Consider the following 223525-nt stretch of genomic DNA (forward strand, 5'->3'; position numbering starts at 1 on the left):
GGGCGAGCTAAAAAAGCGTGTTGGCTTGAGAAGTTTTCTATATGTGGATGTAGACGACAGATATAGGAACAATTTAAAATTTCATATTCGAAAATAAAAACGAGAAGGGACGTGTGAGACGCTTCTTACGCGTCACAACTTTTATACCCGGCACTCAGTACTACATCTGCACTTTAGCGGTTATTTGTCAAATTTACATTTTTTCTTCATCTATCATCTACATCAACGACACTGCTCACGCCAACACGCTCCTTTGGCTCGCCACCCTCCCCTATAGACACACACTGCAGAGTCGCGGCAGAGGCAGTGGCAGAGACGTGTCAGGGGCAGAGGCCATAAACAGCGCGAAGCAGAGTGTGAATGCTGCGGAACGGGGTGGGTTTGGCCACTGCAAATTAATTTCTTCATTGTGGCTATAATAATGATCCAATCGTATCCCAATTTGGTGATCTGATGGTGATGGTGATTCCCTACGGAATGGCGTTTTTAGTTTTCTGCTATCTTGAAAATTGTAGGTTTGGGAGGTTTTCGCCCTTTTGCGGAGGCGGAAGGGGGCGTGGCTCATTTTTGAAATACAGTTGTAACAGTGTGAGCATACAGAAGTCTGGATGCAAAATTTGGTGGCTCTAGCTCTTATAGTCTCTGAGTACTAGGCGCTCATCAGGACGGACAGACGTACAGACAGACAGACAGACAGACATAGACTCGGCTATCGATGCTGATCAAGAATATATATACTTTATGGGGTCGGAAACGTTTCCTTCTGTGCGTTACATACAACCGTTATTCGCACAAATACAATAAACCCTATTTACTCTTCGAGGACCGGGTATAACAATAAGGTACAGCTGTACTACTGAGTACCGGGTATCGGTAAGAAGCGCAGAAAATGTCAAAATTTCGTAAAAAATACATCACAAAAATCATAGTCATTTCGTTTTAAAGCTTAATGTTTCCCAGAAGTTAAGCTAATCCGCAAAGTGTTTGGGTAAACTTTATAGATGCATTAATCAGATTTTTAGAATGTCAAAGTTCATTACAACCAGATGTAAGATATTTAAGGTAGAGGTCGACCCCATTTTAAGCCGCTGGACCCTGTTATGGGCAAGGGGAAAGTCGGACGCTGCGATTTCAATGAATAAATAAGATTTGTATGCCCTTAGGTGTATTTAATTCTATATAAATTATGTAGCGCGCCTGCAAGCAGGCGACATTATTTTTGTTTATTGCCAAACGGACAGCCGGCTGTCAGCAGCATGTCGTTGGTGGAGGATCGGGAAGGAGAACTAGGGGAAGCTGCTTGCGGGGCGTTATAAGCGGAATCGATTTGAGTCGATTACACGGTACGGCAGGCACACGTTTGCCATGAAATAAAAATGCAAATAAAAAAGCGACACTTATGACACACGGCACCGATAACTTTTTCAATTTAGATATGATCCCGAATGTACGCCGGATAATCCCTCCTGCTAATGCATGGTAGAAGTGTGTGTGTGTTTGTGGGTGTATGCCATTCCATTAGCAATATGTGGCCAAATGGCAAAACATTGTCCCTCTGCCTGCTGTTCTGGCTGCTCCTCGGTTTGCTGCAGGAAGAGCTGCTGCTTCTCGTACTGCTCCTCATGCTGCGCCAAGAGCAAAGTAAGTGAAAGCTACGAGCATGTCGGGCCAGGGGACCCAAGTTGCACATAAAGGAGTAGGGAATAAGCGACAGGGGCTAGTGAGTGAGTGTGTGTGTGAGTGTGCTTGGCTGTATGTGGCAGGATGAGGATGAGAACCTGCAATTCAGCCGGAACATAGCATACATTTTGTCGTTTTGTTAGCCGCAGGCGGCCACCAAACAAAAACTCCCACACCCACAAAAAAACAGAGAAACAAGAGCGAGAAGGAAAGAAAACGAGTCAGAAGAGGGCGCGAGCAACATTTTGAAAGAGTAAGCACCAAAACCCAATGAGACGGAGCATCTGGCCAAAAGAAAAACGAGAAGGGACGTGTGAGACGCTTCTTACGCGTCACAACTTTTATACCCGGCACTCAGTACTACATCTGCACTTTAGCGGTTATTTGTCAAATTTTACATTTTTTCTTCATCTGTCATCTACATCAACAACACTGCTCACGCCAACACGCTCCTTTAGCTCGCCACCCTCCCCTAGAGACACACTTTGCAGAGTCAGGGCAGAGTCGCGGCAGAGGCAGCGGCAGAGACGTGTCAGGGGCAGAGGCCATAAACTGCGCGAAGCAGAGTGTGCTGCTATAAGCTGCTGGAATAAAAGTATTAAAGACAAATTTTGTAGCAGCAAATTTTGAATAGATTTTATTTTGAAAATATTTGAACAAGATAGTCTGTAAATACATTTAAAAGAAACTAAATAAACATAGAGAAAATATACAAACCGAAAAATACAAACAAAACTAACTTTTCGGAATTTAAAACGCGTTGTTCATCCCCCATTTATCCGCTTATTATCATTAGCTTTTCTTCGTTTCCATATGCGTTCATGGGTATTTCAAAACAATTTGCTGTGATCAGTTTAAAAGCATTAAACCTACATTAAAATCACCTTATTTGTAGTACCTTTAATATTATATTCTGATTTATTTAGCGTGTAGACAAAAAAGTTTTCAACTTTAGTTTATTTAAAAATTATACACAAAAAATAAACAAAAGAAATAAAAGTGAAATTATATACATATGTACATACATACATACTATGTACATATACATATGTACATATACATATAAATTTGTGTTTTGGCAAATTTTGGTTCCTGTGAAATGTATTTTAATTTAAGCTAAAAATAATTGGTATATGTGAAAAAGTTAATGAGGATTTATGATAATAAAATGAATGCAAAAATAAATAAACTTGAATGAAGACAAAAATAAAGAGGAATTTCAAACAAATGTAAAGATATGTGTGTGTCAAAATGTTTTACGGAATGAATTGAAGTAAGATGTAAGGCAGAGTCGTCCAAAAGATGCCGCTATCGCAAGTCTCTCTGAAGTAAGAATAAGAAGGAAAGTAGAGGCCCGTTTCATTATGCCGATTAGCCTATTCCACACACTGTAAGTCCATTACCTAGCTAGAATTTTACTCCCAACCACAACATACAATATTATAAGCTGCGGGACGGGGTGGGTTTGGCCACTGAAAATTAATTTCTTCATTGTGGCTATAATAATGATCTGTAGATCTGATAGATATAGTCATTCCCTATGGAATGGCGTTTTTCTGCTATCTTGAAAGTTGTAGATTTGGGAGGTTTTCGCCCTTTTGCGGAGGCGGAAGGGGGCGTGGCTCATTTTTGAAATACACTGGTTTCAGTGTGAGCATACAGCAGTCTGGATCCAAAATTTGGTGGCTCTAGCTCTTATAGTCTCTGAGAACTAGCCGACAAACAAGACGGACAGACAGACATAGACTCGGCTATTGATGCTGATCAAGAATATAAAAACTTTATGGGGTCGGAAACGTTTCCTTCTGTGCGTTAGATACATTCACTTTGTGCACAAATACTATATACCCTATTTACTCTTCGAGTACCGGGTATAATAACGAGGAAATGTGGCCAGAATTGTGGCTGTAGCCAGCGGCGAGAGGGTGTGTGGAATAGTGCACTCGACTGTCCACCTCTGTGTGATTCCTGATGCAAGAAAAATGGCTATTGGTAACGCTGCTGTGACTGTACTTTGTTAGCGATGCGCAGCCAAATATAACGTCTTCTTTTTTTTTTTTATACCCGGTACTCGAAGAGTAAATAGGGTATATTGTATTTGTGGTGAATAACGGTTGTATGTAACGCACAGAAGGAAACGTTTCCGACCCCATAAAGTATATATATTCTTGATCAGCATCAATAGACGAGTCGATAGAGCCATGTCTGTCTTTCCGTCCGTCCGTCCGTCCTTATGAGCGCCTGGAGCTCAGAGACCATAAGAGCTAGAGCCACCAAATTTTGCATCCAGACTTCTATATGCTCGCACTGTTACAAGTGTATTTCAAAAATGAGCCCCGCCCACTTCCGCCCCCGCAAAAGGGCGAAAACCTCCCAAATCTACAGTTTTGAAGATAAAAGAAAACTAAAAACGCCATTCCGTAGGGAATGACCTTATCTATCAGATCACCAAATTGGAGCATTATTATAGCCACAATGAAGAAATTAATTAGCAGTGGCCAAACCCACCCCGTCCCGCAGCTTATATTTGTTTTTTTGCACATTATCTCATTCACACTCTGCTTCGCGCAGTGCCGCGTCGCTGCCTATGCCGCGAGTCTGCAGTGTGTGGGTCTAGGGAAGGGGAGCGAGCTAAAGGAGCGTGTTGGTGTGAGAAGTGTTGTAGATGCAGATGAAGAAAAAATGTAAAATTTGACAAAACACCGCTAAGGTGCAGATGTAGTATTGAGGGCCGGGTATTAAAAGTTGTGACGCGTAAGAAGCGTCTCACACGTCCCTTCTCGTTTTTTCTAGTTTTGTGCTTTTGCCTGCTTTTTGTGAAAGGCAACTGCCATTGCATTTCATGGCTGGCAATTGATGGCTGATTGTCGTGCCTTTGTGATGTGAAATTGACGATAACAACGCTTTGAATTATTAAAGCTTATCTTGGACGGACGAGTGTGAGAGAAAATTGCGTCCTTTGATTAGCTTTAGTCTGGATTCGAACACTTAATGGGATGGCAGCTGTACTGGTGGTTTATTGATAGGTATGTGAGGTGAAGATAATGATGAACGCTTTGATATTTTTGTAGACATAGGAAATGCTTCTTTTATTTGGGACTTTGAGCTATATTTCCAGGTACATATTTTGATTAGTTTTAATTGAACTTCTACATAACATTATTGCAATGTTAAGCGGTCAATTGGTTGTCAATTTTCATTCACTGCTTTTTAAATTTCTAAATTTAGCTGTACCTAACTCGGCCTTTCCCATGTGCTTCTATACGCTCCTGGTTTTCGCCACCATATGGGATCTGCCTCGTGGCACTGCTGTTATTGCCGCCAACTGGCGGGCTTTAATTACGGGCCAGGGCTGTGGACCTCACTGTAGAAACACCACAGCTGCAGCGATTCCAACGCACCTAGCCGCTGGACAGCGTCATGTTTGCACATCCTTGCAGTGCATTGCAGCTTCGGTCCTGTGGTCCTATGTTGTTATTGCTGGCATTGCGAGTGCAGGGGGCTGGTACTATCCCGTAGCCAATTGAATGGCAGATGCACAAGGTTAGCGCAGAGTAGCAGCTTCAGAGATGCCGAATATGCTGTGCGTAGACCATGAAATGGGCCACGACGATGAGGTAGTGGCGGTGGGGGATGTAGCATGTAGCCACTGCGTCTTACAAGCAGGTGAACGTTGGTCGAGTTGTTTGCACCACGCTCTGAATAATGGATACTTTTAGTGCCACATTGAATGCCTAGCAGTAGTGACATTGCAGGACGGACTAGGACCCGTACTCAGACTCGGTATTGGAATGTTTGTGATTGTGTGTTGGGGGCACACACTGGCAAAATGTGTTTGGAATTGTTTTGTTAATGTAATTACACCTGAGAGCATTTCCATCGTTTTGCCACCTTTTTGGAGCTGGGAGCCAAAGTCGATAAGCGTGTGGGAGTTTAAATGCAGCTCGGCAATTTGACTAATTGCCGTCTGGCCTGGGCTGCTCCTAATCAAGTTCTAGTCAAGCAACGAGCTCTCCGAGTCCCTGTGCCCTCATTGTCTGCGTCGCATCATTGTTTGACACAAAATAAAATAACTTTGCAAAAAGTCATGGAGCGAACCCAAAGCCAAAGGCAACAGCCAGACCCGAAAAAAAACCAAGAAAAACCCGCAGGACCTGCGGGACGTAAGCGGCTTTAGTTTGTCAATGAAAAATTGCTACAAAATGGCGCGCAGCTGACTTGCACAGTAAACCAAGTGTGTGTGCAGGATTGTGAGCTGGAGTGTAAGTTGGTGTGTGTGGCATACCCTACACTTCTTCTGGCCTTGGCGCAAAAGTGTCGCCTGTCGCCTGTCTTCTGCCTGCTTCTGCCGTCCAGCACATGTGCGGCTTAAACTTCACTTTTTCATGAGGTCCGCTGGTGGAAAAACATTCGAGATTTCTTTCACTAGCTTGTGTCGGGTAAAATTACTTTCGCATGTCGACTGCCACCCTGCGGGTAGAAAACTAATTGCTGCTACACCATTTTAAATTTAAATATAAAAAATATTAAATTTAAATATGAAATATATTAAATTTAAATATGTAATATATTAAATTTAAATATTTAAAATATTAAATTTAAATTATTATTATTATTAATTATTATTATATTATTATTAAATTAAAATATTTTAAATTTAAATATGAAACATATTTAACTACAAATCTAATATATTATATTTGTTTTTAAAGTTTTTACCTTTGATTTCAAAATAAATCAAATTTTTTCAAATTAAATCACAATAATATTCAGTATTAATATGAAACATATTAAAGTTCAAATTTAATATTTTATAGTTGTTTTAAGATTAAATATTACCGTATTAAAAAAGACATTTTAATACAATTATATTTGAATCAAAGTGAATTCTATTTCATTGGACTATGTTTGATTGTAGTTATTTTTACTATGGCTTTTCTCTATCAGTTTTTGTATCCAACCTTAGTGTGACTAAAAATGAAATAACTTTGCAGACTGTCGTGGAGCGGAGCGTGTGGAAAATGTAGGATGTACATATGTATGTACATATGTACAAGTTAACAAGAGTTAACTAAATTTACCACTGGGTGGGACGAATTCTGCATTATTGTAAAATAAGCAGTTTCGTTACCCGTGGGATCGCCGTCGTCGCGATCGCCGGATGCCGGCCGCCACTGGACACCGCACACGAGGCGCAAGGTCAGCACTTTTGCTGGGCAGCGACGAGCGCCGTGGCCGGCAGCTAAGGGTCTGCAAGTTGGAAGTTTAGAGTTCTTAAGTTAGTTTTTAATTATCAGCCGAGTGGTGATGACATACAAAGTCTCGCCTTGCGGAAGTTAATCTCTCATTCCTTTGTTTAATATAATCAATAAATAACACGGTAATTCCCGTAGAACATTTAAACATTACTGGCGCCCAACGATCAAACCACCCCCGCCCGAGAAAGTAAATTAGTGCGGAGACAACGCCCACTAAGTGAAAATCGGTAAAAAGTGAAAAAGTCATAAATCAAAAGATCAACAGTATCGGGTGCGGAGACAACGCCCACTCGAAAAAAAAGTAAGGGATTCAAAAATCAGTAAGCGAGGAGACAAAGCCCGCTAAGTGAACATCGCCAAAAAAGTGAAAAAAAAGGTCAAACAAAAAGACCAAAAGACATCGAGTGCGGAGACCAAACCCGCTCGAGAACAAATAAAAAAATAAAAAAAAGAAGACGTGGAGACAGTGAAGCGCGGAGACAACGCCCGCTTCACAACACGAACATAAAAAGTGCGTGCAACAATTGCACTAAAAAGCTCCACTAATTAACCCCAAACTGTTACACCAGAGCGGACGGCTTTGGGCAGCGGCGACGATAGAAGAGAGAGGAGGACAACGCAGAATAATATAAGAAATAATTTACCAAGTGGAGGAGAATAAAAGAGGAGCATGTAAGTGAAACTTTTCTTCAATTATCGCCCAAAAAGAAAAAAGTAAAAACAAAACAAAAACCAAACAGATAAAACGTTTTTATATTCAAAAATATTCGACTGTCATTGTTCTCAAACAAAAATTTTTTAATTTTTTTTTGGTTGCGCTAAGCGCAAGTAAGAAACATAACACCGCACCATAAATACATTGTTGTCGGCGGGCAACAACAACGAAATCTGTGTTTGAGGGAACTTGAATTTGATTCCTTAAGAAAATAAACAGTAACAACGGCCCGGCGGAGCTTGATCTGACCCACAACAAGACACACGAAACGCTAGGAGGGGCGACCGAAAAAATTCCGTTTATGCCTATTTCTGATTTAGAGAGATTGTTCGGCGGACTCAGTTTAAACCTTGAAATAGAACCCGTGGAAAGAGTAGAAAGAATGGACCCTGATCAGATCAAAGCCATTATAGAGGCGGCGGTCAGCTCTGCGCTAGCAATACAAAAAGCTGACTTTAATCGGCGTTTGCAGGCTGTAACTGACCAGCTGCAGGCTGCAAGAGTTCAGGCTCCCGAGGCCAGGGCCTACGAGGCGGTCACATTGGATCGAACGGTCCAATGTGACGAAGCTCTGGATGCGGTAAAAACGCTGCCGGAATTCAATGGGGCCCAGGAGCAGTATGTTTCCTGGCGCCAGGCAGCAAAAGCTGCCTATAAGCTGTACGAGGGTTTTGTAGGAAGCTCGAAGCACTATCAAGCGGTCTTAATAATCAGGAACAAGATTAGAGGGCCCGCTGACTCACTCTTAGCGTCGTTCAACACAGTGTTGAACTTTGAGGCAATCATCAATCGTCTCGACTTTACATATTCGGACAAGCGTCCGATACACCTGCTGGAGCAGGAGCTTGCCACACTACGGCAGGGTGGATTATCCATTAATAACTTCTACGAGGAGGTTGAGAAGAAGCTCACCCTTCTGACGAACAAGACAATTATGTCACAAGACGCCGCACAGGCGCAATACATTAACGAAAAATATAGGGCTGACGCACTCCGTGTCTTCGTTTCGGGCTTAAGAAGAGGCCTCACGGATACACTGTTTGCGGCACAGCCTGCGGACTTGCCGTCGGCCTTGGCATTGGCGCAGGAAATTGAGGCCAACCATGATAGGCACGATTTTGCAACAAATTACGCAAGAGCTTTAGAAAACAAACCACAGAACCGAATAAAATATAAGCAGGGCGCACAGAATGAGCCCGATCACTATAAGAGACAATCAAAGAACCCGTTCTACACGAACAATCAGGGGAACCACCAAACGGGTGGAATCCGTAGCCAAGACAAAGTAGAGATGATGGATGTTGATCCGTCTTCCTCAAAATTCCGTCAGCCAACTGCCTTTCAAAAGCAACAGGGGCACAACCCAGGCCTACCGGCTACAGCAAACCCTAATAACGGGCACCAACAGGGTGCGTATAAAAGGCCAGCTGGATCCCAGAGATTCTCCGACCAGCGCAGGCAGAGGGTCGATCACCTCGCTCAGGTGGACGAACAACAATACGAACAGTTAGCATCGGAAGCAGTGGCGGAGATTGATGAGGACAATGGTGCAGGGTACGACAGTGATACTGTCAATTTTTTAGGGGAAAATCCCTGCTCCCGTTCGTCAGACGAACAGTAGCAGGGAGAACGCTAAACCTTTTAATAGACACTGGGGCCGCTAAAAATTATATCAAACCACTAAAAGAACTCAAGGGAATTGTCCCTGTAGAAGCCCCATTTGTTGTAAAATCCCTGCACGGCTTCAATAAAGTAGAAAAAAAATGTTTTCTAACCATATTCGGCATTAAATGCCCGTTCTTTATCTTGCCGGAGCTGTCAACTTTTGATGGCATCATAGGGCTCGACACGCTAACGGAAGCTGGCGTCAATATAAACCTGGGGACTAAAAATCTCCACTTTGGACAGGAATCTGAAAGGATCCTATTCCACAAATGCCCCAGCGTTAACTTTACGAAAGTGGACGACATCGAGGTCCCGCCGGCAGTTAGGGATGAATTTCTCAGAATGATGTCCAGCCGTATAAAGGCATTTGCAGATCCGACTGAAATGCTACCCTTCAACACGGCCGTAGTAGCCACGATTAGAACCGAGGATGAAGAACCAATCTACTCGAAAATGTACCCCTTCCCTGTAGGAGCCACTGATTTCGTCAATGATGAAGTGAAGGACCTATTGCGGAACAAAATCATTAGGCCTTCCAGGTCTCCGTACAACAACCCCATATGGGTTGTTGGGAAGAAAGGCACTGACGACTCGGGCTCAAGCAAGAAGCGGCTAGTCATAGACTTCCGCAAGCTTAACTAAAAACCATACCAGACAAGTACCCGATGCCTTGTATCTCTATGATACTTTCAAATCTGGGGAAGGCAAGATACTTCACTACCCTTGACCTGAAGTCAGGGTACCACCAAATCACGTTAGCTGAACGCGATCGTGAAAAGACCTCATTTTCAGTTAACGGAGGCAAATATGAGTTCTGCCGTTTGCCATTTGGTCTCAGGAATGCATCAAGCATCTTTCAACGGGCCATCGATGACATATTACGGGAGCATATCGGTAAGATATGCTACGTGTATGTTGACGACGTCATTGTATTCTCAAGAAGTGAGACGGATCATGTCAGAGACATTGACACCGTGCTTGGCAGCCTCCACGACGCGAACATGAGGGTGTCGAAGGAAAAATCCCAGTTCTTCAAGGGACAAGTGGAGTTCCTGGGCTTTGTGGTGTCAACCGAGGGCACGAGAACAAGCCCCGATAAAGTCAAGGCTATTCAGGAGTTTAGACAACCCTCCACCCTGTTTGCCGTAAGATCATTCCTGGGTCTTGCCAGCTACTACAGGTGTTTTATAAAAGACTTCGCTCAGATAGCAAGACCTATCTCTAGCATTCTGAAGGGGGAATATGGTAAGATCAGCAAACAACGCTCGAAAGCCATTCCCATACAGTTTGATGAAGTTCAGAAACAGGCCTTTGATAAACTTAGGAACATTTTGGCGTCGGAAGACGTCATCCTCCACTACCCAGACTTCAACCAACCATTCGACCTAACCACTGATGCCTCATCCAGTGGCATCGGGGCGGTCCTGTCGCAAAATAATAGACCCATAACCATGATTTCTAGGACTCTGAAAGACAGAGAACTAAACTATGCGACCAATGAAAGAGAGCTTCTGGCGATAGTCTGGGCCCTAGATACGCTTCGTCACTACCTGTACGGAAAGAGTGACATCAACATCTACACAGACCATCAGCCACTGATTTTCGCGGTTTCAGATAGAAACCCCAATTCCAAGATAAAACGTTGGAAGGCGAGAATCGATGAATGCGGCGCAAGGGTATTGTACAAACCAGGCAGGGACAATCACGTAGCGGATGCGCTATCACGACAAAACATTAATGCGTTAGAAAGCCAGAGTCGATCCGACGCAGCAACAATTCATAGTGAAGCCTCGCTCACTTACGTAATTGAGGCCACAGACAGACCAGTAAACTGCTTCAGGAATCAGATAATCCTGGAGGAGTCAAATACCCTTCCAAGCAGTTTCACATCCTCTTCTCCGAAAAGACCCGTCACAAGATCGACTTTGCCTGTCGAGACACACTTCTTGCGTCCATCAAGGAAGTGGTAAAGCCTGGAGTCGTGAACGCCATTCACTGCACTCTGCCAACTTTGGCGTTTGTGCAAAACGATCTCGTAAGAGCCTTTCCGGACACAAAATTTCGATTTTGCAAGACCTTGGTGACGGACATCACCAACGACGGGGAGCGAAGAGAGATAATGACAGCTGAACACAATCGGGCGCACAGGGCAGCCCAGGAGAATGCGAAACAGGTACTGCGTGATTATTATTTTCCAAAGATGGAAAAAATCGCAGCAGAAGTGGTGATAAACTGCAGGATATGCCAGAAAGCCAAGTATGACCGGCACCCTAGGAAGCAAGAGTTAGGGGTGACTCCAATTCCGGCAAGGGTAGGCGAGTTGATTCATATCGACATTTTTTTCCACTGCAGGGAAGTACTTCCTCACTGCATTGACAAATTTTCAAAGTTTGCAATAACGCAGCAGATTGCTTCACGCACGATCACAGACGTGAAAATACCAATTTTACAGTTGATAAACACCTTCCCAGCTATTAGAACCATCTACTGTGACAATGAGGCAGCTTTCAATTCAGAGACCATTCGGTCTTTATTGAAGAACCAGTTCAACATTGATGTAGCGAATGCCCCACCGTTGCACAGCACGTCAAACGGACAGGTGGAACGCTTCCATAGCACCCTCTTAGAAATAGCCAGGTGCTTAAAACTGCAACGCCAGGTGGACGATACGGTTGAACTAGTTATTCTAGCGACCATCGAATACAATCGAACCATCCACTCTGTCACAAACAAGACACCTATGGATGTGGTCCATGCAAGTTGCGACCTTGGGGAAGAGATTATGTTGAAGTTAGCAAAAGCCCAACAAGAACAGCTAGATAGGAACAACCCGGCCAGACAAAATAGGACCTTTGATGTAGGCGAGCAGGTCCTGGTGAAAACCAACAGGAGGTTAGGGAACAAACTAACTCCCCTCTGCGCCGAACAAAAGGTAGAGGCAGACCTGGGAACCACCGTTCTTATTAAAGGGAGGGTGGTCCACAAAGACAATTTGAGGTAGATAAGGAATTAGGTCTAGGAAATCAGGATTCATAGCTCTAAGTTCAAGTCCACTAGGACAAGTTAAAAGAAAGTATAGTAAATAAGCCGTTGTGTTTCTCATTTCTTATAGGTCGCCCGTTAAATATTTCTGCCTCCTAACAGTCTTGACCTTGACGGCCGACTCAAAGCTGACGGACTACACGCACGCAGACTACATCCCCATAATTGACGGACGGACAGTAGTATGGAACGAGACCTTCTACATCCAACACTCCACGAACTTAACAGAGTACGACCGATGCATTCAAGAGACAATAGAAATGACCGACGTTTTCCCTCAGACACATATGAGGAAAATATTAGAGACAGACACGAAACACCTACTGACGTTGACTGCGGCTTTAGGAGTCCATCACAGGCATGCGAGGAGTTTGAATGTCCTGGGGTCAGCACTGAAGGTAGTCGCAGGAACCCCGGACTTCGATGACTTACAACAGACAAGACAGGTCGAGTATGACTTAATAAATGCAAACAATAGACAGATAGCCATAAATTCAAGGACTCAAGCACAGATAAATGCCCTTACCGAAACCGTTAACCAATTATTAAAAGTAAACAAGCAGGAAGAAATTAACACTGCCCATCTATATGAAACACTCTTAACCAGAAACAGAATGATGACGCTCGAATTGCAGAACTTAATGATCGCCACTACGCTGGCTAAAGTAAATATCGTAAATCCGGCTATCATCGATAGTGATGACGTAGAGGCGATTTTGAGGAAAGGTTCCACCGATATCAGTGTAGCCCAACTTTTGGACGCTGGTAATGTGAGAGCACTAGCTAATAAGGAATTAATCATCTTTGTAATCGAAATGCCTAGACCTAAGCTCATTTGTAAGAAAATAACCATCTTCCCAGTAGCACACAAAGGCGTAACGATCCATCTACCTGAGGACGTTATAGCAGAGTGCGGCAGCAAGATCATCGCTGTCTCATCATGCAAGGGGCCCCATCATTAGCCTTCTGCAAGGAGGCACCGGCGAATAGCTGCGCCCAAGAACTGCATTTTGGCGCTGTGGCCCACTGCGAAACCAAGCCAAATAACCTGCCCCCGATCTTGGAGATAGATGAGGGTATCGTGGTAATCAACGATGCCACCGCCATTGTGACCACCGACGACGGCCCTGAGCGAAATGTTACGGGAACGTTCTTGGTAACCTTTGACCAAGTCGCTCACGTCAACGGGACAAAATACACCAACTTCAACAATGCGCCAAAGAGAGTACCTGGCGTAGCTACCTCGGCGAGGATTAATGTCACCCGCCACCAAACGCTGTTGAGCCTGCCGTATCTTCACAAGCTGAACGAGGAAAATCTGCAGCACCTGACCAAAGTCGAAACAAACCTTACGATCGGTCCAGTACTGGCCGCTGTCGTGGGCGTGGTCGGGTGCGCTGCTCTAATCGGCGTCTCCTGGTGGATGCGGCGCAGGCAGCAGAAGGGTAACACCGTCGCTATCGAGCAGATGCTGAAGAGCATGAGCTTGACCGAGGACGGTCAAGTCTTGAAGGAGGGAGTAGTTAACAAGAGTTAACTAAATTTACCACTGGGTGGGACGAATTCTGCATTATTGTAAAATAAGCAGTTTCGTCACCCGTGGGATCGCCGTCGTCGCGATCGCCGGATGCCGGCCGCCACTGGACACCGCACACGAGGCGCAAGGTCAGCACTTTTGCTGGGCAGCGACGAGCGCCGTGGCCGGCAGCTAAGGGTCTGCAAGTTGGAAGTTTAGAGTTCTTAAGTTAGTTTTTAATTATCAGCCGAGTGGTGATGACATACAAAGTCTCGCCTTGCGGAAGTTAATCTCTCATTCCTTTGTTTAATATAATCAATACATAATGTACAATAACACGGTAAAATTGCGTACCGTCACAGAACATTTTTAAACTTTAACGTGCTCTCGAGAACCTCAACTTAATTTCCAAGCTGAAAGCACATACATATGTATATAATTTATGTGCGTCGTTTTCTCGATTGTTGTCAAATGCAAGGAAAGCGCCATCGCCAGATGTCGAAGACAGAGAACAAAGCCCAGCACAGTTTTCTTTTCAAATTTTTTTTTCTCATTTCTAGAGAGAGAAGGAAAAGTTCACTGCGGTTGGCAGTCGCCTGCACTTGACATTTGTGTGTTTGTGTGTGTGCGTGCGCCTGAGAGGTGGTCGCCATTTTGTTAACATGTTAAATAGTGTGTGTGACAGGATATGCAGTTCCAAAAGCAGCAGAAACAGCTGCAATAAGAATCCAATCCGGTAGTACTTCCTTGTGAATTCCTAATTAATAACAGACAATTAAATCGGAAAACCATTAGAACAACTAAATCAACAGGCACGGATTTTAGCAACGAAATTAATCATATTTAATCGAATGCCAGTTGTGTGTCAATACACATTTGGCCAAGTTATCAAAGTGCCTCCCACAGACCACCACCCCACTGGCCACTATGTTGGCCCAATCTTAGTTGTTCCATCGAGTGCGTGTGGCAGCTGGGCAAACAGGGTAAGTCCAGCATGACAGACAGATAGGCAGACAGAACAGACAGAAGACGCAATGGAGAGACAGAGAGAGAGCTGGCAACAGGCGCAGGCGGGCAGGAACAGCAGGTGAATTCGCTGCCAGCACGTTTAATACCAAAATTGACATTAAATTGCTTGTGACCTGCATCCCAGCCAGCTTCTGCTCCAGTCGGGATCGCTTGGCCCCTGTTATCGACTTTTACGACATTTTCCAATAAAGAAGCATTGCAAACGTTGTCCTGTCGGCATGAAGCACTTACCCTGCAGCTGACACGAAGCGTTTTTGGACAGAGAAAGTGAGAGAGATAGGGAGAGCTATTGAGTTGTTTCTAAGAATAGTAAGACCCTCAACAGGCGACAGGTTAATGTACGAGAGAATTATGAAAACGAAAAGAAAACGTGTGTCAAAGACAGCTGTGGAAAGGATTATGGTAACTGATAAAATGTTATTTATTTTGTGCATCATTATAACAAATACTTCCATTATTTTAATCAAATTGAAAGCATTCCTGCCCTTTACAATAGTCATTCCCAAATATTGCTACAGCATCTCTTTATTATTTAGAGAACTCTGGCCACATTGACCGGCATGACAGGTGCCAAAAAAGACTACGCACCTTTTGCCAATATGATTTTGTTATTACTTTTTTTTTGCTGAGTTGGAGTGTTGTATGGTAGAGGGGGGACAAGCACCACAAGCTGCCCCCCTCTAGCCGCCACTTCCCTTGGCAGCCATTTTCCTCAGAATGAAGCTGTTGATTATGTCGAAAGCTGTTGTTACACGTGGCTCAAGCAAATAAATATGTACGGGTGCGGGTACGGGACCGCACAATGACAAGACATCCCTCCTCTCCCAGCAATGGAGTAGGGTATGAGAAAGCGTTTTTCCAGCAGGAAATATGGGACTCGGAGCTCCTGAGTGGCGAACTAGATGATTTTTGGATTTCCTTGCTGCTGTGCACTTACGTGACGTACGTTGTGTTCAATGAAATAGTAGTGCCGGTAGTAGTCACATTCAAAGACTTTTTTGAGACACTTCCAGACTTTCAATTTAAACAAATGATACATTTTTGAATAGAGTGGAATGTAGTCTTTAGAAAATCAAAGAAATCCCTACACATTTACCTGCCATCTTCTTGTTTTTCATAACTTTTGACGGATACTCTTGAAATGGGCTGTTCATTGAAATAGTAGTGCTGAGTGCAAGTTCTTCAAAAAATTTAAAAACTCAACAAATAAATTCGAAAAAGTCACCATCAATAAACTTAATCTATTATATTAAATATTTTGATGAAAGAAATGTTTGGACGAGGCTTAATTTTTGTTTTTGGAGCTTTGAAAAAATCACTGTTTGCTCAAGTCGAGGATACCTAAGATTTTGATTACAAATTAGAGCCAAGAGGTATAATGGAATTGAAAACTAAGTTGAATGTGCTTTTACTATTTCAATTAACCATTTTAACTAGAAGAAGATCCCTTAAAACTAATCTTTTATGCGAAAAACGTATCTTTTAGAGGTTGGTCGAAGATGGTCGAAGGCAAGGTCAAGGTCTTCAATATCCTCAAAAGTTACGAGAACAATTTTATATCGCTCTGTAAGCGTTATGACAGTTCGTAGAAGACTAACTACACATTAATTAATTGCAAGAAGTCCCAGAAAGCTACGCGTTTGGTTCTGAAGGTATAGGGGTGTAAGGCTAAAGTTCGCAAGAACAAACGTGGCTGAGCTGTGTCACAGTGAAAAAAAAAAAACTTTTGACTGATGAGTGTAAAGTTATATAATATGGTAAGAAATAACAAAAATAATAGGTTTGGCGATCACAGACATCAGATTAGTGAACAAATTCTTGAAAAAAACAGTATTGGGCATGTTGAGTTGAGCCCTATGAGTTCCAGCCCATATGAAGTGGTACTTCCTGGGCTTCTAGTTGGAGCATTTTACAAAATTGTGTGGGCCAGCATACTTTTTCATACATTACATTCATATTACGTTCCTTCTGGTTTCTAATGGGTACATTTCAGGCTTTCTAAAAAGGTTTCACTTGTTTAATTTAGATGGTTAAAAAGGTCTTAAAAATAGTTTTGAAAGTGGTGAGGTGCGGCACTACTATTTCATTGCACACAGCTGTAAAAGCCTAACGTAATTGTTATAACGGTGGCACTGTTAAAGATCGACCAGCGGATGTCCATGTAGGGTTATTCATAACAAACCCACACACACTTGTGCTTTCGTACACGAAACAAGAAAGAACCAACCGAAAAAAATAAAATAAATAAAAACATGAACATGAAACTGCAGAAGTGAAACTAATTTAAAACGACCTTCGACATGTGGGTCAGTCTGCACAATGACCAAGAGGCTATGTTACAATCTACAATATGTGTCCCTACATATGGGTATGTAGCAGTGAAGGGAGGGACTCCACGGGGTAGAGAATAGTACATATGTACGTATAGCACTGTGGGTGTGTTGCCAACCACAACATGTTTAACTTCATTTAGGAAAAAGCGAGAGTGGCTACAGAAATTGTTCACTGTAAATGGGGAATGACTGAAGTAGTGCAGGTTTAGCTTAAGGTATTTTACCACCATATCGATAAGTGGTTGTTCATGAAAAAAGATCACTGGCAGCACATGCACAGCGCATAATGCAACTTTTTTTGGAATTTTTGTTTTTACTTAGACTCTTAGTTCTAAAAAAAAAGTATATTTTTTCTGCAAAACGCACTGAAAAATAGTTGACCTAAGGCCGACTTTTCGGCAAGAATCTACGAGACCATCTTGCAAAATTTCATCATGGCACTGCGTATCGTAAAAGCTTCGTGTGGCTTCGGCCACAAGCAAGAAACGTTTTTGCCGTCTCTCTTACCTGCGCACACAAATAACCTGCGTGCAAATACCCTGATTTAGCTGTAGAAAATAAATGCCTCTGCTTGTAATTAGATTTCCAATATCTTTCCCAACCTAATGCCAAATATTATTATGTTTTTAATCAGGTTACATTTTCATATTTGCATTTGTATACACTTTCATTTGCAACTCAATTTGTTAGTTTTACTTGAAGAAAACTTTTCAGCAACTGCACTCACCACCCTCTGCTACAGAGGCCACACGCCAGGCCCATCCTCACTCTAGATTTTCCTTGCCTTTTCTGCTAGGCAGGGACTGCACTGCACCAGTCCCATTCATACTTCAGTGCCATTCAGTGCAAAGAATCGCTTCAATGCTAGCTTTAAGACTCATCCAGCTGCCTTTTAGCATTTTTCCCTCCGTTTTCCCTTTTCGTTTTGGGTTTCGTTCTGCTTTCTTTTTTTGAATGGTCAAGCGGAACAGACCGAGTGACCAACACTCGGGCGCCCACATTTATGGCTCTCTCTCCTCCGGTCGTTTCGCCGGGCCCTGCCCTGCCCACTGGTTTTTTAGGTTGTTCTATAATTTTTCCTGTTTTCGCCTTGGTTTGCTTTGGTTTTCTGCTTCTCCTTTTCTCGGCTTGCTCATTCTGGCTTTAGTTATATTTTCCGCATCTTTTTGGCGCTTTACTTTTGCTATTTTAGTTTTCTAACCAACAAAACAAATTGAATCACGTTCGCCTGGGAGAAACGTGAGTATTTTATTTTTTCCGTTAAACATTTTCATTTTTCTTCCCTAAAAAAAAACGTTGTAAAAAAAAAACAGGCGTGATAGGATTTTGAATACCCTGGGAATAATAAAGCCAAAAATAATCACTTTAAAATGTAAAATAAAACAAATCAATCATGTTAAAGGCAAATTTTTATTTAAAATCACAACAATAACACAAAAATAATAAAAAGCAAGCATTAGTCAAAAAAACAGCATTGGTATCGGCTAACGTAAAAAACTGTTCTTCCGCTCACAAAACTTTTGCTAGTAGCTCTCTCTGTGACCTGCTCCCAGCAGCTGTGCCGCAACTGTTCTTCTTTCTTTTCTCCCATCTCCGCTCAGATTCTTGCGAATATTCCACCATTTTCTTTTGAAGCTGATCTGTCACTTATATTTGCACCTTCTGACATCGACTAATGTCAAGTGGGTCGCTCAAATTGAAACACCCTCTGCTAGGGTATTAAAAGAAACCATTTTCATGGATTCGAGATGGGGACTGCGAACTGGCGTCTGGATGAAACTGGGTGAAACTGGCACTGCAAGGCTTTTTCTCCGATAATGAGTCGTTGATGTTTCTGCCTCTGACCGTGTTAGCTGCTGAAGCATGCCCCAACACCGGCCCGCCCTCGGTGTGTTTTGTTTTGTTTATTAAAAAGAGATTGGAGTGCAGAAAGATTCCTATTTTTGTCATGACTGCTGGCTGGTGGCCACTTGTGGTTGGGCGGTCGGAGTCCAGTTTGTAGGCAAGAGCAAATGCCGAGACGAGGCGCACCCATTCATCACCATTCCAGGCTGATGATTTTATTTTGATCCGGAAACGTTTTGGGATTACCAGACTAATGATTTTATTATAGTTTCTCTTTACCCTCCTCAAGCATATTTTGATTGATTTGCTCGTCTTTTCAGCTTCCATATTTTAGCTTCCTGATTCATTGTCCTGTAGAGTAAGTGGCTTCATTATATTAAAAGCGATTTAATGATGTCGCCATGGAGATACTTTCAATTTGAAACAAAATTTCCTTTTCCCTTATTTCGCATTGCAAACATAGTCAAAAGAATTTCAGTGCACAGCAACGATTTGAGGAGGAGCAGCTCAAGGAAAGTAATTCGTGATATTTTGGGTTTTCTTTGATGGTTTTTTTTGTGTGCCATAGACGATCTTCGAATGCTCTAAGTGGATATGGATCTTGTTGATATTATTTTTTATGTCTTGTGTATAAAAGTTTCTATTAACTAAAAAAATAGTTTAAAAACAATAGTTCGAATAAATTGATTTTCATTTGAAAAGCCATAAATACTCTAAACAAATTTCAATCGAGTGTTTCTTTGAGCTGTGAATGTAAGTACATGTGTACGTATGTACATATGTACATTTACGAATATCTATTATCAGTGGCATCTCCCGACACACAATCTTTTGTGTGTCTTTACACACTTTTGAACTTTCGCTTATCTCTTGGTCTTTTGTTTCTGCTGACTTCACGCACGATTGTTAATTTGTTTGCGGTTTCTCCGACTGCGACACCCATCTGCAGGACACCGTACCCCGCTGCCGAACCCTGTCAAGGCAGCCCGCATAGTCAAACCTCCTGCCTCGATTCTTAATGTTGACGTTAGGGCATTGTGAAGGCATTGTGAAACGAAAATGTGGCCCACAGCATAGAGCAACGCCTTCCCTCCCTCCACTCCCACATTGTTTTAATTACGCGTAACTTTCGACAAGTGTCGCCTGAAAATCGCCAAACGTCCCGTCCCCCAACAGGAGCGGTTCAAAGTGCTCTACCACTGCCGTTGGATACGAACGAATCCGCTCTTGGTGGCCCGCTGCCAGCTGTGGTTTAATCTTCTTTTAAGTTGCGCCCCCCACCGTCCAAGGGGGAAACTCTAGAAAAAAGATGGCGACACCGTAAAGCAAAAAGTTTGCCGCCACTTGTGGGTTGATAACTTAGAACAAAGCAAAGTTGGGAGCCAGCTCGACGAGGGTCGGGTCCGCTAGCGCAGTGGCTGTGGCTGGGATCCTGCCAGTCCTTAGTCCTGAGCACAGCTTGAAAATAGTTGGAGTTTGTGAAAAGTCATTGTTGCACTGCTGAAAAGAAGACTTTGCCGTACTATGCTCTCCCTTCTGCACTCTAATTAGTCCTCATTGGCTTGTGATTTGTGGGCGGACTGTGGGCAGTTGCGGAATTGAAAGACCGACATTCGATCACCTGAAGAGGGGCTGGACTGCTGCTGCCACAACTTTTCCCGCCACAAATTCAACTTGTAATATTGTGCTGATTTTTTATTTACCACAGTCTGGAAAATTCCATATAAAATACACTGAGAAATGGCAGCCAAAATGAGTGGTTGCCTGGGAATAGAATTTGACATTACTCTTGGTATTTCGCTCGGTGTGGAAACACCTTGGGTCCGATAAATCTTGAACCGCATCTGGCCAAGTCTCGGACTCGGACTCCAACTCGGACTTGGTTTCTCTCTCATTAGTGGAACCAATTATACATATACAGTTCATACATGTCTCGTTTATTTCAGCCCGCAAGCGTTATAGAAGGCCGCAAATAATTTAAAGCCAAATGAGCCTGCCACATTTTATGTTAACCATTTTTTGCAGAGTGATAGAGAGGGGAGAGAGGTAGGCCAAAAGGCCGGCCAAAGTATTTAATTTAATTAAGCATAAAGGAAAACACCGGACAGCGAGTGCTGAGCACGGGAGACTTCCGCTACAGATGAAGCTGGCTTCTGTTTTTATGGTTTGGCCTTTAAAGCAGTCATAAATCATTTAAGAAAATGGCCAATCGTGGGGAGAAGTCTGTGGCTCAGAGCGATAAACGCACAGAAATTTCCGCTAATGGCCAGTGGTTGCTCATTGTCCGAGGCCGATCACGCCCGCCGCCCAGCCACTCGAAGCGCATTAAAATAGACTAAAATATTCGGTGTCCCTACTGGACTGCGTTTATGGCCACTTAATGTAAAACAGTTAATTAGCGGCTCACACGTATACATACACACCCATACATCGTGATAGCGGTGGGCAGGCAAAGAGCAAGAGAAATGTCCAACCTTAATGCAAAATGGCCGCCATCATTTTCGCTTTTCTTTCCTTCCTATTCTTTAACAGCTTCTACTGCTTTTCCTCTCCCGTACTGCTGACGTTTGCCATCTTCACTACGCCAGAAACAAAGTAGGGAGGTATGCGGGGTGTCCAGTGTGAAAGACGGAAAATTACTTTTATTAATGAAGCGCAATGAGGCGTACACAAAAAAAAATTAAACGAGAAGGAACGTGTGAGACGCTTCTTACGCGTCACAACTTTTATACTTTTATCTGCACCTTAGCGGTTATTTGTCAAATTTTACATTTTTTCTTCATCTGTTATTTACATCAACAACACTACTCACGCCAACACGCTCCTTTTTCTCGCCACCCTCCCCTAGAGCAACGCACTGCAGAGTCAGGGCAGAAACGCGGCAGAGACGCGGCAGAGTGGCGGCAGAAGCAGAGACGTGTCAGAGGCAGAGGCCACAAACTGCGCGAAGCAGAGTGTGAATGAGAGAATGTGTAAAAAACAAATACAAGCTGCGGGACGGGGTGGGTTTGGCCACTGCAAATTAATTTCTTCATTGTGGCTACAATAATGATACAATCGGACCAATTTGGTGATCTGATAGATATGGTCTTTCCCTACGGAATGGCGTTTTTAGTTTTCTGTTATGACATGGCTCTATCGACTCGTCTATTGATGCTGATCAAGGATATATGTATGTATATACTTTATGGGGTCGGAAACTTTTCCTTCTGTGCGTTACATACAACCGTTATTCAGCACAAACAATATACCCTATTTACTCTTCGAGTACCGGGTATAAAAACGAAAAGAAAGGAACTTTTATGGGGGGTACCTGTTAATTAAGTTTAAAGCGTAAACGGAAGTGTAAAATACTCTAGGATAAACATTCATATCGAAAATGTGTCAACATTACTATCGGAACACCATATAAATCGGTTTAAGGAATAAAACAAGGATTCACACATGAATTCACACATTTAGATACGAATAGTCTTCTAATACTTCTCCATTTCCAATAGTCTTCCCTTAAAAATTACTTTAGCCCCCCTGCAACAAAGAGTATATTAAAAAGTAGTTAATCTCTTTCGCTGTCTCTCTGGGCTCCTCCAATTCACTCCACTGTTTCCCTCTGGCGCTAACTGTTTATGACAGACAGAGCTACTGAGTAGCCCCGAGTGCCATTGAGAAAAATCAAAGCAAAAACGAGAAGGGCCGTGTGAGACGCTTCTTACGCGTCACAACTTTTATACCCGGTACTCAGTAGGACATCTGTTCCTTAGGTTTTTTCCAAATTTTAAATTGTATCTACATATGTCATCTACATCTACATCACTTCTCACGCCAACACGCCCTTTTAGCTCGCTCCCCATCCCTTAGAGCCACACACTACACGAAGCAGAGTGTGAATGAGAGAATGTGCAAAAAACAAAAAAAACTGCTGGACGGGGTGGGTTTAGCCACTGCAAATTAATCTCTTCATTCTGGCTGTAATAATGATCCAATCGGATCCTAATTCGGTGATCTTATAGATATAGTTCTTCCCTACGGAATGGAGTTTTCTTTTATCTTCAAAATTGTGCCTGTGGGAGATTTTCGCTCTTTTTGGGGTCGGAATTGGGCGGGGCTAATTTTCGAAATACACTTGTAACAGTGTGAGCACACAGCCATCTGGATGCAATATTTGGTGGCTCTAGCTTTTATAGTCTCTGAGATCCAGGCGCTCAACAAGATGGACGGACGGACAGACAAACGGACGCGCGGAAAGACGGACAGACAGACATGGTTTTATCGACTCGGTGATTGATACGTTTCCGTCTGTGCGTTGCAAGCATCCGTTATTCCCCACAAATGCAATATACCCTATTTACTCTTCGTATAAAAAGGTATAAAAAGGAGATGGAAAAATTAAAAAGCAAAAATGAGGATGGCGAAAATTAACATACAGAATAATGACGTTTGACATGCCTCGCACATTAATGTGTCAAACACCTTCGCCTGCAGTTTATTATTAATGCTGATGCAGTGTGGACACTTGGGAGGGATTGCAACTTTTCTTTTGTCAACTTTTCGGCGCCCTGTCCCTGTCCCACTTGTAATTACGATGATGGCCATCGAACGCGCCGGAACGTGACACAAAGGACACAACCCGAAACGAGATGCTGTAATATTTAAAGTTTGTCTTGCTGTTTGTCTCGTCGAAAATGCACACCTGGCATTTTTATAATTATTAGCTCAGTATCGGCTTTAAAATGGGTCCGTTATTCCGTCCGTAAATTCAGCCAAATGCAGAACATATTGGCAGTGGGCAACTTTTGTTTAAATTGCCAAAGCTTATATTAAGTAATAATCATTAACCGCGACTTCATTTGCATATTCAAGACGGCAGGCACCGTCAGTCGGCAGGCCCGGGCTAACCATCAAGCTATGACAGCGTACAGTTTGGTTAAGTGGGAGCGTAATTTTATTTAATCCAATTAAACGACTGCCAAGTTCGGGACGGGCCTGCGCTCTGGCTTATTAATGATGGGTTCATTAAATTTGCTCTCAGTTGGTCACAACGGTGGCTTAATTTGATTTCGCAACCACATCAGGATAGCTTCATTTGAATAATGTATAGTCCTACATTTTCCGCTTAAATTTAAAATGTGCGAATTGAGTGCGCGAAATGTTTAGTACTTACATATGTAAGTATGGTGCCTGTTAAGCGCATTATAATTTGTGACATGTGGCAGCCTCTCTCATGGTGTTGACAAAATGTGCATTGTGTGGCATTGCTTTAGTTTTTCTCAAACATCGAAAGCAGAGGGTATCGCACAAGAGTATCGCTTAGAGGTACTATTTAGCCATTGCAAATATCGATAGTGCATTCGATAGCTGGCCGACCACCACTACCTCAGCGCCGACTTGTGTAATAAAAAATAAAAACAAAATCTCTAAATTCAAGTAAAAACCCCTAATTTCTTTGAATTTAGATCAACAACAAAGCACCCATGTCGTGTTACACTTGATTGTAACAATTTAGCAACGATTCTTAACAAATGGTAAGAATTTAAGGAACGAATCCAAGGGTCATCGTCCGGCCAAATGGCACAAGGCCATGCTGCGCTAATCAAAATAACTTTAATTAAACTCAATGTACATATATATATTTTTACAGTACGTAAACGATAAGGTACCACTCTGCAGAGCTCGTACTAATACATTAGCGAGAGTCTAGGACTGCTCTGCTTAAGGACCATGCTGCCCGCCATGGTTTTTCGCCAAGGACTGCACCATGGTGCCTCGACACTGGAGCACGTACTGGGTGTGGGTGGCAGCAGTTTTGTCAACTGCCTAAATCGTTATGTCGCTGCCACCGGCTTCATTCGCATCTCCTTCCTGGACATCAAACAGCGCCGCAACTGGGATGTGGCCCGTCTCCGTCTGTATGCGGATGCCAAGAAGCATTCGCTGCATCTTCGCACCCTTCAAGGACGGGATATACTGCAAGGGGTCATTGACAAGCAGCGTGCCGAGTTCATTGAGCGCAAGAACTTCCTTGTCGACGACATCCGAGAGGCACGCCACAAAGTGCAGGAGCGGGTTCGCGAGAAGATAGTTGAAATACGCGAAGAGCGCGAGAATATCATGACCATACCCAACATGCTGACAATCAGTCGTGCCATACTCTCCCCTTACATTGGCTATGTTATTGCCCAGGGCGACTTTACGTTTGGCATGAGTCTACTGGCCATTGCTGGTGTCTCGGATCTGGTAAGGAACAAGCGGAAAAGTGTTTTAAAATCGATATAAATCGTTTGTTCTTGTTTCTGTTCATAGTTGGATGGACAGATTGCTCGACGTTGGCCCTCGCAGGCCACCAAGGCGGGCTCCTTCCTCGATCCGATGGCCGACAAGCTGCTGATGGGTTCGTTGGTGATTTCGCTCTGCTATACCGATCTTATGCCCATATGGCTGGCGGGCATTGTTGTGTTTCGTGATGTGTTCCTATTAGCCGCTGGTTTTGTCATTCGCTACATAAGTCTGCCCCCTCCAGTGAGTGTGCCGTCTGAAATTTGCAACTATGTGTATGATTGTGTTACTTTGTACGTTCCTTCGATAGAAAACTTTTTCGCGATACTTCGATGCCACCCATGTGACGGCTCAATTGGAGCCAACTTTGCTCAGCAAAATCAACACGGGCGTGCAGCTGGCTACAATTGGCCTTAGTCTTGGCGCTCCTATCTGGAACTATTTGGGTGAGCTCTTCACTTAACTAAAACTCAAGGGAATAGCCTGGTATATCTGCTTTCTCCCATCCCCACAGATCATCCAGCCCTGCATGGCCTCTGGTATCTGACCGGACTGACAACCGCTGCCACTGCTCTCAGCTATGTTATGAACAGGCATAATACCTTTAAGATTATCCAAAAGAAGACGTAGTGCTGAGCATTTTTCTTCTACAACAAGAATTCTACTAAACAGTTGTAGTATTTCTAATTTTGCAATGATTAGTATGTAATGTGTTTTGTACATACATGAGTACCGCGTAACCCTGTAAAAGTAAATAAATATATATACATACATATGTACATATTTTGTTAATGGTCTTATAACAAGTTATGTATGTCTTGACTGCAAGACACCTCTGAAAGAGGGACTATTGGACAGTTTCGTCTTGCCAAGTCCAACAGATTTATACTTACTAGTTAACGCATAGTTTCGATGGCGAAGCAGGGTTGCTTTTCTTACGGTAAACGATAGGAAGTCAAATCAGATGGCAGCAAAGAACACATCAGGCGGGCCGACTAGTTTAATCTGATGAATTTGCTTAAGGAAGGAGATCCTTCAGCATGGATCGGCTGCCACATGTTTAGACCCAGGGCACCAAGCAAACTAAGCAAACGCATAGAGGCGTCAACAGTGTATAGGGGATTGGAACCCAAGGCCTTCGGCTCTGTTGCCGATGCCTTCCGCTGAGAGAGTTTGTCAGAATGGATACAATCGGGCGGACTTGGCCTAAATCCCTCCAAATCGGAACTCGTCTTATTCACCGCCTCGTCAAAGTCCCGCCTATCAACCCTCCAATACTTAATTAATGCAGGCTCTCCTTCAGCGACAGGGCCAATTATTTAGGGTTGGTAATTGACAAAAAGCTTAATCGGAACCTGATTACTGAAGAAAGAGTGAAGAAGGCCACAACTGTCTTTAACACTTGCAGTAAGGCTATCGGTCTAAAATGGGGCATGAGCACAAACACAGTCCAATGGATCTATCTTGCAATAGTTAGACCCATATTACTCTACGGACTCACAGTGTGGTGGCCGGCACTCTCAAAGGGGACCATCACAAATCAACTGGTCAAAGTGCAGCGAACTGCTGCCCTATGTATCAGCAGGGCTCTCCGCACGACACCAAATGAGGCTTTAAGCGCCATTCTATGCCTCCAGAGCCTTAACCTTGCTGGCATACTAAAATGGCAGCAATTCGGACAGGGACAGCTGGCTCGAGTTAAAAAATAAAGTGCTCCGAACGACTTCATAAAATACACTCCTTCAGGCCTCCAAACAGAAGTAACAGCAATCATGGAAGTTCTGAACTGCCTACAAACAGTTGACGTAACGCCAACTCACCTTAACATTTATAGCGACAGCCCCCAAGCTGCGATCAAATCACTAAGTGCGATTTCTTCAAACTCGTCTACCGTAGCAAATTGCCGCAGATCTGTACATGAGATGGCCATAAATGAGATAGACTGTTATGGGTCCCGGGTCACCAGGACATCAAGGGCAACTGCGTGGCAGATGAGTTGGCTAGACATGGACATTTGTATGCCTTTGGCTAGATGTAAACTCATTATAGGGGAGCGATTTAGGCGACTAACCGACAGTAGGTGGCAGAACGCGGCTAAAACACTTGGGCACGCTCTTTTCCACTGATATTTCGGAAATATCTACAATCTGTCCCAGAAAGATTACAAACTTCATATTCGCATCAGGATGGGATAACTGCTGACCCCATGTCTCACAATGCGGAAATAGGAAAGATCATACTGCGGTATCACAACGGGCCGAAAGCTCATGTAGAGCGTGACGGCCGCTGTAACCTAACCTAACCGAACCTTGTCTTTTTTTGTTCCCTTTTGGCTCGACCACCCTCCCCCAGCAATGACAACAACAAGCAAGCATAAGCCATGCTGCTCGAATGGATGAGGGGATGCCACTGAAAATTAATATCTTCGTTCTGGCTGTAATAATGATCCAATCTAATTCCAAATTCCACTGCGATGATCTGATAGATATAACCATTCCCTACGGAACTGCGTTTTTAGTTTTCTCTTATCTTCAAAATTGTGGATATGAGAGATTTTCGACTTTTCTTTGGTCGAAAGGGGACGGGGCGAAATTTCGAAACAAACTTATAAGTGGCAGTTTATCTGTTTAAAAAGTTTTGGCAAAGCCCAACCTTTTGAAGCGCCTCAGAGGCCGGTCGCGTCTTAGATGCCCATTTCAACCACAATTTGTTCAAGCTTTTCTAGGCGTTGATTGGATTGGCTGTTATATTGCAGATGTTCTTGTTGCTACCACTGTAACCACGTTAGGAATTTCTGCTGCAGCCACTGCTGGAATTGTTGCTGCTTCTGAAACAGTGCCTGTACGTCACAGGATTTTATACAATTGATTCACAATTATGCAAGCCTCTTAAAACCCCATTGTGCACATTTTGCCATAATTACAGTAAGAGGAACCATCTGCGTTAACAGGTTTTCATCCCGATGGACCATGGTGGTCAAAAAGGAGTTCTTTTTGGTGGTAAAACTTCAGATAGTGGTGGCACGCTGCGGACATCTAAGCGCTTTTTAAATATCCCATCAATATACTGAAATGGACGATACTTTTGCTTTAGATACTTCATGCGATAATATATAAGCATATGAAAAGATTCCTCAGAATATTACAAATTTTATCAAATATTATATCTATACTAGCTGACTCGGCGAACTTCGCACCGCCTAACAGTCAATGAATGTCGTGTTACTTTTTAGCTGAACTAATTTAGGCTTTGATGAACGTAAAACAATAACACAAAATAATATGTTTATATAGATAGAAACAAAAAAGTACCAACTTGCTAGCGCGTGATTTCATCGTTGGTATTGGATGTTTGGATACCAAAAACCGCCATGTCGCTCCCTTTCGTGACATATTTGCAAATGTATTTAATTGACTTGACCGAATTGCAATCACTTGGCATGCGCTCTAAAGCAGTCTTGAACAGCCTGACCAATGCATGATGTTCATGAAGCATTTTCTGCAGATCTTGGAGAATTGCTCTCTTCGTAGCTGTGTTGATCCCTTGACGCCTGTCAAGTTGTTCTTCCATATTGCCCCAAGAATTTTGCTTGCATCTTCTATAGGTTCAATGATCCAATGCGATGGTAATAGGATTTTCATTCAAGCACTTTGTGGTAAACGACATTCTTTGTTTTTTGGTCAGTCGCAAGAACAAATAAAGCGGATGGTTTGCCGACACGTGAGCATGCCACGTACAATTGACCATGAGAAAAACATGCATTTTCTAGATTGAGGCCACAAATAGTCAAGGATTGGCCCTGTGATTTGTTGATCGTTGGCGAAGGCAAGACGAATCGGGAATTGAATTCGTTTAAACTCAAAGGGCATTTCCTTTGGGATCATCGGAATCTTGGAATAAGAACTTTCTCATCTTTAAATTTTCCTTTAAGTATCGACGCGTGAATCACATTGCTTATCAGTTTTCTTATCACCAAATGCGTTCCATTACGCAGTTTTGGTTGGTTCAAATTTCTAAGCATGATGACTACCGAGCCAACTTTAAGTTTTAAATTGTGCGGTGGTAAACCAGGCACATCCAAGGAGTTTAAAAATTCAGTTGGATAATTAGTGGCAGTCGATAGATTTGAATGAATTGAACAGAGTACCTACGATTTGATTTTGAATTATAAGATTGAGGTCATCTACATCTTCATTTTTAGCGGCCAAAATTGCTCGCTCACTTAACCATTTAGTATTTTTGTGGTTAGCAATGTCGGATTAAATCTGTGTTCTTCTATAATTTCCGCCCCAAATGAAGTCATTTGGAAACAGACATTGTATTTTTGAGTGTTCGCTAGAAAATGTCGTGATTCTAGTGTTTCGCCATAAAGCAGGGAGCACAATGGCTCTGGTGGCGGGACCAATAAAGGCAATTTCACATTACCACTAAGGCAGCACAAACCAGGCGTTTCACCAGCAAACTTCAATGCTCCACAATGCTGGCAAACAACGTCCATTGGACCAATGCAAACTAAACGATGCAAGCTGTAGTCGATGGTGCAATCATACAGAAACGCTGCTCGATTCAAATCAATACTTCTTCTTGCACTTAGAAGATTATTCATCTGTTCTTCTGTACGATAAGCTCGACGATTTCTCTCTCTTTGCTCTTGTGTTTGAGAAGCACGAATTAATGCCCTTCTTTGCTCCATATTAACGCGGCGCTGTTCTCGCGCAATTTCAGGTAATTGACTCGCGATATTCCGTTGCCTAATTGCATTACGGCTTAGCTGGGAAAGATTGGATCTTCTAGGACGCGGCATTGTTATTAAAATGATTAATACAAAATTAAACAAATAAATAAAACAAATATTAAATACAAATACAAATGAAAATCAAATGAACAAATGAACTTTTTAGACAAATTTCTGAACACACACATGATGTCTTCAGAAAAAAATAAAGTTTCGGCTTTAAGGCCGCAACAAACAGGCCAACGGTTTTTTTAAGATGTATTCTGGTACTCGCGACGGAAACAAATCCAACAAATCAAAAACCATGGCAATCGGTCCAGCCGTTCTCGAGTTATAAGTGTTGAACAAAATACGACTTTTTTTTATATATAGATTTAATATTATTTAATTCTTCTGCCATCCCCATATATATTTTTGTTGATGTAACCATTTAAATGTAGTATTCGTATTTATATTTATTTATTTATTTATATTTATTTACACTCCACATATTTATTTGCACCCAATAATTAAGTTGAGAAGGCGGGAGTTGGCGGACGCGCCACCAGTATTTAGTGTAGGGATTTACATATATTTAAATATGTGTTAAGTTTTTCAAGTGAAATTATAACGTTTGATATGAAGTGCTAGTGTGTTTAGTATGGTGGGAAAAGGGGACCACAGCGGCGAAATGGAGATCGGCCGCTGCACTTGAAGAGGAGATTTGTAGTTGTTCTGCGTCGGAGAGATGTGTCCGTTAGATAGCAGATTAAAGTCCGTTGTATTTTTTGAATTATCGTTTGTTGGTTCGAGATGTCCGAACAGTTGGTTTGTTGTGCGACCTGGGGGCCTGGGAAAAACCTATCCCAGGGATGACTGGCTAGCCGGCCTTGCCCCAACACCAATACAGGTTCGTAACAAACTAAAAAGGTCAAACAACAAAAATAGCATAAAAGGTCACATGAGTGGGAACGGAATGCAACGCCAGTGGACTAACCATACAGTATGGTAGATTCGACTTTTAGAGGAAGCGAAACGTTACCGCTCATTGTGCGTGGAGAGAGTACCCCACCATGGTGTGTGTATTAGTGCGTGTAGAACACGCAGCCAATGACACATGTGACACATGATACATGTATTGCTTGTTATTTTTTAACGCTTCAAACCGGGTTTGTCTTTATTCACACGGACACTGCACGAAAATAGGTTTTGATGTTTTTATACCCGGCTCTAGCTCTTATTGTCTCTGAGAACTAGCCGACAAACAAGACGGACAGACAGAGATGGCTCAATCGACTCGGCTATTGATGCTGATCAAGAATATACATATATCCTTTATAGGGTTTCCTTCTGTGCGTTACATACATACATCCCTTATTCCCCACAAATCGTATATACCTGTTACGAACCTGTTTTGGTGATGGGGCAAAGCCGGCTAGCCAGTCATTCCAGTGCTGAGTTCTTCCCAGGCCCCCAGGTCGCACAATAAACCAGCTGTTCGGACATCTCGAACAAATATGAAAGCAAAACGACAATTCAAAAACTAACCTACGGACTTTACTCTAAATCTCACGGACAATCATCTCTCCGACGCAGAACAACTACAAATCTCCTCTTCAAGTGCAGCGGCCATCCTCCATTTCGCCGTTGTGGTGCCCTTTCCCCCATACTAAACACTCTCAGCAATTCATATCAAACGTTATAATTTCACTCAAAAACTTAACACATACTTAACTATTGTTTCCTGCACTAATGTTTTTGTGGCGCGTCCGCCTACTCCCGGAAAATTTATAAGATTATAAAACTTAGATGTTTACAGGAATACGGTTAGAAAATATATATATGTATATGGGGACGGCAATAAATTAAATATTCAATTTAATATACATACATATGTATATGTACATGTGTTTTATGTATGCATGCATGTATTTTATGTGGGCGTATTTATTTAATTTAATTATCTGTTGCTGTTGGTGCCGCTGTGGCGGGTTCGCGCCCGGGCAGGGGTGTGACCAATATTCCGAGGTCCAGGGAATGGGAATTTGGCCCATATACGGGAGGCCAGCCGGTTCAATCAATCCCCTATAGGTTTTAAAAAATGTTCAATCTGGGATTCTTTTCCTTTGAACTGAACTCACTTTTATTTAGACTCCAAAAAAAATAAGTCCTCTAGGTAGTCCCGCCGGTCTGTTGATTTTCTTTTTTTCCCGATTTGGTCCCGATTTTTTTCTCCACGGTCACACACACAAACAATCTAACGCTGCGAAATATTTTTTTCTTCCACTAACTGCATGCTCAGCGTAGCTGAGTCTATGCAGTCCCTCTTGATGCAGCTGATCCCATCTCTTCTATTGCCATTGAACCAAGTTCAAGGGCATGGCATGGCATTTTTGAGGGTGTGGGTGAGCTGGCTTGTGGATCCCGCAATGTTTTCGAGTCTTTTTTTTACTCTCCTCTCTCTCTCCCATCGACACCGTTGATCACCATGCCTCTTCACCTGTAGACCTACAAAAAAATACTTCTACTCCAGTATTTTGCCAATCGATTTCCTTCGACTGCAACATACCCTATTTACTCTTCGAGTACAGGGTATAAAAAAAAATCCGTCCCCTGGATTTCGTATCGAAAACACACCTGACTTCCCCAGGAACGATAGACAAGGGCGGCAAAAAGGCGGATAATAACAATTTAAAAGCAATTCGATCTAGAAGTCGAACAATTTCGAAGAATTCAAGCTTTGTTCCCACAAATTAAACAATAATATAATCGATATATCGATAAATACAAATATTCAATCATCGCATCCCTAGCATTGCACAGTGCTTTTATTTTTTAAAACTCCGTTGTTTTCGTTAATTAGTTGGCATCGCATCAAGTGGGCGACGCAGCCAGTTTTTAACACATTTAACACAAATAACGCGACAAGCAACTTGAAATGGCAGCCAGCCTCATGAATTTTCTTATGCTAATTTGCGCGGCACATAAGTTGATCGACGCTGCCAAATTAAACCACGCACGCGTGCTCCTGCCTATATTCGAAGAAAAATCCATCAACTTCACCTAATTCATGTCCGTAAAGGAACCTTCGATTGGTACCTACACGCGACTTGTTCTTTTTCCACGGTGTGGATCACGTTGGTATTGGGCTGGGGACCGCCCTGGTAGTAGATCTGGATGCTGCTGACCAGCACGAGTGTGGAGTCGCGCGGGTTGAGGCGGATCGGGGCAAAGGCCTGGACAAGGATCGAAGCGCTGAACACCTGCTGCGACCCCTTGCCGGCCTGGAAGACTATCTTGGTTTCCCCGATAGTGTTGCCAGTGATGCTGTACCGTATATGGCCTGGCTCGAGATGGCGCTGCTCGTCCAGACGCACGCTCAATATAGTCGGATCAAAGACCGCCTCGGAAAGGTCGTAGACAGCCAGATTGTTGGGATCCACGTCCAGTAAATTGTCGTTGGTGTCGAAGAGTTTCACAATCGCTTCGATGGAGTTCGTGCGCTCCACCCGATCCATGCTGACCACACTGATGGAGCCGATGCCCACTACGGAGATGGACAGGACACTGTTCTCGTCAAGCAGGCAGCAGTCGGTCAACTCGAGACGTGTATAGCCCTGACGAAGCGGCGTCACCAATAATATGCCGGCCTTCTCGTCGTGCACCACATTCACGATACCGGACTCGGAGAGCTCCATTTCGAAGAAGCCGCTTCACTGGGCGATGTGGATGCGTTCTCTGTGATTGGGGGCCAGATAGACGCTGATGTGATCCTTCTTCAGCAGCTTACTGTTCACCGTTTGGAACCTGATCTCGTTCTCAATCAATGGAGTGGTAATACTACCCGTTTTCAGCTGCGTACGAGAAGTCAGTAAGCTGTTAGTTAGGAACTCCAAGTGTTTATTTCCACTTACGTTCTTGACCCCAAAGGGAGGGCGTTCCGCGTAAATTTCCTGTTGGGCCAGCATCTTGTCTTTGTAACGGACCACTGTGCCCTTGATGCGGAAGTTGGGCGACACTTCACTCAGCGTGAGGACAAGCATTTCGGTGGAAGTGACTTTGACGCCGTGGAGGAGATCCACTTCGGACATCTGGTGGTGGGGAATGTTGTCCACATGGTATCGCTCGTCGCCTGCGGCAAACTCCCAGTCCAGCCACAGCGAGCTGACGTTCATGAGCCTGCGATTCTTGGCGTCCTGCACCTCGATTTCGATCTCAAACTTGTTCTCCTGACTCTTGAGATACAGCAGCTTAGAGCGGTGCTCCAGGGGACACGACTGGCGCAACACCTGTCTGGAGTATAGCTTCAGGAAGCGCGGCATCACGCAGTGCACCTTGGTTGTTACTTCAGACTTAAAGGCGACGAATTTGGACGTGGCAAGGCTGTTGTACACGCGGTATTGGAACACCGTCTCGCCCAGCTCGCGGCACAGGATACTGAACGCGGTAATGAGGTCCTCGGCATCCAACTCAATCTCCGACACCTTCACGACCTTGCCATTAAAGTTTGTGGCCTTGGTGAGCTCCGCCTCCAGTGTAAAGAGGCGGCGCGGCCCATGCACATAGATTACGTTTCGCGACGCGCCAATGGGTAGAACCAGCTCATTCTCCAAGGGATTCAGGACGCTCAGCGCCTCGAACACATGCAAATCGACCGCGTCCTGGAGCACTTTGTCCTGAAAGATGTACGAGACCCGCAGCGATGTGCTGCCCACGGCAGTGGCCCGCAGTCTCAGCACATGGCACGCATCAGTAGCCAACTTCTCAGCTTCCCAGTTGTTCTCTAGCTGAAGGATGGGTTGGCTGAAGTCCAGCTGGAAGTGCAAGTTATCGCAGTTTGTGTGCGGCATTTCGGAGTCGTTCGCGTGCGCGTACACAGCCACATGCAAGAGCACGTAGTCCTTGAGGGCTGTCTCGAAGTTTTACTGCTTGATCTCGAGCCGTTGCGGCGAGAGGAAGTAGATCTGAGCCAATTGGGCGACATTCTGGTTCTTGGCCAGGGCCACCTTGATGGTGGTGTGGGCAGCCAGCAGATTTCCGTCATCATACTGCTCCTGCGAGTCAGTGGAGAGACGCACGTCCCGGATTACGGTGGTGGCCAAACCCTGGGCATCGATTTGCAGCACTTGCGGATTGCCGGATTGCCACACATAGCTGTAGTCCCCACCAGCCGCATAGAACTGCAGCTTAAGCGGCTTTATGCTGTTCGTGTCGTACGGCAGAATCACCTTACTGGGTCTGAGCTGCAGCTTCTCAAAGATCTGCAGTTCTGCCTCCACCGCAAGCTGCAATGGATTGAATCTCAGAAGAGAACTGAAAGGATCAATGTCATTTACTTACCTGGTCGTATATGCCGGAGACTGTGCTAACGCCCTTCTGCAGAGCTTCACCGTACAGACAGCTGCCGTTTTTCGTTTTGTTGAGGATGCCGAAAAGAGATTTGTCCAGATTGGAGTGGATGCCAAACCGGTTACCCAGCGTCATCTTTTGGCCATCTGGAGCGTAAAGGTCGAAGACCACTTCGTGCTTCTCGCCCTCCACCGACACCCAGTTGTTGTATGGCAGGAGGCTGATGCCCAGCTTATGGGGTTCTGCCACGGTCAAGAGTGTGCTGGGCCCCTTGGTGTTCTTATCCGTCTCTGGCATGTTTCTATCACGCAGCAGGATCCGAGTGCGCCCTAGTGCCTCTCCGGTTGCGGTGCTACCTCTCACACTGGCCACCTCGGTATCCTCCACCTCGAGGAAGTATTGCTTACTTTCCGTAATGTCATGCAGCTTGTCCATCTTCTGCTGAAGAATGCGGAAGCTAATCGAGTCTTTGTTCAGGATCGTCGCCTTGGAAGGCACTATAATTATTTTGGCCAGCACACTGATGTACACTTCCAGGGGCTTCACATTGCTGTAATCGGCATAGGGCAAGGTGATGGTTATCTTCGAAGTGCCCGTATTGATTCCCTCCAGCAGGATCATGTAGCCCTTGATACCGACGGCTTCGAACTTCTCTAGAGCGGGGGGCACCGAATGGAACGGGCTTCGCGAGAAGGTTAGGAATCGCATAGGGGGCGGCTTTTTGCTATCGGGCTCCGAAATGTCCCAGTTGAACTCGATTCCCTCGAGGGTGGAGAACTCGTTGCCCTGAGAGTCGAAGGCGCGCAGCTCGAAGATCGCCGGCGCCTCCTCCAGGTATAGCTGGCGTGTGGTAGTCCTCACGTTTAGGCAGGCAATGATGTCCACTATCACTTCGCAGCGCAGCACAGCACCGGTGTGCACTTCTTCCGCTAACACAATGGCCGTGTTACGACGTCGCTCGCGTGTCCGCACTGTGACTACCGCCTCGTTGGCGCATTCGCTGGAGCCATGATACACGGGCATCACGGATATAACGTCTTGGAAGGAAGTCGACCTGCGAAATATTTGTTGTAGTTTAGTAATTATACCCGGTACTCGAAGAGTAAAAAGGGTATATTGTATTTTTGCACAAAGTCGATGTATGTAACGCATGTACACTTTCCGTAAAGTGTATATATTCTTGATCATAATTAATTGCCGAGTCTACAGTGGCGGAAAAAATAATAGAAACGACATTTTTTTCGGTTTTTTCCAAATTTTGTTTAGTGAAATTTTTTTTTTTTTTTTTTTTTTAAGTTTCATAATTTTTATTGATACCCTACATAACAATGTCTCAAAACGTAAAAACACAAATTAAAAAAAAAACCTAATATAACAGAAATTAACTTTCACAGTTTTTAGGCCTGGAAAAAATAATATATACACACAGTCTAATTTTTTCATAACTTTTTTTAAAACGCTTTAAGTCGAATTATTTTGATAACAATTCATAAACTAACAGCATTTGAAGATATAAAATAACTTTTCCTGTTGATCCGGTTGTGTTTGTTGTTGTTTAGAGTTTCAGAATGGGTCCCGGAGGACATTGTACGGATATTGAAAGAACAAATATCCTTACACCAGGATATGAAGGTCACACAACGTCAGATAGTGTTACAATATTCAAATGGGTTTAATGTTTTACTGCGATTCAGGGCAAAAAATAACGAAACACACGTGGAAGAATGCATGACACATCAACTTGGTTCGACACACCACCTTGTTCAAAAATCAAACGAGAAGGGACGTGTGAGACGCTTCTTACGCGTTACAACTTTTTTACCCGGCACTCAGCGGGTTATTTGTCAAATTTTACATTTTTTCTTCATCTGTCATCTACATCAACAACACTTCTCACACCAACACGCTCCTTTAGCTCACCCCCTTCCCTAGACCCACACACTGCAGACTCGCGGCAGAGGCAGATGCCGCGCGAAGCAGAGTGTGAATGAGAGAATGTGAAAAAAACAACAAAAGCTGCGGGACAGGGTGGGTTTAGCCATTGCAAATTAATTCGGTGATCTGATAGATATGGTTATTCCCTACGGAATGGCTTTTAGTTTTTTTTATCTTCAAAATTGTAGCTTTGTGAGGTTTTCGCCATTTTGCAGGGGCGGAAGGGGGCTGGTCTCATTTTTGAAATACACTTGTAACAGTGTGAGCATATAAAAGTCTGGATGCAAAATTTGGTGGCTCTAGCTTTTATAGTCTCTGAGATCCAGGCGCTCAACAAGACGGGCGTACAGACAGACATGGCTCTATCGACTCGGCTATTGATGCTGATCAAGAATATATGTATATGTACAGTGGGGAGCAATGATGAGACATGTTCACAATAACTGACCTTCGTCGACCATAACTTCTAAACGCATAATGCAATCGTCACCAATTTTTTTTTAGATATCAATCACTTTATCCTTAACAAATTGGCAATCCCAGAAAAATACAAATTTGAAGCTTTTAAATAGCGAAAAATAAAAAACTATAAAAACTCGCTTGTACTCAATTATGCACTTTTCGTTATTTTCACTTATTTAATATTTCAAAATTTTCTAATCAACAATACGCTTGCAGATTTGATGTTGAATATTTTTTGTTTATATTCTAGTAATACTAACATCAAATTAAGACATTTCTCATAATAATCGAAGCAGATTTAATGAATTTATTAAATATTGAATTGTTAATAGCATTAGTCAATCGGTGGTGATCAGAGTGGAAAAGACGCGAAATTTTGTCATGAAACAGCAAAGCCAAGGTTGCCCTAAGGCACTAGCAGACCCAAAAGCCACACTTATAATGTCGCAAATTAGTAACAAGGACTTTCTCAGTCCAAAGGATGCTCTTTTCGCATAATACTATCAATGTTGGTCTAGATGGCCAAGTGTGGACATCGTACCACCACCTGAAACATCCTCACAAAATTTTAAATCTACCGGCATGTTTTACGTGGTCGGAAAAAAATGGTAAAGCAAACCCGAAACTTTTAAATTAGCATAACAATTTGACCACGGATGATTGAAAACGTGTTATTAGGTCCGATGAGTCCAAATAATCATATGGGTTGCAGTATTGTTGGCGTAAGACCGAAAAAAGGCTTCAAGGACATCATATCAAGCAAACCATGAAACTCTATGGGGTCAGAAACGTTTCCTTATATGCGTTACATACATCCGTTACTCCCCACAAATCCAATATACCCTACTTTCTCTTCGAGTACCGGGTATAACAAAAATTCTCTCTTCGGAAAATTTGAAAAACGATCTCAAGGCATCGGTTAGTAGTCGTACTAAATGAAAGAGGTTGATTTAAAACGATTATTAAATTACACATAGTAAAAGTGGATGTATGTACATATTTACGGAATGAGATTCAGAAAGGTACTCAATGCCTCGAATGTGCATTTATTTCGTCGTGGGTACATTTGGTGGTGGGAAGTTGTATTAAGGTGCCTAATATGAGGTTTCCTAACAAATCTGAGCAAATTGACCTTAGTTTCATTTGACTACAGCACATTTTATGTGACTGGACGAAATAAATGCACCTTCGAGGCATTGAGATCCGATCTCAATCAGATCACCAAATTGGGATCCGATTGGATCATTATTGTGGCCACAATGAAGAAATTAATTTGCGCTGGCTAAACCCACCCCGTCCCGCACCTTATATTTGCTTTTTTTTTTTCAAAAAAAAAAAAATTCAGTTAGTTTATGAATTGTTATCAAAATAATTCGACTAAAAGCGCTTTGAAAACAGTTATGAAAAAATTAGACTGCGTTTCTATTATTTTTTCCAGGCCTAAAAACTGAAAGTTCATTTCTGTTATATACGGTTTTTTTTTTAATTTTTGTTTTTTACATTTTGAGACATTGCTATGTAGGCTATCAATAAAAATTATGAAAAAAAAAAAAATTATTTTCCCTGAACAAAATTTTCTATTATCGTTTCTATTATTTTTTCCGCCATGTACATATGTATGTATGTACATGGCTCCATCGCATAATCGGACAGCAGTTTCCTCTTTACGCATGTGCCGGAAAAGTAAATAGAAATGCGTTAGACCAACGTTTTTTTTTTACTATTTTTACAACTTTATAGTATTACCTATCCAAATCATAAACAAAAAGTTATACTTTTTAGTGAGAACAGTTAGTTTTAATCGAAAAACCAAAAAAGTCATGTTTTGAGACTCAACGCATAATCCCGTTTTTTTTTAGGCTGGCTCGTTTGAGGTTAAAGTGCCGGTCGGTCAAGCCGGTCGGGCCGTGCAGCCAAGGCTAGAGAGCAATTGTAGGTTAAAATGTCAACTCACCATTTGTAGCAAATTTTTTGATCCACCTGCAAGGTGAAGTTGATGGATTTTTCTTCGTATATTGGCAGGAGCACGCGTGCGTGGTTTAATTTGGCAGCGCCGATCAACTCATGTGCCGCGCAAATTAGCATAAGAAAATGCACGAGGCTGGCTGCCATTTCAAGTTGCTTGTCGCGTTATTTGTGTTAAATGTGTTAAAAACTGGCTGCGTCGCCCACTTGATGCGATGCCAACTAATTATCGAAAACAACGGAGTTTTAAAAAAATAAAAGCACGGTGCAATGCTAGGGATGCGATGTTGGAATATTTGTATTTATCGATATATCGATTAAATTATGTTTATTTTGCGGGAACAAAGCTTGAATTCTTCGAAATTGTTCGACTTCTAGATCGAATTGCTTTTAAATTGTTATTATCCGCCTTTTTGCCGCCCTGGTCTATCGTTTCTGGGAAGTCAGGTGTGTTTTCGATACGAAATCCAGGGGTCGGATTTTTTACTCGAAGAGTAAATAGGGTATGTTGCATTTTTGAGGGTGTGGGTGAGCTGGCTTGTGGATCCCGCAATGTTTTCGAGTCTTTTTTTTACTCTCCTCTCTCTCTCCCATCGACACCGTTGATCACCATGCCTCTTCACCTGTAGACCTACAAAAAAATACTTCTACTCCAGTATTTTGCCAATCGATTTCCTTCGACTGCAACATACCCTATTTACTCTTCGAGTACAGGGTATAAAAAAAATCCGACCCCTGGATTTCGTATCGAAAACACACCGGCAAAAAGGCGGATAATAACAAGGGGCATGGCGATCAACGGTGCCGATGGGAGAGAGAGAGGAGAGTAAAAAAAAGACTCGAAAACATTGCGGGATCCACAAGCCAGCTCACCCACACCCTCAAAAATGCAACATACCCTATTTACTCTTCGAGTAAAAAATCCGACCCCTGGATTTCGTATCGAAAACACACCTGACTTCCCAGAAACGATAGACCAGGGCGGCAAAAAGGCGGATAATAACAATTTAAAAGCAATTCGATCTAGAAGTCGAACAATTTCGAAGAATTCAAGCTTTGTTCCCGCAAAATAAACATAATTTAATCGATATATCGATAAATACAAATATTCCAACATCGCATCCCTAGCATTGCACCGTGCTTTTATTTTTTTAAAACTCCGTTGTTTTCGATAATTAGTTGGCATCGCATCAAGTGGGCGACGCAGCCAGTTTTTAACACATTTAACACAAATAACGCGACAAGCAACTTGAAATGGCAGCCAGCCTCGTGCATTTTCTTATGCTAATTTGCGCGGCACATGAGTTGATCGGCGCTGCCAAATTAAACCACGCACGCGTGCTCCTGCCAATATACGAAGAAAAATCCATCAACTTCACCTTGCAGGTGGATCAAAAATTTGCTACAAATGGTGAGTTGACATTTTAACCTACAATTGCTCTCTAGCCTTGGCTGCACGGCCCGACCGGCTTGACCGACCGGCACTTTAACCTCAAACGAGCCAGCCTAAAAAAAAACGGGATTATGCGTTGAGTCTCAAAACATGACTTTTTTGGTTTTTCGATTAAAACTAACTGTTCTCACTAAAAAAGTATAACTTTTGTTTATGATTTGGATAGGTAATACTATAAAGTTGTAAAAATAGTAAAAAAACGGTTGGTCTAACGCATTTCTATTTACTTTTCCGGCACATGCGTAAAGAGGAAACTGCTGTCCGATTATGCGATGGAGCCATGTACATACATACATATGTACATGGCGGAAAAAATAATAGAAACGATAATAGAAAATTTTGTTCAGGGAAAATAATTTTTTTTTCATAATTTTTATTGATAGCCTACATAGCAATGTCTCAAAATGTAAAAAACAAAAATTAAAAAAAAAACCGTATATAACAGAAATGAACTTTCAGTTTTTAGGCCTGGAAAAAATAATAGAAACGCAGTCTAATTTTTTCATAACTGTTTTCAAAGCGCTTTTAGTCGAATTATTTTGATAACAATTCATAAACTAACTGAATTTTTTTTTGAAAAAAAAAAAAAAAAAAAAAATATAAGGTGCGGGACGGGGTGGGTTTAGCCAGCGCAAATTAATTTCTTCATTGTGGCCACAATAATGATCCAATCGGATCCCAATTTGGTGATCTGATTGAGATCGGATCTCAATGCCTCGAAGGTGCATTTATTTCGTCCAGTCACATAAAATGTGCTGTAGTCAAATGAAACTAAGGTCAATTTGCTCAGATTTGTTAGGAAACCTCATATTAGGCACCTTAATACAACTTCCCACCACCAAATGTACCCACGACGAAATAAATGCACATTCGAGGCATTGAGTACCTTTCTGAATCTCATTCCGTAAATATGTACATACATCCACTTTTACTATGTGTAATTTAATAATCGTTTTAAATCAACCTCTTTCATTTAGTACGACTACTAACCGATGCCTTGAGATCGTTTTTCAAATTTTCCGAAGAGAGAATTTTTGTTATACCCGGTACTCGAAGAGAAAGTAGGGTATATTGGATTTGTGGGGAGTAACGGATGTATGTAACGCATATAAGGAAACGTTTCTGACCCCATAGAGTTTCATGGTTTGCTTGATATGATGTCCTTGAAGCCTTTTTTCGGTCTTACGCCAACAATACTGCAACCCATATGATTATTTGGACTCATCGGACCTAATAACACGTTTTCAATCATCCGTGGTCAAATTGTTATGCTAATTTAAAAGTTTCGGGTTTGTTTTTACCATTTTTTCCGACCACGTAAAACATGCCGGTAGATTTAAAATTTTGTGAGGATGTTTCAGGTGGTGGTACGATGTCCACACTTGGCCATCTAGACCAACATTGATAGTATTATGCGAAAAGAGCATCCTTTGGACTGAGAAAGTCCTTGTTACTAATTTGCGACATTATAAGTGTGGCTTTTGGGTCTGCTAGTGCCTTAGGGCAACCTTGGCTTTGCTGTTTCAGGACAAAATTTCGCGTCTTTTCCACTCTGATCACCACCGATTGACTAATGCTATTAACAATTCAATATTTAATAAATTCATTAAATCTGCTTCGATTATTATGAGAAATGTCTTAATTTGATGTTAGTATTACTAGAATATAAACAAAAAATATTCAACATCAAATCTGCAAGCGTATTGTTGATTAGAAAATTTTGAAATATTAAATAAGTGAAAATAACGAAAAGTGCATAATTGAGTACAAGCGAGTTTTTATAGTTTTTTATTTTTCGCTATTTAAAAGCTTCAAATTTGTATTTTTCTGGGATTGCCAATTTGTTAAGGATAAAGTGATTGATATCTAAAAAAAATTGGTGACGATTGCATTATGCGTTTAGAAGTTATGGTCGACGAAGGTCAGTTATTGTGAACATGTCTCATCATTGCTCCCCACTGTACATATACATATATTCTTGATCAGCATCAATAGCCGAGTCGATAGAGCCATGTCTGTCTGTACGCCCGTCTTGTTGAGCGCCTGGATCTCAGAGACTATAAAAGCTAGAGCCACCAAATTTTGCATCCAGACTTTTATATGCTCACACTGTTACAAGTGTATTTCAAAAATGAGACCAGCCCCCTTCCGCCCCTGCAAAATGGCGAAAACCTCACAAAGCTACAATTTTGAAGATAAAAGAAAACTAAAAGCCATTCCGTAGGGAATAACCATATCTATCAGATCACCGAATTGAGATCTGATTGGATCATTATTATAGCCACAATGAAGAAATTAATTTGCAGTGGCTAAACCCACCCTGTCCCGCAGCTTTTGTTGTTTTTTCACATTCTCTCAATCACACTCTGCTTCGCGCGGCCCCTGCCTCTGCCGCGAGTCTGCAGTGTGTGGGTCTAGGGAAGGGGGTGAGCTAAAGAAGCGTGTTGGTGTGAGAAGTGTTGTAGATGTAGATGACAGATGAAGAAAAAATGTAAAATTTGACAAAACACCGCTAAGGTGCAGATGTAGTACTGAGTGCCGGGTATAAAAGTTGTGACGCGTAAGATGCGTCACATACGTATGTATCTTCTCGTTTGAGGTTAAAGTGCCGGTCGGTCAAGCCGGTCGGGCCGTGCAGCCAAGGCTAGAAAGCAATTGTAGGTTAAAATGTCAACGCACCATTTGTAGCAAATTTTTTGGTCCACCTGCAAGGTGAAGTTGATGGATTTTTCTTCGAATAGAGGCAGGAGCACGCGTGCGTGGTTTAATTTGGCAGCGTCGATCAACTTATGTGCCGCGCAAATTAGCATAAGAAAATTCATGAGGCTGGCTGCCATTTCGAGTTGCTAGTCGCGTTATTTCACAGCAACAATGTGGTAAAACTGCTTGGATGCGTCGCCCACTTGATGCGATGCAAACTAATTAACGAAAACAACGGAGTTTTAAAAAAATAAAAGTACTGTGCAATGCTAGGGATGCGATGTTGGAATATTTGTATTTATCGATATATCGATTATATTATTGTTTAATTTGTGGGAACAAAGCTTGAATTCTTCGAAATTGTTCGACTTCTAGATCGAATTGCTTTTAAATTGTTATTATCCGCCTTTTTGCCGCCCTTGTCTATCGTTCCTGGGGAAGTCAGGTGTGTTTTCGATACGAAATCCAGGGGTCAGATTTTTTTTATACCCTGTACTCGAAGAGTAAATAGGGTATTTTGCCAATAGATTTCCTTCGACTGAAACATACCCTATTTACTATTATATATACTATTTGGTTAGTGGTTCAACTCTATCGCCCAAAACCATCGATACTATCGATAGTGCAGTCGATGGTTTTGCGCAACTGTCAAACTCGTGCTATTGACGTCTGCCTTTTCTTTCTTTTCCGGTCGCTGAACAGACCTGTAAGTTGTGTGAAAATAAATCTTAAAAATCCATTGAAATATCAAACCAACATTGAATAATAATAGTGAAAAGAGCTGAGTACCTGTACGGAGTACTCGATAAGACAGCTATTGACATGCATATTCCCCAATTAAAGCAAAATAAACCCTTGTCAAACGGACAAACAAAACAAAAAGCAGACATACTCGATGCTTAAGAAATCTACTTGTTTGTGCAAGAAATTAACATTAGAACAGTGAAAATGTATTATTTTAATAGCGATTAGTGAGTTAACGACCATTTTGCTAACAATGTGAATTTTGTTCTTCCAATTTCATGTATACGCGCCTTCTCCTCTTCACCCACAACCAAAAAAAAATGATTGGACATCTTCAGCCGCCAAGATGAGGAAAATCATGAAGCAGGGCAAGATCGTAATCGTCCTTAGCGGACGTTACGCTGGCCGCAAGGCCATCATCGTCAAGACCTCCGACGATGGCACCCCGGAGAAACCCTTCGGTCATGCTCTGGTCGCCGGTATCGACAGGTACCCCCGCAAGGTGACCAAGAAGATGGGCAAGAACAAGTTGAAGAAGAAGTCCAAGATAAAGCCTTTCCTGAGGAGCTTGAACTACAACCATCTGATGCCCACCCGATACACGGCGCATGACATCAGCTTCGAGAAACTGTCGCCCAAGGACCTGAAGGATCCCGTCAAGCGCAAGACACACCGTTTCCAGACCCGCGTCAAGTTCGAGTCCATCTACAAGGAGGGAAAGAACAAGTGGTTCTTCCAGAAGCTGCGTTTCTAAGCTAGAAACTAATGGGATGATGATGATGAATTATTGTCGTCGTTTTTTTAAGGTTAAATAAAAAAACAATTCTGATATAAATGACCGAAGTAAGATTAAATGTGTTATTTGTGTAGTCTTCATACGGTGGCAGCTGGATATGTGCAAGTGTGAAAGAGCGGTTCTAATGTTTTTCTAGGTGTGCTGAATAATCTGAAGGCGATATGCAGCCTCGCTCCTTTGTGAAAGCGGACTGAAATTTTGACTCGCGTTGAAGATCTCCTGGAGTGGTCTCCTATAAGATTGGAGAGGTAGACAGCAGATCCTGCAAACATCGAAGTCTTAATCGAAGATCTGTTCAGTAACTAAAACTGAACCAGAGATGCTTAAAGCGAGCAGGGAGTTGTAATATAAATCTTATTGGGTAGATTATAATTGGATCCTTAGGGACTTTTCAACGATTCTGTCATTTCATAGGAACAATCTGCATCTAACTGAGCTTATATTAGTGTATGCATCCTGTGGTGTATTTAAAGACGATCAAATCCCCTTATCATCCCAAACAATTAAAAACGCCTATTACAGAAGTCGTCTTTGTTTTCTTTTATATTTTACTAATAAATATTCGAACAGAATAATACATTTTGCTTGAATTTCTCTAGGTAATATTACACAATCGGTTCGTTTGGAAAATCGAATTTACAATTTAAATATCTTGTTGACTACTGGAACACTTGGCTACCCAACCATTTCTGAAGAGGGTAGTAGGGTAGTGTAGCAAAGGCTCGAACAATTTTATGTCGGATAATGATACATTTAAATAAAAAAGAGAGGTTTAAATTATAGGCGGGGGAGGTGGCTTGAATAGTTCAGAGACAGTGGATGGTGCCGGCAAAGAAAATCTGTGGAGTAGAATATCCAAATTCATTATTATGTGTACTGTCCATGCGGACTGCTATAAAAATATAAATATATATTTGGAGTTTGTATTACCTGATTTATCACACTTTTGACATCGAATGGGGGAATACACGAATGAACATTGAGCATTTAGGGGTAGATAGTAGTTTTGGATTTTGTTAAACAGCGGAGACAATTTGACCTCAAACATAAATTCAACTGAATCTTTCGGGGTTTTGTTTGGGGGGCTTCACATTAGACGCTGAATATGCATTGGCTTAGGGGTAAAAGATGCCTCTTATAACAGTTCTCTCAAATTGGCTTAGTTCAGTGTTAATATAATTTTGCTTAGCTTTGTTTAGTTTTTTTTTGTTTTTGGTTTGGGTATAGGTTGAGTTTCGGTAGTACGATAGTGCCTATAATTGGTTGAAATAGTTTCCATGTGGCCTGCGAGCGGGTAAGCATTTTTCAGGAGTTGGAGGGAGTAGAGAAAATACAATTATTTGTTAGATTTGTATATGCACATACGACAGGTTTTGGTTGCAAGAAGATATACCGTGCGTGGACATAAACTACATACTTTTACTGTGGTGTGCGTGTTGTGTGTAAGTGTGGAGGTATACTGGGTGTGTGTTTAAGCCACTAAGTGGACCACTTGAAACATAAATAAATTTCAACAAAGCATTTTTGTCAACAGAAAATAAACTACAGACTACAAAATTAGTAAAGTTAGCTGTAAGTTTAGTTTTGTGTGTGCGCGTGTGTGTGTTAGGTACACAGTTGTTGTTGTAGTTGTGGGTTAAAACAATAAAGTTGAACATAAAACACTTACAGTTCTGTTTAGGAGTACAAATCAAAAAATAATACAATAAGAGCTTGAAATTATAATACAACATATAGAGGCCCGCTATATAGTGGGGGCTGAAGTACTCAATACAAATAGGACAAGCGGATAGATGGGTGTTTTCTGATTCAACACTTAAATACAGCATTTCGTTGAGAGCGCGATAAAACATAATAAATAGGCAAATAAGGAAACGCTAGGCGTTTATTTTACCAATTCACGCGCTTGGCGCTCAAGATTTTCAGTATATTCTCAACCACATCGGTACTTGAGTGGTTGCCGCCCAGATCTGCAAAGATATTCCAGTTAAATATTAAAAATTTTCAGCAATTATCGGGTTGGGATATGGGTTCGCACCTGGTGTGCGGATGGCATCATTAACAATGGTCTGGTAGGTGGCCTCGTAGATGACATTGGCATGCTCCTTGTGGCCTAGATGATTCAACATATCAATGCTAGCATTAATCATGGCCACGGGATTGGCAATATTCTTGCCAGCAATGGCAGTGCCTGTGTTGCGGGTTCCCGGCTCAAAGACGGCGTACTGCAAAACGAAATTATCACATATCAACGCACATTTTCGTGGCAGACTGCAATGATTAGGTCTTACATGATCGCCGTAGTTGCGGCCGGAAATGAGGCCAGCTCCGCCCATCAAACCGCACAGCACATTGGACACAATGGTGCCATACAAGTTGGTCATGTTCATCACATCGAACTGGTGGGGCTTGGAGACGGCTTGCATGCAGGTGTTATCGATGATCATGTTGTCGTGCTCCAGCTCGGGATAGTCCTTGTGCACACGCTTGGCACACTCCAGGAAGAGGCCATCGGACAGTTTCATGATGTTGGCCTTGTGGATGGTGGTGACCTTCTTGCGGTTGTTCTGACGCGCATACTCGAAGGCATAGCGGGCCACACGCTCTGCATTCTCGACGGTGACCACCTTCATGCTCTCAACAATGCCGGGCACCGACTCGTGCTCCAGCATGGCATACTCACCATCGGTGTTCTGACGGATAAGAACAACGTCAATGTCCTGGTGGCGCGCCGGAATTCCAGGATACGACTTGCAGTGCACAACGTTCACATAGAGATCCAGCTCATTACGGATGGCCACGTTGCGTGAAACCTCGGACAGCTCCTGCGACTTGGTCTCAATGTTTCCCTTGAGTGCCACACCGTTGCGCTTTATCGAAGTGATGGCATAGTCCAGATCATCATTACCCTCGGTAGAGGGATCAATTTCAATCACCTCGAAATCGATTGGAGCGCCGCAGTAACTAAAAATTTCTCTTACATATGTCATTAGCTCCGGGCCGATTCCACCACCAGGTAGCATGGTGACAGCATGACGACCACCGTACTGCGCCGACGGGATATCTGTACGCTGCACAAACATACATATGCAGTTATATCTATGCTATAACCTCAATTGTGCAAGGGGGCTAATATCTACCGTAACTTTCTTCTGCAGAGACGACTTGGTGTGGGCTACATCCTCGCTCTTTTCCTTGGTCACCAGCATGGGATAGCCCTAAAATATGATTCGATTGAGATGATCAGTTCTGCTGCCCGTTCCCAGGCCCATCGCATTATGTAATTTTAGCCAATTTTCAGCCAACGAAAACCTACGCGTGTCAGGAACGGCGTCTGCGTCTGCAGCAGTCTCTGTGTCAAGCGAAGGGCCATGATTGCGTCTTGTAGTGTAGTTGCCTTTAGTGGCCAATTGTTTTGCAAATTACTTAAAGAATTATTACGGCGGCAGTGTGACCGCGAAATTATCGATAGTTAGTTAGATAGATGCCCTGACGGGGTAGCCTTTTAAATATACCAAAATATACCCTTGCATTTTCAAAATATACTGTAAATATACCGTAAATCTTAATTATTTTCCTCGATATTGATGTTCTATTTGATATTACTAGCTAGTTAGGAGTCTCTTCGCTAAAACAACAATTTTATCCAATTTATCAATAAATTTTCCACAAAATTGGCAAAATCGAAGAGCCCAGCCTGCTCTATCTTTTCCCTAAGAGTTTTCCAATATTAATCGTTGGAATTTTCTCCCTATTGAGCGGACTCACTTTTTGCTTGGATGCGGGTAAAAATCCTCTGGCTTGTCCAGCTGGTCAGCTTGAAATCCGTGATCCCTCAAAGTGCTCCACGGTCACACACACTTTTTACGCTTTACTTTGCCGACGGTTATTTTTCTACTACCTGCCTGCTTAGCGTAGCTGCTCTATCCAGCCCCTCTCAATGCAGTTGATCCCATCTCTTCTATTGCCCTTGAACCAAGTTCAAGGGCATGGCATGGCATTTCTTTGAGGGTGTGGGTGAGCGGGCTCGTGGATCTCGCAATGATTTCGAGCCTCTCTTATATTTTCCTTCTCTCTCTGTCCGGCACCGTTTAGCGCCTTGCGCCTTCACCTATCGCCCTGCCAACCTTCCAAAAAATAGTGCTTAATCCAGTATTTTGCCGATCGATTTCCTTCGACTGCAACACCTAGCGAAAATTCAGGCATACATGGCCGGAGGAATTATTCGCAAACAATCGAAGGAAATGATACCGGCTTTTCTCTAGGCTGCTGCAGCGCCCAACGTAGGCTCACACCCACTCGGTTTCCACTTTCCTCTTCTCCTTCTTTTCTCCTTCCAACAGCTGCGACTTTGGCTGGATATCCTCCACCCGTCTCGCCTCTCGTAGGGCGTAGGGCGTCTCCGTGCTCCGCCGTCTCCAGCTGGTTTCCGCTTCTGTATATCCGGTCTCGGATCCAGTTCGCCATCATCCCCCATGAAGGACCAATTTTGGCTCCGGCTTTCTTGGAGGCTCTTGGGGAATCTGCTCCTGGTGTTCGCCGGAACATCTGTGCTTGGTGCTCTGCTTTTGGCATTCTAGAGCCGTCTGACCGCCTTCCCTGCCGTTTGGATCATCCTCCCAGACCAGATCCTGGATTATCTCTCCCCTCTGGCGCAAGGGCGTCATTGCCTCCGTTATGGCAGCCATCAGCTCCATAAAACCTCGCCGGAACTCCTCTTGCAACTTCCCGCTGATTGTGTCCGCCATAGCTCTTCTCTGCGTCTCCTGCCATTGAGCTATGGCGACGTTAATGCCCGAAATAATTTCGGACGGCAATTCTTTTCGTCTTCGGACGATTCCAGCTCGGGTTTCCGCCTCTTTCCGCGGCCTGCATATCTTCTCCCACCTGTTCTGTCAGGTTCCCTGACGGAAGTGTCCTGCGAGTCATTTCTCTCTTGACCGTAAGTGCTCATAAACATACTTTCTCTACCTACCTAACTTTGTTTCTTCTTCCACAGAAAAACTAACCTAACTCAAACAAAAACTAAACACGGAACTTCCAAATACTGCAAGATCAACAATAAGAGGGGAAAGTAACCACAACTTCTACTGGAGCCATCTGCACCTGGTTCCCTACGTCTTTCCTTGTCCAACGTCTACAACTTCGTCGTTGCGAGCGCTGTTGACTTCTCATCTTCTACAGAAGATTAAGAGTCAAGGGCGCTCACTCTGCTACCTAGCTGCTTCTGTCCCACTACTCTACTGAAAGATATCTTCGGGATCTTGTAGCTGCTCCAGGTGCATCGCGTGGCCGACTTAATGTCCCCACGGGCCACCTAGAGCAAAACAAATCTCTACGACATACTACTTTCCCGGTGTCCTCCAGCGGTAAGTAGGGGAAGCAGCACAAAAAAAACTACACGAACTTAACTAACTTTGGGTATTTTTTCCTTTCCAGGCTCTCTTTTGTCCACCAGGCAACGGGCCGGTTGCTAACTGGCTTGAGGATTCTCCTCCGGCTTCCCTCTGTCAGATAAGTTTTCATACAAACAAAAAAAACTATTTACTTCGTGGATTCCTACATTTTTAGAACCCTCAGCGCCGTGCATCTGCGAGCCAACCTTCACAGCTCCTCACAGGCCACCGGAACACAGACGGACCCTGACTGCAGACTACCACTCGAGATCGTTCCTCTCGGCTGGACATTTATAACCTCCTCGACCTTTATGATTTGCAGCCGTACTCTCCTACTTTCGGTGTTCGAGAACGGACTGCGACTCATAGGTTAGGTTAGGTTGAGGCGGCTGTCGGGGTTGTCAGAGACCCGACACACTTAGGCCGGTTTCGGCCCATTGTGATACCGCATGTTTCGTTCCCATCTCTCCCGTGAGACCATATTTTATCCATTATCCCATCCGGATGCCCTTATGAAGCCTGCGATCCGTCTGGGACTTTTTGTAGACATGTCCGAAATGTCATTTAGAAAAGGAGCGCCCAAGTATTGGAGTCTCCTTCTACTGAGAGCCGGGCAGGAGCAGAACAGGTGTTCCTCTTCCTCATCTCTACAGCTTCTACAGAAGTCGTTATATGGGGCTCCCAGCCTGTTTTCATGTGTTCCTATTAGCCAGTGTCCCGTAAGGGAGCGTATGACTGAGCTGCACCTACTCCTACTGAGTTTGCAGAGCTCATCGGTGCGCTTCCTATTTATGTCAGGCCATGTTTGCCGAGTTATGCGACATAGTGGCAAAGTTTGCCATCTGTCATTTGTTAGTTGCTTAAAATGTTCTTCTATTTTGAGCTTGCAGGTGGCCATTGGCATACGTATATCCTCCTTATCATTGAGAAGGGGGATTGTTGTTCCAGCTCTGGCCAGCTCATCTGCTATACAGTTGCCTTTAATGTCCTGGTGGCCCGGGACCCATATTAGGCTGATGACGAACTGATAAGCCATCTCGTGAAGAGATTTGCGACAGTTTGCCACTGTAGCCGAACTTGTTGTTATCGCATTTAGTGATTTGATTGCAGCTTGGCTATCACTATAGATGTTTATGTGAGTCGCCTCAGGGGTTAGTTCCTGAAGACAGTTCAAAGCTTCCTTGATCGTGTAACGGACACGGGAAGTGTCGTCTCGTCAGCACTCTCTGTCTACTAAAGGTTGGCCGGCTAGGCTCAGGGAAAATGGGGTGGGTGTTGTGCTGCGAAAACGAACTCCGTCACCTAACAAAATCGTAGACAGATTTACGGGAACTGGGATCGGAATTACAAACCCGGACGGAACTTAAGGTCCACTACCTACTGTGAAGAGCAAGGTGGTTGTGCTCTTCCCTCTTGACCCACCCTCCATGTAGAATAACATAAGAATATGCCATTATGGTTCTACCCAAAACCTTCTGCTGCTGCGCTATGTGCCTTAGGAACCCCTCCCAAAAATCAGATTAGAAATTCATGTTAATCGTTATAATTTTACTTTGACTTGTATGACTTCATGTTGTTTGTAACCCCCATTATTTCTACCCTAACCCTTAAAACTATTTTTACTGCATGTGTATATATATGTGGGGCTAATTTAAGACATAGGAATTCGAGAATGATCAAATATGAATAAAAATAATATAATCAAAATATAAAGTAAGAATGAATTAATTAAAGGAATTAAGTGGCATAATTGTAGTGATTGTAGTTAATAATAATTCACTTTATATATGGTTAAGCATGCATGTCTCACTGTGTAGACGCTATTCTCCTGACCCGGAGTGTATGTGTATATATGTGTGTCTACTTACAGACTTTTAAACAGCTGCTGGTGTCGTTGGGCCCAATTTCACGTTTGCAATAAAAACTGTTAAAGAAATGTAGAAATATGCAAAATAACAAGAAGCGTTATGAAGAGGTATTTTACCAATACCCTTCCATGGACACAATGAGACCGATGATGCACCTTTTAAAATCTATTCTTAACTAGGCATAAATTTCATTTTTTTTCTTCTTCTATTTCTAAGTTAACGTCTACGAATATTTAATATTATTAAACAATTTTTTTTTTCTTTTTTTTCTTCGATCCATAATTCTTCATTAAATTTTCTTTTCTAGATTTTGTGATTTATTTTTCTTCCCTTAAGTGGCTTTTAGAATGTCGGCATCGAACAATTTTAATAACCTGAGAGAAGGAGAGAATAGGTGACATACGGTCAGGTGGGTCTAGTTAAATGCGCATAGGTGTATGGTCAGCCGCAAGGGCAATGACCGTTGAGCTAATTTTTCCACACCCTACATGTGCAAGCACCAACATTTTCTTTACACAAGGCGCGGTGATATAATATTTTAGATGGTTTTATATTGTCGTTGTTGTTGAGCGGCTTAATTGCGCGTGAGATATATGTATATAAACGGCTCGGTCCCGATCGCCAAGTCCATCCGTTTCTATGCCTGCAGGCAAGGTCCGGTGGCACCAAGAAGAAGGACTGATGATCGTCATGAAGCGGACCCCCCCTCCTTGAGGGTGGTCAGGCCAGGTCAGCAATTTTCTGCCACACGTGGATCATAACCTATGTATGTACAGTACATACGTGAAATTATGTAATAAGGTCACTTTTTCATTTTCTTTGCGTACCTTATCCAGGGTTTGGTTTTTGTTTTGTTCTTTGCAGCCACAACACTTTTCAAATGGTTTTATTGGGTTTATGTTCCCTTTTATGGTTTTGCAGAATTTTCACCACGTTTTTTTTTTTATATGTTCTGTACGCACATTAATTAAGTCTTCCAACTTTGAATGCACTTTTTGTTCTGTGCAGCATGCACTTAGCCTAACTATTTTACCCCTCCAAAAGCTGGGTATGAGAGAGCTAAGAAGGTTCTCGAAGGGCTAGCCGTAAGCTATGCTTGCGGAGAGAAAAGCTCACATGTGAACGGCGCTCGCACGTGCAATTTCGAAAAAGAGAGCTTTTCAAGATAAAAGCTTCTGATCTTGCATTTGGGCTCTCTATGGAATGCATGTACAGTGGGGAAGGTTCAATATTTTTGCGATAAAATAAGAAGACTGTTCCCAAAAAAAAAATCTTAATACAATTTTGTCCAGACATTCTAAATTTTGTATTTTTGGTCTGCAACCTTCACACCCCGCCAGATTTTATCTTAGGGTTTTGACCCAAGATAAAACTGAAACAACAACAAGGAAGGGTGCAGACTTTTGTCTCTAGCTACCAAATATCCTTAATGTTAAATTTCCCCAGCTCTTTACAGTTCAATTGAGATTGTGAACGCAACGGTAACGAACAAATCGGGCATGTCTCATTGGATGTCAACCAATCCGATAAACACGACCGGTGGTATTTGTGTTTGCAATGGGTTTCTACAATGTCGGTGTCCTGGCTGGTATCATTGCATATAGTGCAGTGTACGACTACCTCGCCGAGATTAACATTTATATTGTCAATGCTTCGCCTTACCGCCATTGTAACAAATTATGATTAAGGAAAAACGATATAGTCTTTAAGACTATGAAAGATTTTTTTTTTTTTTGATTCTAAATTCGAAAATATGGGCAATGATTGTGAGGGTCTCCTATCAGGCACCAGCACAGCAGAAGGAATGTCTGCGGTTGTTATAACCTTAAGTCCGTAAGCAGAAAGAAAGAAAACAAAATGTTGTTGTTGATCCTTTCGAGAAAAAGAGGAACAGGACCGAATTTTCCAGTCTGAACAAGTCTCAATTAATCTCGAGAGAATAAAGGTCATTCATCTTCGCTACTAGGTATGGAACCAATTTACTCAGAACTATCGTTCCTAGTATCCTGATGAAATGATATAATGAAGTCTACTGTGATCTTCTTCTATGCAATATATCCACTGGTCTGGGTCCGACAATGATCAGATTCCCAGCTGTTCCGAGCTGGATATATAACACAAAAACTGAACTACTTTAAAATTTGGATCAATATTGGGTTGCGGAAGGGATTGGGAAGGTTATTGGGGAAAACGTGAGGGAACCTATAACCATAGAATATATAGTTGGTAGGTACGGCCATTCGGGCCCCACGTTGGTAGATACGGACCATTTGGGCCCCACGTTGGTAGATACGGACCATTTGGGCCCCACGTTGGGCGCCATTTATTATGTAACGGACACGGGAAGTGTCGTCTCGTCAGCACTCTCTCTGTCTACTAAAGGTTGGCCGGCTAGGCTCAGGGGAAAATGGGGTGGGTGTTGTGCTGCGAAAACGAACTCCGTCACCTAACAAAATCGTAGACAGATTTACGGGAACTGGGATCGGAATTACAAACCCGGACGGAACTTAAGGTCCACTACCTACTGTGAAGAGCAAGGTGGTTGTGCTCTTCCCTCTTGACCCACCCTCCATGTAGAATAACATAAGAATATGCCATTATGGTTCTACCCAAAACCTTCTGCTGCTGCGCTATGTGCCTTAGGAACCCCTCCCAAAAATCAGATTAGAAATTCATGTTAATCGTTATAATTTTACTTTGACTTGTATAACTTCATGTTGTTTGTAACCCCCATTATTTCTACCCTAACCCTTAAACTATTTTTACTGCATGTGTATATATATGTGGGACTAATTTAAGACATAGGAATTCAAGAGAATGATCAAATATGAATAAAAATAATATAATCAAAATACAAAGTAAGAATGAATTAATTAAAGGAATTAAATGGTATAATTGTAGTGATTGTAGTTAATAATAATTCACTTTATATATGGTTAAGCATGCATGTCTCACTGTGTAGACGCTATTCTCCTGACCCGGAGTGTATGTGTATATATGTGTGTCTACTTACAGACTTTTAAACAGCTGCTGGTGTCGTTGGGCCCAATTTCACGTTTGCAATAAAAACTGTTAAAGAAATGTAGAAATATGCAAAATAACAAGAAGCGTTATGAAGAGGTATTTTACCAATACCCTTCCATGGACACAATGAGACCGATGATGCACCTTTTAAAATCTATTCTTAACTAGGCATAAATTTCATTTTTTTCTTCTTCTATTTCTAAGTTAACGTCTAGGAATATTTAATATTATTAAACAATTTTCTTTTCTATTTTTTTCTTCGATCCATAATTCTTCATTAAATTTTCTTTTCTAGATTTTGTGATTTATTTTTCTTCCCTTAAGTGGCTTTTAGAATGTCGGCATCGAACAATTTTAATAACCTGAGAGAAGGAGAGAATAGGTGACATACGGTCAGGTGGGTCTAGTTAAATGCGCATAGGTGTATGGTCAGCCGCAAGGGCAATGACCGTTGAGCTAATTTTTCCACACCCTACATGTGCAAGCACCAACATTTTCTTTACACAAGGCGCGGTGATATAATATTTTAGATGGTTTTATATTGTCGTTGTTGTTGAGCGGCTTAATTGCGCGTGAGATATATGTATATAAACGGCTCGGTCCCGATCGCCAAGTCCATCCGTTTCTATGCCTGCAGGCAAGGTCCGGTGGCACCAAGAAGAAGGACTGATGATCGTCATGAAGCGGACCCCCCCCCTCCTTGAGGGTGGTCAGGCCAGGTCAGCAATTTTCTGCCACACGTGGATCATAACCTATGTATGTACAGTACATACGTGAAATTATGTAATAAGGTCACTTTTTCATTTTCTTTGCGTACCTTATCCAGGGTTTGGTTTTTTGTTTTTGTTCTTTGCAGCCACAACACTTTTCAAATGGTTTTTATTGGGTTTATGTTCCCTTTTATGGTTTTGCAGAATTTTCACCACGTTTTTCTTTTTATATGTTCTGTACGCACATTAATTAAGTCTTCCAACTTTGAATGCACTTTTTGTTCTGTGCAGCATGCACTTAGCCTAACTATTTTACCCCTCCAAAAGCTGGGTATGAGAGAGCTAAGAAGGTTCTCGAAGGGCTAGCCGTAAGCTATGCTTGCGGAGAGAAAAGCTCACATGTGAACGGCGCTCGCACGTGCAATTTCGAAAGAGAGAGCTTTTCAAGATAAAAGCTTCTGATCTTGCATTTGGGCTCTCTATGGAATGCATGTACAGTGGGGAAGGTTCAATATTTTTGCGATAAAATAAGAAGACTGTTCCCAAAAAAAAATCTTAATACAATTTTTGTCCAGACATTCTAAATTTTGTATTTTTGGTCTGCAACCTTCACAATCGCTATGACCTCCGCTTGGAAGACACTGCAGTGATCCGGAAGCCTGAAGGAGTGACTTATGTTCAGCTGTTCGGAGTAGATTCCTCCTCCGACCTTGTTGTCCAGCTTTGAGCCATCAGTAAAGATTCGAATGGCTCCCGTTGGACCAGGTGGTCCCTCAAGCCAGTCGTTTCTGTGAGGGATGATTGTTTCAAAGGGGGTATCTGTATACTCCCTCGGAACGCAGTAGTCCGTTTTTGAAGGGACGGTGTTGTTTCCATTTAGGATGGAAGCATGGCCGGTGCGATGTGACACCCATTGGTCAGAGTCTCTGAGACGGATTGCTGCCATTTCTGCCTGCTCCTTACCTGCAAGATCAAGGCTCTGCAGGCAAAGTATAGCATTTAGCGCATCCGTTGGTGTTGTGCTCAGAGCTCCACTGATGCTTAGGGCTGCAGTACGCTGCACCTTGCTTAGTTGCTTAGTGATGGTTCCCTTCGATAGGGCAGTCCACCACACTGCGACTCCGTAGAGCAGTATTGGTCTTACTATTGCTAGGTAGATCCATTGAACTATTCTTGGGTTCATGCCCCATTTTAGCCCAATGGCCTTCTTGCAAGTGTAGAGGGCTATCGTAGCCTTCTTCACTCTGTCTTTGATGCTTAGGTTCCAGCTGAGCTTTTTATCAATTACCAACCCTAAGTAACTGGCACTGTCGCTGAAGGAGAGCCTGCATCCGTTTAGTATTGGGGGGTTGAGAGACGGGATTTTGTATTTGGTTGTAAACAACACAAGTTCCTTTTTAGAGGGATTAATTCCCAGTCCACGCGACTTTGTCCATTCTGACAGTCGTGCGAGCTTTGCGGTCATTAGTTCGCAGAGTGTTTGAGGGAATTTTCCCGAGAAGATAATGGCAACATCGTCCGCGTATGCTACCACCTTGCAGCCCTCCCCTTCCAAGTCACACAAAATCTTATTGACTGCTATGTTCCATAGAAGGGGAGACAGGACACCGCCTTGCAGGGTGCCTCTGTTGACATACCTTGACTGAGTGGACGATCCCATTGATGATGTCACTGTCCTGCATGTGAGCAATTGATCCATGAGCATCACCAAGTGACGATCCACCCCCAGGTCAGTCAGGGCCTCTGTGATGGCTCCCGGTATGACGTTGTTAAAAGCTCCCTCAATGTCTAGGAAAGCGATTAGGGAGTATTCTTTGACGTGAAGAGATTTCTCTACCGCCGAGATTACTTCATGGAGTGCCGTTTCCGTGGATTTCCCTTTTCGGTAGGCATGTTGAGCGCCTGACAGCCACTGAGGATTAATGGTTGTCCTCAGCTGCAGCCCGACTAGTCTTTCAAAGGTTTTAAGAAGGAAGGACGATAGACTTATTGGTCTGAAGTCTTTTGGGGTTGTGTGTGAGAGTTTCCCTGCTTTGGGGATAAAGACAATTTTAGCCTTTAGCCAAGCGCGGGGTATTTTTCCCACTGTCAGTATCTTCCTGAAGATACTTTGCAGCCAGTTGATGGCCATGTCCCCGACTTTTTGTAGCTGAGCCGGAATGACTTGCTCCGGGCCAGGCGATTTGTAGGATTTAAAGCTGTTTACTGCCCAGCTTATATTCCGTTTTGTGAGGATGTGCCCCATCGAGGTTTCCGGGCCTTCACTTGGGGTGTCTGCCGGCTCGATGGTCGTACACCCAGGAAAGTGAGTATCGAGTAGAATGTGTAGGGAGTCCTCGCTAGAGTTTGTCCACGTACCATCAGTTTTCTTGAGATATCCCACAGAGGGGGATGTTTTTGACAGGATCTTGCGTAGCCTTGCGGCTTCTGACGTGTCCTCAATTTCGGAGCAAAATTTTTGCCAAGAGGCCCTTTTTGCTCTCCTTGTTTCTTTTTTGTATAGGGTTAGCTTACTTTTGTAATTTTCCCAGTGCGCTACCTCGCTTCTGCTTTTGGCTCTGTTAAAGAGAGTCCTGCAGTCTTTCCGGAGGGTATCTATATGTTTAGACCACCAGGGGGGTTTCTTTTTCCCTCTTGGTTTTGTTGAGGGGCAAGCTGCCATGAAGGCCTTATTGCAAGCCTCCGTGAAATCGTCCACAAGACGATTAAGGTCGTCTTGTGTATCAGGGCATTTTGGGGCTAGAGGGGGGGAGTAATTCCTCCATTTTTGAGCTATACGTAACCCAGTTGGTTTTTCTTGGGTTTACATAGCTAGTGGGTATGGTGCTTTCGAGCGATAGGATTGTCTCGATGTACCTGTGGTCGGAGAAGGAGTGGTCCTCTAGGACTCTCCAACTTTTCATTATGTCTGACAGTTTGTGAGACAATAGAGTGAGGTCAGTAACCTCTTGGCGGTTTTTTATGATGAAAGTGGGGTCATTACCCCGTTGGAGTTGGTTGGAGTTTAGGATGAAGCTGAAAAGTGACTTACCCCTTACATTTGTATTTGAGCTCCCCCATTGGGTGTGATGAGCGTTGGCATCGCAGCCTATTAGTAGGCTTGTATCCGACCTCTCGCTGTCGCTGGCAATCTTGCGAACGAGGTCACTGGGAGGATCGCTTTCCTCATGAGCCATGTAGGACGACACCAGGTTCAGGCGTGTCCCTTGTAGCTCTAGGCTAGCCGCCGTGTTGTCGCCGTTGCTAAAGTTGTGGAGCAGAAAGATATTTAAGTGCTTTCTTGCTAATATGCAGGTTCTTATTTTACCTTCCGTTTGGGCTACAATCAGCTTGTAGTCCTTCGTCGCTAATCCACAGACCCTACCTCCTACCACCCAGGGCTCCTGGATTAGGACTATGTCTCCTCCGCTCGCGACTAAGCGGAGTATAAGAGCAGCGGATGCTGCTTTACAGTGGTGGAGATTTATCTGCAGAAGCCTCAGAGACTTCATTAGAGTCATTCTCCACCACTGTAATATCGGCGTCTGAGTCGTCGAGAATGTCGTCCCGACACATCGCCTGAAAATCGAGCAACAGCTCCGTCTCCGAGGAGTAGCTCTCTAGGGCCGGCTCCGGCTCCGGGTCTACTTCCGGTGCCTCGATCTCCGAGGCAACGTCCTGCTCAACTGGTTTGTTGACAGAACGCGCCTCGGCCGCTGCATCCGACTTGTAGACCTTCATGGTCACCGAGCTGAACCCGAAGTTAAGCTCTCCCCTGGCTGCCTCGATCGGGGCTAGCGATTCCTTGTTCAGGATCACAACCGCCTGATTTGTGGGGCCCTTTGATGCCTCCACTTTAGCCACCTTCCAGTCTGAGGTTGGCAGTGTGGGGTTGCATCTCTGCAACATAGTTAGGATCCGCTCGGGATCCTTGAACGTAGCCGGTACCCACATACGGGCCCTTGGCCTACTTGGCACCTTCGCCCCTGCGTAGACTTCACCGATTTGCGCCACCGCAGCTTTGTATAGCTTTACGGAGCGCTCATCCTCGCAGGCTACCACTTTTATGTTTCCCTGGAACCATCCCATGTCTTTGCAGACTGGGGGTGGCCCGGGATCCTTTTCGAGAAGCTCGAAGCAGCGGTCGGCCAGTGCCGCTTCCACCCACTTCCATTGGCTTCTGGGTATTTTCCCCTCCGCGCTGCCTTTATCGAGAACGCCTATCAGCGTCCTCTCCTTGGCAATCTGCGCGAAGGATACATTAGGTAGAACCCTGGATCGCTTCGCGGCAGGTCCGGGCCTCTCTTGAGAGCGTTGCCTCTTCGGTTGTGCGGCCACCTTCTGTGGCTCCACACTGAAGTTGGGCTACACCGCCGAGGCCCATTCTACTTTTTTCAGCCAGTCTACTGTTGGACTGACTTCCTGGCTGGCGTTCTGCCGACGGAGTATGTGCCCAGCTCTTTTCGGCATAACTGTACTTCTTGGCTTGGACGCTGGTTGATGGTAAGTCATCACCCGCCGCTTCACCGGAAGGTTGAGCAGCCGCAATATTGCTTAGCTGCCCTACCATGGTATCAGTTTTGGGTGATGGCTTTCCACCCATCCCAGGTTTGGGATGGGATCCACCCGGATTCATACCCGCGTCCTTCACCGTGCAGGTCTTTCCTGCGTCTGAGCGGATCGGGCCAGGCCTTTGGGCCGCTGCCTTCTCCCGCTTGGGATTTCTCCCTGCAGGCATTTGGGGAGTGCCTCTCTCGTTTTTATTTTTGTTTTCAATATTTTGTGATTTATCCATATAGTTCCCACGAGCTGCAGAGAAGGGGAACGGTCCACCCCGGCAGAGCTCTGCGTTACCCGGGTAAGGCATAATTAGAACAGGGGGCTGCCAAGTCCCTGAGCTCTCCGTTCACGACTGGGCTAGTGTTTATACCGGGCCCCCAGCCAGGCTGACTCTTGGCACGGGTCGAGTGACACCTTAGTCCGGCCCGGTGTGAGGTGAGTGTTGGGGCTAGGATGTGGGTAGGTGTTGTGTAGGGATGGGATTGTGTGAGCTACTTAATGAGAGGCGGCACCACAAGCGCATCGTCAGTGTTGCTGCGTCGCGAACACCCGCTGGCTGTCCGGGACTGCTTATTTCGGTACTCTCCCTCAGAGCCAACTTAGTTGATGCTCTTTGGGATGCCCGCCTATTCGCAGCTGACCTACCCACTGGGGTAGGCCGTTCGCTATCCGCAACCTGCGACCCGTCCGGTGGCCTCAGCTAGGCCCCCTCTGAGCCACCTCAAAGCCCAATAGGATCATCGGACTGCGACTCATAAATTTGTCTTAGATTGGGCGCCATTATTGTTACGAACCTGTATTGGTGTTGGGGCAAGGTTGGCTAGCCAGTCATCCCAGGGATAGGTTTTTCCCAGGCCCCCAGGTCGCACAACAAACCAACCGTTCGGACAACCGATAACTCAAAAACAAACAAACGGACTTTACTCTACTATCTAACGGACACATCTCTCCGACGCAGAACAACTACAAATCTCCTCTTCAAGTGCAGCGGCCGATCTCCATTTCGCCGCTGTGGCCCATGTTCCCCCATTCTAAACACACTAGCACATCATTTCAAAACGTTATAATTTCACTCAAAAACTTAACACATATTTAAACATAAATCCCTACACTAAATTCTGTTGGCGCGTCCGCCTACTCCAGCCTCCTCAACTTATACTAATGGGAGAAAAATAATTGGTTATAGAAAATAAATAAATAAATATACAAATACCACATATAAATGTTGTAACGGACACGGGAAGTGTCGTCTCGTCAGCACTCTCTGTCCACTAAAGGTTGGCCGGCTAGGCTCAGGGAAAATGGGGTGGGTTGTAGTGACGCTTGTTATACCCGGTACTCGAAGAGTAAATAGGGTATATTGTATTTGTGCGAATAACGGTTGTATGTAACGCACAGAAGGAAACGTTTCCGACCCCATAAAGTATATATATTCTTGATCAGCATCAATAGCCGAGTCTATGTCTGTCTGTCTGTCTGTCCGTCTGTCCGTCCTGATGAGCGCCTAGTACTCAGAGACTATAAGAGCTAGAGCCACCAAATTTTGCATCCAGTCTTCTGTATGCTCACACTGTTACAAGTGTATTTCAAAAATGAGCCACGCCACCTTCCGCCTCCTCAAAAGGGCGAAAACCTCCCAAATCTACAATTTTGAAAATAGCAGAAAACTAAAAACGCCATTCCGTAGGGAATGACCATATCTAGATCACCAAATTGGGATACGATTGGACCATTATTATAGCCACAATGAAGAAATTAATTTGCAGTGGCCAAACCCACCCAGTCCCGCAGCATTCACACTCTGCTTCGCGCTGTTTATGGCCTCTCCCCCTGACACGTCTCTGCCTCTGCCTCTGCCCTGACTCTGCAGTGTGTGTCTATAGGGGAGGGTGGCGAGCTAAAGGAGCGTGTTGGCGTGAGCAGTGTTGTTAATGTAGATGACAGATGAAGAAAAAATGTAAAATTTGACAAACAACCGCTAAAGTGCAGATGTAGTACTGAGTGCCGGGTATAAAAGTTGTGACGCGTAAGAAGCGTCTCACACGTCCCTTTTCGTTTTTTTTTGAGGTTGGCAGAGTGATAATTAAAGGGGCAAGGCGATGAACGGCGCCAGGAGAGAGGAAGAAGGAAAATATAAGAGAGGCTCGAATATATTGAGGGATCCACAAGCCAGCTCATACCCTCAAAAATGCCATGCCATGCCCTTGAACTAGGTTCAAGGGCAATAGAAGAGAACAGATCAGCTGCAGTAAGAGGCAGTTTGCATTTAGTGGGAAAATAAACATCGGCAGTATTAGAGCGTTTTTGTGTGTGACCCTGGAACAAAAATCGGAAACAAATCGGGACAAAAACAACGGACAATCAGAGGACTTATTTTTTTTGGATCTAAACAAAAAGTGAGTCCAGTCCAAGGGGAAAGATCCCAAACTGAATGTTTTTAAAACCCATTGGTATTAATTGAACCGGCCGTCCTCCCGTAAATGGGCCAAATTCCCATTCCCTGGGCCTCGGAACATTGGTCATACACCTGCACGGGCGCGAGCCCGCCCGCAGCACCAACAGCAAATTATTTAATTAAATACATAAACACCACCAGCAATTAATTAAATTAAATACGCCCACATAAACACATACCTGCATACACATATATGTATGTAAGTATATATTGAACTAGCTGACCCGGCGAACTTCGCACCGCCTAACAGTCAATGAATGTCGTGTTACTTTTTAGCTGAACTAATTTAGGCTTTGATGAACGTAAAACAATGATTCAAAATAATATGTTTATATAGATAGAAACAAAAAAGTACCAACTTGATAGCGCGTGATGTCATCGTTGGTATTGGATGTTTGGATACCAAAAACCGCCATGTAGCTCCTTTTCGTGACATATTTGCAAATGTATTTAATTGACGACCGAATTGCAATCACTTGGCATGCGCTCTAAAGCAGTCTTGAACAGCCTGACCAATGCATGATGTTCATGAAGCATTTTCTGCAGATCTTGGAGAATTGCTCTCTTCGTAGCTGTGTTGATCCCTTGACGCCTGTCAAGTTGTTCTTCCATATTGCCCATGAAGTATATTTGCAAGAATTTATGCTGTGCATCTTCTATAGGTTGCAATGATCCAATGCGATGGTAATAGGATTTTCATTCAAGCACTTTGTGGTAAACGACATTCTTTGTTTTTTGGTCAGTCGCAAGAACAAATAAAGCGGATGGTTTGCCGACACGTGAGCATGCCACGTACAATTGACCATGAGAAAAACATGCATTTTCTAGATTGAGGCCACAAATAGTCAAGGATTGGCCCTGTGATTTGTTGATCGTCATGGCGAAGGCAAGACGAATCGGGAATTGAATTCGTTTAAACTCAAAGGGCATTTCCTTTGGGATCATCGGAATCCTTGGAATAAGAACTTTCTCATCTTTAAATTTTCCTTTAAGTATCGACGCGTGAATCACATTGCTCATCAGTTTTCTTATCACCAAATGCGTTCCATTACGCAGTTTTGGTTGGTTCAAATTTCTAAGCATGATGACTACCCAGCCAACTTTAAGTTTTAAATTGTGCGGTGGTAAACCAGGCACATCCAAGGAGTTTAAAAATTCAGTTGGATAATTAGTGGCAGTCGATAGATTTGAATGAATTGAACAGAGTACCTACGATTTGATTTTGAATTATAAGATTGAGGTCATCTACATCTTCATTTTTAGCGGCCAAAATTGCTCGCTCACTTAACCATTTAGTATTTTTGTGGTTAGCAATGTCGGATTAAATCTGTGTTCTTCTATAATTTCCGCCCCAAATGAAGTCATTTGGAAACAGACATTGTATTTTTGAGTGTTCGCTAGAAAATGTCGTGATTCTAGTGTTTCGCCATAAAGCAGGGAGCACAATGGCTCTGGTGGCGGGACCAATAAAGGCAATTTCACATTACCACTAAGGCAGCACAAACCAGGCGTTTCACCAGCAAACTTCAATGCTCCACAATGCTGGCAAACAACGTCTATGGGACCAATGCAAACTAAACGATGCAAGCTGTAGTCGATGGTGCAATCATACAGAAACGCTGCTCGATTCAAATCAATACTTCTTCTTGCACTTAGAAGATTATTCATCTGTTCTTCTGTACGATAAGCTCGACGATTTCTCTCTCTTTGCTCTTGTGTTTGAGAAGCACGAATTAATGCCCTTCTTTGCTCCATATTAACGCGGCGCTGTTCTCGTGCAATTTCAGGTAATTGACTCGCGATATTCCGTTGCCTAATTGCATTACGGCTTAGCTGGGAAAGATTGGATCTTATAGGACGCGGCATTGTTATTAAAATGATTAATACAAAATTAAACAAATAAATAAAACAAATATTAAATACAAATACAAATGAAAATCAAATGAACTAAAGAACTTTTTAGACAAATTTCTGAACACACACATGATGTCTTCAGAAAAAATAAAGTTTTGGCTTTAAGGCCGCAACAAACAGGCCAACGGTTTTTTTAAGATGTATTCTGGTACTCGCGACGGAAACAAATCCAACAAATCAAAAACCATGGCAATCGGTCCAGCCGTTCTCGAGTTATAAGTGTTGAACAAAATACGACTTTCTTTTTTATATATAGATTTAATATTATTTAATTCTTCTGCCATCCCCATATATATTTTTGTTGATGTAACCATTTAAATGTAGTATTCGTATTTATATTTATTTATTTATTTATATTTATTTACACTCCACATATTTATTTGCACCCAATAATTAAGTTGAGAAGGCGGGAGTTGGCGGACGCGCCACCAGTATTTAGTGTAGGGATTTACATATATTTAAATATGTGTTAAGTTTTTCAAGTGAAATTATAACGTTTGATATGAAGTGCTAGTGTGTTTAGTATGGTGGGAAAAGGGGACCACAGCGGCGAAATGGAGATCGGCCGCTGCACTTGAAGAGGAGATTTTTAGTTGTTCTGCGTCGGAGAGATGTGTCCGTTAGATAGCAGATTAAAGTCCGTTGTATTTTTTTTGAATTATCGTTTGTTGGTTCGAGATGTCCGAACAGTTGGTTTGTTGTGCGACCTGGGGGCCTGGGAAAAACCTATCCCAGGGATGACTGGCTAGCCGGCCTTGCCCCAACACCAATACAGGTTCGTAACAAACTAAAAAGGTCAAACAACAAAAATAGCATAAAAGGTCACATGAGTGGGAACGGAATGCAACGCCAGTGGACTAACCATACAGTATGGTAGATTCGACTTTTAGAGGAAGCGAAACGTTACCGCTCATTGTGCGTGGAGAGAGTACCCCACCATGGTGTGTGTATTAGTGCGTGTAGAACACGCAGCCAATGACACATGTGACACATGATACATGTATTGCTTGTTATTTTTTAACGCTTCAAACCGGGTTTGTCTTTATTCACACGGACACTGCACGAAAATTGGTTTTGATGTTTTTATACCCGGCTCTAGCTCTTATTGTCTCTGAGAACTAGCCGACAAACAAGACGGACAGACAGAGATGGCTCAATCGACTCGGCTATTGATGCTGATCAAGAATATATATACTTTATGGGGTCGGAAACGTTTCCTTCTGTGCGTTACATACATCCCTTATTCCCCACAAATCCAATATACCTGTTACGAACCTGTTTTGGTGATGGGGCAAAGCCGGCTAGCCAGTCATTCCAGTGCTGAGTTCTTCCCAGGCCCCCAGGTCGCACAATAAACCAGCTGTTCGGACATCTCGAACAAATATGAAAGCAAAACGACAATTCAAAAACTAACCTACGGACTTTACTCTAAATCTCACGGACAATCATCTCTCCGACGCAGAACAACTACAAATCTCCTCTTCAAGTGCAGCGGCCATCCTCCATTTCGCCGTTGTGGTGCCCTTTCCCCCATACTAAACACTCTCAGCAATTCATATCAAACGTTATAATTTCACTCAAAAACTTAACACATACTTAACTATTGTTTCCTGCACTAATGTTTTTGTGGCGCGTCCGCCTACTCCCGGAAAATTTATAAGATTATAAAACTTAGATGTTTACAGGAATACGGTTAGAAAATATATATATATGGGGACGGCAATAAATTAAATATTCAATTTAATATACATATGTATATGTATATGTGTTTTATGTATGCATGTATGCATGCATGTATTTTATGTGGGCGTATTTATTTAATTTAATTATCTGTTGCTGTTGGTGCCGCTGTGGCGGGCTCGCGCCCGGGCAGGGGTGTGACCAATATTCCGAGGTCCAGGGAATGGGAATTTGGCCCATATACGGGAGGCCAGCCGGTTCAATCAATCCCCTGTAGGTTTTAAAAAATGTTCAGTTTGGGATTCTTTCCCTTTGAACTGAACTCACTTTTATTTATACTCCAAAAAAAATAAGTCCTCTAGGTAGTCCCGCCGGTCTGTTGATTTTCTTTTTTCCCGATTTGGTCCCGATTTTTTTCTCCACGGTCACACACACAAACAATCTAACGCTGCCGATATTTTTTTCTTCCACTAACTGCATGCTCAGCGTAGCTGAGTCTATGCAGTCCCTCTTGATGCAGCTGATCCCATCTCTTCTATTGCAATTGAACCAAGTTCAAGGGCATGGCATGGCATTTTTGAGGGTGTGGGTGAGCTGGCTTGTGGATCCCGCAATGTTTTCGAGTCTTTTTTTTACTCTCCTCTCTCTCTCCCATCGGCACCGTTGATCGCCATGCCTCTTCACCTGTAGACCTACAAAAAAATACTTCTACTCCAGTATTTTGCCAATCGATTTCCTTCGACTGCAACATACCCTATTTACTCTTCGAGTACAGGGTATAAAAAAAATCCGACCCCTGGATTTCGTATCGAAAACACACCGGCAAAAGGCGGATAATAACAAGGGGCATGGCGATCAACGGTGCCGATGGGGAGAGAGAGGAGAGTAAAAAAAAAGACTCGAAAACATTGCGGGATCCACAAGCCAGCTCACCCACACCCTCAAAATGCAACATACCCTATTTACTCTTCGAGTAAAAAATCCGACCCCTGGATTTCGTATCGAAAACACACCTGACTTCCCAGAAACGATAGACCAGGGCGGCAAAAAGGCGGATAATAACAATTTAAAAGCAATTCGATCTAGAAGTCGAACAATTTCGAAGAATTCAAGCTTTGTTCCCGCAAAATAAACATAATTTAATCGATATATCGATAAATACAAATATTCCAACATCGCATCCCTAGCATTGCACCGTGCTTTTATTTTTTTAAAACTCCGTTGTTTTCGATAATTAGTTGGCATCGCATCAAGTGGGCGACGCAGCCAGTTTTTAACACATTTAACACAAATAACGCGACAAGCAACTTGAAATGGCAGCCAGCCTCGTGCATTTTCTTATGCTAATTTGCGCGGCACATGAGTTGATCGGCGCTGCCAAATTAAACCACGCACGCGTGCTCCTGCCAATATACGAAGAAAAATCCATCAACTTCACCTTGCAGGTGGATCAAAAAATTTGCTACAAATGGTGAGTTGACATTTTAACCTACAATTGCTCTCTAGCCTTGGCTGCACGGCCCGACCGGCTTGACCGACCGGCACTTTAACCTCAAACGAGCCAGCCTAAAAAAAAACGGGATTATGCCTTGAGTCTCAAAACATGACTTTTTTGGTTTTTCGATTAAAACTAACTGTTCTCACTAAAAAGTATAACTTTTTGTTTATGATTTGGATAGGTAATACTATAAAGTTGTAAAAATAGTAAAAAAAACGGTTGGTCTAACGCATTTCTATTTACTTTTCCGGCACATGCGTAAAGAGGAAACTGCTGTCCGATTATGCGATGGAGCCATGTACATACATACATATGTACATGGCGGAAAAAATAATAGAAACGATAATAGAAAATTTTGTTCAGGGAAAATAATTTTTTTTTCATAATTTTTATTGATAGCCTACATAGCAATGTCTCAAAATGTAAAAAAAAAAAATTAAAAAAAAAACCGTATATAACAGAAATGAACTTTCAGTTTTTAGGCCTGGAAAAAATAATAGAAACGCAGTCTAATTTTTTCATAACTGTTTTCAAAGCGCTTTTAGTCGAATTATTTTGATAACAATTCATAAACTAACTGAATTTTTTTTTTGAAAAAAAAAAAAGCAAATATAAGGTGCGGGACGGGGTGGGTTTAGCCAGCGCAAATTAATTTCTTCATTGTGGCCACAATAATGATCCAATCGGATCCCAATTTGGTGATCTGATTGAGATCGGATCTCAATGCCTCGAAGGTGCATTTATTTCGTCCAGTCACATAAAATGTGCTGTAGTCAAATGAAACTAAGGTCAATTTGCTCAGATTTGTTAGGAAACCTCATATTAGGCACCTTAATACAACTTCCCACCACCAAATGTACCCACGACGAAATAAATGCACATTCGAGGCATTGAGTACCTTTCTGAATCTCATTCCGTAAATATGTACATACATCCACTTTTACTATGTGTAATTTAATAATCGTTTTAAATCAACCTCTTTCATTTAGTACGACTACTAACCGATGCCTTGAGATCGTTTTTCAAATTTTCCGAAGAGAATTTTTTGTTATACCCGGTACTCGAAGAGAAAGTAGGGTATATTGGATTTGTGGGGAGTAACGGATGTATGTAACGCATATAAGGAAACGTTTCTGACCCCATAGAGTTTCATGGTTTGCTTGATATGATGTCCTTGAAGCTTTTTTCGGTCTTACGCCAACAATACTGCAACCCATATGATTATTTGGACTCATCGGACCTAATAACACGTTTTCAATCATCCGTGGTCAAATTGTTATGCTAATTTAAAAGTTTCGGGTTTGTTTTTACCATTTTTTTCCGACCACGTAAAACATGCCGGTAGATTTAAAATTTTGTGAGGATGTTTCAGGTGGTGGTACGATGTCCACACTTGGCCATCTAGACCAACATTGATAGTATTATGCGAAAAGAGCATCCTTTGGACTGAGAAAGTCCTTGTTACTAATTTGCGACATTATAAGTGTGGCTTTTGGGTCTGCTAGTGCCTTAGGGCAACCTTGGCTTTGCTGTTTCAGGACAAAATTTCGCGTCTTTTCCACTCTGATCACCACCGATTGACTAATGCTATTAACAATTCAATATTTAATAAATTCATTAAATCTGCTTCGATTATTATGAGAAATGTCTTAATTTGATGTTAGTATTACTAGAATATAAACAAAAAATATTCAACATCAAATCTGCAAGCGTATTGTTGATTAGAAAATTTTGAAATATTAAATAAGTGAAAATAACGAAAAGTGCATAATTGAGTACAAGCGAGTTTTTATAGTTTTTTATTTTTCGCTATTTAAAAGCTTCAAATTTGTATTTTTCTGGGATTGCCAATTTGTTAAGGATAAAGTGATTGATATCTAAAAAAAAATTGGTGACGATTGCATTATGCGTTTAGAAGTTATGGTCGACGAAGGTCAGTTATTGTGAACATGTCTCATCATTGCTCCCCACTGTACATATACATATATTCTTGATCAGCATCAATAGCCGAGTCGATAGAGCCATGTCTGTCTGTACGCCCGTCTTGTTGAGCGCCTGGATCTCAGAGACTATAAAAGCTAGAGCCACCAAATTTTGCATCCAGACTTTTATATGCTCACACTGTTACAAGTGTATTTCAAAAATGAGACCAGCCCCCTTCCGCCCCTGCAAAATGGCGAAAACCTCACAAAGCTACAATTTTGAAGATAAAAGAAAACTAAAAGCCATTCCGTAGGGAATAACCATATCTATCAGATCACCGAATTAATTTGCAATGGCTAAACCCACCCTGTCCCGCAGCTTTTGTTGTTTTTTTCACATTCTCTCATTCACACTCTGCTTCGCGCGGCATCTGCCTCTGCCGCGAGTCTGCAGTGTGTGGGTCTAGGGAAGGGGGTGAGCTAAAGGAGCGTGTTGGTGTGAGAAGTGTTGTTGATGTAGATGACAGATGAAGAAAAAATGTAAAATTTGACAAATAACCCGCTGAGTGCCGGGTAAAAAAGTTGTAACGCGTAAGAAGCGTCTCACACGTCCCTTCTCGTTTGATTTTTGAACAAGGTGGTGTGTCGAACCAAGTTGATGTGTCATGCATTCTTCCACGTGTGTTTCGTTATTTTTTGCCCTGAATCGCAGTAAAACATTAAACCCATTTGAATATTGTAACACTATCTGACGTTGTGTGACCTTCATATCCTGGTGTAAGGATATTTGTTCTTTCAATATCCGTACAATGTCCTCCGGGACCCATTCTGAAACTCTAAACAACAACAAACACAACCGGATCAACAGGAAAAGTTATTTTATATCTTCAAATGCTGTTAGTTTATGAATTGTTATCAAAATAATTCGACTTAAAGCGTTTTAAAAAAAGTTATGAAAAAATTAGACTGTGTGTATATATTATTTTTTCCAGGCCTAAAAACTGTGAAAGTTAATTTCTGTTATATTAGGTTTTTTTTTTAATTTGTGTTTTTTTACGTTTTGAGACATTGTTATGTAGGGTATCAATAAAAATTATGAAACTTAAAAAAAAAAAAAATTTCACTAAACAAAATTTGGAAAAAACCGAAAAAAATGTCGTTTCTATTATTTTTTCCGCCACTGTAGACTCGGCAATTAATTATGATCAAGAATATATACACTTTACGGAAAGTGTACATGCGTTACATACATCGACTTTGTGCAAAAATACAATATACCCTTTTTACTCTTCGAGTACCGGGTATAATTACTAAACTACAACAAATATTTCGCAGGTCGACTTCCTTCCAAGACGTTATATCCGTGATGCCCGTGTATCATGGCTCCAGCGAATGCGCCAACGAGGCGGTAGTCACAGTGCGGACACGCGAGCGACGTCGTAACACGGCCATTGTGTTAGCGGAAGAAGTGCACACCGGTGCTGTGCTGCGCTGCGAAGTGATAGTGGACATCATTGCCTGCCTAAACGTGAGGACTACCACACGCCAGCTATACCTGGAGGAGGCGCCGGCGATCTTCGAGCTGCGCGCCTTCGACTCTCAGGGCAACGAGTTCTCCACCCTCGAGGGAATCGAGTTCAATTGGGACATTTCGGAGCCCGATAGCAAAAAGCCGCCCCCTATGCGATTCCTAACCTTCTCGCGAAGCCCGTTCCATTCGGTGCCCCCCGCTCTAGAGAAGTTCGAAGCCGTCGGTATCAAGGGCTACATGATCCTGCTGGAGGGAATCAATACGGGCACTTCGAAGATAACCATCACCTTGCCCTATGCCGATTACAGCAATGTGAAGCCCCTGGAAGTGTACATCAGTGTGCTGGCCAAAATAATTATAGTGCCTTCCAAGGCGACGATCCTGAACAAAGACTCGATTAGCTTCCGCATTCTTCAGCAGAAGATGGACAAGCTGCATGACATTACGGAAAGTAAGCAATACTTCCTCGAGGTGGAGGATACCGAGGTGGCCAGTGTGAGAGGTAGCACCGCAACCGGAGAGGCACTAGGGCGCACTCGGATCCTGCTGCGTGATAGAAACATGCCAGAGACGGATAAGAACACCAAGGGGCCCAGCACACTCTTGACCGTGGCAGAACCCCATAAGCTGGGCATCAGCCTCCTGCCATACAACAACTGGGTGTCGGTGGAGGGCGAGAAGCACGAAGTGGTCTTCGACCTTTACGCTCCAGATGGCCAAAAGATGACGCTGGGTAACCGGTTTGGCATCCACTCCAATCTGGACAAATCTCTTTTCGGCATCCTCAACAAAACGAAAACGGCAGCTGTCTGTACGGTGAAGCTCTGCAGAAGGGCGTTAGCACAGTCTCCGGCATATACGACCAGGTAAGTAAATGACATTGATCCTTTCAGTTCTCTTCTGAGATTCAATCCATTGCAGCTTGCGGTGGAGGCAGAACTGCAGATCTTTGAGAAGCTGCAGCTCAGACCCAGTAAGGTGATTCTGCCGTACGACACGAACAGCATAAAGCCGCTTAAGCTGCAGTTCTATGCGGCTGGTGGGGACTACAGCTATGTGTGGCAATCCGGCAATCCGCAAGTGCTGCAAATCGATGCCCAGGGTTTGGCCACCACCGTAATCCGGGACGTGCGTCTCTCCACTGACTCGCAGGAGCAGTATGATGACGGAAATCTGCTGGCTGCCCACACCACCATCAAGGTGGCCCTGGCCAAGAACCAGAATGTCGCCCAATTGGCTCAGATCTACTTCCTCTCGCCGCAACGGCTCGAGATCAAGCAGTACAACTTCGAGACAGCCCTCAAGGACTATGTGCTCTTGCATGTGGCTGTGTACGCGCACGCGAACGACTCCGAAATGCCGTACACCAACTGCGATAACTTGCACTTCCAGCTGGACTTCAGCCAACCCATCCTTCAGCTAGAGAACAACTGGGAAGCTGAGAAGTTGGCTACTGATGCGTGCCATGTGCTGAGACTGCGGGCCACTGCCGTGGGCAGCACATCGCTGCGCGTCTCGTACATCTTTCAGGACAAAGTGCTCCAGGACGCGGTCGATTTGCATGTGTTCGAGGCGCTGAGCGTCCTGAATCCCTTGGAGAATGAGCTGGTTCTACCCATTGGCGCGTCGCGAAACGTAATCTATGTGCATGGGCCGCGCCGCCTCTTTACACTGGAGGCGGAGCTCACCAAGGCCACAAACTTTAATGGCAAGGTCGTGAAGGTGTCGGAGATTGAGTTGGATGCCGAGGACCCCATTACCGCGTTCAGTATCCTGTGCCGCGAGCTGGGCGAGACGGTGTTCCAATACCGCGTGTACAACAGCCTTGCCACGTCCAAATTCGTCGCCTTCAAGTCTGAAGTAACAACCAAGGTGCACTGCGTGATGCCGCGCTTCCTGAAGCTATACTCCAGACAGGTGTTGCGCCAGTCGTGTCCCCTGGAGCACCGCTCTAAGCTGCTGTATCTCAAGAGTCAGGAGAACAAGTTTGAGATCGAAATCGAGGTGCAGGACGCCAAGAATCGCAGGCTCATGAACGTCAGCTCGCTGTGGCTGGACTGGGAGTTTGCCGCAGGCGACGAGCGATACCATGTGGACAACATTCCCCACCACCAGATGTCCGAAGTGGATCTCCTCCACGGCGTCAAAGTCACTTCCACCGAAATGCTTGTCCTCACGCTGAGTGAAGTGTCGCCCAACTTCCGCATCAAGGGCACAGTGGTCCGTTACAAAGACAAGATGCTGGCCCAACAGGAAATTTACGCGGAACGCCCTCCCTTTGGGGTCAAGAACGTAAGTGGAAATAAACACTTTGAGTTCCTAACTAACAGCTTACTGACTTCTCGTACGCAGCTGAAAACGGGTAGTATTACCACTCCATTGATTGAGAACGAGATCAGGTTCCACACGGTGCACAGTAAGCTGCTGAAGAAGGATCACATCCGCGTCTATCTGGCCCCCAATCACAGAGAACGCATCCCCATCGCCCAGGGAAGCGGCTTCTTCGAAATGGAGCTCTCCGAGTCCGGTATCGTGAATGTGGTGCACGACGAGAAGGCCGGCATATTATTGGTGACGCCGCTTCGTCAGGGCTATACACGTCTCGAGTTGACCGACCGCTGCCTGCTTGACGAGAACAGTGTCCTGTCCATCTCCGTAGTGGGCATCGGCTCCATCAGTGTGGTCAGCATGGATCGGGTGGAGCGCACGAACTCCATCGAAGCGATTGTGAAACTCTTCGACACCAACGACAATTTACTGGACGTGGATCCCAACAATCTGGCTGTCTACGACCTTTCCGAGGCGGTCTTTGATCCGACTATATTGAGCGTGCGTCTGGACGAGCAGCGCCATCTCGAGCCAGGCCATATACGGTACAGCATCACTGGCAACACTATCGGGGAAACCAAGATAGTCTTCCAGGCCGGCAAGGGGTCGCAGCTGGTGTCCAGCGCTTCGATCCTTGTCCAGGTCTTTGCCCCGATCCGCCTCTACCCGCGCGACTCCACACTCGTGTTGGGCAGCAGCATTCAGATCTACTACCAGGGCGGTCCCCAGCCCAATACCAACGTGATCTACACCGTGGAAAAAGAACAAGTCGCGTGTAGGTACCAATCGAAGATTCCTTTACGGACATGAATTAACCCAATCTTCTCACGTATTTGTCACTTAGCCATGAGCTCCGCCATTGTCACGGCCCATCGACTAGGAGTTACCCAAATCACTGGAAAGTGCCTGCTTAAGAACCCCGTCACTGACAAAGATGAAGTCGTATCGCAGGACACCATCGAGGTCCGTGTTGCTGCCTTGAAGGCTGTGCAAATCCGCACACCGCTCGTCCGCATTCGCAGTGGCGCCGTCATGCCCGCCACCCTATGGGGTCAGCCGGACTTCTCGCCCATGGTGCTGGGTACGCTTGAGGACTTGCGGATCACCTGGACAGTCAGTCAGCCGGATATTGTGGAGATCTTTAATGTGTTTACCGCATTGGGTGGGTTGTGTTTCTAAATAAGACTCAATACGTTTACGTTTACATTTACCGTGCCCCGATACAGTATTGCGACCAAAATATCTCAGCTTAATGTCCACCCTGTGCACGTAGAACGAACGTCGAAATGTTCTCCGATGAGCCTGCATGGTTGAGCTCCAGTGCAGGAACAGATACGGAACATATGTACATTTGTGTGGCGTCTGCTCACTAGACTCTCCTTGTTGGCCCTACATTTAGCACTTTTATGTCGTTTCTTCCACAGGAATTGAGTACCAAAGTGGCGACCTAATATCGGTTCGTGTGCGGGCATTGAATCCCGGCAAGGTCACAATAATAGCGTCTGTGAGTCTGGCAGATGGCACAAAGCTGCCCGCCACCAGCGTGGAGCTAATTGGTAAGTGTCCATTCGGCTGAACCTCTTACTGCCTCACATTTCTCTAAGTCGAACTCTATCTGACAATGGCACCGCAAATTGAAAATGTGATCGCAGTTTTCAAAACAATGGAGCTGCTCGGACCCACGCCCATCAAAATGGACTCGATTCTGGCGGCGCCCCGCAGCACGCTACAGCTGAAGTCCAACATGGGCGATGCGGTCTATAAGCTGGATGAGCAGAGCTGCGGCATTGTTAGCGTGACGCCAGATGGCATTGTCCACACAAAGGACACTCTCGGCCGGGATCTGATAATTGTAAGTGTGTGTGTGTGTGCTGCTTGTGTACCCGTGCCACTCATGTGTGTGTGATTTGCTGTGCCAAAAACCAAAATCGGCTTATTTCAAAATTCCTAAATTGCTAAATTGCATTTCCTTTGTTGCGTTAAGGCCAAAACCGTCGACCAAAATCTGCCCATGGGCATTGAGGTGAAGAACGTGCAGTACATCCTGGTGTCGCTGTTGCCCCACATGAAATTCAAGAAGCTCGAGCACAAAATCCCGCGTGGCATGAACTTTCTGTTCAAAGTGTCGCTGCACGACAATCTGGGAAACGAGTTCTCGCACAACATTGAGGACGCCAATGGGCTGCGCTACGATCTGGCCATCAAGGATGTGGTCGATGTTCAGATCGACAATAATCTGAAAATTGCGGTAAGTGTCCAAATGAACAGATGCTGTTCATTTATTTCTGCAAGTTTTATGCCAAAAAAACACACAAAACTTTTCGCTTGTCAATTTCTATTTCTCTGCGTTTTAATGCACTGTATAAAATCAAATCTCGAGTCAGAGAGTCATGGCAGTCTTATGTGCAACACATTAAATCCACACTCGACTTTCCCCACTATACACCCAGGTGCAGCTGCAACGGGAGACAAACAACATGATATCCATCAGTTTAAAGGACACGACGGGCGTTAAGCATGCTGAGGACTATATAAAGCTGTCCGTGGTTGAGTCAAAGACCATCTACCCCACCAAGGTGAGTTGGCTGTGCAGTTAATGTGCAGCAGATGTAACCACAGGATGTGAGCAGACAACAGGATAGAACACCTATTTTGTAATGCTAAACGTTTTTCATGATTTAATCCGATTTCTTTTCTCTCCCCAACTGCATGCAAAAACCCACAAATTGTCGACTGCTGCTTTTGACCAACCTTAAACCAACCATCCAACCATCGGATCCACAGACTATTTTCTCTGTGGGCGACATCATTTGCTTCGATTCCCCGCTAGCGTTGTCATCGATTTGGAGCAGCTCCAATGAGCAAATTGTGACGATTAATAAGCACACAGGTGAGTAGTTTGTACTCCCCTTTTTCCCCAGTTTGGACTGTCTCTTTTCTGACTTTGAATATGATAACGATTACGATTATTATTATGGGGATAACTTACTAAATCCCCAAACAATTAGCCATCTGTTTTCAGGCTGTTGTTATACCCGGTACTCGAAGAGTAAATAGAGTATGTTGTATTTGTGCACAAAGTGGATGTATGTAACGCAGAGAAGGAAACGTTTCCGACCCCATATAGTTTATATATTCTTGATCAGCGTCAATAGCCGAGTCGATAGAGCAATGTCTGTCTGTCCGTCCGTCTGGATCCGACTATAAAAGCTAGAGCCACCAAATTTTGCATTTAGACTTCTGTATGATCACACTGTTACAAGTGTATTTAAAAAATGAGCCCCGCCCCCGCAAATCGGAAAAAATCTGCGCTATTCACAATTTTGAAGATACGAGAAAACTAAAAATGCCATTCCGTAGGGAAGCACCATATCTATCAGATCACCGAATTGGAATCAGATTGAATCATTATTATAGCCAGAATAAAGAAATTGATTTGCAGTGGCTAAACCCACCCCGTCCCGTTTTTTTTTTGTTTTTTGCACATTCTCTCATTCACCTCTGTAATGAGCAACGGGCAACGAGCACTGCCCATTGGAGCATACTTGATAGAAGAAAGCATTAATTTTTGCCATAATTTCCGTTTTGTTTAGGTATTGCCCGCGTGCTGAACCATCGCCACAAGCTGGGTGAAAAGATTTTTATTACCAGCGGCGATGAGGCCAACCGAGGGAGCTTTATCAAGTACGATCTGGAGGTGCGCGAGTCGGATGCGGTAAGCCAGTGCCTGCTGCAAATATGCAGCTAGCTCACATTTTTATCTTGCCTTTCAGATTGTGTTTGCCAAATCGACGGACAAATTCAGCGGCTCCGAGTATCGCGGACAGTTGGTGCTGCGCAACCACATGCAGTCCGAGAAACGCAGGAACCTGGTAGGCATGCCATACTCTCCTCAGAGTAACTCCTGCTAACGCTCTCTCACTCCCAGATCGCTCACAACGTAACAAAGTGCGCCGTTCAGATCGACAATGTGCGTGTGGATGTGTTCACCTGTCGCTTGGTGGCCAAGAACGCACTCGGCCGGCAGCTACTTAAGCTCTACAAGGCACAGCCCATGTTTGATGCCTTTAGTGGGCAGTACAGCTGTCGGTTAGAGCTGCACTCTAGCTTTGTCGAGCTACTTGCCGTCGTCAAGACCAACGATGCCTTTTTAGAACTGCAGGTGAGTGTTCGTTCCTATTGTCTTTGGCAACACAGCAATTTACTCAAACTATTTCCAAACCCTCACTTCTGCTGTGCACAGGCGGCGATGCCCAACGGCGTTTTGGATACCATGTCACTGAAATTGGTGCCTGGCATTAAAGTGATGCCCGAATCGGTGCAGGTGACCGATTTGAAGCCACAGGAGCTGCACATTAATGGGCTGGACAAGGCACTACACAAGCTGCAGGTGAGTGGGTCGAAAGGAAGCAATGCCCTGCATGCTTCGGGCTGTTCAGAGAGCACGCACTTTGCTCTTATTTGCGAGACAAATGTACTCCACTGTTGTTTCCACTGTTGCCATCGCCAGTGAGCGTGATCTTCGAATTCAACGGAGCGAAGGGACATACTAGCCGAATACTGTTCCATGAATTTAAAAGTGACACTTGAAAGCTCAGTTATATAGATGTAGATGTAGAAGAGAGATGTAGAAACAATGTAAAATGTAAAATTTGAAAAAAACCACTAAGGTACAGTACCGGGTATAAAAGTTGTGACGCGTAAGAAGCGTCAAACACGTCCGTTCTCTTTTCTTTTAGCCTTTTTCTACCTACATACATATGCTTTGTAGGGGACGCAATGGCATATTGGAATGAGCATGATGAATAGCAAGAATAACCCATTTACAATCATCCATTTCTCAATTCATCGAGTTCTCAATCATTGAAGGACATTGATGATGCATTAGTATTCTCCCAATATGAAGTTGGCAGACGTCTTCCACGTCACACGTACTAGAAAATTGTTTCTCTCAAATAACTTTTACCAATTGGCGAGCCACTACTGCCCCACTGAATGTTTTGCAAATTGAATAATTAATTTCAGATATTATTAATTAAAATGTAGCAGAAATGTACAAACAGATCCGTTTGTTTGTGTGAAAATAGATCAAAGTTCAGTTAGACTAGCTATGTACATACATACATACATATGTATTTACTTTTACTCTTGATTTGATGATTTGATTTAATAAAATGAATGAATTTAATCCATGGACAGGTCGAACCATCGAATCTAAATTTAAATTAATAAAATTAATGAATTTAATCCATGGACAGGTCAAATCATCGAACAGCAAATACTTTTTGGTGGATTTCCTTGAGCACGGCCATGGCATTAGCAAATATCTTTTGCGATTCTTCGAGGACTTTCCGATGGATGCACACTTTTACGTACTAATCGAATCCCCGGAAACGGAGCAGATCATTGAGGTACGATATTTTATTTTATTTTACTCCCGCGCTGTTGAATCAGAATCTTTTATGGAAAAACAATATACTGGGAGAGAAAAATGCTTAGACTACGCGTGGATATGTATGCCTGACCCTTGGGTATTTTGGGGATATTCTTCTTGCGAATAGATGTAATAGTCAGAGCGACAGGGACGGGGACATGATGTCAGACACTAGAAGAGCTTCGTCATAGCAAAAATAAATCTGTAGCACAGCTATCAACATCTATAAAGAGTCCATGGGTCTTCTCCTCTGGGAGTATCCGTTAGTCGGTGAATGAACTGCTGTGAACTGTATTTTCAATTTGGTAAATTTTCTTGCTAGCTGATGATAGTGCAAACACGTTGATAGCAGGCCGCGTATCAATTTTTTGTTGCGGAAACTTGTTTCCCCTCCTTTGGTGGGGTCTTTTCGGGGAAGCCAACGGAATCGAATAAATAAGCGGAATGACGTCTGTCTTGCTCAAGCTTTGGCGAAATTACATCAATTTCTGATCTTCTCGATTTATAAACGGTATCTGCAACCGTTTTGCCTATAAACAAAGGCAGAATCGTTAGCTTTGTGTCTGTGTCCTGGCTATTGCGGGATCCAACGCTGGGAACTACTGCACTGCCAATAAATTTTGGCCCATAAGTCGATAGAATGCTTGTTGGGTCATCGTGGGATTAAGGATTAGCATTATGTCTGCTTATAATTCCGTTTGCTTATTTGTCATTACAGGTACCCATTGCGGGCAGCACAATGCTGGCCCAGAAGTGCGCGGACCGTCCCCATGGCGAACCTCTCTTTTACCGTCTGGTAAAGAATATTGGCTTCCTCCTCTCCACGACTGTGATTGTAGTCATCTCGATATGGGGTGAGTATAACTAGATAATATATTTTTAATTCTATTGTCCAAGTAAATTATGCACAAAACTAAATTCGGCCCGGACTGGCTTGGCTTTGTTAGAGCCGAAACATCATAAATCATAGGAAAGACTGGACTGAGACTGAACTTGCAGTCTGAAGTTTCTGTGGCTGTTTCTGTTTCTGTTGATATTGCTTTTGCTGCTGCTGCTGTTGTTGCGGCTATTTACGTTTATCGCAAATTCCATGAATTTTTAATCAGCCCCTGGGCTGGAGTAAACGGAAAAGGAAGAAGATGTTGAGTTGGAGCTGAGGGCCAGATAGAGCGTGGTATCCTTGAGCGCTGTCCTTTGACGCAGACCTTTTCAGTGCTGACGCAACCTGTGTCCTGCGTTTGGCTCATCGCTTGGGTAAACCTTAGCCACTTTCCTGCATTTTTACACGCGCAGCAGCAGTAGCAGACAGTACGGCAATCGAGATGAGTCTGGGGTCCGAAAGTTGCGGCAAAGTTTCCCTTTTAGGATTCGATCTTTTGCCATTTTTCAATGTACTTCTGGCTTGTTTGCTCCAGCCCAGCACCGCGATGCCTGCAGTGGGCGGGTTCTGATAGTTTTGTGTTATCGCTTCGAAAACACTTTACACCCAATAAAAAAGTGAGAATCACAGCAAAACACAACACAAGAAAACAAAAAACCAAATAAAAAGAGTCATGCTATCCAGCTTGGCTTGGCGCTTACCTTGTTCGCTTGCCAAACTCCCAAAATTGATAAGAAGTTTCGGTTCTGTTAGGCTTGGGACAGGACAGTCCTTCCAACCACACCCTGTGAGAGGGTGCATAAAAAACCGCGGCAGTGTAGGAGGGTCCTCATCAACAGCAAAAGCAAAAGCAAAAGCAGACTACATCCTTGATTAATTTCACCTCCCAGCATTAATGGCAGCATTTACAGAATTTCTTAGTTATGACTTGATCTTTGATTTTAAAGCAATTTTTTCTGGTCGCGCCCATCGTGATGGAAATGCAGAGCGACCCACAGCAAGGCAGCTCTTCAATCATCACTGGCAGCTCATTCAAATGCAAAGCACTCAATAGCGACCCCAAAATATGCCGGTCGTAGATTGCACTCTGTCCAAAAAAACTATCTAATCTAGATATAATATCCTACAGTTCAAAGGTCTTCCTCTGGAAACCTTTACGCTCGGGTTGTCTGTTGCTTTTTGTCAGCTTTTAATCCAAAAAATAAAGCTAGAGCTCTTTAAATTGGCAAGAATGTTCGTTAAACTAAAGTAGAATTTCGGAAAAAAACGTGAGTGTTTTGGACCCCGCCTACCTCCCGCCCCTATACGAACTGGAACCCATTTAGGCCGTAGTTATGTATTATAAAAAAATGTATTCAAAAGATTAATTATGATAAAAGTTCTTTTAAAAGATTTTATAACTTAAAAAAAAATATATTTTATTGACTGATTGTTTGGTTAAAAGTAATTTGATTGGAATCGCTCCAAGTTTTCGTCAAAACTTTCTACAGTACAACATTTTATTGCGTCTGCTTCGTGATTTTTGTTGCTCCAGATCTCCAGCATTGCTGCATGAGTGAACTCATAAGCATCTGCAAAATCTAAAATTTTCCGAAAAGGGGCAAAAACGGCAAAAAGCATTAACACCACATGATTCTATAATAAGTGGTTAATAACATGTAACTTAAACGTCTAGGCGTGGTGTGCTGTGTAAAAGTAATATTCCACAGAACACACGTGCAATTGTTAGTACCATGCCAAAAATATACACGAAAAAACATTGAACAATTAAAAAACTACACACATCCATCAAAAACGAGAAGGGACGTGTGAGACGCTTCTTACGCGTCACAACTTTTATACCCGGCACTCAGTACTACATCTGCACCTTATCGGTTATTTGTCAAATTTTACATTTTTTCTTCATCTGTCATCTACATAAACAACACTGCTCACGCCATCACGCTCCTTTAGCTCGCCAGCCTCCCCTAGAGCAACACACTGCAGAGTCAGGGCAGAGACGTGGCAGAGGCAGAGACGTGTCAGAGGCAGAGGCCACAAACTGCGCGAAGCAGAGTGTGAATGAGAGAATGTGCAAAAAACAAATATAAGCTTAAACCTTCTTAAATTGCAGTAGCATTCAAATATTTTACCGAAAAAAAATTACATTAATGCCAAAAATTCGGGCTTTTTACCCATGGTGCAACGGAGGGACCCTGGATTGCGCACTCGCAAATTACCTTAATAACGAAATTAGTCTAATTATTGAGGATTTCTCCAAGCCCACACGGGGTTTGCGAGGTCAGTAAGTCGATTCACTTGCGCCCCACGTCCAGTGGCTTCCCTGCAATTAATTTTCACACTAATTTCAATAGCTAAACTATTTGTTGTTCCGCCCAGTGCACTATGGGTAAAATTTTGGCGTTTATGTAATTTTTTTTTGGTAAAATATTTGAATGCGACTTAACTTTTCTGATTCCTAAATATCCAGATAGAACAAAACTGGTTTTAGAAGATTTTTTCCTAGTACCATATGATTTTTGCGCGCTTTTAAAGTCGGCTGATTTTGAGATGCTTTTACTTGTGAAAAAGTGCGGTAAAAATCGAGCAACTCGCAGCTGTAATTGTAGCTCGATTACAAAGTTTATATACAAGTAAAAATATGGAAATAAAAGGTCGAGGTATTTAAATTAATTGTTAATACATGTTTTTGTATAGTTGTGTGTAGTTACTTAATTGTCCAATGTTTTGTTCGTGTGTCTTTTTAGCTTGGTACTAACAATTGCACGTGTTTTCTGTGGAATATTACTTTTGCACAGCACACCACTGCACAGAAGTTCAATTTACATGTTATTAACCAAATATTATAGAATCACGTGGTGTTAATGCTTTTTGCCCCTTTTCGAAAAATTTTAAATTTTGCAGATGCTTATGAGTTTACTCATGCAGCGCTGCTGGAGGACCAACACCAATCGTGAAGCAGACGCAATAAAATGTTATAGTTTAAAGAGTATTGACAAAAACTGACTAACTAAAGATGAAACTATTAAAATGTATTTTTATATTATTTTTGTTTATATTATATATATATATTATAAGTTTTTTAAGTTCTAAAATCTTTTAAAAGATCTTTTATCATAATTAATCTTTTGAATACAGTTCGTATTGGGGCGGGAGGTAGGCGGGGTCCAAATGACTACATTTTTTTTACGAAATTCTACTTTAGCCTAACAAACATTCATGCCAATTTGTAGAGCTCTAGCTCTTTTAGTTTATTTAGTACCAAAAAAACGTGCTTTTTATACCCGGTACTCGAAGAGTAAATAGGGTATATTGTATTTGTGCGAATAACGGTTGTATGTAACGCACAGAAGGAAACGTTTCCGACCCCATAAAGTATATATATTCTTGATCCGCATCAATAGCCGAGTCGATTGAGCCATGTCTGTCTGTCTGTCCGTCCGTCCGTCCGTCCGTCCGTCTTGTTTGTCGGCTAGTTCTCAGAGACTATAAGAGCTAGAGCCACCAAATTTTGCATCCAGACTGCTGTATGCTCACACTGAAACCAGTGTATTTAAAAAATGAGCCTCGCCCCCTTCCGCCCCCGCAAAAGGGCGAAAATCTCCCAAATCTACAATTTTGAAGATAACAGAAAACTAAAAACGCCATTCCGTATGGAATGGCCATATCTGTCACCAAATTGGGATCCGATTGAATCATTATTATAGCCACAATGAAGAAATTAATTTGCAGAGACCAAACCCACCCCGTCCCGCAGCTTATATTTGTTTTACACATTCTCTCATTCACACTCTGCTTCGCGCAGTTTATGGCCTCTGCCCCTGACACGTGTGTCTCTAGGGGAGGGTGGCGAGCTAAAGGAGCGTGTTGGCGTGAGCAGTGTTGTTGATGTAGATGACAGATGAAGAAAAAATGTAAAATTTGACAAATAACCGCTAAAGTGCAGATGTAGTACTGAGTGCCGGGTATAAAAGTCCCTTCTCGTTCCCCATAGTGCAGTGCTGGCAAAAATTCCCCATGCTGTCTCCTCCCACACCCAAGTGACTAACAGTCTACAAGGACTAATTATGTACATGCTTGGGTCTTGCTTAGGTCGGCTTGAGTGCGGGTATCGATGCTGCTCCCTAGGAGAAATGTGCCAGGGAAACCCGAATTCCGAGGGAATTTTGATTGGGCTTCCTATTTTTTTAACCCCATTTTTTCTTACAGTGTTCCAGATGCAGAAATCCAAAAACAGTCCCAGTGCAAGTCGAAATGCATTTGACAGTAAGTTGTGGATTCATTATATTTCAAATAATGATTGAGGCCATGAGCTGTGAAATGCTTTTGATATTTTTTTAGACTCGCCATCTATTCGCCGGAATTATTCTCATAGCAGTCGATGGAACCATTTGGACAATTCAATGGACTCGGATGTTTACTTCAGTCCGCGGCTCAGCTCCGCAAACAGATCCGGCAATTCGCCTCGCTTTAACTAACTTGAACTTAAAACGGAGGAAAGATATTGGCCTTGAAGTTTGATAGGAGCTATCTGCGATCTATCTGCGATTCCCCCCCTCATTTACATTATTTTTATGTTATGTACATATATAAGCCTCTTTCCATGTCCATGCTTTTGTTAAGCTCCAACTTCAAGGGCAATGTCGAGCCCCCTATATGTTTAGAATAATACTCGTAGTTTGGTGGCACTTTTTTTGCGATTTCCTTTGCGCGTCTAGTAGGTCTAGTATGTATTTGTTGTCTGTAAATAAGTTGAAGTGTAACATAGCCAAAGTACAATGTATATTTTCTCTTTAAACACTTGTTGAGATGTTGTTCAGATTGTTGAGATGCATTTATGTGTTAAAAATCCTAAACTAAGAGATTAAATAAAAGTGGAAGAGTGAAATGTTCTCGTCTTTGGAGAAATCAGCATTCAACGGGTTGCCTTGCGGGTAACCTTTCGCTACCCCACCGCTGAGATCTACAGAACCAACGGCTATCGGGCACGTGCAAAGGCACTTCAATTACTCTGCCGATCTTTCACTTTCTCTTGCTTTCACCATCACCACTGTGTCTCTAAAGTGCCATCGGAGTACCCGAGAACAAATTTCTAAGCATTTTCTTTCTGCCATGTATCCCGGTCCTACTCTCAAAAGCGCGCTCCTATTTTTGTTATAAGCATTTCTAAATAGAAAAGCATCAAGTGAAGTATGCCACTAATTTTACATTTGCGCATTTCAAGTGCGCCACGACCCCCCGCTGGCGACTTGAGAAATAGACGAAGCACTTGACTGCAATTCCGAGTATTTCTCTAAGAGTCAGAGGTGAATGTGAAACACTTAAAGCTTTTGGGAGCGCTCCTTTTCAGCCAGAGGTTTGTTGCATTCATCCCAAAGCGAAACTCCATCACAGGAACAGATTCTCTTAATGTTCTTCATTTTTCCCGCCTAGCGAGCAATTATCCCGCAGGCGATTCTGAAGTGAAATATAAACATACAATCAAAATATACTCTGTGTACCATCATTATGGACATACCTTTCGCCCGAGTTGCCGTCAATCAGACTTTGGTCGTTTGCTCCAAGTCCCAGATCGTCAGCACTGCCTGTTATAACGGCCCGTCCGATTATCTCCGCCACCTCCAGCACTGCATCCACGAACCGGATCTTCGCCCGTCCACTTTCATCAACGCGTAGATTGTCTAGTCCGCCAGCGTGCCGTTCTGCCGTGACGCGACTGACGCGGATTATAATGGTCGCCAACAGAGGCGCACCCCAGGGAAACATCGCCACTTTCGTGTATGTGGAAGCCTTTCGCCCAGGCCAACTACTGGACCTAAACCGTACAACGTGACAGGCGTTCGGTCACCTCTGACCACAACTGCCGACTCTTTCGCCCAGGCCTCAAATCGATGCACCTCTGACCACGGACTCTCAGTCTAAACGATCATACGTCCCAATATCAAGTCGACATCCACTTCACCCAAACCATCCAGAGCCTTTCGCAGTGTGTTTGCATAGGCTTCGTACTCCTTTTTCATCTGAACTGCAAATTCAATCCACTCTTTAAAATGAGCGCATGTCTTCTCCGCCAATAATTACCTTAACAGAGCCCATTTTTGATCCAATGCACAAAGTGCCGGCTAACAGTGAATAAATGAATAATGTTAGACAAAGTTTAACTTTTTATACCCGGTACTCGAGAAGTAAATAGGGTATATTGCATAATGTATGCAGAATAACTGATGTTCATATGTAAATCAGAGAAGGAAACGTTTCCGAGACATGGCTCTATCGACTCGGCTATTGATGCTGATCAATAATATATAAACTTTATGTGGTCGGAAACGTTTCCTTCTGTGCGTTACATACAAGCGTTATTCGCACAAATACAATATACCCTATTTACTCTTCGAGTACCGGGTATAAAAACGCCATTCCGTAGGGACTGACCATATCTATCAGATCACCGAATTGGGATTAGATTGGATCATTATTATAGCCACAATGAAGAAACTAATTTGCAGTGGCTAAACCCACCCCGTCCCGCAGCTTATATTTGTTTTTTACACATTCTCTCACACTCTGCCTCGCGCAATGTGTGGCTCTAGGGACGGGGGGGCGAGCTTAAAGGGCGTGTTGAAGTGAGAAGTGATCTAGATGGAGATGTAGATGACATATGTACATACATATAAAGAATTTAAAATATGAAAAAAACCACTTTGGTACAGATGTCCTACTGAGTACTGGGTATAAAGGTTTTGACGCGTAAGAAGCGTACCACCCGTCCCTTCTCGTTTTTATACCCGGTACTCGAAGAGTAAATAGGGTATATTGTATTTGTGCACAAAGTGAATGTATGTAACGCACAGAAGGAAACGTTTCCGACCCCATAAAGTATATATATTCTTGATCAGCATCAATAGCCGAGTCTATGTCTGTCTGTCTGTCTGTCTGTCCGTCTGTCCGTCCGTCTTGTTGAGCGCCTGGATCTCAGAGACCATAAAAGCTAGAGCCACCAAATTTTGCATCCATACTTCTGTGTGCTCACACTGTTACAAGTGTATTTCAAAAAAGAGCCACGCCCCCTTCCGCCTCCGCAAAAGGGCGAAAACCTCCCAAATCTACAATTTTGAAGATAGCAGAAAACTAAAAACGCCATTCCGTAGGGAATGACCATATCTATCAGATCACCAAATTGGGGCATTATTGGAGCTTTATTATAGCCACAATGAAGAAATTAATTAGCAGTGGCCAAACCCACCCCGTTCCGCAGCTTATATTTGCCGCTGGCTCTGCCTCTGCCGCAGGCTCTGCCTCTGCCGCTGGCTCTGCCTCTGCCGCTGGCTCTGCCTCTGCCGCTGGCTCTGCCTCTGCCGTGAGTCTGCAGTGTGTGGGTCTAGGGAAGGGGGGCGAGCTAAAGGAGCGTGTTGGTGTGAGAAGTGTTGTAGATGTAGATGACAGATGAAGAAAAAATGTTAAATTTGGCAAAACACCGCTAAGGTGCAGATGTAGTACTGAGTGCCGGGTATAAAAGTTGTGACGCGTAAGAAGCGTCTCACACGTCTCTTCTCGTTTGTTCTCTTATCTTCAAAATTGTGGATACAGCAGCTTTTCGCTTTTGAAAAACATTTTTTAATTTAATTAACATAATAATAAATAATAATATTTAATAAACAGTCTCTGTATGCGCTCTCTTGCACCGCACCGCGCGGACCTCGGTGAGATAAAGACCTTCAAGTTTGCAAATTTCACTAAGTAGCTCACATTATGGCATAATACCAAAATTCAAAGCAGGGCCAAGCGGTTCCAAAGTTCGGGACGTTGCAGGGGCAAAGAAACCGGCACATGTCCTCAGATAACTGTAATACGATGGTTATACATACATACAACCCACAGCCTAGGGTTTGCTTTTATTTACAGAGGCAACATTGTAATTTACAAAAATGGTAACGAATAAATTCAAATATGTGGAAGCATATATGTATATGTATATGTATATAGATGTGTGTATTTAACCTACTTGGGTGTTACATCTATAGAGGAAAATGGGGGAGAAGGAGGTTTATTTGTTTTTGTTGATACGAACAAATTTGGCCAAATATTTTAATATTTTATTTAATATTTTAATTTCCTGGTGACTTTTGCAATCAATTTTTTTGGCAGAGCGCGTACCGCAGGTGGTGAATGGTGTGGTCATTCAGGTGCGAGAGCTGAAGCAATCAACGTGAAGGGCGAAGTACTATAAAAAAACATTAGCATTATCAGGTGGGTCCACTGTGACGCCCATCTACACAATGTCCCCATGCTGGCGCTCTCTTTCACGGGCCGCTGCTGCGGCTACACGGGATGCTTGGGCCACAGGCGGCTGCTGTGGCTGCTGTTGCTGACGTGCTCCGCCGGCAGGATTATTGGTGTTGCGATGCATGAAATTTCGTATATTTTCTTCAGTGTAGTCCACGATGCGACGCTTCTTCCGGCGCGCATATTGCTTCTGCTTCAAATAAATTTTTAGGATGCCCTTGACCGTTATGAAGGTAAGACCCCCTAGTAGCGTGCGATGTAACGTATTGTCCACAGAGTCGAAGAGAATGCGACCCACAATGGACGAGATGGTGGGCAAAAGAAGAGCGCCGCAGAAAACACGCGTTGCAGAAACTGGATCCGACAGAGCAGGAGTGGCCGGATTGCTGTTTACTGGCTGCTCCTCCTGGGTACTGCGGAATTAATAAACGAACGAATTAATGCTGTGAGTTTCAAAGGACTGTAGTTCTCTTACAGGCTCGGATAGATGAGGTTCACAAATGGAAATTTGCGCACCACGGTGCCGCGGTTGCGAATCAGACGCAGCAGAGCATCCTCCCAGCGAATTAAACGGCCAAGCACCAGACCAACTGGAATGGCTGGCAACCCGATTAAAAGAACGAGCGGATCGCCCGCCTCCATTATGGACATGCCGTGCTCATGACCCACAATCTGTGGTAAGAAATGCGTTTTTTAAGTAATCTTGATGACCAAAAATTGAGTTAGTGCTTGCCTGTAGAAATGTTACTGCCCCGTAGGTAACTGCTGTCCAATATAGCGAGCCCACAAAGAAACCAGCGGCCAGGAATGGACTCAGGCGTTTAATCATATTATCCATAGCCTCCAACGCTCCACAGAGTTTTCCCATTTGTGGGAGCACAATTATGTATTCCGTTTGACACTGAGGGCAGGATACGGTGCGCAACGGATTTCCCTTCTGAGTTTTTTCATCGATCCAGCGATATAGGCAGCTCTGATGCACCCACTTGGTAGTACCACGACACTGGCACGGCTTCACCCAGGCAGCCAAACGGTTGTCCTCGTCAGTAGCAAAGCAAATCCAACAACAACGCTCCGATTCCGGGTTCTCTCCCCCCACCAAAACGGTTGTGGATGTTGTGGCATTTGTCGGTGCTTTATCCTTATTTTCGGGGGTGGAGACATGGGCGTCCCCTGATCCTAGAGCAGGGGTAAATATAAGAGTTGTGTGGTCTTCTGCTGACTTGACTGGGGTTACGGGCGGCGGCGAGCTAACATCGGTATTTACGTCAGTTGCAGTCGCATCATCGGCAGTGGGCGCTGCCGCATTGTCAGCCATTTCGCTGCAAATGTCACACCACATACTGTTTGTGTTAAATGTCTGCACTCGAGTTTGACCTCTTCGATTTAGCTTACTTTGCGTGCGTACCGCGGCCTCTCGTGTTGCTTCGTCTCTTTTCCCTGCACGGGGTACTTTCAGCCGGGTATTGTTGAAGGTACGAAAGGCTGAATTTTTAGCTGTAAAACAAAACTAAAGCGAAACCAAAATAATTTGTTGATACATATCTACTTCCGATTAATTTTTGTGAGACCAAGTACTATTTGGTATTTAATTCTCCACGGCGTCAGTGCTGCCAGTTCAGCTATTTAATCGCTAAGACTGGCTCCTTTGAAATTTTGTCTGCTGGGAAATTAAACTGTTAAACTGCTGTTAAAATTAACTCTATCGATGATAATTTAATTGTCCTTTCCAAGGGCGTGCATTGGGCCCGTCGAAAGTGTTTCCTCACAGGTGAGCATTGTAAACTGCAATCTCGGAATGGGATGGATGTTTTAATTTTATCATATGACTTGAATTTTATCTACAGTCTTTCCGGTTTGTGCTATGAGTAGACGGCGACTGGTCACATTATAGCTGTGACGTCGTCCCATCGCAATTTTTAAAATATTAAGGGGCTCTTTGAAAATGTGGAAGTGATATTCAATTTTAGTATCCCTTTACGTACATCAGATAGGACTTTTCTGATTACGCTATATCCATTGTGAAATATATATCATATATTTTCCATTCGAAATTCTATGGAATCTACATAGCAATTATTGCGACTATACTCTTATGTTATATTATTTTGCATGGAGTACATTAAAATTATAACAAGGAAAAGAATATTCCGCTGCCAAAGCCCCAATGAACCTCGTTGACTAAAAGCTCCTATTAATAGAAAGATCCTTGTAGCTCTCCATCGCCATTCATGTCAAAGATGCAGCTGGAACTCGTGTTAGTCCAGCTCATTGTTGACGTTCTGACTTCTCGCTGGCGTGCTCTGATCTTCCGCCTCCTCCTCGTCAAAGCCTTGCATCAGACGACTGAAAATGTCGCCGAACATCCCACCCAATCCGGGAGGGCCGGCTTGGGTCTCCGGCTGCTCGTCAAAGTAGACGACTCCAATTTTCGTTGAGTACTTTAAGAACGACGTATCGCGCTTTAGAGACGGATCGTAGAGCTTTTGCAAAGCTCGGAAGCCCGTCACACTCTTCGTGTCGATCAAGCGAAACAGAAAGTACAAAAAGTTTACCAGTGGCTCCTGGTAGGGAAACTCGTGTTTAAGTATCTTAGGGTGGTAGCGTGTGTACTCAGTGAACGTCTCCTCGGCGGATTTTCGATCCTTTAGCGACAGTTGCTGAAGAACTGCTTGTACAAGAAACAAATCCACCTCGCTTTGGAAGCCTCTGCTCTGGCTGATTTCAATCAAAACTCGACCACAAAGGCTGCCGTCCTGACAGAGCAGATAGTGGTGACGTGCCGCCTCTATGTTGCCCTCCGTCCAAAAAACGTGAGCAATGAGCTTGTGCAGGACCGGGTGGCCGTACTGTCCGTGCAAAGAAGTGCTCCATTTGATGGCGCGTTGCTGGAATGACAATGCAATTAGAATTTATTTTAGTGGAACACCTCATTACTTACAATCAGTGTCTCACGCTCAACTGTGCCCGAGCTAAGGCCTCGGATGAGGGCGCCCAAGCGAGGCACCCACAGGAAGTTGTCGGTATCCTCAGGCTGTGGCCCCATCTTCTCGAGTGTATCTACCAATAAGAGACAGAGGTCCGCGGCGCTGCCCTCCTGCTCCTTGGCTATCAGCTTCTGCGCTCCGTCAAAAAGCAAGTCCAGGCAGTCCTGGTAGCGTTTCTGCGCCGTGTAACGAAAATATAACGTCCTGTACATCATGTGGGCTTCGTAGAACTCCCCCCCGGCCAAAGAATGGGACAACTTGGCAAGTACACGACCAACACCACGCTGGCCCGTGGAGTTGGAAGTCGAGCTGCTGCTGGCAATCTCGGCGGTGGTCATTGTGTATAGCGTATGCGGCACTGGACTTTTAGGCAATTTCTTGGTGATTTTCAAGTCTAATTTTATAATTCTATAATTTTATATTTATATGTATATACGTACATCCCGATGAATAGATTATCGAAACCGATTTGCCCGACGACACAACCCTTACATGCTCGCTGTGAATGTCAAGACTAGTCTATGGAAGAAGAAGCAAGGCAACAGTGGAATCAACTAAACTAACTACACAAAAATCAAAAGCAATTTTTTAACTTTCGAAAATAAATGGACAATGAGCCGAAGAAAAGCGATACTGGAGAAGACGAGACCGCCAGTGGGACCCTTGCGGTCAGTAGTGGTAGCTTTGCCCCCAATCGTTGGGTCAAACTGAATGTGGGCGGTCAGATATATACTACCACTATTGACACTCTATGCTCCAGGGAGCCGGACTCTATGCTAGCGCGAATGTTTCTGCAGGATGGCAGCATGAAGCCCAGCGAAAAGGATGAGCAGGGTGCCTATTTGATAGACCGAAGTCCGCGCTACTTTGAGCCTATAATAAATTATTTGCGGCATGGCCAATTTGTGTGTGACGCCAACGTTAGCGTGATTGGAGTTCTAGAGGAAGCGCGGTTCTTTGGCATTTACTCGCTGATAGCGCATTTGGAGGAGCGACTAGGCCAGCAGGAGGAGCCGCAAAGCGACAGACCTCTTACTAGAATGGATGTTATAAAGGCCATCATACAAACCTCCGTCATAACGGAGCTGCGTTTCCAGGGAGTCAATCTGTCTGGAGCTGATTTACGAAAGCTGGATTTTCGGAACATTAACTTTAAGGTGAGTGCTGCCAAGTGAGATCCTTCTTAATTCTTCTTACGCTACACCATCCAACAGTACGCGAACATGTCGCACTGCAACCTTTCACACACCAACCTCAACTATTGTTGTCTGGAGCGAGCGGATCTACAGTATGCGAACCTAGAATGCGCGCAATTGGTTTCGGTGCGAGGCCTTTGCGCCAACATGGTAAGACACCAGTAAATGATATAAGGAATTGCTGGCTTAAGACATATCACTCTCGATTCAGGAAGGGGCCAACCTACGCGGGTGCAACTTTGAGGATCCTACAGGCGTGCGTACCAATCTGGAGGGCGTTAATCTGAAAAGCGCCTGTTTGGAGAGCAGTAACATGGCGGGTGTCAATTTGCGAGTGGCCAACCTAAAGAATGCCAACATGAAGAACTGCAATCTACGTGCCGCCGTTCTAGCCGGAGCAGACTTGGAACGGTGCAACCTGTCCGGCAGCGATCTCCAGGAAGCGAACCTGAGAGGAGCGAACCTAAAGGATGCCGAATTGACGTTAATGGTGACCCCCTTGCACATGTCGCAAGCCATACGTTGACGAATGGAAGTCTTTTTTTAATTTTTTTGTTTTTAGCTACATAGAAGGGACAATACCGTGTGCAATTACATATCTCCTTTGAGCTCTAAATTATTGAAACAGATTACGTTATAAAAATAATGTTTGTAAATAATTTAAGCCTAGTCCCTTAAATAAACAGTATTAAGATTACATTTCAAATGTCAATTGTATTGTTTAATACAGCACTTTAATAGATTTAGAGGTCACAAATAATAGTTTTAAAGTCGAAGAAAGCGAATCCAGCAACCATTCTCACATCCCTAGTTCCTACCTAAAATTAATTTCTGCGGAGAATTGAATACACGCATTTCAATCGATTATCCTACTCGACATAATCGAACTTTTTTTTCTCAAGGAACCAAACCGAATTTTTTTTTGGATAGATTTGGGGCATGAATAAATTTTAATGACTTATGGTTTTTTCAATGGCTGACATTTATTTGTAATAAATTAAAATTAACTGGTATTTTTTGTTATTCTATTTTCAGAGTTAGCAGTTCCTTTTTCACATAACTTATGTATCTTAGATCTGGTTGAAAAGAAAATGGCCCTTTTAAAAAGCGAATTGATGCAGCTCAACAATTTGTGGTTTAAGTTTACCGTCTGGGAAATATTAAGCTTGCAAATGAAAAAAAATTAATTTCTGTGAGGTTTTCTTAAAGTTTAAAAACTTAGGATAAGTCGAAAAATTTAGTCCTGTGTCCTCTTAATGTTTTGTGTATAGGTGAATAAATTTGGCGTCGTTAAAGATATTGCTGATTAAAATCTATGGAGAGCAGTCTGATTTAAAATGAGACTACAGCTCGGACCTTGGATCTCGAAGCGGAAAAAGTGTGTCCAGCTCTAGTGTTACCAGTAGCAGTACCAATGCACACATAAAAAAGAGAAGGGGCGTGTGAGACGCTTCTTACGCGTCACAACTTTTATACCCAGTCCTCAGTTAGTATATCTGTCCTTATTGCTTTTTTCGAATTTTACATTTGACATTTTACATTTTTTCTACAAATGTACAAACGCTCTTTTAGCTCGCCCCCTCCCCTAGTGCCGCACACTACACGAAGCAGAGTGTGGAATGAGAGAATGTGCAAAAAATAAAAGGGGGGCGGTGCGAAATTTTGAAATATGGATTCAAAACTTGGTTGTCATCTACATCTACATTACTTCTCACACCAACACGCCCTTTTTAAAGAAAATACAATATCAAAATGCGTAACGCCATAAGATTTGTTAGCAGACCAATTTTTCTAATACAGTACACTGGATGGTACTGTATATGTAAATATGTATAAATAGTCGTCAAGGTTCTCCTTTTCCGAGATCTTGAATACGCCAGTTCGCAGAGGTTAAATGAGTCGAAAATCCACGATAGTTTGAAATTTTAATATCAGATATATGTTATTTGCTAATATATGTTTTAAATAGGTTTTAACCGTCCTGTAATTCAGAGACTATAAGAGGTAGAGGCACCAAATTTTGTGACTGAATCGCACTGAATCAAGTTTGTTTCAAAATTTAGCCACGCTTCCTTACGCCCGCAAAAAGGTCGAAAATCTCTTATATCCGCAATTTTGAAGATAAGAGAAAACTATAAATGCAGTTCTGTAGGGAATGACCATATTCATTAGGATTAGATTGGATCATTATTATATCCAGAATGAAGAATTTAATTTGCAATGGGGGAGGGTGGCGAGCTAAAAGGGCAAAGACAATATAATAATAAGATGAATAACAATCATACATTGAATTGGCAGACTGCAAGCTGCATGGCGGTAAACCATCAGAACACCCTCTTCGTCCAATAAGTTTTGAATACCATAACGGGAGCCTGAAAGAGAAGTGGGATTAATAGGTACTTCCAGTCAATTTCCGTTTGATAAATGTGTTACCACTCTAGACCTCAACCATGTCACCGCTTTTTAAAGTGCGGCGATCATCTTCCTCCATTCCTCCAATGCACTATGGGTAAAAAGCCCGTTTTTTTTGCATTAACCAAACTAAAAGAGCTAGAGCTCTATAAATTGGCATGAATGTTCGTTAGACTAAAGTAAAATTTCGGAAAAAAAATGTAGTCATTTGGACCCCGCCTTCCTCCCGCCCCCATTAAAACAGGAACCCATTTACGTCGTATTTATTATAAAAAAAGGTATTCAAAGGATTAATTATGATAAAAGATCCTTTAAAACATTTTAGAACTTTTAAAAAATACATTTGATTGAATGATTGTTTGGTTAAAAGTAATTTGATTGGAATCGCTCCAACGTACAATTGAATTTCGCTTAGTACTTGTTTAACTAAGCATTAAATTGGCTAATTTTCGTTTGAATTGTAATAGTTTCATCTTTAGTTAGTCAGTTTTAGTCAATACTCTTTATTTTACAATATTTTATTGCGTCTGCTCCACGAATGTTATGAGTGAACTCATAAGCATCTGCAAAATTTAAAATTTTTCGAAACGGGGCAAAAAGCATTATCACCACGTGATTCTATAATATTTGGTTAATAACAAGTAACTTGAACTTCTGTGCTGTGCTGTGCAAAAGAAATATTCCACAGAAAACACGTGCAATTGTTAGTACCAAGCTAAAAAGACACACGAAAAAAACATTGGACAATTATAAAACTACACACAACTATACAAAAACATGTATTAACAATTAATTTAAATATCTCGACCTGTTATTTCCATATTTTTACTTGTATATAAACTTTGTAATCGAGCTACAGTTACAGCTGCAAGTTTCTCAATTTTTCCCGCGCTTTTTTACAAGTAAAAGCATCTCAAAATCAGCCGACTTTGAAAGCACGCAAAAATCATATGGTACTAGGTAAAAATCTTTTAAAACCAGTTGTGTTCTATCTGGATATTTAGGAATCAGAGAAGTAAAGTTGAATTCAAATATTTTACCTAAAAAAATTACATAATTGCCAAAAATTCGGGCTTCTTACCCATAGTGCAATGTACAAACGGCAGTGAAGTTTATACTATTCAATAGGCATAAATGAGACGTAAATACAAATATTTTTTTTTGTTATTTAATCGCTACAGCGAAAATGGATGGTCGCACGACGATGAGTCCGCATTGACCAGGTACTTCAGTTTATGTTGAGGAAATTTTAGAAAACAAATATTTGACTAAAAATTTTGAACTCAAAAAAGTGTTGTTTTCCGAACTGTTTATTTTGCCAATAAATATCAGTAAATTTTCGATAGATATTTTATCAATCATTTTCTCTCTCAATTTCATCTTTACAACAATCAAGTTCATTCCTTTTTTCTCAAAATCCACCATGGAGAATAATGTCGCCCGAGGCTTTGTGCAATATACAGAAAAAGAAAACTAATTGTTAATGTTATAGCGCAGTACTCACGTAAGTAAGCACGTTTGCTAGCAAACTGTACAATATATTTTGCTGGCGGCAGAGTGTGAACAGAAGTGAAAACCACATGCCGTACGGTTACACTTCTCAGAAAGCCGTTTGGCTTTGTTTACTTTTTGAAAATGTGTGAAAAGTGAATAAAAGGTTAATAAAAACAATGAAACAAAAATGTGGGATTTAGAGGGATTGGCGGCTCTTGCATTAGCGGAGGGGAGGAAAATCAACAAAATAAGAGGCGACTTCATTGGTTAAGCCCATATTTGCAGGAAAGCAACCAGGAGGGCCGTGTGTCCATACATGTGAGTAGTATAAGTATGGAATATGTGTAAGGAACCCATCTAACAATACCCTTTTCACATTCTGCAGTTTGAAAATATGACTCAAAGTCCATGAGTATTCTTTGGCATATGTCTGGGATTAACACCTGCTGCCTTCTTGGATTGATGGAGCAACAAGGCCGTGTCAAGGAATATTTGCGCCCGTGGCGAAGTTGTAAAACGTTGCCCCCAAGCACCCTTCATATTCAAAAGTTGATAGTTTCGAGTCCAAATCGTCACCTTGGCCCCTTCACGGAACGACCCTGTAGAGCAGTACTTGGTCCCAAAAGGAAAACATCTTAAAACATTTGGTTAACAGCCCAGTCGGGTCTGTGTCTTGAAAAGCAACTGGCGTTCAAATAAGTTAGACAACTTAAAAATGCAAATAAATTCAATATAATCTCAATCTATAATAATTGTTTCCTTTTTTTGCCGTTTGATGGCCTCAAGCTCGTTGAGAAGCACGGTGGTCATTTAACTTTCAACTTCATCGGCATTGTTGCCTCCATTTGATTGAGACTTTACTCTCTGTTTGCTAGGAACCCTCTCGGAATATAAAACAAATCTATATTTGTCGAGCTGCTAGCAACATACCAACGAATACCACATAAATACTATCATTACCACACAAATACTATCAATACCACAAAATACTATCGGCTGACTTTCTAGATTTAATCGGGCAGTTTTGTTGTCGATCTGTGTACTGCCTGGCGTACAGCCGCTAGAAAGTAACTTGTGCGCGACATTTCTTATCGGTTCCATACGAATACCATCCCTGATTTTTCGATCTGAGTACTAGGCTTTAATTAGGGTTGTCAAATATTTTAAAAATATCATATCAATGATATTTTTTTTTATTTTAAATATCAAAATGATATTAAATATATCACTGAAAAAATATCGATATATTCGATATTTTGATATTTTTTTGGTTGTATGTATTTGTTGAAATTCGATTCCGCGATGCAGAAATACATAGTTGCCATATAGAAATCAGACCCTTGCATTTGTTTATAGCATCTTTTATTCTTATTTCAGTCTGACAATTGTTTATAACATTACCATAGTTCGTCTTACATTTACATATAATACTCTCATAACTTTTATTCTTTTTCCTTACCTATCAAGGAAGCATCCAAAACTCTTTTTTAAGGATTTCAAAAACACCCTTTCTTTGATATGCTTATCAGTCATGCGACTGCACGTGTCACATACCACACAATTAATAGCTGTTCTGGTACTTCAGTTTATGTTGAATATTATAAAAAAGTTACTGACAATTTTGAACTCAAAAAAGAAGGGACGTGTGAGACGCTTCTTACGCGTCACAACTTTTATACCCGGCACTCAGTACTACATCTGTACATTAGCGGTTATTTGTCAAATTTTAAATTTTTTCTTCATCTGTCATCTACATCTACAACACTTCTCACACCAACACGCTCCTTTAGCTCGCCCCCCTTCCCTAGACCCACACACTGCAGACTCACGGCAGAGTCAGAGCCAGCGGCAGAGGCAGAGCCAGCGGCAGACGGCCAGTGTTTTGCCATAAGCTGCGGGACGGGGTGGGTTTGGCCACTGAAAATTAATTTTTTCATTGTAGCTATAATAATGATCCAATCGGATCCCAATTTGGTGATCTGATAGATATGGTCATTCCCTACGGAATGGCGTTTTTGGTTTTCTGCTATCTTCAAAATTGTAGATTTGGGAGGTTTTCGCCCTTTTGCGGAGGCGGAATGGGGCGTGGCTCATTTTTTAAATACACTTGTAACAGTGTGAGCACACAGAAGTATGGATGCAAAATTTGGTGGCTCTAGCTTTTATGGTCTCTGAGATCCAGGCGCTCAACAAGACGGACGGACAGACGGACGGACAGACAGACATGGCTCAATCGACTCGGCTATTGATGCTGATCAAGAATATATATACTTTATGGGGTCGGAGACGTTTCCTTCTGTGCGTTACATACATTCACTTTGTGCACAAATACAATATACCGTATTTACTCTTCGAGTACCGGGTATAAAAAGAGTTGTTTGCCGAACGAACACCAGAAAAATGAGGAAAATGATTTGAGACTACGGTGTATTTACGGTATATTTTAAGGATTCAATGGTATATTTCGGTATACTTACGAGGCCCCGACGGTATGTTTTATCGATAGTTCCGCTGGAAACGTGGTTTGTTGGAAGCAGCCGGAGAAAGACGACGTTGCCGTGTAACTTGTGTTCAGTGAAAAAAAAAATTGTTGAGAAAAAAAACTAAGGAAAAACAGTTTAAGTACACAATTTATAAACGAATTACTATGGAAAATCCAAGCAACGCAGATACCGCTGCAGCCGCCGCGGAAAATGGCGCTAACACAGCCCAGGAGGTATCGTCGACAAGTAAGTATTCTCCGTCAGGGTGACAAAGTAGAACAGAAAACTTGCATATATGTATTTTGCGCGAGTGTGAGAATGTTATCATAAATATTCTGCGCCGTGTTCGTATATGTGTTAAGTTAGTGCATTGCTCTGTGTTTAAAAGGGATCAATTCCATAATAGTAGCGGAGCGGGCTGCCCAAAGCGAATATTTTTCTCTTTTCTCACTCCCCCCTTTTACAATCGGCCATTTTACATACAGTGCACAAAAAAGTTGTCAAAAATTCCGCCATATTTCTTTCTATGCGGCTCTTGCGGTAAATGAGTTGTCAAATTCACGAAACGAAACTGTAAATCAAAGGGAATCACTGATGAATAAGGATGAGAGTAGGGAGATGACAAAACATGCCCGCTTTTTTCATGACGGTCGGTGGTATTAGTTTTTGTTGTTGATAGTAATTACGTCATCGTGGCGCGCATTCTTATTACTGAGTGGTGCCCGCAAATACATAGTACACAGTGAATCATTTTCGGCAAACATTTTCACTGTTCTCTTGCCTGATCTGTGTTCTGGGTAGTGTTCACCCCGTGCTAATGTCATTCTTGTCGCCTGTCGGTATCCCCCTTCCCATACTCGCACACAAGCACACATCACTACTCTCACACATATACATATGTATATTAATTGAGAAATTCGCGTTTTGATGCGCTCATCGCCAAGAAATGTTTAGTGCGTGTGTGTGTGCCTGTATGTGTGATAGAGCGCTGCCAACTTTATTGGTCATGCGTCAACATCGATATTTAAATGCTCTAAAATTGAATTTTCAAACACGCACACCCAATTCTTTTCTGCACACATTTATGAACATGCATTCTAGTATATTCCAGTGCACCAGAATTTGTTTGTAATCATTAATTCTGCACATGCATGCACGTGTGCATGTGTGTGTGTTCGTTCATGGGACAAAAAAATTCAGACATGTGGCAACCCTCGAGAATGTTTCCCATACAGTTTTTTTCGTTAAAACACAGTTCCCCCGCCAGCATTTGAAAGTTTTTGTTTAGGCTAAACTGCTGATATCTGATTGTTGGTCGTGGAAACCGGTTTATCAGCTCCAATATCAGTTGAGTAATATATTTGCCTTCATTCCCGCATAAAACTGACGTGATAAAATGCCTATGCTATGAGCTCGGGTCAGCGATAAGAACAGGCGGCAGCCAGAGCTTTCTGCTTTTTTTTTTTTTTTATTTAGGCATTACTTGAATATGCATCATGAAAATAATATGTTGCACATATTGTTCTCTCCTCAGCTCAGCCCGTGGAGCCCACAAAGCGCTCGCTTCGTGTGCAGACCTGGAAAAAGATTCAGGAGGGCAAGGTTGGCATTGGATTTAACAACATATTCAATCGGATTCCTGCGTTTGTGGATGCCGATAAGGCAGCTGCTTTGCTCATTCAGGAGGAGGAGTTCAAGAAGGCCGGTAAGTGGACTAAGTAAACACCCATGTTCATATACATAACACCTTTTTATGTTGTTCATTCCGCAGAGCACATCAAGGTGAACATCGATCGCGCTCTCCACGACTTTAAGGAGCAGGCTTTGCTTGCTGATAAGTCTGTCTATTTGCCCAGCACCCGCGACTCGTCGGCGCTGTGTCTTAAGGTTGATGTACCAGCCGACGCCACCGAGGAGCAGAAGAAGGAGGCTCTGCGCGTTCAGGATATTCTCAAGTTCCGCACGGAAATAGGACTAGAGAGCAAACTGAAACTAGATCTTGTGGTGATTGGCTCCGTCGTAGTTTCACGCGAGGGCTATAGAATTGGTCGTGGCAATGGGTTTGCGGACCTGGACATTGGTCTGCTCATTGAGTTGGGTGCAATAACACCGGACACAGTGATAGCCACGATTGTGCACGATCTGCAGGTGGTGGACACTCTTCCCTTGGATCTATTTCAGAAGTACGACACACCAGTGGATATTATCGTAACGCCCACCGAAGTCATACGCGTTGCAAAGCGCTTGCCCCGTCCCAATGGTGTTTTCTGGGAGATTTTGTCTGAACGTCGCCTTAAGATCTTGCCCGTGCTGCAGCAGCTTAAGGAGCAAGAAGAGAAATCAGGCAAGACAATTGCATTGAAGTCGGAGGACACTGATGTTGAGCAGCATCAAAACAACAGGCGCCGTCGTGGGCCGTTGCGTCGTCGCTTCCAACGAGGAAACCCAGGACGCACCACCTCACAGACTGACAACGAACAACAGGGCGTAAGTAAAATATTTGATAAATCTGTATAAAGGGTATATGTATATTCTTTTTACTGATGTGTGTTTAACCGATGCAGGAAAATACCCAGAAACGCGCTCCACGCCGTAAGGGTCGTTTCGTCAACCGCCGCAGACGCACAACCAAGGTTAATTTTATGGTAGTTCGTGCCTTGTGGATCACCTGCTTACACTTTAATTTATTTGCAGTCTGAGGGCGATCAGTCTGCAGTTGAGGGAGGTGCCAAGAGTGAGGATCGTAAGTTCGATGAGGGTGGCGCTGGCGAGCGTCGTCAGACGAAGAAGAAAAACCGCGGACCGCGTGACTTTTGCGTTAAGTTGACTAACTTGACCCGTGATATTCGCGTCAAGGATCTGAAGAGTGAGCTTCGCAAGCGCGAATGCAATCCGATGTCAATCGCATGGAAGGGTATGTAGTTCAAAAATCTTTTGAGGAGAACAGTGTCTCTTTACTAACTCTAACGCTTTTCCTGACAGGCCACTTTGGAAAGTGCTTCCTCTACTTTGGCAACCGCAATGGTACTCCCAGCACCCAGGACGATGTCGACAAGGTGTTGAAGTCACTGAACGATCTCTCGCTGACCATCACCACCGGTGGCGAGCCGGCCCCGGCAGTCACAGCTGTTGCTGAGGGTGATGTAGTGAAGTCAGAGCCAGCCGAGTCTGCAGAGCCAGCGCAGACGAAAACCATAAACGTACATGTCGAGCTGATCAAGTTTGGCACCAAGAAGAGTGGTGGCGCTGCCAATGCAGGCGCTGTCGAGGAGGGCAACGATGTCGATGAAGGTGCGCTGAACGGGGCAGAGCCTGCTACTGTAGAGGGCGGAGACGTGAGCGCTTCACGTATCGAGTCTGTGGACACAACCACAGTATAGTATGACCAAGCGCTTAGCGCAGCCACCAAACGGCTGCGGCGGATGTCCGCCGGCAGCGCCACGCATGGAGTTCAACGAAAAAAAGTAACCTTTTGTTTAGAAAAAGCCGAAAAATAACAAACAAAAAATGAACATAAGCCGAACTCCAGACACCCTACATGCATAAACACACACAAACACACACACACAAACAAACACACACACACAAACTTACACTCATCTTCAAAACACACACATACTCCGATCATAATTTTTCAGCTTGTAGTTTCTTCTTCATTCTTCAAAGAACAGCAAAAACAACAAAATTCAAAAGAGAAGAGAAAAACAGATTTTTTAAAGAGAACAGAACACAACACAAATAACTGACGCTTTTCTAAACAATTGCATTTGTTTTTGCTTAAGAAAAACAAAAGAAAAATTCGTTAAACCTTGTAAGCTATTCAACTTAATTGAATCTTTGAAATACTCCTTCCACAAATGCAGAGTGGAACACGATTTCTACACAGAAACAATAATTCACACACTTGCTCTTAACGCTTCTCGAAGTTAATGCTCCCTTTCTTGGGACTTTCTTGATTATTTATCTACATTCTCACACTCGCAACGAGACCCAGCGACCATCTTCCGACCGCACCACACCCCGCAATGCAGTTGAGCTGCTGACGACGGGGTGTGTGAGATGGGAGTGATGGTGGAAAGATGTTAAAATGATATTCGTCACATGTGAAATTAAACTAACCGTGAAAGCCCACAAATGAAATCGAGAGACCGCGGATAGAACCAGAGAAATTAAAAATTATTAACATGTTGCATTTTGCTGATAAATAATATACAGAAGGGGATTAGTTTATTATCGTAATTTGGTTAGTGTTTTGCCACTTTCGACACAAACACCAATCCAATAATAACACCAACCCAAAACTAAAATAAATAACGAGAGATCAACAAGTGCGTGAATACAACAATTATACATACAGAACATAATTATTTACTCTTTTTTATACAAAGAAAGGCATTACAAAAAATATGTGAAACATGAATAAAATATAACTTGAAATAAAAACTTCAAAAAAATCGAAATTACGCTGCCAGTTTGATTGAGCTCTTGCGAACATTCGAAAAGAAAGAGGTAAACCAACCCCGCTTGGTGCAGTGCCTCTTTACATTTATTTTGATTTCAGCTAACATCTAACCACACATACGCACATATGTACATATGTATGTACAAAGGGACTTAGACTTAAGACTTAGATAGATAATATAAATACCCTTAAAGACATCCAATTATAAATTATTCTTAGTTTTATGTGTTATATCTACACGTTCAGCGGAACTTGAAAAAAGGTGCTGGTCGTCCAATCATCGTTCGGTTCGGTGCAGGCTATGTGTTTGGGGCATGGGGCGTTTGGGTGTGTTCGCAGTGAAACCTGTTACGTTGCCATATGATGATACATGTGTACATATATTTTTCATTAGTTCCTTGCGGAGGGAGGGTTCGGGTGACAGTCATAGTTTTTTGACACTACTTTTGTGCCGTGATCGTTGCCTTGTCCAAAGTGTTGTAGAGCTGTGTCGGGGTGGCAGCAATGGCTCCGCCGGCTGTGCCCTGCGGGGAGGGCGTGCGATCTATGAATTCAATGCTGTCACTCTCTTTGCAGGCGGAGCACCTTGAGCTTCTAGATGGTGAATTCGTGACAGCTGGAGCGTGCGCCGTGGTGGGAGTGGAGATCGTGGGGTTTGCTGCATGGCTAATAGACGTGGAAGTGGACGAAGCGGGCTTCTCTTGGATGGGGGCCAAGCTGTTGACTATAGAGTTGGCCATGGCCAACTCGAGCTCCCGCTGCCAGTCGTTCTCTTTCTGTTCCATGTTCCTCCGCTTGAGCTCTTTGTACCGATTGTAGACGATGAACTCTTTGACGAGCACGGTCTCGGGATCGCTGTCTCGTTGTGCTGAGCGCTGTTTGGCTAGACGCTTCTTTTTTTTGTGCAGCGGCCGCGTCTCCACAATCATCTCCTCCAGTTCCAGGCAGGGGTCGCAGTTCAGGTGGTCTTCGGGAGGCTTGAAGATGGGCTTTATTTTCTTCTCGAGCACCTGCTGAAAGTCAATGTTCCTCAGCAACGGGGTCTGATGCAGCTCCTGCTGGGTGCTGATCCTGCCGCCGGGATACGTGGAGAGCAGCTGCAAGAAAGTTGAGATGGGTCTGATACGACAATCAATGGAATGGCGCACGCAAGCAACACACCTTTTGCAGCAGATCAATGAAGTTGCTGCTCCAATGGCGGGGATAGTGCACTGGTGTGTTCAGGATGTTCTTGATCTCCGCCAGGGGCGTGTTCGAGTGCACCACAAAAGGGCGGACGTTGCTTCGCATCTCGTAGGCCACAACGCCCAGGGACCACCAGTCCACTGGGTAGCTATAGCCAGCTGTAATTCAATTGAAACAATCAGGAAGCAGTCAATTATCGCCACCTCCATTCCATTTCCAGCTGCTGCTCAGGGCTCTTCTTGAATTAATTCAGTTGCTGCCTGCTGGGCAGACACACTCACCCACTTCGTCCAGGGCACACAAAAACACCTCTGGCGCCATATACGGCTTCGTCCCCGACATGCTGCAGGCCATCGCATCTTTCTGCAGCCTTGTCGCAATATTAAAATCAGTCAAATGAGCGTGTCCTGGAATTAATATCTCGTCAGTGGGTGCGGGACTTTCCTTAAGCATGCAAGTGGCTCCTTCAACTGAGCGTAGCAGTGGGTGGTAAACTAATTGCGTTTGATTTTCTGTTCCATGAATTCATGCATAGTGTCTACGTACTCGTCCTATTTCTCACTTTTCCCCTTACCACCCATGGCTACACAATCTGTTTGCAATACCAATTTAGTGCCCTTTGCAATGCTCATGAAGGAAATTCATTCGAGAATCTTAAGTCGAACAAGATTGGTGCACTTGCAACAGGATCTATTAGAAATTCAACAGATAGATGTTTGTTTGGCATCCATCCATAATTCCTTATCTAGACAGAATGAAGAAAACAATTTCCCGTCGCTGATTCTGTGTTATTTGAATGAATAAGTCTCAAATCCAGTATCTAGCATACATGTATGTATGTATATTAAACTGCGGCTGCTATTCCAACGTTGCCATGAACATCTCGTTAGATCGCCTAAATGTCATTAAATATACTTCCGTCCGTTCTAATAGTGTCTGATAGTCCTGCTCAGTTAGTGAATGAGCAATTTTTACCGTCTCCGGAGGAGCTTCTGTGGCCGTACAGTGGCTGGGTTCTGGCTCAGAGCTTTCCGTATAAAATTAATACGTTTTTGAGCACGACCTCAATGACATTATTTTGAATTATGGACGCGGATTGCCTGGCTGTTGTCTCAGAAAATGAAAGGGCAAAACTTTCACGACCCACGTCCAACCTGTTATCCGCATACTCACCGCCATCATCCAATAGAATATTATCTGGCTTGATGTCCCTGTGGACCACCCGTTGTGTCTGCAGGTACTCCAGCGCACTACCAAGTTCGCAGACTAATAAGGCCACACTCTGCTCGGAAAATTCAACCTGAAAGAAGAACAGACAGGAGTAGGAGTGGGCGTGGGTGAGAGAGAGGGAGAGGCATTGGCAATGGGAGAATATAAGGGTAGATTCTGAAGCTGAGAGCTAAGAGTTGTCGTATGCGGACTTACTCGGTTCTGCAAGTGATATCTCAAATCGCCACCAGTCAACAGGTCGCATACCATGAATAAGTCCTCCTCGTCTGGGAATGGGGGTGTTGGTGTAGTTTGGTGTGTGCCAGAAGGATGAAAGGTATATGAGTTTAAATGTCAGAGTCTCGGCCTTCAAAGGAAATGCGCAGAGTTAATTTGCATTTTGATTGGCAATCAGCCACAGCAACAGAAGCGGCCACGGCAGCGGGAGTGGCTCCAAGAACAGAGACAGAACCAGGAACGGAGCTGCTAAGCGGCCAAAGCTAGCTCATTTGCATTCGCGTAGTTACGACGGCGTTTGCTGGCTCTGTCTGCGCTCTGTGCGCACTTACCCTGAAACGAGAACCATAAATTGACGAGAAACGGATGCTCCAATGAGGATAGCAGCTCAACCTCCTTGATGACACCGCCAAGCGCTCCACGCATCTCGCAGGCGTTGCGACTCACATACTTCATGGCATAAAGAATGCCGCTGTCACGCTTCTGCACTATGCAGACCTGCGAATGTTGGATTGTTCGTCTCGTAAAGCGTCAGAGGATAACACCTGGGCGCACCCAAGTCGGGCAGCTGCTCTTACCTTGCCAAAACTTCCCTTGCCGATGGCACGGAGTATTTGGAAGTGATCAAAATTAACTGGAAACGAAAGAGAGATTTAATGAGTACATTAAACACTTTATTGAAATTGAACAGTTCGCACCCCCGAAATTCTAACTAAGAGTCTGGCATTTAATGGAGCTGGCAGTCTCATGGCGTCCCATCATTAGCTCCTACCGTTCGTTAGGGTACCTCGGCATGGTCTGCCTCAGCTGATGTAGTAGTCGCGGGCACAGGAAGAACGGAGGCAGAACATCGACCTCCAGAAGCAGCAGCTTGGGAAAGCTGTGCCCGACAAGCACCTCGAAATGCTCCCTGGCCAGGTAGTTGAGCCTCAGCTGGATCAGCTGCGCACGGCCATTGGTCAGAAGGAAGTCGAAGTCGTCCTTTTGCAGCGGCACCTCCAGCAGGTTGAGCTCTATCTTGGTCAGCTGCATGCGCCAGATGCGCCCCAGGAGTGCTCGACACCGCTCGCAGCTCTGGAGCATGGCCAGCTGGTCAGGCAGAGCAAGACATTTCAATATTTTCAACAGGCACAGTTCGTCAATTCGCCACAGCTGCATGCCCCGTCCTAGGGTCCTAGGCCACTCGGTTAGGTTCGTGAGCGTTTGCGATTTCAATACGTTGTCCAGTCATGGCCGGGCTACTAGGTTGTGAGATTTGCTTTCAGTCGCCCTCTAAGCTAATTGATTTTATGTGCCCCCATCCCCATCCACACTCACCGTCATCGTCGGCGAGCAGACTCGCGTCGGCTCTGCTCGATGTATTGGCCCCCATCGCGGCTACATCAATGGGTCTCAGTCTCCCCAACCAGAGAATCCACCTCGGGCTGTTGAATTCCAATTGATTCGGTTGTGGCCCGTCCCTGTGGTGTTCCTTGTCAGGTCCTTGTCCGTTCTAGCGGCCTCTGCCTGCAGGAGTGGATGCGGAGGGGTGTGCACTCTCAGCGGAGTATGGGTGTGTTCTGTTTGTGGACTCTTGTATCTGCACTCGCACTTGTGGACACGGTTGCAAGCTCGATCCGACTGAAACGATAGACAGAGTGGGGATGAGTGCAAATGGAATAAATAGTCCGGCATGTGTAGCTCCATTTCTGTTGTCGATCTACGGAACCATCCAAAAAATGAATAAAGTTTTGATTGTGCCTCTATACTATATTTCCTATAGAGTCTATAGGCAATTTAGTGTTGATGAAGCTGATAGACATGCCGATTAATTAGCAAGCATTACGTGTTCATATCTAGCACAAGATCAAGTACATGTGGAGCATGACTTATAGTCCAGATTACTATTTAAAAACTTGCCGCAAAATCTGGGAAACTATTTTCTCAGGCTTGATGCGATCAGAGCTGGCTGAGCAAGGATCAAACTTCTCCAACCAGATATCGGTAGACAAACAAACACTCAGTCGGAAAGTTCCGCTCAGCTAAAATTAACACAACCGATCCATATATCTACAAAACATACATATTAGTGGACGCCATTGGTAAGCCCTCGCCATGAACTGCGGCGACTCCATTAACATATTGGCGAAGGGAAGCGACTTCCAGGCCATTATACGGCCCCAAAACTGACGTCGCAGGACAGTCCGATCTCGTCGATGTCCATCGACTGCATGGCCAAAATGACAAATTCGAATCGCCTCAAGATGCTGGTAAAGCGGAATGTGCGCATGAAAGTCATTCAGCTGGCCCAATGTCCGGCCAAGCAGGAGTATGATCGCATCCGACGTGATCTGTAATTAAGGCGTATGGAGCTCCAGCCCCAGCTTCTGGCCCGTCTCGACGGCAAAATGCGCAGGTCCTACGAAAACTCTGTGGCCATGACCTATCAGCATTTCCCGGCAATGGGCCCTGGCAATGGCAGGACTCACCAGCGAGGACTCGAGAACAGACTACCTCTGCCCAACCCTTGGAAGCCGACGTGCAACGCCTTGCACCTAGCCAGCGTTCAGGACACCTCGTTTTAAGTCGTATGTACACGTACAGAAGCGCTATCGTACGCAGCTGCAGAAGCTGATCGAGATGGCTTCAATAATCATTTTTACAATATGCTCGCTCCGGTCATCTCTTTGGGCTGCTTGGAGAATGCCATCAAGCTACTGAAAGTCTGGAGCCGCTAATGGCCCTTTCGGACACACACACACACAGTCGAATCATCGACGAGCTGATCGGAGACCTGCGAGGACGAAGCGACGTCGTAGTCGGGGGCGACTTCAACGCCTGGGCCCTGGAGTGGGGGTCCTCCCTAACCAACGCTAGAGGACGCACGGTGCTGGAGGCCTTCGCTACCGTGGACATGGTGCTGCTCAACGAAGGATCCCAACAGACGTTCAGCAGGGGAGGCATGGGGTCAGTCATCGACCTCACATACGTCAGCAGCGCGTTGGCCAGAAACTCCAGTTGGAGAATCAGCGACGCCTACACAGCTAGCGACCACGAGGCCATCGAGTGCGTGCTTGGCGGACCGGTTCGGAGAAGAGCAGCTCCTACCCAGCTAAAGAAGGCGAATCGGCAGGGCACGCTGAGGACTCAGGCCTTTGCAAGCGCCCTCAGGACCTACACGGCATCAGAGTCCGATGGAGCCAACGAGTGGGCGACCCATCTGGGGATGCAGTGGAAGCGGCCTGCGACCTGAGCATGGTCCAGCGAAGCGCGTTTGGGAAGCACCATGCCCCAGTCTTCTGGTGGAACGAGGACATCGCCGAGCTCCGCAAAATCTGCTACAGCGGGAGCAGACAGTTTCAACGAGCCAGGGGAACTCCGCGACTAGTTACCTGCTGCGAGGCATACAAAGTCGCGCGGAAGGAGCTGAAGACCGCCTTTAGAGACAGCAAAAGAGAATGCTTCCTCAAGCTGTGCGACGCCGCCGAGGAGGACCCCTGGGGAGGCGCCTACAAGATGGTGGTCAAGAGCATCAACGCCGGAAGCAGAGCCCCAACGGACCCAGTAGTGCTGGAGGGTATTGTTAGGACCTTGTTCCCGCAAGGGCGGCCCATAACAACATCCCCAAGCCCCGAGCACAGCCTGGACGACATCTGCGAGGTCACGGAGGAAGAGGTGCTGCAGGCAGGCAGAGATCTGAACCCCAAGAAGGCACCGGGGCCGGACGCTATTCCGAACCGAGCGACGAAGCTTGCACTAGCGCTGATCCCAAGCGAGAGATGCCTCCACGAGGGTACGTTCCCATCGAGGTGAAAGAGGCAGCGGCTCTTTTTGCTGTCCAAGCCGGGAAAGCCGCCGGGCGAGGCGTCCTCCTACAGGCCCATCTGCCTCCTGGACACGATAGGTAAGGTTTTCGAGAAGGTGATCGCCACGAGGCTGAGTGCAGCCATCGAAGCAGCAGGCGGCCTCTCCCCGGAGCAATACGGGTTCAGGAAGGGGAAGTCGACGTTGGACGCCATCTCCAAGGTGGTAAACGGCAGAGGAAGCCTGCGCTCTCCAGATGGAGAGGAGGATCCAAATCCTACTGTCTAGTGGTGACACTCGACATAAGGAACGCATTCAACTCGGCCGATTGGAGCCGCACGCTAGAGGCCCTACAGCGTTTCAGCATCCCTGGTTACCTGCAGAGGATAGCACGCAGCTACTTCAGCGACAGGGTGCTGACGTACGAGACCGGTCTGGGTTCCAGGGCATACAAAGTCTCAGCCGGAGTCCCGCAGGGCTCCGTTTTGGGACCCCTGCTCTGGAACGCCATGTACGACGGAGTCCTGAGACTACCGATGCCAGCCAACACCAGCATGGTGGGGTTTGCGGACGACGTCGCCATAGTGGTGGTGGCCAAGCACCTCGCCGCAGTGGAGGAGCTCGCCAACGCTGCCGTCCGTGCCGTGGAGTCGTGGCTTACGGTCGCCGGACTGGACTTGGCAGCGCAGAAGACTGAGGCGGTGCTTATATCGAGCCGGAAAGCTGTAGAAACAGCATGTGTGCAGGTCGGTGGTACCACGATCCGCTCGCAGAGGGCAATCAAGTACCTCGGGGTGGTCATCGACACTCGCCTCTCCTTCAAGGAGCACTTGGAGTACGTGCAGAGGAAGGCCAGCGGAACCACAGGAGCACTCTCGCGAATGCTTCTCAACACCAGAGGCCCGAAGCAGGCAACGCGGAAGCTCCTGACGAGTGTTGTGACGTCGCAGATCCTGTACGCCGCGCCCGCGTGGGCGAAAGGTGAAAACCTACATGCGAGGCGTGGAGGCGACGTACAGGCTGTGTGCCCTAAGGTTCGCGTGCTCGTTCCGGACTGTGTCGGGCGAAGCCGCGCTGGTCATCGCCGGATCCCAAGTTGGTGATCTGATAGATATGGTCATTCCCTACGGAATGGCGTTTTTAGTTTTCTGTTATCTTCAAAATTGTAGCCGACAAACAAGACGGACAGACGGACGGACGGACGGACGGACAGACAGACATGGCTCAATCGACTCGGCTATTAATGCTGTTCAAGAATATATGTATGTACTTTATGGGGTCGGAAACGTTTCCTTCTGTGCGTTACATACAACCGTTATTCGCACAAATACAATATACCCTATTTACTCTTCGAGTACCGGGTATAAAAATTAAATAAAATGTCCCAAAACGAGGAACTCCATTCTCTGTGGCTGAATGCCTGCACCTGTTCGATCTCCCTAAATCTCTTCGACGGCCAGTGGCGCCCCTGACGGAGTGAGCGGGACATAATGGACGGATTGTACTTCGCTGGTGGGAAAAGAGCGAGGAATGATTATTTAGAAACAAATTAATTTCACGACTGGTTTTTGTGTAACTGTACCCAGAAAATGGTATCAGCTGATTTACCAGGTATTAGTTTTTAGATGTAAATTCTGAATATCACAAATATTTATCGGAATGAATCGGAATAGTAGATACTCGATTAAACTTACATACATATGCACGTCTTCAAAGTATTACATTCCCAAATCAAGATCCAAATAACATAGACACACTGCAACCTATATTGTCGGACCACTTGATAGATCTCCATAGTTATATTGATTAGAGAACTATTTTATTTTCGGCCACGTAGTGATGTTAAATATACGAGTCCTGCCGCTGATAGTTCGTGAACATTTTTCCCTTCTCACAGTATGTGTTCAAAAAGCTTGATTGAGTTCTTCTGATTATTTTACTAAGAGTGGTCGAAATTTAAATATGCAAGTCGCTCGCCATTTAGTTTAATCCAAAGTTTAATAGTTTCGAAATAATATATTTAGTAATACGCAGTACTCGAAGAGTAAATAGGGTATACTCTATTTGTGGTCGAAAAATGTAACACACTGAAGAAAGTTTCCGACCCTATAAAGTATATGTATATATTCTTGATCAGTATCAATAGCCGAGTCTATATACATAGCTATGTCTGTCTGTCCGTCCGACTGTCCGTCCTGATTAGCGCGTGGTACTCAGAGACAATAAGAGATAGAGCAACCAAGTTCTGCATCCAGACTTCTGTAATAACAGACAGTTTCAATTGAATCTCAAAATTTCGACCCACCCAAACAAACAGCGAAAATGTCCCACAGCCACAGTTTTAAAGATAAGAGAAAATGAAGAAAATAAGATACATATGTATATATGTAGACACTGACTGAGTACCAGGTACAAAAGTTGTGACTACTCGCTTGTATTATACTTTGTTTCTTACCAATGGTGCATAAACAACCGCAAAGGATGCTACGCTGGCTTAATTGGAATCAGTGTTTTTCTATGATTGATTGAAGCAATTTTTTCGTCTTGGGGGGCTTCTGTTTGTCCCACTCCTTCTTTTCTTTCCGTCAGAGCTCTATCCATCAAGACGTCTTTGCGTTCAGCCTCTGACAGTTCTCATCGTGTCTCTTCCATGAAAGGGTGCCGTTTCCCCGTCGTCATTGGAAACGTATCAACTTTACGCCATTCGCCACCAACCACAGGTCCTTTTGCAGGCCTTCAAAAAAGTATGTACATATACTCATATATATGTATGTATGTATGAATTAGTCTATGATTTCCATCATTGAAACGGTTCTACCAGAATATAGGAAAGGAATGATCTCTTCAGATATATTGAGATGTTCGTCATGCTGTATAAATCGCAGTGATTTAAGTGAGTGTGTGGCTATCTATAGTCATCCGTTTGCAGACGGACAGACAGACATGGCTCCTTCGACTCGGCTATTGATGCTGATCAAGAATATTCATACTTTATGGGGTCGGGACAACCAACCCATATAACAATATGGGACAAGTACTTTGACTGAGTACCGGGTATTAAAGTTGTGACGCGTCTCACACGTCACTTCTCGTTAGTTTTTTTTATCTATAAAATTTTAACTTTGGAAGGTTTTCGCCCTTTTGCGGGGGCGGGGCTAATACACTGTTTTCAGTGTGAGTATACAGCAGTCTGGATGCAAAATTTGGTGGCCCTAGCTTTTATAGTCTCTGAGATCCAGCCGCTCAACAAGACGGACGTACAGACGGACCGACAGACATGGCTCAATCGAGTCGGCTATTGATGCTGATCAAGAATATATGTACTTTATGGGGTCGGAAACGTTTCCTTCTGTGCGTTACATACAACCGTTATTCGCACAAATACAAAATACCCTATTTACTCTTCGAGTACCGGGTATAAAAATGATGATTTTTGTTTCTATAATTCCAGACTGGGGGAGCGAGTGTAGGAAAAGGGCCACCATTAGGTATTTAACTTCATGGGGCGAAGAGCATTTGAGCGCGCTATTGCCGACGGAAACAATGGAATAAAGTTGGCGGGAAAAAGTGTCCCACGGGTGCCGACTGAGCCAACGAAATTGCTTCAAAGTCTAGCTGCTTCATTAAATGCTAAAGGGGAGAGGGAATGGCCTCCGGTTGCGGTGGGACGGCGCTTTTGTTGTCCTCATCGCTAATGTAGCGAAACATTCGTCCGTTTTGCAGCTCATTTTTGCATTTAAATATTTTATGAATTCGAAAAAGCCATGGATTGGCGCCAGCACCAGGAGTGAGATCAGCAACTCAGACTGTCCTTTGATGTGATTGCTTGGAAAAGAAAACCAGCCAGCATTATATCCCTGAGCCATGTGTCACCTTCAAATCCCCAGTGGTAGTGGAAAAGTGAGCGAACGACGTGTTTTTTCCTCTCTCTTTTTCTTTTGCCCTCAATGTTAGTACATATATGTACGTGTGCTCCTGGTCGTGTTGTCCTGTTCCTCTGCAAATTGACGTGGGCTGCGGCTTTGGTTGCTTTTATTTAAATTATCAGTTGTTTATTGAGTTACGTGAGCAACAATTTCGTCAACTTTGCTGTGGTTTGTGGCCAGCCTCAGCTGCGGTAGCAGCCAGGGAGGGCCCCACATCAGCCTATTTGCTTAATATCAATATTTCAGCGCATAAACCATCTGCCGGTAGAATATCCTCAGACATTTTCTTCATTCGCTCCAGTCAGTAGTATTTATTCGCATTGAAAGTGAACACCAACGAATAGCGGTTTGGATGGACGATCAAGATTGTCGCTTTATGGTCCATCATCAGGGAATAACATGTCCATGGTGACGGTGGCATGCAAATCCTTTCGTGTCTCGATTCACTCGCGTGTGGCTGTGCCACGAGCACTCATAAAGCGGATTTCGGCTTTTATGAAGGCAGGGACCATAAGACGCCACGGGATCTCACGGGAAACGAAGTTGCCTCGACAAAGGGATTGGCAGGGCAAAGGGTGAAAGAGTGGAGTTCCACTTTGGGTTTCAATTCACGTGGCTCTTTGCGGTCGGGACTGAGCCTAGAACTGATGCGATAAAGACGTTGGTGCTTAGCCTTTTTTTTCTTTGCCCGTCCTTTTGTCGTCTCCTGCGAGTGACTCATTGCCGCCAGCCCAGCCGGAGTTGCACACCTCTCATTTCACGCCACACTGGTTGCCAAAAATAATTCAGTCTGTTCAGCCTGGGGCTTCTATTTCAATTATCGATTATACATAATTAACAGTCGCCAGATTCGAGCGCACCGAAATGGGTCACGTGGCTGGGGTGCTCGGAGCAGCCATTGGCTAATGGGGCATGCACTTATTAAATGGTGCGGCGCCATAGGCAAACACCGCATAAAAAGCGAAACTCGATCTGAGAGGACTCTGAGCTGTTTACACTAGGACAGTCCCGTCGCAAGCGGTGTCCCATCAAATGTCGAGCCCTTGGACGCCAAATAGACAGCAGAATCAATCAAAATGTCGAGTCACGAGTTTCCTGTTCGTTTCTCTGCATATTACAATTAGAAGAGCTCCTAATTAATGCCAACGCTCAAAATATTTTCCTCAAGGAACGAATCTCAGAAAAATGGCGCCGAATCTGACCTGAGCCAATCATTAGAAGCCGAGCCAAAGGCAAAAGCAAACACCGGGAAATCAGCTCTGAATATTTGCATTTTTTCGTGCGTTTTCCCTTTTGCCTTGTCGTCCGTCTATCCAGTTATTGTTCTCTGGCCGCTAATGGGATAAAACCCTTACAATGAAAATCTGAAAAAGCCATCAGCGGTGGCTGCTGCTTGCAGACCTACATATGTTTAAATTCCTAACTCGATTCGCAGTAAAACTCCAAACTGTGCGCTCCGAAGTAAACGAAGCTGAAAATGCGCATTAATTCCTGGCGTGCCTCAGGCTCTGTAACAATAGGTCCTGTCCTTTCCTCCAGGCGTCGCCCCTGCCGGGAGCTCCTTAAAGGATTACAAGTGTTGACAAAAGTGAGCGAGAGTGAGAGGGAATACCGCCAGACACATGTTTCCCACGACCTGCCCCTATCCCATCCACCACGACCTTCCGGACGCGTGTGTACGGATACAACTTTACGACGACGCCCCCACTATTCAGATTACTTAATCATAATTCATATGAGGATGTCTGGACAGTGGGAAAGTGTCACAGTATGCCTCCGTCACAGCACATTAACACAAATCCCAGCAGGAGAAGGAGCGAAGCAGATAGGCGGCCGTAAGCTCCCTTTCATTGCGGACAAGGGCCTCGTAAACGGCTGCATTTCATGATATTTGGTGTTTACGATCAGAGACCTCAGAGAACAAAAACAAACAAACAGTAGTCAGATTACGAGCCTCCATCTGCCGTGTTTTTGTCGTTTTATGATTTGAAAATGTTATGGAAAATTTATAAGAACAAAGTTACATGCGTTTTAATATTTTCGAGTTTACCCGTTTACTCGTCTGAAGGAATGGTGTGTCTGTTAGTGAAAGATTGAAAGACGCATTTCCTGACTGCTTCTGAATTGTATCAGTTATGGGTTTGGAAAATGTGGCTTGTGGCTTGTGGCTCGAAATGGACAATTGTGTCTTCTTGCGGGGAAATGATGTGGATGTGAATTAATTACAAGTCTGTTCTGTGGGCACTGCCTTAACGGAATCAACCGAATGCTAGTCAGAATCTGAATGATGACATCATCGTCATAGCCAGAGGAAAAATCTCGAATTTGAAGCGACTCGGTGGGGCCGTGATACGCTGAGCTCTGTACACGTTTAATTTATGCCAGTTTTTCACATCATGGTTTTTAGGGTAGTGGCTTCGATCTCGAGCAAAGTCAATATCAAAATTCGTGCTAGGATAAATCATAGATGGAAAATAGGGCAGCATCGCCGGAGAAGGGGGAGGCACGTACAGAATGTATGTACAAGCATTGTGGTGTCAAAAGTCAACGCCACCCTCAGAGCTGACAACTAAATTCAATGCTGCGGTACGGACCCATCCGAAATGGGGTTCATTGACATCCCGAAGGGAAGGAGAAGGCCCGGCCCTTCCAGCCAGTTGGGGAAGCAAAAAATGTCAGTACACAAGCAAACACGCTCCCCCCCAATCGGGCACATCAAATTTACTTAAGTCAGCAGCGCACTTTGGAAATATTTGCTAGAGTATAGGGGAAGTGCTCCTAGAATTCCTAAGGTGAGGTGTGGGGCGGTGGTACCACTTGGCTCCTTTGAATTTATCGATTGAGACACTGCCAAGAAGTTGGTCCCTCATCCTCCTCATAGATATGCATGCATGAATGATGATATATGACATACATATCATATACATGCATACATATGTACATGTACATATAGACATGTGTATGTTCGGCTATTCAAATTGCACTCGCAACATCTCTCTGTTGTTAATGGTCTAAAATGTCGGCTCATAACATGCCAACTCTTCTAGGACACGACCCTCACACCCAAAAGGGGCACTGTACATACAAACTTACATACATACATTTACATATATGTATTTCGTTTGAGTAACTGCATTGGAAACAGCACATGGAAATTGTTTTTCTTGTTACTTTGAACTCCTGATGGATGTATGGATTGTATGTACATTTTTTAAAACACGCCGGCGGAAAGTCACGCGATTTTCAACATAGGCACTCAAACACACATGCTACTATGGGCATGGATAGGCACCATTACCGCTGTCATTACCGTTACTCTTGCCGTTAGTATTACAGTTAGTGTTAGCATCGCCGTCGGCAAATCACATTCACGAACCGCCCCTCTGTGTCTCTGGCCGTGCCCACGGAGTGCGCGGCGAACAACCGGTGGCCGCCATTGCCGGAAAACAACAGAAGACGATACACAAAACAGTACAGAAATGCTCGTAAATGGATGCACACATTGTTTACGGTTTTACGCGTACGGCGTTGCCGGACTGACGCACCTAGCGGACACAAGTGCGCAGACTCGCTGGAGCGCTAAGAGAGAGCGTGCAGCTCTTTTCGCAGGGAAATCTGTGGCGAGTATTATGAATGAATGCTAATTAGCAAAGCTTGGCTATGGCTACACTTTATTATCGTGATTATTTTCGTTATGTTATGCTTTTGATTAGAAATGAGGTCCTTACCACGGTGCTAGCAGCCGCTAGGGACAGAGGGGCATCAGCCTAAACGCAAATTGATTGGTCCATACTTTACCGCCCAGAGCCAGAGCTCAACAGCTAGACACACGGCCATCCGTCGCGGTGACGCATTCGGCACCCGGCTGAAGAGTGGAGCACATGCTCGGTAGATTGTCTGTCTTTTGTCTTCTAGTATAAATATTAAGGCGGGTAGGGTAACTTAATGCAATTATTACACCAGTTTTTTTTTTTTACTTTTTGCACATTCTCTCTCATTTTGCTTCGAGCAGTGTGCGGCTCTAGGCGAGGGGCGAGCTTCGAAGAAGTTATGTAGATGTAGATGACAGATGTGGAAAAAATTTAAAATGTCAAATGTAAAATTCGAAAAAGACACTAAGTACCGGGTATAACAGTTGTGACGCGTAAGAAGCGTCTCACACGTATCTTCTCGTTTTTAAAGTGCCTACAAATAATATTCGCCTCAGACATCGTTTTAATTCTCTTCCGTTAAGTGAGCTTACACTTGTAGCTCTTCATGCGAGTACCAGAGGCACCTGAAGGACCTAAAGCTACTTTTGTGAGCTGTTCGCATTGTTTACTCAAAATTGCATTGTTTATTCTGCCGATAATGCTGCAAAGAGATAGAAAAGACAACCGAAATACTTCTGCCGGAATACTTGCTCACAATCAACAACATTTCCGCCAGCCCCTGCCCTACCCCGCGATCCAAATGCTCCTGTCGCCTAAAAGGCCACTTAAATTCTACAATGTCGAAATTGTTTGTGTTACAATACAAGCAGCGCTGGGTCAATACGTAAATGAATGTATTTGTACATACATATGTATAATCCAATGCGGTTTAAGGCGCCGCTTTCAATGTGTATCTGTAGCCGCTTGTGTTTGCGGAAAAAAAAGAAACGTAAACGTCGCCACCCTCCGTGCTAGGGATTTTTTTCTTAAAAGGGTTAATCAGCTGACGAAAGCTGGATGGAAACACATACATATGTGGGGATGTACCTATTTAACACTCTTGTCTCTTGGAAGAACATACAGGTATTCCACACAAGCCACGTGTAGCTTTGAGGTGTGTTGAGAGTGATGCCATGTACTGTGAGACCCTCTGCTAATATTGCGGATTGTTTCCCACATTCTCTACTCCTTAGTGGGCTTCGCTTCGTTTCATACCCTTACAAAGAGTGACGTACAAAGCACACAAAGGCGAAACCAACAAGGATGGATGTGTACTCGGTGTTTTGCCTGCTGTACATGATTCCACTGCTGCTGGCTGGCATTTCAATTTGCCAGGTGCCCTCTCCACTTATCGCTCCTACACGGCCATGGGAACTTTTTCTTTACCATATCCGACCGACCGTCCACTTGCCGCAACCCACCGCACTTCATTACGCCCCAAGCAACAGGCGCCGTTTGGGATTTCTTTTAATTGAATTAAACGAGTCTCAAAACGTCTCAAAGACATTTCAATGCCAAGGCCAAAGCAGAGTGAAGCATGCATGCAAGCTCCTCACAGGAGCTCGCTCCGATTTGCAACTGCAGCCGTAACTTGCAACCGATTTTAATCAATTAAAAAGATCACTAAGAATGAGAATTGAAAAGAGGATATTCGTTGTTGCTAGGGTACATTCTTGCATACATATGTATGTATATCATATATGTACATACGTTCGTATATACATATATATATATATACATATATATATAGACATATATATATGCACGTGTATACATATGTACATACATATGTATATATGAGATCCCACTGACTGGATTATGTTCCCTAAAATCTATTTGTATCCTTGTTGTATGTGCTATTGTATCAGTTGTATCCTCTCCATGGAATTTCAGAGGTTAAACAAATTTGTTTAGATCGCGTTTCTGTTCTTGGCAGCAGGTGAAGCAGGTGAAACCGGCTGAAGCACTCGCATCGAAAATCAAGACAGTTATTTAAACTTTCAATTTCAAATTCAATGGGTTTCTGCTCTTCTTTCGTCAGAAGTTAACAAGAACCCAGGCAGCTTGCCGTTGGATTCTACTTTCATTCTAACCGCCCTCGCACTTTTATCTTAGAAATGTGAATTTCTCTGTTCTTTTATTGGGTCTTAATTTGCATTCAACTTTATCCTACAACGCGTTAATGTTTAAGCTCGTTGTATCCCAGGTATTCATAGTTTGCAATACAGAGGTTGCAAACTATGAATCAACAGAAATGTACAAGTGCCAAAGTGAGCTGCTATCGTAATTGGAACTAAAACTTCGGCTACGAAACCAACTAAAGTAGGGGAACGGGAGCAAAACGTAACAAAAACTCGTTTAGGTTTCGGGTAGTTTTCAAAATTGCCACAAAAAGCTTACAGCTGCAATAGTTCCATGGGCTTTGCGAAAATCGCCCAAGAACAAAATGGAACAAGAGCGTTTCAAGCGGTTTACTCATCCCATTTGCCTGTCCTGTGTGTTTGTACATCCATACATACATACATACAAATGTATATGTATATGTGTGAACAGCTCAGCGGAAAAGTCATGCATATGTTTGATTAGATGCGAGATGTGGAGAAATGCTCGCCACATTTTCAGAGGCAGTCACTCGAGTATCCAATTAAATTCTAGAGCCAATTGCTAGCAATCAAAATGGTTCGATTGCATAACCCGGGAGGGGAGAAGGTCTCAACCTTCAAGCTCAAGCTTCTCTTTATCTATGTACATAAGTACATATGTACATATTCGTGGCTGGTTTAGTTGTTCTAAAAATGTAATTAGACAATGGTACGAAAGCGACGAAGTGTTTCGACTCTTTAAACTTTAAACTTTAAAGTTTAAAAAGAGAGCTCTGAGAGTGCATACAATATTTCTTCAAGTGTATAATAATTTTGGGTTATATTTTGCTGTTTTTATACCCGGTACTCGAAGAGTAAATGGGGTATATTGTATTTGTGCGAATAACGGTTGTATGCAACGCACAGAAGGAAACGTTTCCGACCCCATAAAGTATATATATTCTTGATCAGCATCAATAGCCGAGTCGATTGAGCCATGTCTGTCTGTCCGTCTGTCCGTCCGTCTGTCCGTCTGTCCGTCCTGATGAGCGCCTAGTACTCAGAGACTATAAGAGCTAGAGCCACCAAATTTTGCATCCAGACTTCTGTATGCTCACACTGTTACAAGTGTATTTCAAAAATAAGCCACGCCCCCTTCCGCCTCCGCAAAAGGGCGAAAACCTCCCAAAAACACCATTCCGTAGGGAATGACCATATCTATCAGATCACCAAATTGGGATACGATTGGATCAATATTATAGCCACAATGAAGAAATTAATTTGCAGTGGCCAAACCCACCCCGTCCCGCAGCATTCACACTCTGCTTCGCGCTGTTTATGGCCTCTCCCCCTGACACGTCTCTACCCCTGCCGCGACTCTGCAGTCTGTGTCTTTAGGGGAGGGTGGCGAGCTAAAGGAGCGTGTTGGGGTGAGCAGTGTTGTTGATGTACAGTAAGCACACATATTATTCGTACACCACCATCACCCTAGTTTGAACACCTATAACTTGGCGTACGGTCAACGTAAACAGGAAAAGTTAATTTTGTATCAAAGATCAACATATCTACTATATGTTTATGAAAAAAGATTCTAATTTTCCCCTATGGTATCCTTATAAAAATTAACTTAAGCAAAAAAGACCTTTTTTTTCGCACATAAATTATTCGTACAGCCGTCCGATTCCTTAAGTAAAATTAAAATATTAAAGGTAAAATGAACAATGAAAATTTTTGTTTGCTATATTTAGCCTTAATGATAACTAAAAGCCCTAGAAACAATCTTTCCCCCAAGCTATTGATGCCCCATGAATTAATAGTGACCCCCTCCACAAGCAGTACCGGTTGCAATAACTCCCTCGATGTAATTTTGGGCTTCCGTATCCTTTTCTACAAATATTTTTACACAGGCTTCATGGAACTCAAGTTTACTAACCGTAGTGAAAGTTTCAGCTAGTTGCAGTTTTAAATGAGCCAGATTTGATCCAAAAAAGATTAGATTTTGTGTAATTTTTTGGGATGGGTCAAGTTTAACTTCGAATTATGACCAAACGGAATGACACATGGATGCCAATTGTCACTCAAAATAAAGTTTAATACACCCTTTATCATATTTCCATTAAACAAGACCATTCGTAAAGCTCCAGTTAAAAAACAACACAGGTGAAACACTAGGCACCCTCCGAAATGCCATACAGGAGGGACCACCATTTTCTCATCATGGGCTAAATGAACTTTCGCAAGGCCAACCAATCAAAAATCTGTCTTAGATGGACTCACTAGTCATTCTCATTCTCTAGAAATGAATCTGGCCATGGGTTTCTCCAAAAGTCTTCCGGAAAATTAATTTAAAAAAAAAAAAAAAAAATCGTATGGGTCATTAGAGGGTGCCTAGTTTTTCACCTGTGTTGTTTTTTAACTGGAGCTTTACGAATGGTCTTATGTAATGGAAATATAAAAAAGGGTGTATTAAACATTATTTTGAGTGACAATTGGCATCCATGTATCATTCCGTTTGGTCATAATTCGAAGTTAAACTTGACCCATCCCAAAAAATTACACAAAATGTAATCTTTTTTGGATCAAATCTGGCTCATTTAAAACTGCAACTAGCTGAAACTTTCACTACGGTTAGTAAACTTGAGTTCCATGAAGCCTGTGTAAAAATATTTGTAGAAAAGGATACGGAAGCCCAAAATTACATCGAGGGAGTTATTGCAACCGGTACTGCTTGTGGAGGGGGTCACTATTAATTCATGGGGCATCAATAGCTTGGGGGAAAGATTGTTTCTAGGGCTTTTAGTTATCATTAAGGCTAAATATAGCAAACAAAAATTTTCATTGTTCATTTTACCTTTAATATTTTAATTTTACTTAAGGAATCGGACGGCTGTACGAATAATTTATGTGCGAAAAAAAAGGTCTTTTTTGCTTAAGTTAATTTTTATAAGGATACCATAAAGGAAAATTAGAAACTTTTTTCATAAACATATAGTAGATATGTTGATCTTTGATACAAAATTAACTTTTCCTGTTTACGTTGACCGTACGCCAAGTTATAGGTGTTCAAACTAGGGTGATGGTGGTGTACGAATAATATGTGTGCTTACTGTAGATGACAGATGAAGAAAAAATGTAAAATTTGACAAATAACCGCTACAGTGCAGATGTAGTACTGAGTGCCGGGTATAAAAGTTGTGACGCGTAAGAAGCGTCTCACACGTCCCTTCTCGTTAGTTGCTCTATTTAAGCAGAATTTCCTGGGATGAATATGAGAAGAGAACTCAAATCCCACCCCTTGGTCATGTGGGCACAACACCCTTTCAAACATGTATGGACGGACACAAGCACAATCAAATATGCCACAGACTCGGCGGAGAGAGAGGAGAAAAGCCGACACCAAATAATAGCGACGTGAAAAGGAAGGTATGTTATTGCTCAAGGTGGCTGGATGGCCAGTTGTTTCGTCCGTATTGCGGCTGTTATTGCCGTCGTTGCAGCCATTGCACCATTGGCAATTGGACCACTTTTTGTGGCCAAAATTAAAAACTTCCAAAGGAAACAATATTTTTATACCCGGTTCTCGAAGATTAAATAGCGTATATTGTATTTCTTTGGAAAAGTGGATTTATATAACGCAGAGAAGAAAACGTTTCCAACCCCATAAAGTGTAAAGTGTTTTATCTTCAAAATTGTGGATACCGCAGATTTTCGTACATTGGGGGCGGAAGGGGGCAGGGCGAAAATTTGAAAAACACTTTTAACAGTATGAGCATAAAGCCATCTGAATGCAAAATCTGGTGGCTCTAGCTTTTATAGTCTCTGAGATCCAGGAGTTCAACAGACATGGTTATATCGACTCGCCTGCTGATGCTGATCAACAATATATGTATGTATTTACTTTATGGGGTCGGAAACGTTTCCTTCTCTTCTACATCCGTTATTCCCCACAATATACCCCATTTACTCTTGGAGTACAGGGTATAACGAGAAGGGACGTGTGAGACGCTTCTTACGCGTCATTTTTATACCCGGCAATCAGTACTACAGCTGTACCTTAGCGTTTTTTTGTCAAATTTTAAATTTTTTCTTCATCTGTCTACATCTACATCCACAACACTTCTCACGTCAACACGCTCCTTTAGCTCGCCACACTCCCTAGAGCATGAAGAAACTATATAAGGAGGTCTCGTCGGCAAAACTAAGATGAACGTGCGAGTGAAGTGTGAGTGAAGTGTGAGGGTGACGACAATGGAGTGGGCTGATTAACCATTTGAAGGCAATGTGAAAAACATAATAATTGTTTCATAATTAAATTTTTAATAGTTCGCTACATGATAGTAGTCTTTGTTTAAAAAAAAAAAACATTTTGAAAATATTAGAAAAAAAATGTTGTCCGCAACCAACCTTCCGCGTCGACAAGCAAACGAGCACTGAAAATAAGCAGAAGCGACGAGTAACCTCCTTATATAGTTTCTTCATGCCCTAGAGCCACACACTGCAGAGTCATGACAGAGGCCGAGACGCGGCAGAGGCAGAGGCCGCACACTGCAGAAGCAGATGAGAATATGATAAAAACAAATACATATAAGCTGCGGGACGGGGTGTGTTTAGCCACGTCAGAGGCAGAGACATGTCAGAGGCAGCCGCAAACACGGCGCGAAGCAGAGTGTGAATGAGAGAATGTGCAAAAAACAAATATAAGTTGCACTTATTCATTGTGGCTATAATAATGATCCAATCGGATCCCAATTTGGGGATCTGATAGATATGGCCATTTCCTACGGAATGGCGTTTTTAGTTTTCTTTTATCTTCAAAATTTTAGATTTAGGAGGTTTTCGCCCATTTGCGGGGGAGGAAGGGGGCGGGGCTCATTTTTGAAATACACTGGTTTCAGTGTGAGCATACAGAAGTCTGGATGCAAAATTTGGTGGCTCTAGCTCTTATAGTCTGTGAGTACTAGGCGCTCATCAGGACGGACAGACGGACAGACAGACATGGCTATATCGATTCGGCTATTGATGCTGATCAAGAATATATATACTTTATGGGGTCGGAAATGTTTCCTTGTGTGCGTTACATACAACCGTTATTCGCACAAATACAATATACCCTATTTACTCTTGGAGTACAGGGTATTTCGGGTACTTCTTTACAGGTACTTTTCAAAGATGGTATGGCCAGAAAAGAGACGGATACTGGCACGGAAAGTCGCGCAATTAAAAGTTTCAATATTGTGCTGCATGCTTTGAGGCGGAGGCAGCCCCTGCCAATCCTGTCACAGCATAAAATCGAGTCATATTTTATGTATTATTAATTGGGTATAAAGTCCCTCTTGGCACCATCCCATTGCAAAATTTGTTCGATGCTCATGCCATGCCATGCCGTGCCGTGCCGTGCCATTGGGTTCCTACGCCACCACTTGCTCCGAGAGCAAGTCCGTGTAGCGCTTCAGCGCGTTAAATGCGCCGGGCGTTGCGCTAATTGTTTTGCATTAATAACACTACCCGACACAATTTGCCGTCAAGAAAGCAAACATTTTAGAAATTCTTCAAAAAAAAGTTCTGCTATAGAAAAAAACCATAATTCATTAAACAATTTTAGGGCCCCAAATCTATCAGAAAAAGTCGGTTTAGTTCCTTGAGGAACAAAAAGTTTGATTTTGTCGGAAAGTGCAAACAGCTCTGCCGAGTGGCTGGGATCGCCCAGTCGCTGAGTCCTTGGTGTCCTTTGGCACTGACTCATAATCCAGTCAAATGTCACTTAGGGGGAGGGCGTTGAGGCGAGACAGCGCGTGGTGTGGTCTGGCATGGCGATGGTTTTATTAACGCTTCATAAGCTACCAAGTCGAGTGGCCTACATGGAGATGCAAGAGCGTGTATAACAGTTCCCTATAGATGCAAGACATGCCGAGGTTTAGTTATGCACGCATGACCCATCCGCCATTCCGGCGCGGCAAGAGTCTGCAAGATCCAAAACCAAAAGTTAGGTATTTGGTACAAAGTATTTGATTTTATTTTTTTGCTAACCCAGCCGCACAGATGTCCAAACATACAGACGGATACAAACGGATGTCCCGACCAAGGATTTTGTGTGGCTCATTTGGCCAGCAAAGCAAAGTAATTTGCGACAGTTCGTTCTCCTGAGTCGCTGCTCGAGGAGGTCCAGGGCATACGAGCGTTGTATTGTGGTACTTACTGTCCAACTATCTGTATCCCCACCTGGCTACCTGGAAATGATCTTCAATTCACATGCAGGATGCTGCCTTCGATCTGCATAAATAAACATTAAATCTCAAGTTTCTATGCAGTGGCCACTGTTATTATCTTTGTATTTTTCCAGCTGTAATTCATAGCAAATTGTATTGAAATTGTTGTCGTCTTCATTCCTCTCACTGCGATGGAGCATGTTACGAAACCAAATGTATTATTTTGGAATATTTTTAAACTAAAGTTCAATAAAGAAAGTAGTGTTTTTCTGGACCATTTTGCCAGTGAATGATTCCAGAGAAGCAAAACGACGGTAGATGCAAAGGTGCCGTCGGATTTTGACGCCGATCCAAATCTTCGGTCGACCCGGATAATAGCATTCCTGCCTCTTTGCTAGGTGAGTCAACGAGAACAGTGCAGTTTTCAGATAGTTTCCGCCTTTCAGGCAACTTTTCTTCTTTGACCAACAGGGCGAATGAACAACTTAAACTTTTTTAAAACAAAGTTTCTTTACTAATTATGTATACATGGCATACATACATATGTACATACATATATAGGTACATAATTAAAGCTTAGGTTACGGGTATGAGCGTGTCCGTATTCGTAGAAATGAAGACATAGCTGGTAACAGCTTTTTCCCCTGGACTTGTGTCTGCTCTTGCTCGGTGGTGTAAACTTTTGCCAACTGGGTTCATTTTGGCGGTTGCTCAGAGCTGGCCGTCGCTTAATTAGCGAACAAGCCATTAATCATACTTTTTGGTTCCATTCGCACTCTATTATTGCATTGAAAACCTTTGTTTTTATTTTTCTCTGTCAAACTCAATTCTGTTGCCCCGGATCACCGTTGTGTTTCTGCAGAGAATAAAATGTCAGATCCAACCCGAACCCAACTCAACATAAAAAGCTCTGTGCATGCATTGGGTTGGCATCTCGCCCACATCCGCTCATCCGTATGGGATTATACATATGTAAATGTATTTAATGGGATTTGGATGAAAATCCGATTAATGACTTTTCCCCAATGCGACTGTGATAGTCGCTGCGGCAATTACAATTCTGTCTCGCTATTGTATGCGTTTAAAACTATTTACATTTGTACTAAAACTACGAGTAGGAACGTGAGAAGCTTTGTACGTGTTATAACTTGTATACCAGGTACTCAGACAGTATATACTTACTTATTTACTTATGAACTATAATTTTTTCGAATTTTACATTTTTTCTGCGTCTGGCATCTACATCTTCTACACCTTCTCACACCAACATGCCCTTTTAGTTCTTCACCCTCCCCCAGAGCAGCACACTGCATGAGGCAGAGTGTGCGAGCGAAAAAGAATGACAACAATAATCATGCATAAGCAAGGCTGCTGGAAGGTGTGGGGAGAGGCCACTGCAATTGTATTTCTTCTGATCCAATCTGAATTGGGAGATCTGATAGACATGGCCATTCTCTAAGGTACATCTTTTTTAGTTTTCTTCTATTCTTAAAATTGTGAGAGACTTTTGCCCTTTTCGGGTCAGAAGGGCGCGGGGCAAAATTTAGAAATACACTTGTGTGAAATCACAGCAATATGGATGCAAAATGTTGTTGCTGTAGCTTTTATAGTCTCTGAGAAACAGGCGTCAGACAAGACGGACGGAAAATGGACAGACAGACAGACATGGCTATATTGATACGTCAATTGATGCTGATCAAGAATATATGTATATAATTTATGGGGTCGAACACGTTGCCTTCTGTGTGTTACAGAGATCTCCTTTCGAGCACAATTACAATATACTCTATTTATTCTTCAAGTACCGGGTGTTAAAAGAGCACACACAAACGTTCATATGAGCATTTCGATCCTCTTCAATTAAGTGTAATTTTACTATCACCGTTTAATCTATCTATTTCCCGTTAAATAAAACTTGAATCCTGCAATTATGCTTAACAAGTAATCAATTCAAGCTTTTTCGCTACCGCTTCCGTCCCGTGTTTCATGTCCTGTGTGCCCAAAGCTTCTGTTGGTCTCAGTTTCTGTAGGCATTTCTGGGCCACCATCAATAATTGCCCCTAATGGGCCTGCTAGACAAGCATGAGTCATAAATGCCAATCACTGGGTCCTCATGGACAATGCAGGCTCGCATGTGTGGGTGTGAATGTGGGTCGGACAAAACAATAAACTTTTGAAGGCTACTCTGCTAAGGGAGGCAGACAGCCAGACAGATGGTATTCACCCGCTGGGCAATTCCGTGGTCGCAATTCGCCTTTATTATCAAACCTGATGTCGTCCGGCGGGGGATTATTATTGCATATGTTATGATAAGCCTTGGCACCTCGCTCCAAGAACCATCACCTCCTCACAGCCTCCTTCAATGTGGCCTCTGGGTGATAACATAATAACAACCGCGCCATAAAAGAGGTTTGTTTGCTTCTGGCCAACAGCGCCCAACAGCAATTTACCGTGGGTGGATTTCGGGAGCAGGCAATCGAATGACCATGTACGTGACCGACGGGAAGCTACTCTGCTCGCCTTCCAGCTTCGAAGTATACAATTTAGTTATTCTCAGGTGCCTCGAATGGTCAAATTTCTTTTGTCTCTCATAACTACAAAATTGAGTAAAGAAGCTACAACATTTCGAAGAAGTGAACAGAGTCCGTTGATGAATGCACACATTTTAGCTATATACATTTTCTGAGAGTTTCAATTACTATGTTGAGAACAAATGCTGAAAAGCTCCTTTATCACATTCCGTAAGAAAATGTATTTCTAACGAGTGGGAACGTTTGTGAGACGCTTCGTACGCGTCACTACTTTTATACCCGGCAGTACATATGTACATATGTACATATACATATCTGTGTCTTAGTGGTTTTTTTTTTAGAGTTTTACATTTTGTCTACTTCTGTCATCTACATCACTTCTTTTTAGCTAACCACCCTCCCCCAGTGATGCACACTGTATGATGCAAAGTGTGCTAGCGAGAAAGAATGAGCAACAAAGAACAAGCATAAGTAAAGCTGCTTGACTGGGTCGGGGTAGCCGCTGCAAATTAATTGTATCATTATGGCTATAATAATGATCCAATCTAATCAAAATTCAGTGATCTGATAAATATGGTCATTCCCTACGGAATTGCATTTACACTTTTATATTTTCTCTCTCAAATTTTGGATAGCGCAGACTTTCGACCTTCGTACGGGCGGAAGGAGGCGGGCCGAGATTTTTCGAAATATTCTTGTAACAGTGCGATATCCCAGCCATCTGTTTGCCACTTTTGGTGCCTCCAGCTATTATAGTCTCTGATATGCAGGCGCTCATCAAGACGGACGGACAGACGGCCAGACTGACGGAAAGACAGACACGGCTATTGATGCTGATAAGGAATATGCTTTCCTTATGTGCGATACACAAATCCACCATCTACTTTCCACCGCAAATACCATAGACCCTATTTACTCTTCGTGTACCGGGTATAAAAATAAAGAAACATTTGCACAGCTCAGGAGCACCCACAAAGACTTAATCCGATTTTTTTTCTGAAATCATTCTGCATCCCTTTTTGCTCCAGGCTCTGACCTGCCCTCTTGTCTGCTTGTCTTATTGCTGGCCGCTTAGTAGTTGTAAAGGGGTAATAAGCCGTCCGTCGGACAAGGAAATGCCGGCAGAGGATCATGGTAAGTGGGCTCGCATTTGAAGGAGTGCGGCCGGAAAACGCTTTGCCATACTCACTCATGGCAGAGCCAATAATGTTATTAAAGCTGATAGTAAACTGTTGCATGTCTCTTCCATTGTGCCAGTTCCGTGTGCAGTGGCCGTTCACTTTGGCTTCACGGTCACCGGGCGCAGTAAAGAAGAGCACAAAAGAAGATCACAGAGGAGGACAAAGAGCTGCACTCGAAAGCAATTTTCCCAGAGTCAACAAAACCGGAGAAAAAGTGCAATTCCGAGTGGTTAGTGGACGGGAGGGAGCGTCAACGGCAACCGGACCGGCAACGGGTAGAGGCAAACACACAAAACTTTGTTAAGCTCTGGGCAATGCCAAGTAGCAGACTTTGCGGGCTTAAAGTTTTCATTATTTATGCTGCCAACTGGCTTACGAACTTGCCGTTTTCGATTGAGCAAGTTCAAGCTGTTCCACTCAATACTCAGCCGAGTACTGTGTGCTGACCATTTTGACTTCAACATATCTTAGTTGAGCGCCCAAGGATAGGCAACAGCAACAGAACGATGCTAGTCAGAGTATTGTAAAAAAGTGACTCTAATTGATGCACTAAAACGAGGTGGTACGGATTGACTTTCTGGGTGCGAATACGGAACCCCGAATACACATGTACATATGTCAGTGGCCTGGCCTTGGCCTTGGCTGTGCCCTAAAGCAGAGCTGAAGCTGAGCATAAGATGGCAATCGAATGGGGTAAACAGACCCATCGCTTTGCCTTTTGGCCTAGGCAAACAAGTGTTTGGAAGCCAGCAGTCAATAGCTCAGAGCCCTGGCTTAAGTCGATGGCGAAAGGCAAACAAACTGAAAATAATATTTACGTTTCGTTTAGTTGAACAATGGGACAGGAGAACGGAAGGGTCTTTTGGTTCGGGTCCCGTCCTTCTGCGCAACATACCGCCCTCTCACACCCCAGTGCACGGAGACCCAGAATGTAAAAACGGAAAACTTGAATGTGTTATCAAGGTTACACAAACGCCAATAGATATCAAAGAGCCCCGGCGCGGACTTGAGTGTGTGGATATGTCATGGCAGAACCGTTTTTGGCCTACACACACACAAGACACAACTTTCAACTTTAATGCCCACGGACAATCTGGAAATGATAAACACCTTAATCATATTAAATTCCAATCATTGAAATGGCTCAAATCACATAATACTCAAAGATATCGCATGTAATGGAGGTAATGGAGAGACAAACTGTGGATGTGATTGAGACGTATGCATCGTATGCGCAGAATGATAGCCAGAAAGCTTTTAGAAGAGACTGCACAGATGTACTAGACGATCAGCCCTGATTGAACCCATTGAGGAACAGATCTGTTCCTGCTTCAGCTTCTTAGCAAATTTCTGCTTTATTCTGAATTGTCAATGTACAATTTGCTTGACTGATTCAACGATTCCACACCGTAAAGAAGGTAAAGAATAATCGGCCTATATCGAATAATCGGAATAATAATAATATTTGAAACATGTTCAACATTCGACAACGGCGCAAGGCCTGCGGAGAGGGAGAGAGCATAGCATGAGAAGCAAAACAATTATATTTTCACTACATCCATACAGTCGATCACTACATTTGTCATCTACGTCCATATCACTTCCCATACGTGCAACACGTCCAGGCTCCCAGACTCCGAAATTTTTCTGGGCAGAGTGGCAACTGATCTCCAGCACCACCCAACAGCAGGACGACTTCGACGAGGACAAGGACGATAACGAAGGGGACGACCTGGATAGAGGTGGTGCCATAGACAGTTCAGCGACTCAAGCGGATCAAGAAGTCCCGTCTAGAGAAGGAGTGCCTGTTCCTTCTGCCCCTGCATGGTTGCAAAATACAAGACCACGAGACCAGCTCCTGCGCGGATCTGGATTTCGGAGACTCCCGGATAGGCAACCAACCTATGTACATACATACATATATCTATATTCAGAACGAGCTCATCAAAGCGTGTGATGGATGTGACTAATTACTGAGTCGTCGCCAACTCTTTCCTCATTCGTGGTTGGAGCTGACTGAGCAGCTGTAGGGGTAGCCGCTGTATGCTAATTAGAGGGGACATGGGATATTTAGAGTAGCTGAGAAGTACATACAATATGCAACAGTTGAGCTACAGAGCCGACAACCACTGGACCCCTTAAGGGTTCCAGGGACTATCAATCCCGCGGCTGACATCGCACTTTAATTTGTTTCCGTCGAATGAAAACCATTTTCAGCTTTTCAAAATGATTTTATTGTTATTTGAAGCAGAAAGAACAAAACTAGTGTTTCGTCATTCGGAAGAACCGTACTGCACGGGACAATATTGGTTCGGGCAAAGTGCCGGCAAATATTTACCCAAAAATCCCAAATTCAAATTAATGTTTCCCTCCATGGCCACCTTCCATTGTATAGGCCATGGCATGTACATACATATGTAAGTATGAATCTATTGAATTTAAAAATGCAGGCAATTAACTTGTCAACACTTTGACGCGGTCCCAGGTCCCCGTCCATTACCCCAGCCAGGAACTTTTCAGGCTCGATTCGGTTCAAAAACCAAAAACCGTATGCGTGCCAAAGTAGGGTTGAGGACAGACCCAGAGTGCGTCTGGACAGGGCTCGGCGACGTGGCCTATCAGAAAATCAGAAAGCGTCATAGAAACCAATCAAATTCAATATAAATATTTGTCATAAAGCATTCGCTACGTGGCGTCGCTCCGTGTTGGATGTCCAAAGGCGGCTGACGGCGAACGATTGCCCAACTTGGTCCGCGGACACGTTCTTTGCTGATGGTCACGTGCGCGGTGAAGCGCATGTATGTATGTACATACATATGTATGTCCAAGAGCCCTTTCCGTGTACTGTTCGCTCCCCAACTGCGCCCAAGTTCAGTGCCACCAGAATTTCATAGCTATTTAGGAACCTAATTAAGCTGCCTGAAGCAAGCGGTACAAATTGGGGCGGCGCTTTGCCTTGCATGGCTAAACATCAAAAGCCCTGGCTCATCGGGACCTCTTTTAACCGCCGAACAAATCCTGCCGAAATGCTCATTTCCCTTGAGCAAAAACAATATCCTGTTTAGGGCTAAGCCAATAGAAAATCGCAGCCCATACAAGCCATATGCCTGGCGACGGGAAATGAGTTTTCCATTTTATTTCATACCGCTCCTTCGGACCCGCAAATAGCCGCTTAGCCGTAGCCCTAAGCCATGCATACCCGCCACCACTTATCCTTCTCCACCTTCGAGGCGACTGCGCCCAGTGCTGCCAGGTTTTTTGTCCACTTTTAACTAATGGCACGCATCCATCAGGCCCGAGCCCACAATCCATGCACAGGTTTGGGAAGCCCTTTCTGGGCAGCATATCGGCGATTCTGACTGGCTTGATTAATGCTCCATTCACTGGCTGCACAAATGCTGAAACACCAGATGTGGGCAGAGTTTGCTTATATATATAAAAATGCAAACGAGTTATCAGATTTCATGGCACCGAACAAGTGGATTTAATTAGTGCTGGTTAAGGTAAGTCCCATTTAACCCGTGCATCAATCTGTCATGCCCGGGTACTGGGTCTGGCCTGGTCTTACCGTTTGAAGGTGTCTGCGAAGGGTTAGTTAAGTGAATTTATCATGCGATGGGAGCATCTCCGCCCCACACCACTTCCTCCACTGTCGAGGATGTTTATGCGAATACGTGATATTTATATGCACAATGCCGACTGGCGCCAAGGTTTGCCACATGCGAACGGCAGAGGCAGACGACTCCTGCCAACACCCGATACCGTCCCGACAATAGTACCAACATACACCCAAACCGCTCTCGCGTCTCGTTTCCGGATATTACGCCTTTTGGTATTCGTTCGCTTGATCCGCCCGAATCTTCGTCGTGTGTAGCACCCGCGCCTTGAGAGGATAAAAACGAACTGAATATTATTTGGCTCAGAGTCGTAAGGCCTTTTTTTCGACGGTGCCACTGCCGGTGTCGGTGCCAGGCGCAGTCGCAGTGGCAGTCAAAGAGCGGCTTCAATACTTGCAGGAATATTGGCTGGCGCTCATCATATGTACATATGTACATACGTCTGTACATTCATACATACATATGTAGGTGGGATGGCATGGATGCGTTTCCCTTCTGTCCCGAGGAGGCAGCTTGCACTTGTACGACTGCTAACTTGTTGAAACAGCCAATTGCCATTTGCCGTAAAAACGATTTGGGTGTTCGTAAGCAGGAAAGGATCCCCAAAAATCCATATCGAAATTTTGCTGGTACAAATTCGTTGCTTTCCGGACAGCATTTACCACCCAATTGTGGGCCTCTTAATCAATGGGGGATAAATCCAAAAATATTTATGCCCAATTTAATATCCAAGTTCTTAAGTCACACGTCACACGTTCAGATCTGTTTTAGTGAGATTTATTATGCTCGGTGGCTGGACATTACTCCAAGTAGTAATATATACCGGTACTCGAAGTGTAAAGTATATATATTCCCCCACAAAGTATATATATTCTTGATCAGCATCAACAGCCGAGCCATGTCTGCCTGTCCGTCCGTCTGTCCGTCTTTCCGTCCCTCCGTCCGTCTTGTTGAGCGCCTGGATCTCAGAGACTATAAAAGCTAGATCCACAAAATTTTGCATCCTGACATCTGTATGCTCACACTGTTGCAAGTGTATTTCAAAAATGAGCCCCGCCCCCTTCTTCCCCCGCAAAAAGCCGAAAACCTCCCAAATCTAAAAATTTGAAGATAAAACTATTTCTAACTATAACGAGAAGGGACGTGTGAGACGCTTCTTACGCGTCACAACTTTTATACCCGGCACTCAGTACTACATCTGCAACTTAGCGGTTATTTGTCAAATTTAACATTTTTTTTCATCTGTCATCTACATCAACAACACTACTCACGCCAACACGCTCCGTTAGCTCGCCCCCCTTCCCTAGAGCAACACACTGCAGAGTCAGGGCAGCGACGCGGCAGAGACAGAGGCAGAGACGTGTCAGAGGCAGCGGCCGCAAGCACTGCGCGAAGCAGATTGTGAATGAGAGAATGTGCAAAAAACAAATATAAGCTGCGGGACGGGGTGGGTTTGGCCACTGCAAATTAATTTCTTCATTGTGGCTATAATAATGATCCAATTGGATCCCAATTTGTTGATCTGATAGATACAAACAAACAACAAACAAACAAAAAACGAGAAGGGACGTGTGAGACGCTTCTTACGCGTCACATCTTTTATACCCGGCACTCAGTACTACATCTGCAACTTAGCGGTTATTTGTCAAATTTTACATTGTTTCTTCATCTGTCATCTACATCAACAACACTACTCACGCCAACACGCTCCTTTAGCTCGCCACCCTCCCCTAGAAAAACACACTGCAGAGTCAGGGCAGAGGCATCGGCAGAGGCATCGGCAGAGGCAGCGGCAGAGGCAGCGGCAGAGAAGTGTCATGGGGCAGAGGCCATAAACTGCGCGAAGCAGAGTGTGCTGCTATAAGCTGCGGGACCGGGTGGGTTTGGCCACTGAAAATTAATTTCTTCATTGTGGCTATAATAATTATCCAATCGGATCCCAATTTGGTGATCTGATAGATATGGTCATTCCCTACGGAATGGCGTTTTTAGTTTTCTGTTATCTTCAAAATTGTAGATTTGGGAGGTTTTCGCCATTTTACGGGGGCGGAAGGGGGCGGGGCTCATTTTTAAAATACACTGGTTTCAGTGTGAGCATACAGCAGTCTGGTGCCAAAATTTGGTGGCTCTAGCTCTTAGAGAACTAGCCGACAAACAAGACGGACGGACGGACAGACGGACAGACAGATATGGCTCAATCGACTCGGCTATTGATGCTGATCAAGAATATATATACTTTATGGGGTCGGAAACGTTTCCTTCTGTGCGTTACATACATTCACTTTGTGCACAAATACAATATACCCTATTTACTCTTCGAGTAGCGGGTATAAAAAACACACACACATCTGGATGCACATCTAGTCGTGTATTTTGATTGTCGTACACTTCTCATGTGCATTGTACAAGACAAATGTACATACGTGGCCGGTAAATAAAATTCGTTTATTGCACTGCATTTGTTGCTTTAGTCAAACTGGTAGACAGAAAAAAACAATATAAATATTCATCGCGTTCACCGTGAGGCACAGTAGGAAGGCCAAAAGACCGGACAGTACGGACTCTGAAAGCGTAGGGACGGGCACTTAATGTCTGGGCTGAATGTGGGGAAAGCATCATTCTGTATTTGAATGGTTTTTCTGCTCTATCTCTGCGTGTCTGGGTCGGTTACTGTTGTCTCATGGATGAAAAGTATCACCAGCAAATTCTTTTAGCTTGAAAAAACAACAATATCCTAAAAACCCGCCGAGAGTTGTGTATTTCTGTCTGTTATGTCTGATAATTATACCCGGTACTCGAAGAGTAAATAGGGTATATTGTATTTGTGCGAATAACGGTTGTATGTAACGCACAGAAGGAAACGTTTCCGACCCCATAAAGTATATATATTCTTGATCAGCATCAATAGCCGAGTCTATGTCTGTCTGTCTGTCTGTCCGTCTGTCCGTCCGTCTTGTTGAGCGCCTGGATCTCAGAGACTATAAGAGCTAGAGCCACCAAATTTTGCATCCAGACTTCTGTATGCTCAAACCTCCCAAATCTACAATTTTGATAGCAGAAAACTAAAAACGCCATTCCGTAGGGAATGACCATATCTATCAGATCACCAAATTGGGATACGATTGGATCATTATTATAGCCACAATGAAGAAATTAATTTGCAGTGGCCAAACCCACCCCGTCCCGCAGCATTCACACTCTGCTTCGCGCTGTTTATGGCCTCTCCCCCTGACACGTTTTTGCCTCTGCCTCTGCCGCGACTCTGCAGTGTGTGTCTTTAGGGGAGGGTGGCGAGCTAAAGGAGCGTGTTGGCGTGAGCAGTGTTGTTGATGTAGATGACAGATGAAGAAAAAATGTAAAATTTGACAAATAACCGCAAAAGTGCAGAAGTACTGAGTGCCGGGTATAAAAGTTGTGACGCGTAAGAAGCGTCTCACACGTCCCTTCTCGTTTCATCTGAATTAGTGCTTAGTAGCAGTTGTGGTCAGAAGCGGTTTCAAAATTTTACACCGCCCCCTTCCGCCACCACAAATCGGGAAAATCTGCGGTATTCACAATTCACAGAAAACTAAAACCGCCATTCTGTAGGGAATGACCATATCTATCAGTTCACAAAATTATGATCCGATTGGACTATTATTATAGCCACAATGGATAAATTAATTTGCAGTGGCTAAACCCACCCTGTCCAGCAGTTTTTGTTTTTTTTTCACATTCTCATCCACACTCTGCTTCTGTAGCTGCCGCTGACCGCTGCCTCTGCCGCGGCTCTGCCTCTGACGTGGATCTGTAGTGTGAGGCTCTAGGGAAGGAGGGCGAGCGAAAATAGCGTGTTGGCGTGAGAAGTTATGTAGATGTAGATGTAGATGACAGGTGTAGAAAAAATTTAAAATGTCAAATGTAAAATTCGAAAAAAAAAAACAATATGGTTCAGGTACACTGACTAAGTGCCGGGAATAAAAGTTGTGACGCGTAAGATGCGTCTCACACGTCCCTTCTCGTTTTTTTAAATACACTTGTAACAGTGTGAGCATAAAAAAGTCTGGATGCAAAATTTGGTGGCTCTACACTGACTTAGTACCGGGTATAAAAGTTGTGACGCGTAAGAAGCGTCTCAAACGTCCCTTCTCGTTTCACATTACATCTGTTTGAGTAGGGTTAGTTGAACAATTTAAGCTCAGCCGTCTCTCCATAGATTTAGATTAGCAATAACTTAAACGACGCTGAATCAATTCACCTATTCACAACAAATAAGGGGACCCAGGATATAAATGTTTTTCGATTTTTTTTAAAGTCCAAATTTTTAAAAATTGCCGCACAAAAATCCACATTTTTGCTTTTCAAAGCTTAATATTTTGCATACGGTACGCTTAAACCACAAAGGTTTTGGGTATACATTGTATGTATTATAAATTAGATATATTATAAGTATATATACATATGTATGTAAAATATGTATCAAATCTTGCAAATATACCCATGGAGTACCGGGAATAAAAATACAGCCACAAGCCTAATGGCGAAACAATTCGACATTAATGGCTACAATAATGATGGAAATCAAGACGGGTATCCACACTCCAGTGGACAGCGGTGCGATTGGCAGTGACACAACGTAATTATCAGCTCGTGATAATGTCCGACTCGCTGGTAGAAATTACAGTCACTGACGGTGCTGAGAGACTGGGTGAAGTCTCCATTTCTTTGTCATTTGAAGTGCAATTAAATGTGGAAGTTAACAGAAAACTTCAAGTGGTTTCTCTCTTCCTCACAAACCAGAAAGGGCGGTTTGATTTCAATTCATTTTGCTGAAACTAGCAAGCATTTATTAATCTACAAAAAGGAGAATTGTACAAAAGAACTTAAAGAACATATTGTGGTCTCTACTTAGCTACTCGTACGAATACGATTTGTTGTGACTTAGGTTAAGTACACAGTACATCAGTGCATCTTTGAACGAGTTTCTTAACAGAAATGCATCTGTTTAATGAGTTGAAATTAAATAAAACCCACGAAACATGAAACATTGTTCAATCTTACAAATTACAATAGGCATTCTTCAATGGGTCCCTGGGCGGTCAGATCCAGTCAGTTCATGCTGACATGCCTTGCCACAGAGACAAGATTTCATTTTTATTGGAATTCAAATGTAAAAAATGCAATCATTTCCCTGCTTTGTTAAGATTTGTTTGCTTAAACGAATTACGTTTTGATTTCGGTCTTGCTTTTGTGGATTGCGTGCTTGCAGAGTTTACATCTCGGAAAAATTGGTTTAGTGCAGCGTTTGTGTGTTGTGTGGTTCTGGTTGTATCTATTCTGGTGGCTATTCAAAGGACATCGAGTAAATTAAACGTACATACAAAATATTCTCTTAACAAACTAATATCAAAGTTTAGTTATCAACAGTTTAATTCGTGGCCGTCGCATGCAGCATGCGCGTTCCTTGCTCTCTCAACTATATATGTATATGATCGCTGTACATACATATATTATATTTTAAATTTCAACGAACGGTGGTGTAGCGTATTTCTAGCGCTGTCTCTGCGTTTCTGGTCTCTGCTCTCTTTTGCTTAGACGTGTTTACTTTAGTTCAGTGTTCAGTATAGGTGTATACGGGTGGATAGATGGATTGTTACAAGGCTTTTCTGATTCTATGTAGTCTGAATCTTCTCCGAATTTATCTGCTACTTATCTGCAATAAATGACTTTGTGTGCACTTTATGTGCGGCTATCACAATTCCATTCTCGTTCCAATATCTGGCTCTCATTTGTATTTGAAATAGTTTCCACTCAACTCGGTCTTCTCAGGATTGTCCTAGTATATATGTATTGTGTAATAGTCTCGTTGCTTGCAACGCCATAGCTCAGCTGTCAATTAATGTACGATATCGAAATAGTTTGAAATGATAATAAGGCTTTCAGTTCAGAGCTGGAAACGATTGGGATTTGGGTCTAAAGGTAAGGATAGGAAGGGATGCTTGCGACACATATCACCTTCAGGATAGAGTAAAAAAGTAAAGTAAAAATACGAAGAACTGTGCCTGTGGGGGAGTAAAGAGGTCAAATCTGACTGTGATCTTGCTCCGGAGCAGCTGGTGCTGCCACTGAAGTGGCAGGTGCTATTGTCTCTGGCTTGCCAGCATTCAGTTTTGCCTTTACTTTCAGCAACAATGCCTCAAAGGAGTCCTCCTGCGCCTTTGGGGCTGGTGCTTCCTTGGGAAACACATATGAGTGGTAGTTGTTGATGCCAGCATTATCTGCCAAGTGCAAAGGTTAAGGCAGTCAGTGAAAAGTACTTTAACTATAGCTAGAGACTCGTTTGAGGCACTCACCCAAATCGGCATACGAGGCACGACAGAAGGCGCGTCTTCCGCCAAAGCTAATATCATACATGTTGATCTGTGGATCCCTTGGGCTAGTGTCGATCGCCGTGAAAGCGTCCTGCGCTCGTTCGTACGTCACAAAGCCATACTTCATGCTGAAACAAAGAGCATCATTCAATTTTAAATGCACTTCTGTTTGGCTGAGTACTACTCTCTACTCTCCATTCTCTCCTCTCCTCTTACCCGTTCTCCTTGTAGTGGATTGTTATCTGCTTAATGCTGCCATAGGCCAAAAACTTTTGGCGTAGCAGCTCTTTGGTGGTCTCTTGCTCAATACGACCCACATATACAATGCGGCGCTCCTCCACCGCGGGTTGCGATACGTTCCGATCCACAAATCCCCGTCTATTGTTGTTGCTGTTTTCGAAGCGCGCCTCAGATTGTGAGCGGGAACGGGAACGCCGCAAGGGACGCTGCGGACTTCTACTACGGCTGCGCTCACGATCGCTGATTTCGGATCCTGAACTAGAATAGACGGCCTGCCGGTTTGGCTGCTGGTTTTTTGAGCGTCGCTTGTTGTAGCTGGTGCGACGCTGTCGGCGCTCATATTTGCCCGCCTCCGAGTACGATGAGGAACTAACCGAGCTGCGGTGGCGGTGTGTGCTGCGCGAGGAATAGCCGCCGTTGCCAATACTGCTGCCTCCGCACGTAGCCGTTGCATCCAGGCTGCGCAGCCGCTCTGTTGAGTGGGAGCGGGAACGTGACCGAGACCTAGATCTGTACGAGGCCAGGGTGCTGCAATCCGAAGAAGATCCACTCGTGGAACTAGATTCATTCGAGCCTGGCGCTCGACGCTTGCGGTAGTGGCGCCGTGATCGCTCGCGCGACTGCCGCGTGCTAGCGGGCAGCACCAGCAGGGGAAATTCGGGTTGCAGATCGGTCTGGGTCGCCATGCTGACAAGAGTCTTGCGCTCGCGATTCTTGGGCAGATGCATGATGACCATATCCTCGCCATGCGGCGTGTTCTTCTCAGCCACACACGAGAGTTTTACCCGGTTGCCATCAATGCTATCAGCATTGCTCTTCGGCAGCAACGTGGCCATGGCCGTGCTACTCGTCTGTCTCACCACCTCGCTCTGTATGCTGGCTATAAGGGAGTTGCTTATGTTCTTGTTCGGGTCCTTGCCGTTGGAGATGTTGTACAGAAGGACCGATGATTTGAGCAACGAACGGGGCGAGGCCTTGCTCAGCTGGTTCGGAGGTATCGTTATGTCCGTGTTGCAGCTGGCAGACACAATAATCAATGCGTCCAGATCGGGACGTAGTTTTTCCTTGTTGGGCGTCGTTAGTGTTGCTGTTGCTGTCGAATCGCAGCTCTCCTCCTCCAATTCCACGCGGTACGTGTCCTTGACAATGTCTTTGAGCGGCGGCAGCTTCGTCACGCGCGGCACCTTAGCCGAGACACGCGAATCGATAATCTTCAGCTGCTGGGCCCGCTTCATCTCCAGCATTCGGAGCACCTTGTTCTTCGCCACAGTAATCGGATCCATGGGCAGTGCTGCCGCTGTGCCTTCCTTAATGGGCGGACACTTGAGACTGTTGACAATCTTGACTATGGCCGCTGTCTTCTGCTGGTGGTTTGATGTTGTTGAAACTGTCATTGGTTTCAGCGCGCTCAATGCGGCCGCTGGGGAGGAGCTTTGGTGAGCCAACTTGGGCTGTTTGGGAGGCGTGGGCTTAGCCTTCGGGCTGGCTTTTGGGATGATGGTACTGCCGCCGCCACAGCGACGCTGCTTGTACTCTTCCAGATTAAGTTTTCGCTTGGGCGCCTGAGTCGATGGCGTAGTACCTTTTGCTGGTGCTACAGGCGCGCCTGATGCTGAAGCTTCCCGTTCGTGCTTGAGAAGCGCAAGATTCTTCCCTCCCAAGCCCAACCCAGTGATGGCGGCTGGCTGTGGCTTGCTGCCGACTGCAGATTTCGTACCCTCTTGAGTTTTCTTCGAGGCTACTTTATTGGACTTGGACGCGGCAGAACCCACTTTTCGTTTGAGGAAGTCGCACTGTTTCTTGTTGGGCACAAGGCAAATGTTGTTTGTGGTCTTGGGCTTGGTCACGATGGTTGCTCCTCGAGCTGGATTTTCTTGGTTCTCCATCGGCCCCAGTTTTGTCTGTTGCTGAATTTTGGATGGAGAGCAAGAGAGCATTTAAGTAATGTTTTTGGCGCGGCATGCACTCGAGCTCTTAACTCCTCGTACTCACCTCTTTACTGATGACCATTGGCTTCTTGGCGGGCAATTTCGGGGACCAGGAGGGGTCCGCCTTCACATTGTCCACATAGCACAAATCCTCGGCAGCTGCTGCCTCCCCTTTCTCCAGCTGGCCTGTGGACCACACGCTCTCATCCACGTCAACCACGTCAATAGTCTCCACATCAATGATTGAGTCCGAGTCGTCGTCGTCGTCAGATTCGCGCTGCCTCGCGGATGCAACTGTAGGTTTGCGTACAACAGCAGCGACAACACCAGCACCAGCCGCAGGCACAGCCACAGCACCTGATGGAGCAGAAGGTGGAACGACTGATGCCAGTTTAGGGTGAGTTTGTGGACCTGTTTCTTGGACTCTGTTCTTGGACTCTGTCGCGCGGTAGGCGCTTATGTTCTCTGCAAAGTCATCTTTGGTGATAAAATCAGCTAGATCAAAGTTATTCACATCAATGTTCAGCCCCAAGGCATCGGCTTCCGAGGCTATGGTGTTGGTGCTCAGCGTTCGACCTTTGCGGTCACTGTAGTCCAATGCATTAACTTCGTCTTTGAGTAGACTTGAATCCAGTATCGGTTGCTCTTTGTTCTCCTCCTCCTCCTGATCATCGTCTTCGTCGTAGTCGCTTGAGTGGGACTCATAGTCGCCAATTGAGGAACTGTCTGTGCGCGTGCGGAACGTAGAGTTGCTGCATTGACTCTGCACATCCTCTTCTATATGACCTCCTCCAAGACTTACACTGTCTGGATAATTATATTGGACCACGGAGCTCAAATGACGCTCGTGCTGTTCATAGGCCACCTCCACTTCGCCGTCGGTGAGGGCCTGATAGACCTGGGCATTGAGTACGTTAGCCTCCTGGTCGCTTAGCTGCTGCTCCACGAAATCGCTGTAGATCAGCTATTCAAACAGATGAACACACATTTAGCCTCCTGCCTGAACAGTTACTTTTCTCAAGTTCTCGGGCCATTGCCATCACCTACCAGGTTCTTACTGCTCTGCAACTCCACCTCGCCGTCGACCTCGTGTCCCAGCAGGGAGTGGGCGTCTGTGGGCTCAATGGGCAGTATTCCGTTCAGAGTGTCCGTCAACTGCAGGCTGAAATAGAGTGTGAATAAAATGAGAATGCGAACCGCCAGTTCCAATACTCTACTCGGTACTTACTCATCGTTGGGAGACCAAAAGCTCGGCTCTGTCTCATACTTTGCAAAGTTTCCCTCGAAGGGATCCTCGTGAAAAACATTCAACAATCGGGAGTCCATCGCGTGTCAAGTGGTTTGCTGCAGAGAGAATAAGATTCGTTATTGGTAGATAATTATATCCATGTACATAGAATTCGTTTCAATCGATTCAGTCTATCATCCTATGCGAACACACATAACCGCCACTGGAACGCTACTGGGAGCCATCATCTGCAGGGAATAGACAGTGTAATGTCCAGCATCTACAAAAGCTAGCCATGCTGGACCAAACAATAACGAGAAGGGACGTGTGAGACGCTTCTTACGCGTCACAACTTTTATACCCGGTACTAAGTAGAACATCTGTAACTTAACGGTTTTTTTTAAATTTTTTATTTTCGATTTTACATTTTTTCTACATCTTTCATCTACATCACTTCTCACGTCAACACGCTCCTTTAGCTCCATCTGTTAAATGTTAAATGATCTGTTAAATATGGTCCTTGCCTACGGAGTGGCGTTTGTAGTTTTCTTTTATCTTCACAATTTTAGTTTTTAGAGGTTTTCGACCTTTTAAGGGGCGGGGCTCATTTTTGAAATAGACTTGTAACAGTGTGAGCAGCATACAGAAGTCTGAATGCAACATTTGGTGGCTCTAGCTTTTATAGTCTCTGAGATCCAGGCGCTCAACAAGACGGACAGACGCACGGACAGACAGACATGGCTCAATCGACTCGGCTATTGATGCTGATCAAGAATATATGTACTTTATGGGGTCGGAAACCTTTCCTTCTGTGCGTTACAAACATCCGTTATTCACCACAAATACAATATACCCTATTTTCTCTTCGAGTACCGGGTATAAAAAGGATTGTGCCAATCAAGACAGAGAAGAAAATGCGGGTTAATAAATTGGTGGAGCTCATCTACAGAAAGACTCCAGTGGCGAGTGAAAGGCTGCCGAAGAAGACGCCCGAGTCGACCAAACAGTTATCTGCGGCTAATCCTCGGACTAATTACTCTGGCTCTGTCACAGCTGATCTCACAGAGAGTGTGAAAAGCCCGAGAAAGCCTTGACATCCGTATCCATCCGTCCAGATGACTACATCAAGGTAGTTGATCAAACCGGATACTTTATTGTCAGCGGCACAGAACAGCAGTTGGCCCAAAAGCTAATTGACTTGAAGGCCCAAGGGGTTTCTGTCGTCCGTGCTTCTCCCGAAGGTTACTGAGGAGGGAGTGTTGCAGCAGTTGCAGCTGTTGCAGGAATTGCAGCAATTGCACCTGAACCGTGAAGAGATTTTCGAGAAAATGCACTCAAAGATTAATACGCTGGCGCAGCGACGCGGGCTGCGTCTAAATCAGAAGAACAGAAACTCATAAGCTTCTCATGTACATACATTACAAATTACATTCAACGCGAGAATTAAATTCGCGTAAGAATTAGATATTAGATATCACATTCTATTTTTGGTGTTCGTTCGACAAACAACTCTTTTTGAGTTCAGTCCTTTTCAACATAAACTGAAGTACCTGGTCAATGCGGACTCATCGTCAGGCGACCATCACATTTCGCTGTAGCGAATAAATAACAATCAAAAAAATAGATATTACCAAATTCAAATTTTGCGCGCTAGACTCAACAAGTTGGCAACGCCAGCAGTGCAGCGAAGGGAGACCCAAAGAGGAACGACAAAAAGCAGCGTGGCATGTTGACAGCAGGAGAAAGCAACAGTTTTACCCTCTCACATTGCACAAACTTAAATCACGGGCTGCTAACAACAAAAACAAAACACATGCGCACGCACACACACATGCGACAGATGGAAGAAGAAGATAAGCCGCCTCACATGTGTTGCGAGCCAACGAACCACGTGTGGGTGTGTGTGCGCACGCATACGAATGTATGGGTAAATGCCGCCGCCACGCCATGTGCTTTTTTATGCTCCAACACAACAATCAATCCGAAAACTTTTTTCTACACTTCACTATCGCATTTCCCATTTCACCCGCACACCTTCACACACAACAGCCGCGTTTTGTTTAAAGAGCTGTTTTCATTCGATGTAAATACGTGACAGACGAAATGCGAAATGGATTCACCGACAATCACATTCTTGCGAATTTGTATGGCCCGCCGGAGTCCCCACTCCGAGGCTGGAGCGCCTGTTCAGCTTTCAGGTGGTTTCCAGTTGCCAAATTTTACCTTTGGGATATTTCAGCTTGCGCCCGGCACCTATTCACTCTTGATATTTAATCCTAATCCTATGTCAACTGTATAAATTGTTGTTTTTTATAGCTTGTTGTCGCCGTCTGTTTGGCTGTCTGCTTTAACCTCACACATTGAGCGCCGCGTCTGCAGCACCAACGCGAGCACAGGTCCCTAAATTCACGTTATTCGTTTTCGATTTTTCAATTTCAAGTTATGTTGCACTGTCACTTTCATTCGAATTTATTTCTCAAAGTATTCGAACACCACTATAATTCATTTCACGGTCGGTTTATCTGAATCACATTGCTCAAAATATGTTCACGTGGAACGTGGACCTCGCAGCGCGGCAATGTTATTCTGTTGGGCAGTGTTGCCAACTCTTCGGGTCATAAAAAAGCTACACTATCCTTTGAAAAAAGCTAGAAAGAAGACCAAAAAAAGCAACGATAGGGAAACGATATTTTTATTGATTAATAGTACTTTTGAGATATTATCAAGTTCGTCAAACATATCGTCTTCTGCGGCAGAATGTAAGTCTGTAGTGATCCCTATATGTTTTAAACATAATGAGGGCCTTCAGAGACAGACGCAACAAACAGTATTTTATTCTTTTGTGCAAAAGAGGAGGACGAATACTTATGTTCGGCTATTTTGGCAGGCACAAATTGCTTTGTTTTTCACTATTGCTTAATTGACAATAATTGCATAAGCATTTCCCATCATCGGCTGCATTTAAAGCCACTATTTTTTTTTTTCAAAAGATAAAAATTCAACGAAGCAATAAAAATACTTGAAGTTGGCAGACGTTTAAAAAATGTAAAATTACGTTACTATAGCTCCCACTACCGACTATTTTTCAATCCATCCAGCATTTGGCAATTGAAATTCTAAAACTAGTGGGAAAATAGCTCGATTGTCAACACTATTCGCTGGAACGGGGCAGTGTGACCGCAGACTTTTCTAAAAAAATATACCGCATGACCATCAAAAATTTGGCAAAATATACCGTAAATCCTAAATAATTGTACTCGATTTCGATATTTTAATTAATATTACCCGTTAGTGAAGAACCTTAGCAATAAACCAATTATTTAATTCGCTTCATAAATCAATTCTCCACAAGATTGTCTGGTTTTCGGAACTGGATTGTTTTTAGAAAAACATTCAAACTAAAAAGGTCAATAAAATATGAAATCATAAATCGTTAGTGGGAGTCAAAATGCATAAAACCTGCGTATTAGAGTAGTACTCTAATACACTAATACATCATTAATATACCTTAAACCTTTAATTAAATATAATGATGAGAGATACCAGTATATACAGATAATATACCTTAAACGGACGTGAACCCAATTTCTACGCTAGAAATATCCCTAAATAACGCACTGTTACGGGACAGCGCTGTAAGGCGCGCTAAAATGAAAACTGACACTGAGTTTGACGAATACGCATTGTTACACAAACATTTTGTAGGAACTGATTGTACGCCAGGAATCGGATCGATTGAATGATTAAAATATTCCGACTTGTTTGGGTTAGAACATATCTATTTTATTTTCACTTTTCTTTAATGATGCAGACAGATTGCCCGGCGGTTAGCTGGTGAAAGCATTTATGTATTGAGCTGAATAACGCGCTCTGCTTCTTCCGGCAACGTACAAGTAGTTTACAATCAAAAGAACATGTTCGTGTTAGTATGTTTTGTATAGACGAAAATGCGGGGATAACTACATATATAAGTCGAGTCAACTCGCGGATAATTTAACGGCGCTTCACACTAGTCCATTCGCCATCTTCAACGGCCTTGCTTTCTGTAGGAATATTGTTATTATTAACTATTAATCGATAGAAGAGTGAAGGTTAACTTACCCTTTTCCTGGGGCTGATCGCGTTTGGGAGCAGGCTCATCCCGTGGGCCGGGTGCAGTGCGCCAATTGCCGGCACCACCTCCTCCGCCGCCGCCAGCAGCAGCGGCACCAGAACCACCACCACCGCTGGGTCCACCTTCCTTGGGTCCGCGGGATTCTGGGCCGCGCAAATCGCCACGCACCTCGCGGTCGCGTCTTTCGCCAGCAGGGCGACGATTTTCACGATCACTCTGTCGTGGAGCGTCGCGCCAGTTGCCACCGGTCTCGCGCGGTGCAGCATCATCATTGCGGCGTGGCGGATCGTTGCGACGGAAGCCACCACGGTCGCGATCATCTCTGTCATCTCTTTCGCGTCGTGGTCCATCGTTGCGGAAGTCACGATCGCGGTCTCCGCCTCGACGCCACTTATCGTCCCGAGACGGTGGGGCGGCACTGCCGTTGTTGGCATCCTTGACGGCAGCACCACGCTGGAAGTCTGGCTCACGTCGTACACGCCACGAAGACTCGGCACCCTCGTTGTCCTTGCGTTCACGGTCTGCACCACGATCACGGTCTGCACCACGATCACGGTCTGCACCACGTTCGCCGCCACGCTCCATGCGATCTCCTCCACGTTCCATGCGGTCTCCTCCACGTTCCATGCGGTCTCCTCCACGTTCCATGCGTTCTCCGCCTCGCTCCATGCGATCTCCACCACGTTCCATCCGATCCCCGCCTCGCTCCATACGCTCTCCCCCTCGCTCGATGCGGTCACCTGTTGGTGCTGCAGCACGACGCCACTCTCCGGCACCTCCTCCACCAGTAGCTGCCGCTGCGGCGGGCCTGTCGCCACCACGTGGACGCCAGGTGTCACGCTCTTTGTCACTGCGCTCCCGCTCAACGGCCACCTCGCGAGCCAAGCGGTCGCGATCTTCCTTGATTTTACGCTCGGCCTCTTCCTCCTTGGCTCGCTGTTTCTCGTACTGGGCGCGACGCTTCTCGTCCTCGGCCTCGCGCTCGAGACGACGGGCCTCGGCAGCGGCACGCTCTTCGGCGGCCTGAGCCAGGCGGATCTCTTCTTCCTTTCGAAGGCGTTCCTCTTCCTTTTCGCGGAGGAAGGCCTGACGCCGCTCCTCCCGCCGACGGATGACGCGATCGGCCAAGCGCTTCTTGCGCTCCGCCTCCAGGGCAATCTCGAACTTCTTAAGCTTCTCCACGTACAGGGAGGCGCGCTCCTTCTTGAGAGCCTCAAGAAACTCATCACGGTCGGGATACATGCGCTTGAGGCGCTCTTGCTGGCTGACCGCATCCTTGCGCTCAGCAATGGCATTCTCGATGCGTGTCTTCTCGGTGGCTTCCCAGAACTCCTTGTCCTTGACTTGCTTCTCAGCCAAATATTTCTCAAAGAGCGGGATCTCCTCCAGGCGCTTGGCGCGCTCATAGTAGTCAATCTTCTTCTCCTGCGACTTGAGTTTCGACTGCAGCTCCTTGGCCTCGCGCTGCAACTCCTCGCTCTCGCGCTTTGCGATCTGCTCGGCGTCAAGCTTCTTGATGCCTTCATCATCTAGCTTGGCGAGCATTTTCTTGCCGTGGGCGGTCTGCGATATTTGCTGGACCTTCTCCTTGAGACTCTTCTCTTTAATGGCCTGAATCTCATTCTGGTGACGCTTGCGCTCGCGCTCTTCATTCTCCAGCTCCAGGCGTTTCTGCTCGGCCAGCTTGGCCTTGCGGGACTCCTCTTCCTGGCGGCGCGCTTCCTCCTCCTCGCGCGCGTTGTTTTGCTTCTCGATGTACTCCTTGCGGTCCTCGATGATCTTCTGCCTCTGCAGAATGCGTTGGTGCTCGCGATCCTTGATCTCGTGGTAGTGGTGCACCATCTGGGTGCGAAGCTTAGCCCGCTGGTCGCGCTCGCGATTCGGATAGACAACGGACACGGCTCGGGTCAGCACTGTGGACATGTTCACCAGCTGGGAGCGAATCTGCTCTGATGGCATCGACTGCAGGGCCGGTCCATCGGGACGGTACTCGCGCTGGCTCTCGGTGAGGTCGGTTCCAAAGTAGATGCTGTTCTTCTGATGATCGATACGTATCTGCATGTCGTTGTGCCGCACCGACTCGACCAGCAGCTTCTCCAGCTCGAAGATGTTGCAGAAGGTGGCCAGCTCCAGCAGGCGCTTGAACTCGATACTCTCGTATACCTGCGAGATCTGTCGGATCAGGCGCATGATGGTCACGTCCTTCAGCGACTGAATGTACGGGCTGAGCAGATTGGTCTCCGTGGGGCCCGTCTCGATGATGTCCACAATGGTCTGGATCCTCTTGCAGAGATTTAGAGGGTTGAAGTCCACCTCCAACCAGTTGTACAAGTTGCGGAAGTCTTCGGAGACGAGTTGCGGCACATTCAAGCGCACCTAGAGAAGGGGATTAATGCCCGGTTAACACTTGATTTACTTCAATGGAGCTGAGCGACTGCTCCAGCGTTGGTTACTCACCACCTCGCGGATGAGAGAGACACGAGTGGGCGGCTGGGGCAGGCCAAGAAGGACTGCCAGCTTTTGGGCCTTCTCAAGAGGGCTCTTGTCTGCCTCAATGAACCGGTCGAATTCCGGATGGGCCGACGGCAGAGGGATCGAAAGAGTTGCCAAGAGAACGTGTGCTGCCATGCGCTGCAAGTCGTCCTTGGTCAGGTTCTTCTTCAATTCGCGCGTCAGCTGGAAGAGCTTTAGCAGAGCGGCGGCATGGAAGAGCTGATTGCCTGCCTTGCTGAAGACCATCGCAAGTTTCTGGTAATAGTTGGCCATCGTCTTGGGCACGGGTGTCTTCTTGGAGAGGGCCATCAGGCCGTGGATGTCCTCGATGGCTTTGTAGGCCTCCTGCCACAGCTCCATCTGGATGGCAGAGTCGAGCAGATACAGCCTGGTGTCGAGGCACAGTTGCTGCGTTTCCACCTTGTTGATCGAGACGCCAGTGGTCTGGTTACTGCTCTTGCAGATGTCCTCAAGATGCTTGCGCAGCTTGTCGCACAGGCGACGGAATTCGCTCTTGCGATTGTATTTCAAGCAGAACTGAAAGGCCATGCGAGCTATGTCATGGTACAGAGCCTCGCAGTGGGTGTTGACACGCAGCAGCTCCAGGCACTGACAATACGACTCCCAGAGGAACTTCACCCAGGGCAAGAGAATGGTGCGGTCGGACCGGTCCTGGGCATCTTCCCCGCACACTGCGCTCATCAGGATGCTCTCGGGAGTGGCGATGTTGTCCAAGTCGTCCAGCTCCAGCACAGCCACAGCCGCGGAGGACTGCGCCTGGGCCGCCTCGGTGTGCTCCTCGGCCATTTTCAGGTAGCCGCGGATGACATTCTCCAGCGAGTTCACGTTAACCAACTGGAACATGTTGCGGTACTGGAAGAGACCCTCCTTGGCAATGTGCGACTTCTTGAGCTCCACGCACAAGTACAGGTACTTAAACATGAGCGGCTCAATAATCGTCTCCGAGTAGGCATAGTTCCACCTTTTGTTGCGGAACACTTCCTGAAGGGTATCCAGGGCCCGTAGAGGTTTGCCCACCTCAATAAATTCTGTGGAGAGAGAAAGAGAGCGAGAGGCGTTAAAATGCAAATGTCAAGTGAGAGAGAGTATCTCTCTGACGTCGGCCACCGCATGGAAAATTTCTGCACACTTACCATTAGCTCGTTTAAGGGCATTTTCCGGACGTTGGGTATAACGCGCCATGTTTGCTCAATTGAATGTTTACGCACCGACACTGGCAGCTGGAATTATAATGTTTCTGGGGCCGACAGATGCTGAAAATTGGAAAAACTTTCGGCTCGCCTACGTGTGGCCAACGAGGTTAACACAAAATGGCCGAGTTGACGGCCGAGGGCTGCACGACATTGTTGTTATCGATATTAGTTGACGATAGCTATAGACGGTTTGAACCACGGCCTGCCAAATGTAAACAAAACTCGCGGAAACAATTCGCAAATTCAGACAAAACACAAATGAGAATGTGGAAGAAATGCATGCATCGAAATAAAAAAGCAGCTCATCAGTTGATGTATAAAATTTTCGAATTTTAAATAATATAACGAATATATTAAATTTATAATATTAATATCGATTTACATATATTACAAAATTTGGATACCGTCTAAAATCTAACGAAATGTACCTTTCCATTCTTAGGCACTGGGTAAACACTGCGGAAAACAAAAATTACTGTCAATCAAGTATCCAACACCGCCGAAAAAAAATGTCTCAAACTTCATATAAAATAAACTGCACCCGGAATTTTTCGTTTAAGCCTAGTACTCAGATCGAAAAAAGAGGCCGCTAGAAAAATCAGTGATGATATTCGTATGGAACCGATAGGAAATGTTGTCGCGCACAAACTACTTTCTAGCGGCTGTACGCCACTAACCATATAGTATAGTAGTATATACCACTATATTATACCACTATACTATATGGTTCTGGATGGTGGAGTTTCCCAGCGAGAAGACTGCCTTGCAGTATGCCGAATATATACCACTACCACTATACTCTTTGGTTAGTGGCAGTACTCAGATTGGAAAAAAAAACTGGCCGATTAAATCTAGAAAATCAGCCGATAGTATTTTGTGGTTTTCGATGGTAGGTTTCTAGCAGCTCGATAAATATAGATCTATTTTATATTCCGCCAGGGTACCTAGCAAACAGACAGTAAAGTTTTAACAAAATGGAGACAAAATTGCCGCTGAAGTGGATATATAAATGACCACCGTGCTTCTCAACGAGCTTGAGGCCATCAACGGAAAAAAAGAAAAAACTTATTGTAGATAAATGAGATTATATTGAATTTATTTGCATATTACAAACACAGCAAAATCATCAGAGTGACCATGCACGTTTGAGGTGTCACGGTCACACAGTTTTAAATATGTAGCAAATTCCTGACGGGAATTTTCCGGAGTGCAGGAGACAGGCCCTAAAAATATACCGGAAACTCTATTTCGACATCAAAATATATTGAAAAGTATACAACTAAACGATACTATCGTACACAAATTAAAAATATCATCCATATCGCAATATGAACAGTCTTAATCATCCTAATCAAGTTGAATTTAATGTTAAACATGGCTTTTAAATGCATACTATGGTTTGCACAGGAGCATGTAAATTTCAGAATATCAGAGTTCGAGTCACTTGCTAAAATGTTTGGCCTTCAGTTTCGACTAGTGTCTCAACAGCTGTTGGTGAGTTGATGGAGAACACACAATTGCCTGTCCGTTTATTTAAATGACTTTTATATTGGCAGAAACCGTTCTGGATAGTGGAGTTTCCCAGCGAAAAGACTGCCTTGCAGTATGCCTCCCGCTCCGTTGCCCTGCGTGCTATATTCGAGCTATATTCCTACGCAAATACCCTGCCAGATTTTCACAACAGACTTCGCTCTCACGTGGATACGCACCAGAAGGAGCTTGCGCGACACTTCAGTAGCGATAGTAGCTTTAAAATCACTGTCGAGACCTACAATAAGCACTTTAGCCAGCGGGAAAAGGTTGAGAAGATTGAGACGATGGACTACTTACCCATCGAAGGCGCTGTCGATCTGAAAAACCCTCTGGTTGAGTGGTGGTACCTCGAATTTTGGGGCTTGGATCCAAAAGCAGTGCCCCCCGTTCCCGAGGACATTCTTTTTGGACGTCTTCTGGCCCAGGGTCAGCGACATTTGATCAAAGATCTCTCTTTGAAGAAGCGCAAATTCATCGGGAACACCAGCATGGATGCGCAGCTAAGTCTGCTTATGGCCAACCAGGCTATGGTTCGGGACGGCGACTTGGTGTTTGATCCTTTCGTCGGTACGGGCTCACTGCTGGTAAGCGCGGCCAAGTTCGGGGGGTATGTCCTGGGAGCTGACATTGACTACATGATGGTGCATGCGCAATGCCGGCCCAGCCGCATATCCCAAAGGGTTCGAGAGAAGGACGAGAGCATTCGAGCGAACTTAAAGCAATATGGGTGTGCGGATCGCTACATGGATGTGTTAGTAGCCGATTTCTCGAATCCTCTCTGGCATCCCCGCCTTTCATTCGATAGCATTATAACCGATCGTAGGTAGAGATTATGCAAAATGTCGCCTAGCATCTAGCTAAACTTAAATATGTACTATGTTTTAGCTCCATACGGAATTCGCGAGGCAACGGAAAAGGTGGAAACAAAAAAGAGTGCGAAAGAGGACACACGCAGTGAGGACATGATCCACTATCCGTCCACTTCGCACTACTCGCTGCAGAGCTTGTACTGCGATTTGCTCGAGTTTTCTGCAAAGCACCTGAAACTAGGAGGACGCCTCGTGTGCTGGCTTCCCTTCCATCGGTAAGATCATTGAATAGATAGATTGGCCAAACTAAATCATTCACGTCGCCCACGCAGAGAGGACTATGATGAGGAAATGCTGCCACATCACAAGCACTTGCGGCTGGTGGCCAACTCCGAGCAGCCCTTAACTGGCAACACTTCCCGTCGCCTACTAACATATGAAAAGATTTCGGAGTACAGCCATTCAGAGGCTTCGGAGTCCCGAACAACGTTTGTAAATACGCCCTCGGAGGACTTCAGGGATCGCTACTTCAACAACGCTCTGGAGTCTCGCAAGGATCGCCGAATGCGCAAATCAGAACTACGCGAGCTCGGACGCCTGGAAATGGCCAGCCGGGGAAAGATTCCCACTGACGCACGCGCGAAGAAATGTGACTTGAACAAGGCCCGTTTCGCCTAGCAGCCAAAGCTCATTTTTACGTTGAATAAACATTTATGAGATATTTTTTCTTTTTTATTTGTATCACAATCTGCTATTTTATGTCCCGTGTCACTGCATCTGCCTGCTCCGCTAGACGACACTTGAAAATGTTGGCAAAACTGCTGAGAAAGGCGTTAGTGGCCTCCGGGATGCCGATATGCCTGCCGAGCTGTTTGCTGAGAGAGGTGACACCTTTGCCCTCGATACCACAGGGGATGATGTGTTCAAACCATTTCAGATCAGTGCAGCAATTCAAGCCAATTCCATGGGTGGTGACATAACGAGAGCCGTGCACGCCAATGGCACAAATCTTGTGGTCGCCCACCCAAATGCCTGTGTCCTGGGTAGTCGTAGCATCTGGAATACCAAGCTGCCGACATGTCTCTATCACCGTGCGCTCCAGGGAGGCTACATACCAGCGGATGCTCGGCTTGAATTGCCGCAGGTGTAGTATGGGGTACGCGACCAGCTGGCCAGGCCCATGGAAAGTGATCAAACCCCCACGATCCGTACGATGGAACTCTGCTCCCAATTTTCGCAGCCGATCTTCGTCCTCTTTTGTATAGTTCTTGGTCCGAATGCCTATTGTGTATACAGGATCGTGCTCCTGGAGAACAATGTAATTGCGAAATTCAGCGAAATCGTCCAAGTTTTGTGTAGACTTCGCCAAAAGTTGCTGCAACTTCAGTCCGCTGGCATAGCTGTGGAGTCCACAACGCACCACGGTCACGAGCGGTTGCCTTACGCACATAATATGTTTATTTATTATTTATATTCATTTTTTATTATTATTTTTTTTTTTTTGAGGTTTTATGTTGGGGTAGAGGGGGATTATTTGGCCGCCCGCCTTTACAATGTGGAAATCGCCACGTCGAGATATGTAACTTGTTACAGTTTTACTCAAATTTTGTCGATGAACTCGATTAATGTTTAGTATGAGCTAATTTGTTCTTTTTCGAAGAATTTATTATATTTCCTTAGCGATGGGTAGCTTAGTCTTGTTGTGTTGTACTTGGTACAATTAAATATTATATGCGATGCGTCATCGATAGTATCGCAAGTATCACTAATGTTACTATAAAATGTGTGCCTATCAAATGCACTGCCGCTAAGAAGTCTATTGATCCTTTTAGCGTCAATGGCTTTTATTTTTCTATTTAGGAACCATGGTTTTGTTAAGGTAGAGGGAAAAAGTGAGCAGTATCCTGTGCGTTTAACGCTGGCAAACTCGGCACACTCTCTCTCCCATTCTTCTTTCAGTATTCGGTGTTTCTCACATATTGCATCTTTAAGATTGCATTTAACGACTGTATATTTTCCCAGTCTGTGCTTCTTTGGCTGATGAATCTACTGCAGTGTTCTGAGGAATGTTTGCGTGGCCGGGTATGAAATGGATTTCTACCTTCCTTAGGTATTGGGCTTGACGGATCTTCTCCCTGATTTTATAAGCGATATATTCATTTTTTACATTTACAAATTAGGGTGCACATGCACATAAAGCAACTATATAGTAAATTGCACCCTAATTTGTAAATTTAAAAAATGAATATAATTAATAAATAAAAAAATAAATAAATAAAAACACAATTAACCGAAAATTCTGGTTTCACTAGTTTCTGGGCTGAGTCCTAGCCATCTAGTAATATTAAATAGAAAATCAAGGCGTGGCATATGATACTCAGAAAGGACCGATAACGATTATCAAATTGTAGATCACTGTAGATCACCTGAAAAATGTTAGAAAAAATAAATTGTAGGATACAGTGACCCATAATTTTTGTAAGTAATGAGGAAGGATGGGGGCTGCAAGTAACATTTACAAACAGCATTACATTCCCATTGAACTCAAGGCGTTCAAATGTTTAGAAGATCGGAGTTAAATGGGTTAAGTTCATTATGGTCGTCGGTATATTTTGAAAATGGAAAGGTATATTTCAGTATATTTCTGCTGGTCTGACTTCATTGAGAGTTCCGCGGTCCGCGGTCACACTGCTTTGCGATAAAAAAAACACTCACTACGGTACATTCAAAGATGATATAAGGAGACTATCGCTATGGCTTATCGAAATATTAATATGCACTGGTCAGCGATAGTCTCTCGATAGTGAGTCAAGGCGAATTTACAATTGAGGTGATTAGGTCGGATACGAAAGACATGGTAAATAGTGATATGGTGCAGTTCATAATTTCCGTAAGTAATCAACACAAAAATGCCTAGGTTTTACAACAAATTTTCTCGCCAACATATATATTTCTACGCTGTGAAGACGTCATCTCGCTGGTCAATGCGCCTTGCATAGGGTTGACAGAGTTATCAGATAAAAGCAATTTATCGATATTCTTTAAAAATAAAAATATATTCGCATAATGCACTTTGTCTGCCAAAATATTCATACATATATTGATATTTGTTGTTAATAGTTTTAGATTTTTTAACAACGGTTATGATGTTCTTAAAAACATTACACTTGTTGTGAATAGAGGGATAGCAGGGAACTGTTAGGAACAGCCTGCGGAATTAAATTAAAACAACTACATATAAACAACCAAAATATATCTATACATGTATAAAATTAATACATTTTGAAGAACCGATTCGATAGCTTTTAAATATTTGACAACCCTAAAAGGTCCAAATTGCCAATTCACAATGGTATGGTTTTTTCTTTTTCCCGTGTCGTGTCTTGTGCTGTACCCGAATTGGCCATTGGCCTTAAACATAAAAAAAACACTCACACTCTCAAACGCGTTGGACATTATTTTTGCGATTTGAAACGTTGCAAAGGCACATCATATCAGCTATCAGCACATTTATTGATTGTTTGGATGCCTCAGAACTCGTCCCTCACTGGGAGTGCAGTAGCGCGTAAATGTTTCTTCAGGCGAAGGGCACGCGTAGACGAATGAAATTCCAATAGGCGAGCGCAAAGCTGAGTGTGTGAAAAAAGCACAGGCTCGAGAGCACGCTTCTGCGTTTACGTCGCGGGATATGGCGACACGTCAGGATGACCGCGGGGATGAGATTGGTGGGGGCAGTGAGCCTGCCTCCTATCATATTTTGCCGCACACGGAGGAAATGGCGAATTATTTGGCCCATCAACAACAACAGCAGCAGCATCAGCATCAAAACTTTCTGCTGCATCAGCAACATGGTCAAGCTCCCCCCGGACCCATGATGTGGACACAGCCACCTCCGCACTTGGGTGGCCCGTATCCACCGCATCTCCAGCAGCAACAGCCGCAGCCGCAGCCACCACCGCAGCCTCCACATGTGTATAATGAATATCTGTATAACCTGGCGTATTCGGGGCAGCCTGGACAGCCCGAGACATACTCGGTCCTGCCCGTCGGGCATGGGAACTTTCTCAAAGTGTATCACTGTCCCGAGAATCCCGTCAACGATGGCACCGCTCCCCACTTCACGCATATCAACATGGCATCACTGAACCACCAGCATCCACATCACCAAGGCCCACCACCGACACCCCCCCAGCCAACACCTCTTTATGAACTCTTCGCCGCCGGTCCGTTGCTGCCGAAGCCCGAGATGAATATTGTCGGAGCTGCGGCAACCCAGCCTCAACCATCACAGCTCCAGCCTCAGCCGACCAAGACCCACTCCCATATTAATCCACAACCACCTCCGCCCCCTCCTCCGCAAGTCCTCCATCCCCCAAGTAGTGCAAATCTGCTCATCAATAACCTGGTGAACAACTGGTCGCCTAATCTGACAGGAGGAAGCTACATACAATTCGGGGACGAGATTAATGAAAACGCCACCAGCCAGATGGACCAGCCGCAGCCGCCTGCACACCATCAGCAGCAATCGCAGGCCACGCAGCAGCAGCCACAGCAGCAGCCCCAGCAGCAGCCCAAGCAGCAGCCGCAGAAGGAGCAATTGAGCAAGCCCCTAAGCCCTCTGCCGACGAACGCAAAGACCGCCAAGTCGTTGAAAGTATTGCCTCTGGCCACTGAAAGCATCTCAACAACTGGCAGCATCAACAAGTCGCCTATTGTGGTGGCTGGTCAGCCCGATGGCAAGAAGCGCATAGTTGCCGAGGTTAAGCCCATGCCGATGTCGTACTCGGATGTCCTCAGCAAGGGCACACAGTCGAGCGGCGCAAGCGGCGAGACGCGTGCAGCTAACGGATTTGACTATGCAAGTCAACAGCAGCAGCAGCAGCAGCAGCGACGGCAGGGTAAAGAGGAGGGCGTCGGAGGTCGGGAGTTGCGTACGGCGAAACGTTCTCCACTGCATGATGCAAAGGATACGCCGCTTGTGCTCGCCCCGAATGCTGGCCATGCGCATGGCAACCGTGGAAAGAAGCGAGGACAGTCAAATCACGCGGGGCAGCTAAAGCAACAGCAACAACAGCAGCAGCCACAGATCCAGCCACAGACACAGCCACAGCAGGCTGCAACGCTGCAGCCCGCTCAGATCAAAACGAATAAAGCCACCAACCAGCAGGAGAAGAAGCGGCCCTTGCAGCCGAGGAGCAACGTTAGGGCTAATGAGCAAAAGACAACCACCTCATCGATTCCCGCCAGCAACGACAATGGCATCGGCAGCGCCCAGAACCACACAAACAACAGCAATTCAACAACAAATCCTGCCATCAATCCAGGCCTTTCGTCCCGCAAGCCGAGCAGCAATAGCAGCAAAGGCAACGCCAATGCAAATCAGTCGAACTCCACTGCCTCAACAACACCAAATTCGGGCAGTAGCAACAGCAACAGCAACAGCAACAACACAAACAACAACAATGTTAGTTCCTCTTCGTCCAAACGATATTCCTCCTCGAATATGAATCTGAACTCAAATAACAGCGCTGGCTATTCGTACTCCTCGAAGCGGAATCGAAGCAACGCCGCCTACTCCTCCTCCAACTCGCCCTCCCATGCCAGCAGCTTGTCTAGCAACAGGAACTATGAGCTGGCGAAGCGAATTCTGCACACTTGGTGGATTTACACTCTGAAATTGCTCACCTGGCTGTTCTACCTGGTCTACGACATTGTTGTGCTGGGCTTCAGCATGGCCTATGATCGGTTGGCAGTGGCTTATGTGGCCGGGCTGGCCTATGCGCGGCAGCTGCACAAGGAGCTAAAGCAGAATTCCGGCAAGCCGAGCATCTGGTTGCGCAACTACTGGCGACGTTTCGATGCCCGTTTCGCCAAGACCTCGCGTTGGGCCTTTTGGAGGCGATTCTACAAACGAAAACCACCTGAATCCACCTCCGAATCGTTCAAGACGGGGCGCCTGCCACAGACAGGCGAGGAAGCGATGTACTCGCTGCTTAATTGTAAAGGAAAAGATGCATACAGGTGAGCCACAGTAAAAAGTTGTAGCAGCCAGCAGAACACTTTGCCCTTAACACAATTTTCCTTTGTTGCAGCATATTGGGAGTGCCGCCAGACAGCTCCCAGGAGCAGATCCGTAAGCATTACAAGAAAATTGCCGTGCTGGTGCATCCGGATAAAAACAAACAGGCTGGCGCGGAGGAGGCCTTCAAGGTGCTGCAGCGAGCATTTGAATTGATCGGGGAACCGGTACTGTTTGCAAACCACTAAATCCCACCCTGATGATATTAAACTAAGTTTATTTGTCCAGGAGAACCGCCTTCTCTATGACCAAAGCATCGCTGAAACTCTGCACGCCGAGAAGGCCTGGACGGAGCTGCATGATCTGCTGTCGCAACTGCAAACCAAAATGGCTGAGGCAGCCAACACTATAAGGTAAGAAAACGATAGAACGATAAATTGTTTTGACTCTTGTCATTACGAACCCCCCTCCTGTATTTGTGTATGTAGATGCAGCACCTGTGCCCAGCGCCACCCTCGCAAACTAACCGAACGTCCTCACTATGCGGCTCGCGAATGTGCCTCCTGTAAGATACGTCACTCTGCCAAGGATGTAAGTATCCCTCCGAAATCCCTCCGCCGAGTGGCAAATATTTGTGGCAGCAACTTTATTTTGTGTGTGTGTTTCTTGGGGATACCAGGGGGATATCTGGGCCGAGACCAGCATGATGGGTCTGCGATGGAAATATTTGGCTCTGATGGATGGCAAGGTGTACGACATAACAGAGTGGGCCAATTGCCAAAAGGGTGCCCTGTCCCACTTGGAGCCCAATTCGCATATGGTTCAGTATCGCATAGTTCGCGGGGCCCAGCAGCAACCGCCATCGCAACAGCCGCAGCCACACCACCACCCTCAGCAGCAGCAACAGCACCCACACCCGCACCCGCACCCGCACCCGCACCACGATCGTGGTGCGCACCATCCCGGCGTTGGAGTCAGCGGCGTTAGGTAAGCAGCACCCTGGAATAGCCCGAATCCAAAGCATTTAAATGATAACTGGCCCCTCTTCCAGCGAGGCCACGCTGCACGAGTTCTTGGACAATTTGTACAGCGGCCAGCATCCGGGTGCGCACAATGCCTTTGCGGGCAACGCACGCCGTCGGGCGCGTCGTAACTGAGTCCAAAGTGTTTTTAAAATCTCCAATCCACAATTATAATCCATGCCCACGCGTGTACATCGTCAGCTGCGTGGTACTTTACTCTCCTGTACACCTATGCGCCAGCAGCAACAGCAGAAGCAGAAGCACCAGGAGCCGCAACAGTTGCCGAGCAAGTACTCATCTTCTTCCCTTCTCGCCCCACGATGGCTGGCAACACAGTGGCAACACCCATCCCATCAACAGTTGAACAGCCATATTAAACACTTCTCTGTATAGTTTACATTCAAAAGATGATCCTGAAAATGTTTTACTTGTCACGTAGAATCGTACAATTGCCTACCACTTAGATAACGTCTATGTTTTAGCCTCTAATTCTACTTCTACTTGTACTTGTATTTCTAATTCTTCCTATCATTTATGGACAGCTTAACACACGCCTAGCTCGTAGCCAACAAGTTTAGCTCTAAGTTCTAAGTATATTAGCGCGCCTCCCCCTCCCCCTACCCCCACGGTGGCCGCCCATACGTTTCTGCCGCGTACAGCGAGGAGGCGGGTGGGAGGAGGGGGGCACACATGTAAAATCTAACGCATCCAAATTAAACATAAATGTTAATAAAACTGTATTGAACGCCTAAACCCTAAATCCTTCAAGTCTACATGGACTCCAGCAAATGCAAAGACAAATGAAAAGAATATTTTGTTTAGTTTTTTTATTGAAAAAATGCTCCACTCCGTTTTCGCCTAATTTTCTATGTTGTTCTTACGTTTGTTTCGTAATGTGGTTGGTTTCTGTTTCTGGTTTTTTGTATAATAATAATTACATGGGTGCAGGGGATGGGACAGGTGCTTTTCACATACTCGTAAATGCTCCACAAAAATGGGTTTCTGTTTCTCGATTATAAAATGTCTCGAATACTCGCATGTTAGGGCCTGGATTGTGTGTGGTGTGTGTGTGTGCCGGACTTACAGTCTAATTTGTTGTGTAAATCGATCTAATACCACCCATGTGCCAATGCCAGAGCATGTTCTGCTTCCGATCTCCGATCTCTCTCACCAATCGATCGTTTCGCTCATCGGCATCATTTATTTATCAGAAAATAGTGAAACATTATGTGGGGGTAGTCTTCGATTCTTTCTTTTACACTCGGTACGTACTTCGTACTCGATCTCTCGGTTTTACTTTGGCCCAATTAAATCCCTCAATACTCGGGTATGCTTTAGTGGGGCGTGGTTTCTGGTTCGGGTTTGGGTTCGGGTTTGGGTTTGGGTTTTGGTTCTGCTTGACTTAAATAGTGGTTGGCTATTTTGCTTGACTTTTATTTGTAACAATTATTGTGCCTAGAGTTAAATTACACTTGTTTTCTGATCTATACATTTACAAAACTCGTCGTTGACTGCGACACCAGCAAACACTCTCTTCTTCTCGTTTTTAGTTATTATTCTTTTTCTTTATAAGTGTGTATGTGTGTGTGTTTTTGTTTTGTTTTTCCTTGCGGATGCGTGTGTGTGTTTTGTGTTTGTGTGTGTGTATATATAATATAATTTAAATTCTAGCCTTAAATAGTTGAATTCCATGTTCCTCCACACACACAAATACAATTTATTAAACTTGAATGTTGCTTTTAGTTTATAAATTGTTTACGCGCAGGGCTTCCGTTTGGTTCCTTCCTTTTGTTGTTGATTCCTCCGAGTTTTATACAATTCTTCTCATGGGTCTTCTGTACTTCTAATATGTAGAAAGCTTTGTACAACTAAAGTATGTGTGTGTGTGTGTGTGTGTGTTTAAAAGAAAAGAAGCAACAAAATATTGTTTGTATGTATTGTACATACTCGCATGTATTGTATGTATGCATAAGTGCGGGATCTGTCTGATTTTTCCTATACATTTGATTATGGGATGCATAAATAGGTATGCCTGGCCGCATACTCTCAGCATGCCCGTGTGTCCGTGGGGTGGGTTGGGGTGAATGTTGAGTGTTGACTGGAGAATACCTGTCCGTATGCGTATACGTATACGTATAAGTCAAACATGTCCATAGGCAGACTTTTGGGAGTTTTTCCATTGCTCGAGACATTGCTCCAGAATGTGTCCAGGTGTGTGGGGTGGTTTTATTTGTATTTGTGTGTGGATGAGAATGGGAGAAAGTGACGTGACGCGACGTGTGACGTATGAAGTGGTAATGACTTGTGGAGCTCCCCCTCCCCCCTGCCCCGTTCCGAGGGTAGCTCCCAGCGCTGCTGCCAGGACTGTGCCCTGTCCTAGGCTCTGTGCTGGCGCCGCCCCGCTTTGCCCCGATATTATTTCTGCGTCTTCCGCTGCTTCAGGTCCTGGGAAGCGTCGTCCAGCAGCTTGGTGGCGTATCCGTTTGTCAGCAGGCCGTTGGGTCCTGCCCCTCCCTTGTGGCCACTGCCGTTCTGCGTCGTCGTCATCGCCGGCGCATTGCCGTTGGCCAGCTGCTTGCCGTAACCGTTGCTCAGCCCATTCGCATGGCCGTTGGTGAGGGGCGCCACGCTGCCGTTGGCCTTCGACACCGGTGTCACTGTCGCGGCCGTCGGCTGGGGCATGGCCAGGTCATCATGGGCATTGATACTCTTGCAGTAGCCGTTCGGCTTGGCGTGTCCGTTGGCCAGCAACGCATTCTTTTTCTGGAAGAAGCACACACAAAAACGAAAAGGTTTAACAAGAATCGTTGTGGGGGCACCCGATTTCACCGATTGCGACTACGACTACGCATGTCGTCCCCAGTCCCCAGTCCCCAGTCCTCCTCCCCTTGGCCCAGCGACGTGAACCACAGCATCACATCATCAAAGCACCACAGCCATCGTTATGCAACGCTGGTTCAAGTCCAAGTCTGATTCGAAGTCGTAGTCCGAGTCCGATTCCGATTCCAAGCCGAGTCCGAGTCTGTGTTTGTTTTCTTGTCTTTCCCGTTGCTGTGGTGGCTCCTCCGTTCAACTTTCACTTGTGCCACGCACAGTGGATGCTGCCGCGCTATAATCGATCGTTAAACGGCTTCGTTTCGGCGCTTTTGTACCATATTTTCGCTTTGTGCTCTGTGCTTTGTGCTTTGAACCCAACACAACACTGAGTCCCAAATGAGTCCCCGAGATACCCACTTGTCGAAATCTCGTTAATGAATTTGGACCACAGCATCTCTGGCGCATATGCAATAGGCGAACGACGGACAGCGGACAGCGGACAGCGGACAGAGAAGTCCGCAAGGTGCAGCGCTGGCGATGATATAAGCGGCAACGCTCTTGCCCCACTCTGCCTGCTTTTGGATGGTTTTTCGTATTCGTATTCGTTTTCGTTTTCATTTTCATTAACACAGACCGGAATCTGGAACGCTTTGTTTTTGGTCGCGTCACTGAGCCACAGAGAGCTCCAAGTCCCTTTGCGACACGCCGCCTTAATTGCGGTCTTGAAATACTCGTACGCTTCGGGGCAACGTGGGAAGTGCGAGCCCACAAGATAATAATGTCCAATAGATAATAATGGGGCCTGGTCTTTCTTTGTGGTTTTCAGCTGATCTTGGTCAGCGATAAACGGTGGCCCGTTAGGACCATTAACGTGAGAAAGTGTTGGAAAGTGCTTCGTCGGGGCAGTGGGTGGGGAACATTCAGTTCCGGATATACTTATTCGGACTCACCATTAGGCGGTTCCTGTAGGCTGCCTTGTAGAACTCGTTGAAGAGGAAGAAGAACATGACAGCGTGCATGCCGATCCACCAGACGAACGCCTTCGGGTAGTTGCAGTCAATGAAGAGGAGCTGGAAGGCGTGCACCATGATCAGAATGAACTGGACCTGCAGGGAGAAAGCGGAAGAGAGAGTTATACATGTATAGATATCCACCTCTGTACATATGTCCATGATGAAGAACGTACCATCTGCAAGGTGGTCAGATACTTCTTCCACCAGAGGTACTTCTGGTACTGGGGACCCATGGCCGAGAACATGTAGTAGGTGTACATCACGATGTGCACGAATGTGTTGAGCAGTCCGAAGAAGGTGCTGTGGCCGCCTGGGGGATGGCAATTGGATGGGGATTGGGTGGGGATTGGGTGGGGATTGGGTCAGCCGGAGCAGTCGATGGATTCATATTTGCGCGTACACTCACCTGGAGTGAATTTCACGCCGAACCAGACCGACATGGGCATGCAGCCGTGATGGATCACGTGCAGTGTCGTCACCTGGCTGGTCTTCTTGCGCAGCACGAAGAAAATCTGTGGCGACACAAAAAAAACAGCCAGAGCGCGTTGATTCGTGAGAGTCGGTCGAGCTTTAATCTGTCACTCACCGTATCCATGAACTCTGTGAACTTTGAGAAGTAGTACCACCAGCAGGCATGGACCATCTGATTCCACCAAACGAAACGAAACGACACGAAACGAAACGAAACAGACGCAGGAAGCGAGGGAAGAAAGTTATGTACGGATTAGCATTGTTTTCTTTCCCCAGTTGGTGCTTGTATTTGTCTCTCAGTGGTTTTTGGCATTCATGTATCTAATTTTGAGTATGCCCCTAACCATACTCCTATCCCTATGCATTGTAGAGAACTCCTCAAGGGTAGTCAAGTCTCTATAGAAACGGATGGTCTCGACGGAAGGGAATTCAACTCTCTTCCAAGGATAGGGATAGCGATTGTGTTTGGCATGGGGTATACACACGTGTCGATCCAACCGACAACAGGTCTACACGCAGCACATTCGCAGCTCATTTCATTAATGATTACTTCTTCGATACTGTTACTCGTAAAGCTTATTCAACTCAAATCAAATCAAGATCAAACATTCATGCAGACTCTTCAGGGCAGAGAGAGGAGAGAGAGAAAGAGAAAGAGAGAGAGGGAGATAGAGATAGAGTGAGAGTGAGAGATTCCATAAGATTGAAGGTATACATAAATAGAAATTGTGTAGACACCTCTGCTCGAAAATATCAAACGAAACAGGTGGGTATTCAATTAATTAATCCTTTCGTTTGATTCCCTTGATTTATTTTAGTTGACTAGAAGTGTGGAGAATAGTGTGGCTGTTCAGATCAGCCTAGATCGGATAGGTTAGAGTTACATATATCCATGTCTGGAGGGGGCGGGGCCTTGAATCTTTGGGTTTAGTGACAGTGGGGAAACACGAGGACAGTTATCAGTTATGTACGGCATACACATGCTACAATCTGTGGACGTTGGCGGGGTTAGGATCTCAGTGTAGTCGCTGTTAGAATTAGTTTTACTTAGATTATTATGTATGTATGTATGTATGTATCTAGAATGTAGTCCGTTAACCCAACCATTCCATAAATGATGTGCACATTATCATTGTGTGCCATAGCAGCCAGACTCCAAGAGGGTTTGTGTATACATATGTACATATGTACGTACGAGTGTTTATGTATGTATGTATGTACATATGTCTATTTATGTATGATGTAATGCCCATTTTCACGCACACAAACCAAGGCGAATTAAATAATTAGAATGCTTATCGCTACGGGTGCATGGGCAATCGCTACAGCTATCGCTATCGCTATCGCTATTGTTATCGTTATCATTATCGTTATCTTACGGCTCGTGGTGAGGTTAACACATACCCTTAACGTTCTAGGATTATTACTATAGTCGACTGGCTGACATCGGAAGCTATAATGTCCAGTTAGCCAACCGGAAATGCCTATCTGCAAATGTAGAGCACAAAATTTCACGTTTATATCGTACGATCTGCGACCGGATGAGCCCCTCATGAGCTCATTCTTGAAGTCATTGGTGGATGGTGGATGGTGGATGCAATCGCAGTCGCAGTCGCAATCGCAGTCGCTGTTCTGGTCGTGTCGCTGTCCTCCAGGGAGGGCTCCCTGCTTGTGGTTTGTTGGATTACTCACTCTGGGTATTTACACATGTGCATTGTATATCGGAGGCGGGTGCGTGGGTTAGTATGAGTAAGAAATTACTTAGATCATAATATAACTTAAATAAAAAGCGCAACTACATATGATTAATCGAAGCGAAGTTATTCACCATCTATTTGAGTTTTTCGGTGTGTTCTACCATTTATGTACATATGTGCCAAACAATTCATTTCATTTCATTCTGTTGCTGGCACACAGACTGGCAACTGGTAACTGGCAACTGGCAACTGGCAACTGGTAGTGGCACCGACAGTACGACATTAGAACGAACGAACACTCGCCTGGGGATTAGTCAAAGCCAGCGGCACAGCACAGCTGCGAGAGAGTTAAATGTGCCTTGGATGGTAATATTGTAATATTGTACACTTAGTAGCAATGAAAAATAATAATAATAATAATAATAATAATAATAATGGAGGGTAGGAACAACGAGGCGAAGCATTGCTGGGGGTTATTGATAGATACTCCAAGAAGCGTTGGCTTTTAGTCGCTGCCTCGTAAAATGCGGTTTAATCAAAGCAATGTACTGTGCTGGAATGCCGTGGATTGTCATGTATGCAGATCTAAACGTAGAACGGTATGCGTGAACAACTGAGCGAATCGTGGGGTGGTGGGCCTACAGATTGTTCTGAACGGGTGGGCCAGGGCTAAGCCTAAGCCCAGTATCTGGGATACTGGGAATTGTGGGAGACTGAGACTGAGCCTGCACACATTTATACGCAAGAGGGGATTGGCTTTCGGGACACTTACTCTCCGGGATGTGGCACTATCTGTGTAGTCCACCGGCTGGCAGCGGAAGCTGTACGCGCCCCACCAGCCGCCCATTAAGCACTGGAACAAAGAAATCAATTGCAAAAAGGAAAGGAAAGGAAAGAGAAAACAGAAAATGTCATAAAGTAAGGCAAAATATGAACAAATTATAGCAAGCGCCAAGCATTTTCTCCATTTTCCGCTCCGTAGATGCTCCTCCGGTTCGGTTCCAGCCAACAACGACGACGACGACGACGACGACGACGACGACGACGACGACGACGACGACGCAAGGCGATGTGGAGGATGTGGCTGTTGGGATTGTTATGGTGGGGGATGGATGGTGGTTGGGGGCGAGTACCTACCTCGTAGAATAGCCACGCGCTGAACACAACCTGTATGGCATTGTAGAGGACTAGTGTGTTCTGGAGATGCAGGGGCTTTCGATTCTCCATTAACCGCGGTCCCAGCACCTGCGAACGAGAGTTTCACATCATCGATTTACATACGAAATTGCGTATATGCCGCGTATTGGCGTATTGGCCAGCCCACTTGCTCGCTTATCGTTCAGCCGCAACCACGCGACCACGCGACCACGCGACCAGGTGGAACTGGCACTCCAGATTACTGCGGCCGATTAGCTGACCCAAATCCGCAGACTCAAGTGGACTCAAGTGGCCTCAAGTGGACACCTGTTGAGTCGGCAGACTGCACTCAGAATGGAGAGGGAACTCCCAGGTACCTACCTTGACCAGGTAGACGTATGTGAGGCACACAGCCAGTGTGGGAAACGGGGATGACATCATGGGCCAGTCCTTTGTCCTTGAGTCTACGAAAGGGAATAAAATGGACTTAGTAGTCAGTTCCCTGGCAATGTGCAAATTGGCTCTCGGATGCTGTCTCTTGCACAACACCACAACACCACAACAGCAAAGCAGCAACGCAGCAACGCATCAAAGCTGCAAAACAACAGTTACAGGCGTCTGTTAGATAAGCGCTCGCCGTGCTCTTATCATTCCCACATCCCATTAGCATTGGCCGCTGGACGGGCACACGTGCACTCTCTTAACACTCTTAATTGCGGCCGCAATTCCAATTCCATCGCAATCAGTGCCTGCATCTGTCTCTGTATCTGTGTCTGCAGGGTCTATGCCCGAATTTCACATTCGAAGCACCGCTAAATGCCATAATTTTCAATTTACTTCGAAGGCAATTAGTTGGGCAATTTGTTTATGCAAAGATGGCCAAGACGGAGGGAATTATCATCAATTAATAACAATTGTAAACAACTATTGAGATACTGAAACTTCTGTGATTTCATTTGACTTGTGCGGGAAATTCAACACCCCCAAAAAATGCAACTTTATAATCAAAATGGGGGGAGAGTCGTGCAAAGAAATGCCATGGAAAGTCTCTGTGAAATTTCGTGGCCCATAAATCGATTTCGCCTTGGCATAACAGCGACCATTTAATGGCCTCTCTTCTAATTCGAAATGAGAAATCGAATATCGCGATAAGAACTGCAGGGACACGGACTCACCTCGCCCAAAACTAGTTCTTGGTATCATACCATATATGTACATACATATGCACACGGTATCACTCCTGTTATCGTGTTGAATCAACATATACTCATATTTGCACACAATATATGTATTTCTCCATGCGGCCCTCAATGGTCCAAATGTGAATGAAATATGTGAACTTTGTGGGGAGCGAGTGCCACATCAATGTGGGACCACATCCATATGTATTTACGAGTATCTGCCTCCATCCAAACACATAGATTGATATGTAGGCAGTCCATTTGTACTGGGGCCCCAGTCTCTTCTCTGGCCAATTAGAGAGCGGGTGTCAAAAATGATTTAATCGTTTGCCAAACCTTTTGCAGGCTTTGCAGAGAACTGTGAGAGCTGCCATGGAGAGTCTCTGTTGCTGTTGCTGCTGTTGGTTGTTGGTTCTTGGTCAAAGCTCCCCCCAAAATCAAGGTTAGACAAATTAGCAAAGAGCCCCGCACTTACCACCATGTGAGTCCAGGTACCTGGTTACGGTGTCGATGTATTTCATAATTAAGGCCATTGTGTTACTGTGTAGTGGTGGCTGCCTGCGCTAGTGCAATCCTTGTGGGTTGTGGGGGCTGTGGCTGAGTGTATCCTGCGTCTGTCTTGTTCTGCGAGTTGGTCTGGTCAGAGCATTCGGTGCGGAGCGGATGCGGTGCAGGTTGCTCGAGCTGCAAGAGAGACAAAACATTCATCATTTGTTCTAAATAAAAATCTGCGTTGACCTAGCCATTGCCAGCACGTGATGTGGCATTGCTCTCGGACCGTCCGTCCGACTGTTTATTTTTAATTTCATTAACACACGTTTACATATACATATATGTATATGTACGTACTTATGTATAAGCTAGCCCATATTTATGTAAAATAACCCATAGACGAGAGACAGCTTTACCGAAACTGATACCCATACAGGTAGCTGGCCAATTTGTACTCCTTATCAGCCCACTTTCAACAGGCACAGATACTGGCACAAATACTCGTATCTGTAGGTTCTTTAATATATATTCATATTCATATTCATATATAGAATATGCCGCACAGCAGTAGAGCTTGGCTCAGAGACAGCGGAATGGAAATGGGAACGGGAATGGGAACGGGAATGGGAATCAGAATCGGAATCAGAATGAGGTTAATAAACCAACAGCCAACAAAAGCTGCTCGGTCATCATTTGATCGGCACATTTACATCTTGTTTGCAGTCGGTCGATCGTTCTCGTTCTCGTTCTCGATTCGGTTTGTCTTTTGTTTTGGCACTTTATTTGCGACACCGCCGTAGACTTTGGCCCCGCCCCCCCTTATCTCCGATGGCCGGTATCGGAGCCGAATAGGGAGGTGGCGCGAGTCAGCCAGTCAGAATGAAAGTTCAAGGACAGCTCAGCGTGCACTTGGCAGTCCCGTCCCAGTCTCGTCACAGACCCTCTCGTGTTAGCCAGAAGAGGTAAAGCTCCTTATCGAGACCCCTGAATAGCAGGGCTTATTTGGCTGCAATCTATTGTGTTCAGACCTGCCATTCTCTCCCACTCTCTCTGCCCATCTCCCATTCGTCCCACGCCTCATTACTCATACGCCTCGTAGTACGTCAGAAAAGTGTATCGTAAATGTTTAATAATAGAGCTCGTTGGCGTCTTTGAACTGATGGTGGGGCGGGGAGGGGGCTGGCGATGATTGTGTGTGTCCGTGTGGAGAGCGGGGAGCACTGTGAAAGGGCATCGGCTAATGGCACTGCAACGGTCCTTCTCGGTGCCTCTGACTGCTGCCGGATAGGACGCATAAGAGTATTTATAATTAATGAAAGCGACAGGCCACAGGGCACAGGGCACAGGGCACAGGGCACAGCATACTGGGCCAATACAATGCCTCATTCTCGGTGGCAGCAAATGAGTGTTCAATAGTGTCACTGCTGCTTGTGTGTGTTCTTTGTTCTGTGGGGAGAATGGTTTCTAATGCTGATCATCCTGCCATATCCACTCGGTCTGAAACTACTCGACAGCCAGAGGGCAAACAGAAACTACAAATGTTTGCCCATTTGATGGGCTTGGCGGCTGGCGGCCCAAGTCAGCAAGTAAGCAAATCAAATACAAGTACAAACACCTTTGGCAAACAACAACACGACAACGACGACAACCACAAGAAAGCAAATTAAGCCACTGCCACCGAAAAGCCAAATTTAAACTAACCCAAAGTCAAAGCAACGAAACAAAAAGAAGACATCCAAACAGACAACAGCCAACAGCCAACAGGCAACAGCCAACAGCCAAAGGAAAACGCTGTCAACAGAGAGACAACACAAAATACAATACATGGAAGACGACGGGGCAGAAAAATGGCACGAACCGAGTGAGTGGGCGGCAGAGGCGGAGGAGGAGGTCTGGCAATGGCTTTGTTTCGCCTTCGCCTGATTTGAGAGCGTAGCGTCGAGGGGTACGGGTATGGGTATGGGTATGGGCCCAACTCTTGGTAATCGTGTGCTCACCTTCATTTAGAAGAGGGCTCGGAAAGCGATGCCAGCCAGCGACTTTAAGCCGTGCCAAATATTGCTATTTCATTGACCTGATTTCGTTGTTGCTGCCGCTGCTGCTGCCGTTGGTAGTGCCCATGTAAGCCCACACAAAAGCCAAGCCCATGAAGCAACAATGCACACATGAGCATGTAAGGCGACACCCCAAAACGACACCAGCCCCAGTTCCAGTCCCAGCCCCCAAACCTAGCCCACACCAATGCCCATGCCCATTCGTGGAGCAGACAGCAACACGCCGTTTAGCCGGCGCCACGTTGTCACACTCAAACCCGTTTACACCCCATGCACGCCCCTTACACCCTTTCACCCTTACACCCTTACACCCCTAGGCCCGTACACCGTCACGTGATGACGACTCTTTGGGACCCTCGATTCGATTCCATTCCGAGCCATTGCTACGGTTTCTCTTCAGCGTCCCCAGTGCTTCCCTCTGCTCTTGCGCAGAGACTAGAGGCGGATTCTTGAATGAAAAACGCGACCGTGAGAGCAGTCCCTCCGTGCCACGAGCCACGAGCGACGAGCTCCGTCGGACTCGCGTGACTCACTCGACGCACCCCCCAAAGGCTCGCCCTGGCACCAGCCCAAAAACTGAAGCACAAAATACTAAAAAAGCAAGGGAAACCCAGTCGGGGGGGAAAACGCGTTTCATCCTCGCCCACCACGCCATGAATGACGCCGAAAAGGCGCTTGGCTTCTCCCTGTAGTTGTAGTTGTACATATGTACATACATTTGTACATACATTTGTACATACATATGTACATACATTTGTACATACATATGTACATACATATGTACATACATATGTACATACATTTGTACATACATTTGTACATACATATGTACATACATTTGTACATGGTTGCCATTCTAGTTTGTGGGTTTGATGTCTTTGTGGCAGCTATTATGTCAGTCACTGCTGGCTGGTTGGGTAATGGCGAGGGTGTACCCCAGGTGGGGATCATCATCCACCTCATCAATTCGTGCCAGGAAGAAGGTGTGACGCGCGTGAAGGAGTTTGGGGCTGACCCTTTCCATTTCTATTTGCTATTGATTTTTACTATCCGTGAATTGTGGCGTCTTCAATTTGGTGGTGTCCACAAAAGTAGGTGGGATTTGAGATGAGGCAACGGCAAGGCAACCCTTTGCTTGGGCAACAATGATTGGAGGCAGGAGTGGCGTTGGCACGCATAAAGAAATCGGTTGTGGATGCCGCTGATCAAGAGAGCTCTTGGACGGCAGCCGCTTACGCCAATAAAAACAAACTTTGACATTTTGTCCAGCAGCTGTGGCATGGACATGCACCGTGCAACGACGGGTCGTCGCAAATGCCACATGAAATTATAGAGTTATTTGGCTCTTGTCCCAGCCACAGCCACAGCCACAGCCACATACTAATTCGTATTCCGCTTCCCCGCCTGCGCGCTTCCCCGCTCCCCCAGCAACATAAATTAGCATTCCAGTAAAAGGTTCAATCACTTCCACGGAGAGAAACCCAAATGCGATAATTAATTCATAATTAATTCGATGTAAATTGCGAAAGTTGGGTCAAATTTTGTGCATACGATTATGGAGTGGATGGAATATACCGAAAAGTTGCTACCAACATTAAGGAAAACTGTGTCAGACGAGGGGAGAAGGATGCGGAAAATGGAACAACACGAGGTCTGAGGAGCTGCGACGCGGAGCAGCACGTCCCGAGCAACACAGAACCAACAAATTGCAATTTGCAGAGCACATCCTCCAGCTTGCGATCCTTTCACATGGCCTGTCTGTGCTTTTCTGATGCGCAATGTGACGGGAATTTACCTTGATTCGAAGTGGCTGCACTTTGATGGGGATCAGGACTGCGGTCGGCGGTCGGCGGACGGCGGACAGCGGATAGCGGATGGCCGAAATTGGCCGAATATTGGCTTGTGGCGCTCCTCTGGGGCCCGTGGGTGCACTAAGGAACGGCGCGTCGGGAATGTTGTAAAATTTAGTGGGGCGATTGTTGTGGGGAACGTCGGCACACACTCCACTCATGGGCTCTGGTTCTTATCACTTTGTTGCAGGCTGCATCCGAGTCCTGTTAAACACTGCCCGATTCGGGCGGAACGGAGGGACGTGGGCCTGTTTCGGCCGCGCGCTAAAGCGGAGGCGGGACAGCAGCGGATCCGGTACCGGGAGACACAGAGAGAGAGACACAAAACCGTCAACAACGACTAGCGGAGCACGACTAACTTGTCCGGGATGTCGGAGATATATTGATATATCGCCAGAGCAACCGACTTGAAACAAGACACAATTTCTGTTGTTTCGCTGTCCGCGGCCGAGAAAGTATTGAAATATTAAAGCCACATGCCCAGTGCCCATACCCCAGTAGCGTGCTGTCGCCGCTGGCGTCGCTGTCTTCGCTGGCGTCGCTGGCGTCGCTGCCAGTTGCGCGAAATCGAGCAGCGTGCTCTCTTCTGCTCTCGCTTGACAATAAGAGTTGAGATTTAATTGTTTAGATGCATTGCAATGGTGCGAAATAAGAATAAGTCTTACGTTTTAGTTGCGGGCTTTCACTGGGTTCAGAGTGTAACTGCGATTTCCCTTTACATATATCCGAAATAATAAGAATCCCGAAGCTCACTCAATGCGAGTGATATGCGTGAAGCTAGCCCCAGAGAGCCAAGAGAGAGAGAGAGAGAGAGCAAAATGCGAAGTCGCAGACAAAGTCGCAGCTGGCAGAGTCGGGCTTTCGACGCTGGCATTGGCGTTGGCTTTGGCGGTGACTTGAAATTCAGCTTCAGCCCTAGCGGCGCTGGCGTTGGCGCTGGCGTCGCCCGGTTACGAATTAATAATATAAATTTCTTTGCATACATTTATATTGTGATTGGTGGTCGAAAGGGGTCTTTGACGGTGTGGATGCCCGATTTGGGTATTTCGTGGGTCTTGATTTGGCCTATTCACCGCTCAAGATGGACCGTTCCCCGCCCACCAGCTCGGCACCACTCCCTTGCTTTGCGTTGCGTTGCGCTGCGTTGGGAAATCTGCCTCGGACCGGACCAGTCCAGCCGAAAACAAGAAAGAAAGGCCGTGCTAGTTTTACATTCGAGTATGATGCTGCAAATGCGCTGTTGATTGGTCGATGTATGGAGGAACAGGGTAGAAGATTCTCTCTTCTCTGTGTCGCAAAACTTCTGCCTAAAGTCAGCATACTCTCGCTTTCTCTCTCTCTCGCGGGAAGGGCATAACAACAACAACAACAGGTGAATATGCTTTCGGCGCTGCTGTAACTGCGCTGCCTCTGACTTTGAGTGCTGTAAGGGCCCGGGCCCGGGCCCAGCGTCATGATCATGATCGATTTCGGAGGCAGGTGATGCCCCGCATACCAAATCGAGTCCCCGCACTTGTCGATCAATTAATTATTACGGCATTTCACACACAAACACACAGGAACACAACACTGACACACACACACACACTTATATGTGCATATGTACAGGCATACACGCACGCACAGCTCTTGGGTTTTTTTCACGTCCATCAGGTTTTCTTTCCACGTTTCTCTTCGAGCGTCGATGGTTTTGGTTTTGGTTTTGGGACTTTTGCATTCAATATCGAATTCATGGTCAAGCCGTTTCCGAATGTGTGTCGCCAAAAGGAAGCCCTCCCCCCACCACTCCCTATGGCCCACCAACAGCCAAACAAGCCAACAGGTTGACCTGACGAAATGGAGCTGGAAACGCGTTTGGACGCGTCTTGACGCAACCATCTAATGCGGCTTTTGTTGTTTGTTGATGGTTGAATTGGTGTTTAGTTATTGGGTCGTCCACCCCCTACCCCTACCCTCCCCACCTTCCGCGTCGCAGAATGCCATTTCTGAACTCATGGCAGCAGCAGCATAATGCTGCAGCTGCAGCCCGTTTCTCTGGGCCCGCCAAACAAATTGAATCCAGGCTGAGGGCCAAGCGATTACTTGTTGAGGGGTCACGTCGGGCGCCAGCACCTGATGTCGGAGGCACTCTCTCTGGCGCTCGCTCTTTGCCAGCCAACAAAGAGAGCATCTCTGCATCTGTGATGGTGGAAGAGGCAGAAGCACAAGCAGAGCAAAGGGCATGCAAAGATAAAAGAGAGAGAGAGAGAGTTCTTTCTTTCGTTTTGGGTGATGCGAGTGGAATATCTTGAAATTATGTCATACATGTCATTACACACACAAGCGTTACAGCCACAGCTAGAGCTAGAGCTACGTGAGGCACCGTATGTGAGTCCGCGTCCCCTTCTAATCAGTTCATATCACTCCTGATTTATCGGCTGACCCCATGCGTCGGTGGGGGAAGGGAAAAGGCACTGAAACTGATAATTGCAGGGACCAGAACCTAGTGCCCAGAGCACAGAGCACCGGACTGAGACCCAGCACCCAGGGAGGCAGAGAGAAAGAAATTCAAAGAGGCAGAGAGAAAGAAATTCAAAGAGAGAGAGAGAGAGAGAGAGAGAGAGAGTTTACCGTGTAGTTTTTAATGCACTTGTGTCAATTAATGTTGAAAAGCTGTGAAAGGGCAGGGGCACCGGGCACCGACCGGGCTAATTGAACCAGCCGGACCCGCTGCCCGATTGGGAGGGAGGCGGAAGGAGGACAGCATTAACTGATTCCGCTTGACATTGCTTGATTTATCGAGTGGAATAGATAGATACAATAAACAACGTTTAGCATTCGTTAATGTCTTTTGTGGTGGCGCGGGGAGCACTTTCCGAAAGGCGGAAACCGACACTTGAACTGCCGCCTGTTACGTGGGTATCCGTCAGATTCAGATACGTAGCTACGTATGTACCTACATACATATGTACATATATGTAAGTACTACGCGTATCTAACTAACCCACTAATCGTACCGTGCTAACGTGCGACCGACGCGACACTCTCGAGCTATTCTGTTCAAGCCACTTGAAAGTTGAAATCAAAAATGAAAAAATTAAAAATCCAAGAAACTGCAACTGGAATTGGAATTGGAGCTGAAATAAAAACACTTTACTTTGGATTCGTGGATCTGTATGTGGCTGAATCTCGGGGCAGCGGCCTAGGAATTTTTGTGTGTGGAAATCGCTCTGGCCTGACCCAAAAAGCGAACCGGACGAGACACAACTCAAAGCGAAAAGCGAAATTCAAACTGCGGCCGGAGAATCGGGCGAAGAGCGACCGAACCCCCAAAGGCCGTCCACATGCCGCTGCAAGAGAGCTGAGAGCGCATAGCGTGGGGTGGAGAGAGGAGTCGCAGCTGTGGAAGAGCGCGAGACTCGCGGCTGTGTATCTGTATCTGGTGGATGGCTGGCGGATGGCAAGAAGCAGACACTGCCACCGCATGGCAAATGGCAAGAGGTGCAAGAAGAAGCACCGCACGCTGGGGGCAGTATGCTATACGTTGAACGTTGCGTCACGCGCACACCAAATAGCCCACCAGCCCCAGCAGCAGCAGCAGCAGCAGCACCAACACCAGCAAGAATGCCAGCGCACACAAGAGTCACAGAGATACAATCAGAAGGCGGCGCGGCGCGCTCTCTGTATCTGCCAGATACATTCGCCGTGCCGCTGCCTTGTAGCGCCAAAAGGCCGGCTGCTCTTCAATGCTGCTGCTGCTGCTGCTGATAACGCCTGCTCGCTCTCTGTGTGTCTCTCTGTCTCTTTGTCTCGCTCCCCGCGTTCTCTTTGGCCGAGGCAGGCAGGCTGCTTATATCCGTTAAATACGATACGAGGGTTGTCACCGCTTCGTTTCGGGCCAACAGCCAACAGCCGACCGAATCGCACATGCCGCCAAATAAGTGACAGACACTCGAGTGTGAGTGGAGCCCGAAAAGAACATGCTCGTAGTTACATATGTATGTACATATGTATGTACCGTACTCCTAGATACTCGCGTATGTGCAAACATACGGCAAGCACAACCGACGGGCATTATGTCATCGAGGGAGTCGCGCCAGTCGCCAGCAGAAGAGAAGCCATTCGTGACTCTCTCTTTCTCCCTCTCTTTCCGTTTCTCTTTCGAGTCGATTGTTGTTCGTCTTGCATTTCATTGTTGTTCTCCACACCATTCGTGTTCTTATGCTCCCAATTTGTCCCAAAGACACCCCTTGGTGACCACACACACACACACACACACAAGGCTGTACAAGCATGTGTACATGGACAGGACACGGGTCAGTAGTCGCTTTGGTTAGTCCTCCTGAGTGCGTTTGTTTGAACTCTGTACGCTCAGGATATGCTGTTTACTGTGTCCGTCACTCATGTAAGGAATGGGACAGATCATTCGTACATTCGTGAACATACGTACAAACATACTTCCGAGGTATCTTACAGTCGTGATATTAACATTGAAGCTCTTTCTTTTTTGTGTGTGTTTCTGTTCGGTTGGTTTCGCTGCTCCTCTTGTTGCTGCTCTTTTCTGCGGAAATGAACCGGAAATGACGTTACCCCAACAGAGATACCTCGCGTTACGTCTCTCAACCCGCCCACCTCGTTGACAAAAAAGGGCAGCTCGAAATGGCTAAGCTACGTATTGCAAAAGTGTTGTGTTTGGGTTTTTCGGGGGATTGCAGATAAGGAAATTGTTATAAAATGTGGTACTGATAGCATTGTATTTGGATGTAGGTTGATTTCGGTATTAGATATTTGATTAAAATTAGCAATAAAACAATAATTATTATTAATAATGGCTTTGGTGCTACAATTTAAGATACAATTACTTTGAGTTTCTTTGATAAATTGCATAAAAACGATTATAAAAGATGAGACTATCCAAAATCGATCCTTTTGAATTTCCAAATCAGTAATTTGCACCGGTTTCACTTTGTGAATGAAGTTTCCCCATGCCATATTCCATCGCAAGATACTCAATTTACAAATCACCCATCCAATCCAGTTGATTGCGCACTAAACTTGTCAGCTCAAAGGGCCCCCACACAGAAAGACATAATTTGTGGAGATGCTTTCATCTCTTCGCCCCGTCTCGCATCACTTTTGATCGGATGGGCTGGCATCCGATGGCATATCGGCATGGCATTGCATCGCCAAAGGCAAAACATATCGACACATCAATGGAGAGAGAGAGAGACAAAGAGAGAGAGAGGAAGAGACCTGTCCCAACAAAACATAACAAAACCATTTCAAATAACCAATTAATATTGCATTATTGCGCAACAGAAGTGAGCAATAAATAAATAAAAATAAAAGTCGACGCCAGCGACCGACCATAACGCACTTTTGAAGGCAAACAAAATGGAGCCAGCAGCAGCAGCAGCAGCAGCAGCAGCAGCAGCAGAAGAAGAGGCGCCGCAGCGCCACAAGAAGACGACAACGAATCGAATAGATTCCAATCGATACGATACGATACGATACGATACGCATGCGCAAAAGCTTTGACGGCGACAGCCACGACAACGACAATGCGACGATTTCGTAAGTCGAACAAAATGCGTAGTGGTGGGTGGGCGTGGCACGGCCCAGTGGGCACCGACTGCGACTTTGGCCCGTTGCCAAAATTCTTTGGGGCTTTGGCATGGCAATGTCAAAATGGTACGTGTCAGGCTTCACGACATGCTACGACGCTCCCAGCTATTAGCTCCCAGCTATTAGCTCGCAGCTCGCAGCTCCCAGCTAAGAGTACCAAGCTCCAAGGCCCGCTTCGGGAGCCCTTGTGTCATCGCGAAACGCTAACGGTTTATCAACCACAAAGAAAGACACCAATTTACATCTCACCTTGGGGCCGCCTGCATCGCCGGATCCCCCAGCAGAGCTCTCCGCAGCTCTGGGCTCTGGGGCTCTGGGGCTCTGGGGCTATAACGCTCAGACAGTGTCTGAGTGTGTGAGCTTGTGTGGCAGTGTGCCGGCGCATATAAATCGATTAATAAGTTTCGTAAATGAAATGCCATTATCAACGGCAACAACAGCAGCAGAAGCAGCAGCACTGCGTTGCCACAGTCAAGCAACAGTACAAGTAACGGCGACAGCAACGACGACAGCAGCAATCAATACCGGAGATTGCATTGCCGCCTGCTCCGACTCCGTCTCCGACTCCTACTCCGACTCCATCAGTAGATTCAGCTGTTGCCCCAGCATCATCATCCGCAGCGGCGGCAATTAAAATAAGCTTATACGAGCTGCTGGCAGAGCTGCTGCTGAATTGAATTAACGAATGAGAGCCACAATGATCGCCTTGCACAATGGTGGGCGGCTGCGCAATTAACTAATCAGCCTCATAATCATAGTCCTAATGAGACACATACCGGACAGCGTCGCGTACTCTGCGCACTGCGCATTCCTTCCTCACATGGACTCGACCTGGGCCTGCCCAAAGCCTGCCCAAAGATCATCTACATTCTGCGCATGCTCCACGGCCACCTCGTCCCCACCACGAAGCGAAGCACGGACCAGGTCAGGCCCAAGTAATTGAGTCAAGGGCGCGGGCGCTGTTGACAGTCAAACGTTTTAGACAACCCAGACACGTAGGGAATTCGAATTTGGTAAAGCCAACCCGTCCACCGACCATCGACCACTTACCGCCCCAGATCTAGACAAGCAGCATGGAGGCTCTGTTAGAACTTTTGATTCAAACGAATTCCCATGTCAAGTAGTTTCCGTGGTTGAAGCACTTCCTGACCCTAAATCACACACTAACTTTCACTCTCGCCAACAGGTTGAAACTGAATCCGGTGCACTATTCTCACATGTGGACATGCCACAGCCAGAGCAGAGTGGAGGCCGTGTGGTTCTCTACGCCTATTACCGCTCTGGCCGATCGTACTGGCACTCTACTGACTATAAAAATAATTAAATATGCCGCGAAGAGACTGAAAACCAAAAGCCAAAAGCCAAAAGCCAAAACCAAACAGCCAACGCCAAAGACACTGGCAGCGACAAAAAGAAATCTATTTAAATTGGACTCGGGCTGGGCTGACGCTGCCTCTTGCGGTTGGTGGAGGGGAGGGCACTGGCACTTGAGCCATTGCACAATGGACACCTCATCGCAATAGACAATGCCCAGAGCCACCTTTCAAATTGAAGGCTTAGTTAGCTAATGTGTGGTAATGATAATGATTAAGCTTGGCAAATACCCCAAATGCCAAATATCCGTCGTCTTGGTCTGGGACTACGACTGCTACCTGGGAATGGGACTCCGCTTGGGCCAACTCAACCGAAAGTGACAGCCCACCGATGGATGGCCCAATTGCCCAGTGGAGTCTCGATTGCGGCCCTGACTATGACTTTCTCGGGGCCCTTTTGCCGCCGGTCACACACTTGACAAGTCTACGGGCCATAAAGCTGGCGGGCCGCGACGGGACGGGACGGGACGGCACGGCCCTCGCAATTGGCCGCAATAAAAATGTTGAACCATCAAATATGATTCGGAACGGGTTCTAGACCCTGAGAAACGCGTGAAATTTGGCTAAAAAGTACTCTCAACGGTAATGAGAAGATCATATGGCATTATACCCCCAGATCAGTGTCCACGTCCGCGGCCACGCCCACTCAAATGGGATGGCGACGCGGATGTAGATGGTAATGGTAAGGGTAATGGTAATGGTAATGGTGCGACGACAGCCACAGCCAACACCTGGAGGCGGGAAATAAAGTTAAGTCAAGCGCTACAATTCCGCAATTGCCAGGCAAACACAAAAGGTTTACGGAAAATAATCAAAAAAATACCCGAACCCCCGTAGTACCCCCCGTTCGGTAGTATCGCGTTAACGGGTTAGGTTGGGCCACTTAACCTTTCACAGACCCGTTGCAGCGGTGCACGTGCAACGCCCACCAAGTGAAGTACCTTGCCATTGAGGAGGAAATTTGCATAAGAATTGTGCGACGCAACGTCGATGGGATTGGGAATGGGAATGGGAATCTTCCGATTCACGTCAGAGCCGCGATCTTCGGCTAGAACGGGGGGTATGGGACTCCCCTTCCTAACCACTTTATTTGCTCCACACAATCGAGCCCACAATCAGCTATTTCGAGAGTGCTACGGAGGGCCCGGCCCGTGGCCAGACGGAGATCTGTGCTTGGCCCTCTCTAATGGATGAGTGTGAGAATGTGATCGAAAGTTGATTTCGCCGTGGGCCACACATGGCGCAATTTGTAGCTTATTTACCTCAAACAACAGACAATGGATAAACAAAGTTCATCTTTGGGGTCCGTTGAGCCGAAGCACTCGAGTTTTTCCAAGGCAAATATTTGGCCAGCGAACAGCCGAACATTCGAACATTCGAACATTCGAACTGAACGGATGAACGGATGAACATTTGATCATTTGAACATTCGAACATCCGACTTCGACACCGATCCAAACTAACAGAAAGTTAAATATTGGAAAGCTTGTCTAATGCGAGGGAAAGGAAAGGGTTTTGCTTGCGATGCACTTTGGCATCGAGGCGATTACGGAAGGGAAATCATTGGACGTGTTAATTAAGATAGAAGCAGCAATTAAAAAACAACAGGCGGGTTGTTAATCAACAGCCATGTACATAGCTGGGCGGGTATTCCAGTAATCGCAGCTTTCCACAGAACGAACCATCGATGCATCAATTAGTTGCTGTAAAAGTGCCTTTTCATGATGGAATTCCTTGGGTAATTGCACAACTGCGAGGCGTCTAAGGTGCTTAGACAAATGCCAGATGCAAGTATTAAGCATCGATTACGCGGAATGTCAGGGTGGAATTAACTCCATTATTATCTCCTCCTGGAAGCTACTAAGCTACTGTCTAATCTCTTGCAACTTTGGCAGAAGGGAACGTGCCTCAGCTATGATGTTGCTGCTGCTGCTGCTGCGACAAGTGTTTCATGCCAATTAAAATTGTTAAACAGTGGCGAACCGAGGCCGGCTCTTGGGCACATTTCTCACCTCATCCGTCCCAAGGCTGCCCCGCTAATAGCCACTAATCTCTGTGCAAACCCCCAAACCCCACCACCATCGCCGACGACCTATATAGCCACATGTGCGTGTGCTCCTCTCGCGGCCCATAGACCTCAAATGAGCATTCGAGACAGTCGGCCTGACTGGGCAGGCCCTGGCTGTGGCCAAGACAATGTCTAGTGGGGAAGAGAGTTGAAGAGTGGCGATGGCAGGCGGGGAATGGGGCGAATGTATATTTTTGGGGCTGTTTCTTTGTGCTGCTGCTGCTGCTGGCATTGTTGCTGCCTTTTGACAACTCAATCAACGTCGCAAGGCGGTTCAGAGCCATCTCCAGCCATCTACAGCACCACCTCCACTTCCACTTCCATTTCCATTTCCATCTTCTGCCGCATTTCAATGTCAAAATCCTCAGGTGAGAAGTCTTTTTTGCTTTTTTTGACAGCTTTATAGCGACAGTAAAGCGTAAAGAGTCGGCGCAAACGACCAAAAAATACTCATTAAAAAGAAGCAACTCAAAGTGCGCTGTACAATTGCATAAGTACAATACAGACAGATTCAATTGTCTTTTGTTTTGGCCACATTAGTCACTAATTTGAGGCAGATCTGATCGGTTTTATGACGAGCGCTCGCAGCCTTCGGGGTTACTTTCAGCTCGGGCTGGGCTTGTGTCCTCCTTCCTCCCTCTCTTCTGGTTGCTTCCGGAGTAGCAGCAAACAGAATCCGTTTCGGGCTTTGACTCTGCTCGGTCCAGAGGGAATTCGCAAATTGCAAAATCGCTTTAATGCCGCGTGAAGGCAGTTCCAAGCGGAAATAATCGGGGCGTGAAGAAAAGCCACCCATTCTGGGCTTAGTTCTGGTATCACGTGTATGTATATCGTAATCGCTGATTACCGCAACACATTTTCAGGTTACGATGCAGATGGGAAATTTGTTCGTTATCGCATGGGCCCTGAGTTTCCGGCGGTGCCCTTACCTCTTAATGGCAGACACATATTGAGAGTGAAGAGTCGCCACAGCAAGGGCGAACCTGAACCCAAACTCGAATCGTTTATGGAAGATTTTGTAATGATCAATTTTGTTGCATTTCCCGCTATTCTCTTTGGTTGTTGTTGTTGTTGTGGTTGATCGTCGCACTAATTACGGCAATTAACAGACAAGATCTGTAGTCAGCTTACACACACCGACACACTGATGTGATTTGCTTTTGTTCGAGTATATCTATGCATTTATCTCCCCATTGATTGTCTTTCGGGCAGCTTACGGCGGTTTGTTGTGATTTGTGAAACACTCTGCAGGTCAGTACGAATAAGTGGGGCATATTAAGAAGAAAATGAAGTTCGGAGAGAGGAGTGCTAGCAGCTGATCCGGAGTCGGAGTCGGAGTCGGACTTTGGACGGGAATTTCATCAAATTTCGTAGTCAGAGTCACAATTTCCTCCTCACATGCAACTTCTGAGCCAGCCCCTGTCAATATCTGTCTAGATCGGTGAGATCTCGCTTCTGTTTTCTGTATCTGGCTCTGTCTCCGTCTCTGTCTCTGTTTCTGTTTCTGGTTGCTTGGACATGCCCCACACGTAGCAGACAGCGGCAGTCGATACTCTGTTAATTGTTTTTATTAGTCACCCACGCAAAATCCCATGAACCTACTGAAACGATTGTACTTATACAGGTATACCGATGTATATTCGAGTATATCGCATCTGTATTTGCATATATACTTTATTTATACTCTTAAGTACTCATATATGTACATATGTATGTATGTGCACACCTGTAGAAATTCCGGCTCTCAGCGTAGTGTAATTCACCGAATCATGCGGCATGGTTGGGGGCCGATCGACCGAGAGGCTTCTCCACAGTCCCAACAATTTCGCAAGAGTCTCCGATCAAAGTTCAATCGCAAGACGATGACGTTCACAAATGGAAGGCAATACAAGTGCAGACAGACGACTATTATCTGATTCTATAATGAATGATTGTTCAGTTTTGGTCGGTTGCACAGGTTGAACCCAAGTGAATGGCCACATTGAATGTAATTATTAGACAACAGAACCGAAGCCAAACAATTAATGAGCTTTACTCCTTCGTTATTTTGGCCTATTCTGACAGTCTTAAGAACCAATTGGAATCTTGATACCTTTTACCGATCCTTTTGTTCGTTTAGGCTTGTTTTCCTCTCCCTGGCGCTTTATTCTTTCTATTCTGTCTTCTCTTCTCTGTCTTCTTCTCCGTGCTGTCTGCCCAAAAGCACAGTTGGATATGGATGGGATGGGCGTGAGCGTGTGCGAGTGCGCTGCTTGTTTGTCAATTAGCAGGTCGGTCCCATCATCGCGGGGCTGGGCTGCCGCCAAGCGCGGAGGAAGCAGAAAACAGATCCTGTTCTAGACAGAACCCATGTTTGAATTATTTATAGAGAGTGAGCATAGTGCGGAGTCCGTGCTCAACGCTTTTGTCGTAACGATTCTGACAACATCTCAGAAACTTTGCTGTCTGGATGAGTCGCTCTAAGCCGATCTGGGAGCTGTGATTGGAGAACGTAGACTGCAGGTTACTTTAGAGGCTTCTCTTCTGCGGGTTTGTCGGTCTTGGCCTTAGATCTGGGAGTGCGATCTCCAGTTCAGTCTCCACTGTGGCTGGCTGAGAGTACAGGTAGAGGTAGTGGGAGAGGGAGGGGCAGTGGGAGTGAAGGTGAGGTCTGTAAATTCGCATGAAATGAGTCTACGTGCGTGGCATTCGAAGAAGAGCGAAGGAACGCGAATCGTTTGCATATGTAAATGCCAAAAACGAAGACTCGGCTTACACTTTGAAATGATTTGCTGATTCTTGGCCGTGAGCAGTGGCAATTATATGGAATCTGGAATCTGGAATCCGGAGAGAAGTGCTGGAAAATCCCGGGCGTTTACATCCATTAACCTGTTCAATTAATTGGCAACACGGAAGCGAGCATCGGGAACTAGTGGGTCCATCAGCATTATCGCCACGAGGAAGCCATTAAATATGCGCCGCTTCCATCATAATTCTTCGAAAGTTGTTCCTCGAAGTCGTTTACAACTTGATTCTGATTCTGATACGACTGATTGGCAGGGGAAACCCAAGGAAACTGTTGTATAAGGTCCAGGATTCACAGCACAACAGGCTCTTCTGTCTGTCACGTCAAGTGGAGAGACGGGCACGGCATCGATGCGATCCAGCCGAGAGTCAAGTCCAAGGCCATGCCCGAGACACACAGGTTTAATGGGGAAGTTTTTGCGCTGTTCAGCTTTTCAGCTTTTTACCTCACATCGCATCGCATTAATATTTATATTAAGATACTCCCTCCATCCAGCAAGAGCAGACCTGGAGACCTGCCTGGCAATTATTTTCTCCAAGGGCGTGCTAATTGTGGAGAGGAGAGAAAAGCAAAGCAGAGCATGGAATAACATGATGTTGGGAGCTTTGTAGCGGGTGTGAGGAAAGCTCTGTGCTCAAAGCTCTGCACTACAAACAACAGCCAAATAAAAGTGTAATATTGATATTATCGTTTCTGATGGCTGATGGATTGGAAGGTAATAAAAACAACGAGGAGGAACGTTTAAAATATACTTGTAACAGTTTGATATTGCAGAAATCTGTATGCAAAACTGGGTTGCCCCATCTCTTATGATCTCTAAATACTAGGCACTCATCAGGACGGATAGACGGACGAACAGACGGACGGACAGAGAGACATATGTAGCTATATCGGATCGGCTATTTATACTGATGAAAAATAAATGTATTTATGTATATGCTTGATAGGGTCGGTAAGGTTTCCTTCTGCCTGTTACATTTTTCGCCCACAAATAAACCCTATTTACTCTTCGAGTACCAGGTATAAAAATAAGCTGTATGCACATATGTACATATGTATGTATGTATGTTTGTTTGTACATATGTATATGTATGGAGACTACGAAAGATCTCTTCTATGATCTCTTTACTATGCCAATTCGCCTTTCGGTGTGGGGTGCAAGTGTCAAAGCATCAGGGTTGCCTCACAGCTCGGGTAATGATAGTCGATTGGCCAGTTTAATCGATTAGCCAGATGGAGTGGTATGACGGGGAGTGACGAGACGTGGAGAGGTGGTTGTTTTTGGTGTCCAAAATGGTTATTGTGAACGGACCCACGAACAGTTGCAAAAGAGCAGGCAAAACACATGTGGAGGCAGGCCAGGCCAGGCTTAACTTACCAACTTACCAACAACAACTATGTACAGCGGCAACAGCAAAGCTGGGCAACCACAACGGGGAGCGGGAACGAGCGACGAACGGCTCTTGGTAAATCGCTGGAAACCGAAAACCGAAAACCAAAAACTGAAAACTGCTAAAACCACAACACAAAAATTGCACGCGGCCCGAACTATTTCCCAAATTGTTGCCAAAGAACTTTGTAAAACTGATTTTTTCGCAACTGAACTGCTTGCAGTGGCCCACACGATCGAGACGGGGAGCCGACGACGATTAGCGCGCTTGACTTCTGAATGAAAACTGAGTTTCGCTCGGGATGTGGGGCTGATTAAACGCGAAAACTGGGGACGCGGCTGCCTGCCAGCCATCGGCCTCTCCGTCGTTGTCGTCGTTGTCCGCGTTCGCGTCCGCGTCGTCGTCGGCGTTGGCGCCAACGCCGCCGTCAGCAGAGCGCAGGCGCAGAACTTGCAAAGCTTCTGGCTATGGAAACTTTACGGTCAGTATAGGTCGGTGACAAATGCAGCGAGAAAACTTTCCGCATCTCTTTACTGCGTCGAGTGCATGGAGCAGTGCAAACAATCTAATTGCCCTGGCCCCAAGCCCGGCCTGGACCCGACTCGAACTCCGACTCGAACCCGAACCTGAACCCGAACCTGAACCCCTGCCCGACGAGCTCCTGTTGTTGATGTCAGCGGCGGATCCAAGGTTCAAGGGGATACACATACATATACATATGTACTCATATACTCATGTATGTTCATCATTGTTGTCCATTTACAGGTTTCGCCCACTGTGGAATGCTTTGGAATGCTCCGATCAGATCTTTATACATGTGCAATGTCCAAGGGTTTCGGAATTCGTGTCAGTCATCGCGAAGAAACAGCGCAGCCAGGGGGTTGGCCGACTGTTGCCACTGTAGGAACCATCAATTATTGAAGTTAACAGACTAATTCGACAAATCGATCAAATATTATGACACGTTCATTCTGTAATTACCAGTACCCATTGCGTAGGTTACAAGGGTGACCGAGTATTAAACCAAAATCAATCCTTACCGACCGCTCAAGTTTTCCTATAGCAGGTACATTGATAGCCGAAAAGATTCAATTCAACACAATATACTCGAACAATGATCCTCTACAGACACCTGAAGTGTACACACATATGGGGGCTTTTCTCTGAAGTCGAATGGGACAGTCTTACAAATGTACATACATACATATGTATGTACGTAAGAAAAATTTGTTAATTGTTAAAACGTTGTTCTTATGATAACGTATCTCTTGAGTAGGCCTATAAGTTACAGGGCAAAGTTCGATTTTGAGATTTTTCGAGCGGACAAATTTTGTAGCGGGTTTCGTGGCCATCAATTCCAACTCTGCCAAAGTTTATCCAATAAATGTATTTTGATATAAAATGGCTATAATTTTACACAAATTGGATTCCTATGTTTTTATACCCGGTACTCGAAGAGTAAATAGGACAGACGGACAGACAGACATGGCTCAATCGACTCCCCTATTGATGCTGATCAAGAATATATGTATATACCTTATGGGGTCGGAAACGTTTCCTTCTGTGCGTTACATACAACCGTTATCCGCACAAATACAATTTGACAAATAACCGCTAAGTTGCAGATGTAGTACTGAGTGCCGGGTATAAAAGTTGTGACGCGTAAGAAGCGTCTCACACGTCCCTTCTCGTTTTAAATTAAATTCTCGCACGGGAAAATAGTTTTAATGCTTTAGATAGATTAATATGTTAAAGAGAGTTTGTGGAAAAATGGGCATACTTGTATGTATTATTGTTAGCCAAAAATGCTTATAAATATCTAGGCGGAGTAACGAATTTAGCCCATATGATTGTCATTGCAAGTCAACTTTCCTCTGTATTTTTGTTTTCAATAAAATGGAAGGTTTTAGAACATACGTTTATACTACAGCAAATAACGCTCCGACTTCAAGTGCCATGGAAAACATGAGTTGGTAATAACTAATCGATTTGGCAGTGAAGAACAATTGGCACGAAATGGTATTCGCGCTGGTTGGTAATGGACTAGAGCCTAGAACTGGATTACAATTAATTCACCTTAATGCATTGGGTGGCCAATTTGAAAGAGCTCTGACGGGTTTTTCAAGTGTTTGACTAACTCAATTGAGCGCGCGCGCGCCTCCGCCGACTCTCAGTGGAAGTTACACAACAATAGACTTGAGGTAAGTAGTGCCCTCGAGGCAAGCTCCAGCTCTAGACATCTCATCTCATCTCATTCCGATGCATTTAGTTATGTAAACGTGGCTAACACACTAGGCCGCCGAATCTCGAATCTCGGCTTGCGCCTGCACTTTGACAAGGTCAAGTGGGTGTCAAATATTTACCATCCAAGTGCGCAGCTGTTGCCACCTATCGGCCGCCTGTCGCTCGTTGAGCGGTTATTGTTTGCCAATAATTAGTCAATTAAGTAATTGCTAATTTCGATGTTTAGCCATTGGCAAAAATTTCATTGTTATTAACGTTTTCCCCATAACCATTGCCCGCTCTTTGACTATTGCCCAGCCCAGCCAAGCCGAGTCAAGCGAAGTAGCTCGACGACATTGGGGGCGCTACCGTTGGTCAGTTACAACTTGCAACTGATCTATTTCGGGTGCCAAGTGGGGCATGCAAAACTTGTTCAGTCGGGACTTACATTCGGGCTTGTGGATACATTTTTGAATAAATTATTTCATCTATTCCCACTTCTGATGAATGTTCACAAGTACGTACATACACATGTACATATATAATTGATTCCTAAATACAACTTCAACTTTTTCGTTGATCGACGTGGCCCTTTACATCATCCTCACCTTTTGCCCCCCTACCGTCAGGTGCCATTTCTATTTATATTTGAAGATCAAGCGGCTTAGATCGATGTAGGCTTGAATACGTAGCACCCTACCCCAACTCTAGATTGCGATTAGGAAATTCGGAGGTCTTCACACCCCAACGGGTCACAAAGTCATAGTCTTAGAATGTGGCAATGAGTGGATGAATTCGTTTGGTTTAAAATAAGTTGAAATCTTGAGTTTTGGCGGTTGGTTGCACCCTAAAAGTAGGCAACGTTGCGCATTTTGAGTATGTCTTTCATGTTTACTTCACAACGATCTCTGGTTAAGACTCTCTAGTCCGTTGCTTCTGCTGTGGCATATTGCTGGACCCATTTGAGCTTTGTGGGTCACAGTGAAGTAAAAGAGGTGAATGGCTTTTACCAGTTTAATATAAATTAATAAGCTTTATTCAGGTTTTCCATTGTTTTTGAACTTGTCAGCTTAAACCACATACATAACTTAATAAAGAAACCAATACAGATTAACAGACAGTTACACCTATAAATGTACATGCTATGTACGAACAGATCTTCTCGAACACCAACCTCCGCCCTTCTCGGAAGTGAAACCGAAGGGTTACAAGAAGTTCAATCCAAAAGTGGGAAATGGGGAATTTAATACAATAAGTAGCTATAAAGTCTAGATACACAAACCTACGTACACATGTACATACATACGAAAGAGTATAAGCCACACCAAATGAAGTCCAATAAAAACGAATAGTTGACAACTTTTGGGCTTGGTTCACACGCCTTCCAAAACAACTGATTGTCTGCTCATTAAGCCGTTTTGCACTTAGAGTCTAAAAGCTTTATCCCCAGATTCCGTCCGTCCGTCCGTCTTTCTGTCTATCTATCTATCTATCTGTATATTCGTCTGTCTGTCTGCTGTCTATCTAACTATCTGTTTGATTGTTTAGTTAGCTCTTGTGCTACACATAGGCTAGGGATCGTGTTTTTCATTTTGCATTTGGCTAGCTACCTACATCTCAAGCGCTTCACTTATCTGTATACATACTTTTACTATAAGAAAAACTTTACAAAGTATTGCAACAAACAAACCGTTCTCCCCTCTCTATATACCGCATTCCTCCTTCTCCATCCGTCTCGATATATACAAAAAAACAAGCTACAAATAGTTTAACGTGATCTCTAAGTTTAAAGCAGACCTAAGCGCAGTTTAGTTATCGTTTATCGTTAGGATTACGTCTCAACTGTTATCAAAAAGTGTCGTAAAAAAGTCTACAACAAGAGTGAGTCTATCGTCCATTCGAGTGTATATGTATATGTATATATACATATATATAAATGTATACTCTAGTGTATACGTGTTGTGTGTATATGTGGTGTTGGTGGCATTTTTTGGTAGATAGAAATGGTTCGCGATTCAATGGGGCTACAAATATCATTCCAAAATATATGATTCTCTATCTATCGAGTGACAAGTAGGTGTCTGTGTCTGGGATCGTGAGGGTCTAAACTTGTAAACTTGTAAAATTGTGCCACAATAGAAAACGTTTATAAAAAGTTTCGGCTTGCTCTTCTACACTTCTGCTTAGCTTTAGTGGGGTTGGGACAGGACAGGACAGGGCAGGACAGGCTGTTCCGAATTGATTCGTGTATTAAACGTATTTGTTTTAGAAGTTATTCGAAGAACAGTTCATAAAGCGAATGGTTCTCCGGGTTCCGGTTCCAATGGTCACACTGCAGCTGCTGCTTGCCCGCATTGTTCTTCAATCTTCAATGTGGTTCGGTTACACGCTAACACTTAACAGTAAACATAATGAATATCATCGTAGTAAATCTTAGTAGTAGTTATTTGACTTTGCGCTGATGCAGACTAGAGCTACTGCTGTCCGGATTCAGGATGGACTCGTTGCTGGACAACGCGCCCTCCTTGAAGAAGCCGCCACCGGCATGCCCGTTCCCGTTCCTCGAGACGTACTCGTCCTCCAGCACGGGCTGCAAAGAAAAAAGATATAATGGCCAAATGAGTTCAAGTTCAGACTGTGGACTGTGACACACGTGTGTGTGCTCCGAGGTAAGGTTCATCTGCGCTATGGTCTTGGCAGCTGCGGCAATGGCAAGCCGCAGAATTGGGACTGTGGGTCTGGCTCAGCTTCTGCTTCTGCTTCTGCCCATGCTTGGGCCTTCGCATCCGGCTTCACATGTGAGCGCTAATTGAAACGTCCCCCGCCAGCGCTGAGAGTTTGCAAGTGCTATGCCTGTGCTGTTTGCTTAACTTAGCTAGTTAGAATTTTTAAGTTGATCAACAAAATTGATGATACAACACACAACTACAGTATAGTACCCACGCCGACTCGACTTGACTCTCCTCCAACTCTGATCACCCAGGCACGCTTTGACTTGAATCGACCGGGGTGGACTCGAGTCGATGGGCCGACCCCCCTTTTGGAAAGCCGAGTTAATGTGTTTGCTCAGCAGCGGCTAATAAGATTCAAGGGCTACTTGCTGCAAGGTTGGCCAACTGCGCATTAAGCCAGCCATCAGGCAGCCCTGGAGTGGGTGCCGATGTAACACCTACCATGCAGGCCCCCTTATTGCTGCCGTTGGCTGTGAGTGCATCGCCGTTGCCCAAGTGCTTGCTGTGGCCATTGGCGTGCGGGCCATGGCCATTGGTATGACCGTTGGCCTTGACAGCCTGCCGGCGACGACGGGCGGCATTCAGATATTTGGCTTTGTAGAAGTCGGAGAACAGGAACAGGAACATGACGCCGTGCAGGCCAATCCAGACCATGAAGCCCTTGGGGTAGTCGCAGTCGCGGAACAGCAGCTGGAACTGGTGCGTGAAGATGGCAACAAACTGCACCTGAAAGAGCACGCGGACATGGAGAGTTATGTATATGTTATATGTGGATCGTGGAACGTGGCAGTAGTTGATTTGTGGATGAATTACCATTTGGAAGGTGGTCAGGTACTTTTTCCACCAGATGAACTTTTGGTACTTGGGGCCCATTGCTGCGATCATGTAGTAGAAATACATCACAATGTGCACAAAAGCGTTGAGCAAGGCGAAGAAAGTGCTGTGTCCGCCTGGGATGTAGGTAAGGGAAGGGAAGGTTCAATGGGGAATATGTTCAATAAAGGATATGTGTATATACGAGATAGGGCGACACGAACCTGGGGCAAACTTGAGGCCCATCCAGACCGAGAAGGGCATGCAGCCGTGATGAATGACGTGAAGTGTGGAAACGTGCTCGTTCTTTTTTCGCAGAATGAAGAAGAGTGTGTCAAAGAACTCGGTGAACTTCGATATGTAGTACCACCAGCAAATGTTGACCATCTGCAACGGAGGGAGAATGAGGATCGCCCGGTGCACATGGTGGCTTATCGTGGAGGTTGGGGAGCACTTACCCGCAGCGCCAGAGGACTGTTACCATAGTCGACTGGCTGGCACTTAAAGCTGTAGTGGCCCCACCAGCCGCTCATTAAGTACTACAACGACAAGAGATTGGAATTGGCTGAGAGTTTGAAGTTTGTTCAACGGGGGGACGAACTGTGCGATTCTAACCTCATAGCAAATCCAGGCGCTGAATATCGTTTGTATCGCATTGTAAATGACTAGCACCGACCGCAGTTCCATTGGCTTCCGATTGGCCATAAGCCTCGGTCCCAGGGATGTGCTGAAATATGCATAGAATATGCACATTCCGAGAGTCGGCAGCGGCGACGACAGCAGAAAGAAGTCTTGCACACGGGGGTCTGCAAAATATAAGCGTGTCAGTCAACCAGATCCATCCCCACATCCATCTCTAGCATCCCTTACTTACCGCTCTTGTTGTCCATGAGGTCCCTGTACCACTCCTGGGCCTCCTGCAGTATGATCGCCATTCTGATGTTGCTCCGCTGTCCGCTGCTGTCCGCTGCTGTCCGCTGCTGTCCGCTGCTGTCCTTCTGCTAACTCAGTGCTCTGCAGACCCCGATGTCGGTGTAAAAAAGCTAAAACAAAAGGAAATAGGATTCATGTTAACTATGTTGTAGTGGAGAGTAAACTGCAAGATCACTTGCAACAGGAACAGGAACAGGAAGCGATCATTCACCCGGACATTCCGCATGCCGGACACGCTGAACAATGACATTGAACCTCGCAGCAAAAGCGGCAGATGATCTCCCTCTCCCTCTGTCCCTCTCTCTCTCTCTCTGTCTAGTGATCTGGGCTCGGACACGAACCATAAAAGTGGCGGTGCCAGGGGGCACAGGGGGGCGGGGGCACACGACAAGTTAATTGGCGATGCATTAGAGACTAGTGCACACAATAAAATGCAAAATGCATGCAATTAACAATCTGCCCGTTAATCAACACTTGGGAATCGGGAAACTACATTACCGACATGTGTGAAGAGGGCGGCGACGGTCAGGGGCGTGACTTGGCCAGTTACTCGCCCCAGCACCTGCACCGAGAAGAAATTGCACAATGATCACGGCTATTTCGCAGTTGCTGGCAGACAGCAATTACTCGTAAGATGCCGCTGGCTGGCTGGATTTAGACAGAGGCTGCACTTTGTGCCAGCCGGATTCCAGCACACTGTGGACACTTCACGCCTCAACGTTCGCTCGATCTGCTCAGGGTTCAGCAAGTTCAACATCCGATTCAGGTTCTCGGCAACTGTCTTATGAATATCAATTGATTTGTGTGGCATTGAGTCCAGTGAAAGCAAATTCCATTGCAATACGAGAGGGTTCTGTGAACGTATCGCCTCGATTTTGCTTATTCCGCACCTGCACAAACGGCCTCGTCGCCCTCGCCATGGTCCAAGCCAAATCAGAGTCATTTGCGCGACCGGGTCGCGGTTGAGGCCACTTCAGGCAGTTGCTTTTGAATGTCATGAACAATAAATTGGCTATGGAGATGGAGATGGAGATGGAAATGGCTATGGCTATGGCGATGGCGATGTAAGAGTTGAGCAACTGGCTCAATAACCGTTGACAAAAATGTGCCGCTTTTATTACAGTTTTCGTTTCCTCAGCCAGCGCCAATTTCGCGTCTGTCGCAATTGGCTTCAGTGGCTGTGTGGGTCAGTGGCACGCTTTGGGGGGCGGCCACCGCCTACTGGCCTCCGCTCGAGGCATGCCGAAGGCGTGCAGCATCCGAGCATCCAAGTATCCGAGGCGCGACGACATTCAGCGGCTGTTTTTAGTCGCATATTTTGTTCGTGTTGTTCGTATTTTTCGTATTTTTTTCGGATGAATTACGAAATGCTTGATGACGTTTCTTTTGAGGGATGGGATGGGCAATGGCCCCAACTTTGGACAGTCAGAGGTGTTGCGGGTTCGTTCGAATTGCCATGGCAAACAGCACACAGAGGCAGAAAAAGGGAGGACCGCTCCCGCTTATGTAATTGACTCGCTGCCAAGGTGCCAAAGTGCCAAGAAGATACAAGACACAAGATACGGAACGCAAAGTGAAGCAAAGCAAAATCCGCAAATAAGTCAGTGGGGAAGAGGGGGGAAGGGTGGGGGTCGCGCGTACAGGTATAACATGTGCTCTGGCGTCGTCACTGTTTTGCGACCAGGTAAACAATCAATGAGCCATCAAGAGCCGCCTGTTGCTCTTCCGGCTGTGGCAGCTATACAATCCAACCATCCGCATCCTCATCGCAACCTAGAGATGGGCTACGTAATCGTACAGAGATTGGCAGAGTGGCCTCTGTTTGTGGTGTTTACACGATGTTGCAGTAACCGTGGTGGAGTGGTTGCATTTTAGAAATCAATTAGAGCAGCTCCGCCCCACCAGAAGCAGCAGCAGCAGCAGCAGCAGCGAAGGGAGGACTGAGGCAGAGGCAACAGACAGCAACAACAAAAGCTGCGCAAATAGTTGGATGAGTTTGTTGATTTTATCGGCATTCACCCTTGGGGCTTGTGGGGTATGGAGATTATACGGCTCTTGTTCATGTTTTTCCATTGTAATCGTTCGTTTAGAAAACCTAATTAAGTGGAAAATCGATGCAGAAAAGCGCCAATACAGGTCATGTACATATTTACATACATACTATGTATGTATAAATGGAAATTGGGCTTATGTAGGGCGACAGGGCCGATGACACATTCCTGGGCGATAAGCCAGGGACTTCTTGTACACTTTCGCATGCACACTATGCCACCTCGCACGCGTATCAATAAGTGAGTCACATGGCGGACTTTTAATCTCCAGAGATAGGGAAGCAATTTCCTCCAAGTACACCCGGCACTGGCCTCAATCGGCTCAATCGACTCATTCCACACCTGTTCTTATCAATCTGAAGAACTATGCATTCGATTTTGGCGGTGTCAGCTCCGCGGGCAGATGGCTGATCGGGCTAATTGGGTTGGGGCGATGAGCCGACCATAAGCTATAAGCCGTAGCTAAGCCACACTAAACCTGACCACTCGACCACTCTTTGGTTCAGTCCATATCCAAGCACCGACTACCGATCGCCTCATGCAGATCATACAAATTAGCTTCTGGCCGTGCCTCTGTTATCTACGCGTACCACTGGATATGACTTTGTGTGTGTGTGTTTGCACTCGAAATTCTCGTCACGTTTGGGGCGCACTTGGGGCGATTATACAATGGGGGGATTGCAAGACCGAAGCACGGGCTGCTCGAGCGGCCCAAGACCACTATGGTTTTGGTTACAGTTTGGGTTTTTGGCCCTTAAATTCCGAACATACCATACATATGTATGGTATGTACGAGTATGTGTGGACTATTTATGGGCTGGCTTACGCCGATTATCTAATCACAAGCACTCGACACTCACACTCACACTAACAGAAATCAGCACGATGTAGTTGTCGCGGGTCTTCTTGGCCGGTATTGTTTGGATCGTTATTTGGGTATTATTTGGCAACACTTTGTTGCTGATCGGTTGTTCCGGTTGTGGCCCGATGCTCTGCCTTGGACGCTTTTAAGCCAACTGACGGCTGGTTGGATGTGCGTCTGAACCTTATCAGGGCGGCGGGCAATGGCGACAAACGACAATAGCAACGGCAACGGCTACGGGCAACGGGCAACGAAAAAAACGACAACGACAACGATACGACGAAGCTGAATCGATCAGTGCGCGCACGAGTAAAGCGATTATACGGCTTAACGGTGAATCATGCCAAGTACCAACTGGGAGAGCACGCCCTGAAGGGAGACCCAGAAAGAGAGAGAGAGAGAGAGAGAGAGAGAGAGGAGTATCGGGAGAGAAGTGAGTCCGAATATCGTTTAATAATTTATGCACTTCGTTCGGCTCGAGGCTTATCAAAAACTTCGTCCGGTCGTCCGGTCGTGCGCCGTGCATCGAGCGGCGTGAGTCGCGTGAGTGCACGAGAGTCAGCGGCACGTCAACGTCAACGTCAACCCGCTACTTGAACCGTTGGCCAGCGTGCCAGAAATCCAACTGAAGGCCCGGCCTGCTGCTGGTCGGGCCGTGTTGTGGTCCGCGTCAAACTTGAGCTTGCATTGCAAATTGTGTACAGAGATACCAAGCCACACAGATACGGATGCACGGAGAGGAAAGCATGGAGAGAGATTTTGTTGTTGTTGTCGAGGTGCCGCAAGTCGCCATCTTCTGTGGCGGCAACAGTTGGCTGATGTAACAGAGCTCGCTGGCTGGCCATTTCTATGCATTCGTTTGGCCATTCGTCGGCCAACCGCTGGCTCTGGCTCTGTGGGCTATTAGAGCTGCTGCCAAAACCACTTTCGCTTTCCAGGCCATTTCTGTGTCTTTGGGCTTGGCTGTGTGTGTGTGAGTGTGTGTGTGTAAGCGAAGCGGAGCGCTGCCCGCTGTCCAGAGAGTGGGGTAGTAGAGTAGTGGGGTGGTAGACGCCACTCGGAAGCAGCAGCGCTGCTTGCAAAACTGTGCCACATGCAACAAGTGTGCGGAAATTCCCCCCCCTCACCACTCATACGAGACCCGAGACCAGTCTGCGCCGCGTGCGCTCATACTCGTGAACAGAAAAGAACTGCGCGCGAGTGCGACAGACAGAGAAAGAGAGACAGAGAGAGAGAGAGGCAGCTGATGTTTTTGGTTGCAGCTCAAAGTCGAGGAACCGTTACCTGCTGCATACTTCCATACTTGAGACCTAATTTGTTAACTTGACTGGTCAATCAACCGGCCCGCCGGTCTGGGTCTGGCTGGCCAACGACAAAACTTGGCCAACTGGAAATACTCTTTTAGTATGCCTATCCGCTCCTCTGTCTCTGTCTCCGTCTCTGCCTCCACTTTCTTTTCGTTCGATCAGAATGATTCGTTTCTGTTCTCTCATAATGAAATGCAAATGTGACCCTTGGTGGCACGAACCCAACTGCGTCGTCCTCAACTACAGCCCATAAGGCCCATATGGTTCGTGACTGTACCTGCTGACTGACATTTGCCCGTTTGAGAGCGACTATCTCCACGAGTATTTGCTGGAAATGCCCGTGTTCCGCCTTTTTGCATCATCTTTTCGACATGTGTCGCTGAGACAATGTCTATGGACAAATTAATAAACAAACTAAAGTCGACTGCACGAGGAACCTTTGGATCGGATATGCAACCAACCCCACACGCTACAACTGAGACCCAAGGGAGCAGCCCCAACGAAAGGGACGGCACCCGAGATGTACTCCAAACGTGGGGAGGAAATCTTAGAATCGTACAATAACTTATGCCAACAATCCATCAATTAACTCCATTCGGGGACAAATATAAATATGTATGTCTCCTCGTCGCACCTTCGGACGCGGCCAGCACAGCACAGGCAGAGTCCGACGGTTCCATTTTCAAAGTAAACAGAACCGAGAGCGAGAACCGAGAAGCGGGAAGGAAGAAGCGCTGGGAAGCAATCAAATCAGTAAGTCGAACAAATAACACCTTAAAATTCCCCTGAATATTGGGGTTCAGAGTCGTTAGCTTTACCTTGATCCCAGCCATCAGCGTTCGAGTATATGGCCAACAGTCAAGTCAGTCCGTCTAGGCTGCTACCGAACGAACAACTGCTGTGGGTGTGCAGGTTTTATGTAAGTATGTATAGGTACATATGTATGTATGTACATACATATGTATGTGTGAATGCAAAATTGGTCGAAATTTGAAAATAATACGCGAAACGGGTCAAAGTCAGACAAGTGCGGGGGAAATTGCACAAATCCACACTACAACGCTCAATACTCGAGACGCAACGTAAATTAACTTTCTTACAAAACGGAAATAGTAGCACGTAGTCGTAGACCAGACATACCCCACCAACCTCCGCCACCCACAAACCAAATGAATTTCATGGTCAAGTTGCGCAGCAGCTAAAGACATCTTTCGTACATACTCACATGGATGTAAATGTATAAATGTCCACAGTAAAATCCCCCTTGGAGGTATAGTCACGGTCAATGTCATATATGTAGATGAGTAAAAAAAAACAAAAACATTTATGCAAATCAACGTTGACACAGATCACGCCGGAGTATACATATGTATGTATCTCTCTTAGCTAATAAATACATTTAATCACATTTATGTACATATGTACATATATGCAAAATATTTACATTTTGTCGGTTGGTTATTTATGTGCGAAACGTACATATGTATGTACATATGTGAAAATATGAATTTAGGCGAAGTTCATTACATTATTCAGTTCTCCGCCAAAAAGGAGACGTTTGGCTATGGAACCGTTTGGTGCTTTTCACTGTATCGAGCTTATACTGTACGTACATAGGTACAAACATACAAACATACATACATATGTATACGTGCGTGAGTGGGCTCATCTCATTAACGCTAGATGCCGCTGATTGCATAGGCAAACGATGATTCCACACCCTTCTTACCCCTTTCTTGCCAACCATGTTTAGCCGCACATGACCCGTGGATATGGAACATGGATCGAGCAAATTTGTTCGGCATTTTTGTTATTTCATTTATGAATGAGTCGACCTCATCCATAACTATGTTCAGACGCACACAAGTCGTGTATGTGTACATAATACATACGTATGTACATACATATGTACTACATCCATATGCCCAATGGAGGTCGATGAAAACACCTGTCCAACTGCCCAAGCAGCGTCAGCAGCACGTACAAGCCCGGCCAAAATACGAGCAGCAACACAAGAGCCAATTAATTGTTGGATGCGCGCGGAATTGGCGCAAGCGTCGTTTTCGCTAGCGATGGGCACATGGGAAGTGGAACTACGAGTGGGGGTGGGTGTGGGGGAAGGGCTTTCGAGATCACTGTATGTACATGCATATGTTCGAATAAGTGATATGTAAACTGCGCCCCACTCATATTATCACTGTGTAAAATGTTTGCTTTCAAGTGTCACTGCACCCTACCCTGATCAGCTATTTAAGTGTGGGAATGGAACTCATTCGTTTTTTCACAATACGAATCCCCATTTCCAAAAGACTCCTGAAATTAAGAGAGAGAGTAGCCAGAGACTAACAAAGTGCCCAGAGTATTTAAAATCTTCCAAAAAATAAACAACAGAAACTAAGCACGAATTCGGCACAAGCCTGGGGGCTCAAAATACAGAGCCATACGCATCTCTACCTGGAGGTATTCTGCAGTAAAACACTTGGCATTCCACTGGTCTCAAAAGTCAAATAAAAGCGGCCCCGATCAGTTGGTTAAACCGCTCGAATCTATGCCCGAAGCACTGCTGGTAATGTTGAAATGAAAGCGCAAGTATTTCGCCCACTGCCGGTCACGTCACGCCCAGCCCCATCCCGAGCTAAAGCCCAGAGCAGCCCCTGGCATTTATTTAGTGGCTTGACTGAGGCGCCAAAAGCAGAAGCAACAACAGCCACTGACCACCATCTGACCAACTAAATGCGATCTTTGACGGAAACTTAACTCTCGCACACGCACTTCCCCCGAAAACTTGTTGATAATAAGTCAAATATGCACGACGGTATGTATTGAGATTCTGGACGGAGTTTCGGCATTCTAAGTCATGTTGAAACCATTGACAGTTGAGGTTATATAACGTCCGACCAGGCTGGTTACCAAAAATGAATAAAACCCGTCTGGATTATGGCAAGACTGGGCCAAGAAAGTAAAACACGCAAACACATACTAACAATATATTTATGGCGGCATGGTAAGGGCAAAGGAAAACGAAAGAGCAGCACACAACACACAGCGAGATAAGCGGCTGAAGAAAACAAAACTAAATGCCGAAGACCGAACGGGACGGGACGGGACGGAACGCGCATAATGTGCGAAATTTGCAGTAACCAAAGTCAAAGTGGAAAGGGCTGCCGACACAGTGCGAGAGCTTCGAGATGGTTCGTAGGAGGTAGGGTGGATGCACACCATAAATGGAGCATCCAATTCGAAGCTCTTCGGGTACTTATACTTAGACGTGTCTACGATGACTAATTTAAGGTGCAATCTTGGGTGTCACAAGTCAGTAGAAATGCTAAATTACATTTACGTATGTATGTATGTACATATGTACATATATGCACATGTATTTGTGTATGTTATCAGTTTCATTATCAATTATACACAATATAAGATGCACACCGCAATTCCACAGACCCCGACTACGGCGATCCACATGGAGGGCTACAATACTCAAATTAAATCCTGTGCGCTAAAGTTCCAGGCGTTTATACAAATATCCCTAATTGATGCCAAAAGAAGCGGGCTGGGGCTCGCCTCCCATTATCTGTCATTTGGTTTCAGAAATAACCCTTTCTATGCTCGTGTTTTCCACTACGCTGGTAACTTATGCAAATCAGCAACAAGTTGGCCCTTTTGAACAGAGCGAGATTCTGAAAGCATGGCCATAAAAGTAAAGGTTGATTCTGATACAGAGTCAGAGCTAGGGTGTAGATATTTGTTGAGCCGTCCGTCGCTCTTCTTTTAATATGGAAACCCGATAAAAGAAGACTTTCAACCGCCGCCAGCTCTGCCACGACACGCCTAATGGCATATATTGGCTTCACAGCACACCACAGAACAGAACAGAACAGAACAGCACGGCAACAGGTGGCCGAGACTGTCAGCAGTTTGGATGCTCGGTTCTGATGCTGCTGCTGTGCCATTCAAATGTTTGTGGTCAAACAAATGACTGGCAGCTCTTCGCATGGTTCTGACTTGTCTGGGAACAAAATCAGATATGGTACAATGACCGGGCATGGAGAGCACTAGGAATCATTCTTTGGGCTCTTTCGCTGTTGGCAGAAACTGGTTGAAAGAAAGAACTTTGAGCATAATGACAGTGGGGCCGAAAAGTGCTTATTAAGCATGCGCCGCTAAAACATATATTAGCACACACGCGAACAGAATGAAATATTTGTATAGATGCTTGCATGTGTGTATATGTGTACTAGATCGGATCCGAAGAGCCAAAAATCGGTTGGACTTTGGACTCGCTATCGTAATGAAATTTCTATTCGCCACGATAAATGTGCGTCTGTATGTGAGCGTGCAGTGAGCAGATCCCTCTCGCTCACTACGTTCTGCTCCCGGGGAGAACTTCAGCGACCTGTGAGCACTTACTGTAAACGCATTGGCTGGTCGGACGAGGATCCACCCAAAAAACCAGCCATTAAGTCATAGCTGCCTGATTTATAATGCACAACAAGGAATTATCGTAAACACTGCGCCTTTTAGTCTGGTCTCTAAGCATCGTCACTCATTTAAGTTGCATTCCATTTAGGATCCGCCCACCCACAACCCCAACCACTGCCGACTCGGCTTGTAGTTTTCACATCTCGCCATCCTCCACCGGCAATTATCCGTACTGCGGCACGTACTGGGGGCAAGGTGCAAAGTGTTCTGTTAGCACTTTCATTTTGCCTAGATTCCGGACTCTGGGCAGCGTCGGGCCCCGACAGCGCTAATTGATGTCAGGGCACAATTCGAAGATCGTAACGACCAGCAGTGCGATCCAAGTATTTGGCGCATCAGCGTGCTGAACGCGCAGAAACCTGCAGAAATGCGAGTTCGACTGCAGACGCTTCCGCATTGCCGGACAGTGGACAGGTGAAACTGTTTCGATTGACGGACAGCTGCCGCTTAGGGCTGGACGACGCTTTGGACAATTGAAATTGATGTAACGGTGAACAAGGAATACGTATGTACATGAATACATACATATGTATGTACATGCGACGCCTGCATTCCAAATTTACCGTTGTTTATCTTCAGCGATACGACACTATTGGCCATGGCCCCCTTCCCTTAATCACATAGCACGTGTGCGCTCTTCCACTTAAGGTTGCTCTCTTAGGCTGGCTGTTGCTTCCGCGGCATGGCTCTCTTTGGAAGCGTCTGGACTGGGTGCGGTGGGAACCAGGAGCCAGTGCCAGCGCCAGTGCCGAGTCACTTTTTTAATTAAACCATTGCGGCATAAAACCACAGCGATGACTAATTTTCCAAGGTGTTGGTGGAGGGGCACTGGCATACAATTCTTACCGTCACAGTTTTGCAAGGAAACCGGCAGTAGAGTCGAAAAATATAATTTTTCGGCGGGGAATTTTGCTTAAAACGAAAGAATTTTAAGCACACACACGCACGACAAGAGTACACAGATATACGGATGGACGCGCGCTTTTGGAAATTGAAAAGCGACGATCGGCTACGCCGATCTCGACGATGACGATGAGAACGAAACACAACAAACAACAAAAGGCAGTATTTTCACTCTAAGTTAGCACACACACGAGCCCAATAATCGAACAAAAACAATACAACCGCGTTTCCGAGTGACTGTTCAAACTTAACACTCTGAACGCCCGCCTTTTAGATAGGTCCAAATTGTCCAAATTGGGAAAACAACACTGCTTGTAAATAGCCACCCATGTACCTGTTTACGAATAAATTAGAATGGGCACCGTTTCATTCAGCTAAAATGCGTTAATAATCTTTAAGTTTCATTAATCTATTAGTTTGCAATTAAACACCCATTGGTCAACAGAAGGTTAATCGGTCTCGGTCAATGACATATTTACTCGATTTTAATATTCTGTTTAATATTGCCATCAAAGTAAGACTCTCAGCCGTGGAACTAAAATTTTCTACGATTATACAATACATTCGCCACAAGATGGGCCTACTCTTCATTACTTCTTTTATTCGACTGTTTACAAAAATAACGATTTAGTTGAAAGGGTTGAACTAAATAAACGCTACGTTTTTAGAATGTTTTGTTACGTTATTTGACAATTTGCTGCTGGCAGCCCAGTAGTATGCTCCTTTGTGTACCCTGTTTCACTTATTTATTTTTTTTTTTTTTTTTTTGAGCCGTTTTTTAACTTTATTTAAGATCTGTCTTTCGCAGACAATTATTAAATTTCCTCACTTTTCGGTACTTGGCAATCTTATTTCAGTTATCTTTATCGGTTGTTGAGTCCGAAAATCCTTAGCAGGCTGCTGGATATGCTGTTATGTAATTATCATTACTAGCATTTGAACCACTGACGTTTGATCGGTTCGGTTGTGGCAGCCAGATAAGAGTTTAACGCTCAGCACCATGGCTTGTGCCAACCATTATTTAATATTAACATTTCGTTTTCAAAGCTGCTCTTAAACATAGTTAATGTCTCTATATTATGCAAAATTTGTTAAGATATCTCTCCAACGCAGATTTACTTGTTTTTTCATTTATTAGAGCCAAAGATTTCCAGCATTTTCTCAATTCGAGGACATACTTCCCTCCAAGGGTACTAAGTGTTGCTTATTTCATGCATGAAGAAACTATATAAGGAGATCTCGTCGGTGGCAGAGTAACTCGCTGGTTCTGCCTATTTTCAGTGCTCGTTTGCTTGTCGACGCGGAAGTTTAGTTGCAGACGAATTTTTTCAAAATGTTTTTTTTTAAACAAAGACTACCATCATGAACCAAACCATTACAAATTAAATTATGAAACAATTATTATGTTTATTATGTTTTTTTCACATTGCCTTCAAACGGTTAATCAGTACATTCCATTGTCGTTGCCCTCACACTTACAGCGAGAGCCCTTTCACTCGCACGTTTCACTCGCACGTTCTGCTTATTTTTGCCGACGAGACCTCCTTATATAGTTTCTTTATGATTCCATGACAAATGTTGGAAAAAAATGCTGCTTAGTATTCGCAGCATGTTGCTGGCCCATACAAATTATGTTGCCATCGGTAAAATACGTAGTGAGAATGGAATAAAGACTCATTGTTGCTGGTGAAAATTCCCATGTGAGAGAGAGAGAGCAATATCCCTTCAAATTGAGAGAATTTCCCCAGGGAAAAGAGAGAAAATCCTCGAGGGACATTTGAAAAACATTCGTATGGAAGTTTGGATACCCTATATAATTGAATATACTCTAAACATTTGTTTTAATAGGCCGATTAATTTCATTAAATATACCACTATATACCTAAAAGGTATATAATATACCTTACATGGTCATCCTGTCGCTGTCCATCATAGCTACGACCAAAACAACTGATTATAATTAGAGTTGCCAGATCTAGTGTGATATATGTATCAGTATTTTTCAGGTTTCATCAATTTCCAAGCTAGTTCTGGCTATTTTTGATGGAAATATCTGGCCCTAGTGTTCTATATTTTTTAACTGAGTTCAAAACATGCAAACAAAAAGCTCTACATGTTTTGATAATAGCAATTTTTCTTTTGAGCAGCTTGCAGCAGTGGTATTTTGTATTGCGCAAACTCTGCACAGCAGTGGCAATAACTAGGCCATGTATTTTCCTTTTAATTAACAATTAAAAATATGGCGGGGCTGTCATTGTGAATTGGCAGTTTGTTGTCAATTTTTATACCCGGTATACGAAGAATAAGTAGGGTATATTATTTTTTTCGGAAAAAAATGTAGCGTTTCCGACCCCACAACGTTTATATATTTTTTATCAGCATCAATAGCCGAGTCGATTTAGCCATGTCTGTAATAGACAACATTTTTACAATAGGCTCGAATCAGACAGGTATTTAAAGTGTGTTTGTGAGTTTCAATTGAAAAAGTTGACCTCATAGTATGTTTAATGGCTAGTTTTTAAACAAGTCTATATTTGTGACTAAAATTTGTCTTTGAAGAGGCTTACAAAGTGTCTGACAGCTCCCGGAAGTATTAAAATGAATGGATATAGGGCATTCATTCAATTTTTGATCGTATGTACACATGTACATTTGCCACATTTTTCAGCGCTTCTGTGCGTCTTCGCAGATTTGTACATTTTCTTACGGTTTGAAAATTCTGGATCGTTTGCAAGATGGAACGTAGTGACCAAATAAATTGCAAAAGAGGATGCCAATTTGATTAGCATTTAAGTGGAACGATTATTTTAATTTGAATTTTGGGTTATTTGAAGACCTTTGAAGAAATAAATCACGGAAAACTTGAAACAAATGAAAGATTTGCAGATTGGCTCAATTCGTGTACACTCATAAAAATATAATAAAGTTGAGACATTTGCAGTGTATCTGCAATGATGTGCAGTTCTATTGTGTCCAGCATTTCTACAACTCAAAGAAAAGAAGCTGCTTGCAGTATACATATTTTTCACTACTATTTGTGTGGCGCGGCACTACTATTTCATTGAACACAACTGTACATATATTCTTAATCAGCATCAATAGCCGAGTCGAAGAGCCATGTCTGTCTGTCCGTCTTGTTTGTCGGCTAGTTCTCAAAGACTATAAGAGCTAGAGCCACCAAATTTTGCATCCAGACTGCTGTATGCTCACACTGTTACTAGTGTTTTTCAAAATTACTCCTTGCCCCCTTCCGCCACCACAAATCGCGAAAATCTGCTGTATTCACAATTATGAAGATACAAGAAAACTAAAAACGACATTCGGTAGCGAACAACCATATTTATTAGATCACCGAATTGTGATCAGATTGGATCATTATTATAGCCAGAATGAAGAAATGTATTTACAGTGGCTAAACCCACCCCGTCCAAACACCCCGTGTTTTTGCATTTCTTTTATTTTGTACTTATATGATTTATAATACTCACATGTACATATAGACAAACGGTCTAGGAACCTCCTAGTTTCTTTCCTGCAGAAATGGGTTTACTCAATGTTGTCGGTGCTCATTTCGTTGATTGTCCTCCTCCTCTAATGCAAAAGCCGCTAATCCCACTAAAAGTAATCTCCTGCATGGATTCATTTTGCTTTGTTTGTTTTTTTAACCTTTTATTTAAAAAGATAACGGCTTCCTGAGAAGTGTAACCGTAAGAAATGCGGTTTTCACCCTCTTCCGCTAGCAACTGTTTGCTATCAAACGTGGTTTTCGAGGCACTCACGTAACGTTTTAGGCTATTTATGTTGGTTGACCTTTTTAGTTTTAGACTTTGGAAACATTTCAAGAAAAGGAAGTCGTGAAATCCAGACAATCTTGTGGAGAATTGATTGATACATCGGATAAAATTATAGTTTTAGCGCTGAGACTCCTAACTAGCTAGTAACATCGAGGAATATGATTTGAGACTACGGTATATTTACGGTATATTTACGGTATATTTTGAAGATGCAATTGTATATTTTGGTATATTTACGAGGCCCTGTCGGTATATTTTATCGATAGATCTCTAGCGTCGGATGGAAGTATCTTTACCACTGCTGTTTTGTTATAATTTGTATAAAAACCACATACAAGGAAGTGCAACTCGAATTGTGAACCAACATACAGGAAACACAGTATAACACATATCCATGAATAGTGAAGCAAGAGTGTGTCTGCCTCCGAAATCGCTTTGTTTGCTGCTGAGTTCGTGTGAAACGCCATATTTTGTCATGTTCTACCAACTTTCCACTCTCTTTCCATTTGGATTCTGCCATCGTCGCTGATTCCATTATATCATCGGAAGGTATAGACGCACAGGTGCGGGTAAGTTTTACGCTGATAAGTTCTAACTCATTGAACTTTTAAATTGTCATTCGTTTTTCTACCTCTCTTGCAGCGACTTACCGAAACTATTGAAGCCATCCCGCTTGCAAAGTAATTGGGTTGCCGCTGCAAGCCACCCATCCACACACGCACACACACATTGCTTTGTAAGTGATTTATTGAACCGATTAAACGTTGGTTTATTTTCTTACATTTATTCAGGCATTCTCTTGATGCCTCTGCCGGGCTATCGCCCCAAACACCGTATTGCGCGCTGTATTGACGATTCTGCGCTGGATCCCGTGACTTCTTGCAGGCACTTTCCTAACCGCACAACTATCTCCAACCACTCTTTTCCGATCCACCAGTGGGTATCCTAGGACCCTTAGTATCGTTGAACATACTTGTTTTACATATTTAAACCTTTGGCTGCATTTCAGCAAGTTGCTCTGTAAGTACGGGCGGCTGCTGTTTAATTCATGCACTATTATTATTATTGCCTACTATGGAAACAGACTCCCAAAAGAGCAGTATCAAATGCATTATTGCGTCCTGCAATAGTCCAAATGATTCCCCTATTAGATTATTCCAATTTCCTTCGGATCAATTTACGTATGACCAATGGATTGAGTCTTGTGATTTGGAAAGAAACATGGTCAAAAGTACTGCAAGAGTTTGCGAACGACATTTTGATGCCGATTGTTTAGGAAAGGTTGGATTAAAGCCCGGATCGGTTCCAACATTAAACCTTTCCCTGCTGACACCATTGAATGCAGATATTTTTGGAAAAAACACCAATGATCACCTTCCCCCCTTAACATGGCAAACGTCTTCATCAAGGTCGACCGTCAACACGAACCAAAGCTACTTAGCCACAGACAGTCCAACATCAACATCAACATCGAGAACATTCTCAGACCATCTAGTTGACAAGAGACCAATAGAAAATCAAATAGCCGGTGTGGACAATAATCATAAAATATCGAAAGAATTAGAGCAAGAGTCCGAAACAGAAATTGAAAATCTGAAGTCTAATGTTAAGCCATTAGAATGTGGTAGATCTATTGCAATAAAAGACCACCGAATTGCCACACTCAAATGCATTATTGGGTCCTGCGGACGTGGATATATAAATAGTTCGAAAGAATCCCCTGTTAAATTATTCAGATTTCCGACGGATCCAGTGTTATTTGACAAATGGATTGAGTCTTGTCAATTGGATAGAAACATGGTCAAAAGTAATGCAAGAGTTTGCGCACGGCATTTTGAGCCCAGATGTATTGGAAATCTTCGATTAAAGCCCGGAACGGTTCCAACATTAATCCATTCCATTCTGAAACCATTGAATGCTCGTATTTCTGGTAAAAACAACAATGATGATGACCTACCCGCCTTAATATGGAAAACGTCGCCATTAAGGTCAACCTTGAACATGAACCCAAGCTGCTTAGTTACAGACAGTCCCAGATCATCGGTGACATCGACAAAACCATTCTCAGAAAATAGAGTAGACAACAAACCAATAGAAAATCGGATGACATCAAAGGGAATCAAAGAGGCCGATGAGGACAATAATAATGAACGAATAATATCGATCGATTTTGAGCAAGAGGCCGAAACAGAAACAGTTGATGATGATTCATTACAAATTAATAAATGTGATGATAATGTGTTGTCAGGGAATACTGTAGACAAAAATGGAACAGAAAACCGAAAGAAAATAACTTTAGTCAAACTTGCCGATTTACAGTATAAAAAATCAAACGATCTAGAGAAAGAGTCCGAAACAGACACGCCTGAAAGAAATGGATTGAAAACTAATGATAATGAATCGAATGATAAAGAAATATGCGAAGATGGAAAAAATTTAGATGCGCATGCCAGCCAAAAAGACATGCGGAGAGCCGGTCTCAAGTGCATTATATCTTCTTGCGGTTGTGGATATAGAAATACTTCGAAAGAATCCTCTATTCGATTATTCAGATTTCCAAAGAATAAATTATTCTTCGGTAAATGGGCTGAGGTTTGTAATTTTGACAAAAATGAATATAAACCCAGAGCACGCATTTGCGAGCGCCATTTTGAGGCCAAGTTTTTTGGCAAGCGTAAATTAAAAGCTAAAGCAATACCAACATTAAACCTTGAACCATCGAACACTGGTACTTGTAATGAGAATTTATTTTCAGGAAATTCAGCTAGCAATAAACAAACAGAAAATAGTATGAACTCAAAGAGAGTAAAACTGGGCCATGTGGATAATATTAAGGAAATATCGAACGAATTAGAGCAAGATTCCGACACAGATACCTCTGATGTAGATCCATTGGAATGTAGTGAATCGAGTGTTATAGAAATTTGCGAAGCTGAAGACAAAAACGAGCCGTCTGCTAATCATGAACACAAGCAAAAATCCAATGGAAAATGCATTATACCCTCCTGCCGTTTAGGAAATATAGAGAGCTCGACTGATTTTCCTGTGAGGTTATTCTCTTTTCCAACGTATCTATTTTTCTTCAATAAGTGGGTTGAGGCGTGTAATTTGGATAGAATGATTGTGAAAAGAACTTCACTAATTTGCGAACGTCATTTTGAGGCCCAGTGGTTAGGGAAGAATGGTTTGAACAATAGAGCAATTCCAACATTGAACTTGTCTGATAATTCCGAATTGGCTCCATTGAATGCAAGAACTTGTGATGAGAATTCATTTTTAAGAAATTCGTTAGATAACAAATCAATAGAAAACAGTTTGAAATCAAATAATTATAAAAATAATATAAATAATACAATACCTGCAGTAACGCCCGATAAAGATACATTAGAAAATACTGAATCTATTGACATTGAACGATGTAGTAATTGCGCAGAAAAAGAGCATAACGAGACATATTACCGAAAAAAATGTTTTGAACTATTGGCAGAAAAACAAAAAAAAGAGGAACAATATAACAAGCAGAAGATACGATATAATAACTTAAGAAAGGTTATAGCTCGCACCAAACGTCAACCCGTGCGCAAACCCACTTAGTAGCAAATATGTCTAATGTGTCTCCGGAGGCAAAAGCCATATGTACCATGCTTTTAAAAAGGTCAAATAAATTCACCCCCACTCAGAAAGTAATTGCGCAAAATATCTCCGAAATGTTTTACATTTAAATATGCCATCAGGACGCTGTTTAGATCGATTGGCTATGCGTTTCGGATCAGGTTTTTCTCCTGATTTACGCTACACTCATTCCTTCAAAAAGGTTCCATAACAAACCAAGTCCCATACCTTGTTCTCCTGAAATCTCCTTATCCCTGACTTTCTACGTATTTTCATAAGAAACAATTATAAATGACCTACCAGAGGTAGTTATTAAATAATTCAGAACCAACCGAAAATAAGCGAAAAATATTACTGCAGTAAGATTATTAGTAGATTGCGTAAGTTTTCTTTTTATTTACCGTAACCTATTCACGAAGGGTTTTTTTATTTTCTTATTTTAGCACATGTTTTTAATTGATTTTCCTGTGTGTTTAAATCGTCCGTTAATAAAAGAATAAATACAAATGCAGGTTAAACAACAACCAATTTTTTATTTTTCACTTCCAGGTACTAGACCTGCTAGTCCATTCATCAGATTTGAATTATGTTGAGCAAGTCAAGTCCATGGACTGGACCTCAAAACGACATTCCAGATAGAAAACTTTTTTTACCCGCTATATGCTCACACTGTTACAAGTATATTTCAAAAACTAGCCCCGCCCCCGCGAAAACCACTCAAATCTACAATTTTGAAGATATTAATGAAGAAATTAATTTGCAGTGGCAAAACCCACCCCATCCCGCAGCTTATACATATGTATTTTTTTTTGCACATTCTCTCATTCACACTCTGCTTCGCGCAGTGGCAGAGGCCTCTGACACGTCTCTGCCTCTGCCGCGTCTCTGCCCTGACTCTGCAGTGTGTGGCTCTAGGGGAGGGTGGTCGATTGAGCCATGTCTGTCTGTCAGTCTGTCCGTCTTGTTTGTTGGCTAGTTCTCAGAGACTATAAAAGCTAGAGCCAACCAATTTTGCATCCAGATGGCTGTATGCTCACACTGTAACAAGTGTATTTCAAAAATTAGATTCGCCCCTGCAAAAGGGCGAAAACCTGCCAAACCTACAAAAAAAATAAAAGAAAACTAAAAACGCCATTCCGTAGGGGATGACCTTTTCTATCAGATCACTAAATAGGGATTCGATTGGATCATTATTATGGCCACAATGAAGAAATTAATTTGCAGTGGCTAAACCCACCCCGTCCCTAAGCTTATATTTGTTTATTTCACATTCTCTCATTCACACTCTGCTTCGCGCAGTGTTTGCGGCCGCTGCCTCTGGCACGTCTCTGCCTCTGTATCTGCCGCGTCTCTGCCCTGATCATGAAGAAACTATATAAGGAGGTCTCGTCGGTGGCAGAGTTACTCGTCGGTTCTCCTAATTTTCAGTGCTCTTTTGCTTGTCGACGCGGAGGGTTGGTTGCGGACAACATTTTGTTCAAATTTTTTCAAAATGTTTAGTTTTTCAAAACAAATACTACTATTGTGTAGCAAACTATTAAAAATTAAATGATGAAACAATTATTATGTTTTTTTCACATTGTCTTCAAATGGTTATTTAGCACACTCCATTGTCGTTGCCCTCACACTTACTGCGAGAGCCCTTTCACTCGCACTTTTCCATAATTTTTTCTGACGAGACTTAAAGCGGACCATCCTCGATGGAATTTGTTGGAAAACATGTTGTATAATCTGAATTTCATTTCACCACCAACGGGTGCGAATATTTCTTGCAAACATAATTTTCTTTAAGTTGTCAACGAGGAAACATGTCAGCGGACACCGAGACAGTAATTGCCTTGATGTCAATACATATATGTTTGGAGAAAAAAAAGAAAAAAGGCAATGCATGCAATGTATAAATTCTTGCAAAAATTGTTTGGACATTTTAAATGAAGGTGTTCACTCAAGCGAAAATGTTTAAAAATGATGTTCGTTTCAACTTTGCCATCCATTGACGAACACGTTGGCACGAATACAGCCAAGATAGAACCATTTCTATTGTCTTCGAACACAACTCTAACTGTAAATGTCGACCCGAACACTACCACCAACGATTCGAACGCAAGAACTTTATATAGTTTCTTCATGCTCTAGGGAAGGGTGCGAGCTAAAGGAGCGTGTTGGCGTGAGAAGTGTTGTAGATGTAGATGACAGATGTAGAAAAAATGTAAAATTTGACAAATAACCGCTAAGGTACAGATGTAGTACTGAGTGCCGGGTATAAAAGTTGTGACGCGTAAGAAGCGTCTCACACGTCCCTTCTCGTTATGGATAGTTTCACATTTTCATCCCATGTTATTGTGTTTACCGAAACCTGGTTAAAGCCGGACATTCTTAGTTCCGAAGTTTTGGCAGATCGGTACACAATTTATAGGAATGATCGTTCGTCTCGACGTGGAGGAGGGGTTCTGATTGCAGTAAACTCTTACTTCACGTCGGAACTTTTCATAGTCCAGGTCTCACAAGACCAGTCTATTTATGTCACTAGCTCGTATATTCCACCGACTTCGGATGCATTAATATACGAGCAGCACTTGTCCGCCTTAAAAACTGTTAAACCCACCCCGTCCAGAAGCTTATAATTGTTTTTGCACATTCTCATTCACACTCTGCTTCGCGTAGTGGCAGAGGCCTGCACCTCTGACACGTCTCTGCCTCTGCCGCGTCGCTGCCCTGACTATGCAGTGTGTTGCTCTAGGGGAGGGTGGCGAGCTAAAGGAGCGTGTGGCGTGAGTAGTGTTGTTGATGTAGATGACAGATGAAGAAAAAATGTAAAATTTGACTAATGTAAAATAAAGTTGTGACGCGTAAGAAGCGTCTCACACGTCCCTTCTCGTTTTTTGTAAAATCCGTCCCCTGGCTATCGGGTCGAAAGCACCCCTGACTTCCCCGAGAGCTAGCCGGGAACGATAGACCAGGGCAGCAAAAAGGCGGATCATAACAAATGGCGCCCAATCGAAAAAGAGTGGCGCCCTAACAAATGGCGCCCAATTAAATCGAATGGCATCGGTTTTGAACGGGGGGTCCAAGAGACCCTGTTTGAGAGGGAGCCGGAATAGACCCCAGCCATAGTAGCCGTTGAGGAGGAGAGTTTAGCAGGGTCTCTAGAGTTGTGGTCCTGGTGTAGCCAAATGGGCTACAGCCACGTTGTCCGACTCGTGGAGGCTTCGAAGAGATTTGACGAGTGGATACCTCGAGTTGTGGTCCTGGTGTAGCCAAATGAGTTACAGCCATGTAGTCCGACTCGAGGGGTCCACGGATCGGATCGGAAGAGTGGTCGGGGGTCTCTCGAGTGGTGGTCCGTGCGGTGCCGAGAAGGCATCAGCATCGTTGCCCGACTCGAGGGGCAAGACAACTAAAACGAAACAGTAAGAGGAGTTGGGACTCCGAGGAAAAAAAAGCTGAAATTAATTGCGAGGGAAAAGATTGGTTCACTCACCGACTGCAACCGTGAGTTGCAGTTGTCTCTCGTCTCGCCCAACAGATAGTGTAGCGGAAAAGGGAGATTTGTCTTTGTTTACGTTAGTGCTTTGTGTCAAAAGGTCGATTGAGGAGAAAATCAGAAAGAGTTTATTCTCGCGGGCTGAAGATCCTCGCTAGCATTGGATACAGACAATTTTAGAGGTAGGATTAAATACATAGATCAGCGAAAATAGGAATTTTTTTGGTAGAGGAATTATTTATTTATTAGCTTTATTATTTATTTAGTCGAATAAAAGTACATGGATGTTTATTTTTTTTTTTAGATCTAAAACGAGCCATAAGGAATTGTAGGGGATCAAGGAAGCTGACGAAAGTCAACACACTGGAATATGCGTCAGAAACTGAAGGCTCCAGCTCAGAAACTGAGCCTGAGGAAATCAAAAGGAAGAATACCCGTAAGCAGAGTCCCGCCGAACAACTAGATGGGTCCAGTACTGGCTCTGCAGTGAGGGCAGCGCTTTGCAACAACAGATTTGCGGCTCTGTCCAATGAGGAGGACTCCTCCGAAAATGACTAACCAGCTCAAATACCAGCTCAAAAGCCGAGGCAGGAACCTCAACCCAAAGCAATTAAGCTCCCGCCAATCTTCATCCCTGATGTGACAAACATTAAAATGTTCAGCAGTGCCATTGCCCAGGTTATCGGAGCGGGTAAGGAATTCACATACAGGGCAACCAGTAACAACAACATTAGGGTAATGACAAATGAGAAGACAAGCTACACGGCGCTGAAGAATTACCTGGATGAAACAGGGAAAAGGTACCAGACCTTCCAGCCCAGAGATGAGCGGCCATATCGTGTCGTCATCAAGGGATTACACTACTCTACAGAAATCGAAGATATTATGGCAGCTCTACGCAGCCAAGGCCACGTCGCTAGGGATGTCCATAACCTGGTCAACAAGTCGAAGAAACAGCGGTACTGCATCTTCTTTGTAAACCTTGAGCCGGCCAGCAACAACAAAGAGGCCTTTAACATTAAAAGGATTTGCCACTCAGTTGTCACTGTTGAGCCACCTCTGAAATTTGATGATGTTGTGCAGTGCTGCCGTTGCCAACGTTTTGGGCACACCCAACGATATTGCCGATTAGAGGAGCGATGTGTAACCATGCGTCCAACACATGCGACAAGGGCAAAAACGACCCGGCTCTCTGCCTACATTGTAAAGGCGATCATGCTGCTTCCTACAAGGAATGTCCAGCCTATAAAAAGGCTAAAAACCTGGCAGCACCAAGGTCAACCAGGACTCAGTACCAGGCTAACAGGGTGCCAACGGGCAATCCATTGCCAAGTGTCAGACCCAACTTTAGCTATGCCTATGCCGCCAGAGGCTGCAACAATAGTGTCAATAGTCAGGTGCCCCAATCGGTCCCAACGCCTGAAAATCAACTAGATGCAGTAGTTTTGCGTATGGAGTCAATGATCGAGAGAATGCTCGACAAAATGTTTAGCCAAATGACAAACATGTTGGCTACAGTCATGTCGAAGCTAGGCAAATAGACTTAAAAGTTACCATATGGAATGCGAACGGCCTCTGTAATAGCAGGCCAGAGGTTGAGCACTATTGTAAGACCAATCAAATCGAGATATTGCTCATTTCCGAGACGCACTTCTCGTCAAGGTCGTATTTCACCATAAGAGGTTATGATCTCATCTACTCTAACCATCCCAACGGAAGAGCCCGAGGCGGAGCGGCCATCCTGGTCAAAAGCAATTTACATTAAACAGAACTACCACCTATTCAGGAGGACTGGGTGCAATGTGCATCCATCAGAGTCAACACCGCGCTTGGAGAGCTTACGATCGCTGCCGCCTATTGTCCACCAAGGCACAATGCGAGAGATGAGGAGTATGCTCAACTGATAAACCTACTTGGTAGCAGATTTATCATCGGCGGTGATTTCAACTCGAAGCACTTCTGGTGGGGCTCCAGAGTCAACAACCCCAAGGGACGAGCGCTATACAGACAGATGCAGTCTAATAACCTGAACTGTCACTCTACTGGTGCGCCAACTTACTGGCCCACCGATGCGCAGAGGGTTCCAGACGTTCTGGGTCCCGTGGCGTGGACCCAGGAATAATACAAACTGTGGCAGACGAGGACCTCTTCTCTGACCACAGCGCTAAGTACCAAAGCTGGCTGATTAGAAACACCAACTTAAATCCAATCTTAGACAGTGGCCAGGATGTTGAGGCTGCTGTTGACGCGTTTAACAACAACATTCACCAAGCAGCTGCATATGCGGCCCCGACAATTAGTCATCGGCACCGACGTAGGATCCTTGACAGGAAAATCCACCTATGGAGCCCCCAGATCGCCGAATTACTACACGCAGACTCAGGCGAGTCTGGTTCCAAACAAGGAACCCACGTGACAAGGCATCCATGAACAGAGCCGCCAAGTCGTTAAAGGAGTTGCTCATCAGTCTGAGGAGGGAGTCCTTCGACAATTTCCTGGAGGAGCTTGAACCCATTAAACCACAACACAATTTGTGGCAAGTCACCAAATCATAAAAAGGCCAATAAAAAGGGCAGTCCCAGTTAAAAACATGGACGGCAGCTGGTGCAGGTCAGAGGCGGGTAGGGCCAACGCGTTTGCACAACATCTGGAGAGCGTCTTCACTCCCCGTATTAGATGCACACCTGATGAAATCTCCGAGACAGAACAGGAACCAACTATCACTCAAGAAGGCAGCAGTCAAATACCCACGATACAGGTAGATGAGACGAAGGAATGCATTTCCGCGCTTAGGAACAATAAAGCGCCAGGCTATGATGGCATCAATGCAATCGCACTGAAGCTGCTACCCCCAGTCTGCATTGAATTTATCACTAAGCTCTTTAACAGATGTCTGCAGATTGGGCACTTTCCAGCGCAATGAAAACGAGCCCAGGTAGTAATGATACCAAAGCCTGGGAAACCTGAGGCCAATCTTGCCTCTTATCGTCCGATCAGTCTTCTGGCGACGCTCTCCAAAATACTGGAAAGATTATTTTTGCGTAGAGTGCTGCCAGTATTGGACGAGGCTAATTTGATCCCCGATCACCAGTTCGGCTTCAGGCGTGGTCATGGAACCCCGGAGCAATGCCACAGAATCGTCCAACGTATCCTGGACGCTTTTGAGTGCAAGAAATACAGCTGTGTGGTAATGCTTGATGGTAAACAGGCATTTGACCGAGTCTGTCACACCGGGCTACTCTTCAAAATCAGGAGGAATCTACCGCAGGCCTACTACGCGTTCCTTGCCTCATACTTGGCTGACAGACAATTCTTGGTGAAATGCGGAAATGCGAGCTCAACACTGAAGAGCATCAGAGCTGGCGTCCCCCAAGGCAGTGTGCTCGGCCCACTGCTTTACAATCTTTACACTGCAGACCTGCCAGTGATTGACCACTCATTGCCACCTACGCTGATGACACAGCATTCGTAGCCACTGCTGATACACCGGACGAGGCCTCTCAAATAATGCAAGCAGAGCTGGATTTAGTCAACAACTGGCAGAGGAGGTGGACTATCGCGGTCAACAACGATAAGTCCACAGCCACCACATTCGCGTTAAGGCCGGGTAACTGTCCAGCTGTATACCTGGAAGGGGTCATTATCCCGGACGAAGAAACGCCGAAATGGCATGACACTAGACAGGAGGCTAACCTGGAGGGCTCACCTGCTTAAGAAAAGAAAGCAGGCGGATGACAAGCTGAAGACACTCTATTGGAGATGCTGCTGTTGAAGTCGAGATTGGTGAATCCATTTTCGGACTACGAGTTGATTAAGATCATCAAGATCAATGTCAAGGACTCCATCTCGAGGGTGATTTACCCGATGCAGATTCCGAATCTGCAGAAGCTGCGGGTAGAGTGTGCCGAGGCCGTGGGGTGTGGGCAAGGATTGGTCCAGACTATGGGGGTGCCAGGTGCAGGGAAGATCCCAAAGTGCACGGGGTCGAAGCGGCGTATCACGAGCCGGAGGAGCGGACAGAGGCACTAGAGGCCGTCTATAGGACGAAGGATTCGGGAGGTGACCGGGCACAATTGAAGTGTTGGAATTGTGCGCAGCCAGGACACACATATTTTGAATGTGAGTCAGAAGTGCGGAACATATTCTGTTACAAGTGTGGGTCTGCCGGGGTAATCCTCCCTAAATGTCCGAAATGTCGGCCGGGAAACGGATGAAGGAGCACGACGCAATTGGAGGGGTCGCGTTCCACGAGCAACCAATAGTTCTGCCCTCCAACAACACAGTAGAATTACAAACAGAGGACATACCTAGAATTAAGGAGAATTATATACATATCGCAATATATAAAACGAGAAGGGACATCTGCACTTCAGCGGTTATTTGTCAAATTTTTTCTTCATCTGTCATCTACATCAACAACACCACTCACGCCAACACGCTCCTTTAGCTCGCCACCCTCCCCTAGAGACACACACTGCAGAGTCGCGGCAGTGACACGGCAGAGGCCATAAACTGCGCAAAACAGAGTGTGAATGAGAGAATATGTAAAAAACAAATATAAGCTGCGGGACGGGGTGGGTTTAGCCACTGCAAATTAATTTCTTTATTGCGGCTATAATAATGATCCAATTGGATCCCAATTTGGTGATCTGATAGATATGGTCATTCCCTACGGAATGGCGTTTTTAGTTTTCCTTTAGTTTAAATTGTAGATTTGGGAGGTTTTCGCCCTTTTGCGGGGGCGGAAAGGGGCGGGGCTCATTTTTGAAATACACTGGTTTCAGTGTGAGCATACAGCAGTCTGGTGCCAAAATTTGGTGGCTCTAGCTCTTATAGTCTCTGAGAACTAGCCGACAAACAAGACGGACAGACGGACGGACGGACAGACAGACATGGCTCAATCGACTCGGCTATTGATGCTGATCAAGAATATATGTATATACTTTATGGGGTCGGAAACGTTTCCTTCTGTGCGTTACATACAACCGTTATCCGCACATGGTTGCAATGTGCATCCATCAGAGTCAACACCGCGCTTGGAGAGCTTACGATCGCTGCCGCCTATTGTCCACCAAGGCACAATGCGAGAGATGAGGAGTATGCTCAACTGATAAACCTACTTGGTAGCAGATTTATCATCGGCGGTGATTTCAACTCGAAGCACTTCTGGTGGGGCTCCAGAGTCAACAACCCCAAGGGACGAGCGCTATACAGACAGATACAGTCTAATAACCTGAACTGTCACTCTACTGGTGCGCCAACTTACTGGCCCACCGATGCGCAGAGGGTTCCAGACGTTCTGGGTCCCGTGGCGTGGACCCAGGAATAATACAAACTGTGGCAGACGAGGACCTCTTCTCTGACCACAGCGCTAAGTACCAAAGCTGGCTGATTAGAAACACCAACTTAAATCCAATCTTAGACAGTGGCCAGGATGTTGAGGCTCCTGTTGACGCGTTTAACAACAACATTCACCAAGCAGCTGCATATGCGTCCCCGACAATTAGTCATCGGCACCGACGTAGGATCCTTGACAGGAAAATCCACCTATGGAGCCCCCAGATCGCCGAATTACTACACGCAGACTCAGGCGAGTCTGGTTCCAAACAAGGAACCCACGTGACAAGGCATCCATGAACAGAGCCGCCAAGTCGTTAAAGGAGTTGCTCATCAGTCTGAGTAGGGAGTCCTTCGACAATTTCCTGGAGGAGCTTGAACCCAATAAACCACAACACAATTTGTGGCAAGTCACCAAATCATAAAAAGGCCAATAAAAAGGGCAGTCCCAGTTAAAAACATGGACGGCAGCTGGTGCAGGTCAGAGGCGGGTAGGGCCAACGCGTTTGCACAACATCTGGAGAGCGTCTTCACTCCCCGTATTAGATGCACACCTGATGAAATCTTCGAGACAGAACAGGAACCAACTATCACTCAAGAAGGCAGCAGTCAAATACCCACGATACAGGTAGATGAGACGAAGGAATGCATTTCCGCGCTTAGGAACAATAAAGCGGCAGGCTATGATGGCATCAATGCAATCGCACTGAAGCTGCTACCCCCAGTCTGCATTGAATTTATCACTAAGCTCTTTAACAGATGTCTGCAGATTGGGCACTTTCCAGCGCAATGAAAACGAGCCCAGGTAGTAATGATACCAAAGCCTGGGAAACCTGAGGCCAATCTTGCCTCTTATCGTCCGATCAGTCTTCTGGCGACGCTCTCCAAAATACTGGAAAGATTATTCTTGCGTAGAGTGCTGCCAGTATTGGACGAGGCTAATTTGATCCCCGATCACCAGTTCGGCTTCAGGCGTGGTCATGGAACCCCGGAGCAATGCCACAGAATCGTCCAACGTATCCTGGACGCTTTTGAGTGCAAGAAATACAGCTGTGTGGTAATGCTTGATGTTTAACAGGCATTTGACCGAGTCTGTCACACCGGGCTACTCTTCAAAATCAGGAGGAATCTACCGCAGGCCTACTACGCGTTCCTTGCCTCATACTTGGCTGACAGACAATTCTTGGTGAAATGCGGAAATGCGAGCTCAACACTGAAGAGCATCAGAGCTGGCGTCCCCCAAGGCAGTGTGCTCGGCCCACTGCTTTACAATCTTTACACTGCAGACCTGCCAGTGATTGAGAGCCCCGACCTACTCATCGCCACCTACGCTGATGACACAGCATTCGTAGCCACCGCTGATACACCGGACGAGGCCTCTCAAATAATGCAAGCAGAGCTGGATTTAGTCAACAACTGGCAGAGGAGGTGGACTATCGCGGTCAACAACGATAAGTCCACAGCCACCACATTCGCGTTAAGGCCGGGTAACTGTCCAGCTGTATACCTGGAAGGGGTCATTATCCCGGACGAAGAAACGCCGAAATGGCATGACACTAGACAGGAGGCTAACCTGGAGGGCTCACCTGCTTAAGAAAAGAAAGCAGGCGGATGACAAGCTGAAGACACTCTATTGGAGATGCTGCTGTTGAAGTCGAGATTGGTGAATCCATTTTCGGACTACGAGTTGATTAAGATCATCAAGATCAATGTCAAGGACTCCATCTCGAGGGTGATTTACCCGATGCAGATTCCGAATCTGCAGAAGCTGCGGGTAGAGTGTGCCGAGGCCGTGGGGTGTGGGCAAGGATTGGTCCAGACTATGGGGGTGCCAGGTGCAGGGAAGATCCCAAAGTGCACGGGGTCGAAGAGGCACTAGAGGCCGTCTATAGGACGAAGGATTCGGGAGGTGACCGGGCACAATTGAAGTGTTGGAATTGTGCGCAGCCAGGACACACATATTTTGAATGTGAGTCAGAAGTGCAATTTTATTCTTTTTTTATATTATTTGAGAAAGTTTAGTTTCACAACGACAAGTAATTTACCCAATTCAATTATGTTCATCTATTGAATGATACCAAAATACACCACCTTCTGAACATAGTTATTCTGAATTACCTCTTTTAACTAATTAATTTCTAATGTGGCAGATTAGTGTATATATAGTGAGTGAAATGAATTGATGTGTATGTGTTGGTGTAGGTGTGTAGGTCAACAGAAGGTTGCCTCAGAAAGTAGGAGCAACAGAAGGTTGCTACTTACGGTGACTTCCGTTGGCACCGAGTTAACCCGACCTGAATAAAATTCAGTGTGTTTCGATTCAACAACTCCAAATTAGCCTCATTAATAAATTCTATTGAAATTCTCTCAAAAAAGAGGCTCCTTTGTGAGCAATAACTCCTTAAGATCTTTAAAGCGATGAAAAATTTTATATTTTTTCCTGATAATAGCATGTCGTTGGCAGGAGAAATTTCATGTTCCGCATTGTCGAGAACTTTGCAAACTTCGTAAAATGTTGGTTTTCTGGCTTTGATTTTTGTAAAAACGTTATCATAGGTTCGATTAATTAACAGTCTATTTATGACCTTTATGTTTTTTGCACTCCAGTCGAGAGCCCAGTGCCATGGTTTGACTGGAATTTCATTGTAGATTGACGCAAAATAAATTCCTTTTGTTTTTGATATTTCCTTGTATTCATTGTTCCAATCCGTCTGAACTTTTATTTTAACTTTTCTTATTACTTCATCGAATGTTAGGGGTAAATTAAATAGTTTGCCTACATTAGTGGCTGATTTGGCTAGTATATCAGTCTTTTCATTGATGGCAATGTTCTTGTGACCGGGTATCCAGTGCACAATAAAGTTGCTCGTGAAGGAATTGTCCATGTTGAGGTGGATGTTGAGGAATATGATTTGAGACTACGGTATATTTACGGTATATTTTGAAGATGCAATGGTATATTTTGGTATATTTACCAGGCCCTGTCGGTATATTTTATCGATAGATCTCTAGCGTCGGATGGAAGTATCTTTACCACTGCTGTTTTGTTATAATTTGTATAAAAACCACATACAAGGAAGTGCAACTCGAATTGCGAACCAACATACAGGAAACACAGTATAATACATATCTATGAATAGTGAAGCAAAAGTGTGTCTGCCTCCCAAATCGCTCTGTTTGCTGCTGAATTCGTGTGAAACGCCATATTTTGTCATGTTCTACCAACTTTCCACTCTCTTTCCATTTGGATTCTGCCATCGTCGCTGATTCCATTATATCAACGGAAGGTATAGACGCACAGGTGCGGGTAAGTTTTACGCTGATAAGTTCTAACTCATTGAACTTTTAAATTGTCATTCGTTTTTCTACCTCTCTTGCAGCGACTTACCGAAACTATTGAAGCCATCCCGCTTGCAAAGTAATTGGGCTGCCGCTGCAAGCCACCCATCCACACACGCACACACACATTGCTTTGTAAGTGATTTATTGAACCGATTAAACGTTGGTTTATTTTCTTACATTTATTCAGGCATTCTCTTGATGCCTCTGCCGGGCTATCGCCCCAAACACCGTATTGCGCGCTGTATTGACGATTCTGCGCTGGATCCCGTGACTTCTTGCAGGCACTTTCCTAACCGCACAACTATCTCCAACCACTCTTTTCCGATCCACCAGTGGGTATCGTAGGACCCTTAGTATCGTTGAACATACTTGTTTTACATATTTAAACCTTTGGCTGCATTTCAGCAAGTTGCTCTGTAAGTACGGGCGGCTGCTGTTTAATTCATGCACTATTATTATTATTGCCTACTATGGAAACAGACTTCGAAAAGAGCAGTATCAAATGCATTATTGCGTCCTGCAATAGTCCAAATGATTCCCCTATTAGATTATTCCAATTTCCTTCGGATCAATTTACGTATGACCAATGGATTGAGTCTTGTGATTTGGAAAGAAACATGGTCAAAAGTACTGCAAGAGTTTGCGAACGACATTTTGATGCCGATTGTTTAGGAAAGGTTGGATTAAAGCCCGGATCGGTTCCAACATTAAACCTTTCCCTGCTGACACCATTGAATGCAGATATTTTTGGAAAAAACACCAATGATCAGCTACTCCCCTTAACATGGCAAACGTCTTCATCAAGGTCGACCATCAAAATGAACCAAAGCTACTTAGCTACAGACAGTCCAACATCAACATCAACATCGAGAACATTCTCAGACTATCTAGTTGACAAGAGACCAATAGAAAATCAAATAGCCGGTGTGGACAATAATCATAAAATATCGAAAGAATTAGAGCAAGAGTCCGAAACAGAAATTGAAAATCTGAAGTCTAATGTTAAGCCATTAGAATGTGGTAGATCTATTGCAATAAAAGACCACCGAGTTGGCGGAGCCAAATGCATTATTGGGTCCTGCGGACGTGGATATAGAAATGGTTCGAAAGAATCCCCAGTTAAATTATTCAGTTTTCCGACGGATC

At 44.7% G+C, this 223525-nt stretch overlaps 21 protein-coding genes, 1 long non-coding RNA gene and 2 pseudogenes across 42 annotated transcripts; 9 read left to right on the forward strand and 15 right to left on the reverse strand.

Annotated features, from left to right (window-relative positions):
- Positions 1-22678: 22678 nt before the first annotated feature.
- On the reverse strand, positions 22679-33798 carry LOC117899253 (nuclear pore membrane glycoprotein 210-like). Of its 2 annotated transcripts, none has more exons than XM_034809139.1 (2): positions 33174-33798; positions 22679-22693 (listed from the first exon to the last, which is right to left on the reverse strand). In XM_034809139.1, coding segments are annotated over exons 1-2 (597 nt in total). In that variant the 5' UTR covers positions 33769-33798; the 3' UTR covers positions 22679-22691. The 2 variants fall into 2 exon arrangements, 1 of the variants encoding a protein (XP_034665030.1); XR_004649172.1 differs by lacking the exon at positions 22679-22693 and adding an exon at positions 31757-32155 and having other exon boundaries at positions 32212-33798.
- Positions 24364-26135, forward strand: LOC117899252 (probable cardiolipin synthase (CMP-forming)). 3 transcript variants are annotated; one of them, XM_034809138.1, is made up of 6 exons: positions 24364-24472; positions 24537-24605; positions 24722-25317; positions 25384-25599; positions 25667-25802; positions 25871-25986. In XM_034809138.1, the coding sequence occupies exons 3-6, from the start codon at positions 24802-24804 to the stop codon at positions 25984-25986; spliced, it is 984 nt and encodes a 327-aa protein (XP_034665029.1). In that variant the 5' UTR covers positions 24364-24472; positions 24537-24605; positions 24722-24801. The 3 variants fall into 3 exon arrangements, with proteins under 3 accessions (XP_034665029.1, XP_034665027.1, XP_034665028.1); XM_034809136.1 differs by having other exon boundaries at positions 24444-24605; XM_034809137.1 differs by lacking the exons at positions 24364-24472; positions 24537-24605 and having other exon boundaries at positions 24802-25317; positions 25871-26135.
- On the reverse strand, positions 33754-34948 carry LOC117899251 (nuclear pore membrane glycoprotein 210-like). Its single transcript, XM_034809135.1, has 2 exons — positions 33985-34948; positions 33754-33924 (listed from the first exon to the last, which is right to left on the reverse strand). The coding sequence occupies exons 1-2, from the start codon at positions 34918-34920 to the stop codon at positions 33784-33786; spliced, it is 1077 nt and encodes a 358-aa protein (XP_034665026.1). The 5' UTR covers positions 34921-34948; the 3' UTR covers positions 33754-33783.
- A 20-nt stretch (positions 34949-34968) lies between these two features.
- Positions 34969-40018, reverse strand: LOC117899249 (nuclear pore membrane glycoprotein 210-like). Of its 2 annotated transcripts, XM_034809130.1 has the most exons (4): positions 39771-40018; positions 35411-36473; positions 35260-35355; positions 34981-35221 (listed from the first exon to the last, which is right to left on the reverse strand). In XM_034809130.1, exons 1-4 carry the CDS (start codon positions 39926-39928, stop codon positions 35132-35134), a joined length of 1407 nt encoding a protein of 468 aa, XP_034665021.1. In that variant the 5' UTR covers positions 39929-40018; the 3' UTR covers positions 34981-35131. The 2 variants fall into 2 exon arrangements, with proteins under 2 accessions (XP_034665020.1, XP_034665021.1); XM_034809129.1 differs by having other exon boundaries at positions 34969-35355; positions 39771-40014.
- Positions 40019-44515: 4497 nt separating this feature from the next.
- On the forward strand, positions 44516-45525 carry LOC117899254 (60S ribosomal protein L27). Its single transcript, XM_034809141.1, has 2 exons — positions 44516-44640; positions 45017-45525. Exon 2 carries the CDS (start codon positions 45025-45027, stop codon positions 45430-45432), a length of 408 nt encoding a protein of 135 aa, XP_034665032.1. The 5' UTR covers positions 44516-44640; positions 45017-45024; the 3' UTR covers positions 45433-45525.
- Positions 45526-45995: 470 nt separating this feature from the next.
- On the reverse strand, positions 45996-48950 carry LOC117899250 (isocitrate dehydrogenase [NAD] subunit gamma, mitochondrial). 3 transcript variants are annotated; one of them, XM_034809132.1, is made up of 7 exons: positions 48791-48950; positions 48615-48692; positions 47766-48545; positions 47513-47699; positions 47369-47444; positions 46405-46758; positions 45996-46313 (listed from the first exon to the last, which is right to left on the reverse strand). In XM_034809132.1, exons 1-6 carry the CDS (start codon positions 48845-48847, stop codon positions 46728-46730), a joined length of 1209 nt encoding a protein of 402 aa, XP_034665023.1. In that variant the 5' UTR covers positions 48848-48950; the 3' UTR covers positions 45996-46313; positions 46405-46727. The 3 variants fall into 3 exon arrangements, with proteins under 3 accessions (XP_034665023.1, XP_034665025.1, XP_034665024.1); XM_034809134.1 differs by lacking the exon at positions 46405-46758 and having other exon boundaries at positions 46000-46313; XM_034809133.1 differs by lacking the exons at positions 45996-46313; positions 46405-46758 and having other exon boundaries at positions 47365-47444.
- A 12835-nt stretch (positions 48951-61785) lies between these two features.
- On the reverse strand, positions 61786-67847 carry LOC117896875. Its single transcript, XR_004649053.1, has 3 exons — positions 67388-67847; positions 66656-67331; positions 61786-61805 (listed from the first exon to the last, which is right to left on the reverse strand). It is a non-coding gene; the product is annotated as an uncharacterized LOC117896875 (long non-coding RNA).
- Positions 67848-68277: 430 nt separating this feature from the next.
- Positions 68278-85541, forward strand: LOC117896874 (nuclear pore membrane glycoprotein 210-like). Its single transcript, XM_034805403.1, is given in 19 exon segments — positions 68278-68531; positions 71816-72804; positions 72807-72877; positions 72933-74303; positions 74364-75114; positions 75184-75501; positions 75764-75895; positions 75992-76191; positions 76324-76587; positions 76790-76915; positions 77124-77229; positions 77933-78054; positions 78113-78211; positions 78268-78501; positions 78583-78729; positions 79598-79750; positions 80492-80627; positions 84863-84919; positions 84995-85541. Coding segments are annotated over 19 exon segments (5571 nt in total). The 5' UTR covers positions 68278-68373; the 3' UTR covers positions 85132-85541.
- A 541-nt stretch (positions 85542-86082) lies between these two features.
- Positions 86083-86673, reverse strand: LOC117898626 (superoxide dismutase [Cu-Zn]-like). Its single transcript, XM_034808182.1, is given in 4 exon segments — positions 86083-86110; positions 86172-86357; positions 86359-86443; positions 86586-86673. Coding segments are annotated over 4 exon segments (387 nt in total).
- A 1845-nt stretch (positions 86674-88518) lies between these two features.
- LOC117897751 (E3 ubiquitin-protein ligase MARCHF5) lies at positions 88519-90503 on the reverse strand. The gene is made up of 4 exons (XM_034806792.1): positions 90332-90503; positions 89670-90258; positions 89412-89608; positions 88519-89349 (listed from the first exon to the last, which is right to left on the reverse strand). The coding sequence occupies exons 2-4, from the start codon at positions 90252-90254 to the stop codon at positions 88923-88925; spliced, it is 1209 nt and encodes a 402-aa protein (XP_034662683.1). The 5' UTR covers positions 90255-90258; positions 90332-90503; the 3' UTR covers positions 88519-88922.
- Positions 90504-90949: 446 nt separating this feature from the next.
- On the reverse strand, positions 90950-92388 carry LOC117897430 (Golgi to ER traffic protein 4 homolog). Its single transcript, XM_034806268.1, has 2 exons — positions 91878-92388; positions 90950-91824 (listed from the first exon to the last, which is right to left on the reverse strand). The coding sequence occupies exons 1-2, from the start codon at positions 92259-92261 to the stop codon at positions 91195-91197; spliced, it is 1014 nt and encodes a 337-aa protein (XP_034662159.1). The 5' UTR covers positions 92262-92388; the 3' UTR covers positions 90950-91194.
- A 48-nt stretch (positions 92389-92436) lies between these two features.
- On the forward strand, positions 92437-93825 carry LOC117897431 (BTB/POZ domain-containing protein KCTD9). The gene is made up of 3 exons (XM_034806269.1): positions 92437-93080; positions 93138-93269; positions 93331-93825. Exons 1-3 carry the CDS (start codon positions 92529-92531, stop codon positions 93643-93645), a joined length of 999 nt encoding a protein of 332 aa, XP_034662160.1. The 5' UTR covers positions 92437-92528; the 3' UTR covers positions 93646-93825.
- Positions 93826-99539: 5714 nt separating this feature from the next.
- Positions 99540-103178, forward strand: LOC117896134 (methenyltetrahydrofolate synthase domain-containing protein). The gene is made up of 6 exons (XM_034804200.1): positions 99540-99754; positions 101043-101213; positions 101280-101995; positions 102073-102141; positions 102203-102422; positions 102491-103178. The coding sequence occupies exons 1-6, from the start codon at positions 99673-99675 to the stop codon at positions 102886-102888; spliced, it is 1656 nt and encodes a 551-aa protein (XP_034660091.1). The 5' UTR covers positions 99540-99672; the 3' UTR covers positions 102889-103178.
- Positions 103179-103461: 283 nt separating this feature from the next.
- LOC117896135 (serine/threonine-protein kinase 32A-like) lies at positions 103462-133679 on the reverse strand. Of its 5 annotated transcripts, none has more exons than XM_034804205.1 (9): positions 133570-133679; positions 107919-108221; positions 107180-107235; positions 106934-107099; positions 106581-106651; positions 106329-106455; positions 105437-105562; positions 105132-105313; positions 103462-105067 (listed from the first exon to the last, which is right to left on the reverse strand). In XM_034804205.1, exons 2-9 carry the CDS (start codon positions 107971-107973, stop codon positions 104411-104413), a joined length of 1440 nt encoding a protein of 479 aa, XP_034660096.1. In that variant the 5' UTR covers positions 107974-108221; positions 133570-133679; the 3' UTR covers positions 103462-104410. The 5 variants fall into 5 exon arrangements, with proteins under 5 accessions (XP_034660096.1, XP_034660095.1, XP_034660094.1 ...); XM_034804204.1 differs by lacking the exon at positions 133570-133679 and adding an exon at positions 117609-117762; XM_034804203.1 differs by lacking the exon at positions 133570-133679 and adding an exon at positions 117603-117762.
- On the reverse strand, positions 107254-107826 carry LOC117896136 (annotated as a pseudogene).
- LOC117896137 lies at positions 108782-109180 on the forward strand (annotated as a pseudogene).
- Positions 133680-138411: 4732 nt separating the features above from the next.
- Positions 138412-145959, reverse strand: LOC117896907 (serine/arginine repetitive matrix protein 2). Of its 2 annotated transcripts, none has more exons than XM_034805443.1 (7): positions 145588-145959; positions 143365-143480; positions 143184-143298; positions 142201-143100; positions 140185-142115; positions 139951-140096; positions 138412-139875 (listed from the first exon to the last, which is right to left on the reverse strand). In XM_034805443.1, the coding sequence occupies exons 2-7, from the start codon at positions 143460-143462 to the stop codon at positions 139679-139681; spliced, it is 3387 nt and encodes a 1128-aa protein (XP_034661334.1). In that variant the 5' UTR covers positions 143463-143480; positions 145588-145959; the 3' UTR covers positions 138412-139678. The 2 variants fall into 2 exon arrangements, with proteins under 2 accessions (XP_034661334.1, XP_034661335.1); XM_034805444.1 differs by having other exon boundaries at positions 143365-143491.
- Positions 145960-147345: 1386 nt separating this feature from the next.
- LOC117896395 (eukaryotic translation initiation factor 3 subunit A) lies at positions 147346-151313 on the reverse strand. 3 transcript variants are annotated; one of them, XM_034804702.1, is made up of 5 exons: positions 151126-151313; positions 149936-151020; positions 148205-149854; positions 147466-148099; positions 147346-147407 (listed from the first exon to the last, which is right to left on the reverse strand). In XM_034804702.1, the coding sequence occupies exons 1-5, from the start codon at positions 151172-151174 to the stop codon at positions 147358-147360; spliced, it is 3468 nt and encodes a 1155-aa protein (XP_034660593.1). In that variant the 5' UTR covers positions 151175-151313; the 3' UTR covers positions 147346-147357. The 3 variants fall into 3 exon arrangements, with proteins under 3 accessions (XP_034660593.1, XP_034660592.1, XP_034660591.1); XM_034804701.1 differs by having other exon boundaries at positions 147466-147993; positions 148024-149854; XM_034804700.1 differs by having other exon boundaries at positions 147466-149854.
- A 1203-nt stretch (positions 151314-152516) lies between these two features.
- Positions 152517-154248, forward strand: LOC117897624 (tRNA (guanine(10)-N2)-methyltransferase homolog). Of its 2 annotated transcripts, none has more exons than XR_004649100.1 (4): positions 152517-152679; positions 152742-153541; positions 153604-153802; positions 153860-154000. XR_004649100.1 is itself a non-coding variant. In XM_034806592.1 (4 exons), exons 1-4 carry the CDS (start codon positions 152551-152553, stop codon positions 154203-154205), a joined length of 1470 nt encoding a protein of 489 aa, XP_034662483.1. In that variant the 5' UTR covers positions 152519-152550; the 3' UTR covers positions 154206-154248. The 2 variants fall into 2 exon arrangements, 1 of the variants encoding a protein (XP_034662483.1); XM_034806592.1 differs by having other exon boundaries at positions 152519-152679; positions 152742-153537; positions 153860-154248.
- On the reverse strand, positions 154233-155257 carry LOC117897625 (putative lipoyltransferase 2, mitochondrial). The gene has a single exon (XM_034806593.1). The coding sequence runs from the start codon at positions 154975-154977 to the stop codon at positions 154279-154281; it is 699 nt and encodes a 232-aa protein (XP_034662484.1). The 5' UTR covers positions 154978-155257; the 3' UTR covers positions 154233-154278.
- A 1639-nt stretch (positions 155258-156896) lies between these two features.
- Positions 156897-161328, forward strand: LOC117899604 (transcription factor SFL2). Its single transcript, XM_034809727.1, has 6 exons — positions 156897-159548; positions 159620-159773; positions 159835-159959; positions 160035-160137; positions 160226-160533; positions 160598-161328. The coding sequence occupies exons 1-6, from the start codon at positions 157216-157218 to the stop codon at positions 160701-160703; spliced, it is 3129 nt and encodes a 1042-aa protein (XP_034665618.1). The 5' UTR covers positions 156897-157215; the 3' UTR covers positions 160704-161328.
- Positions 161329-161860: 532 nt separating this feature from the next.
- On the reverse strand, positions 161861-186774 carry LOC117899605 (elongation of very long chain fatty acids protein AAEL008004). Of its 6 annotated transcripts, XM_034809734.1 has the most exons (11): positions 186497-186774; positions 169360-169568; positions 168085-168167; positions 167704-167811; positions 167339-167419; positions 166274-166357; positions 164985-165041; positions 164805-164910; positions 164572-164708; positions 164336-164491; positions 161861-163331 (listed from the first exon to the last, which is right to left on the reverse strand). In XM_034809734.1, exons 2-11 carry the CDS (start codon positions 169415-169417, stop codon positions 162984-162986), a joined length of 1218 nt encoding a protein of 405 aa, XP_034665625.1. In that variant the 5' UTR covers positions 169418-169568; positions 186497-186774; the 3' UTR covers positions 161861-162983. The 6 variants fall into 6 exon arrangements, with proteins under 6 accessions (XP_034665625.1, XP_034665620.1, XP_034665624.1 ...); XM_034809729.1 differs by lacking the exon at positions 167339-167419 and having other exon boundaries at positions 186497-186773; XM_034809733.1 differs by lacking the exon at positions 166274-166357 and having other exon boundaries at positions 186497-186772.
- A 73-nt stretch (positions 186775-186847) lies between these two features.
- On the forward strand, positions 186848-187905 carry LOC117899606. 2 transcript variants are annotated; one of them, XR_004649192.1, is made up of 2 exons: positions 186848-186982; positions 187267-187905. XR_004649192.1 is itself a non-coding variant. In XM_034809735.1 (2 exons), exons 1-2 carry the CDS (start codon positions 187004-187006, stop codon positions 187403-187405), a joined length of 327 nt encoding a protein of 108 aa, XP_034665626.1. In that variant the 5' UTR covers positions 186897-187003; the 3' UTR covers positions 187406-187898. The 2 variants fall into 2 exon arrangements, 1 of the variants encoding a protein (XP_034665626.1); XM_034809735.1 differs by having other exon boundaries at positions 186897-187191; positions 187267-187898.
- Positions 187906-189742: 1837 nt separating this feature from the next.
- LOC117899572 (elongation of very long chain fatty acids protein AAEL008004) lies at positions 189743-196315 on the reverse strand. The gene is made up of 8 exons (XM_034809685.1): positions 196126-196315; positions 193144-193312; positions 192885-193075; positions 192728-192808; positions 192494-192656; positions 192270-192406; positions 191898-192182; positions 189743-191314 (listed from the first exon to the last, which is right to left on the reverse strand). Exons 2-8 carry the CDS (start codon positions 193202-193204, stop codon positions 191168-191170), a joined length of 1065 nt encoding a protein of 354 aa, XP_034665576.1. The 5' UTR covers positions 193205-193312; positions 196126-196315; the 3' UTR covers positions 189743-191167.
- Between the last annotated feature and the right edge of the window lie 27210 nt (positions 196316-223525).

This window comes from Drosophila subobscura, chromosome O (assembly GCF_008121235.1).
Source record: "Drosophila subobscura isolate 14011-0131.10 chromosome O, UCBerk_Dsub_1.0, whole genome shotgun sequence".
NCBI classification, from domain to species: Eukaryota; Metazoa; Arthropoda; class Insecta; order Diptera; family Drosophilidae; genus Drosophila; species Drosophila subobscura.

Excerpts from the sequence above, each read along its gene's own strand:
- LOC117899252 (XM_034809138.1), top strand. The coding sequence starts at position 24,802 with ATGCTGCCCGCCATGGTTTTTCGCCAAGGACTGCACCATGGTGCCTCG. Across the intron at positions 25,318-25,383 it reads TTGCTGGTGTCTCGGATCTG|TTGGATGGACAGATTGCTCG; the intron begins GTAAGGAACAAG and ends TTCTGTTCATAG. Across the intron at positions 25,803-25,870 it reads TCCTATCTGGAACTATTTGG|ATCATCCAGCCCTGCATGGC; the intron begins GTGAGCTCTTCA and ends CCATCCCCACAG.
- LOC117899253 (XM_034809139.1), bottom strand. The coding sequence starts at position 33,768 with ATGGAGCTCTCCGAGTCCGGTATCGTGAATGTGGTGCACGACGAGAAG.
- LOC117899251 (XM_034809135.1), bottom strand. The coding sequence starts at position 34,920 with ATGCCGCACACAAACTGCGATAACTTGCACTTCCAGCTGGACTTCAGC. Across the intron at positions 33,925-33,984 it reads CTCCCTTTGGGGTCAAGAAC|CTGAAAACGGGTAGTATTAC; the intron begins GTAAGTGGAAAT and ends TCTCGTACGCAG.
- LOC117899249 (XM_034809129.1), bottom strand. The coding sequence starts at position 39,928 with ATGGCAGCCAGCCTCGTGCATTTTCTTATGCTAATTTGCGCGGCACAT. Across the intron at positions 36,474-39,770 it reads CAAAAAATTTGCTACAAATG|GTCGACTTCCTTCCAAGACG; the intron begins GTGAGTTGACAT and ends AATATTTCGCAG. Across the intron at positions 35,356-35,410 it reads TCTCCGGCATATACGACCAG|CTTGCGGTGGAGGCAGAACT; the intron begins GTAAGTAAATGA and ends AATCCATTGCAG.
- LOC117899254 (XM_034809141.1), top strand. The coding sequence starts at position 45,025 with ATGAGGAAAATCATGAAGCAGGGCAAGATCGTAATCGTCCTTAGCGGA.
- LOC117899250 (XM_034809132.1), bottom strand. The coding sequence starts at position 48,847 with ATGGCCCTTCGCTTGACACAGAGACTGCTGCAGACGCAGACGCCGTTC. Across the intron at positions 48,546-48,614 it reads CTCTGCAGAAGAAAGTTACG|CGTACAGATATCCCGTCGGC; the intron begins GTAGATATTAGC and ends ATGTTTGTGCAG. Across the intron at positions 47,445-47,512 it reads TGATGCCATCCGCACACCAG|ATCTGGGCGGCAACCACTCA; the intron begins GTGCGAACCCAT and ends ATATCTTTGCAG.
- LOC117897751 (XM_034806792.1), bottom strand. The coding sequence starts at position 90,254 with ATGGCTGACAATGCGGCAGCGCCCACTGCCGATGATGCGACTGCAACT. Across the intron at positions 89,609-89,669 it reads GGGCAGTAACATTTCTACAG|ATTGTGGGTCATGAGCACGG; the intron begins GCAAGCACTAAC and ends TTCTTACCACAG. Across the intron at positions 89,350-89,411 it reads AACCTCATCTATCCGAGCCT|TACCCAGGAGGAGCAGCCAG; the intron begins GTAAGAGAACTA and ends TTAATTCCGCAG.
- LOC117897430 (XM_034806268.1), bottom strand. The coding sequence starts at position 92,261 with ATGACCACCGCCGAGATTGCCAGCAGCAGCTCGACTTCCAACTCCACG. Across the intron at positions 91,825-91,877 it reads TTGAGCGTGAGACACTGATT|CAACGCGCCATCAAATGGAG; the intron begins GTAAGTAATGAG and ends TTGTCATTCCAG.
- LOC117897431 (XM_034806269.1), top strand. The coding sequence starts at position 92,529 with ATGGACAATGAGCCGAAGAAAAGCGATACTGGAGAAGACGAGACCGCC. Across the intron at positions 93,081-93,137 it reads TTCGGAACATTAACTTTAAG|TACGCGAACATGTCGCACTG; the intron begins GTGAGTGCTGCC and ends ACCATCCAACAG. Across the intron at positions 93,270-93,330 it reads GAGGCCTTTGCGCCAACATG|GAAGGGGCCAACCTACGCGG; the intron begins GTAAGACACCAG and ends CTCTCGATTCAG.
- LOC117896134 (XM_034804200.1), top strand. The coding sequence starts at position 99,673 with ATGGAAAATCCAAGCAACGCAGATACCGCTGCAGCCGCCGCGGAAAAT. Across the intron at positions 102,142-102,202 it reads GCCGCAGACGCACAACCAAG|TCTGAGGGCGATCAGTCTGC; the intron begins GTTAATTTTATG and ends ATTTATTTGCAG. Across the intron at positions 102,423-102,490 it reads GATGTCAATCGCATGGAAGG|GCCACTTTGGAAAGTGCTTC; the intron begins GTATGTAGTTCA and ends TTTTCCTGACAG.
- LOC117896135 (XM_034804205.1), bottom strand. The coding sequence starts at position 107,973 with ATGGGGGCCAATACATCGAGCAGAGCCGACGCGAGTCTGCTCGCCGAC. Across the intron at positions 107,236-107,918 it reads TCTGCTCGCCGACGATGACG|TTAATTTTGATCACTTCCAA; the intron begins GTGAGTGTGGAT and ends TTTCGTTTCCAG. Across the intron at positions 106,456-106,580 it reads GATATCACTTGCAGAACCGA|GTTGAATTTTCCGAGCAGAG; the intron begins GTAAGTCCGCAT and ends TTCTTCTTTCAG.
- LOC117896907 (XM_034805443.1), bottom strand. The coding sequence starts at position 143,462 with ATGGACTCCCGATTGTTGAATGTTTTTCACGAGGATCCCTTCGAGGGA. Across the intron at positions 143,101-143,183 it reads TGCAGAGCAGTAAGAACCTG|CTGATCTACAGCGATTTCGT; the intron begins GTAGGTGATGGC and ends CTGTTTGAATAG. Across the intron at positions 142,116-142,200 it reads CAATGGTCATCAGTAAAGAG|CAACAGACAAAACTGGGGCC; the intron begins GTGAGTACGAGG and ends TCCAAAATTCAG.
- LOC117896395 (XM_034804700.1), bottom strand. The coding sequence starts at position 151,174 with ATGGCGCGTTATACCCAACGTCCGGAAAATGCCCTTAAACGAGCTAAT. Across the intron at positions 151,021-151,125 it reads TGCCCTTAAACGAGCTAATG|AATTTATTGAGGTGGGCAAA; the intron begins GTAAGTGTGCAG and ends CTCTCTCCACAG. Across the intron at positions 147,408-147,465 it reads CGATCAGCCCCAGGAAAAGG|AAAGCAAGGCCGTTGAAGAT; the intron begins GTAAGTTAACCT and ends ATATTCCTACAG.
- LOC117897624 (XM_034806592.1), top strand. The coding sequence starts at position 152,551 with ATGTTAAACATGGCTTTTAAATGCATACTATGGTTTGCACAGGAGCAT. Across the intron at positions 153,538-153,603 it reads CGATAGCATTATAACCGATC|CTCCATACGGAATTCGCGAG; the intron begins GTAGGTAGAGAT and ends ACTATGTTTTAG. Across the intron at positions 153,803-153,859 it reads TGCTGGCTTCCCTTCCATCG|AGAGGACTATGATGAGGAAA; the intron begins GTAAGATCATTG and ends TCGCCCACGCAG.
- LOC117897625 (XM_034806593.1), bottom strand. The coding sequence starts at position 154,977 with ATGTGCGTAAGGCAACCGCTCGTGACCGTGGTGCGTTGTGGACTCCAC.
- LOC117899604 (XM_034809727.1), top strand. The coding sequence starts at position 157,216 with ATGGCGACACGTCAGGATGACCGCGGGGATGAGATTGGTGGGGGCAGT. Across the intron at positions 159,774-159,834 it reads TTGAATTGATCGGGGAACCG|GAGAACCGCCTTCTCTATGA; the intron begins GTACTGTTTGCA and ends TTATTTGTCCAG. Across the intron at positions 159,960-160,034 it reads GAGGCAGCCAACACTATAAG|ATGCAGCACCTGTGCCCAGC; the intron begins GTAAGAAAACGA and ends TTGTGTATGTAG.
- LOC117899605 (XM_034809734.1), bottom strand. The coding sequence starts at position 169,417 with ATGGCCTTAATTATGAAATACATCGACACCGTAACCAGGTACCTGGAC. Across the intron at positions 167,420-167,703 it reads GCGCGTGGCTATTCTACGAG|TGCTTAATGGGCGGCTGGTG; the intron begins GTAGGTACTCGC and ends TCTTTGTTCCAG. Across the intron at positions 164,492-164,571 it reads ATCTGACCACCTTGCAGATG|GTCCAGTTCATTCTGATCAT; the intron begins GTACGTTCTTCA and ends TTCTCCCTGCAG.
- LOC117899606 (XM_034809735.1), top strand. The coding sequence starts at position 187,004 with ATGCAGCGAGAAAACTTTCCGCATCTCTTTACTGCGTCGAGTGCATGG. Across the intron at positions 187,192-187,266 it reads ATGTCAGCGGCGGATCCAAG|GTTTCGCCCACTGTGGAATG; the intron begins GTTCAAGGGGAT and ends GTCCATTTACAG.
- LOC117899572 (XM_034809685.1), bottom strand. The coding sequence starts at position 193,204 with ATGGCGATCATACTGCAGGAGGCCCAGGAGTGGTACAGGGACCTCATG. Across the intron at positions 192,809-192,884 it reads GCGCCTGGATTTGCTATGAG|TACTTAATGAGCGGCTGGTG; the intron begins GTTAGAATCGCA and ends TTGTCGTTGTAG. Across the intron at positions 191,315-191,897 it reads GCAATAAGGGGGCCTGCATG|CCCGTGCTGGAGGACGAGTA; the intron begins GTAGGTGTTACA and ends TTTTCTTTGCAG.